Genomic DNA, 288,358 nt, shown 5'->3' on the forward strand with positions numbered 1-288,358 from the left:
AGTAAAATATAGGGATAACAGCACAAGATACTTTTTACAATACCTGCTTATTGCCTGAGAACTTTTTTTGCTAATTTTCTATGGTGAGTTCACCATACAAAGGCATAATGTAAGTTGCTTGGCTAGAGGTGTGAGCTGACTGTTGAGTTTTTGTTTGGGGAATGTCATTCCATATACCCTAACACACCTGGCTGTATTCCAGGCCCACCATCCCAACAGTGATGATAACCAATATTTTTGAATGTGCATTGTTTGTCCAGGCCCCAGTTAGCTACCTGGGACCTCAGAAGAGCAGTTCTGTGGGCCCAGAAGAAGAGACAAACCAGACACTAGTGAGCCCTGCATATGGTGTCCCTAGGCAGAAGGGAGTGCTACTGAGTAAGCACTGGGATTGCTCGGAAGTTGGACTGGCCGGTTGAAGGGCTTCACACACTCCAGCCTTAAGGGGTGGGACAGACGTGAGAGGCCTAGGCTGACATGCACGAGCAGTCGTCACCTTGCAGCCTTTCTCTAGAGTTGGAGATTTTGTTCAGTTTGTCAGAAAAGCAGACGGTTACCCCACCGTTTACAAAGAACACGTTAGCTGGTGTGAAGAGTCAAATATGAAAAGAAATCTCTAGAAGTGCTGCAAACATCCAGGAGGGTCAGATCGGTAGCTTAGGCTGGAGACACGATGTGAAGCCAGGGTCTCAGCTATGCGGAAAGTAAGGCTGCTTTTCGACAGATGACCCCACAAGTTGAAAGAGAACTGATATACTGGGAAAACATATTGGCAAGTTGTTTGAGGAACAAAAAGAATTAACATCCAAAATACCGAAGGAATCCTAAACTTTAAGAGACCAGAAGGGGCGGACACTGTGACACAACAGGCCTATGATGCCAGCATCCAAAATGGGCACCAGTTTACTGGCTCTGGCCACCCCCAACCCCAACCATCTCGGCCATTTTGGAAGCAAACCATAGGATGAAAGATTTCTCTCTGTCTCTCTTCTCCCCATCTCTGTCACTGATAAGTTTACAGATAAGTAAAATAAATGCTTTTAAAAGAATAAAATATAAGGGGCCAGAAAAAAATTAATCCATTGCAAGGGAACTAGCAAGTACTAATAAGTTTATCCAAAGATGTTTTACCTCAGTGATAATGAAGAAAAAGCAAATCAAAACATCAATGAAATAGAAAGCAGAGTTCTAAATGGTTAATAAGAAATGTGGGGCTGGTGCTGTGGTGCAGAGGGTTAACACCCTGGCCTGAGGTGTCGGCATCCCATATGGGCACTGGTTCGAGACCCGGCTGCTCCACTTCCAATCCAGCTCTCTGCTATGGCCTGGGAAAGCAGTGGAAGATGGCCCAAGTACTGGGGCCCCTGCAGCCTCGTGGGAGACCCGGAGGAGGCTCCTGGCTCCGTATCGGCACAACTCCGGCTGTTGCGGCCAATTGGGGAGTGAACCATCATATGGAAAACCTCTCTCTCTCTTTCTCTCTCTCTGCCTCTCCTCTCTCTGTGTAACTCTTTCAAATTAATAAATAAATCTTAAAAAAATAAGAAATGTAATACAGTTATGGCTTCCTATTAAGCGCTCGTGGGAATGTAGAAGGCAATGCCTTTTTAAAGGCTCATTGCTCAGAGTTATTAAAATTCACATTCCTGAGGCGAGGCTAGTGTTGTATCTCAGGGAGTTAAGCCGCCACCTGGGATGCAGGCATCCCATATGATTCCCAGCTGCTCTACTTCCTATTCAGCTTCCTGCTAATATACCTGCAAAAGATAGTGTACTTGGGCCCCTGCTACCCTTATTGGGACACCCAATAGAGTCCAGGCTTCTGGCTTCTGCATGGCTCAGCCGTGGTCATTTGAGGCCATCTGGGGAGTTAACCAGCAAGGAAGATTTCTGATTCTCTCTCTCTCCAGCCCTCTCTGTAACTCTGCCTTTCAAATCAACAAATAAATATTTAAAAAGAAAATTCTGGGGCCAGCGCTGTGGTGTAGCAGGTAAAGCTGCCACCTGCAGTGCCGGCATCCCATATGGGCGCCAGTTCGAGTACCGGCTACTCCACTTCCGATCCAGCTCTCTGCTATGGCCCGGGAAAGCAGTGAAAGACCAATTTCTTGGGACCCTGCACCCACGTGGGAGACCCAGAAGGGGCTCCTGGCTCCTGGCTCTTGGCTATGGATCGGCACAGCTCTGGCCATTGCAGCCAGCTGGGGAGTGATCCAGCGGATGGAAGACCTCTCTCTTTCTCTGCCTCTCCTTCTCTCTGTGTGTAACTCTGACTTTCAAATAAATAAATCTAAAAAAAAAGAAAAGAAAAGAAAAGAAAATTCACATGCTGCCTACACATCCTTGAGCAGCAATGGCTCAAGTACTTAAGTCTCTGCCACCCATGTTGGAGACCGGGTAGAGTTCCTGGCTCCTGGTCCATCCCTGGTTGTTGCAGACATTTGGGGAGTGAAGCAGCAGATGGAAAATCTGTCTGTCTTTCAAATAAAATGAAAATAAATAAATAAAAATGTTTAAATACCCATCCTCTCCAACATAGCAATTTCCCCTCTAGATTTCTATCTTACAGAAATGTATATGTACACATAAATGCACAAACAGGATGTTCATTGAATTGTTATTCAGAGTAGGAATAAAAATAAAACAACTTAAATGTTTAACAATATTGGAGTGTGAAGTAAATGACAGTGCAGCTATGACATAGGTTCTTACACATTGCTATAAAAAACAAATGAGATAAAGGGGCCAGCACTGTGGCACAGAGGGTTAGGCTATGGCATGTGGCACTGGCGTCCCATGTGGACGCAAGTTTGAGCCCCAGCTGCTCCACTTTCAATCCAACTCCCTGCTAATGTGCCTAGGAAAGCATCAGAGGATGGCCCAAGCCCTTGGGAACCTGCACCCACGTGGGAGACCTGGGGGAAGTTCCTGGCTCCTAGCTTCAGCCTGGCCCAGCCCTGGTCATTGTGACCATTTGGGGAGTGAGACAGATGATGGAAGATATCTCCCTCTCTTTCTGTCTCTCTCTGTCTCTCATTTTCTCTCTCTCTCTGTGTGTGTAACTCTGCCTTTCAAATAAATAAATATTAAAAAAAAAATCCTTCAGGAAAAATAACAAGAAAAATCCACAAGAAGAGGTATCATGCTAGTACTTTAAAAGTGGCATGGAGTAGCTGATAGATTGGAACTGGGAGAATTCATTGTAATATTCTTTAGATATTACCAATGTTGTGACATTGAAACAACAGAGAAGAAAATACATCACATTGTTTATCTCTGCAGTGAAAAATATTTACGTAGTCATGATAAAGCAAGTGCTGTTTATTACTCTTCATCTTTTAGAAAAACCAACCAAGCATTAGAAACTTGAGGTTTGAGTGGGCATTTGGCTCAGCAGTTTAGCTGTTACTTGGAGGGCCTGCATTCCATATCAGAGTGCCTGGGTTCGATTCCCAACTCTGCAGATGCTGGTTCAAGTACTTGGGACACTGCCACCCACGTGGGATACTTGGATTGAGTTCTAAGCTCAGGACTCATCCCAAACGGTTGTGGGCATTTGAGAAGGGAACCAGTGCAGGGGGCTCTCTCCTATGTCTCTGGTTTTCTGCCCTTCAAATAAAAATAAAATAATTTAGTTAAAAAAAAACTTGTAAAGATTCAAGTAAATTTATCAATAAAAATGGTTACCAAGCACAACAATATCACAGTTAAAGTAACATTGAAATAATGCAGTTGGGGTTGGTGGGGGTTGGGGTGGGCGCAGGTTGTGGGAAAACATGACAGCAGGAAGGGTCCCTGTGCTGAGATCCTTATCTTTCTGAGAAGGGAGAAACACTAGGGGATGGGGTGGGGGGTCTTTCACTTGGTTTTTATTGCTTCAAATTTTTGTAATGTGAATCTATTCATACATTCTTTGTGTCCTTAATGATACATTTTTATTATTATTATTTTTTATTTGAGAGGCAGAGTTACAGAGAGAGGAGGAGAGAGAGATCATCCATCCACTGGCTTGCTCCCCAATTGTCTGCAACTGCTAGATCTGGGCCAGACTGAAGCCAGGAGCCAGCAGCTTCATCTGGGACTCCCCTGTGGGTGCAAGGGCTCAAGGACTTGGGCCACATTTTGTTGTTTTCCCAGGCACATTAGCAGGGAGCTGGCTGGACTGGAAGTAGAGGAGCTGGGTCTCAAACCACTGCCCATAGCATCACAGGCAGAGGCTTAACCTGCTATGCCACCATCATCATTAATAATAATTTGGGGCCAGTACTGTGGCATAGCAGGTAAAGCCACTGCCTGAAATGCCAGCATCCCATAAAGGCACTGGTTCAAGTCCCAGCAGCTCCACTTCCAATCTGGCTCTCTGCTATGGCCTGGGAAAGCAGTAGAAGATGGTCCAATGCTTGTGCACCTGCACTTGTGTGGGAAAGCTGGAAAAAGTTCCTGGCTCCTGGCTTCCAATTGGCACAACTCTGGCCATTGTGGCCATCTAGGGAGTGAACCAGAGGATGGAATTCCTCTCTCTGTCTCTCTCTGCCTCTGTCTCTCTGTAACTCTGTCTTTCAAATAAATAAATAAATCTAAAAGAACAGAACAGAGCAACCATTTAAAAAATAATAAATTTAACCTTTAAATTTCTATTTTTAATAAAATGAAAAAAACATGTAAGAATAATATTTTAAGTTCCTGACAAATTTAGTTAAATATATTCATATACTTGTGAATGTATATTTAATTATCTGGAAAATACTGTTTCTTTTCCACAGGAGATTTATAATGTTGAATCATTCTTGAAGTATAATAGTTCAAAAATGTTCCAAGTATATCCACATGCTCTTTTAATTTTTTATTTAATTTTTTAATTTGACAAAGGAGAGAAAAAAAGAGAGGCAGAAGCTTCCGTTGATACCCATTTACTCCACAAATGCCTGCAATGGCTGAGACTGGGCCAGGGCTGGAGCCAGGAACCCTGAAGACAATCCAGAGAAGATTTCCATGTGGTTGTCAGGAACTCAATTGCTTCAGTCATCACTGTTGTTTCCCATGTTTGCATTAGTGGAAAGTTAGACTCAGGTGCTGGAGTGGGAATTGAACCCAGGTACCCTCACTTAGGATTCAGGCATCTTAACCACTAGGCTTCAATCCTCTTTAATTATTCTACTCAGAACAATATGTAGTAAATAATACATCTAAAATCCTTATATTGAGTAAAAGGCTACTCACAAAGTTCATGAAAATGCATATTTTGGGGGCTGGCAATGTGAGGTACTGGGTAAAGCCCTGCCTTCAACACTGGCATCCTATATGGGCACTGGTTCATGTCCCAGCTGCTCCACTTCTGATTCAGCACCCTGCTAATGGCCTGTGAAAAGCAGTGGAAAATGTCCCAAGTATTTGTGCCCCTGCCCCAACGTGGGAGCCACTGATGCTTCTGGCTCTTGGCTTCAACCTGGCCCAGTCCTGGCTGTTGTGTTCATCCGGAGAGTGAACCAGCAGATAGAAGATCTCTCTCTCTGTCTCTCCCTATATCTCTGTAAATCTGACTTTCAAAATAAATAAATAGGCTTGCACCACAGCTCAATAGGCTAATCCTCCACCTGTGGCGCTGGCACACCAGGTTCTAGTCCCAGTCGGGACGCTGGATTCTGTCCCGGTTGTTCCTCTTCCAGTCCAGCTCTCTGCTGTGGCCCAGGAGGGCAGTGGAGGATGGCCCAAGTGCTTGGGTCCTGCACCCACATGGGAGACCAGGATAAGCACCTGGCTCCTGGCTTCGGATCAGCGTGGTGCACCGGCCGCAGTGCACCAGCCGCAGTGGCCATTGGAGGGTGAACCAACAGTAAAGGAAGACCTTTCTCTCTGTCTGTCTCTCTCACTGTCCACTCTGCCTGTCAAAAAATAAATAAATAAAAAATAAATAAATCTTCAAAAGAAAATGCATATTGTGAAAAAAATGCATGGATTTCAAAATTTTTTGCACAAAATAATTTTCACTCGATTTCCACAAATTTTGTAGTACCTCATATGATACCAAATGAGAAAAACAGAAAAGGAAACATGTCATTAATATGGCTTTAAAATTTTAATGATCCAAGGGGCTTCCAAGATGGCAGAGTAGGGAAGGAGCTTACTGTTCTAGTCTAGGAGAAGGTAGTTTAAAAAAGTGGAGAGAATGCAGTCTCAGGGAATAGTTAGGGAGAAAATGGCAGAGGAAACTATGCAAATTAGAGGGACACAGTGGACCCACATGGAGGGAATGGACACCCAGAACTCAGGACCGCAGCGGCCTAGAGCTTCCATACCAGTGTTGGAGAGTGAGGTGAGACCAGACTGCAGCATTCCAAGCAACTGGCAATAGAGCTACAGGAAGAGCCTAGAGGGAACCTGACTTGGAGCCTCATGGGGGCTAATGCACTTGCCAAACTAGAAGAGAAAAAAAAAGGAGGGCATGTTTCTCTCTCTCTGATCACCCTGCAATGGTGTCCTGTAACAAGCCGATAGAGCAGGCACCATTTTGGACACATGTAACAGCTGCACAAGCTTATGTCCCCGCCCAGCAACCAGCTGAGTTGACACCTTCCATAACAAACAGAAATTGAAAGAATTTGTCACCACCTGTCCAGTCCTACAAAACTTGCATAAGGATGTGTTCCATACAGAAACACAGAAACATGGTCATCACTACAAAATAAAGTTAAAAAAAAAAAAGAAAAAGAAAATCCATGTAAAAGTACAAAGGAAATCCAAATTAAAAAATAGGAATATTTTTGGGAAAATGGCAGGGCAAAGTCATTACTTATCAATAGTCACCTTGAATGTAAATGACCTCAACTCTCCACTTAAAAGACACAGACTGACTGAATGGATTAAAAAACAAGCAAAACCCATCTATTTGCTGCCTACAAGAAACACATCTCACCAACAAAGATGCATGCAAACTGAAATTGAAAGGATGGAAAAAGATAATCCATGCTAACAGAAACCAAATAAAGCTCCTGTAGCCATCCTAATATCAGACAAAATAGAATTTAACACAAAAACTATTAAAATAGACAAAGAAGGACACTATATAATGGATTAAAGGATCAATTCAACAGGAAGATGTGACTATTATAAATATATATATATGCACCTAATTACAGGGCACCTTGCTATTTAAAAGAATACTAAGGGATTTAAAGGGAGACATAGATGCAAATACAATAGTAACAGGGGATTTCAATAACCCACTTTCAGCAATGGACAGATCAACCAGACAGAAAATCAACAAGGAAACAACAGAGTTAATAAACACCTAGACCAAATAGAGCCAGCAATTATCTATAGGGCGTTATACCCTACAGCCACAGAGTACACATTTTTTTCTCCAGTGCATGGAACTTTCTCTAGGATTGACCACATACTAGGCCATAAAGCAAGTCTCAGCAAATTCAAAAAAATTGAAATCATACCATGCATCTTCTCAGACCACAATGGAATGAAACTGGAAATCAGCAACTCAGGAATCTATAGAACATATGCAAACACACAGAGACTGAACAATTCAAAAAGAGGGAATCCTCCCAAATTCTTTCTATGAAGCCAGCATCACTTTAATCCCTAAGCCAGGAAAAGATGCAGCATTGAAAGAAAATTACAGACCAATATCCCTGATGAACATAGAGGCAAAAATCCTCAATAAAATTCTGGCCAATAGAATGCAGCAACACATCAGAAAGATCATTCACCCAGACCAAGTGGGATTTATCCCTGCTATGCAGGGATGGTTCAACATTCACAACTCAATCAATGTGATAGATCACATTAAGAAACTGAAGAATAAAAATCATATGATTATCTCAATAGATGCAGAGAAAGCATTTGATAAAATATAACACCCTTTCATGACGAAAACTCTAAGCAAATTGGGTATAGAGTGAACATTCCTCAACACAATCAAGGCAATTTATGACAAATCCACAGCCAGTATCCTATTGAATGAGGAAAAGTTGGAAGCATTCTCACTGAGATCTGGTATCAGACAAGGATGACCACTTTCACTATTGCTATTCAATATAGTCCTAGAAGTATCAGCCAGAACTTTTAGAAAAGAAAATGAAATAAAAGGATTACAAATTGGGAAGGAGGATGTCAAACTATCCCTATTTGCAGATGACATGATTCTATATATATAGGGGATCCAAAAGACTCCACCAAGAGACTACTGGAATTCATAGAAGAGTTTGGTAAAGTAGCAGGATATAAAATCAACACACAAAAATCATCAGCTTTTATATACACAGACAATGCCAAGGCTGAGATTGAACTTCTAAGATCAATCCCATTCATAATAGTTACAAAAACAATCAAATACCTTGAAACAAACTTAACCAAGGATGTCAAAAATCTCCACAATGATAATTACAAAACATTAGAGGAAGAAATAGAAGAAGATATAAAAAAGAAAAAATCTTCCATGCTCATGGATTGGAAGAATTAATATCATCAAAATGTCCATTCTTCCAAAGGCAAATTACAGATTCAATGTGATACCAATCAAAATACCAACAACATTCTTCTCAGATATAGAAAAAATGATGCTGAAATTCATATGAAAACACAGGAGACCCCAAATTGCTAAAGCAATTTTATACAACAAAAACAAAGTTGGAGACATCACAATACCAGATTTCAAAACATACTATAAGGCAGTTAGAATTAAAACAATCTGGTACTAGCACAGAAACAGATGGATAGACCAATGGAACAGAATAGAAACTCCAGAAAGCAATCCAAGCATCTGCAACTAACTTATACTTGACGAAGGAACTAAAACCAATCCCTGGAGCAAGGACAGTCTCTTCAACAAATGGAGCTGGGAAAACTGGATTTCCACATGCAGAGGTATGAAGCAAGACCCCTAACTTACACCTTACACAAAAATCCACTCATCATGGATTAAAGATCTAAATCTATGACCTGATACCACAAATTATAAGAGAACATTGGTAAAACCCTGTAAGACATTGGCACCGGAAAAGAGTTCTTGGAAAAGACCCAGAGGCACAGGCAATGAAAGCCAAAATTAACAAATGGGATTACATCGAATTGAGAAGTTTCTGTACTACAAAAGAAACACTCAAGAAAGTGAAGAGGCAACCAACAGAATGGGAGAAATTATTTGCAAATTACGCAATCGATAAAGGATTAATATCAAGTGTATATAAAGAACTCAAGAAACTCCACCAGCAACAAAACAAACAACGCAGTTAAGAAATGGGCAAAGGACTTAAACAGACATCAGACATTTTTCTTTCTTTTTCTTTTTTTTTTTTGACAGAGTTAGTGAGAAAGAAAGAGAGAAAGGTCTTCCTTCCGTTGGTTCACTCCCCAAATGGCCGCCACGGCCAGAGCTACACCAATCCGATGCCAGGAGCCAGGTGCTTCTTCCTTGTCTCCCATGTGGGTGCAGGGCTCAAGCATTTGGGCCATCCTTTACCACCTTCCCAGGCCACAGCAGAGAGCTGGACTGGAAGAGGAACAACCAGGACTAGAACCTGGCGCCCATATGGGATGCCAGCGCTACAGGCGGAGGATTAACCAAGTGAGCCACAGCACTGGCCCCTAAACAGACATTTTTCAAAAGAGGAAACCCAAATGGTCAACAGACACATGAAAAAAAATGCTTAGGATCACTAGCTGTTATGGAGATGCAAATTAAAACCACAATGAGGTTTCACCTCGCCCCAGTTAGAATGGCTTTCACACAGAAATCAATGAACAACAAATGCTGATGTGGGGAAAAAGGCACCCAAACCCACTGTTTGTGGGAATGTAAACTAGTAAAGCCACTATGGAAGACAGTAATGGAGATAGCTCAGAATTAATGAATATACATCTACCATATGACCCAGCCACCCTACTCCTGGAAATTTACCCAAGGGAAATGAAATCAGTAAATAAAAGAGTTATCTGCACCTCCATGTTTATTGCAACTTGATTCACAATAGCTAAGACATAGAATCAACATAAATGCCCATCAACAGAACACTGGATTACGAAATTATGGGATATGTACACTATGGAATACTACACAATGGTTAAAGAAAATGAAATCCTATCATTTGTGAAAAAATGGATGAATCTGGAAAGCATCATATTTAGTGAAATAAACCAATCCCAAAGGGACAAATACCATCTGTTCTCCCTGATCTGTGAGAACTAATAGAGCACCTAAAACAAAATCTGTAGAAGTGAAATTGACACTTAAAGAAGAGATGACTTGAGCAGCCCTTGTGTTGACTGTTAAGGAGCAGTTTCAGTTTTTTTGTTTGTTTTTTCTTTGTAATATTTGTCGAACATTTTACTTAACATAGAGTTAATCACATGTGTATAAAATCAATTGAGGATGGATCTTATTTAAAAATAGGAGTGGGATGGGGCCGGCGCTGTGGTGCAGTGGGTTAAAGCCCTGGCCTGAAGCATGGGCATCCCATATGGGCACGGGTTCTAGTCCCAGCTGCTCCTCTTCTGATCCAGCTCTCTGCTATGGCCTGGGATATCAGTGGAAGATGGCCAAAGTACTTGGGCCCCTGCACCTGCATGGGAGGCCCAGAAGAAGCTCCTGGCTTCTGGCTTCGGATTGGCGCAGCTCTGACCATTGTGGCCATCTGGGGAGTGAACCAGCGGATGGACGACCTCTCTGTCTCTACCTCTCTCAGTAACTGTCTTTCAAATAAATAAAATAAATCTTTTTTAAAAATTAAGAGTGGGAATAAGAGAGGGAGGAAGAAATTTGTAACTATAAAGCTGTGTAGTTCTGCATACATTCTTACAGACTTACTTTTAAGGGTAAAGTTTAAAAACATACCATGGGAAATCCCATTAAGCTGGATGGTAAAAATGCCATATTAAGTATTAAAGTGATCATATTAAGTGTTAAAGTGAACACATAGATAGGATTAAGTGTTAAAGTGATCATATAAATAGGATCAAGTGTCTGGTAATAATAATAGATAGAATTAAAAAGGAGAGAATGTGACACCACAGGAAGCAGTCCACACAGCAGATTCATAGAATGATAATCACTTTAAGTAACACTCTGACCTCAGAATCAGTCCTTAAGGCATCCTGGTCTGGCTGAAAAGTCCATGAGAGCATTTCAGGCATGGAAAGTCAAGACACTGTGGCAAAAAATGTTCTACGTGAAAGATTTCTGTGAGTAAGACCCAAGTAGCAAGAAGGGGCTATCAAAGAAAGTTGTACTTTTCTTTAAAGGGAAGAGAGAAATTCCATTTTGCTTATGGCCTTGACTAAATACTGACAGAGTCTGTGGATTCAAAAGGCTTCCATAGCTTAGGCAGCTCATGTCAAGAGCCTCGGGTGGTCACTGACTTCAAACACAAGAGTGTTAATTTTTAAATTAACAACAGGAGTCACTGTTCATTTACTTCCCATGCAGGACCTCTTTCCTAAATAAGTCTTACTATGAGAATTAAGAATAAAACTTGTTCTCAAACAGCTGTGTGTGTGTGTGTGTGCAAATTGTTGAAATCTTAACTTAGCATAGAGTTGGTCTTCTGTGTACAAAGTTAATTGAAAGGGAATTGTAATGGAGAATGGGACTGGGAAGGGGAGAGGGAGGACAAGGAGTGGTGGGAGTATGAGTGGGGTGATAGGTTTGGAGGGAAGAATAACTACATTCCTAAAGTTGTACATACGAAATGTGTATACCTTAAAAATTAATTAATTAATTAAAAAAACAAAAGGTTTCTTTGGGAAAAAATTTTTAATGATCCAATACAATTATCTCATAAGTCCCAATTATATTATTATCTTCACAGAATAGCCAACCGTCTTTGGTCATAGACAAAAGCAAGAGCATTTTTAAAAAGAGCTCAGTTGGTCAACTTTGATTTACTGTTAAAAAAAAAAAAGTCACCTTGGTTTCCTCCAAGTTACTGTGCTGGGTTCCTTCCCATCTCAAATTTTTATTTATTTATTTTTGACAGGCAGAGTGGAAAGTGAGAGAGAGAGACAGAGAGAAAGGTGTTCCTTTGCCGTTGGTTCACCCTCCAATGGCCGCCGCTGATCTGAAGCCAGGAGCCAGGTGCTTATCCTGGTCTCCCATACGGGTGCAGGGCCCAAGCACTTGGGCCATCCTCCACTGCAATGGCCGCCGCTGATCTGAAGCCAGGAGCCAGGTGCTTATCCTGGTCTCCCATATGGGTGCAGGGCCCAAGCACTTGGGCCATCCTCCACTGCACTCCCGGGCCACAGCAGAGAGCTGGCCTGGAAGAGGGGCTACCGGGACAGAATCCGGCGCCCCGACTGGGACTAGAACCCGGTGTGCTGGCGCCACAAGGCAGAGGATTAGCCTATTGAGCCGAGGCGCCGCCGGCCTAACCCATCTCAAATTTTTAAAAAGGGGAAAAGTTGAGGCATAAAAAATGTGTTAATGAGAGCTTATTTCGACTCTGCTTTGTATTTGTTTCCCTGCATCCTCCCTGCTGAGCAGGATGGTGCCTGTCACATCCTTACACAAAGCATCAAAGAGCCTCTGCCTGCGGGAGTCTGAAGGCGGCTGAAAACCCTGCTGACTTCAAGGGCTACCCGTAACCACTGATGGAGGAAAAAGCCAGCCTTGGTTGCCTCCTCTTCTACCTCCCGACTCTCTCATCAATACAGCTGATTGGCGGCCCAAAGTAAGTGTGAAACCTGACTGGCAAGGGGATATAAGTTATGTTGTTCCCAGATTTCTATCTGCAAAACGGGCAAAATAAGCATGAAAAAGGTGCCAGGGCCCACCAGTGCATAAACAAAGCAATACACGTAACTCTACTTGAGCAGAACAGAACCCTGAATATGTATAGAGAAAACTGGTAATTGGTTGGGCAGAGCTAGAGAAAGAAGGAAGGAGAGATGGCCGGCGCCGTGGCTTAACAGGCTAATCCTCTGCCGGCACACTGGGTTCTAGTCCCAGTTGGGGCGCTGGATTCTATCCCAGTTGCCCCTCTTCCAGGCCAGCTCTCTGCTATGGCCCGGGAGTGCAGTGGAGGATGGCCCAAGTCCTTGGGCCATGCACCCGCATGGGAGACCAGGAGAAGCACCTGGCTCCTGGCTTCGGATCAGCGCGGTGTGCCTACCGCAGCGGCTATTGGAGGGTGAACCAACGGCAAAAAGGAAGACCTTTCTCTCTGTCTCTCTCTCTCACTATCTACTCTGCCTGTCAAAAAAAAAAAAAAAAAAACAGAAGGAAGGAGAGAAAGCTAGGCTAAAGATGGCCTTTATTAAGCACTTACTAGTAATCTAGTATGGTCACTTAGGACAGTTCCATCATTCAAGCAGCCCCTTAGGACACTGACACAATGGGGTTTGTGTGTTTGTGGTGTAGGAATGGACAGAAAGGAGGAATCTGGAGGCTCAATATAGGAAAAGCTTTCAGGAGATGATTTTAGGAATGGAATTCACCAATCAGATTTTGGGAGCTTTGGAGTAGATAAAAGTGATGAGAATGGAGACAGAAGGGCGTATGTGAGATATACGGCCCTCAGGTCCAGGAAAAGAACCTTATCTCTAAGAATGTTGCAGTGTCTGTGAGCAGTGGCCATGCCAGTTGATGGACCTGTGTCTCCAGCACCGGGCCCGCTAGAGGGGCAGCAATCTCCCCATAAAGAGCCTGCCTGAGCTGTCCTTGCTGCTGCACCAGCCAATCTCATTGGCAAATCACCCTTTGCTAAGAAAGCATCCAGGTCTGCCCTTGCATGGTTATCTGCTTTGACAACTATTTTGGAGTAGTTACACTAAATTGGGTGATGAGGTTAGCCAAAGAATTCCAAGCCTTTTCTCTTTGTCCCATTGCCTACAGGAAAGTTACTAATGCCTCGTCATATTGAATATTCTTACAACAGACTCCTGTTTCTACTCCAGGGCACTGCTTCAATCAGGCTGGTCTTATCACTTCCTTTGTATTCATTCTTTTCAGTCACCAAATATTTACCAAGTGGGCAGCGCTGTGGCATAGCAGGTAAAGCCACTGCCTACAGTGCCAGCATCCCATATGGGCACCAGTTCGAGTGCTGGTTGTTCCACTTCCAATCCAACTTTCTAATATGGCCTGGGAAAGCAGTGGAAGATGGCCTAAATCCTTGGGAGACCAGGAAGAAGCTCCTGGCTCCTGGCTTCAGATTGGCTCAGCTCCGGCCATTGCAGCAAATTGGGGAATGAACCAGTGGATGGACGACTTCTCTCTCTCTCTCTCTCTCTCTCTCTCTCTCTCTGCCTCTCCTTCTCTCTGTGTAACTCTGACCTTCAAATAAATAAATAAATCTTTTAAAAAAATATTTAGTAGTACTCTGTACCAGGCCCTGCTGCAAATTTAGAAGTTAAACAACAATAACAAAAATCCTTTCAAATGAATAAACTTGGAATTTTTTAAAGAAAAAGATGGGCATTTGGCACAGTGGTTAAGCTTCTGCCTGGGGTGTCTTCATCCCAGATCCTTATACCTGGGTTTGAGTCCCAGCTCCACTCTCCATACCAACATCCTGCTAATATGGACTCTGGGAGGCAGCAGTGACATATCAAGTGATGTGGTCCCTGACACCCCCATGGGAGACCTAGATTCAGTTCCCAACTCCTAGCTTAAAAATCTGGTCCAGTCCTGGCTGTTGGGAGCATTTGGGGAGTGAACCAGAGAATGGAAGATCTTTGTCTTTTTGTATCTCTCCCTTTCAAATAAAATGAAAATAAATGAATTTTTTCTAGTATTTAAATTTTGAAAGGAAAATCTCTGTGCTATCATGAATATATTCTAGTAGCGAAAGGGAAACAAAAAGCAAAATATTGAGAATATTAGAAGGTAGGTGCTGGGTTGGGCATTGTGACTCAGGCCTGGAGGCGCCCCATGCCCTGTATCCCCTATCAGAGTGCCTGCAATGGAATACAACGTCTGCTTCCCATTCAACTTTCTGCTAATGCACCTGCTGGCAACAGCAGATGGTCCAAGTGCTTGGGTGTCTTCCATCCATATGGAAAACCAGGAAGGTGATCCTGGATCCTGGCTTCAGGGACTCCTGTGGTCATTTGGGGAGTGAACCAGCTGATGGAAGAACCCTGTCTTTTTCTCTCCCTCTCTCTGTTATTCTGCCTTCCAAATAAATAAGTAAGTAAATCTTAAAAATAAACAAGCAAACAAAAACAAAGGTAAGAGCACGGAAGAAAAATAGTGTAATGGTCACCATCATGGCATTCTCTTTCTCTCTTCCTCCTTTCTTCCTTCTTTCTCTCCTTTATTCTTTCCTTCTTTTTCTTATTGCTCTTTTCCAAAGCCAACCTAGTTTTCAAGATTCAGAGCAAATTTTCTTTCTACTGTATGCCTTGCCTAACTCCTTCAGCCCACTGTAACCCACCTTGTTCAATGTGTCTTATTGTCTGTTTCATGTCTTTATACCATTCTGTACAAAATGCCCCATTTCCAAAAAGTACTGCACAGAATAGATGGGGTTGCATGGAAACACAGGAGACTTAAGCATTTTTTTAAACATCTAGTGAGATCATATGACATTATATGAGTCTAACTGATGCACCTGAAGTTCATGAAGTAACATCCGGAGGAAAAGACATAATGGTCACACTTGAAATTGTGGTTAGGAGAGTTAAAGAGGCATGTCTCAAAGCTGAGGTGAGACCGACTTTCAAGGGCAGAAGAGAGCTTTGTAGTGAGATAAGGGAGACACAAGAAGAAAGATCTAAGGACTTATCTGGAGTAGAATCTTCTGAGAGGAATATTGTGAGGGAAAGACTTATAAGAAAGAACATGAAAACTTAGAAAGGGAATAGGTGGGAATAGGTGGAACAGTACCTGAAGGAAAAGAACGTGCTTAGAAAATTCTGTTCATAGGGGGCTGGCGCTGTGGCATAGCAGGAAAAGCCACCGCCTGCAGTGCCGGCATCCCATATGGGTGCCGGTTCGAGTCCTGGCTGCTCCACTTCCAATCCAACTCTCTGCTATGGCTTGGGAAAGCAGTAGAAGATGGCCCAAGTCCTTGGGCTCCTGCACCCGTGTGGGAGACCTGAAAGAAACTCCTGGCTCCTGGCTTTGGATCGGTGTAGCTCCGGCCATTGTAGCCATCTGGGAAATGAACCAGCAGATGGAGGACCTCTCTCTCTCTCTCTCTCTGCCTCCCCTTTCTCTGTGTAACTCTGACTTTCAAGTAAATGAATAAATCTTTTTATTTATTTTTTATTTTTGACAGGCAGAGTGGACAGTGAGAGAGATACAGAGAGAAAGGTCTTCCTTTGCCATTGGTTCACCCTCCAATGGCCGCTGCAGCCGGCGCGCTGCGGCCAGCACACCACGCTGATCCGTAGCCAGGAGCCAGGTGCTTCTCTTGGTCTCCCATGCGGGTGCAGGACCCAAGGACTTGGGCCATCCTCCACTGCACTCCCGGGCCACAGCAGAGAGCTGGCCTGGAAGAGGGGCAACGGAGACAGAATTCGGCGCCCCGACCGGGACTAGAACCTGGTGTGCCCAGCGCTGCAAGGCAGAGGATTAGCCTGTTGAGCCACGGCGCCGGCCTTAAATGAATAAATCTTTAAAAAAAGAAAGAAAATTCTGTTCATTATAAAATATCCCAAGGAGCTGAATATTTACAACCAGAGCGAGGCTTGTCAGAGACATCCTTTGGGCCAGTAATTCTCAAATTTTGTTGGTGTGCTTTTAAAAGGTGTAAGTGGGGACCACCATTGTGGCATAATGGGTTAAGCCACTGCCTGCAGTGCCAGCCCCCAATATGGGTGCTGGTTCAAGTCCTGACTACTCTACTTCCAATCCAGCTCCCTACTAATGCACCTGGGAAAGCAGCCTAAATACTTGGGTCCCTGCACCCACGAGGGAGACCCAGGAAGCTCCTGGCTCCTGGTTTCAGCCTGGCCCAGCCCCAGCCATTGCAGCCAGTTGGGGAGTGAACCAGCCAATGGATGGAAAACCTCTTTCGCTGTCTCTCTCTCTGTAACTGTCGTTCAGATAAATAAAATAAATCTTAACAAAAAAAAAAAAAAGAAGAAGAAGAAGTATTCATTCCTGAAGCTTCCTGTAGGCCAAGTGAATCAGACTGGTCTGAGGAAAATCCAAGGGCTTTGCATTTTTTACTAATATGTATTCTAAGTGACTCTTTTGAGTTGGCACATTTGACAAGCGTGGCTCGGCAAAGCCTATGGCAGTGGGCATCAGACTGCATTGTCCATAACACTGTGTGGCTGTCGTTAGTTCTGAGAAGCACCCTAAGTAACAGTGGTCTTGGTCTAGGCTAATGCTAGAAAAACCACGTGTCAAGTCTCTGCCAGTTTATCTTTGGAAGTTGTGGGGGATCCCGTAGGTCACCTGACCCAAGAGGCGTTCCAAACTCCCTCACCACGTTTCTCCAGAGAGACTGGAAAGGCTTACTTACTTCCCCAGACCCTTGCTGCTAAGCATGTCCATGTGACACATAATGGTTAACCAGAGGTAAGCTGAGGTTTCCTGGGGGCTTCTGGGAATGGTTTGGTTTCCTTGGTATTACAGACAGATGTGATTGGTGCCAGGTAATACTTTCTTCCTGGCTTGAATGAGGCTGTGAAACCTCTCTAACCACAGCAGCCACCTCAGGATTGAAGGTCACAAGCACAAAGGGAAAGGCAGGAGCATTGCAGACCTGACTGTTGTGGACACAGTCGCTTCTCATGTTGACAAGGGATGACAGTCCGAATGTTCAAAGCCACTTCAAAGTTGGTTTTCTGTTACTTGCAACTGAAAACATTCCTTACTGAATCAAAGGAAAAGCAAGAGAAGCCTAGAAAAGATTAGTCATCCTGAGAACAACACAGGACTGACAGAATTGGCTTGTGTCCTCATCAGGGTGCAGAGGAGGGCAGAGTGCACGGATGCTGAACCCTAGAAGCTAAGTCTGAGTGAGAACTTAGAAAGGGAGCAGATGAAGCTAACACCTGGTACCTGAGCTACCCTAACAGAATATTTGCTTGGGATAAGACAAAATTCATTTGTCTTAACAGGATATATTTTAAAATATTATATTCCAGCTGGCAACGTGGCTCAATAGGTTAATCCTCCGCCTCCAGCACTGGCACACAGGATTTTAGTCCCGGTCGGGGCGCCAGATTCTGTCCTGGTTGCCCCTCTTCCAGTACAGCTCTCTGCTGTGGCCCGGGAGTGCGGGGGAGGATGGCCCAAGTGCTTGGGTCCTGCACCTGCATGGGAGACCAGGAGAAGCACCTGGCTCCTGGCTTCGGATCAGCGCGGTGCGCCGGCCGCAGCACACCAGCCATAGCGGCCGCTTGGGGGTGAACCAACGGAAAAAGGAAGACCTTTCTCTCTGTCTCTCTCTCTCACTGTCCACTCTGCCTGTCAATATATATATATATATATATATATATATATATATATATATATCACATTCCCTCAACAGAATGCAACCCTGGCACAAACAAGACATGATAGTGACAAGGCCTTCAGCTATGAGGTCATCTGATGGAGGTGCCATGGTGGCAGGAGCAAAGTGTCTCATAAATTAGCAATTTGCTTTCTGAGATTTCAGTTCTCACTGAGTAGGAAAAAATAACCAGACTGCTACTTTGAATTTCATCTTAACCAAAAAAAGGGAAACTAATTGTGAAGTGCATCTGGGGTTTGAAAAGAGTGTCCAGGTTACCTTAGATTTTGTGATGTTCAACAATGTCAAATGTGCTCCTAGACACCAGGAAATCAGATTTGAAGAAGTTGAAGGGAGGGGCCGGTGCTGTGGCATAGCAGGTAAAGCCACTGCCCTATAAGGGCATCAGTTCAAGCCCTGGCTGCTCCACTTCCAATCCAGCTCTCTGCTATGGCCTGGGAAAGTAGTAGAAGATGGCCCAAGTCCTTGGGCCCCTGCACCCATGTGGGAGACCTGGAAAAAGCTCCTGGCTCCCGTCTTCAGATCAGCACAACTCCAGCCGTTGCAGCCGTTTGGGGAGTGAACGAGTGGATGGAAGACATCTCTCTCTCTCTCTCTCTCTCTCTCTCTCTCTCTTAGCCTCTGCCTCTCTGTAACTCTGCCTTTCAAATAAATAAATAAATCTTAAAAAAAAAGAAGTTGAAGGGATTCTCTTGAACCCTATGGCAGCAGTCAGCTTCTAGCTGTCCTGCCTGCTGTGCTGATCCCTCACAGCACATTCAATAGATTGAGCTCTGCACATATAAAAAAAAATAATAATAAGAAACTGAAGGGAAAGATAAGTCAGATGCAAAGAACTAAAACAATTAAGGAAAGATTACTTTAAAAGTTTTTCAAAAATGAAATTTTAAACTCAACAACACCAGCAAGATGGAACAATTTGTAGCAAGGGCTTTGATTCCTTTTCTGTATTAAGTGTATGCATTATTTATTTGAAAGGCAGAGTAACAGAGAGAGAGAGAAAGAGGGAGAGAGATGGAGATACTGAGAGCAAGAGAGAGTTTCCATCTGTGTTTCACTCCCCAAATGCTCACCACAGTCAGGGCTGGAGCAGGCTGAAGCCAGGATCCAGGCACACCCATATGGGTCTCCCAAGTGGATGGAGTCATCATCTGCTGCCTCCCAGGATGAACATTAGCAGGAAGATGGATCGCAAGTGGAAGTGGGACTTGATCCCAGGCACACAGAAATGAAATATGGGTGTTCCAAGAGGTAACTTAACCCACTGTGCCATTACACCTGCCCCCAGGGGCTGCAATTCTTACTCTAAAGGAATTTATATTCTGTGGGGAGAGAGGAAAATGAGACAATCATTCAGACATCCTGCTACCATTCACTGAACATCTACCATGAAAAACAATGTGATAAATAATGTATATAAAATGTACATTTACAAATACTGTGCAAGGTAGGTATTGTTCTCAGTTAACAAATAAAGAGATTAAGTGTTTAACTGATGAAGTAAATTGCTCATAGTCTCACAGTTTCTGAGCAAACTGGAGCTCCAGCTGCCCTCCTCTTGCATCTGAGTCAGCCTCATCCAGGGCCCAGAACTGGCAAAAGGCAACGTGGCTTTGTTCTACATTTCCCATGTATAGTCAAGAGCACCAGGAGTTCATGTTCATGCATTAACCCTGACATCGGCCACTATTTTATGTATTTATTTATTTATCTATTTATTTATTGCCAGGCAGAGTTAGACAGTGAGAGAGAGACAGAGAGAAAGGTCCTCCCTCCGTTGGCTTACTCGCCCAATGGCCACCATGGCCGGCACTGTGCGATCTGAAGCCAGGAGCCAGGTACTTCTTCCCGGTCTCCCATGGGGGTGCAGGGACCCAAGCACCTGCGCCATTCTCTGCTGCCCTCCCGGGCTACAGCAGAGAGCTGGACTGGAAGAGGAGAAACCGGGACTAGGACCCGGAGCCCCAACCGGGACTAGAACCCGGGGTGCCGGCGCCACAGGGGTTAGGATCAGCTAAGTAACCACGGCACCGGCCAACACTGGCCACTATTAACATCAGATCACAAATAAAGTTATTTCCATCTTTGAAATTGGAAATATCTGCTAAATGTCTCGTGGGAGAATCAATTCATTCAATCAAAGACTTAGTATTTTAATCATTCTATACCGAAAAGCTCCTCAGCTCTCAGAACCTTTGGCAAATCATTGTTTAAAATACAGCTGTAGAATAACAAGATGTGTAAAAAAGGTTTATTTTACCATTCTAAAAGAAGTTATCTATTTTTAAAAAGACATTAACTCTTTAAAATGTTGAAAATAATTGCACTTAACTGTGCAATGTGTTTAGTCTAAAATGTTAAACAGCAGAAAAAATTCTCGGCTGGCGCCGTGGCTTAACAGGCTAATCCTCTGCCTTGCGGTGCCGGCACCCCGGGTTCTAGTCTTGGTCAGGGCGCCGGACTCTATCCCGGTTGCCCCTCTTCCAGGCCAGCTCTCTGCTATGGCCTGGGAAGGCAGTGGAGGATGGCCCAAGTCCTTGGGTCCTGCACCCGCAAGGGAGACCAGGAGAGGCACCTGGCTCCTGGCTTCGGATCAGCGAGATGCGCCGTCCACAGCAGCCATTGGAGGGTGAACCAGCGGCAAAAAAGGAAGACCTTTCTCTCTGTCTGTCTCTCTCACTGTCACTCTGCCTGTCAAAAAAAAAAAAAAAAAACAGCAGATAAAATTCTAACCTAAGTTTTACTGCAAATGTCTAATAAGTTATATAATAGACTGTAATCATTGACTAAGCAAAATTGAGGACCTAATTAATTATACATTGATGATGATATATATATTATATGTAACATAATATATGTGCCAAATGTATGTTATATATGAATATATATGTATTTGATTTGAGTGAAACGAATTAAACATCTACTTTCTTCTCTAAAGTGTTCATCCTTGACTGAATTAATGGAAAACTAAATTTACATTCCATATTTCTTGACCTATGTAAATTCAACTTACATGTTTTAGCTAAAAATGGTAAAGCCAATGAGATCACCATGTGGGAATGGTCTTGGAATTAAGTCTTCAGAAGTTCATTACCTGGGGACAGGGTAGTTTAGCCTAGTCAGAGTACACCGTTGTCCCACATCCGAGTTCTTGGGTTTGATCCCTGGTTCCGCACATGATTCGGTTTTCCTCCTACTGTGGACCCTGGAAGGCAGTAGTGATGCTAACGGAGTTCCTGTCACCTAGATTGAGTCCCAGCACCCAGATTGGGCTGAACCTCTCAGCTACTGCTGACATTTGGGAGTGAATCAGAAGGTGAGAGTTTTCTCTCTTTCTCTCTCTCTCAAAGAAATAAAAAATAATATTTTAAATGTTTTAAAAAGAAGTCCATTGCCTTCAGTGCTTAAGGTAGCAGCAGCAGGAGGTAGTTTTAGCCAGAGTTTCATTGCCTTGAAGGAGTCACATAACCAGCCACACCCTATTTCCTGTATATTCCTGAATGTAAAAAATACCCAGTAAACCAAACACAAAGAGCACATTACACTAAATTTTCTGTGTACAAAATCAGCTCTCCTGAAAGTTAAGGGGAAAGGTTTCCATGCATTGTTCCCAGTGGCAAAAAGGATTCTGTTTAGAAGTAAATAAAGATGAAATTTGGTCCATTCATCTCTTTTCATGCACATCCAAATTCAAGAAACTCATAAAACACATTTGATCAGTTTTTTGCTTTGAACAGATATACGCACATATATAGAATTCTTCAAAATGTGCTCATTGTCTATTGACTTCCTTGTTAGGTTGGGCCTGGCACAAGTGCTGTGATGGGGGACCGTAATTTAGCTGGCTTCCTTTGGCCAAGCCTTGCACCCTGGCACAGGGCTGGCTGTGGGGGAGGGGGAAAGATCCTGATGGGTCCACACAGCCTGGGCATAAAGGACTTAGCTGTGTTGACGAAGGCTTTCTATGGCCTGGCTCTCAAGAGTGAGAAAGAAGAAGGAGATAGTGTAGAAAAAAATATGGCTTTCTAATGGGAATAAATATATCCACGTACCCTCTGCTAGGCCCTTTGTGTGCACAGATCTGAGGCCAGAGTTGGAGCCACTGCACTTGTGCTTTGCTAGAGCGAGTGGGATGCGGTATGGCATGCCTGCTCAGCAGTGTGCGCTTCGCAGCAAGAGGACTTTCCATGATCCTTCTGACTCTCAAAGAGCATGACCTTATTTGTCTGCTAAAAATATGGCCTCAAATAAGTTCCTGGTCAACACTATTTTGTGACTCTAATGGCAAAAATATTCAATAATTTGCTGTCTTCCTCCCTCCTTGTAGTCATCTTTCCCCCTCTTGATCCTAATTTCTGCCAGACCTAGAATCCCAGGATGTTAGAAAGTGAAGGATCCTTTGAGATCAAATCCACTAGCCTTTTGCTTTCCTCGTGAGAGAACTGAGGCCTCTTTGTGCTTTCTGCTCCACTTAATTCTTCTGATATCTGCTCACATTTTTGCATCATTCAAAAGCTTCTGGAAAATATGAACTAGAAAAATTTGCTCACTGAAAACTTTGCTCTGTGTAACCTCCAATCAAAACTAAGGAGTATGAGAGTAGAAAGAAAATGAGAAACATGCATGCGTTGAGAACTTAAAGCACTGTTGACATTCATTTTATTATTTACGTGTCATACAAACCTTTTATTTCATTAGTTAAAAATTTCTTTGCAAGTATGGTCTGTGCTTTTAAAATTATCTTTCAATCTACATGAAACATAGCACAGTACCATGAATGCCCAGGAGTTTAATAAATATTGTTTGAGGATGATGAGCTGGTCTCTGCCTGGCCTACCAGCAGTATCCCACATAATCGTCCCAGACAGATCAGAATCTATCCTATTTATAACGACCTCCAGGGAGCGAGAATCTAAACCTTCTTCTCTAACTCATTTTGGTGTCTAATAAGCCTGAGTGTCAGCTGCAAGATCCATCCCAAGAAAGTAACATTTAGGAAGGTTGCATGGAAATGCTGGACTCTCCCCAGGAGGCACTGGAGCCAATCGCTTGAATTACTTCTGAGCTACCCTGCAGCGGGGGTGGTAAGTGGGGAAGCCAAGGCAGGCTGAAGGGGAGGGCAGTCCTAGGAGAAAACAAAAGGACAGAGAACAGGTATCTTTTCTCTTCAGGGGAAGTGGGGCTGCGCACACTTGCTGACAGTACTGTCCAGTGTTAATCGGATTTCAGATGGGGAGTAGCTGGGGGAGAGCTCTGTGACAGGAGAAGGCAAGTCTGCTATTGGCTACCCAGCTTTTCCCACCCCTCCCTGGAGCAGTTCCTCTGTGAGGATCAAATTGCTGCTTCCTATTTCCCCTTCCTACTCCAGGGACATCAGGGTTAGTTACAGCTAACTAACAGAAAAAGAATCCGCATGCTGTAGCCATATAGCAAGTGATCTGAATAATACTTTTTTGCAGTCTGTGTGTGTGTGTACACTCCTTGTGCACATGTGTAATGAGGTTTGGAGGGTGGAAGGTTCAGAGTTAAGATGACAGGAGGTGAAGAAAGGAAGGTTTAATAGGAAGCTACAATCCTTTAAAGGGCAGAACAGAGGGTTCCATTCAAGGGATCTAGATTAAGGCTGAAAAGCAGAGCAAATGTCTAGAGAAACTGCAAATTCAGTGAAAACCCAGGAGAGGGAGGAAGGCAGAATCAGAGGGAGAATGAGCATCGAAGTGGGGAAGTGCAGGTCAGAAAAAGTGGGGTTGTTGGGATATTTGCACAGCAAGGGATGGAACAGAGCTTGGGAAGTAGGCCTCAGTCCTCTGATCAGGCCACCTGTCAGGGCTACGTCCTGCCCTGGGCTTTGAACAGCAGTAGGACCCTGTGACCAGGGGGCCTTGGCAAAGGGAAGGCAGATAGGTGGCAGGGCCTCTCTGTTGAGGGCTTGGGATGAGATGCAACTAAGTGCAGTAAGTATTGCTGGATAGGTTAGAGGAGGAGATCAGATGGGAAAAAAACAAAGCAAGCTTCTTGAGCCCTGATTATTTGGAAGACAGAACATGGTCGGCATGATCGGGAATCTTGCTTTGGGGTAGCTGAGAGCAGGACAGGGTGGGGCCCCCACGGTCAGTACAGGGGACTGAAACCTCACTCATGAGCCAGTAGTCACTTAGGAGAATCTAGGTCACTTACAATACCTGGTCCACCATGTCCCAGCGCTTCTTTCTCAAGGTGCCTTCAAACAAAAGCAGCACTTGATTGGGGAACCATGTATTTACAAACCTAAACTGACACAAGAAACCCTGGTGGCATTAAGAGCTTGGAGAAGAAGAGTGGGCAGAAGCAAGTAAGTCATAAATAGCCACATGTGAGCCTTCTAAAGTGTGTCACTCCTTGAAATAGAACAAAGGGTCCATGTGCTTGTCCCATCCCTGTTTCCTGTTAGCTTCCACAAGTCATTTACTATAGCTCTGTAGGAACCTCATGTTATTTTGCTGAAATTGCAAATGATTTATTTTATGAATGCTGAATCACAGGGCTATGGTGGAAAAAAATAACCTCCACACAAAAGAAACCAATCCTTAAACTCTATTTTTGTTCCTCATGTGTGTGTATGTGTGTGTGTGCATGTGTGCATGTTGCTTTAGATGTATGTTCCATAAATCAGTATTTAAAAATGTTTTAATAATTTATTTATTTGAGGAAGAGAGAGAGAGAGAGAGAGAGAGAGAGAGAGAGAGAGAGAGAGAGAGGCAGCCAGGAATGCAATCCAGGTCTCCCTTGTAAGTGGCAGGAACTCATTAACTTGAGCCATAACCTTTGACTCCCAGGGTCTGCATTAGCAGGAAGCTAGAGTCCAGAGCCAGAGATGGTAGCCAACATATATATAAAACATCTTCTAGGCCAAATGGCTGTCCCTCAGTATTTTCTTTATAGCACAGGGTTCGAGAAGCTTTTAAGACAAAAACCTGAGTTCAAATCCAAAGCTGGCCAGAGTCCTAAATACTATTCCTGCTTTTCTTGGCATTTTCAAACTTCCCTGGGATATCTCCGTAAAAAAATAATGAAATGATATTTACTAAACCTTGTGGTTAAAGTGTGCCTCTTGTAAACTTTTGCCCCTATGTTATTATGTACCTGTTTCAGATTAGATCAAGCTGGGGCAGCTCACTTAAGGTGTTTACCAAATTCAAGCCTGAACTGTCTGTGGCAATTCCGGGATTTCTTTACAACCCTACTATCTCAAATGTTTCCCCTATAAATCAAGGGTATGTATTTTTTTCTTAAGGAAAAAAAAAAAAAAACTTGTCTATTGACTTTGGAAAACAACCATTTACCATGTGTTGATGTAAGCATAAGAAATTGCTAGGGTGTGGGGATGGATCCTTTTTTTTACTAATATTCTAATCTCCCATCTCTTTTTTTTTTTTTTTTTTGGACAGGCAGAGTGGACAGTGAGAGAGAGAGAGAGAGACAGAGAGAAAGGTCTTCCTTTGCCGTTGGTTCACCCTCCAATGAGAAGATGGATGCATTTTATAATCCTCTTCAAAAAGCACCTCTTTACAATTCTACCTTGCTGCAATGATTGGTGGAACTCATGGGCCTGGAGGCTGGCTGGAGTGAGGGATGAGGAGAGTCTGAGTTACATTCCCTAAATGTAGTGCTCAATGTTTAAGAGTTCTTCACAACTTCTGTCTTACCTTAAAACTCCATAACATCTCTTTGTCATGGCATAAAATTAGCTCCTCACCTCCACCACAATATTCCTTGAATAAACAGACTCTTCAGAGCAATAGATCATATTTAACCAATAACTTTGTTTACCATGATCCTATAAATTTATCAGATGGAGTTTTGTTTACTTATCAGTTTGGAATCATGCTTATGCACTGGTTAGTAATCTTTTTTACTTTTGTCAATTTTGAAAGTAGTAAATTTACATCTAGCATTCTAAAAGATTCCAAATGAAAAGGTAATCTGATGCAGTTGGATATTATAGTCACGGGAGCTCACCTTGAATGCTTACTTTGTGCCTTGTGCAAACTAATAAAATAGGCGCAATCTTTGCCATCAAGAAGCTCATGGTCTAGTGGATAAGACAGATACACATCAAGTAATCAGACAAATGCATGCAAAATGGCAGCTGCGGGGGATTGTGCTCCAAGCACAGGGAGAGGGTGGGGGCCTGATAAAAAAAAGACATTATAAGTAACAGGGTTGAGCTGGTCCAATGGTCTGGAAAGTCTTCCCAAGGAAGTGGTGCTTGAACTGAGAACTGAAGGAGGGACAAGAATGTGGGGCTAACTAGGGGAAGGGAGAGCGTGTTCCAGGCAGTGGCTACTCCAGTGGCAAAGGCATGATGGAGGGAGGGAGCGTGGTGCATTTGGGAGAAATTGGAAGTAGCTCAGCATAGCTGTTTCACAGAGCCAGGGTAGGGGGGGGGGGGACACATGATGAGACTGCAGGGTGAGAACCCACAACACCCCATGGGCCTTTGGAGGAACTAAGGCAGTAGAGGTCTTTAAGCTGCTTTGTGTGTTTGGAAAGGAAGTTAGAAGATGAGCAGGAAGAGTAATCAAGAGGTTCCTGCATATGGGAGATCTTGCTGCTGAACTTCATTTCCAAATTGACAGATTTCTAGGCATTTCATAGGATTTTTTGTAATGTACTAATTTTTTTGTATTTGTTTTCATTTTTATTTGAAAAGCAGAGATCAGAAAAAGCTCTTCAGTCTGCTGGTTCACTCCTCACAAGTCCATAACTACTGAGGATGGGGCAGGCAAAAGCCAGGAGCCTGGCTCTCAATCCAGGGACCCAAGTATTGAGCCATCATCTGCTGCCTCCCAAGGTGTGCATTAGTTAGGAAGGTGGAATGGAAGGCACTCAGATATGGGATGTGGGCATCCCAAGCAACATCTTAAGCATTGTGCCAACTGCCCACCCTCATTCATAGCATTTAAAAGAGCATTAAGATGAAATTTTTTTTCAGAACTTTCAAGTATTAATTTACCTACACTACTCCAAGTAAATAATTATTTATGATTTAAACCTTCACAGACTGTCTCTCCTCTCTCTCTCTCTCCCATCCTCATGGGAGACCTGGATGAAGCTCCTGGCTCTTGGCTTTGGCCTGGCCCTGTCCCAGCTATTGCAGCCATTTGGGAGAACAAACCAGCAGATGGAAGATATTTCTCTGTCTTTCTGTAATTCTGCCTTTTAAATAAATAAATAAATAAATCTAGAAAATCTCCACAGAACTTAATCCTAAAATTTATTGTGCGGTAATTCTCTTGTTAAAGTTTGAATTCTAGTACGTATGGCCTTGGTTACTACAGGAATCCTTATCAGGGAGATTTCCATGGGCCGCCAGGCATGGGACAGTGCTGTGGGTTTAGCAGGTGCTTCCCAGGATGCCTTAGGCAAGCTCTAGGGAATAGGTGAAATTGTTCCCAAGACCTTCCTGCCCCAGCCAGTGGCACATTCCAGAACTCTAAGCCTCTAAACCAAAGCATTGCCACTGAGTGTCTCAATCCTCCTCTCCTCTTTTCTCTCCTCAGATTTCTCTGTCTTGCTTTCTACCAATAACTTTCCCCTGTAGACTATTATAAGTAATCTTCCTCTGTCCTTTCTTAATGATTTATTTATTTGTTTGAAAGCCAAAGTTACACAGAAAGGGAGGGAGGGAGGGAGGGACAAGGAGAGAAAGAGAGATTCCATCTGCTGGTTTACCTCCAAGATGGCCACAACAGTTGTCAGGGTCTCTCAGGAGGGTAGCAGGGACCCAAGCACTTAGGCCATCCTCAGTGCTTTTTCCAGGCCATTAGGAGACAGTTGGATCGGAAGTGGGATTCATGTGCAATGCTGGCATCACTAAAAGTGGCTTTACCTGTTCTGCTATAACACTGGCCTTACAAATAGTCTCTCTCACACATTAACTGACATGAAAAGTATTGGGGGGCTGGTGCTGTAGTATTGTGGGTTAAGTTGCCATCTACAATGCCAACATCCCATACGTGTGCCAGTTCAAGTCCCAGCAGCTCCACTTCTGATCCAGCTCACTGCTGATGTGCCTGTGAAAGCAGCAGAGGATGGCCCAAGTGTTTGGGCCCCTGCACCTTCATGGGAGACCCGGGAGAAGCTCCTAGCTCCCAGCTTCAGCCTGGCGCAGAGCTGGCCGTTGCAGCTATTTGGGGAGTGAACCAGTGAATGGAAGATCTCTCTCCCACTCTCCCTCTCTCCCTCTGTATCCCCCTCTCCATCTCTATGTGACTCTGAGTTTCAAATAAAATAAAATAAATCTTAAAAAAAATTGGAAGATTCTAACTTCTGTTAATTTTAGGTATATAAGAAAGGGTTTTATAAGCTCCCGCTCCTCCCCCCACCTCTGTGACTTAAAGCCATGCCTTTGTGTTACTTAGAAATAGATCTGCTGGTTAACAGTTTCCCATTCAAGGTGGTAGAGAAGACTGGTGCTGGCCATGGGGTGGATAGTTTGGGACAGATGGTAGGGCAATGAACTTATCTTAATAACAAGGTGCATAAAGTTGCTTGTTTTCACAGCTGTGCTTCTTCCTTGCAAAGCTGGGCTCTTTAAAGGAGACATTAGTACTGAGAGTCAAGTTTTCTAACAGGTACAATTTCTTCTTGCTAAGGGCAAAGACACTGAGATCTTCCAATTGTGGGCACTGAGAGGGAAAGGCTGTTACTCCATTTTCCCTGGAATAGAGTAATGCAGAGTTTCATTGCTTGGCAATATTGTCTTGGGCATCAGTTCCCAAATGGAATGTGGCATGAAACATAATTCTTGCAGACTGCTCATGTGTGCAGCTGTGCATGGCATAAGAATCCCCAGAGCAAACCTTCGGGTTGCCAAACAGAGTTAGTCCTAAAGTAGCCCCATGGAACATACCTCAAGTTTCATGAAGCATCGCCACATCACCCTTTTCCTCGTTTGAGTGCCTCTCTCTCTCCTAGGGAGGCCCTAATTGGAGGTAAATGGCCAAGCCTGGAGAGGAGCACAGGATCAGGCTCAGGCAGAATGGGGAGGTTTACAGATCATGTCTCCTGTGCAGGATTCAGTGAACTATCACCTACAACCCCAGCCTAGCTGTCACAGGCCTCTGCACAGGACTGTGGTTGAGGGGAAGAAGAACAAAACAAACAGCATGGCCTGCAAAGCTGGCGGTAGTTCCTGCCTGATCCTTTCCAGTGAAAGTTGCTGACCTTAGCTTCAGAGCCTTCCCTTCTCCCTTTCTTTGCCTTCTTTCCTCTTCAACCCCTCTTCTTCCACTTTAGAAAGGAGCCCCCACTCCCAACCCTCACCACTGGGTTTATTTATTCAACAATTCAAGCTAATCCTCCCATCCAAAGGCAAACACTCTGGCCTGACTGCTTTTTCCCAGCTAGTAAGATGGGCTGCTTTTCCAATTCTTCCTCTCCCGGAATCACCTCCCACCACCCCCACGTGCAAACCCTGCTTCCACTATGGGGCCAAGGCATGGAGCCACCTCCCCCCAGGCTGAGGACACCCCAGTTCTTATTGCCTGGGGTAAGCATTTATATCAGACAGGAGGCAAAGAAGACCCAGGCAGGGCCTTCTGTATTGTATTAGTCTTGAGACAGCCTAACATTAAAGAGAAAAGAAATGTATTTAGCTCACTATTTTGGAGGCTGAAAGGTCAAAATTGGGAGGCCTCAGTGGTTCACTGCTGGTGATGGCCTGTATTCGTCAGTTCCTTGTCCTTGTAACACAGTGCCTGAAAGAAGCCACTTATGAAGGAAAGAGGTTTGCACGGGCTCACTGTTTTGAAGGTTCACAGAGCATGACTGGGCAGGGCCTATTGTTAAGTTGGAGGAAGGCAGTGGTGGAGAGTGTGCAGAGCAATGATCACAGAGCTAACCAGGAAGGAGATTGGGAGCAGCTGGGACTGACAGTGTTGATAACCAAGGCCTTCACAAGAAATGCTTTCTGAAGGACTGCCCCTGATGACCTAAGGACCTTCCACTAGCCTATCTCCTAAATACTGTGATAGGGACTGGCACTGTGGTATGGTGGGTTAAACCGCCACTTGTGACGCCTGTATCCCCTATCAGAGTGCTGCTTTAAACCCCAGCTACTTTGCTCCCTGTCCAGCTCTCTGCTAATGTGCTAATATGAGAAGGCAGCAGAAAATTGCCACCCATGTGTTCCTGGCTCCGGGCTTTAGCCTGGCCCAGTCCTAGCCATTGTAGACGTTTGGGGAGCGAACCAGTGGATGGAAGATCTTTCTTTCTCTCTCAATCTCTCTCTCTCTCTATTTCTTTGTCTCGCCCTCTCTTCACCTCTGCCTTTCAAATAAATCTTTAAAAAATTAATTTAAAAAATAAGCATGTAATTGGATTAAGTTTTTAACCTCTTAGTACCATTAACTGGGATTTAAACCTAAATGTCCACATAAGTTTGAGAGCCACATCCTATTCAAACTTTAGCAGGGCCTGATAACAGGTGACATCATAATGGCAAGAGCAAGTTTGAGAGGAAGTGATCACATCATCAGACAGGACTCCAGAAAATCGCTCAGGGGTCATGCATAGGCTTTTCTAACAATGTGCTCCTGTGAGAACTGAGAGCTATCTTAGTAACTTCGGAAGGGAGCTCTCCCAATGACCTTCGACTTCTCACTTGAACTCACCTCTTAAGGGTTCCATACCCTTTCCCAACATCACCACATTAAGGATCAGGCCTCCAGCATATGAATCCAGGGGTACAAACCAGATCCAGCTCATCCCAAGTATCCTTTGCAGGCACAGAAGAAAGGTCTGCTCCTTGGAACCTCCCCGGGTTATGACACCTAGGGGCATGAGAAGCCACAGGACCTCTGGGCTCAGCATGACAACCCACAGTGCTCCCTGCCCACCAGCCCCTCACAGGTCTCTCTGCTTTGTCTGGCATGGATGTATTACTGTGTGGAGCAGTGATTAAAGGCATGAACTCACTCACCGAGAAAAAAATGCATTTCTGATGTTGAGAAGCTAGGGGACCTGGTCCCTTAATCAGCAGTGGTTCTGTTTCCTCTTCTGGAGAGAGGGCATAATAATAGTCCAGCTTCACCAGGCTGCATTGAAGATTAAATGAGTTGATCTGCATAAAATTGTTTTGAACAGGCCCCACCACATGGCAAAGAATAAAGTGCTAGTTTCACTAGTGTTTGATGTTCTGAGGTTAGGCCATGTCATGGCCGGTGCTGGCTCAGGTGTCCATTGCTCTAAGCTCTGATAGCTCAAGGTGAAGTCTACTCTCAATCATAAGCCAGGCCACCTCCACGGGGTCTGCAACACTGTGAAATAGGTGAAATGTGTTCAAGAGGTCCCTGACCTCCCTTATGCTTTATGTCTTTTACTGTACATCATGACCCAAAGCATCAGGCATTTATGTGGAAGTTATGATCTGATTTCCAAATATGTCAAGTGGTGCACACAACAGCCCTGTGAAATAACATGCACGGCAGTTATCTAGAAATACTGAGTGGAGGAGGGATATGAACTGGGAGGCTGCCAGTCAGCAGAAAGATCTGGTTTGGTGATATCTGCCATTCTCCACTCTGATTGGTGGGTGGCCCCGCAGAACTGGTTGGTAAGGGTGTTGAATATCCACGCTGGCTGCAGCAATGTAGTTAATGTGAACCCTATTTTATCAACAAGGAAACTGAGTTTCTGAGCCATTTGAAACCTTGTTTATGAATCCACAACAGTGAAGGAACAGCTGGTGTCCAGAACCCAGCTTCTCTGGTCTCTAATCAAGCCCTGTGGCTAGCATATTTATTACTACATATATATACATATACATATATAATCAAATGTGTTATGTTCGATTACAATCATAAACTGAGTCCTGGCATACACAGTCCCTACGGGTTGTTGCTCCCAGAAGGCTCGCACCATCACAGGGCTGCCTGTGAAGAACAGGAGCTCCCAGGCCTCAGCAGGAATTCTCTGCAGTCTTTGCAGTGTCTCCCTTTCCTCAAAGGGCAGGTGACTTACCACGTTATAGGAAGAAAATGAGAGAGCACAAGGTGCCCAGCCACCTTCCCTCCCTTTTATGGTGGGGCCTAAACTCATGACCCAGTTTCTCTGATCATTTTCTCCTGTGGGAAAGGGCTGCAACTGTTCCCTTTTGCTTGTGGGGGGAGGGATATATTTAATGGAAGGAAATATTAGGAGGCTGAGTTGGTCACATATCTCAGCCTTGATCTATAAATAAATAAATAAACTAAAAGATCAAGAAATAAAACAAGGGGCCGGCGCTGTGGCATGGTGGGTAAAGCTGCTGCTTGCAGTGCCTGCATCCCATACGGGCACTGCTTTGAGTTCTGGCTACTCCACTTCTGATCCAGCTCTCTTCTATGGCCTGGGAAAACAGTAGAAGATGGCCCATGTACTTGGGTCCCTGTACCCCTGTGGGAGACCCAGAAGAAACTCTTGGCTCCTGGCTTCGGAACTGCCCAGCTCCAGCTGTTGTGACCATCTGGGGAGTGAACCAGTGGATGGAAGACCTCTGTCTGTCTGTCTCTCTCTCTGCCTCTCTGTAACTCTGCCTTTCAAATAAATAAATAAATATTTTTATAAATAAATATTTTTTTAATAAATAAAGCAAAAGCATTTTATCGGGGCTGGCGCTGCGGTGCAGTGGATTAATGCCCTGGCCTCAAGCGCCAGCATCCCATATGGACGCCTGTTCGAGTCCCAGCTGCTCCAATTTCAATCCGGCTCTCTGCTATGGCCTGGGAAAGCAGTGGAAGATGGCCCAAGTCCTTGGGCCCCTGCGCCCATGTGGGAGACCTGGAAGAAGCTCCTGGCTCCTGGCTTTGGATAGGCGCAGCTCCAGCCATTGCGGCCAATTGGGGAGTGAACCATCGGATAGAAGACCTCTCTCTCTCCCTTTCTCTTTCTCTCTCTCTCTCTCTCTCTCTCTCTCTCTCTCTCTGCCTCGCCTCTCTCTGTGTAACTCTGACTTTCAAATAAATAAATCTTTATTAAAAAAAAACATTTTACCAAGTACGAACACAACTTACCAAACTATGTTCCATAGAATGTTAACTTTGCAAAAGTTTCAAAGGTATGTCTTTTAAAAATGGCTCCTGGGGCTGACATTGTGGCACACTGAAATAAGCTACCACCTGTGATGCCTGCATCCCATATGAGGTCCAGTCCCTGGCAGCTCCAGTTTTTTTTTTTTTTTTTTAAAGATTAATTAATTTATTTGAGAGGCAGTTACACACACACACACACAGAGAGAGAGAGAGAGAGAGAGAGAGAGAGGTCTTGCAACCGCTGGTTTACTCCCCAATTGGCCGCAACGGCCAGAGTTGTGCCAATCCGAAGCCAGGAGCCAGGTGCTTGTTCCCAGTCTCCCACATGGGTGCAAAAGCCCAAGGACTTGGGCTATCTTCTACTGCTTTCCCAGGCCATACTCCCCAGATGGTCACAACAGCTGGAGCTGGGCAGTTCCGAAGCCAGGAGCCAAGAGTTTCTTCTGGGTCTCCCACAGGGGTACAGGGACCCAAGTACATGGGCCATCTTCTACTGTTTTCCCAGGCCATAGCAGAGCTGGATTGGAATTGGAGCAGCTGGGACTCAAACCAGTGTCCAAATGGGATGCCAGCACTGCAGGTGGTGGCTTTTCCTGCTAAGCCACAGCGCCCGCCTCTGTTCCACTTCTGATCCAGCTCCTGCTAAAGCACTTGGGAGGGCAGCATGCTGCCCACATGGGAGATCTGGATGGAGTTCCAGGCTCCTGGCTTCAGCTTGGCCCAGCCCTGCCTACTGCAGACATTTGGGGAATGAACCAGTGAATGGAAGATTCTCTCTCTCTCTCTCTCTCTCTTTCTCTCCCCCTCTCTCTCTAATTCTGCCTTTCAAATAAATGAATAAAAAATAAAAAACAAGAAAGGTATCTATAGGTTTATAGGATGTTCATATTACAAGGTTTCTCAGGCTTCAATATGCAACCAAGGACTGCACATCCCTAGAAGGTGAATCTAACATGGGCCACCTCCCAAACTTTAGTATTGAACTTCTTTGCTTACAGACCATGTGCCCATCATGAGAGGAACAGAGTTTGGCAAATGCTGACAAAAATAAACGATAGCAGTTAGAAAGGCCACTACCTGATTAAAAGGCAACCCTCTTAGAAAGTGCAGTCTGCTCTCTTCCTCATGGCTGTATCAAAAATGTGTAAGTGTGTGCTGGAACTGCCAAGCACGGATGGGAGCACATGTATGGCTCATGCTGTTCCCATCAGCAGGGAAGAATAAAATGAAAATCATTTGGCATAAAATGAAGTAGTGTACGTTAATTGAGTTCAGGCATGTGTGTCAGCAATCTTATAGGAGGGGTGCAAGTTCAAATCACCTGGAAGAATGAGTGCAACCAGAATCTGTGAACATGAACTGTGGCAATACCATTCCCTTTGAGGGCAAGCATTCTGAGTTCCCATTGGCTGGCAGTAAGGAGGCCTCATCAGGACTTTGTGCCTTACCAGGTTAAGCTGCCTGCCACCTGCAGCACCAGCAGCTCATGTGGGTATGGATTTGAGTCCTGGTTGCTCCATTTCCAATTCAGCTCCCTGCTGATGCACCTGGGAAGGAAGCAGAAGAAGGCCCTAGTTCTTGGGTTCCTGTACCTAACTTCATCCAGGTCTCCCTGGCTTCCACTTGGCCCAGTCCTGGATGTTGTGGCCATTTGGGGAGTAAACCAGGAAGATAGAAACTCTATCTCTTTCTGTAACTCGCCTTTCAAATAAATAAATATTTAAAAAATATAAAAACAATTAAACCATAGTACTGCTATTTTTATTTATGTTTAGAAGTATTTGAGCATATTTGTGTTTGGAATTTTAACCATTTGTAATTTTTAGGATAATTTGACAGTTTAGAATGCCTAACAGGTTTTCTTTGTGATATCTATTTAAAACATCTATATGAGAACTGTAACCAATTTAGAAATGCGATTTTAAGTGAAAAGATATGAAAATTTTATTAAACCTATAAACATTTTTGTAATGTTTCAAGACAATTGTGGGTTCGTCTCATTTTATTATAAGTTTATTATATTTATGAAGATTACTTAACTATTTGTGATTCTTTTGTTTGTTGAGCAAATGAAGTATTTTAAGAAGCTTGAATACATTAAATGTATAAATGCAGTTTAATAATTCAAGAGAATTTAATTAACTAAATTGTAAACATTCCTTTAAAGGGGAGAATTAGATTTGCAACTTGCAATTCAAAGCTTAAAAGAGGTTTGCAAATATGCAATGAATGAAACTGAATCAGCGTACATTGTCTTCTCTGCTCACAAAACATGTCTTCAAGAATACACCACACCCAAATTGCCATGTGATGGCAGGGCGGGTGGTGAGAGGAAGGGGGCGAGTGCAGCGGATTTCCCTTTAGTCATCAGCACATACACTGATCGTAGCGAAGGGAGCAAGAGAAAGAATACAATTTATTGATTACGACTGTGTCTGCATTCAGTAAACATACAAGATTCAAATCTAGTGAGTGTGGGCCATGGACATGTGATGCAGGTGCAGTTCCTCCCCTCACTCAGTTGCCATCCTTGTTGCATTCTGCATTTCTCTGTCCTTCTGACTCACTAAAGCACTTTTTAGCAAACTCTTGTATTTTCCTGCCTTGACCTGCTTGTTTCACCAAGTGGAAAAGCAGACATTGAACTCACACAGTCCTGAGTTCAAATCCTTGTTTCGCCACTTAGAGCATGACCTTAAACAAATGATTTGTTTTATTTCAGTTTCTTCATAAATCCAACTGAGATAATATTATTTACCTGTCATAGATGACATGCTTGTGTTTTACTAAAATTTCTATGTTGACATCTTTACCCCCAGTGGTAAGGTTTTAGGTGGTGAAGACTTTGAGGAGATTAATTCAGTCATGAGTGTTAAGTCCTCATGATGAGATGAATCTGCCCTAGGTTGAGACTGGAGGGAGCTTCTTCCTTCTCTCTCTCTGTTCTCTGCCATGTGAGGACACAGCAAGGAAGCAGTCACTTGCAAACTAGGCCAAGGGCCCTCCCAAGAACCTGAGCATGCTGCCTTCCAGATTTCAGGCTTCCAAGCATGCCCAACATGGAGGCACAGATGTTGGCTGTCTAAGCCAGCTGGTCTATGGTGTTTTTGTTCAGCAGGCCAAACTAAAACATTCCCTTTTCAGGTTGTTGAGAAAATTAAGACAGTAAGCAAAAAATACCTTCAACAGCATTTGGCAACATCCCTGATCCATGGCAGCAATTAATATCATCTATTGTTTCAATCAATGTTCTTGTGGTTAGAGTGGCAGCTTCTATTGACCTGTGATGACACATGCTTAGTCCTTTGACTGTATGGAGAGCAGAGGAGCCCTGGTTATAAACACAAAAACAAACATAAATCACCTGGGGCCAGAGTTCATCAGAGGGAAAGGACTCAACCATTCGTTTCTTTACCTCACTTTCTAGTTGCTTGTATCTAGGTCCATGATTCCAAATATCATTACTGCAAACAACTCCTGATTTTCCCTCACAAACTTGCTTGTCTTCGTTTTTACCATCTCAGTTAATGGCAACTCCAATCTTTTTTGTTTGGTCTAAAACCTTGGAATACTCTTGGAATTTTTTTACCCTAATGTGCCACAAAATGTATCCCAATACTCTCCTTTAAAACGTACAGAGTCTAACTTTTTCTAACCATCTCCTGCCACCATCACCCAAGCCACCATCCCCTCATTGTGATTTTAGTAAGAGCCCTCTATGTAGGCATGGCCCCTCCCAGTGTTGAACTATTGCAGTTGGTCCTCTGCATAGGAGGCAATCAACTCACTTCTCTGCTCAAAACCTTCCAATGGCTTCCCATGTCACACAAAGGAAAAGTCTCTTAACATCTGGTCACTTGTCCCTTTCCCGCCATTCCATGGCCAACTTCATACAAGACACTTTATATCATTTTTATTTCACAGACGCAGTATTCTTGCTTTTACCTCTATTCTTTTGTACTTAATATTCCCTCTGTATGGAATATTCCTTTTTATGACTTTTGCACACTCCCCCCACTTCATTTAGCTTTTTTGCTCATACATCGTCCTTACTTGCTGACTCCTCTAAACTACCTATCTAAAAAACATATGAGGTTATTTCAAAAAGTTCATGTAATGTGGAACTAAAAGATTTGTTTATTTGGAGCTGGGCATTTGGCCTGGCAGAGAAGACACAGACAGGGTTGGGACCCTGGTGTTCCATATTGGAATGCCTGGGTTCCAGTGTTTGGTGTGCTCCTGACTGCAGCTTCTTGCCAAACTGCATCCTGGGAGGCGGCAGTGATGGCCCACGTAGTTGGGCCTCTGTCACCCATGGGGGAGACCTGGAATGAGATCTTGGCTCCTGGGTTTGGCCTGGCACCCCTACAATTGTGGGAATTTCAGGGAGTGAACCAGTGAATGGGATCCCTTTGTCTCTTTGCCTCTCAAATAAACAAAGAAAAAAGATGTTATTTTACAGAAAAACCTTTTTGAAATCCATGCAGTTTTTTTTTTTTTTTATAATAGACATTTTCCCTGAGCTTTCTGAAGTTTCCTTATGTAAATCCATCCATCTTCCCAACTTTATTTAAGCTTGATTATCATTAACCTGCTTTACTAGCCGCTAGGTGTGGTCCTAGGACCAAGATCTGGCCAATTGCATATGAATGGAAATTATAAATGTAATTACCTGAGAGAAAGCATAGCCTATTTACTGCTTTATTCTGACCCAATGGCTGGAGTTTGGATGTGATGGCAGGAGCTGGGAAAGCCATCATAGGCCACCAGATGGAAAACGTGTGCTGAGATGGCAGATCAATCTGCAACTTTGACACCTAACTCAGGAATGCTTGCATTTGAATGCCAGTGACACAACAGAATAAACTTTTATCTTGTTTAAGCCATTTTTGCATTACCTTTGTGATAGAAGTTATACAGGCATCAAGTATTTGAAAGTGCTTCTATCTGCATTCTACCAGATATGAGACTGGAATAAAAATTCCATGAGCAATCAGGACTGTTTGGTTCATTGGTAAGGCTTCCCGAACAGTGCATGGCACATTAAGCATTCAATAAGTATTTGTTGAATGAATTAATGGCAAAACCGTCAACAAACACAAGGCCTTGAGAGCTGCACTAAGCCAGTGTAAGGCTGGTCAATATCAGTGAGTGATTGGTAGGGAAATATGCCGGGTGTCTGGTTGGCTTTCTGTCCTCACAGGATCACAAACATGGGATACAACCTGCTATTGCCATTATCTGAGAAGCATAAATACTTGTAAGATGGTTGTGTGTTTCCTTTGTAATTTAAATGAAGGCTCCCAAGTAAAGCTCATTGTTGTAATGGAATTGGGTCACAGAGGCATGGAAAACTGTGACAAGGTTCACACTAATGGGAAAAGGTCACAAGCAGCATGCTAAGCACAGATGGAGAAAAAGAGCCCCATGTGCTGAGATCTTGAGATGTGTGTCCGAGATGTGTCAGTCCGGATGGCAGAAGCAGATAGCTGGAAGAACTGCAAACAAAGACTCACACAAGTTAAGTCAAAATGAAACAGAAACATATCACAGGGTATCAGCAAGATGCCTGGGGGTAAATGTTCCAGACATAAAGCCACTGCGTTCAAGGGTGAGTAAAGAATATAAAATGAGTTATAGCACCGGGATAGTATTTTTGATATCAAATATCTTTTTCATGCTATTAAGTTTGTTTTGAGTACTTTAATTATATAGATCTCCTAATGTCAACAACTTAAAACCTCATGGTGGTTTTAAAAAGTATATATATAGTAATGAAATCCTATAGGCCTGGGATTAAACCACTTTAAAATGTTCTATTTCTTGAGTGATGAAAGTGGCAAAGGTTTAGACCATCTTGCCATACCATACTCCCTAGGTGTAACTTTACTGAAATTAAACAAGTAAGGATTTGTTTAATCATTTAAAAATATACTCTTAAATGTAACTTCTGGTAACAGTTACTGGTATGAGGTTTCTCTTTAAGTAATTAGCTAGAAAGTTCAAGAGAACTTTCTTAACAACATGTCCCTTTGCTTCAGAATTTCTTAATAATGTGATTCTTCCTTCTAGAAACATATTAACATTTATAGTCAATGCATAATGTCAGTTTTTAGATTAGGACAAAGCACTAAAAATTAGTAACAATTGTTCTTTGTCCTTATGTAACCCAGTGGGCCTAATTATTGCTTGAATTTTAGGACAGCCTCTGATCCCTATACGCTCTGGAATGGCTAGAGGATGAAGTAGCAACACATGGGGCCTTGGTGTGGTGGCCATTTATCTGAGTACTTAATGTTGGAGTCACACTGTTTCAGATGGTTCTAGAATATAGAAATCAGAGTGAGCAAAATATTGTCTATAAGGCCTTCTCACTTTTCAGTGCCCATTTTCTCCTGGGTAAGTGTGTTGGGTCTCTTCAGTGAGTGTGATTTAAGGCCAGTGGGTTAGGTATACTTCCCTGGAACTAGTTTATGGTACCAGTCCCCAACATGTTTTTTTTTTTTTTTAATTATTATTATGATAGTCAAATGAAGTAATTAATGTCTCATGGAAATACCTTATAAACTACAGGGCTGCAAACAAATGTGTGGATTAGAATCATTGTGACAAGGCTCAACTAATACTGAGCAACTGCTGGAGCAGCTTGGTATAGTCAAGAACTTCAGACTGAACCCATGACTATGAACCAGAAAGAGACTGGGGACTCCCTCCTGTAGTGAGGGCCAGGGGGCATTCAGGGGGAGGAGTCTGGGCCCCCTGGTTTAGAGCTGATCTGTTAAGCAATGGTCTGACTGGGAAATCCTTATTCACTGGAAGAGCAATTTGATTTTACAGTAGCTGCTGGCTGGAGGAAACCCATCCATACGCTGTAATATGAAACTCAGGAAACAACCTAGGCCCACAGATTTGTTTCACAGGGTGGCTCAGATAATGAGTCCTAATTGTACTGGAATTATTACTTACTGAACAGAGGATTATGTTTACTGACACATGAGGGTACCTCAAAAAATTCATGGAAAATGGAATCAAGTTTGGTGCCAAAATTTTGAAATCTTTGCCCATGAAGTGTCTTCAAAAAGTTAATATTGAGTGCCTAGGTTCAAGTCTTGGCTCTGTTTCCAATTCTAGCTTCCTGCTCAAGTGCACCCTCGGAGACTGCAGGTGAGGGCTCAAGTACTTGGGTACCTGCCTCACCCACGAGAGACCTGGATTGAGATCCATGTTCCAGGCTTACTGTGGGCATTTGGGGAGTGAACCAGTGGATGGAAGATCTCTGTTTTTCTCTCTCTCTCTTTGCCTTTCAAGTAAGATGTAAATAAAATTTGTAGAGGTTTGTGGAAATGTATTTATGAAAGACTGTGTTGATTTTAATTTTTTTGCACTGAACTTACCCCTTTACAAAAAAATCAATTTATTTATTAATTTGAAAGCCAGAGTGACAGAGAGAGAACAGAGAACTTCGTTTGCTGATTCACTCCCCAAATGGCCATAACAGCCAGGGCAGGGTCAGGAAAAAGCCAAGAGCCTGGAATTCCATTGAGGTCTCCCACATAGGATGATGTGGGCCTAAGCACTTGAGTCTTCCCATGTGCATTACCCAGGAGCTAGGTCAGAAGTGAGCAGCTACAACTGACCCAGCACTCTGATGCGAGATGCTGGTGTGATAAGCGGCAGCTTAACCCACTGTGCTACATTGCCAGCTCCTAAACTTATCTTTTAATTCTATTTCCCCTACAAACTTCTTTTAAAAAAATCAATCCAGTAGTTTTTTTTTTTTTTTCTTTTACTTTCATTTTATTTGAAAGGTAGAGAGCCAGACGATTCTATCCACTGGAGTGCTTTCAATAGCCAAGGATGGGTCAGGCCAAAGCCCGGAGCCAAGAACTCAACCTGGCATTTCCAAGTACCTAACTGAGCCATCATCACCTGCTGCCTCCCAGGTGTGTATTAGTAGGAAGCTAGACTGAACATGAAGGAGCCGGGATTCAACTCCGGCACTCGGATGAGGGATGCAGGTGAACCAAGTGACCACTGAGCTTCAGTGCTAAATGCCCCACCACAAACTTTTTGAAGGTATCCTTTTATCTGTCATTAATCAACTCCCAAAAGATTAAAAAAAATAAATAGGAAGATACTATACTTTCATTGCTTCAGAAACAATCTTTGAAAAGCTGATGTTGGGGGCTGGCACTGTGGCGCAGCGGGTTTCAAAGCCCTGGCCTGAGGTGCTGGCATCCTATGTGGGTGCTGGTTCTGGTCCTGGCTGTTCCTCTTCCAATCCAGCTCTCTGCTATGGCCTCGGATAGCAGCAGAAGATGGCCCAAGTCCTTGGACTCCTGCACCTGTGTGGAAGATCTGGAAGAAGCTCTTGGCTCCTAGTTTCGGATCGGCGCAGCTCCAGCCGTTGTGGCCACTGGGGAGTGAACCAGCGGATGGAAGACCTCTCTCTCTGTCTCTACTTCTAACTCTTTCAAATAAATAAATCTTAAAAAAAAACAAAAAAAAACAAAAACATGATGTCAGTCTCAGGTTAAATAAAAAGAAAACCCGCAGCTTTAGAACCCTGCTGAATCGTAAAACTCACTTTGTGCTGTTCCCACGTACACTCAGCATAATATTTTGGAAACTTGCAGTTATCAAAATTCCCATCAGGTGACATTGTTTAATATTCCCTTTCACGAATGAAAATTGCTCCACGGCCACATCACCAATACACTGTGAATTCTCTGTGGGGCGGTTGGAAGGCAGTTTCCAATTCCACTCCCTTTCCTCCGACGGGTTTCCTGTGCCTGGCCGCCTGTGTCCTTGACCAAAGGCCTCTGGCTGCTCCCCGCAGCAAGGGCTCACCAGGGGAGAGACCTTGACCTTCGCCAGAAAAGCACCTGACTCATCACGGAGCCTATGAGGCCACCCGGAGTCCACACTGGTCAAAGTGACTTCAAATACTACTTTGTGCGTGTGGGGAAGGAGGGAGAGAGACAGAAATATTTAGCTCTGATACTGAGAGGAAAAGACTGTGGCTTTCAAAAGACTACACCTATTTCCAAATACTGAGATGAAATTATGAAAACAGAATCCTCCCCCCCCCCCCAGGCGGTTGCAAAAATATTATTTTACTTTGAAGGCAGTAATACTGGAGCATAACAAAAAAGTTTGAAGTCTTTTTTTTTTTTTTTAACATCACTAGGGTGGTTGCTTTTCATGTCCTCGGCTTATACTGAGGTCTAAGAGCACCTCCCAGGCCTGTTTTCTCAGAGTCTCTGAAAGATGAACACCACGCTGGCTTTCATAGCGGCGAGGTGCCTCCCTTTTCAAAAAGAGCCCGCCGCACTCCCTGCCTCCATGCTATTATCGCGGTATCAGCCGCCTCAGTTCCAGTTCGATCGCCGCCTCTGATGCGCCACAGCACACACGCACCGAGTGCGCGCAGGGCCTGAACTTGCACCGTGCAGGCTGCGGTGGAGGCACAGATTTAGTAAACACCGGGCAGCGTGATTCTATACTCGTGCAATGCGAGCTGATGGACCCAACCTCTGCCACGGGCCCACCAGATGATCAATACCACCATGTGCTTGACTCCCAGGCCACTTGGGCACAGCCACTGCCATCACAGCCCTGTGCTTCGTGCCAGAAACCCCTCCCGGTGTGCGTCTGTGCGCTCTGCAGAGCCCGCGCTCCGGATTCCGCTCGGAAAACCGCTTCTCACAGCTTAGAGCCCCTGTCCAGGTACGCTGCCCAGAAACAGACGCACTGACGCACACAAAGGTGTGCGCCCGAGCGAGCCCTTCCTCAGCTAAGGTCCGCACGAGGCCTGCGCCGCGCTGCCGCACATGCCCACCGCGTGCGCGCCCCGGCCCCGCCGCGCGGCCTCCACCCGGCGGCCCTCAGCCGAGCCGAGCGCGGCGTGGGGGCGGGGCGGGGCCGCCCGCGCCCGGAGGCGCCTCCGAGCGCCCGCGGGGCCGGCTTTCTTTTTTAAAAGAATGCGCCGCGCTCGCCCAGCCCCCAGCGCCGCCGCCGCCGCCGAGAGCCGGGAGGGAGAGGAGCGCGGCCCGCGGACGCCCCCCCGCCCCCCAGCGCCGCTTCCCCGCGCCCCTCCCCCCGGCCCCTCCCCCGCGCGCCCGCCCGCCCGCCCGCCCGGCGCAGGCCGCTCGGGTTTGTTTTGCTGCGCGGCCGCCGCCGCCGCCGCCGCCGCCGCCGCGGGCCTCGCGAGCTCATTTGTGCCTGGCTGGTCCCCATTCCTCTCTCCCCAGTGTTGAGTGTCTGAGCCGTTGGCTGCTCCGAACCGTTTGGCTCTTTCCCTTAGTAACAGCTTTTACCTTCTGCCTCAATTCCTCTCCCCGCTCGCGCCCTTCCCCCGCGCGCCGCCTCCCCCCGCCGCCGGCCGCGTGCGCCCCCGCCCCTCCCCCCGCGGCGGGAGCACCTCCGCTCGCCACCTGGGGACCCGCGCCGCGCTCCCCGCCCCCGCCCGCCGGCGCCCATCCCCCGCGCCCCGCGCTCGCCGGGGTTATAATTGCCTCTCACCCCCCGGAGGGGTTATTTTGGGGGTGGTTGGAGGCGGTGGCGGCGGCGGCGGCGGCGGCGGCGGCGGCGGCGGCGACGAGGGGAGTTTCCTTGTGCCTCCATTCCCGGGAGGGGGGGAGCGGCGTTGGAGGCCACCGTTTCCAGGTAAGCGCCGGGGGCCCGACCCCTGAGTGGGGGCGGCCGCGGGCCGGGCGGGGGGCCGCGGGCCGGAGGCGGCCGGGGGGCGCCGGGCCGCGGGGGGATGGGCGCTGGGGGGAACATGCGTTTTTCCACTGGGCCCTTGGGGGAGCTGGGGCTCGGGTGGGGGAGGGGAGGGAGGGCATTTAGGGTGCCCCATCCCCCCGCCTTGGCTCCCTCGGGCGCCTTGGAAATGCTCACGTGCCTGCCCACCCCCCCACCCTCTCTGGGTCTCGGGGGGGGGATCCTCACCCTAATTATGTTGTCGTTGGCCCCGAAAATGGGCACCCGGGCCTGCTGGCCCCTTCCCCCTCCGTGCACCGACACCCCCTTTTTGTGTGTATGTGTGTGTGTATGTGTGTGTGTATGTATGTGTGTGTGCGCGCGCCGGGTGGGGGGAGGCTTTGAGGAAAGAATTTGCAGCAAATTGAATCAAGGAGCCATCATGAGGCCGACTCCTTTATAGCCTATTTTTAGCCGAGGAGACGGCTCCTCTCGGTGCACGCGATTTTTGTGAGGCAGCCCAGGCAGCCATGGGAAGCGGCTCCCCCGGGCGGGCGCGGCCCGAGCCCCCGGCCGGCGTGCGGGGGGCTGCGGACGGTCGTTGGGGCCGCGCGTCCGGGGCGGGGGCGCCGGCGGCTGGGGGAGGGGCGGGCGGCCGCAGGGCCTCGCTCCGGGACGCGGTGGTTGGTCACTTGGTGCTTCCCACCGGCGGCGGGAGCTGTGTGGTGGAGCCCCTTTGAAGTTGGGTTCAGAAGTGTAGAATTGGCAAAGTTGTTGCCAGCTTCCTGGTAAGTTTCGGGTGGCACCGAGTGCCAGTGTTTTCTGACAGTGGAGAGGCCACGTTGTGAGAGGGTGGTTTCTCGGGAACTTCCTCTTTGCAGGCGAGGTCGGTTTTTTTTTTTTTTTTTTTTGAACAGAAAACAAGACTTTTTCTTGAAGTGAAATATTAATCTTCACGGTGGCAGCCCGAGGGAAGCCATGCGTGTGGTAACGTGTTCGGCGTTTTTTTGGAAGTTCCTAATTTGGTGAAGCGGGCATCGCCTTGCAGTGGCGACCGGGATTCAGTTCAGCCTGTGAAAATGGTGTGTTTCATGGAAAACTTGGGTCGTCGTGGCTTTAAAAAAAAAAATGCTCTCTTTGTTAGGTTATCCGACAATTGGTAAAAATAATGGGTGAGTCTGAGAGAGAAGTGTTGCAGCCTAGTTAAAAGTCGGATTTTCTCGGCGGCTGGAGTTTGCTTGAGATCTTACTTGGACTGTGCAGGACCCAGAGGTTAAGAGTTTTAGTACCTATGCGCTTTGCAGTCGAGTTAGGGAAGTTTACTACTGTTGGCTTTCTTGTTTTCCAAACAAGAACCTTATGCTCATCTAAACATCTTGTTAATAAAATATGGTGGGTTATTTTTAGTTCTAGGTTTTTAGACTGGAGGCTCCTTCCCCTCCCCCTCCATCATTAAGTAATCATCTTCCTCCTCCTTTTTTTTTTTTTTTTTTTTCCTGAAGAGCCCTCCTCCAGTTTGGAGACCATAAGGGCCTCGTGGTGTTTTTAGCCTCTTAGCCTAAAACAACTTGAAGTAAATATCCTGGTTACACGGTGAAGACAGTGAGTGACTTTTTTTGGGGGGGGTTTCGCAATGTGATTCATTTTTCATTTTTTGTTAAATGAGACCCATGTTACACTGGTGTATTTTAGTAATCTTGACTTTCTGGAACTGCGTGTTCTCACCGTTTTAATAAGTTTATAGTCTGGAGAAGTAGGGCAGCTTTGTCTCCATGAAAACATCGTGAATGTTGGATTGTATCATGGGAGTTGATGGCAAGCTTCCCAAATTGTCATTGAGAGTTCTAGAAATAGTTAGCACTTACCTATGGGGGAGGGGCAGCAGAAAGAAAATAGGCTTGAGAGCCATTAGGCATGTGATGTGTGTTTATACTTTTTGCTCATAAATGGAGTTTTTCCTGCTTGTTTGGAGTCTCAATTTTTTGTTTTGAGTTTTGCTGGCCTGTGATGTATGTAATTGCAATCATTAGAGTTACAAGTAAGTGCCAATTTTTTTTCCCCCGTTTGAAGTAGTTAGAATCAGTCCTGTGTAGGAGAAAGTACTACACTCTATGGGGGATGAAAACAATATGTGCATGGAAAAAGTTTTTCTTCTTGTGAGAATGGACTCAAGTGGCTTGTTAGTGTCTTAAAAATTGTTGCCAAGCTCACCGGCAGTTTGTAAGACATTTTCTTTTAACAGATGTCAGCTTTGGTTATTAACATGGGAGACGCTGGTGGTAAATGGAGTGGCCCCTTGTGGAGATGGTATTTTTGCATCGGTTGCATCATGGAAGTGTTAAAAACATTTTAATAATTTTTTACATAGGTCCAGGAATCTCTTTGATATTGGGTTCTCAACACCTAATTAAGCTTTTTGGGTGATTACCATGCTATCCGTCCAGCAAGAGTAAGAAGTAACTGCTTCCTGTGCACTGGGAGCTTTTCAAGCTTTGCACAAAGGCAGATGCCGAACGTAAACATAGGGGTTCCTGATAAAAGGAGATGTAATTAACGGCTCTTCTGCATGTCAACCTGTTGAATAAATACATCAGTTCGTATATAGCAATGCAGCATAAAGGTGGTCTTGTCGGATGAGTAGCTGACAAAGGAATCCCCCTTCCACAACTTCTTTTAACAGTGTTACTACAAAGGATTTCTGACTCAACACATTTTGATGAAGTTAGTCAAGATAATTTGTACTTGTTCAATTTCGCAGTTATTTATGTAAACAGAGTAGTGAAGAATGTGAACCCCAGGAAGTCAGGGGAGGGGGTGGCAGAAACACTGGTACTGTCTGGGACTTTGTTTTTCTCATAGATGTGAGTTTGTTTCACAAATAACATTTACAGTGTAAAGTCACAGAAATGAAAAAAAAAAAATTAAGAGGGCAGCTAACTTGAGACCTGCATTTTTATGCACTCAAACATTCCCATAGTAGAGAAGCCCTGGGACCCTAGGGCTATGCAGTAAGAGTATAGGAAAAAGTATTGTTCAGTTTGCAGACCACCTGGTGGTAATCCTGCCCCACTAACCACAGAAAGTTGAAATCAACAAAGGAGGAAGGCTTTGTGAGAGAGCTATGGCTGGAGAGATGTGACATCTCCTGTCTTTGGGATGGGACTCACCTAAGAGCCCAATGAAAGTCCTCTAGGAGATGGGAGGTGCTTTCTGTATTTATACTTGAGGCTGATCCTATTAGGTGGGGAGTGTTCGCTGTTATTGTGCAAGATGAAGTGGAGAGGTGCAAGGAAGTTGATTCGCTTGTTCAAGGCCACATGCTGTTCAAATGATGCAGTAGGATTTAAACCTAGGTCTGGCTTACTCCTGGTCAGTCGTCTTTGTAGATGGCTAGGTCTGTACCAGATTTTCCCAGCTATTTTGATCCGTAGATATCCTTAAAAACTTACGTTTCTAATCAAGTTAGGAATTTCTGCTAACTGGATCAAGTGATTGCATGGACAAATGAAATTCATGGGATGCATGTCATTGTGTTTAATTTCCTAGCAGTGTTAGGTAATATGCAATCTAGTCACCTGCTGTTATTTCCTACTTTAAGATTGGCATCAGTGAAGTAGCCTCTCAAATACTGCCAACAGCATTAAGAACACGTTTGCTGCTTACAATTAAGGAAAAGTAAAAGTAGGCTTAACCAACCTCAGTGTGTATTTTGAAAACCAATGCAAGAAAAGTCATTAATGTTTTTGTGGCTCCGTCCCTCACTTGGTTTGGGATAGAAATTCCTGCTGTGTTTTAGTTTCTTCATCTAAGGGAACAGTCAACTTTGTAGAGTTGACTTTAAGGTAATATATATAAGGTGTTTAGAACCCAGATTGACAAACTGAGCACTATCCTGTCAGCTGCTGCTGCTGGCTTTGGTTTTTGAAGCATTTTTTTTTCCTGTATTAACATTTTATTTGCTTGTTGTTTATGTTAGTGGGGGCATAATGTCGTAGGAAACATTTAGCAGCTATTTTTCTTTAGTTCCTGGGAAACTTATTTGAAACAAACTTAGCAATTTACTCTCAAAAGTTGTGATTTCAGGCTTACACACACCAGGAAGAATTAGATTGAATTTTAACACTTAATGGGAGTGATATCAAGTTACATGTTTGTTGTGGGTTCAGTGGTGGATTTTTGGCATTCCTTTGTTGTGGTTCTTCTGTCCCTTGGGCTTGGACCTTTAAAATCTCCTAGTGCCCTTTAAAGCGCTTCCCAACTCTTTTTAAATAGAAGGGGATCTCTTTGCGGGAGGAGGGAGGCTGGAAGATTACTTCAAGTAGGTTGTTTTTCTTTTTTCCTGTAGCCTTGCCAGTTCACCTGAGTTTTTCTTCTATATTTTCAACTGCTGTCAAGATGGTTCTCCTTGGAAATTATGTTCCTCTGAGATTCTGTGAGCCATGTCTTATTTTCATTTTCCATTTTTTTAACCTGTCCTAATTTAGCAGTTAATGTTTGCTACTAACAAAGTTCTCTGTGTCAGTACTATTCAGGTGCTTTGAGAAGTGCTTGTGACAGTTTGAGTGACTGATAGCCTGAATTTAACAGCGAGGAGATCCAGGTTCAGGCAGTTAAGAGGCAGAGCTGGGGTTCAGGCACAGGTGGACTCCTAGGCTGCATTTCTTAGGTAGTGGTCTGCAGTCTTCGCAGTGAATGAATGAATGATTGGTTTTTAAGGTTGGGATTATTACGTTGATTTTCTAGTTGGTTGCCCTGAGCAACCTTTCTTCTCCATACTATCTTCTGTAACTACTGATAGTGTAATTTATGTAAAATACTGGTTTCATCATGTCAGCTCCCCTGCTGGAGAACCCATAATGGATTCACTTTGCCAACTGGATTGGGTTCATACGCTTCAGTCTGGCTTTGAAGGCTCCATTTTTACATATTCAGCTTTATTTCCCACTCTTGTCCAACTGGGATTCTTGCCTGCCTCCCAAATACTACAGTTTTGCCATACTCATTACTTCAGTGCTTTTGCTGTTTGTTCTGAGTGTTTTTTTTTTTTTTTTTTTAAAGCCTAGTTGAAGTTCTGCTTCTTCCATGGGGCCTTTTCTGACCACCCTGAGTCAAGATTGATGAATTTTACAAACTCCCTGATGATTGTTTTGTAGATATGGGCACAAGGTTATACCAACTTAATGTTATGTTTTATGAAGGAAACAATCTTTTCCTTGTTATATTTGGAAAAGTTTGCAGGTTTGCATCAAGAGTTCAGATAATAACCATTTTGTGTTTCAAATGGCAAGGGCCTATGTTAAAGTGAGACCAGTGACTGTCCTGTTCTGTTGTGGGGCAGAATCTTCTGCTTGAGTGAGGCCTTCAAGGCTTTTGTGCATTGTGGTTGTATTCACCCATTCATTTTCTGGAAAAAAATTTTTAATTTTTTTAAGATTTACTTATTTATTTGAAAGGCAGAGTTACTGAGAGGCAGAGGCAGAGTCTTCCATCCACTGGTTCATTCCCCTGATGGCCGCAACTGCTGGAGCTGATCTGAAGCCAGGAGTCGGAAGGTTCTTCTGGTTCTCCCACGCAGGTGCAGGGGCCCAAGGACTTGGGCCATCCTCCACTGCCTTCCCCGGCCACAGTAGAGAGCTGGATTGGAAGTGGAGCAGCCAGGACTCGCACCGGCACCCACATGGGATGCTGGCTCTGCAGGCAGCTGCTCTACTTGCAGCTCTGGCCCCTCAGCCATTCATATGACTTTTAATGCTGCCAGTGGTGATAAAGGAGTCGTTTCTTAGGACTAAATAGAAATGGTTAGTTTTATTCACTTCTGGAATAGTGGCCACAGTACCTGGGGAAAACCTAGTCTAGTTAGGAGTTGTGTCACATTAATTTGATGCTTTTTTTTTTAATCTTGTTACAGAGGTTGAGTATCCGTTGTGCTGTATTCTTCAGACTAGTTTAGTTTTTGGATTTTGGATTTTCTCAAATTTGAGATTATTTGCTTTTGCATATTGAGATATCTTTGGGGGGGACCCAGGTGTAAATGCAAAATTCATTTGTTGAAGATAGACTCTATACAAATAACCTGAAGGTAATTTTATGCAGTATTATTTAAAATTTTTTATCTATTGAAGGGCACAGTGACAGAGAGAAAGGGAGAGACACAGATCTTCCATCCACCAGTTTGTTCCCCAAATGGCTGCAACGGCCAGGGCTGGGCCAGACTGAAGCCAGGGGTCAGGGACTCCATAGAGAACTACCACATGGGTGGCAGGAGTCCAAGTACTTGGGCCATTCTTTGCCGCCCTTGCAGTCACTCCAGCAAGGAACTGGATCAGAAGTAGATTAGCTGCAACTTGAACTCCCATTGTGGAATGTGGTCCTCTCAAGAGGTGGCCCCTTTATACAGTATTTTTAATACATTTGTGTTTTGGCTGCAACCTGTCCTATGAAGTCAGGTGTGGAATTTTCCATCTGTGGCCTCATTTTGATGTTCAAAATCGTTTTGGATTTTGGAGCATTTTGAACTTTAGACCAGGGGCCTGTGCAGTGACATAGTGGGTTAAGCCACTGCCTGCTCTGTTGGCATCCCATATGGGTGCTGCTGGTTAGATTCTTGGCTACTCTACTTCCTGTCCAGCTCCCTTCTAATGTGCCACTGGTTCACTCCCCAAATGGCTGCAACTACCACAGCTGGGCCAGGCTGAAGCCTGGAGCCAGGAGCGTCTTCTGAGTGTGCCGCTTGGGTGCAGAGGCCCAAGGACTTGGGCCATCTTCTGCTGCTTTCCCAGGTGCATCATCAGCAGGGAACTGGACTGAAAGTGGAGTGGCTGGGACTGGCACCCATGGATATTGGCACTGTAGGCAGCTGTTTAGTCTGCTACACCACAGCATCAGCCCCAGTGCCAGCCCCAGTTTTCCCATTGTGCAAAAAACTCAAGAAACAAACAGAACAGAAACAGGCCCTCATCAGGATAGCATCTTTAAGCTTGGACTTATGTTCTGCCAGCAGAGGTCACCACTTTTGACACCTGATAAGGGATGTCTTTTAGATTTGGTGTTTATGGCTTTCTTGTTAATATTTAAAAGGTCTTATCAAATGTGTGTCTAAATGAAGAAACAAAAGGGCAGAGAATCCTGAATGGTCTGCTGCTGTTTTATAGTACTGGGAGAGGAGTGAGGACCCAAGTTAGAGTTATATTTGAGTATGAGTGTATTTAGGAGTATGTATGCATGTTGGCACGCTAGAAAGTACCTGAGAAACCAGTAACAGTGTTGTTGGGAAGGGGTTAGGGTGGTCAGATCATGTGGTCGGATGTGGGATGACTTATTTTCATGTATAATCTTTTGAATTGTGAGTATGTTGATGTTGTTTTGAAAAGTGTGCAAGATCAAAACATGTTAAGAATTTTTTTTTAAACATTCAATTCCAAGATGGCTGAATAGGGAAAAGATGTGCTAATTTTTTAAAATTTATTTTACTTATTTGAAAGAGTTACAGAGAGAGAGCAACACAGAGAGGTCTTTCATCCGCTGGTTCACTTCCCCAGATGACCCCAACAGCCGGAACTGCGCCAATCCGGAGCCAGGAGCTTCTTCCAGGTCACCCACATGGGTGCAGGGGCCAAAGGACTTGAGCCATCTTCAACTGCTTTCCCAGGCCATAGCAGAGAGCTGGATCGGAAAAGGAGCAGCTGGGACTAGAACCGGTGCCCATTTGGGATGCTGGCGCTTTAGTCCAGGGCTTTAACCTGCTGCGCTAGAGTGCCAGCCCCATGTTAAGAATTTTTAATCTTCTATTTCAGCTTAGACAGCCAAGAGAATTGTTAATTTCAGTACTTTTGAGTCAGCTCTTAAAGATCTAGAACTGTGTATGTTTTTGTTAGTGCTTATTTTTCTCAGATTTTTCTTGATAGAATTAGAGTGCTTGTTTGATTAAAGAGTATTGATTGTTTCATGTTTCATGACTGGGCCATCAAATAAGTGGTGAACTGGTAGTTTTGAGTTCTATACAAGCTTGATGGTTAGAGATCAATTCATTGCACACTTTAAAAGGGGATTTGGATACCCAGAAATACTTAAGTGTTTTATTTAAAAAGTATTGTTTTGCCAGGTGTTTGGGGATCAGGTGAAAATTGGAGTCCTCATAGTTAAGTTGTTGATATTTAATAGTTATGATAGTCTTTGGTACAGTGGGATTTGTGGACCTAGTAGTGGGAGAGGAGTGAGGACCCAAGTTAGAGTAGGAGTGACGACCCAAGTTAGAGTATGTATGAGTATGGGTGTATTTAGGAGTATGTATGTGTGTTGGCACGCTAGAAAGTACCTGAGAAACCAGTAACAGTGATATTGCACAGATCTCACCATGACTTGTGAACTTAGATGTATGTGTTACCAACTTCAAAGAGACAGATACATTGGATTCTATTTTTGGTTGCAATTGGTGTCACTTGTAATTTTTCATTGGCTATTTAGTTTCCCTCTAAAGCAACTTTTCTTTTAGTTGTGCTCATCATTTTCAACTTTGGCTGGGGCAACCTTAGAGAAATGTAACATTGGTTTTTGTGCATTAAATTCTTTACTGCCACTTGACACAAAGCCTTCCCTGAAAGCAGTGGCCCTCCTCTCAGCAAACAGGAGTGGGGATGGGATTCATGGTTCAGTGAACTTTAGAAGTTACTGTCTGTGGTGAGGAGCTAGCAGCATGCATGCCTGGTATGAATCCTGTCGTATTAGTGTATGTCTTTTGGAAATTGCATGACCGTTCCAGTTGATTTCCACCTAAAAAATGGGGGGCGGGGGATAAGGGATAATTAATACTTTCTTTATAGAACACTTGTGAGGACTAAAGTAGGAGTACATGTACATGTAAAGCAGTTACCCAAAGGGCCTGCACATAGGGAGTACTCAGTGAATTCTCCTCTACCTGGTGACCTCTGTTAGAGTAAAGTGACACCCTCCCCCCTTTTCTGTAAATCAGTTGCAGCTACTGTGGTAAGTGCAGAGATGGGATGGTTAAAATTTCCCAATCAGAGAGCTAGACTGCAGTTGCTGACTACAGGTTTATAACTCTCTCTAGACCAGGGGAGAGAACATCTGACCTGTGGGCTATATGAGGCCGTGTCAAGGCAACTGGGACTAGAAATTTAATAAATCCATAGCAGGCTAATTTTTAAGTTGGTAATTTTGTATTGCCTGTGAATGAGAGAGATATATATATATATATATGTGTGTGTGTGTGTGTGTGTGTATTTAAAGATATTTGTTTGAGAGGTAGAATTACAGACAGTGAGAGGGAGAGACAGAGAAAAGGTCTTCCATCTGCTGGTTCACTCCCCAATTGGCCGCAACAGCTGGAGCTGCACCGATCCGAAGCCAGGAGCCAGGTGCTTCTTCCTGGTCTCCCATGTGGGTGCAGGGACGCAAGGACTTGGGCCATCTTCCACTGCTTTCCCAGGCCATGGCAGAGAGCTGGATTGGAAGAAGGGCAGCCGGGACTAGAACTGCTGCCCATATGGGATGCTGGCACTGCAGGTGGAGGATTAACCTGTGCCATGGAACTGGCCTCCGTGAATGATATTTAAAATATCCAAAAGGCCCTTGGCAGGAAAAAGGGTTCTGCACCCCTGCTCAAGACTGAGTGTATGTCCTATGGTTCTCAGTAGTATTTTACATTGAATTTGGTTATATCATGATAGGATGTTTCAGCAGAAACAAAGGTTGCAGCTTTTCTTAACAATCTCTTTGCTTTCTGGAATGGAATTTCCTTTTTTTTCCAGTCCATAAGAGATCAAACAGTGATGCTTCTTGGACTACTTGTTGGAACAGTCATTTTAGATACACAAATTATATTCATGTGGACACTGACGAGGACTCTTACTAATATATGACACAAGACAGACTATGTATACGTACCAAAATAACTGAAAAAGACTTTAGGAATTGATACTTGCTATAATACTGAATATACACTTATTTTCTGTACTCTTATTTTTCATTTAGAAAAATGCTTTTATAAACCTTTTGATTCTGTGTTTTAACATGATTTTATTTTTCATTTGAAAGGCAGAGTTAGAGAGGTCTTCCATCTGCAGGTTCACTCCCCAAGTGGTAGTAATGACTGGGACTGTGCCAGGCCGAAGCCATGAGCTTCCCCAGGGTCTCCACTGTGGTTGCCTGGGCCCACTGCTTCCCCAGATGCATTAGCAGAGTGCTAGATCAGAAGTGGAGCAGCCAGGGACTCAAATCAGCATCCATATGGAATACTGGCACTGTGAGCTGGGACTTTAACCCATTATGCCACAGCACTAGCCCCAATTTTATTATTAAATGAGTTTAGAAAATAATGGATCGAAGAAATACAGAATTACAGTTTTCTACTTTTATGACTTTAGAATCAATTAGGAAACGAGTTGACATCCTGAATGATAGAGCATTGGTAAGTCACGTTTATTGGTGTTATATGTCTTTAGACAGTTTTCTGTTCTTATATTCTAGTTTTATAAGGTACACTTTGTAAGTAAGACACAAACCATAGTGAGTTTTGGTTGTTAATAATGTAAATATAAGTTTTTAGAGGGATAATGTGCAAACACCTCTGGATAAGAACCTTCAATGCTTCTAATAAAGGGCAGTAATTAATACTAGGAATGAGCATTATATCTTATTGTTTCTTATATCCCATTCAAGGAAACTTTTGCATGGTTGTTTTGCATAAAAATCAACATGCACAACATGTTGGCTGTATGATTTTGGACTGTTTGAAGATTAAGCCTCTTTCCATGTTAGTCTTTTTTTTTTTTGACAGGCAGAGTGGACAGTGAGAGAGAGACAGAGAGAAAGGTCTTCCTTTGCCATTGATTCACCCTCCAATGGCCACTGCGGTAGGCGCGCTGCGGCCGGCGCACCGCGCTGATCCGAAGCCAGGAGCCAGGTGCTTCTCCTGGTCTCCCATGGGGTGCAGGGCCCAAGCACTTGGGCCATCCTCCACTGCACTCCCGGGCCACAGCAGAGAGCTGGCCTGGAAGAGGGGCAACCGGGACAGGATCGGTGCCCCGACCGGGACTAGAACCCTGTGTGCCGGCGCCGCAAGGCGGAGGATTAGCCTATTGAGCTGCGGCGCCGGCCTCCATGTTAGTCTTTAAAAATTGACATTCTGGGCTGGCGCTGTGGCATAGTGGGTAAAGCCACTGCCTGCAGTGCCGGCATCCCATATGGGCACCGGTTCGTGTCCTGGCTGCACCACTTCTGATCTAGCTCTCTGCTATGGCCTGAGAGAGCCATAGAAGAAGATGGCCCAAGTCCTTGGGCTCCTGAGCCCAGGTGGGAGACCTGGAAGAAACTCCTGGCTCCTGGCTTCGGATCAGTACAGCTCCGACCACTGTGGCCAATTGGGGAGTGAGCCAGTGGATGGAAGCCCCCCTGTCCCCCAGTCTCTCCTCTCTCTGTGTAAATCTTTCAAATAAATTATAAAGTTGACATTCTGGCCTGTGTCACTACTAGTTGTCTGTTACTAACACAGACGTCTCCCTGGATTGATCTATTGATTGACTCACACCTCATTAGGCAGGGTCTTCCTTGTTGGCTCCCACCATTTTTATTCTCAGTGCCTGGTACAGCGCTTTGGCCTTGCACACTGTATACTTTCTGTTCATGTTGAGTTGAATCCACAAGGCTCATTAATTGAGATACAGGTTTCCTAGTACAATACAGTCTTGAGAGTGAGTCCTGTATGTAAAACTAGAAGAGAGGTCCATCCGGCTTCATGGATTCATTGTGTTTGTGCTGTAAGATTGTGAGAGTCTGTTGGAATAATCTGACATCCTGTGTAGCAGTTTCTGGCATCTGTAGACTCTCTGGCTTTGGAACAGCACAGACTTGGTCAGAGAGATAGGAATATGCTCAAAAGCTGGGTAAACGAAACAGATCTTGACTTGACATTAGTAGTTGAGCCTGATTTGGGGCTTGTGCATATGTGGACTTGACCACTTGTTCCTGATAACTCAGGTACTCACTCTAGTACTTTTCCTTAGTCTTCCTGTATCCTTTGAACCCCTACTTGATACTGGTATGTCATTCTTGTTAAAAGCCTTGGCCTTTAGTCTTGGTTCTTGATCTTAGTGTGCCTTCTCTGTTCCATACACTTACTGATGCTTTCCCTTTGTAACTTTGCCTCAGGCCTCCATGCCCTTTGTCTCTGTAAACCAGACTTCGCTGAACAAGTGTTTCTGTGGTCCAGATTGGATCTCTCCTGATCTGCAGTCCACAGTCTAGAATGGGACCATCTTGTACTTTTTTCCTGTGTCTGTATTATTGAGTATAGGCTGGAAGTGGTGTTAGTTTTCATTTGATGATGGTAAGTGGGACAAACTTGGAAGATAGAGTAGGAGGTTCAGAATCAGAGGGGGAAAAAGATAGATGATGGTAACACTGAGTTGTCATGGTGAGCTGGGGCAACATCGTCTACTTGTAGCTATTGATGAAAATGTCCAGGACTGTCTGAGACAGTGGGTATTTGGAGTATAGATTGGGAATGTAGGTTCTTGGTAGAGTTGATTCTGTTATTTGTGCCTTTATCTGATAGGCTTTTCCTTTTTTTTAAACACAGTTTGTTTACTTGTCTACAAGGAGTGCTGTTCAAGTTGATTGCTTGATCTGTATTTCTATGCTCTCTGCTGTCTGTCTGTGGGTGTGTTTTCTAATATGTTGGCCTCTAACTGGTTTGTTTACTTTTTTGGGGTCAGGTGCTCTGGTGAATTAAGTTGCCTTATTTCGTCAAATGTCATTTGCCTTTCTTACATTTTCTTCCAGATGACTGTTGTATGTTTTGCTGGTATACATTGGTTGGTCGGTCTCTTTGTCTGACAGATCAACATAGAAGTGTCTTTTTTTTTTTAAGATTTATTTATTTATTTGAAAGTCAGAGTTAGAGAGGCAGAGAGAGGTCTTCCATCCAGTGATTCACTCTCCAGTTGGCCACAGTGGCTGGAGCTGTGCCAATCCGAAGTCAGGAGCTTCCTCTAGTAGGTCTTCCACATGGGTACAGGGGCCTAAGGACTTGGGCCATCTTCTGCTTTCCCAGGCCACAGCAGAGCTAGATCAGAAGTGGAGCAGCTGGGACTTGAACCGGTGCCCATATGGGATGCTGGCATTGCAGGTGGTGGCCTTACCTGCTACGCCACAGTGCCAGCCCCTGGAAGTGTCTTAAAAGAGAACTGGTAGTGACAGGACAGCTGGCTGGTTTTTTTGTTTTGTTTTGACTGGAAATGCATAACGGCACACTAGTGGACTTTTGATAAAGATTATGATGAATGTGAATGCACATGGGATAAATTAAAGGTCATGGTTTGAAGCACTCTGAAGGGTATATTGCCAGTGTGGATAGTGGAGGGTGAATGTTCAGGTTAAGTTAGAGGATAAATTCTGCATCTTTTGCTGTATTCCTTGGGAAACTGAAGATACATTTTACTGGCTTCTCAAAATGGCAGATATAAATATTTAATTGGAATAAAAGAATACATATAGTTAGAATAAAAGCCATACCAGTTTGGGCCCTGGGTGCTCTGTTTCTGTCTAGGTCTCTGTAAATGCTCCTGAGAAAGCAACTGAGGATGTATCAAGGGCTTGAGGACCTGCCACCCACATGGGGGAGTCCCATAAAAAGCTCCAGTCTCCTGGCTTTGGCCTCTCTGATCCCCTGCCACTGTGGCTATTTGAGGAGTAAACCAGTGGATGGAAGACTCATCTCCGTCTCTGTTTCTGCCTCTCCCGCTATTCTCCCCCTCCATCTCTCTCCCTCTCTGCCACTCTGCCTTTCAAATAAATAAATATGTATAAATAAATGTTTTTAAAGAACCAGTACAAGTTAAAAAGTTTCCTTGTTTATGCTTTTGTACCACATGAAGAAACTGAAGGCAGCACCCCAATGAGTCCGTGTTGGCTTAGTGTGGCAGGCCAAGCTATTAGAAAGGCTTGTTGTGTGATTCTCCCTGACCTCTGCATTTTGACTGTTTGTAACTGCAGCCTCAATTGTTCCTTACATCTTCAAACTTTTTTCACCCTAAAGTTGTATATTTATTGTAATTCTTTAGGATTTTCTGGATAATTTTTGTTAACATTTTGGTTGTTAAATTTCATAAATTTTGAATGTCTCCATTAACCCTGCTTTTCCCCTATTAAAGCCTTGATATTCTAAGCCTGTGACTTTGAAGTTTTCCACTAAAACATGTATTTTATAGTATGTGTAGCAGAAAGATTTATATATGCTGTTTTGTCTCACACTGTGTAAGATGTATTGTAAATATCAGTTCCTGTTCTTTCCCTTTCCTCAAAGGAATTTTTTATCACATTCAGTATAAAATTCAAAGATCTTTCCTTAGCCTGTGAAGCTGCCCTTTACCCATGTGATCTGGTCTCTAGCCACCTCACAAGCCTTATCTTACTTCCCATTGCTCACTGTGCCCAGCCGTACCAGCTCCACACCCACTGAACAAGCTTGTTCCTGTTTCACCTTCTTTCTTTTTTAAAGATTTATTTATTTGAAAGGCAGAGTTACAGAGAGGTCTTCCACCCTCAGGTATACTCTCCAAATAGCTGCAAGTCCAGAGCTGGGCTGGGCCAATCAGAACCAGAAGCTTCTTTTGAGTCTCTCACATTGGTGCAGGGGCCCAAGGACTTGGGCCATGTTCATGTTCTGCTGCTTTCCCTGGCCATAGGGAAGAGCTGGATCGGAAGTGGAGCAGTGGGGACTTGAACCGGTGCCCATATGGGATACAGGCACTGCAGGTGGTGGCTTTACCCACTATGCCACAGCGCCGGCCCCCTGTCTCACCTTCTTAATTGCTTTGTTCTTTGTCTCATGCTCTGCTCTGAGATTGTCATTGTACTTGGTTCTTTTATGTCATTCAGCTGGGTTTCATTGCCACCTCCTCAGAGAGGTTACCCAGGGCTAGTTGCCCACTCCCAGGCATTTTCGGACACATGACCCTGTTAATCTCTGTATTTACCTGTCTCTGAAGTTGCCTCTCTGATTGTATCTCAGAGAGCTCATGGAAAAAATTTCTGATACCTAGAAGAGGATTTCTCTGGTGCTTAGTAAATATTTGATTGAATTGTTGTCTTAGGAATGTTTTCGTGACCAGCTGGTAGCTTTAAACTGGTTCATCCTTATAATACATAGAATACTGAAAATAATTCATTAAGCATTTAACAACTGGGAAAGCAATGGAGGATGGCTGAAGTGCTTGGGCCTCTGCACCCACACAGGGGGATCCAGAAGAAGCTCCTGGCTTCTGCCTGGCCCAGCCATGACCATTTTGGCCATTTGGAGAGTGAACCGCAGATGGAAACTGATGTCTCCCTGAGCTCTCTTTATCTCTATGTAACTGTGCCTTCAAATAATTTTTTTTTTTTCTTCAAAGTTAGCATTGAGGGGAGTGTCAGGTAAGGTAACGTTTTGCTCAACTAGTATTTTCATTTAGAAGCCCAGGGATATAAGTGAGTGTTGTCCGATTTTCCTGAGGAATGTACTTACAAATGGTACTTGAATCAATCTGGACAAAAACAGGTAAATGGCTGATTCATGAATCAAGCTGAAAATGTGCTTTATTCTAGTCATAAAAGTTAGCCTTGGCTCAGCTGATTAAACTGCTACCTGAAGTGCCAGCATCCCATATGTGTACTGGTTTAAGTCTTGGCTGTTTCACTTCTAGTCCACCTCCCTGCTAATGCACCTGGGAAAGCATTGGCAGCTCGCCCAAGTGCTACCAACATGGAGACCTGGATGAAATTTTAGGCTCCTGGCTTTGGTTCCTGGCTTTGGTTTGGCCCAGCCGTATCCATTGTGGCCATTTTAGAAGTGAACCAGTGAGTAGAAAATCTCTAGCCCTGCATTTCAGATAAGTGAAAAAAATTTTTTTTAATTTTTTTTTTTTTTCTGACAAGCAGAGTGGACAATGAGAGAGAGACAGAGAGAAAGGTCTTCCTTTGCCATTGGTTCACCCTCCAATGGCCGCAGTGCCTGGTGCGCTGTGGCTGGTGCACCGCGCTGATCCAAAGGCAGGAGCCAGGTGCTTCTTCTGATCTCCCATGGGGTGCAGGGCCCAAGCACTTGGGCCATCCTCCACTGCACTCCCGGGCCACAGCAGAGAGCTGGCCTGGAAGAGGGGCAACCGGGACAGAATCTGGCGCCCCGACTGGGACTAGAACCCTGTGTGCCGGTGCCGCAAGGCGGAGGATTAGCCTATTGAGCCACGGCACTGGCCTCAGATAAATGAAATAAATATTTAAAAAGCTAACATTTAATTTTTCTGGTTAAAGATATATATTTCATCATCAAAATAATACGAGCGGGCTAGATGCCTAGTACAGCTTCAGGAGATTTTGTAGTTCACCTTTATGTATATTTGTAATGTTGATCATGATTAATCATGATCAACTTCCTAAAGTTGATGTCACAGTTCTTAGTTGTATCCTAGAAACACAGTTCAGGTTTTTGATAGAGTGTTCATTGGCATATGGAATCCGAAAATGGGGTGAATAACTCAACTCTAAGAAGAGCTTTAAGTCCAGGAAGTTTAGGAACAACCAGTACCAGACCCAATAGACTATATCCAGTAGTCCATTCTTAGCCCTGCCTTTTTTCTTTTTTCTTTTTTTAAATATAGGTTGGTTTCATTCTCTTGTAGTAGATTGGCCTTCTTTAGATGGTAGAAATATGCCTTGTCAGTTCTTGAATTAAGAGGTAATTCAGACTACCTCTTTATTTCATTTGGAATAAAATTTTGATATGCAGAGTTAGATCGACTGATCTTTCATCTGCTAGTTTGCTTCCAAAATGTCATCAACAGCTGGGGCTGGGGCTGGGGCTGGGGCTGGGCCAGGCCAAAGCCAGGAGCCTGGAATTTCATCTGGGTCTCCCATGTGGGTGCAGTGGTCCAAATACTTAGAAAGGAACTGCTGGGGAGGCACCTCCCCGCACCAGCAAAATGTGTGTCCTTTTATAGTTGGGAAAGCTATGTGGCTAACCCAGATACAATGTTACTTAGAATTCCTTTTTAGCCAGAAGTAACACTTTTTTTTCTTCTAATATATAGATGTTTTTCTTCTACTTGAGAGAGATTAAGATTGTGTGTCTGCCAGTTTACACTCTAAATGCCTGTGACCACCGGGCCTGGGCCAGGCTGAAGCCAGAAGCCTTGAAACTCCTTCTGGGTGGCAGGAACCCAAGTACTTAAGCTATTATCTTCTGCCTCTCAGAATGCATTAGTAGAAAACTGGGTCTGAAGTGGAGCTGATGGGGCTTGAGCCAGTGCTCTGATAAGGGATGCAGGTATTGCAATGGTCAGCGGCTTGTCCTGGAAGTAATGTTTCTCTTCTGTGGTTTACAAATTGCAGAATCCATTTTTATTGTTTATTTAATGATTTACATCAGACAGATTTTCTGTTGGGTGGCTCACTCCCCAAATGGCTACAATAGCCAGGCTGAAACAAGGAGCCAGGAACTCCGTCTGGGTTTCCCCACACGGGCAGCCTGGGCCCAAGCATTTGGGCCATTCTTTGCCACCTCCAAGCGTATTAACAGGGCACTGTATTAGAAGCGGAGGAGCCAGGACTTCATCCAGGTGCTTCACCTGCTGTAGCATTAACGCCTGCCTACAGTATACATTTTTAAAGTAAAAAACAGTTTTATGGGAAAATATACTGTCTATGGCTACAATGGGTTTTTAAATGCATTTGTCTTCTCAAAATGAGATAACATAGTGAAAAAATTATTTTTTAAGCTTTCATTAATATTACAACTGATGGAAGCTGATATTTGATGCAGTTGTTAGGAGGTTGTCATCAGGTTCATTATAAAAAGTTAGGGGCTATTTTAATCTGAGAAAGATAACCACCTTCATCCTAACCAGACATATAAATGATTTTAGTGAGTAAAATAATTCAGTTAAATATATCACCATTTTATTATTTTAAATAAAACTTCTTCAGCTCCTCAAAATATGAAAATGGATAGCTATTTAGAAGGGGCCATTTGTGCCCTAAGATGTTTCTTTTTTTTGGATTTGGGTTGCTTGTCTTTGAAATACTGGACTGGGTCTCTGAGACAGCTTTGGAGCTGCTGAACTTTGACCCCATCACTGCATATGTAATGTAAAAACTCAGTGTGAACAGCACCTTCCGTAGAAAATGTACAATACAATACAATCATCCTCAACTGTTTTTTTTTTTTTTTTTCTTTTAAAAGATTTATTTATTTGAAAGAGAGCGAGAGCGAGAGGTCTTCCATCCGGTGGGTCACTCCCCAATTGGCTGCAACGGCCGAAGCTGCGTCAATCCGGAGCCAGGAGCCAAGGACTTGGTCCATCTTCTACTGCTTTCCCAGGCCATTGCAGAGAGCTGGATTGGAAGTGGAACAGCTGGGATTTGAACCGGTGTTCATATGGGATGCTGGCACTGTAGGCAGCTGCTTAACCTGCTGTGCCACAGTGCCAGCACAGCCTCAACTGGTTTTTCTTAAAACGTTTGCGTTTTGGCCGGTGCCGTGGCTCAATAGGCTAATCCTCCGCCTTGCGGCACCGGCACATAGGGTTCTAGTCCCGGTTGGGGCGCTGGATTCTGTCCTGGTTGCCCCTCTTCCAGGCCAGCTCTCTGCTGTGGCCCGGGAAGGCAGTGGAGGATGGCCCAAGTGCTTGGGCCCTGCACCTGCATGGGAGACCAGGAGAAGCACCTGGCTCCTGGCTTCGGATCAGCACGGTGTGCCAGCCGCAGCTGCCATTGGAGGGTGAACCAACGGCAAAGGAAGACCTTTCTCTCTGTCTCTCACTGTCCACTCTGCCTGTCAAAAAAAACACAAAAAACAAAATAAAAAATTTGCGTTTCTTAAACACCTTCTTAATTTTGAACAAATTAGTTTCAAAGAAAATATTTTTAGATATCTGAAAAGGAAACTTCTATTTTAGTCATTAATGTTGTGAGTTCAGGTGCTTATTATTGCCTTCAGTTTCACCGTAGAGAAAATTAAAGGTGAGATCACCTAACACGAGTTTGAGAATGATATTTTTGCCTTGATGCCCTTAGTTTCATGGTATGATTTCTGAAAGTCAAAGGCAGTTTTTCAGCATTTAAGGTATTTTTTTGCTGTACATAATACATATTTTAGAAATTGTGTTAAAAGTTTAAGCACTATGAAAAAATTCTATTCACACTTATAATTTTTGGCTAATTGAGAATTCTGTGTAGGTTAAATAACAATAAAAATGATGTAAGTGATGTGACACCAAGAGAGGGTATGGGGCATAAACATGCCAAAACTACTTGGTCTTTCTGGTGAATAGTCTAGTTGAAGTCTGCTGTATGGATTGTAGGCTGGCAACTGATAAGAAAGAAGAAGAAAGGCAAATGTGAAGTGACTGCTGTGCTGGAGAACTTGCACACTTTCTGAGACAGGGTGATGGTGATGGATTTTTTTTTTTTTTTTTGAAGATTTATTATTTGAAAGAGTTACACAGAGGAGAGGCACTGAGAGAGGGAGGGAGGTCCTCCAACTGCTGGTTCACTCCCCAGTTGGCCGCAATGGCTGGAGCTGTGCCAATCTGGAGCCAGGAGCCTCCTCCGGGTCTCCCACGAGGGTACAGGGGCCCAAGGACTTGGGTCCTCTTCCACTGCTTTCCCAGGCCATAGCAGAGAGCTGGATCAGAAGTGGAGCAGCTGGGACTTGAACTGGCACCCGTATAGGATGTCGGCACTGCAGGCGGCTGCTTTACCTGCTACATCACAGCGCCCTTCACCCTTTTATTTATTTATTTATTTATTTTAAGATTTGTTTTACTGGGATCTGCACTGTGGTGTAATAGGTTAAGCCTCCCACTTATGGCACCAGCATTCCATGTGGGCACTTGTTCAAATTCTGGCAACTCCACTTCTGATCTAGCTCTTTGCTAGTGGGTTGGGAAAGCAGTGGACGATGGCCCAAGTCCTTGGGCCCCTGCACCCACATGGGAAACCGGAAGAAGCTCCTGGCTTCGGATCTGCCCGGTTCTGGCTGTTGCGGTCATTTGGGGAGCGAACCAGTGGTTGGGAGAACTGTCTGTCTCCCTTTCTCTGCCTGTAACTTTACCTTTCAAATAAATATTTTATTTTAAATAAATTTATTTCAAATAAATAAAATAAATATTTGTTTTATTTATTTGCAAAGCAGAGTTACAGAGGCTGGGTCAGGCCAAAACCAAGAGCCAGGAACTTCCTTTGGGTCTCCCACATGGGTGCAGGGGCCCAAGGACTTGGGCCATCTTCCACTGCTTTCCCAGGCCATTAGCAGGGAGCTGGATCAGAAGTAGAGCATCCAGGACACAAACGCGCCCATATGGGATGCAGGTGGTGGTTTAATCCATAGCATCGCAACACTGGCCCCTATTGAAGGATTTTTAAGCAGAACTGCAGGATTATGTCTTGACCCTGAGTGGTGGTGTGTGAAGGATGAGATGAAACTTTGGGAGGGAAAGGGGTTAACTCTGGACAGATGGAAGCTTGAGCTGGTAATGTAAAAGATGTGAATGATGTCACATAATTGTGGGAGTATTGCAGACTGATCCGTATTCCTGAATTCTGCCTAAAAGCAATTGGAAATTCAGGAGAGTATGTTTTTGAAAAGCGCTCAGTGTCCGGATTTTCTTCTTGTGCATTTGTTGTTCCTATTCTGGGGAACCAGCGGTCTGAGCATTGAGAGTTTGTGAGGATGGGTTGCTAATCTACTCTTTGAATAGCTGATGGATACAAGCTGAAGCAGGAGGGTTAGGAATGGGAAATTGCTGCTTGAGAATGAGGTCCCCTTGTCGTCATGATGTCTTAACCAAGGGATAATCAAATGCTTACTTAAGAATATTCACAAGAAAATTAGATTTGGTGTAGTGTAACTAGTTCCTGAAGGTTGTAGTAGGTCTGATTTTTTTTTTAATTCCAGTTTAGTCATTTTATCATGTATTTTTCTTTTTTTTAAGATTTATTTGTTTGAAAGAGTTACAGAGAAGGGAGGAAAGGGAGGTAGGGAGGGGGGAGGGAGGTCTTCCATCCATTGGTTCACTCCCTAAATGACTGTAACAGCAGTCTGGAGCTGAGCTGATCCGAAGCCAGGAGCCAAGTGTTTCTTCCGGGTCTCCCACGTGGGTCCAGGGGCCCAAGGACTTGTGCTGCAACCTGGACTTGAGCAGGCACCCTGCAGGCAGGGGCTTTAATTTGCTGTGCCACAGCACTGGCCCCTTTATCATGAATTTTCAAAACTTTTTTCTAAAGATTTTACATTAATGCAAAAGTCATTGGAATCTCAATTCTGTAACATTGATCTGAATTAAGTAGTATAAAATTGATTAAAAGTATATAAATACTGCTTTTATAAACTTATCACTTTGAAATAATTTTAGACTTACAGAAGAGTTGCAGAGAGAGACAAAGTTGCCATGTAACCTTAAGACAACATCCTCATTGTTCAAATCTTACATATTTGATATGTGGTATATTTGTCAAACTTAAGAAACTAACATAGGTAACTGTACTCAAGGAGAAGCTTTATTTGAATTTTCCCACTAATGCCTTTTTTTTCTGTTCCAGGATCCAATGCAGGATCCCATGTTCTCATTTAGTTGTCTCCTTAGTCTTACTGAGTCTTTGCAGTTTTTCATGACCTTGATAGTATGGAGGAGTACTGCTTTATCAGACATTTTAATGATTGGTTTGAGGTGATGGGTATTTGGGAATAATGCTACCGAGGTGGTGTGGCTGTCTCATAGCATCGTGTCAAGGGGATACATATCCATGTATTTTATTACTGTTAATGTTAACCTTGCTCACATGGTTACAGTCAGATGTGCCAGTTTTCTTCACTGTGAAATTACTGTATTTCCCATTCCATACTCAGTTCATCAGAACTGAGTCCAGCCCTCATTCGAGGTGATGGCTGTCAAAGAATTTGTGGGTTTGTATTAAGACCACCTGAGTTGTTAGTTTTTTTTTGGCAGTTGTGTGGATAGCTATTTTTTTTCTTCACAATTTTGCTCAGTAACTTTAGCAGTCATGAGTATATCCTGTCTGGCGTAGTGATTACTGTTGTTTTCCAGTGGTGATTTTTAGTTCTCTCATTCCTTCTCTGTGCATTAATTGAGTCTCATTATTCTATTTATGTGTGTTGACTAGATTTTATTTTTCTGTGCAGGAGATTTGTGTTTTGTCCTATTCATTCACCCGTTCATTTATGTCTGTGTGGACTTGCAGATATATATTTTGTTCTTTGGGTTATGGTTTAATATTTTCGCTACTTTGCTGCTCACACTGTCCCGGCTTTGGCCCCTGGGAGCTTTGTCAGACTGGCTTCAGTGCTTTTTCAGCACGCTGTGCCCTTGGGTTTTTGTAAGCGCTTTCTTGCTTTCTAGCACAGCAGGATGTTCCAGACTTAACTTGTACTTTCTTTTTCCTTGCCCTAGAATCTGCCATTTCTGCAAGAGCTGTGTGTTTCTTTATTGCACTTGGAACAAACTTTTAGGGTTTTTAAGGCAGTGAAAATACTCTGTATAAAGCTGCAGTGCTGGATATGTCATTATAAATGTGTCCAGACCCATGGAATGGGCAACACAAACTGGACTTGCAGTGATCATGATGTGTCAGTGTAGGTGCATCGGTTGTAACAATGTGTGCTCCAGTGGGGGGATGTTAATAATGGGGAATGCGATGCACATAGAGGGCAGGAAATAAATGGGCAATCTATTATCTGCCTCTCACTTTCACTGTGAAACTAAAACTAGCCTGAAAAAAAAGTCTTCAAAAAAAATTTCATATGGGACAAAACTCCACTGCAAGTTTTATAGTGTCTGCTCTGGACTTTACATTATAAAATCTGAGAAAACCAACAACTTTAAATATCTTTTCAGTTAAGAATCTTCTATTTGAATTGTATTAATTGAAAAATGGAATTAGCCCAACTGATCAATGTGGGAAAATGCTCTATATCTAATTTCTTCAGCCAGGTTTCTGGGGAAAAGAAAATTTATGGAGCACATGGACTAGTTTAAGCAAATTAGGAGCTGGTGTTGGGGTGTAGTGTGTGTAGTCACCACCTGTGACACCAGCATCTCATATGGGACTGGTTCAAGTCCCAGCTGCTCCACCTCCCATCCGGCTCCCTGCTAGTGGCCTGGGAAAGCAGTAGAAGGTGGCTCAAGTGCTTGAGCCCCTGCCACCCACATGGGAGACCTGGAAGCAGCTCCTGGCTCCAGTCTGGTCCAGCCCCAGCAGTTACAGCTATCTAGGAATGAACCAGTTTATGGACAGTCTCTCTCTGTATCTCCCTCTCTCTCTTTGTAACTTTCAAATAAATAAATCAGTCTTTAAAAAGAAAAAATTACATGAAAAGTGAGTAATGCAAATACTTGCGTGAGAGTTACCTAATAGGTAAAACCATCAGAAAAACAGGAAAATACAACTTAGAATATAACAGACATAGACAATTATGGTGTTATGTTTACCAAATTCCCAGAATAAGCCAGACCTAGGTGTTTGTGTACACCTGTGTGTATGGTTGTTTAAATAGCTTTGTTAAGTTCCCTTTAAGTGTTTAAATTAAAATGTTTTTCATTATTTTCATTGTATTAGAGAGTTGCTGAATTCTACTGGAACAAGCAAAGTGTAGAGTTCTTATAAAAATGTCTAGGAGGCTAGCGAAAATATCTAACTACATCTGGCGCCGAGGCTCACTAGGCTAATCCTCCGCCTGCGGCGCCGGCACACCGAGTTCTAGTCCCGGTTGGGGCACCGGATTCTGTCCCGGTTGCCCCTCTTCCAGTCCAGCTCTCTGCTGTGGCCCGGGAGTGCAGTGGAGGATGGCCCAAGTCCTTGGGTCCTGCATGGGAGACCAGGAGAAGCACCTGGCTCCTGGCTTCAGATCAGCACAGTGCGCCGGCCGCAGCTTCCATTGGGGGTGAACCAGTGGCAAAGAAAGACCTGTCTCTCGGTCTGTCTCTCTCACTGTCCACTCTGGTTTTTTTTTTTTTTTTTTTGGACAGGCAATCTAACTAGTATCTTCAAACTCTGGGACCGGCAGGTTTGTTTTTGTATTTTTTTTTTTTTTTTCAAATTTATATTTATTTGAAAGAGTTACAGAGAGAGAAGTTTTTCATCTGCTGGTTCACTCCCCAAATGACCACAACGGCCAGAGCTGAGCCCATCCAAAGCCAGGAGCTTCTTCCGGTCTCCCACGTGGGTGCAGGTGCCCAAGTACTTGGGCCATCTTCTACTATTTTCTCAGGTCATAGCAGAGAGCTGGATCAGAAGTAGAGCAGTCAGAACTGGAACCGGGGCCCATATGGGATGCTGGCACCACAGGTGGTGGCTTTACCCTCTGTGCCACAGCGCTGGCCCCTACAAGCAGCTTTTTTTTTTTTGACAGGCAGAGTGGACAGCGAGAGAAGGAGACAGAGAGAAAGGTCTTCCTTTTTGCTGTTGGTTCACCTTCCAAAGGCCCGCGCACTGCAGCTGGCGCACCGTGCTGATCGAAGCCAGGAGCCAGGTGCTTCTGGTCTCCCATGGGGTGCAGGGCCCAAGCACTTGGGCCATCCTCCACTGCACTCCCGGGCCACAGCAGAGAGCTGGCCTGGAAGAGGAGCAACCAAGCTGGACAGAATCCGGCGCCCCGACCAGGACTAGAGCCTGGTGTGCTGGCGCCGCAGGCGGAGGATTAGCCTATTGAGCCGCAGCGCTGGCCACAAGCAGCTTCTTTAAGACATGGATGATCCTCGTTGGTCTTTCCAAGCCCTGTGTATCAAGTGGCAGTAGCTACGTTCCTTGCTTAGGACTTCATTGGTCTTTTTGAAGCTGCTACTTGTCAACACTGCTGATTATAATCACTTAGGTTAACTTTTCCCTCTCCTTTTTCCCATTAGATTGTTGAGGACTGATGTATCATTAGGACATGAAAGGGTGCTAAGCTGCTCGTTACAACAAGGAAAGAGAATGGATATAAGAACTTGAGCTGCTGAAAATAGAATTTTATGTCTTGTTTTCAAGTAGTTGTTTTGATCAGACTTGCCATTTATATGGTTTGTAAATTATATATTGGCTTAGTATTATGTACTGTTTCTTTTTAATATATGATGTACTTCTCATAACAGAGCTTTGACTATGTTTTGATTTAAAATAAAGGGTCCTTATGTTGAAAATGTAGACTCCAAATTGTCCTATAAGTGGTTCTTTACATACTATTTTTGAGGTAATCTTTTTAGCATTGTGGAACTGATAACAGTTTCAAGAAGCTTGTTTTGGAAGGCAGCATCAGGAATGAGACTGAGTATCTTTTTCACTTTTTAGAAGATTTATTTATTTGAAAGCAGAGTTACAGACAGGGAAGGAGGTGGGGGTGGGGGAGAGAAAGAGAGAGATCCACTGGTTCACTGAGCTAGGTGGAAACCAGATGGTGGAAATCCATCTAGGTCTCCCACATGTGTGGCAAGGGCCCAAGTACTTGGCCCTCCTTCTGCTGCCTTTCTAGATGCAATTAGCAGGGAGCTGGATTAAAAGTGGAGCAGCTGGGACTTGACCTGGAGCTCCTGTGGGGTGCTGGTGGTGCAGGCTGCTCAACCTGCTATGCCATAATGCCTGCCGGAGGCTCAGTATCTTAAATCTATGATGGAAACTGGTTTCTACTCCAAAAAATGCCATGAAGTGGGGAAAAATAATCCTCTGTTCAATAATTTTCTTTTAAAAGTTCTTCCTATTCTTTTTATGTTTTAGAATAGGAGATCTAAAAACTCTTTAACAGGTTATCACTGCATTGGGAGTTTTTGAATGCTAAGATTTCAGAGACCATACCGAGTATTGTTACAATCTTAGTTTTGGAAGTGGGAAGAGGATATGTTCTTTTATAGGATTCAATATAAATGTGCCCCATAGGATGTATGTTCCTGTTCCTGACTTATATGGAGTTGTTTGTGGAAGTGTGATTACTTCAGTTGATTTTCTGTGTTTCTGTAACCATGGGATCGTTTGTGGTTGTCCAGTTTCTTTCAGTTAGTTGTGCACACTCAGGACACTAAGAGCACCACTGGTGATTTCCTATTCACATCCATTTGTAGGTCTGTTGGTGTCTTAGCTGGTGGTTACTGCTATAGAACTATTTCTTGGAAGCAGCATCACAAGAGGATTGTCAGTTTCTAGTATATAACATGGAATTGCAGAAGGTCAAAATAATGATGACTCTGCCAGAGGTGTGGCCTTCTTCTAAATTTGCACATTTTTGTAGAAATTTTTATTTACTCATTGATAAATTCCTTCCGTTGATTAACTCCCTGAAAAAGGGCTGGACCGGGCTGAAGCTGGGAGCCAGGAATTCAGTCCAGGTCTCCCAAGTGGTTGGCAGGTGCCCAATTAACTGAGCTATCACATGCTGCCTCCAAGGATGTGTGGTGGTAGGAAGCTGGAATGGGGAGTGGATCTGGGGCTTGAACCCAGGCATTTTGATAAGGGGTGTGGACAGAACAAGCAGCATCTTAACTGCCGTGACAAACATTTATCTTTTAATGTCATATTTTCCATGAACTTTTTGAAATGTTCTCATGAGTGGAATCATAACTTATTTTGTGTCTGGCTTTATTTCACTTAGCACTTTTCAGGGTTCACCGTACACGTTGTTGTATATCTCATCATTTCACTCTTTAGGCTGTTATGTGTCTATTTGTAGATGAAATTTTTGGCTTTTTTTTGCCTATTGTGAATAATGCATCTGAATTCAGATGTCCCTGCTTTCAGTTCTTTTGAGTATATGCTCAGAATTACTGAGCTCAGTGGTAATTCTGTTTAATGTTTTGAGAATTGGCCATGTTATTTTTCACAGTGCCCACATCTTATTATATCCCTCACACAAGAGTTCTGATTTCCACATGTTGTCAACCGTTGTGTTTTGTTCCTTTAAAATTTTTAGTTGTAAAATACACAAAACAAAATTTATCATTTTAACCATTTCAGCAGAGTTTTTCACATTGTCCAACCAGTCTCCACCAGCACCTGATAATAACCATTTTAGTTTCTGTTTATGTATTGGAGTAATCTGGGTAAGTAGCATCACCTAGTTTTTGTGCTTTTGTGACTGACTTACTTCACTTAGCATAATATCCTCACAATTCATCCATATTGCAATGTGGCAGAATTTCTTTCCTCTTTAAGGCTGGATAGTATTCCATTGTTTATAGACCACATTTTTCTGTGGGTGAACACTTGGGTTGCTTCCCATGTTTTGACTAATAATGCTGCTATGAATGTGTTGCATAAATGCCTCTGAGATTCTGATTTCAGTTCTTTTGGATAGATATCTAGAAGTAGAATTGCTGGCTGATATGGTCATCTTATTTTTATTTTTTGTAGATTTTATTTGAAAGAGTTGCAGAGAGAGGGAGAGACAGATTTTCCATAAATTGGTTCACTCCCCAGATGGCTGCAACTGCTGGACCAGACTGGAACCAGGAGCTGCTTCCAGGTCTCCCATGTGGGTGGCAGGGGCCCAAGCACTTGAGCCCATCAAGCACTTGAGCCCATCGGGCACTGCTTTTCCCAGGCTATTAGCAGAGAGCTGTATTGGAAGTGGAGTAGCCGGCTACAGACTGGTGATCTTTTAAATGACGGTATTCCAGGTGGCTGCTTAACCCGCTGTGCCACAATGGTGGCCCCAATAACTTTATTTTTAATATTTTGAGAAACTCTCCACGCTGCTTTTGTAGCAACTACCATTTTACATTCTCACCAGCAGAATATTCTGGTGTATATTCTGTATATTCTGGATATTAGTCCTTTATCAGATAAATGAATTACAAATAGTTTTGGGTGATTTTGCCCTGTGATGAACAAATTACTTTTTTTTTTTTTTTTTGTGGTTTTGATTTTTGTTTCTCTTTGCTTAATGGTGATACACATGTCTTTGACTTCTTGTACATCTTCTTTGGCAAAACGGGATTTTAACAAGAACTTTCATGTAGTAGCTTCATTTCTGTCTTCAATTCTTTGTATTGTGCATTAGTTTTTTTTTTTTTTATTTTTTTTTTATTTGATAAGTAGAGTTATAGACAATGAGAAAAAGAGAAAGGTCTTCCTTCCGTTGGATCACTCCCTAAGTGGCCCCTAAGGCCGGCGCTGAGCCATTCCGAAGCCAGGAGCCAGGTGCTTCCTCCTGGTCTCCCATGCAGGTACAGGGCCCAAGCACTTGAGCCATCCTCCACTGCCTTCCCTGGCCACAGCAGAGAGCTGGCCTGGAAGAGGAGCAACCAGGACTAGAACCTGGTGCCCGTATGGGATGCTAGCGCCGCAGGCGGAGGATTAACCAAGTGAGCCCTGGTGCCGGCCCCTGTGCGTTAGGTTTTTTTTTTTTTTTAAAGATTTTTTAAAATTATTTGAGAGGTAGAGTTACAGACCATGAGAGGGAGAGACAGAGAGAAAGGTCTTCCTTCTGTTGGTTCACTCCCCAAATGGCCACAATGGCTGGAGCTGTGCCAATTCCATGCCGGAGCCAGGTGCTTCTTCCCGGTCTCCCATGTGGGTGCAGGGGCCCAAAGACTTAGGCCTTCTTCTTCTGCTTTCCCAGGCCACAGCAGAGAGCTGGATTGGAAGAAGAGCAGCCGGAATAGAACCAGCACCCATATGGGATGCTGGCGCTGCAGGTGGAGGATTAACCTACTGTGCCATGGCACCAGCCCCCATTAGTTTTAATTTAATATTATTCTTCCTTATATGCCTCTCCAAATTATTTCTGAAACAAGGCTTTATACAGTAGTAGGTAAGGTAAATTCTTGGTTGGTGAAGAAGTATCCTATATTGCATTAAATCTTGGCTTTGTTGTTAAACAACTCTGGGACACCAGGCCATTTAGTTTGCTTTTTTGGAGGTCTATAAAAGGCAGTCTTGATATATGTCTTCAAGCAGTATAATTCTGTTGGATACATTGAGCTGGACAGGAGCATGAGAGGGGAATTGTGAGGAGCAAAACAGGTTTTAGGAAAGCTGTGTGGAAAATAAAGAGCAAAAAATGTGAAAAATAGAAAAATAGGTGATGCAAGCAATGACAATTCAATTAGGGCCAATGAAGAGCAAAGTAAATGGTAGGTTACATTCTAAGAGGCTCTGGGAATGAGAGCTGGAGAAATCCATATAGAAAATAAAGAAGAAGGTGTAGAAGCCAGGGCCCAAGAGCGTGAGGGAAATAACATGTGGACATAGCAGCCTTTTTTTCTTTCTTTCTTTTTTTTTTTTTTGCCAGGCAGAATTAGACAGTGGAAAGAGAGACAGAGAGAGTTAGACAGTGAGAGAGAGAGAGACCTAGAGAAAGGTCTTCCTTCCGTTGGTTCACCCCCCAAATGGCCGCTACGGCCAGTGCTGCGCCGATCCGAAGTGAGGAGCCAGGTTCTTCCTCCTGGTCTCCCATGCAGGTGCAGGGCCCAAGCACCTGGGCCATCCTCTGCTGCCTTCCCTGGCCATAGCAGAGAGGTGGCCTGGAAGAGGAGCAACCGGGACTAGAACCCGGTGTGCCTGCGCTGCAGGCGGAGGATCAGCCTAGTGAGCCACGGCACCGGCCCTCTGTGGAAACTCTTAATAGAGTACCTCTCCAGTCCGTCAGATGCTTGGTTTCTGGGAGACCAAAGAGAGAGGAAGGGTGCTGGTCTTAGAGTGTGGAGTGAAATGTGCATTTCGCAGTTGGACCTTGCAACTTAAAGGGAGGTCCTGCACACCGAAATGAAGGATGATGGTGCAAGCATCTTTGGAAGAAGATTTTTAATATGGGCCAAATGAGTAACTTTTAGTCTGCCATAAATATATTTAATTTATTCTTGAAATTTCCTCACTACTGTTACTCATTTGAATCAGCTTGGAATAAATTCTGTTTAGCAGTATTTAGGACAAAAACTTACTGTCTCTCTCCTTTTCCCTTGGATAGTGAAAAATTATGAGATGTCATGGTAGCTGAGACAGGATATACCTCAGGTGTTCTGGAGTACAGCTGAGTTCATATTCTGTTTGCTGTTTCATTATTTAGACCATCACCAACTAACGAATGAGAAGCTTAATAATGCTTCTGATACACCCTGGTGAAATTAAACTATTCTGCTGGTGCCGTGGCTCAACAGGCTAATCCTCTGCCTAGTGGCGCCGGCATACCGGGTTCTAGTCCCTGTCGGGGCGCCGGATTCTGTTCCAGTTGCCCCTCTTCCAGGCCAGCTCTCTGCTGTGGCCCGGGAGTGCAGTCGAGGGATGGCCCAAGTGCTTGGGCCCTGCACCCATAGGGGAGACCAGGAGAAGCACCTGGCTCCTGGCTTCGGATCAGCGGTGCGCCAGCTGTAGTGGCCATTGGAGGGTGAATCAACGGCAAAGGAAGACCTTTCTCTCTGTCTCTCTCACTGTCCACTCTGCCTCTCAAAAAAAAAAAAAATAAAAATAAAAAAGAGAGAGAGAGAAAGAAATTAAACTATTCTGAGACATATATTAAAATTTAAAAGATACTTGTTAAGTAGAGATGGTTCACTTTGAAAAATGTGTGGTTTGGAGAGTCATGGATTTGACCCTCCTTCTAGCTTTGATAACGTATCATTATGCCCCTGGGCAAGTGTCCCAACTTCCTGTGTATCACAACTGCATTATCTGTTTATTATCGTTATTATCTTCTCTGAGCTACCTACTTTAGAAACAACTCTGTCATATATACGCTTATTTCCAGGAGAGAATGTATTTTAAGTTCTGAATAACCCAGTTCATATTCCAGTATAATAAGGTCAGAACTCAGATTCTCACGAGTAGTTCCAATTTGTATCTTAAGTTGTTAAATAAAGGTAAAGGGAAAAAAAAAAAACCCAAATTTTGAGACTGTTTCTCTTCATTAATAATTCCCTCTGTTCCATTCCTAGCTTACCTTTAGCTGCGATTATGTCAGAGTGTCCCTAACTAATTCCTTTCTGTTGCCATCTTGCGTCATAGCATTTGAACAAAGCCTTATATGTTTATTTTTCCACATAGAGGTTCTTTTGGGGGTTAGGTAAAGACATGTTAAGTTGGGAATACTGCCCAGCAAATGAGAAGAAAAATTTATAAAACAGATTACATGACAGGAAAATACAGTGGCTGAATCTAGTATAACAGAGCTGTGCAGTGTTTTTAATTTATTTTTTTAATTGTTTGCGAGGTAACTCAGTATTGCTGAAAGAGGAGGAAAAGATTGACGTCTGGTCGGTTTTTAGTTTTAGTGACTTAGTAACTTTGGTCTCTGGATTTTGGCATCTATCCTCCTGTGAGCAATTTTTAGCTGTGTGTTCTAGTCATTCACCTGTGAATTTCTGTTTTGGCTCATTTGGCCTAGCTTTAGGGAATTGAGGACTCTTTTTTTTTTTTTCCCTGTGCTAAAATGTCAACCTTTTTGTTGTCATATTGCTTACTTCTCTTCTGTGCTTTTGAATATTGTTCTCATATACATTCCTTTAAAAACTCAGTGCCAGTTATAAAAAAGAATAAGAAAACACTTACTGTTAGCCTTTCTGATTCTGCCAAAATTACCTGGGGTACATTTGAGTTTTGATTATCAGCGTCTTTGTTCTGAAAGTAGCATTTTTTTGACACTAACTTGTAGTTTTCGTATGTCTATACTTGCTATGGGATCAGATAGGTAAAATCCCATTTTTTTCTCTGACCTTTTTTTTTTTTTTTTTAAAGGTTTATTTATTTGAGAGTCAGAGTTACACAGAGAGAGGAGACGCAGAGAGAGAGAGAGAGAGGTCTTCCATCTGATGGTTCACTCCCCAGATGGCCGCAACTGCAGAGCTGTGCAGATCCGGAGCCAGGAGTTTCTTCCAGGTCTCCCATGCGGGTGCAGGGCCCAAGCACTTGGGCCATCCTCCACTGCACTCCCGGGCCACAGCAGAGAGCTGGACTGGAAGAGGAGCAACCAGGACTAGAACCCAGGGTGCCAGTGCCGCAGGCGGAGGATTAGCCTATTGAGCTGCGGCGCCTGCCAAGACATTGGTTTCTTTTTTTTTTTTTTTAAATTAATTAATGTTTTTTGACAGGCAGAGTGGACAGTGAGAGAGAGGGACAGAGAGAAAGGTCTTCCTTTTGCCGTTGGTTCACCCTCCAATGTCCGCCGCCTGCCCGGCGTGCTGTGGCCAGGGCACCGTGCTGATCCGAAGCCAGGAGCCAGATGCTTCTCCTGGTCTCCCATGGGGTGCAGGGCCCAAACACTTGGGCCATCCTCCACTGCACTCCCAGGCCATAGCAGAGAGCTGGCCTGGAAGAGGGGCAACCTGGACAGAATCCGGTGCCCCGACTGGGACTAGAACTCGGTGTGCGGGCGCCGCAAGGCGGAGGATTAGCCTAGTGAGCCGCAGCGCCGGCCAAGACATTGGTTTCTTAAGTAGTGTCTTCACCACTGGGCCAAATGTCTACCCCAATAAAGTTAACAAATTTCATTTTTGCACAAACTTTTTGAAGTCTCATGCATACGTACTTAAAGATTTGTTTACATTGACAATTCCTCCATTAAATTAGAATAATTATAGACCAGAGGTCAACATTGTTTCTATAAATAGAGATAGTATATCTTGAGGCAACCAAAGTCTGCTCTTGTAGTGGGACACAGCCAGTTGGAGTATGTAGATGAATAGAAATGGCTGTGTTTTGGGAAACTTATTGGTGATGCAAACTGAAGTTGAAGTTCATATGATCTTTCACATTCCCCTTTCAGCATTTAAAAATGTAATTACTAATTTTAGCTTGTGGGCTATACAAAGTAGATTGGATTTTGTACATAGGTGCTGATTTGCCAACCTATTTTAGAGCATTGTTGATAAATGTTTCATTTCCTTTCCTGTACTACTTAATTGCAGAGTTAATATATTACAAAATAAACCTAAAATTTTTATTTATCTTTAAAATTTTCAATTAGTTTTAACAGATTCATTGTGCTTTGTAGATACAATTCTAAGAACATGATGATACTCCCCCCCCCCCCTTTTAATGAAATAAACTTTGAGATTTAAGAAATCTGTTATCAGAAAATTTTCTTGGCCATTTGTTTTAAGGATTTATTTTATTTATTTGAAAGAGTTACACAGAGAGGAGAAGCAGAGAGAGAGACAGTGGTCTTCCATCCGATGGTTCACTCCCCAACTGACCACAACAGCGGAGCTGCGCTGATCCGAAGCCAGGAGCTTCTTCTGGGTCTCCCACGCGGGCGCAGGGCCCAAGGACCTGGTCCATCCTCTGCTTTCCCAGGCCATAGCCGAGAGTTGGATCGGAAGTGGAGCAGCCAGGTCTCCAACCGGCGCCCATATGGGATGCCGGTGTGTCAGGCCAGGGCATTAACCCGCTGTGCCACAGCGCTGGCCCCTTGGCCATTTAAAAATTATTTGAGAGAGACAGGCAGATGGAAAGTTCTCCTGTCTGCTGTTTCATCTTTCAAATGCCAGCAACATTCAGTCCCAAGGCCAAAACTGGGCACCAGGAACTCAGTCCGGGTCTTCCACCAAGAGTGGCAGGGACCTACATACTTGAGCCATCACCTGCTATCTCCTAGGGTGCACAGTGGCAGGCAACTGGGAGCAGGAGCTGAGCTGTGACTTGAATCTAGACACTCTGATGTGGAATGCAAGGGTTTTAACCACTAGGCCAAAATGTCCACCTCACCTAGCCATTTTAAGCCTCAGGGTTTTTTTTTTTTTTTTTTTTTTTAAATATAGAATGTGAATTATACAAGTATTGTAAGATATTATCAACAAAACTCACTGTGCTTATTGTAGTAAGAATAGGAAATTATTGAAGAATATCAGGTAGTTCCAAGTCATTGGAAAGTGGTAGAAATAGAGTCCAGCCTTTTGGGAACATGGCTGAAATAATTGCAGAACGAAAGTTGAGAAAGTGATTCTGAGTACCGAGTACCAGGTTTTCAATTTGATGGTGGATCCTGCTGCTGTCACTGCTTGTGTTTTTAGTGACAGGTACCCTGCATTGCAACAACTGGGAGATGGCTAGCATTACTCTTGCCAGCATCAAATACCACATGCATAAGCAAGGATGGAAGCTCTGTATAGTGCTTATTTCAAATCAAAGTCTCTTGGAGGTTTACTTTAGAGATGGAGTGATAGGCCGGCGCCGTGGCTTAACTGGCTAATCCTCTGCCTTGCGGCGCTGGCACACCGGTTCTAGTCCCGGTTGGGGCACCAGATTCTATCCCAGTTGCCCCTCTTCCAGGCCAGCTCTCTGCTGTGGCCCGGGAAGGCAGTGGAGGATGGCCCAAGTCCTTGGGTCCTGCACCCGCATGGGAGACCAGGAGAAGCACCTGGCTCCTGGCTTCGGATCAGCGAGATGCACCTGCCGCAGTGGCCATTGGAGGGTGAACCAATGGCAAAAAGGAAGACCCTTCTCTCTCTCTGTCTCTCTCTCTCTCTCACTATCCACTCTGCCTGTCAAAAAAAAAAAAAAAAAGATGGAGTGATATACTCTGTTCCTAACTGTTAGCGAGGCTGGGGATTTTAAATTGTTATTTCCACAGTAGTTGCTGGATCTCTAAATGTGGAAACATTCACAAATTAAAAAGCTCATTCAAGCTTTTAGTAGTTATGGATGTTCACAACAGCAGATACCTATGGGTCTCCCAGTAGTGTGTGTGCCTTTTCTTAAACAGTTTCAGTTGTCACAGGCACCCACCTAAAAAACCTGTGCAATTTATGGAAGGTGTCTGCTTTAAATTGGTATGTGAGTTGTTTGTTTAGAACTTAACTCATTCTTTTAAAATTAAAAGATTATAAATAATGGACTTGTTTCTAAGGTAGCCAGAATAAGATAAATACCGTCCGGATACAAAGATTTGGGATGTACCCATCTTGTACCACATGGCTGTTTGTCCCCTGTGAAATATGCTTTTATTTGGGACTATTGTGACATGCTACAGTCCACTGGTCCCTAGATCTTCATTAGGAGTGGAAAGACCTTGTATTTTATTGATACTTGCTTTCTGTTTTCTTGCATGCATGTCTTATCAAGGCATCTAGAGTACTACTGCTTTATCCTGAAAAGATTCTTTTGGCTTGATGTTATCAGTGTAGTGGAGCATGTCATGTTTGGTGTAGTGAAATGATTTAAGATTCTATAGAAGCTAGAAAGTTGACCTAACCTGAGGCAGTGTAGTGAAATATGTACACTGTCCAAACCAAATGATAGCACATTGCTTCTGTTTGTGGAAATAAACCATTTGTCAGAACTGTAGCTGCATATCAGGTACATTATACAGATCAAATTTGAATACAAGCAGTACTTGTGATCATTCAATACTATCATCCTTTGAGAACATTTTTCTGCATCAGCCAGGCAGTTAGATTAAGCTGATATCTGCCAGGGATTACAACCCCTGTAATTTTCAGTTCTTTGATAATTCTTCTAGCAATGCAGTGCATTTTGGAGGGGGAGCTGTTAATTGTGTCTTGATACAGTACTGCCCTGTTCCTTCACCTGTTGTGGCATCAGCATGGGATTTTGTCAGTTGGTGGTAACCTGAGACTACCCTTCACAGATATACATTCAGTGCCTGGGGAAATAGCCATGAGATAGGAGGATTGAGCCACTCTGTTAAATGGACTCCTGCCAAAACTTTGTATATTATGTGACCATTGTGATCCCTTGTTCTGACAAATGTATCACAATAGTCCTCTCTAGATCTTGACGTTTGTTATATAGTCCTGCAAAAGGCTATATATTTCACCATACACATGATTACCCTGTTAAGTAGCTGTTGACCTTTTCCTTTTCTTTTCCTTTCCTTTTCCATTTTCCTTTCCTTTTCCCTTTCCTATCCTCCCCTCCCGTCCCCTTCCCCTCTCTTCCCTTCCCTTCCCCTTTTCCCAGGAAGGAGATCACAGTACTTGTGATAGAGCTTTATCTAAAGCAGGGGTGGGGAACCTTGTTTCTGCCAGGGCCTTTTGAATATTTATAACAATATTTGTGGGCCATATAAAACTACCAGCTTAAAAATTATCCTGCTATAGATTTATTGAATATCAAGTTCTGCCTGTGGTTGCCTTGATGGGGCCAGACCAGGTGGTATTGTGGGCTTTCTGTAGCCCTGGGGCTGGATGTTCCCCTGAAGGGTACTTCATTTTTCTTTTGTTCTAAAGGTTCTGGATCTACAACCATTGAAAGGCTGTGACTTTGTTTCATGGTGGCTTATGTCCTCTGTGTCATAGAGTTTGTAAGATATTCAGTAAGGGGTTAAACAAATTCACTGAGAAAAAGTGCTAAGTTTTGTCATTGCAGTGCTAAAGTACCTCAGACAATACATAAATGGGCCTGTGTTCCAATGAAACTTTATTTATAAAAACACAGTGGGTCAAATTTGAACCTTGTGCTGTAGTTTCCATACCTATGGTATAGATCATATAAGATTATAATGGAATTTCCTTATGTTACAGTTTTAGGGACTTTCCAAGTTTCCTTTATATAAAATAGTTTTATTGCCTCTAAGTTCTTGTTTCTTTGAACTTTGCCTGGCTTTGCGTGATGTCATAATTAAACAGTTAACCTATGCATTTGATATTTGATTTTAAAAGTTTAATTTTCATTTATTTTATTTTCAGTTAACATTATTTTTTTCCCCAAAGAAACCTTTGTACAACTTTAAGAATATAATGATTCTTCTGGTGAACCAACGGCAAAGGAAGACCTTTCTCTCTGTCTCTCTCTCTCTCACTGTCCATTCTGCCTGTCAAAAAATTAAAATATATATATATATATAATGATTCTTCCTACCATACCTGCCTTGCCTCCCACTCCTCCTTGCTCTTCATTTATTTATTTATTTTTTTAAGATATATTTTTGTTTGAAAGGCAGAGTTGGTGGTGATGGGGAGAGTGAGAGAGAGTGAATGAGCAGCCAGTCTTCTGGTCTGCTTCCCAAATGGCTACAACAGCTAGGTTGACCCAGGCTGAAGCCAGGAGCTTAGAACTCCATCCTGTTCTCCTGTGGGGTGGCAGGGGCATTAGCTGGCAGCTGGATTGGTAGTAGAGCAGCTGGAACTGAAACCAGTGCTCATAGGGGATGTTGGTGTTGTAGTAGGCATCTTAACCCATTATTACCCACAATGTCGGCCTCTGTTTTTAAGATTTACTTTATTTGAAAGAGTTAACAGAGAGCGGTAGAGAAGAGAGAGAGAGGTAGGTTTCCCATCTGCTGGTTCACTCCCCAAATGGCCACAATGGCCAGAACTGAGCTGATCAAAAGCCAGGAGCTTCTTCCAGGTTTTCCATGTAGGTGCAGGCCCAAGGACTTGGGCCATTCTCCGCTGCTTTCCCAGGTGCATTAGCAGGGAGCTGAATCAGAAGTGGAGCATCTAGGACTCTGTTTCCCATATAGGTTGCCAGCACTGCTTTAACCTGCCGCACCACAGTGCCAGCCCTAGGGGCCCCCAAGTTTTGAAAGCTTTAGAGCAGCTGTTGGCAGACTACAGCCTGCATGCCAAATGTGGTATTACCATTGCTTTTATGGGACCCAGAATCTAAAAATAGTTTTTACATTTTTAAATCATTGAAGAAACAAAAAAGGATGTTAATATTATGTCAAATGGACAGTCTATAGACATTCTATGAAACTCATAGAATTTGATATGTATTTTTCTTTTAAGATTTTTTATTTGAAAGAGTTACACAGAGAGAGGAGAGGCAGGGAGAAAGAGAGGTCTTCCATCCAATGGTTCACTCCCAGATGGCCGCAACGGCTGAAGCTGCGCTGTTCCGAAGCCAGGATCCAGGAGCTTCTTCCAGGTCTCCCACATGGGTGCCTGGGCCCAAAGACTTGGGCCATCTTCTGCTGCTTTCTCAGGCCACAGCAGAGAGCTGGATTGGAAGTGGAGCAGCTGGGTCTCAAACTGGCGCCCATATGGGATGCCAGTGCTTCAGGCCAGGGTGTTAACCCGCTGCACCACAGCGCCAGCCCCTCATAAGTATTTTTCAATGTAGTTTTATTTTTTTACTTATTTATTTTTTGACAGGAAGAGTGGACAGTGAGAGAGAGAGAGAGAGACAAAAAGGTCTTCCTTTTCCATTGGTTCACTCCCCAATGGCCGCTGCAGCCGGCATACCACGCTGATCCGAAGCCAGGAGCCAGGTGCTTCCTCCTGGTCTCCCATGTGGGTGCAGGGCCCAAGCACTTGGGCCATCCTCCACTGCCTTCCTGGGCCACAGCAGAGAGCTGGACTGGAAGAGGAGCAACTGGGACTTGAACCAGCTTCCATATGGGATGCCGGCACTGGCGGAGGATTAGCCTATTGAGCCGCCGCGCTGGCCCAATATAGTTTTATTGAAACACACATTTTTTATGGCTGCTTTGATTTCACCATTAGGTGGTTATCATAGAGACCTATACTCCCCCCAATAATAAGCATTTGCTCCTTTACAGCAGAAAGTTTGACTCCTGCTTTAAAGAATGGAGGAGGATTCTTTTATGTCATGCTCAATATAACTGCCTTCTTCTGTGTTAGTGGCTTGAGTCAGGAATTTACACCATGAATGTCATTTTGTTTGAACTCTCCGGTGCTGTTAGAAGCGTTGTCCCACTCTGCTGTCTGTGGGTGTGTATGTCCCGCCCTCTGTAGCTTTCTACTGCAGTCTCCACAATCTTGTTTTCAGGCACTCAGGCTGTAACAAAATTAATTTACCAGACATCTATCTTATTAGAGTACTTCAAATAGTTCATGGGAAAATGGAATTAAAAGGTAAGTTTATTTTGGTGCAAAGATTAGGAAATCCATGCTAAGTATTTTTCAGAATATGCATTTTAATTACCTTTTTGGAGACTTTGTATACATGGATTTCAAGGGTTCTTTGGACAAAAATAGAATTACCTTTTAATTTCATTTTTCCATGAACTGTGTAACATACCTCTGTATGTTTTGATTCATTAATGATACACTAAAAGTGAATAGCCCTGTAACTCGTGTGAATAAAACTTCCCTAATGCACATAACTTTCTCCATAAGGCACATCACAGCCTTTTGACACCTATCACTAGATAGCACTTCAGTCCTCTACTTGGGCTGTTTTAAATAGCGATATACAACCAGTAAAGAGCACAAAAATGCAAAATTGTGGCACTAAAGAGGCCAGACGGAGGATTTTTATAGTGTTACTGTGAGACAGGAAGATATGTGCTGCCTTGCTTGACCTCAGCTGGAAGTAAATGAGCAACTAAAATTTTTCCACCTTCTGTGCACGTCTGTATCTGACCACGAATATGTCCCAAATGGTAACTTTGGAGTTAAATGCAAAGTTTATTAGCAAGCAAGCTCACTGGAAATTCAAAATCCATGAATTAATGAAGTTTGAGTATATTTTCCCTGATGGAACTGATGTACCATTTTCCATGTATCTTTTATTTATATTTTAACTTGAAATTTCCAAATTTGGGGCCAGTGTTGTGGTTACAGATGGCTAAGTCGCTCTCTACAATGCCAGCATTCAATATGGGTGCCAGTCTGAGTCCTGGCTGCTCCACTTCCCATCCAGCTCCCTGCTAATGTGCCTGGGAAAGCAGCAGATGATGGTTCAAATGCTTGAATCCCTGTCACTCATGAGAGAGACTGAATGGAATTCTGGGCTCCTTCCTGGCTTCAGCCTGGCCCTGCCCTGGCTGTTGTGGCCATTTGGGAAGTGATACCCTTTGCCCTTTCTCTCTGTTCCCTTCTTTCTCTCCATCTTCTTTGTAACTAACCCTGCCTTTTAAATAAGTCTTTAAAAATTTTCCAATTTTTTTTTCTTAAAGATTTATTTGCGAGGCAGAGAGAGAGAGAGAGGTCTTCCATCCACTAGTTCACTCCTCAGTTGGCCACAACAGCCAGAGCTGAGCTGATCCGGAGCCAGGAGCCAGGAGCTTCTTCCAGGTCTTCCACGTGGGTGCAGGGGCCCAAGGACTTGGGCCATCTTCTACTGCTTTCTCAGGCCATAGCAGAGAGCTGGATGGGAAGTGAAGCAGCTGGGACTTGAACCGGCTTCCATATGGGATGCCGGCACTGCAGGCAGTGGCTTTACCCGCTATGCCACAGTGCTGGCCCATTTCATTTTTTAAAATGCATTTTCAGTTGTAAAATAGACATGAAATTTACAACCATTTTAAAATATACAGTTCAGTAGTTTTAAGTATATTGTTGTTATTGTGCATTCAGTGTCCCAGACTCTTCTATCTTACAAAACTGAAACTGCTCATCAAAGAGCAGCCTCCCACTCTTGCCTTCCTCCAGGCACTGGCAGCCACCTCTTATTTATTTTTTGGTCTTTATGAACTTGCCTACTTTTGTTGTCATACAGTATTTATCCTTTTTTTTTTAATATTTGTTTATTTACTTTAAAGTCAGTGTTACAAAAAGGGATGGACAGATTTTCCATCCTTTGGTTCAGTCCCTAAGTGGCCACAATGGCCAGGGTTGGTCCAGACTGAATTCAGGGGCCCGAAGCTTCTTCCAAGTCTGCCGCATGAGTGCAGGGGTCCAGACACTTTGACTATCCTCTGCTGCTTTCCCAGATGCATGAACAGGGAGCTGGATCGTAAGTGGAGAAGCTGGTCTTGAACCAGTGACCATATGAAATGCTGATGTCACAGGTGGTGGCTTTACCTGCTGCGTCATGCTGGCCCATCTGTTTACCTTTTTTTTTGTTGTTGTTGTTAAAAGGCTTTTTTTTTTTTTTAAGTGTATTTGAAAGTCAGAGGTTTCAATTTTAAAACTGAAAAGCATCATTACCAATTGTTATGACTGTTATATACCATGGAGTATTTATGAGAGAAGGAAAGACAGGGAAGAAAGAGTGAGAGGGAAGGAGGAATGGATGGAGATCGATCTTCCATCTGCTAGTTTACTCCCCAGATGGCTGCAACAGCCAGTGCTGGGCCAGGGTGAAGCCAGAACCTGGAGTTTCATCCAAGTCTCCCTTGTGTTTGGCAGGGGATGAAACACTTGGGCCATCTTCTGCTTTTCCCAGGCCATTAAGTAGAATGCTAGATTGGAAGTGGGTAAATCAAAACAGGAACTGGTGCCTGTATGGGATGCCGGCAGCTTAACCTTGTTTGCCACAGCGCTGGCCCCAGTATTTGTCTTTTTTTTGAACTGCCTTATATCATTTAGCATAATGTCCTCAAAGTTTACCCATATTGCAGTGTATTGGAATGTCATTGTGTTTTTTAAAGATTGATTATTTATTTTTAAAGATTTATTTATTTATTTGAAAGTCAGTGTTAGAGAGAGGAGAGAGGCCTTGCATCCGCTGGTTCATTCCCCAGTGGTCCACAGTGGCCAGAGCTGTGCTGATCTGAAGCCAGGAACCAGGAGCTTCTTCCCGGTCTCCCACGTGGGTGCAGGGACCCAAGGACTTCGGCCACGTTCTGCTGCTTTCCCTGGCCATAGCAGAGAGCTGGATCAGAAGTGGAGCAGCTGGGACTGGAACCTGTGCCCATATGGGATGCTGGTACTGTAGGTGGTGGCTTTACCTGCTATGCTACAGCCCTGGCCCCTGTCCTGTTTCAAGGCTGACTAGTAGTCCAGTGTATGCATCTGTACTGCATCTTGTTTATCCATTTCACTGTCAGTAGATCCTACCTCCTGGCTACTGAGACTAATGCTGCTAAGAATGTAGGTGTAAAATATCTCTTTTTGAGACCCTGCTTTTTCCTTTCTTCCCACCAAGAGATCATCCTTTATTTGTTGCCCACCCTCTAAAAATTAATGAAACAACCAGATAGAACAAAGTATATACTATAAAGTGACACGTAAAAGTTCTCAGCTTGGGCCCCTTCCATTCACTAAAGATGGCTGTTGCTGAGAGTTTGGTGTACAACTTTACTGTGTTTTTATGTGTTGCGTGTGTATATAAAAATGTGAAAATATTTCAGATAATCCTAGTAGCAATTGAGGTTATGCATACTGTTTTTGAATTGATAACCTGTAATATTGTAAAAATTCTGTCATGTAAATACATGGTATTACAGAAAGTACCTGAAAAATAGAATTAGAAATGTATTTTAGTGCAGAAAGTTTTATATGCACATGAGTGTATATATATATATATATATATATATTTTTTTTTTTACAGGCAGAGTGGACAGTGAGAGAGAGAGACAGAGAGAAAGGTCTTCCTTTGCCGTTGGTTCACCCTTCAATGGCCGCCGCGGCCGGCGCACGACGCTGATCCGATGGCAGGAACCAGGTGCTTCTCCTGGTCTCCCATGGGGTGCAGGGCCCAAGGACTTGGGCCATCCTCCACTGCACTCCCTGGCCATAGCAGAGAGCTGGCCTGGAAGAGGGGCAACCGGGATAGAATCCGGTGCCCCAACCGGGACTAGAACCCTATGTGCCGGCGCCGCTAGGCGAAGGATTAGCCTATTGAGCCACGGCGCCGGTCATGAGTATATATTTTTTAAGTTTTTTTTTTTTTTTTTTTTAAATTTTTGTCAAAAGAGCTGCAGGCAGAAGTCTTCTAGTCCTTGCTTTGCACCCTAGAAGGCTACAATAGCTAGTGCTAGGCCAGGCCAAAGCCTGGAGCTTCATCCCTGTCTGTCATGTGGTTGCCAAGGGCCCAGGCACTTGGGCCATCCTCTGTGTATTTTCCCAGGCTGTTAGCAGGGAGCTGAATTAGAAGTGGAGCAGCTGGAATGAGAAACAGTGCCCATATGGGATGCTGGCACAACCCACTGTGCCTCAGTCTGCTATGCCACGATGCTGGCTCCTAAAGATTCTAATTTTGGTAAGGGAATAAAAATCAGGTTTTAAATTTAAACTAACGCAAGCATGTGTTAGAAAAAGCTCAGAATATTAGAATGGTATGAAAAAAAGTATCTACTTTTCTCTCACACCATGCTTTCTAGAGGTTTAAAAGTTCTGGGTGGTTCTTGCTTGGTTTAGTGACTTTAAATAATGCATTGTACTAAAGATTTCTATTTTTGGATATTTTAACTATGAGACATGTTTAATATGAGAGTTTTGCAGAAATTAAAGAATTTATTTTCTTATTTCAGCTTTTATTTTGGGGCCCACTCTGTGGTGTAGTCATAACAATTGGTAATGATGCTTTTCAACTTCAAAAAACTATTCTGTGGGCCCTCTGTACTGTGGCACAGAGGATTAAAGCCCTGGCCTGCAACACCAGCATCCCATATGGGCACCGGTTGGAGACCTGGCTACTCCACTTCCGATCCAGCTCTCTGCTATGGCCTGGGAAAGCAGTGGAAGATGGCCTAAGTCTTTGGGCCTCTGCACCCATATGGGAAACCCAGAGGAAGCTCCAGGTGCCTGTCTTTGGATCGGCACAGCTCCAGGTGTAACAGCCAACTGGGAATGGACCAGCGGATGGAAGACCCTTTCTCTCATTCTCTCTGCCTCTGCCACTCTTTCAAATAAATAAATAAATCTTAAATGACAACTTATTTTTATCAGAGGAAAGGTTAGAGTTTGCAACTACTTAGTTTTGTACCTCTCTTTTTTACCTTACAGGATTTTTTTTTTTTTTTAAGATTTATTTTATTTATTTGTAAGAGTTACAGAGAGAGGTAGAGCCAGAGAGAGAGGGGGGTCTTCCATCCTCTGGTTCACTCCCCAAATGCCCGCAACGGCCAGAGCTGAGCTGATCTGAAGCTGGGAGCTAGGAGCTTCTTCCCGGTCTCCCATGTGGGTGCAGGGACCCAAGGACTTGGGCCATCTTCTACTGTTTTCCTAGGCCATAGCAGAGAACTGAATTGGGAGTGGAGCAGCCAAGACTCAAACTGGCAACCATATAGCATGCCGGTGCTGCAGGCCGGGGCTTTAACCCTTTGTGTCACAGTACTGGCCCTGCAGGATGGTTTTTGAAATTGAAAAGCATCATTACCAATTGTTATGACTATTATTTATCATGTAGTATTTATGGGGAAGAAAATTTGATGTTGTAAGATTGACATTTGCTCCCACTGTCAGTGACAAGTGCATTCTCCTTTGTTTCTTTCCACTTGTTAGTTCTGGGTCATGTTCAGCGTCTGTATTTCTTTTATCTCATGTTTGCTTGCATTCCTGTTTTGTTTGGCTGCTGTGCTTTTTCAGTTTTTCCATAGAAATACAATTTTAGTTCTTCAATGTCTGGAAATACATTTCTTTTAGACTGCCATTTCAGTGGCAGTCTAACTTCAGAGCAGCACCCTCCAGCCTTTTTCATGGTGTGCTGTGTACATGAGAACATGGTAGTACTTGTACGTGATTGACACTGTTCTCAACAGAGCCCTTTGGCTGTACACCTAGTAACCCATGTGTATCACACATGTTGGGCAAGTGCCCAGTTAAGAGGAATCTCATTTTAAAATATTTTTCTCTTAAAACTTGGAGGATGCTGCTCTGTTGTCTTTCAGCTCACTCACTTGTTCCATGCCTCCCTTCCTTCCAAAAGATTTACTTAATTATTTGAAAAGCAGTGCTGTCAGAGAGACAGAGGGAGAGAGACAGAGATCTTCCATCCACTGGTTCCCTCCCCAACTGGGTACAGTGGCCTGGGCTGGGGCAGGTCTGGGTTCCATCCAGGTCCCCTCATATGGGATAGGACCCAGGTACATGGGCCATCTTCTGCTTTCCTAGGCACATTAGTGGGGGAACTGGATCAGAAGTGGAACAGTTGGGACTCAAATCGGTCTCATAGGATTCTGGCATCACAGACAGCAGCTTAACCTGCTGTGCCACGATAGTGGCCCTAGCACCCAGTATTTCTGATGAGAAGTTGGATGTTAGAATGATTCTCAGTTCTCTCTGGCAGTTTTCTTGGCATTCTAAAGTTTTACTAGCATGAATCTAGTTACAGATCTTTTTTTGTTTGTTTTTCTTGTTTCTCTGTGAGTCTTTTCAATCTGACAGCTCAATCTTTGTTCAGGTCTTCACTTGATCCTAGCCAAAAGGCTGAAAAATGGTTTGTTAGCTCTTGGAAAGCCTGCCTTGCTCCTTTTTTAAACTAATTTCCTTCCATCCCTCTTCCATTTTTGGATGTCATATCTAAGTGGATGTTGGGCTTCCTAGATTTTACTTCATATTTTAATTTTTTAAAATTCTTGCTTGTTATTTTCTGTACCCTTCTAGGGTATTGCCTCCGCCTTTTATTATGGGTAAATACTTTGATGTTTAGTCTGCCTATTTTATTACATAACTACATTAACTTTTTAAAAAAAAATTTTTTTTTTGACAGGCAGAGTGGATGGTGAGACAGAGAGATAGAGAGAAAGGTCTTCCTTTTTGCCATTGGTTCACCCTCCAATGGCCGCTGCGGCCGGCTCACCTCGCTGATCCGAAGCCAGGAGCCAGGTGCTTCTCCTGGTCTCCCATGCGGGTGCAGGACCCAAGGACTTGGGCCATCCTCCACTGCCTTCCCAGGCCATAGCAGAGAGCTGGCCTGGAAGAGGGGCAACCGGGATAGAATCCGGCGCCCCAACCGGGACTAGAACCCGGTGTGCCGGCGCCGCAAGGCGGAGGATTAGCCTGTTAAGCCACGGCGCCGTCCATTATTTTTATGCTTTAATAATTTTTAATGGCCCTTGCTTTTGCTTTTATATGTGATCTCTTTTATCTTGCTGCATTTTCTTCAGTTCCTCTGAGGATATTAATGAGAATTAACATATATTTATCTGTTTCCTGATTTCTACTGTCTTTGTTAATACCTCTGTACATCTTGTTCATTTTTTCCCCCTGAAACATTTATTTATTTGAAAGGCAGAGTTACAGAGAAAGGCAAAGACAGAGAGAGAGGGGTCTTCTATCCACTGGTTCACTCCCCAAATGGCCCCGATGGCCTGAGCTGGGCTGATCTGAAGCCAAGAGCTTCTTCTGGGTCTACCATGTGGGTTCAGAGGCCCAAACACTTGGGCCTCCAGGTTCATTAGCCAGGAGCTGTATCGGAGAGTGGAGCAGTTGGGACTTAAACGGGCACCCACTTGGCATGCTAGTGCTACAAGTGGCAGCTTTACCTGTCATGCCACAGCGCTGGCCCCAGCTCCTTCTCTTTTATGCTGTGAGGTTTCAGCAGATGCTTGGTGAATCTTGTTAGTTGTGGCAGTTGTATGATGGAGTGGTCTTCTCTTGTTGTAGAGTGGTCTTGAAAATGGCTTCTGTGAAGTGGGGGTTAGATGTGCAGCAGGGAGTGAGAGTGAGGAATTAGCAGGTGAAGTGGCGCACTGTTCACTGGGATGATCGTGGTGTCTTTCAGTGCTTTAGGAGGGCAGCTTTGCTACTTTTCACTTAGACACTATTGAGAGGTCCTCCTCACCTCTTTCTTTTTTCCAACTTCCCCTTTCTCATCCTTTTTGCATTTAAAATCTGGTGTGGCTGCATTTTTCTTTACTTGTCTATTAGGTCTGACCTCTCTTAGCAGAAGCCTTACCTAGGCAGTAATGCCCACTTGAAAAAATGTTAGAGACAGCAAGTGAGCTATTGCTTCTGTTGCTTAACTCCCCAGATGTTCCCATCAGTTGGGTTGGGGATGGGCCAGGCTGAAGCCAGAAGCTGTAAACTCAACCTGGTTCTCCATCATCTGCTGCCTCCCAGGGTGTGCATTATCAGGCAAAGCTGGGACTTGAACTCAAGCATTTTTTTTTTTTAAAGATTTATTTATCTGAAAGAGTTAGAGAGAGAGAAAATTTCCCATTTGCTGGTTCACTCCCCAAATGGCTGCCATGGCTGGAGCTGAGCTGATCGGAAGCCAGGAGCTTCTACCATGGGCTCAAGTGCTTGGCCCATCCTCTACTGCTTTCCCAGGCCATAGCAGAGAGCTGGTTTAGAAATGGAGCAGCCTGGTCTCCAGCTGCCAGGCCTGCAGGAGGCAGCTTTACCTGCTACTTGACAGCTCCGTCCCTAGGCATTCTGATGTAGAATGCAGATGTCCCATGCAGTGTCCCAAATGCTTCCTCCCATGCCCACTTTTGTAGTGATCACTTTTCTGGCTTTATCCTAAAGGCAGAAGTTGGCATTATAAGCATCTCTGTTCATAAGGGCAGAGGATGAGGTCATTTGTCCAGAATACAGGTAATTGAAGACCCTTTGAAAAATTCTAATCATTTCCTTCTCATTGTGGGTGTGATTAATTTGACTGTAATTTATAAATTCTCTAATATGTTCTTGAGTAATAGACAAGTTCTTTTTTTCTCTGTCTTTTCTGTTTTGTCTGCCCAGAATTCTTTGAAACTTGTGATCTTCCACTAACATATTTTCTTGTTCTGAAATAGTTATCCTTTCATATTCCTTCTTTATTTTTTGTTACTGTGATGCACAGTAAGGTATGCATTTAGCATTGCTGCCTTGGATATGTGTGTGAAGCTGCAATCAGAGTTTGATGAAACAGTTTGGGCCCTTCATGTGATGCACTCACTGGGGAAGGAGGAGAGACAGGTGTGTATTTAGTCCACTGCCTTTTCCTGGAGTCCATTAATTTGTTACTGATTATAAGTGTCCCCAGACATATCTTTATCTTAACGTATGTACATTCTGTTGGTATGGTGCCTTAACAGATTTAATAAGTCATTTGTTTTCCCCCCAGTTCAAAGGAAATTTTAATTTTCATTCTGCCATAATGCTCGCTGCTGTTTTTTAGGCATTCAGCCTCTTGAGGAAGGAAACGTCCCTGACCTTCCTCACATTGTGTGCCATCATGTGCTGAGTATGCCTTCCCTCCTTTTCATTTGACTCACAGGAATTGTACATATCTCTGGAGAACAGAATGAATTCTGGAATGCATGGGTGTATGTCATGATCAAATCAGGGTTGCTGGTATTTCCATTACCTCAAACACTGATCATTTCTTTGAGTTGGGAACATTTGAAATTGTCTCTGCCGGCTATTTTGAAATATATAATAGATTGATGTGAACTGTGTGCCTTTTATAAGGTTATGCATAAGAGTAAAGTTATCTTAAGAGGCTGCATATATTGAAGAATATGTAATCTAGTTACTCAAGAAAATGGGCAGAAAGCTGATAAAAATTGGGTGGTTACCTTTAGTGAAACACAGCAAAGCAGGGAAACATTTTGGAAAATGAGTTGGTAAAAGCCCTGGGGGAGAGGGTGAAGGGCACAACAGCTACTTTATTTCTGTTCTTTACCGTCTTAGAGATGTAGAGCAGAGTTTCAGGAGAAATTTGACCAATGAGAGAGAAATACGGTATTTATGACCCAAAGGTTTTTCATTCACTTAACAGCTTTTAAACCTAATTACAGTTTTGGTAATGTATGTAGGACATTAAGTGAAAGATTTTAGTGCCCAAATGTTTTAAACATCTTGCTTTTGATGAAAAGTTGAAAGGATATGTCCATATATACAACAGTAATAATGACAGTGCTTGTGTTCATGGCTTTCAGACTTCTTTGGCTGGATCTGTAGTAATATTCACATGTAACGTCACTGTCGTGTGTATATGTTTATAAAACTGAAATTAGTGTCTCATGAAATAGTTGCCAGTCATCTGTTAAACTCATATTGTCTGTTTCATTTAGAAAGGGGTATGATTCACTAAATTTATTTCATGATCCTCAAATGGGTTTTTGAAAACTCTGGAATTAGATCTTGAGTTTTTTGAAATAGTAATAAGATGAAGAAATTTGGGTTCAAGTCGACCAAGGTTGTTCTAGTGTAATGGTTTTGAGTAGTGTCCTCCTTTACGTATCTTCTTTCTTAGTCTAATTTTTTTTTAAAATTTATTTATTTATTTATTTTTGACAGGCAGAGTGGACAGTGAGAGAGAGACAGAGAGAAAGGTCTTCCTTTGCCGTTGGTTCACCCTCCAATGGCCGCCGCGGTAGGTGCGCTGCGGCCGGCGCACCGCGCTGATCGGATGGCAGGAGCCAGGTTTTTGAGGATTAGAAATACCAAGTGTATAGAAGTGCCAGGAGTGATGTAGATATTTAATCGTTTGAAGCCATCTGTTACTGTCTTTTTTTTTTTTTTTAAGATTTTTTTTTTTTTTAATTTGAAAGAGTTACAGAGAGGGAGAGACAGAGAGAGAGGTCTCCCATCTGCTGGTTCACTCCCCAGATGGCTGTAACGGCTGGAGCTGCACTGATCCGAGGCCAGGAGCCAGGAGCTTCTTCTGGGTCTCCCACATGGGTGCAGGGGCTCAAGGATTTGGACCATCTTCTGCTATTCCAGACCATAACAGAGAGCTGGATCGGAAGAGGAGCAGCTGGGACTAGAACCGGCGCCCATATGGGATGCTGGCGCTTCAGGCCAGGGCTTTAACCCACTGCACCACAGCGCCGCCGCGCCACCCTCCCCCCCCCCTTTTTTTTATGCCAGCTGTTTATTAAGTTGTCACTGAGATTCAAACACTGCCATTGGTGTTGCCTTTTGGGAGGTAACTTTTTTCTTTTTAATAAAAAGAGAAAGATTTTCCCTCTGTGGGGTCCCTCCCCAGATGGCCTCAATGACCAGGGTTGGGCCAGGCTGAAGCCAGGAGCTTCTTCTAAGTCTGTCACATGGCTAGTGGGGGCCCAAGTGCTTGGGCCATCTTCTTGCTGCTTTCCCTCGGCCATTAGCAGGGAACTGAAGCAGCCTGGATGTGGACCGGTGCCCATAGTGGACACTGGTGTTACAGGGGTGGCTTTACCTGCTTTGCCACAACACTGGCCCCAGAGATAACTTTTTATAACCTAACAGACATATTGACATCACTGCCAGACAGGATGAAAAGGATATTGGTTGAGTATGTAAGAGGTACAGTAACCTGTATGAGGAAATGTCAGGGGGCTGAAATGTTAGATGTGTGTCTTTTAAAAAAAGTTTTAAGGAACAGAATCTCTTAAATCTCTTAAATGACCTCCAGTAAAGTGGGGTTTTACTTTAAGGAAGCATAAGGAAAAACAGTACTCATTTTAAAGCTGCAAAGCTAGGTGTTTGAGACAATGGTAGTGCAATTTTGACCATAGCTGACAGTTCTGTTTTTGGCTTCATGGATAATAGATATGTGTCTTAGAATGTAACACAGTCTTACGGGCTGAATTGTTGGGTATTCCCTTCCATATCCGCAGTACCCTCTCTGTCTCTTTGTTTTTTAACTTTTGGCTAAGGGGGGAAAGGGCACTGTGATTGAAAATCCCAAGACAATAGAAGCTATGTAGTTCCTCTAAGGCTAAATCACAACAACTGAAACACAAGAAAATCCAATGTAATATGTGTGTATGTTTAATTCTGACCACAGAGAGAAGATAGATCTGGTTGTTAAGTCATTATCGAGCGCAGTGTATGTTTATTGTACACACACCTAGCGTAAAAAGTGAGCAGAACTTTGGAGCAGATTGGGGCAGGAGCTTTAGGGCATATGTATTGAAACTGTAATATGAAGGAACAGATAATAAGATAATGTTGATTCACGGAATCAATTATTTTGAGCTGTGAAATTGCTCATTTTTCTCTTAGAGTATTAGGCATTATAAGTGTTCTAAATGTTGGAGGGAAGGCAAAGGGCTTTATGAGCAGATAGAGGTAGTGGAGAATTTATGAGAAATATATTGGGTTAGTTGAAATCCAAATTTAAAAGGTCCTCTGATTTATTTTTTACCGTTGTTCCTTGCTCACCACTCTCCAGCCCCTCTTACCTTCTGCTCTGATCAAAGTTATTCTTGCCTCACAATCACTCGCTTGCTCTGCTTGTGATTCTCTTACCCTGCTTGTCTCTTGCTCAGGCCCTTGTCGTTTGTGTCTCAGCCTGTGTGTTCTGTGTTCCTTTCCTGGCCATATTTTTTAATCCCATTGCTTCTGTGGCTTCACTATTATCATTCTTTTTTTTAAATCAATTTTTAATAATCTGTTACTATTTTTTTGTTCCACTAACAGTGGTAATAATGTTGGATTGTTAAAAAGACTCACATGATTCAGAATAACAGTTCTGATCAATATGTGGTTTATTTCTGAAAAAGGTTGCAGTACAGCAGCTGCTTTAAAGGAAGGTCCTACATCACAACCACTGGCTAGCTCACAGCAGTGAACCAGAAGTGGTCCTCCCTCTGTAGGGCCTTTTGGATGTCCTTGTCCCACCCTCACGGATCTGTGGACTTTGGAACCAGGGAATCACAATGTAGTCCCAGCAGGGCTTCTCATACCCTGTTGGCCATAGAGGCAATTGTAACTAGCTTCAATGGTAGAACACTCCAGAGTCTCTTAAATCCAGGTACAATCCGTCAGTCTCACTGTTAATAAGAAGCAGTGTTGGCAGCCTGGTACACATAGGCCAAAGCACCTTGGACCATGATTTCAAAGCAATATAATGAATTAGTGTGTTTTCTGCTTTGACCAGCTGTGAGTCCCATGCCACTGCTTCTCTTATTTCAAGAATATACTCAGGCTCACGGTGCTTTTTAATTTACTTTTAAAAAGTCTGTTTCAGTATACCAGTAAGAACAGGAATGTTGTCTGTGTTGGAAAATGTCAGTGACCTCATTAATGTGTTTAGGGTTTGGCAGTGGATATTCACAATGGCCAGAACTTTTATACGGGGGACCTAAGTTTCTTTGGAAGTCCAGGCATTTCATGCTGTGTTGAGGTCAGGAGGCAGTTGGTGATAAGAAAGGGTATAAAAGTGTGATTCTGTTCCGCTTCATGGAATTCCTTATCTCTCCTTCACTTGTCCTTCAGGGGCTTTATGACTAGACCAATAAGGCAGCCACAGTGTTCTTTGTGCTGCTGTGTGTCTTGGAGGAAGGGTTGAACAATGCAGAATGTCTCTGAAGTGTTCCCCACGAAAACAATTCCAATACTTTTGTCAGGCCAGTTAGGCTATAACAGCTGTCATTTTTTGAATATCTTGTATTTGCCAAATAATGTGCTAATTCTTTTTAATATACATTATCTTTAATTCTCAAGAGAACATCGGAAGGTGAGTAGTAATATCCCTACTTCACATGTATGGTGTCTGAGGCTTGAAAGTTAAGTACCGGGGGAGGCATTGTGGTGCAGCTGGTCAAGCTGCTACTTGAGATGCTCACATCCCATATTGGAGTGCCTGGTTTGAGTCCTGGCAACTGTGTTTCTGGTCCAGCTTCCTGCTAATGTGTATCCTGGGAGACTGATTATGGCTCCATTACTTCAGTGCTGCAGCCCATGTGGGAGATGCAAGTGGAGTTCCTGGCTCCTGGCTTTGGCCTGATTCAGCTTGGCTTTTGGGGCCATTTGGTCAGTGTACCAGCAGATGGAAAATCTGTTTTAATTTAAAGATTTATTGTTTATTTGAAAGGCAGAGTTATACAGAAGGTGAGTCAGAGTTACACCCTCATTGTGAATGCTAGCTAGCATAACCTTTTTTTTTTTAATTTTTAAAAGATTTATTTATTTATTTGAAGGGCAGTGAGATATCTTCCATATGCTAGTTTGAGAGGTAGAGACAGAGAGCTTCTGTCCACTGTTTCTTTAGGCCAAGGTGAAACAGGGAGCTGGGGAGTTAATCCAGGTCTCCCACATGGGTGGCATGGACCTAACAAGCCATCACTGTTGCTTCCCAGGGTACACAGTGGCAGGAAGCTGGAATTGGGGCTGGAGCTGAGACTCAAACCCTAGTACCCAGATACAGGATATGGAGTACCAACTGGTGTCTTAACTGCCAGGCCAAACACCCACCCCTCGATCATCCTTTTATTGGATACATGTCATATGGTCTTTAGAGGTATCCATTTCAAGGTACTCAATTTGCTGAAGGTTTGAAAACTGGATTGTGGTACCTATATAAACCCAGGTAATTTAGGTAATCCCTAATATAGGGGCTGGTGTTGGGGCATAGTAGGTAAAGCTGCTTCCTGGGACACCAGCATCCCATACAGATGATAGTTCACGTCCCAGCTGCTGCACTTCAGATCCAGCTGCTTGCTAATGCTCCTGGGGAAGCAACAGAGGATGGCCCAAGTGCTTGGACCCCTGTACCTGTGTGAGAGACCCTTAAGTTCCTAGCTGCTGGCTTCTAACTGGCCCATCCCTGTACCCTTATGGCCATTTGGGGAATGAAACACCAGGTGGAAGATCTCTCTGTTTCTGCCTCCCCATCTCTCTGTAACTCTGCCTTTCAGATAAAAAAATAAATCTTAAAAAAAAAAAAATCCCTACTATGGTGATCTTTTCTTTGAAATTATTTCTAGATGGCACTTCGTGTAGAAGTCATCAGCAGTTAGTCTAAAGTCTGATCATCTGTTAATGGATCTCTATTTTTCCTTTTCTTTGAGGATTTTTTAGCTTAATTTTTGAATATTTGAGTATTTTGATGTGATTCAGAATTTAAAATGTACAGAAGTGTATATAGAAAAAGATTTCCCACACCTGTTTGCCAGCCACTTGGTTTTCCCTGGAGCAACCAGTATTACCAGATTGTTACATGTCCCTCTAGAGAAGACCAGTATGTAATGTGTCTTTTCCCGTTTTCCTCCCTAAGATAGTAGATTATAGCACGCTGCTTTTCCCATGTACCCCCATTAGTTTAATGGCATGATCACAATGCTACTACCTGAAGAATTCTTTTTGATTAATATTTTGTTACAGTGTTACCAGGTGGCTGTTAATGGACAGTGGGTTGTTTCATTTGTTTTGCTAATGTTGCCCTGATTCACATTGTGTGCTCATTTGTTATTTTCCATGTGTGTAGGTCTGTTTTCCACAGTGGAATTACTGGGTCAAAGAATACATGCATTTTTAAATTTTATTGCTAGTCTGTCCACATATAAATTATGGTAATTGATACTCCTTTTAGCACTGTATGGGTATAACACTACAGAACGTTATAGAACTTTTTATCTTTACCACACTGGTGGTAAAGTTGTATCTTGTAATTTTTTTTAAAGATTTATTTATTTATTTGAAAGAGTTACACCAAGAGAGGAGAGGCAGAGAGAGAGAGAGGTAGGTCTTCCATCCGCTGGTTCACTCCCCAATTGGCTGCGCCGGCCGGAGCTGCGCCGATCTGATGCCAGGAGCCAGGAGCTTCTTCTGGGTCTCCCACGTGGGTGCAGGGGCCCAAGGACTTGAGCCATCTTCCACTGCTATCCCAGGCCATAGCAGAGAGCTGGATTGGAAGTGGAGCAGCTAGGACTAGAACCGGCTCCTATCTTGTAATTTTTTAAAAATATGCATTTCATTAGTATATAACATGTATAACATGTAAAGACACAAGTTTGATGAATTTCACAACTTGAACACACACCTGTATACCAATCCCAGTATACATTGTACAGTTTGCTCCATTCCCAGCTTCTGAGAAGGTAACTGTTTTCCTGACTTATAGCATCAGTCATTATTTTGGTACTTCATATAAACCATACAGCATGTGCTCTTATTTATGGCTTATTTGCTCAGCATTCTGAGATTTGTCTAGATTGTATTGGGATTTCTTAGTGAAATCTTAATTTGTATTAGTCTCATGATAAGGTCAAGCAGCACTTAATATTTTAAGCTGTAAAATTTTTATGTTCTGTATGCTGTTTATTTCATATATCCTTGACTGGAAGATTATTTTCTTATGAGATCTCTCGACATATAAAGAAAGTTAATTCTCTGGGGTGTGAGTTGTAACTATTTCCTTCATTTAATCGTGCCTTTTGGTTTTGTATATGATGGTAGTGCTTATAATGAAATTTTTTTATTTTAAATTTTTTAAAAATTTATTTGATAGGTAGAGTTATAGACAGTGAGAGACAGAAAGGTCTTCCTTCTGTTGGTTCACTCCCCAAATGGCCACTATGGCTGTTGCTGAGCCAATCTGAAGCCAGGAGCTTCTTCCGGGTCTCCCACGTAGGTGCAGGGGCCAAGGGCTTGGGCCATCTTCTGCTTTCCCAGGTCCAGCAGAGAGCTGGATTGGAAGAGGAGCAGCTGGGACTAGAACCAGCACTAATATGGGATGCCTGGGCTTTAACCCACTTTGCCACAGTACTGGCCCTGCTTATGATGAATTTTTAAAAACTGAATGTATTTTTATTTATTTGAAAGGGGGGTAGGAAAAAAAGTGTGTGCCAGCATTCTCCCATCCGCTGACTGATTACTCAAAGGACTGCAATGACACAGGCCTTCACAGTCTACACAGGACTGACAGATGAAAGATACTGTATTGTAATCATATAGAAATACTATAGAATAATCACAGAGTAATGTAATAATACAGTATCATAGGATGATTCCTGAGAATTTCAGGTGATTTGAACCATCTCTAAATTGTTGCTGAATTCTCTGCTAGTTTTTCTGATGCTGGAGATAGAATCAAAGACTGATCTTGTTTTGAAGGGCGTTTCTGGGAACTGTGTACCCAAGCTGAGCCTCTCATGTCAAGATGTATGCCATAACACACAAGATATTCCTAATGTAAATAATACGGCATGGAATGAATTATTTTGGACAGCAGGCCCCATCCTGATTAGAATGTGGCAAATTAATCTTTAAAACAAATAGCCTTATTTGTGAATTATGAGCGCATACTCTGTGAGGAGAACTGTAGGTTACTTGACCTATTAAAGAGTTATATAAATCTAAGTTGTTGAAGGCTAGTTTTTTGAATCTCCCATTCTAGTGCTCTTATTTCTAAACATAAACCTAAGTATCCTAGCATGTATACTCATTATGGAAGTATTTGATTTTTTTAAATAGAAAACTTTTATTTAATAGATATAAATTTCAAAAGTACAACTTTTGGATTATATTGCTTCTCCCCCATAACCACCCTCCCACCGGAAGTATTTGATTTTGACTTCATTTGTCTGTAAAAGCTTGACTTTTTTTTCTGGGATGAAATCAATGATAAATTGATTCAGATTATTTACTGAGCACATTTTTTGCCCCATAGTACTGAGAGTATGTGCAGAGAATTCTGAGAAAATGTCTGACAGTAGGCTACCTTGGAACTTCGTTTGATAGGTTGTCCAAATGGCTAAACAGATGATAAAGTTGCTAGTGAGTGTATGATGAGTGGTATGGTGAGAACACAGGTTCAGAGGAGCAAGCATTAATGTGTACCTGGTGGACTCGGGATGCAAGGCTTGAGAAGCATGACATGAGCATGTTAAAAAGTAATTGTAGCAGTTGGAGCAAACAAACCAGAAAGTCCCAGGAACTATAAAAGGTTCTCTGATGTATCTTAATTTATCACATACTCCTTGTTTGGTAAATGATGTTTGAGAATTGATCACTGGATTATTAATATAACATTTTCTTAAAAGAATGTTGGGGGTCTGGCACTGTGGTGTTGCAGTAAAGCTGCTGCCTGTAGTGCTGCCATCCCTTGTGGGATGTGTCCTGGCTGTTCCACTTCCGATCCAGCTCTCTGCTATGGCCTGGGAAAGCAGTGGAAGACGGCCCAAGTCCTTGGGCCCTGCACCCACATGGGAGACCAGGAGTAAGCACCTGGCTCCTGGCTTGGGATCAGCACAGCTCCGGCTATTGCAGCCAATTGGGGAGTGAACCATTGCATGGAAGACCTCTTCTGCTTCTCTGTAACTCTGCCTTTCAAATAATAAATAAATCTAAAAAAAAAAAAAAAAAAAAAGAATGATGGTAGATGATTCAGGATCCTATAGTAGCTTTCAAAGTGATTCATGGCTAAATCCCAGATCATGTAGTTGAAGCAGAAAGTGTTGAGAGAGTGGGACGAGCAATCTGCTCTAATAACTTTTTTCTTATTTGAGAGGAGTCAGCATTTCTAGTGCTTTATCACCTTTTAAAAAGTGTGCAGCTGTATTCAGTTTTATTAAGCTCTAATTATTAGTCTATTTCATAATTTGAGTAAAAGTCATTGATCTCCAACTTACTGTTTGAATATAAAATCTTTCTTTGAAGGGTAATGTTTTTATTTGAAAATCTAGAATTGAATAAGTTAGTGTGCTGTTCTAATTGTCTGTCAGTGGTAATTATAATGAAAATTGCCAGGATTTCTCTTTGGCACATCAAGTACATTATCTGTTTTAGTGCCACCTAGAATTGAAAAATGAGTTATTCTAGCCATTGGTAACATATGGAAGGGAAACATGTCTTAATGTGCCTTTTCATTTGTATGAAATCCTGTAATGGTTCCTGTCAATTTTGTCACTAACTATATTTTGAAATTCTAATTCATTCTTTCTGATGAAATTTTAATAATTGAGGAACTGCCAGATTGTTTTCTGAAGCTGTGTATCATTTTATAGTTCTACCTGCAGCACACGAGGGTTTCAGTTTCTCACTGCTTGCTAGCATTTGTGACTGTTGATTAGCACCCTAGTGGATGTGAAATGGTACCTCACTGTAATTTTCATTTGTATTTCCCCATGGCTAATGATGTTTTTGTGTGCTTACTGGTTGTATCTGTTTAGATTTTAAAATTAATTTCATTATTGTGTTGTAGTATTCATGTGTTCTAGATATAAGTTCCTTATGGTATAATTTAGGAAAATTTTCTCCTTTTCTCTAGGTTCCCCCCACCCCCTCCACTTTCCTGATGGTGTCCTTTGAAGTACAAAGTTACTAATTTTGATAATGTCAATTTTTTTTTCCTTTTGTTGCTTGTGCTTTTGGCATCTAAGAAATCATTGCCTCATCCAAGGTCATAAAGATTTACATGTTTTCCTGTAGGAGTTTTACAGTGTTAGCTTTTACTTGAGGTTGTTGATTGATTTTATGTTAATTTTTATCTGGTATGAAATGTGGTTCCAGTACACTTTTGCATGTAGATATCTAGTTGTCATGGTGCCATTTTTCAGTCTGTTGACAATGATCGAATTTTTTGTTTTTAATTTTATGTACTTGAAAGGCAGGGTTACAGAGAGATATCTTAGATCCGCTGGTTCACTTCTCAGATGGCCACAGTGGCTGGGGCTGGGCCAAGCCAAAGCCAGGAGCCTCCTCCAGGTCTTCCCATGTGGGTGCAGGGCCCAAGGACTTGGGCCATCTTCCACTGCTTTCCCAGGCCATAGCAGAGAGCTGGATCGGAAGTGGAGCAGATGGTTGTCTGGTATGGGATGCAGACAGTGGCTTAACTGGCTGCACAACAGGGCTGGCCCCAGATGAATTTTAGTAGATTTTTATCTAAACTTTCTAGAGCTTATTAGTGTTTGAAGAGACTGAGTTTTCCTGATCAAACCCCATTGTCACATAAATTTACTGAATATTGAAGAGAAAAAAAAAAAAACCCTGTGAATAAAGCAGAGTGTTCCATCTTAGGAGTTATTTTAAAAGGACAAACAGGAGCAGGTTTTTCTGACTTTGTTAGCTTTTTTTTTTTTTTTTTTTTTAAATAATGGGAACTCAATGTATTTGGGGATGAGAATCTCTGAAAAAGGCCTTTTGATATTCTGTAGTGGGTTTTCATTTCAAGCAGTTAAGCTTGTGTGGAGCTCCAGAGTGTACAGGTAATCTTGGGAAAGAAATAGCTATCTAATAGTTTAGTAAAATGGGTGCCCTCATATGGAAGCATTCATCATTGGAGGAACTCAAAATGAAGGTGTATGGTGGGTTGTCATTATTAAAAGTACAGGAACGAGAAACTAAGGTTGCTTTGAGTTCTGAGGTTCGTAATTCCTCAAGTATACTTTCGCATGGATGAGGGTTTTCTCTTCAGAGTTTACCCTGTCTCAGAAGTCTATCCAGTTGTGGAATAGAGTGGGGGAAAACAGGTTGCTGTTTTGAAGGTTTAAGTGGCAGAAGTACTGCAGGTTTTGACTAGCTAACATTATTATGCGTTATTTTGAAAATTGGTCTTTTTGTTTGATCTAGTTCTTTTCCTTTTTTGCTTCTCTGCTTCTCTTAAGTAACACATTGACAGTGGATGAGGCACTAAAGCAACAATGAAAGTTGAGATGAGAACTAAAAACTGAATTATTACTCTGACATTGCATTTGTAAATTGTAGATTGAAGAAAGCTTGCATAAATTATTGGAAAATATAAATGGAGGTTATTCAAGTGGAGTTTCCTCTTCATCCTTTCAGGAAAACCAAGAAAGTTACTTTTACTGAGTTAAGGAATTACATTTTTACTTTGTAAATGATCCAATAGAAGAGTAAATTGTTAAAATCTACTCAGGAGAAAACCACCATCATTTGTACTTTGTGATGGATATATTTGAATCCTGTGTTTGAGGTTTGGCAAAACCCGATGAGGCAAATGAATGAATTTAAACACCTGGCTTTTAGGCAGACTAATTTAAGGGTTTTTTTAGCTGTAAGACTTTCGGACTTCAAAGTACTTTATTACTTAAAATAGAATCGATATCATGAAAAAATTCAGTATTTTTTTTTTCTTTGAAGTGAGGTTTTTAAAAATCTTTTAAATAGGGAAAACTGAGTTTAGCCATGTCTGTTTTAAAAGTTTTGCTTGCGGCCGGTGCTGTGGCTTAACAGGCTAATCCTCCGCCTTGCGGCGCCAGCACCCTGGGTTCTAGTCCCGGTTGGGGCGCCGGATTCTATCCCGGTTGCCCCTCTTCCAGGCCAGCTCTCTGCTGTGGCCTGGGAAGGCAGTGGAGGATGGCCCAAGTCCTTGGGCCCTGCACCCGCATGGGAGACCAGGAGAAGCACCTGGCTCCTGGCTTCAGATCAGCGAGATGCGCCGGCCGCAGTGGCCATTGGAGGGTGAACCAGTGGCAAAAAGGAAGACCTTTCTCTCTGTCTCTCTCTCTCTCACTATCCACTCTGCCTGTCAAAAAGAAAAAAAAAAAGTTTTGCTTGCTAAATTTTATGTGTTTTCTCTTAAAGATTATTCCAAAATTTAACTTTGAGCATGGCCTAAATTTTCTTGGTTAGGAGCAGTTGTCTTCAAACAAAAATTTTTGTAATGTTGATGTAGGTTTGCCTCAATGAGCAGTGAGCTGTTGGTGCGAATTGATTAAAGGTGAAGGTGCTATATCATTTTAATTTTTTAGGCTCACATTTTGAGTTTTTGTTAATGTGTGTATTCTCTATCAAGAGGGCAAAAATTATTTTCATTTTTATATAATTTTTCCTGAAGTTAACAAACATTTTTTTAAATACTTGAAAAATGTACTAAAGATTTGCTTCTGTTCAGAGGGTTTTTCTGTGATTCTCCCAGGAGATGGTAAAAACTTCATTTTTGCTTGTCTCAAATAAAAGGTAAAAGATACATATGTACAACCCAGGACACAGTTTGGGGGAAACACTGCACATGGTGTTTTCTTATGACTGATTTTTATTCATAATGTTTTATTTGAATTGGGAGATGGATTCATTATGTTAAAGAGTACCCTACATTTAACTAATACATTATATTGTAATTTCTAAAATTCTGTTGGAGTTGGAAGATGAAGACATTGTTGGTGTTAACTGTCTGGTATTTGTAGATGAGCCTGAAAAAGGCTGATGTTTGATCTACAGCCCTTTCTACATGCAGCTGGTGATTTATACTTAGATTTGCAGCTATAACTACTGTTTAAAGAACCTATTGCTCTTTGAAACTGCCATATTTAGCCTTGTCTGCCAGAAACCATTGATCCAGGAGCTCTGCTTTTCCTCACCCTTGACTGTAGTAGCTGTGTAAAACCTATCCCAGCAAAATTGAATTTCCAGCAGTGTGACTTCAATGCTGGTGGACTTGTAGTAGTTTAGGTCAGAGAGTGTGTCTTTTTCAAGTACATAGAAATTCACGTTAGCATGTATACAGCCAAGTAGAAATCTGTGCTTGAGGCAGATTTCATGATAATGTTGAGGCCTGTCTTTGGCTCATTACTTTGCAATTTTCGGGGGCCATGCTCTACTTCTTGATTCTGCTTTCTCAGTTCTGTCATGTTACCTCTTCTATTACTGCAGCCAATGGTGACATTCTACCCAGATTCTTAGCTGTTTTGACACAGGCTTGCAGTCTTTACTTCTGTCTTATATTGCAGTTATATATGTTATGTATCTTACTTTAGAGAAGGGGGGAATTTTAATTGTTATGTCCCTATAGTACCTAACAAGAAGCATTACACTTAGTAAACACAGTATTGTGGAATAAGAAGGTTTGATTGTCATACTCAGAAGCAGCATTTAGGTGAATTTATAAACATTATTATATTTTGTAATAATAGTATAAAATTTTGATTTCCCACTCTTAACATTTTCACTTTTACATCCATTAGTTTGGATTCTGAGATTATCTTAAATTTCTTCATCTTTGGGATTGAGGATGACAGTTTGTTCATGTATTATGATTTCTTCAAGCAAGCTCTTATCTCTCTTGGGTTTGTGGTAATTCTAGGTCTCCAGTAATCTGTGACTCTATTAGTTACAGCTTCCATGTTTTTTTTTTTTTTAAAGAGTGTTCTAAATGACCTTTAAAATCTAAGTCTGTCAGATGTGAAGGTGGCTTAACAAAAACTGTCTCGCCTTTTGGGCTGGCACCTTGGCTCACTTGGCTAATCCTCTGCCTGCAGCGCCGGCACCCCAGGGGCTGGTTCTGTCCCGGTTGCTCCTCTTCCAGTCCAGCTCTCTGCTGTGGCCCGGGAAGGCAGTGGAGGATGGCCCAAGTCCTTGGCCCCTGCACCCGCATGGGAGACCAGGAGGAAGCACCTGGCTCCTGGCTTTGGATTAGCGCAATGTGCCAGATGTAGTGGCCACTTGGGGGGTGAACCAACGGAAAAAGGAAGATCTCTCTCTGTCTCTCTCTCTCTGTCTCTCTCTCTCTGTCTCTCTCTCTCTGTCTCTCTCTCTCTTTCTCTCTAGCTCTGCCTGTCCTAAAACAAAACAAAACAAAAAAACCCGTCTGGCCTTCTTCCTTACACCTCAGGGAAACAGGTTCAGTGGGATTGCAAGAGTTTGATTTGCCATGTGCCAAAGAGAGTCAGAGTTTGGATCCAAGGATGAAAGGGTGGTACATAATCCTACGAGACCACAGATTTATATTACTAGATGAGACCCTATTCCCTCTGAGAGTGAAGAAGCTAATGCATGTGCAACTTGTCATCTATGTGAATTTAGTTTGGTTAAAAAAAATGCACACTGTTTGGAAGGGAAGCTAATGTTTGAAAGAAGAAAAGAGGTGTGAAGTCAAAATGGGATGTATTTCTGGAGGAGGTAGTCTGTGAAAGGGAAGAAAGACGTTGACATTGAACAAGATTTCTCTGTGAAAGGTTCTATGTCTAAACTTTTAAAATTTGAAAATATATTTGAGGATAACATAATGAATTTTTATGTTCCTGTTTCTTAGCTTCAGCAGTTATCAACACACGTTTGATTTTGGGGAAGGAATTCTAGGGTAAGAATCAGGAGTTTTGAGTTTTGTTTTTAGAAAAGGATCATAGTATTCAGATTTAAAGGGCTCACACTTTGAAGGTAATGACATAGTTGTAAATCTCGGCTCTCTGGAGTAATTGTGCATAACTGCATACATGTGGTCAAGTTGCTTTATACCTTGGGGCTACTAGTAAAATATGACTAACAAATTCCAGCCTTTTCAGGTTGTTTTGGGGGGAGCAAATGAGATGACACATGCAAAGTACAAAGATGCTCCACTCTGTGATGTTGACTAACATACACTAAACCTGGAGGAGAAGAAAATCCATGCATGTTAGATCTGCTGTAACTTTGAGTGAAGATTACTCTTGACCATGATTTGAAGAAAGGGTTGCATTTGGATAAAACATCTTAGGGTGGAGAATCCACTGGAAAATACTGAGTGTGAGGATATATGGGCAGATTAATGTGGGAAATAATGTTGTAAGGAGAAGTTCAAATAATGCATGAGCCTTGGAGTTTGAGAGGGTTTGGACTGTAATGTAGCCTTTGCCAGTGACTAACTGTGTGACTTGGGGTAAGTTGATTAATGTGGCTCTTCTTTCACAGCACTGTAAAATGACTGATGGATTTGAGGGAGACAACACTGGACAGAGTACCTAAGAGGCAGCTTTTAGAGGAACACATTAAATGGCCGAGCTCTAGATGGAAGGAGCCAGAAAGGGAAAAACAAACTTAAGAGCCCTGAATTGAGGAAGAACCCCTGGAAATAAACCTGTTGTGTCACCAGTTATGGAGGGATGCATGTTGGGAAAATAATGAGAAATTAAGAGCATCAAGTCAGTGCTCTACAAGCAGGATCTTGATAGTATAGTTTACTGTGACATTTGGAGTTGATATAGTAGGAAAATGACCCTCTTGGTTGTTTAAATAAAGTTTGGTGAGCCACTTGCTGCTCTAGACTCACTTTTTGTAGCATCTGAGGGTGATAGCTTGTGGACAGAGAATGAGAGGGCTTTTCTGTTAAAGAGCCAAGTCTCTTCCTGAAATTTAATATAACAAATACCAAGGCTTAGTGGAAGGAAATGACAGTGGCAGCTGCCACTGATTGAAGACATAGGTCTAACGAGTCCTTGCTTTGCTATGGCATGTGTTTGATTTTGGAACTTCTTGGAGATCTGGCCAAGTGTGACAGTTAATCTTGGAGGAACAATAAAGAAATGGTCATAGAAATAGCTAAAATGCAAAATTGCTAACTGGGGCTCTGCCTGGATCAGCAGCGTATCACAGCATAGTGAGTCGTGGTTATCTCTTCAGAGCAGATTTTAACAGTACCATCATTTGGCAGTAAAGAAACAAAGGCAGTGTTGTAAATAACCATTCTCCAGAAGTTTTTTTGTCCAGTGTTGATAACTTCCCTTTCTCTTCATTCTTGTCTATCTATTTACCTTTCCATAAGTAAAAGCATGTCCTAATTAGATAGGCACCCATTAATTGATTGGAAAAATAAGGGAGATGAGATCACATTTGACCACAAGTTGTTGAAACTGGTGCCAGGAGCAAACTTGATTAGGAAGGATAGAACTATTCTTGACCCATGTATGTGCTGTTTCTTTTCTTTCAAACCTACTCTTCCAGATATGTCTTTGTTTTTGTGAGCTGATACTTTCAACAAATTCGTTTTCCTTCAGTTGTTATCTGAGAGTTGCTGTCTAGTGTTTTCAGTCAACACATTGTATCTGAATGGTTGCAGTGCTAAAATATTCAGTATATCTTGACTTCATAAAAGCATTAAGATTGACAGATGAATACATTCCCATATATTATAATGTATTCCTTTTTTTATTGTTGCTGTCTACTATAATATAAACTTCTTTTGCCCTCTTTTTTTTTTTTTTTTTTTTTTAAGAGTATCTATGTGAAAGGCAGAGTTAGGGAGACAGTGAGAAAGAGACAGACAGACATCTTCTACCTGCTGGTTCACTCCCCAAATGGCTGCACTGACTGAGACCTACTGGAACTCTATCTGGGTCTTCCACATGAGTGGCAGGTGCCATGTGCTTGGGCCATCTTCTGCTGCCTTCTCAGGTGCATTAGCAGGGAGCCGGATCAGAAGTGGAGCAGCCAGGACTCGAACCAGCCCTCATATGGAATGCTGGCATCACAGGTCTATTAACTTCCTGTGTAACAGTGCTGGTCCAGGGATATAATAAACTTTAACAAGGTATTTTTACCTCCCTGTCCTTATTGTTTGAAATGCTGCTTGGCATATAGTAGGTACTCAGTAAATATCAGAATCATGAACAACTATGCTATCCCACAATGTAACATGCAGTCCAGCCTAGAAAATGAGAGAATGCACAAATGGAGTCCCTTTAAAGTTTTCCCAAAGCATATTTTATTCCTGTCTCCTTTTGTTGATGGGCTTTGTTTTGATTAGCGAAAGGATGACTATGACAAGTCACATTTTAGTTTTGTCTAATGTTTTAGTTCTCCTTTTTGGTAAAAATCCATGGTTAGATTTTCATGCTTAATGAGAAAGGACCTAATTAGGCCATTTTGAATCTTTAGACTCAGTGTTGAAGTTAATGTAGCAGTGGGAGCATGTGAAAGGCATGTAATTCATGTTTGTTGTCTGTGTAAAAGAAGTTTGCTTCTTGGCTCTGGGTGGTCTAGAAAATGAGATTTCAATGTCCCCTCTCCCTCTTTTTTTTTAAACCCATGGAAGTAGTGTATGTATAAAGTGACAAGCCTGTTCAAGCCTTACCTGCTTGTCAAAGGACAGCCAATGTTGAAAACTTGCCTTTTTGGTTCTTTTGGTGGTTACCATTGTATATTTATGTCTTTTTTAATGTATTAGCACTAGACACTACTATTTCCTCTCAGCTTTTAAAGGAAGTATACTTAATGTGTCAGTGAAATATGTGTTCTTTGAATTAATGCAAGGGTAGAAAATGTTTAGATATAAAAAAGAGCTCTATAAGTTTTTTTTATTTTTAAAAAGTTTCATTTTATTTTGAGAAAGATGAGACAGCCAGAGTGAAGTCTTCCATCCAACTGATTGACAGCCCAAAAATCTGCAACAGCCATTGCTGGGCCAGACCAAAGCCAGGAACCTGGAACTCCATCCAGTTCTTTCATGCAGGTGCCAGGGACCAGGTACTTGGACCATCATCTGCTGCCTCCTAGAATGGGCATTAACAGGATGCTGGAGTAGCTGGGACTCCAGTCAGGCACTCTGATGTGGGATGCAAGTGTCCTAGGCAACGACTTAAAAGACTGCACCAAATGCCTGCCTCTAAGAGTTACTTTTATTGGGTTGGTGAAATATGAGTACACTGAGCAGACGTGTATTTTTCTTTGTCCTCCTCCTCCTTGACTTTCAACTTATTAGTCTAGGAATGCAGAACTGTGTCTGAGGTTGGACTGTGTCAGGTCATTTTCCATTTGTAGAATTCTCTGGAGGCTTCACATTTGAAATTATTTGCATGTATAACCAACCAGACTGTTCTCTCTCCTCTTAGAAAGTAAAAGTCAGTGAAAAAGCCTGGTCCTTAAATAGGTTCTTTCTAGATTAAAGAATGTACAGGAACACTTCAGAGACTTTTAAAACATAGAATGCTTTTTATAAAACAGATTCTGAGATCTAGGCCTTATCTTGGCCTGGAATAGAGCTAGTTTTCAAGAGTATGGGTTAGAGCATTCATTGCTTGAGCATTTCACAAATAAGTCCTGAGTTCTGCCTGGGAATAGTGCAGTCAGTGAGGAAAATAAAGCAAGCTACTACGGTTTATGTACTAGTAAGAGATCTATAAAATGGGGTTGGCGAAAAACACTCTTGATTTCTAGTTGCTTACTACTGTGTGCAGTATGAAACCCTGCAGATTGATGCGATCCTATTCCTTTTTGTTGAACCTATTCTGCTTCAATACTACCTCTCTGTCCTTTGAAAGAAGGACCATGTTTTACTTGATATTTCTCCCAATCAGTGAGCTGGAATACTAGTAGAATGTGCTGACTTCTTTGAAATTAGAAATTGGTCACCTTACTAGTGGAATTTGAAGTTAGACTAAGTCAAACTTCACATGCTTATTGCTGTACTAGAGAAGCTGTATGTTAATAGAATTTATAAAGCACATTAAATTGTCCTGGGTAGCAAATATCAGGGAGAGTGGAGTGCATATACTATCTATTTGGAGTTACCTTATACGGAAAACTCCAAGTTATTTTCCATGAATCTGTTCAAATTATTTTGATGTCATATCTAGAAGGAAAACAATTTAAAACTATGCATACTTCAGTAATCTGCTTGACTATTGAAACTAAAGTAAAGGTACTGTTTAAAAATATTGTGTAATTATGGTTAAGGTTTAATGGAAGTCTTATTAAATTTATCCATTATTTGCTATCACTAAAAATACCTTTCCTAGGAATTCAGTGTTGTTTAAGGAAGTAGTTTCATTGCTTCTCAGCTACTATTTGGAAGCCAGTCATCAGGAATAATATTATATTGACCTTTGTTTTAAAATTTAGTGGACCAAAAAGATGCTTGGTTGGGATGCTAATTAAAAATGAGTGTCATTTCTTAGAGGCCATAATGTTGACTCACTCCTGCTTCCTATTCCAGGAACCCCTGCCCCCCTTATTTTGTATCCAAGAAGTTCAGAAGTGGAGTCAAATTCTTTTTTCTTTAATAAACAACATAGATCATAAATACACAAAGTAAAGCATTCTAGACATTCAGATTGGATATGTTGGTTGATGGTTTATGATAGCGTATCAGTGATTCTAGTAAAGGACAGCTTGGCTCAGTATTTTTCTTTTATTCTTCTTTGGTTTAAAGATTTATTTATTGAGTCAGAACTGTGTCGTAGCAGGTAAAGCCGCCACCTGCAGTGCCAGCATCCCATCTGGACTCTGGCTCAAGTCCTGGATGCTGCACTTCTGATCCACCTCTCTGCTATGGCCTGGGAAAGCAGTGGAAGATGGCCTGGGTCTTTGGGCCCCCCACCCACATGGGAGACCCAGATGAAGCTCCTGGCTCCTGACTCCCCATTAGCACAGCTCCAGTTGTCATTTGGGGGGTGAACCAGCAGATGGAAACCCCCCCCGCCCCCCATCCTCCCTGCCTCTTCCCTCCCTCCCTCCCTCTCTGTAACTCTGCTTTTTACTTTAAATTTTTTATTTATTTGAAAGGCAGAGTTACAGAGATAGAGACGGGGAGGAGGGAGGGAGAGCGAGCAAGCAAGTGAATGAGAGTGCTTTTACCTGCTGGTTCACTCCTCCGAATGGCTGTAAAAGCTTGGGTCAGGCTGAAGCCAGCCAGCACTTAGGAACTCCATCCTGGTCTCCCATATGGATGCAGGGGCCCAAGTACTTGAGCCACTCTGCTGCTTTCCCAGGAGCATCAGCAGGAAGCTAAATGGAAAGAGAACAACTTAGACTTAAACTGGTGCTCTTGTGGGAGCCGTAGTAGCTAATGGCACCTCAACCTGCTGTGCTACAGTGCTGTCCCCAGCTCTGAGTTTTGTTTTGTTTTTTAAATCACACACTAGATTTAGGAAAAGTACAATGAATTCTAATTTAATGCTTTTTATATCCCAAGTACTACTATGCACTTGATAGCTCTTACAACGGTACCCTTCTATGCTTGATATGCATTATGTTTTTAAGATTTATTTATTTGAAAGTCAGAGGAGAGGCAGAGAGAGAGAGGTCCTCCATCCAATGGTTCATTCCCCAATTGGCCACAACAGCCAGAGCTGCACCGATCCAAAGCCAGGAGCTTCTTCCAGATCTCCCATGTGGGTGCAGGGGCCCACGGACCTGGGCCATCTTCTACTGCTTTCCCAGGCCATAACAGAGAGCTGGATTGGAAGTGGAGCAGCTGGGTTTCGAACTGGTGCTCATATGGTATGCCGGTGCTTCAGGCCAGGACATTAACCTACTGCGCCACAGTGCTGGCTCCTATATGAATTATACTGCTTAGTTCTTAGAACAATACCTTTTTGAGAGAGTTATGATTATAATCTTTGTTTTACAGATAAATAAACGGAGGTTTACAAAGATTAAATAACCAACTTAATGTGTTATCCTCAGTTTGTGAGTTCACAGTATTTTCATTCTGGTTTTTTTTTCCCTTAAGATTTATTTATTTATTTGAAAGAGTTACACAGAGGGAGAAGGAGAGGCAGAAAGAATGGGAGGTCTTCCATCCACTGGTTCACTCCCCAATTGGCCGCAATGGCCGGAGCTGTGCTGATCCGGAGCCGGGAGCCCAAGGACTTGGGCAACACCTTCTGCTGCTTTCCCAGGCCATAGCAGAGAGATGAATTGGAAGTGGAGCAGCCAGGACTCGAACTGGCACCCATATGGGATGCTGGCATTGCAGCTCGCCGCCTAACCCGCCATGCCACAGTGCTGGCCCTTTCATTCTAGTTCTGTAAGTAGTTTTTGCTACCATATTTCCTAGAATTTGTTAAAGAACAGATGAGTGGAAGGGAATGTGAGTACTTCTGCATACATGAATATATTAACACAATTGTATAATTGTAAGGAAGTAGACATTTATATATGATAGTTGTGTTTTGTAAGTTTTATAAATGAACCTGCTTGGCATTAAAGGAATATAGGGAGGAGGAAGAGGGAATTAATTATTCCCTCTAGTGTTGGAATGCCAGTAAAGCAAATTTGTCTGCTTATCTTTCTTTCAAGACCTTGATGTCAGACAGTCAGAATGAAGGGAATTCTGTGTAATGTAAGCTATCTGATTTCCTGGAGTAGTCTGTCCAGTTTTCTATCATTCGACTTGGCTACAGAGCCATGAAGGAAAGCTAGCAAACTTTGGATCTTTCACAGTGAAGTCTGGCCATTCATACATCTTTTATGTTGTCCTCTTTTGCTTTTCTCCTGTGTGAAGTAATCATCAGGATCAAAATCAAGGTACCCTAAAAGATCAATTCTTAAAAAGTGCCTTTTAAGAGTAATGGTTGGGGGCCCGCGCCACGGCTCACTTGGATAATCCTCTGCCTGCAGTGCCGGCATTCCGGGTTCTAGTCCCGGTTGGGGTGCCAGATTCTGTCCCAGTTGCTCCTCTTCCAGTCCAGCTCTCTGCTGTGGCCCGGGAAGGCAGTGGAGGATGGCCCAAGTCCTTGGGCCCTGCACCCGCATGGGAGACCAGGAGGAAGCACCTGGCTCCTGGCTTCGGATAAGTGCGGTGTGCTGGCCATAGCGGCCATTTGGGGGGTGAACCAACAGAAGGAAGACCTTTCTGTCTGTCTCTCTCTTACTGTCTAACTCTGCCTGTCAAAAAAAAAAAAAAGTAATGGTTGGGGTCGGCACTGTGGCGCAGCAGGTTAATGCCTTGGCCTGAAGCGCCGGCACCCCATATGGGCACTGGTTCTAGTCCCAGCTGTTCCTCTTCCGATCTGGCTCTCTGCTATGGCCTGGGAAAGCAGTAGAAGATGGCCCAAGTCCTTGGGCCCCTGCACCCGTGTGGGAGACTAGGAGGAAGCTCCTGGCTCCTGGCTCCAGATCGGCGCATCTCTGGCCATTGTGGCCAACTGGGGGAGTGAACTAGCAAATGGAAGACTCTCTCTCTCTCTCTCTCTCTCTCTCTTTCTCTCTCTGTCTTGACTTTCAAATAAATAAACCTTAAAAAAAAAGAGTAATGGTTATGTTTTAAAATTTTCACATCTGTATTTGTAACAGAGTAACAGTACATTAAAATGTCTTTGAAGTGCTTGACCAAGATGTGGAACTTAATCATGATAATGTATTTAGGGAACAACATTTCAGAGTTAAGTGTGATTTTTAAATAATTGGTCATTGTTGTCATTCTTTACCTTTGGAACAAAAAATCACAGGATACTTCCAGCATTCTGAATTTCAGACATGGTTTGCATTAGGCTAGTGTTTGTCTTAATTCTTCCTGAAAGTGATTTTGTGAGGAAATGGACAACAATCCAACAGCTTTATTGTCATATACTTTTATAGTAGAGGTAAGGTCTTCATTGTTAAATGCTCCTATTGTGGGAGGGGTATGTTTAACTTGCTCTTCAGGCATTGTTCTAGGCATTTGAATTAAAAAGCTGAATGAGGCATCTTTGAAGATAAACACCTTCTAGTGGAGGGAGATGGGCATTATCCACAGTGGTAGTAAACCTTAAGTGGGATGTGGGAGATCTCAAATTTAGTCACCAAAGGAGGGGAGTTTGGGAGACTGAAAACGTCCTTGTGATCAGTCAACCATAGGAATGAAGGAGAGTATGGAACTGTGTTCTATCTGGGTCACACAGAGAGGGTATGGCGCCATGCACAATTGGAGGGAAAAGAGGAGTGGAGGAGGAATTAAATTCATTAGATAGTAAATTTGAAATGCTTTTGGGGATGTCTGAGGGGAGAATGATGTCCACTTACCTTTAAATAATTAAAGCTACAAATCGAAAGGTAGGTGGGAAGATGATATTTTAAAATCTGCTTAATTCCTTAGTGTAAGGAATTCCATTAAGTTTACTGCCTTGATTGAGAAATGACTACTGCTGCTGGAGTCCTGATGTTTGAGCAGGAAGAATGTCATGTCTAGTCTCTCCTTAGGAGAAGCAAAAACTTCCCACAGCCTCCTTCCAGTAGACTTCTACTTGGTTCTCACCTGCCAGAACTGTTAAATATGGCTTCCATGAGCTGCAAGAAAGGCTAGGAAAGTTAGTGTTTCTGGACATGTTGCTGCTTTGAACAAAACTGGAGTTATCGCAGAGAGGAACAGCAATCTAAACAGTTGTAATTTCAAGGAATAGCTTTGTAGGATTCCAATAAAGAAACTCACCATTGGCTTTTTTTTTTTTTTTAACTTAAATTTTAAAAAAGTAAAAGCTGGGGGTCAGTTTTGTGATAAAACAGGTTAAGTGGCTCTGTATAGTGCTGGCATCCCATATGGGCACTGGCTGATTCAAGTCCCAGCTGCTCCATTTCAATCCTTATCTCTGCTAATATGACTGGGAAAGCAGTGGAAAATGGCTCAAACCCTTGAGCCGTTACATCCATGTGGGAGACCCAGATGAAGCTTCTGGCTTCAGACTGGCCCAACCATGGCTGTTGTGGCCATTTGGAAAGTGAGCCAGTGGATTAAAAGTCTGTGTCTCTCTCTCTGTGTAACTCTGCCTTTCTTTTTCTTTCTTTCTTTCAAAGAATAATAATAATAAAAAAAGATAATTACAAAGAAAGGTAGAGACAGAGAGGTCTTCCATCCATTGGTTCACTCCCCAGATAGCCACAACGGCTGGAGCTGCATGGATTTGAAGCCAAGAGCCAGGAGCTTCTTCCGGGTCTCCCACGTGGGTGCAGGGATCCAAGGACTTGAGCCATTTTCTGCTTTCCCAGGCCATAGCAGGGAGCTGGATTGGAAGAGGAGCAGCTGGGACTAGAACTGTTGCCCATATGGGATGCTGGTACTTCAGGCCAGGGCTTTAACCCGCCGCGCCACAGCACTGGCCCCAACTCTGCCTTTCAAATAATAAATCTTTTTTTTTTTTTTTTAACTTTTATTTAATGAATATAAATTTCCAGTATACAGCTTATGGATTACAATGGCTTCCCCTTCCCATAACTTCCCTCCTACCCGCAACCCTCCCCTCTCCCGCTCCCTCTCCCCTTCCATTCACATCAAGATTCATTTTCAATTCTATTTATATACAGAAGATCAATTTAGTATAAAATACTTCAACAGTTTGCACCCACATAGCAACACAAAGTGAAACATACTGTTTGAGTACTAGTTATAGCATTAAATCAAAATGTACAGTACATCAAGGACAGAGATCCCACATCAGGAGCAAGCGCACAGTGGCTCCTGTTGTTGACCCAACAAATTGACACTCTAGTTTATGGCGCCAGTAACCACCCTAGGCTGTCGTCATGAGTTGCCAAGGCTATGGAAGCCTTCCAAGTTCCCTGACTCTGATCATATTTAGACAAGGTCATAAAAGACAGGGTGAGGATAGTAACCAATGATCCTAAGAGTGGCCTTAACCAGGTCTGAACAATTATACAGCATTAAGTGGGGAAGAGGACCATCAGTACACACAGGTTGGGAGTAGAGCCATTGGTGGTAGAGTAGAGGTTATGATTACAAAGGAATGAGGCTCAAGTGCACTAGACAGGGTCTAGAACAAAGGACAGAGTCATTATTAGAGGAGCTAAGAAAGGTGCTGTCTAAGCTACAAGTAATTTTTCTGATTGAGAGGCAAATAGAACCTGATAGAAGGGGCTTGATAATAATCTGTTGGGTTTTAGGCCTTGTAAGTTAAGAGGCTCAGACCTATCTATCTCTTCACATGGGGTATATCCTAAGGGAGGTGTGAACCTCCTAGGGGAAGGCACTCTGTTGACTTTCTCTCAAATAATAAATCTTAAATCAGCTTTTACTTTTTTTTTTTTTTTTTTTCAGATAACAGGTGACATTCAATAAGTTTGGGATACATGCCTATTAACAATTTGAGCTTTAGACTTCATTATAGATGTGGAAAGGGAGTGGGGAGTGTGAGTGATGTGATTGAAGAGGTCAATGGGCAGCATAGATCCTTCTGCCCTATTAAGTAGAAGAATTGACAAAATTTAATGATTGATGTGTCACACTAGGGAGACAGAGGAAAGAATTATGACTTTCAGGCTTTTGATCTGAATAATGAATATTAAGCAGTAGGTAGCAAAATATTTGCTATAGAAGTGGCTATAGTGCTTTTTATGCCTTTCAAGACTTTTGGGCCCACTTCCCAAAGAAGAATATGCATTCTAAAATTAATGTCTCTTTTGAATGCTGATATGGAAATTAAGTTAAATTTAACCTCTTAGCAGATGAAGTCCCTGATTTCTGAATGTATCAGTCTTTTTTTTTTTTTTTTTTTTTTTTTTTTTTTTTTTTTTTTTAAGGTTTATTTGAGAAGCAGAGTTAGAGAGGTCTTCCATCTGCTGGTTCACTCCGCAAATGGCCGCAAAGGCCAGAGCTGGGCTGATCCCAAGCCAGGAGCTTCTTTCAGGTATCCCAAGTGGGTGCAGGAGCCCAAGCACTTGGGCTATCTTCCACTGCTTTCCCAGGCCATAGGCAGAGAGGCGGATTGAAAGAGGAGAAGCCAGGACATGAACTGGTGCCCACGTGGGATACTTCGCAACAGGCTGAGGCTTAGCCTACTATGCCTCGTATCATCCTTTAATATTTCAAGTACTAGTTAATTGTGTGAAACACTGCAGGTCTTAACGTATTTGGAAGTCCTGCTGAGTGATGGTCAAAAAAAGGGTAGTATTTATTGGTTGCTGGTCGTAAACGGCCCTCTGGTAGTGCCCAGGATCTTTACTGACCCCATTGTGGAATATAGATGGGGACAGGGGACATCTTCTTGCTCAGTAAGGTGATAGTTTCATTATAAATTCTTTGTGTTAGAATGAGAAAATTCTTCAGGGGTGAGGAGATGAAAACTTTTGGGAAGAGACTCAGTAGACATAGAGAAGAGTGTTTAAGAATTTAAGGAATTTGGCCAGCGCCTTGGCTTAATCCTCCCCCTTGCTGCGCCAGCACACCGGGTTCTAGTCCCGGGTTCTAGTCCCGGTCGGGTGCTGCCCGGATTCTATCCCGGTTGCCCCTCTTCCAGGCCCGCTCTCTGCTATGGCCCAGGAGCGCAGTGGAGGATGGCCCAAGTTCTTGGGCCCTGCACCCGCATGGGAGACCAGGAGAAGCACCTGGCTTCTGGCTTCGGATCAGCGAGATGTGCTGGCCGCAGTGGCCATTGGAGGGTGAACCAACGGCAAAAAGGAAGACCTTCCTCTCTGTCTCTCTCTCTTTCACTATCCACTCTGCCTGGGGGAAAAAAAAAGAATTTAAGGAATTTAAGATTTGGATTTTTAATGTCCACCTGACTCAGCTTCTTACCAGTTGTGTGCTTTTGGCCTAGGAACTTCTCAGAGCCCGTTAACTTGTTTTTGGAAACAAGGACAATATTATCTGTTCTATGAAATTGTCATTTTTTAAGCTTTTATTTATTTGATAGAGAAACAGAACTTTTATCCATGGGTTTACTCCCCAAATGCCCACATCAGCCAGGGCCAGGAACCAGTAAGTTAATTCAGGTTTTCCACATTGGGTGGCAGGAATCCAAGTACTTGAGCCATCATCTGCTGCCTTTCAGATGAAATGAAGCTGGGATTTGAACCCAAGCACTCTGATAGGGGATGTGGGCATCTTAAGCACAGCACCAAATGCCCACCTTTAAGGCCATCTTTGAAAGGTTATAAAGAGTCTCAGAAGTCAACCCAGTTATTGCTTGCCGGAGATGAGTCGGTCCCATGGAAACTTGCTATACAAGACCATGGGCTCCTGAGAAGCAGAGTTGGACATCCAGTTCTGTGTGAAAAATTGTTCACCAAGTTGTAGACCAAGGCGAAGTGATCCCTGCCAGGTGAACTGCATCTGGAGTGGGAGGGAGGTGTGCTGTGTTAATATCTGAGCATGTGTGTGGATAAGTTGAGTTCCCTGGAAGTTATATTCAGGAGACATTTTTTTTTTTAAAGATTTATTTATTTGAAAGAGTTACACAGAGAGGAGAGGCAGAGAGAGAGGTCTTCCATCCGATGGTTCACTCCCCAATTGGCTGCAATGGCCGGAGCTGTGCCTATCCAAGCCAGGAGCCAGGAGCTTCTTCCAGGTCTCCCACGTGGTAGCAGGGGCCCAGGGACTTGGTTCATCTTCTGCTTTCCCAGCCACAGCAGTAAAGAGCTGGATTGGAAGAGGAGCAGCTGGGACTAGAGCCAGCGCCCATACGGGATGCCGGTGCTTCAGGCCAGAGCGTCAACCCACTAATCCACAGCGCCGGCCCCCAGGAGACATTTTTAAGAAGATAGTAGTAGTTCTTGGGGCTGGTGCTGTGGTGTATCAGGTAAATCCGCTGCCTGCAGTGCCGGCATCCCATATGGGAGCCGGTTCAATTCCTGGTCGCTCCACTTCTGATTGAGCTCTCTGCTGTGGCCTGAAAGCAGTAGAAACTCCTTGGGTCCCCGCACCCATGTGAAAGACCTGGATGAAGCTCCTGGCTCTGGATTGGCGCAGCCCCCATTCATCTTTGACACCCCCCCCCCCTTTTTTTTTCTTTTTTTTTGGGACAGGCAGAGTTAGAGAGAAAGGTCTTCCTTCTGTTGGTTCACTGCGCAATGGCCGCTACGGCCGGAGCTGCGCCAATCCGAAGCCAGGAGCCAGGTGCTTCCTCCCGGCCCCCTATGCGGGTGTAGGGACCCAAGCACTTGGGCCATCCTCCACTGCCCTCCCGGGCCACAGCATAGAGCTGGACTGGAAGAGGAGCAGCCAGGACTAGAACCTGGCGCCCATATGGGATGCCAGCGCTGCAGGCAGAGGATTAACCAAGTGAGCCATGGCACCAGTCCTCTCTTTTTTAGTATTATGTGTCTTGGAAAAGTTTGAAGCTCTTTGATATTAACTTTGTGAGAATGCTTGTGTGAAACAGTTTGACCTAACAGGCTCTAGGCAACAACTACGGAAATTGTCTGGCTTGGCATATCTTCTCCTTAGCATTTAATAACTTTTATGACAGCCCTCATAATATTACAATGCTAAATTTTAAATAAACAAGTTTCTGTAACCCAATATCTCTGCTAATGAATTGTAGCTTCATACAGGCAAGTAAAGGCAATAAGAGATTTCAGGGGGAAAAGTTAGAGTAATTGGAACATAAATGATGTATTTTGTGAACATGAATTATCTAAATATAACTTTCAGTGTGAAGCTGGCAACAGCAATATACGGCACATCTTCATACATGATTGTCTGCAATATAGAACATGGAATGTGCCATTGCTTCCTCAGTGTCCTGTCCTCTCTTGAGTGAAATAGGGATCAGCTGATTATCCTTTTAAATATTGCAGTTTTTGTTGCAACTTGGGGAGCCTTTCTCCCTTCTTCCTTTCCCAGGCCCTCTCTGGCTTGGACTTTTTCTTTTATGGTAACACCTTCTAAAGCATTAACACTACTTCTGGATTCTGCTGGGACCTAACCTTTGTTAGAGCATTGCTGTCATATGTGATTCAGTGTTGATATCAACAGCATAGTTAATGAAAACTTATTTTTTTTCTTCCCCTTTTCTCCCTTTTGCCTCTGTTTTTTCTTCCCATAGTTATGTTGTTAATTGCAGAGTAAGCCTTACAGCCATTTTAAAGAAAAAAGAAGCCTGTCATTTAACCTGCCTTTGAGGGGAAAAAAACCTTATGTTTTCAATTATATTTCTTTCTGGCCTCTTTTAGGAGAGTTGTCTAGTTTTCTTTCCAGTTTGTATTTGCTTGAGTAACTAGCACTGCTAGTTGCGAGAGTTTACTTATAGTGTCCAGCTTCTTTGTTGTTGATGGATTCTTTGGTTGCTTTGGTATTAATATGTTCATATAAGAAAATTGGTTTTAAGTTTAATTCTGTTCATGGTTGGTTTTATGAACTTTTTAAGTTCTTGCAAATATACACAGTTTACTTGCTCCTCTCCCATTTTTACCTGTTAATCAGGTATGATTTAAAACTATTAGCAAACGTAAAAACATTCATGTACTTATTTTCATTTATTTGAAATGCAGAGAGACAGAGCTAGAGACAGACACAGAGAGATTTCCCATCTGCTGGTTCACTCATCAGCTTCCTGCAGTAGCCTGGGTTGGGCCAGGCTGATGCCAGGCGCTGGGGAACTCAGCCAGGCGCTGGGGTTTCCCATGTGGTGGACAAGATCCCAGGTATTTGAGCCACTGCCTGCTGTTTTCCAGGGTGGGCATTAGCAGGAGCTGCATAAAAAGCAGAGTCAGGACTGAAACCTAGTCACTCTGATATGAGATGCAGGTGTCTTATGCTATGCCTATCTCCCCTGCCCCCAGTAACATTTTAACTCACTTTATAGAAGTGACTTTTGGTGTCCAGCTGGCCTTAACTTAGCACAAGGCAAAAAATACGAGCTCAGTTTCTCATAGTTTTCAAAATAACATTTCTTCTCGCTCACTAGTTAGTAAAGCATAGCTAATATTGGCAAAATCATCCAATGTTTCCTTTCCACGTGCCCTGGCCAATAGGATTTGTTTCCAGGACCATTCTCAGTATTCTTCTATCTTCATTATTCTGTCCGTTTGTTATTTGTAATTTTTTCTTTGAATACTTCTCATTGGTATTGTTTTAAAAAAGATTTATTTGAAAGAGTTACAGAGAGAGGAGAGGTAGAGAGAGAGGTCTTCCATCCAATGGTATGCTCCCCAGTTGGCTGCAATGGCCAGAGCTGTGCCGATATGAAGCCAGGAGCTTCTTCCAGGTTTCCCAGGTCGGTGCAGGGGCCCAAGGACTTGAGCCATCTTCTGCTTTCCCGGACCATAGCAGAGAGCTGGACTGGAAGAGGAGCAATCGGGACTAGAACCGGCGCCCATATGGGATACCAGCGCTGCAGGCAGAGGATTAACCTAGTGCACTGTGGTGCCGGCCCCTAGGCCAGGGCTTTAATCCGCTGCACCACAGCTCTGGCCCCCTCATTGTTATTTTTATAATCGATGGGAAAGTCATGATTCAAGCAACTCTTTTTGCCAAGACTTAGTTTTTGTTTTTGTTGTCTTTAATGATATCCTGAATAGATTTGTTCTGTTTTAAACTACATTAACAGTTTTAATTAGTTGTTATTTACTAGCATTTTGTGTGCAAATATCTTTAGGGATTTAATAGTATTCTAAAATAAGATTTCTTTTGCATAATGAATCAGATTTTGTTTAAACTTGATCAGGCTAATGAACTATCCTCACAAAGAGTAGGTTTATATAATACCTTCATTTTACAGATGGAGACCTTGAAAGCATGCTTATGGTTATTTGAGTATGATGTGAAAGAGCTGAGGTTTTTTGTTTTTGTTTTTAAACAGAACAGAAAGCCCTTGTTCTTGACATTCTACCCCCATGGTTTTTTAAGTTTCTGAAGGTGGCAAAGGAATACTGAATTTTAATACTCTTACTTTTCTTACTGAAATTTATTATTACATAAAGTCACATGTTATTAATGACATGTGCCTTTTGAGAAATGCATTGTTTGATGATTTCATGATTGCACAGACATCAATGTACTTATCCCAACCTTACCTTAGGTGGGTATAGCTCAGCCATTTGGCCTGACCTCTTAATTAAGAAATGCAATAAATACAAGATATGTGAGACTGCTGCTGCCATAATGTGATACCCTGTTTTTACAGTAAACTTTTTTAAATAAGTAGAATGCATGTACTCTATAATAACCATAAATAGTATGATGTATCCCTAAACCTGCAATACAATTGCTTATTATCATGTATTATGCACTGTTTGTAAATTGGATGCACTATACTTATATATCTAGTAGGTTTGTATACCCTGGCATCACCACAAACACAGAATAATGCATGTGAAGGCTATGATGTCAGTACAGAACAGTAATGTTTAAACTCCATTATAATTTTTAAAAACATTTATTTGAAAGTCAGAGTTACAGAAAGAGGGAGAGAAAGAGAGATCTTCCATTCTCTGGTTTGTTCCCCGAGATGGCTGCAACAGTCATGGCTGGACCAGTCTGAAGCTAGGAGCCAGGATCTTCTGGGTGTCCCATGTTGGTAGCAGAGGCCCAGGCACCTGGGCCATCTTCTGCTGCTCGGTTGTAAGTGGAGCATCTGGGATTCGAGCAGGCACCCATATGGGATGCCAATATTGCAGGCAGCCATTATACTCTTAATGGGACCACCATCATACATGCAGCATGTTGTTAATTGAAACATGGAGGAAGACTGAATAGGGCTAGATATAATACTGTTTGCCTTAGAAGATTTCCTTTTCATAAAAGTTACATGTTTTAACCAGCAGGATTTGAATAATCATTCTTTTTACTTGGTCTGTTAACTTATTTTGATCAAGAAAGTCTTCAGTGTTGGGTCACCTGCAGTGCCGGCATCCCATATGGGCGCTGGTTTGATACTGAGCTGCTCCACTTCCAGTCCAGCTCTCTGCTATGGCCTGGGAAAGAGGTGGAGGATGGCCCAAGTGCTTGGGCCCCCGCATCCACGTGGGAGACCTGGAAGAAGCTCTTGGCTCCTGGCTTTGAATCTCCCAGCTCTAGCCTTTGCAGCCATTTGGGGAGTGAACCAGTGGATAGAAGATCTCTGCCTGTGCCTCTCAAATAGATAAATCTTTCAAAAAGAAAAAAAAAAAAAGTCTTTAATGCATTGAACCTAAAAGCTTTTTGTGCCATCATGGATCCATAGAATATTGGATGGTTTTGGGAATTGCTTCAGGATCAACAAATTATGGTGTATGGACTGCCGATCTAGTCTGTTGACTTTGTTTTGAATAAACTTTTATTGGGGACAGGGAAGTCCATTAATTTATGTATTTCCTGCGGTTGCTTTGCTCTGAAATAAACAGAGATCGAATGGCCCACAAAACCAGACACACTTTCTGGCCATCATTTGCTAAATGCCGGAGCATTGTATGGAAGTGACTGAAAAATAAGATAAAGTAGTTAAGGTTGCCTCTCTGTATCCTTGAATATGCATCTAAGGATTCACTCAACCATGAGCTAAAATATTTGAAATGTAAGGAATTCCAGAAAATTGCAAAGAACGAAATTTGAGTTTGCTATGCAGAGATCCTTACACTGAATCCATATAATTGAAGTAGTGTAGCGTAATGCTATTTCACAGTTTCTGAGAACTCTTCTAGCACTTGTTGTTTTGCTTATTATTCACATTGAGTCTTATTTGTGTATTATGTTGTTTCAGTATCGAATATGTTCAGCCTTTTTTCTTTGTCATTATTTCCTAAATAATAACAGTATGACGACTGTTTATAGAGCATTTACATTGTATTAAGTATGAATATTATAAATTTAGAGTTGGATTTAAAATATAGGGAAGGATGTGCAAGATTTTATGCAAAACTGTGCTGTTTTATGTGAACCCTTTAGGCATGTTCTGGGATGGAAATGGAGGTGGTCAGTCTCAGTCAGTACTTTTCTGTCATAATTGTAGACAGGGAGAGGCGAGGTGTGGATTGTGAAAGAGGTGCTCTTTCTTTCATGACCCCTGAAGAAGTCTGTGTGTGTCCCTGAATGGATCAGTGATACAACACAGCTTGTGTTTGCTATTTAAATGTACCAGGAAAGTTAAGTGGGAAGTAATTTGGCAAATCAACATCAAGATGAGAATTTGTCATTCTCTGTAATTAAGAGTATGGTATTAATTTATCACATACATAAAATGAATTATATTTAGGTATGAGATAGCCCTGATGTCTAGTGTATTTCTGATAGCTGTTTGATTAGGACTGGTAGTTAAATCAACAATTTGAAGGCAAAGCATTTACTAATATTGTCTGTGTCAAAGCAGCTCACTTATAAGCATTTGTTATGTGAAAGGTTATATTCTTAGTGAGGACATATGAGAGAAACCCTGAATCCTTCAATAGTAGATAAATAAAAAGATAATTAAATTCTGAAACTAATGCCGTATTTAAATATATTTTTCCCCAAAGCAAAGGTCATAATGATAATTTTCTTTTTACTACTAATTATGTTCTGATGTGCTCTTGGTGCTTGTTTGAAGGTCAGAGGTTGATTCTGTCCTGTGACAAAGCATGGGGGCGGGGGTGGCACCTTGGCTCACTTGGTTAATCTTCTGCCTGCCGTGCCGGCATCCCATATGGGCGCTGGTTCTAGTCCCAGTTGCTCCTCTTCCAGTCCAGCTCTCTGCTGTGGCCCAGAAGGGCAGTTGAGGGTGGCCCAAGTGCTTGGGCCCTGCACCCGCATGGGAGACCAGGAGGAAGCACCTGGTTCCTGGCTTTGGATCGGCATAGTTCTGGCCGTTGTGGCCATTTGGGGGGTGAACCAATGGAAGGAAGCCGTTTCTGTCTCTCTCTCTCTCACTAACTCTGTCAAATTTAAAAAAAAAAAAAAAGAAAAGAAAAGAAAAAGAAAGCATAGAGGGATGGCCTTGGTTTGGAAGTGCCAGGGGAGGCGCTCTGCTTCAGCAAGAGGGCTGCCTGTCTGCTTTGCACCCTGAGGTTACACTAGTCAGCACACTCTATCCACGCCCATGATAATTTGGAATGTTAGTCAATGATGAAAGTTTTTTTTTTTTAGTAGTAAATCTGTTATATGTATTAACTCACAAGAGATGCACTATATAACTGGACTCCATAGTCATAGTTATACAGTATGAATGGCAGTTTGTGTACTGCACAGAAGCACACAACATGAGGGCGATCTCTGGTTATAGAAATCCTGGCTGTGTTCAGTCAGCCAAACAGTTTTCCTTGAATGGGACTGTGTCTTCTCAGAGGAGGGGACTTATTTTAATTTATTTAACAGATAACATCTGAATCCTATGTTAAGCACCGTTTAGCAATTTATACTGGTCCATGTTGTGATTCATCTCCCGTAACTTACCTTATGCATGAAGAATCCCAAAGTGTCAGAGGCAGAGTTAAACGCAAGCTGTGGGGTGTGGTGGAATGAGAAGGCCATGCCAAGATGGCCACCAGCAAGCGAGCATCAGTTATTCAGGAATGGCTTTGAAACCCACCTGGCAACAGAGCCTGCCTGGCAACAGGCTGTGATTGGATGGCTTTGGAAACTGCCTGGCGACAGGCTGTGATTGGTTGGGGCATAGACTGCCCCTTGGCCAGATTGGCTGGTCTTGGCTATATAAGATGTTGTACTAACTGAAATAAACGAGTCTGCGGGCTGCTTGCCTCAAGCCTGCTTTCACTCCCTGGGTCTGTGTGGTGACTCCGAGCCTCTTGCCCCCACCGAGCCTCTTGCCCCCACCGCGCTGCACCTCTTAGAAACGAATCCTCTGCAACATTGTTGAGAAATCAACTGCAACAGTGGGGTTCCATAGCTCAAGGCTCTTAAACCTCTATACAACATGGCTTCCTTTCTTTCCTTCCTTTCTTTCCTTTCTTTTCGATGTATTTGAAAGAGTTACAATAGAGAGGTAGAAAGAGAGAGGGAGGGAGGGAGGTCTTCCTCCTGCTGGTTCACTCTCCTGATGGCCCCAGTGGCCTGAGCTGAGCTGAGCTGATCTGAAGCCAGGAGCCAGAGCTTCTTCCGGATCTTCCATGCGGTTGCAGGGGCTCAAGAAGTTGGGTCATCTTCCACTGCTTTCCCAGGCCACAGCAGAGAGCTGGATTGGAAGAGGAGCAGCTGGAACTAGAACCAGCACCCATATGGGATGCCAGTGCTTCAGGATGGAGCTTTTAATCCAGTGTGCCACAGTGCTGGCCCCATTCTTCTATTCTAATTTGTTCTGTGCTGGTCTAATTTGCACGAAGGTAAACCACAGAAGCCGGTGCTGGCCCTGAGAGCACACTTGCCTGCTAAGTTGGAAGGAGGTGGGCATGCAGACAGCCACATCGCATCCTGTGCCTTCATGCCTAATGGAACTTCCTCAATAAGTGGTTGATACAGTTTTTGTTTGAATGTTGCCATTGATATGTGTGACAGTATTCATTATATTGAGTAGGAAAAACACCTTTCTTTGACTTCTGTCTGCTACTTAAAATTGTGTCACTCACTGCTGAAGCTGATTGGTCTCTATGTCTCCTTAGGTAAATGTGAGATCCACAATCCCCTTGGTAATTCCTGTGCTCCGTAGTCTCTCTTGAACTCTCCTTTTCATGGTGTCCTCATTGCTTTCCCTTTGCCCATTAGTTTTTAGGGAGGCAGGTTGAGTTTATCATGTTTCTCATTGTTAATTTTGAACCAGATTAATAAAACATCTACTGTTGACATAGTGTATTTCTTCCTTTAGTTCTGAGTATCACTGACTTTGTCATTTAATATTTAAAATAAATGACCCCTCTATACATCCTCTGCCCCCTAGATTAATAATTAGAATCTGACCAGCCTGCCCTTGCTCTTCAACAAAGACCAAAGGTTTTCAAACCCCATGGGAATCACCTGGGGGAGTTTTAAATTCAACTAGAGTGCAGGCACTACCTAGATCTTTTAAATATGAAAGAAAGACACATTATGTCTCAGATTCCTTCTGGAAAGGCATTTCTGTAGGACAGAGTGAATAAAGACCTAGCATCCTTGGCACAGCTAGTCTGTGTTTCACTGGAAACTGTTCAGCTGATGATGTATGTTGTCATGTAATTACTCGAATTCTAGATACCTAGAGTCATATCCAGCCCTAGGGAAGAGTGTGTGATCTAACAAGATGTAGAAATTAGGTAAGTATTTTCTTCCAGTATAAGTGACAGTGTACCCACCTCTGTCCCACCTCTGTGGTCCTGGGCAACAAAGATACATTTTTTTATCCAATTTCTCATGCTGTTGTTACTGCTTCTCATTACCTTTCACATTTTACTCCCAAACTACTTTGTTTTAAAATTTTTAAAATTTATTTTCATTTTATTTGAAAGGCAGAGATCGTCCATCTGCCGATTTACTCCCTAAATGCCCTCACGACGATCTGGGCCAGATTGAAGCCAGGAGCCCAGAATTCAGTCTGGGTCTCTCAGATGGGTGGCAGGGACCCTCATACTTGAACCATTACCTGCTGCCTCCTAGGGTGTACATCAGAATCAGAGGAATAGGGCATTCCAATGTGGGATACTGATGTCCCCAGCAGAGCCCTAACTTCCGTGCTAATCGCCTGCTATGAAAGCTACTTTAAAAAATTAAAAAAAAAAAAAATGGATTTGGCAGCTATTGACTTTGTGTTCACAGGAAAATAATATCAGATCTGCCATATTTCTGAGCCATGATAAGTTGTACCATTAATTTAGTAACTGTTCTCTCCAAAAGTTACATTTACACATCAGTGTTGTATTCACATTTTAAAAAGAACTGACAATCCATACATTTTCATACATCAGTTTTGTATTATCAGCTAGCATTTGTTGAAGTTTTCATATTCAAATTCTCAGGCATTGAAAGTTAGTGACCTGGAGACTATTTATGGGTAGATGGTAGTGCCTAAATAATAAATTGGATTGTTAACACCACATGGAACGGCTCAAATTGAACTTTAATTTTAAACCTGCCCTAGTATGAGTTTGAGATTTTTATTGTCTTTAATTGCATTGTTTACTCTGTGAGAGGCAAATTTCAAAATACTTGCCAAGTTTTTCTTTTATTCTTGCTCAGTACTTTATTTTTTGTCTGTTTCATACAGAATTCAGCTACATGTGGAGCTACCAATGAAGCTAAGTCAATTAAGGCAGTAATTGGATGGTTAGACACCAGAACAAGTTTAAATTGGTCTATATGTGAGTGCATGATCTTGACAATAGCTTACTTTAAAAAAAAATGAGTCAAAATGCAAGTTTTGAATCCATTTGCCTGAGGTTGCTTAAATAACCGCAGGAAGTGAAAACATAGGCAATAATGGCACAGCCATCTTTGGTCTTTGATTCTGGTCTCTCTGGGTCAGTTTCCTTGAGATAGCCCTGCTATTCTAGCTCCTTTCCTGTTCGTTCCATCTTCCTCTGGGTATCTAGAAGTGTTTTAATTCCCAGGGAAATGAGGATGAGCTGAGGAGAGCACAGAATGAATATGTGCTTGAGAGGCTTTGATAGATGTATAGCTTGCAACTAGATATTGCCATAGTGAGGAAGGCTACAGAGAACCCCCCCCCCCCCTTTTTTTTTTTTGTTTGGGAAAGTGGATCAGTGGAATTGAGCAGGTTCAGATAATACCCTTTGATTTTAGAAATACATTGCTTTTTAAATTCTGCGATCATGGAGTAAGCCATGTAATTTAAAGATGTATCTGTGACTTTTCTCCCCAGAGTTCATTTAATAAAAATATAAGCAGAATCAGTTTTGGTAAAATTCTTAAGTCTTTTAATTCTTGAGGTGATTACCCTCAAAACCTCCATATTTAAAAAAATAACAATTTTTGACTAATGTTTTTTAAGGATTCCATGTATACTCTCTTGAATTTGCTACTTGTCACTAGGTTCTATATTGAATTATATTATTGCCTTAAAGAATAAGTAAACTTTCATTGTGTTGGTACCTTTTCCTAGGAAAAGGGCCCGCAGTATCCAGCAGCTTTTAAAAAGGACTATAAATCACATATGCTTACTTCTACAGACTGCAGAAGAGTATTTTTGAAGATATTGTTTGGCTGTTTCACAGATTTTTGGCATCTTAGCCTTCATAATTATGAGTAGACCACAGTAGATTTCAAAAAATGTGCACTAGTCAACAGTAGCAGTGTCTTTCTATTCCAAAAACCTATTCTAAAATGAATACATCTTTGTTTTAGATATTATTTTGAGGAACAAAGGCTACAAACAAGTATTTATTTCATTTTTATTTTTGTTAGCGGCGGAAGATCAACCTTTAGTGACCTGGGAATAGTATTAATACTAATGGTATAACGAAGCACTCTTGAACATTTTTGAAGTAACAGTCCACTATTGAGTTCTTTCTTACAGTGTGATTTGTTCTGTAGTAATTCAGTCTGTATTGAGTTTTATTTTCAAATGTGTCCCCATTCCTGCACATCAGAGATACTATAACATTTTATCAACACATAATCTTAACCAGAACCGTTACTGCTTAAGGCACCGTTAGTTCTGTGGTGGGAGGGCACAGTGCACAAATGGGCCTCTCAAAGTCTAATAAGGGAGGCATGATAAAAGATGGACATTTTGTACCTTTGTGGGAAAAGAGGTGTGGTAAATGTAGCCCAGACTTCACTCTTGGGATAGTGACATGGATGGTTCAGGGAGACAGCTGGTTGTGGCACAGATGAGTGACAGTGCCACAGCAGCCAGAGAATGCAGAGAACACAATGTTGAGGAGGTGAGATTAGAATGGCAGATGGAAAGGATATAATTTTGGTCTTTTGGGAACACCTGAATGACTTTTTTAAAGATTTATTTATTTATTTGAAAGAGGTAACACAGGGAGAGGAGAGGAGAGGAGAGAGAGAGAGAAGGAGAGAAGGAAGGAGGGAGGGAGGGAGGGAGGGAAGGAAGGAAGGACAGGAGGTCTTCCATCCAATGGTTCACTCCCCAATTGGCTGCAACGGCCAGAGCTGTGCCGATCTGGCCAGGAGCTTCTTCCAGGTCTCCCACATGGGTGCAGGGGCCCAAGGACTTGGGCCATCTTCTACTGCTTTCCCAGGCCACAGCAGAGAGCTGGATGGGAAGTGGAGCAGCTGCGACTCAAACCATTGCCCATATGGGATGCTGGCACTTCAGGCCAGGGCGTTAACCCGCTGTGCCACAGCGCTGGCCCCTGATTTTACAGATTTAATAGCACTTCGCAACTTAGAATCAAATATTTATTTATTAAATCAATATTACCTTTCCTCTTGAAGAACTGTGTTCTAATAGGAAAAAGATGAAAGAATTAAGAAAGGGATCGAGATCGAGTAATTAATGAAAGCTAAGATTAGATACATCTGCAAGGATGATGGAAGTCTCAGTGGGCACAGAAATGTCAAAGAGAACCACAGGGAAAGGAGGAAAAAGACTAACACCTGGAATGATCTAATTTAATATTTTCCAAAAAGTCTGTGTTACATAAGTATGTGAAAAGTATCTGTTGGCTTTCAATGCTTATTACTCTATTTTCATCTAAGAGCAAAAATACACAGATTTGGATTTACGTCTTCATTTCCCCTCGTGTCACAGAGTCATGCCTAAGATATGGTAATATGTAATGGCAGCAGAGGAAAGATTGGAGATTCCACACTGTACCAACTGCACTTTGATTCATTCCATTTCTTGGAATTGCCTTATGTTTTTAGCTGAACTACTGCTGTAAGCTTACAAGGTTTACTTGTGTTTGATTATGTAGATTTATGGGTTAGGTTATTTAGCTTTAACCAGATTTCACAAGAACAATTTAATGACTTTAAGAATCTTGCAAAGAAATTGCTTGTAGGAACAAGAACAGGAATAAGAAACAAGGAAATGACAGCCTAAGCGACTAGAATGAGCTCTTCACCTGCCATGATTCAATCATTTTAGGTGTCGAAATGTTAGAGATTGTCAAGAAAGAAAATACAGACACACAGTCATTGTTGATGCTACTGAGACTTTATCCTTAAGGTACTAGTTAATGGTGATACTAAGCCATCATGATTAAGAACATACATAAAAGTTAAGGATTTGTAGTGTTAAAAATCACAAAGATAGCCGGCGCCGCGGCTCAACAGGCTAATCCTCCACCTTGCGGCGCTGGCACACCAGGTTCTGTCCCGGTTGCCCCTCTTCCAGGTCAGCTCTCTGCTGTGGCCAGGGAGTGCCGTGGAGGATGGCCCAAGTGCTTGGGCCCTGCACCCCATGGGAGACCAGGAGAAGCACCTGGCTCCTGCCATTGGATCAGCGCGGTGCGCTGGCCGCAGTGCGCAGGCCGCAGCAGCCATTGGAGGGTGAACCAACGGCAAAAGGAAGACCTTTCTCTCTCTCTCTCTCTCTCTCTCTCTCTCTCTCTGTCCACTCTGCCTGCCCAAAAAAAAAAAAAAAATCACAAAGAAATTGTAGCACTGTAAATAAGTTCTTTACCTTTGTCTTTTACTTTTTTGTGTGTTTTAAATAGAATTTAGTAAACATGATTAATTATTTGTAAACCAAAAACTTGCCTCTGATAAGTGTGCTCTGCTGATTTTTGGTTAGTAAGCAGCCCTATTCAGCTTTCACTATAATCATGAAAACTTTGTGTAGTAAAACAGTTGATGTTCATAACAAACAACAGAGCCAGTGGTATCTAGTTTTTGTATGGACTGAATCATGATGTCTATATAACATTTCCTTAGTTAGCTGCTAGAATGAATCTATTGACAAGCTTGCAAGTGTCTCATGCCAAAAAATCTTGGGGTTCACTCCCACATTGTATGTTGTCATAGCCATCTGTAGTCTCAGTAAACATGTGCCATGTTTAATAAATGTTTTAATTACTGGATTTCGTTATGACATAACTCTTGAAGGTAACGTATTTCCATTGAAGTTATTTAGTATGTCTATGGAGTCAACAATCGGGACACGTGGGTTTTCCAGTCCATTAAAGATAGAAACCAGAGGGGAGTAGACATCAAGGCATTAAAGTATTTCCACAGTTACTCAGTGCATTTCCTGCATGGTTTAGTAAGCACTCCTTTGTTGTTGTTGTTGATTTGACAGAGTTATGGGCAGTGAGAAAAACAGAGAGATAGGTCTTCCTTCCGTTGGTTCACTCCCTAAATGGCTGCAATGGCCAGAGCTGAGCTGATCTGAAGCCAGGAGCCAGGTACTTCTTCCTGGTCTCCCACGTGGGTGCAGGGGCCCAAGTACCTGGACCATCCTCCATTGCCCTCCCGGACCACAGCAGAGAGCTGGACTGGAAGAGGAGCAACCGGGACTAGAACCTGGTACCCATATGGGATGCTGGCGCCACAGGTGGAGGATTAACCAAGTGAGCTACTGCGCTGGCCCCATAATCACTCCTTTGTGCACTCTGTCACTCTATATAGTCACAGGTGGGGCCAGTTGCATATCCTAGAAAGGCTCATGAAAAATAAGTTGCTGGGAATTTATCAATTGAGAAGGTGGAATAAGCTCAATAAAATATAAACTCTGAAGAGTAAAAGGATAGCGAATTTTGATGGACATATAAAACTAATTAGATATTTCTGTTATGTAGAATGCAAGTTTATATTATTCTTATGGCTGTTGATCATAGAATATTATTAACATGCCATGTTGGACCCCAATGCAGCAATTTTTGCCTGAGTTGCATGAGGGTGAGAGCACCCTCTGTGCAAATTCATCTCTTTGAGTGTCCTTCTGATCACTGTATCAGCCTCAGAAATGGTCCCAAGACTTGCTTCGTATTCGGCAGGCACTCAAAAGTTGCTGCTGTTGTTTATGATAGCAGTTGCTTGGGGAAGAAAGATATTTGCTGATGAAGAGCTTAAATACGTAAAAAGTGTGAACTAATACCTAACATTTGGTATGGAAAGTCTTTTAAATGGAATTTGTTTTAGGGCACACTGAATACTTTACTTTCCTTTTTCTCAGCATCAGCAACAGCAACTTGTGATTGGCGGTACCGGATATTCAGTTGCACATTCCCACATCAATGCACTGCCAATGGTAAGATTCCCTCCAACTCATAATGTCAGAGTGTGTTTAATCACTCTGTTTATTATTCTTGTTTTAGAATCGCAAAGGTGTTCCACAATTTGACAAAATACATATCTTACCAAACTAATAATTAAAATAGATATTTAAAATATATATAATTAAAGTTATTTAAAGGTTTTTTTTTTTTTTTTTTTTGATATTTAAAACACACCCACCTTGGCAATATCCATGCTCTGTACTTTTTGTAATCTTTCAGGTATGGTTATCAGGATGAAAAATACAGTGATTGTCTTGTGTTTTGTCAAATGAACTATATTTTGTGAATAGTGTTTTCTTAATCTAACAGTGGCAGCGATAGCTCTTTTGATTTTGTCCATTTTAATAAAATGTTTTGTGGTATTGCATTTATCATAATGGTTTTGGTTAATGGACAGCTAAGCTGCTAAAATTCTACCGATTTTATTTAATGAAAATTTTAAGGAGAGGCATTTTACCTGTTTACAAAGATTTTCTTAGAAACATTTCACTGTATAATATGTTGAAATGTCAACCATGTGATATATCAGAAAGAACTCTGTAGAAGCTGGGATTTGTGCTATTTTCTGAATACGTTAGGAACATTGGATTTTTTTTAACAAGTATGCTTGTAAAAATTAGATGATGGAATTGGACTGAATTTCCAACTGTTACTCTAGCTGTAGGGTAATTTCTTACCTAATGTATTTTGGGGTCAGTAAACAGGAGAATGAATTTTTATGTTTTTATAATTACTTAAACATTAACTTCTGCTTAAAAATATTTTATAGTCCTTTACTAGGATTTCTAGTTATTTGCACTTAATCAAAGTTTAAATATAAAATCAGAGAGCTATAGAAACTGGTTAAGGCTTATAGAATTTTGTGGGAAAAAATAGATGTATACATCTGGGAAAAAAGTAACTATTAAAAGGTAACAAGAACCAGAATAAATGAGGTATCTGAAAACATTACCAGGAAATTGTTTTAAAGATGAACTTGAAAGTATGTTGGTAAGAGAATTTCTTCTGTCTGAACTATCTCTGAATTCTTGCTAGAAAAAAATTAACCTCATCCCTTCCCTCCTCCTCTACTTTGTGTCCTCCCCATTTCCTCCCTTTCTCCTTCTTCCTTTCTCTCCCTCAGCCATAGTTAGGGGAGTTCGAAGAAAGTAAAATTTTTGCTCAACTTTAACATAAAAATGATAAGTTTTTCCATTAATTTATGAAGCAGTCACTTGGTTCTTAGGATTGCATAGGTAATACATTAACCCTCTTTAAGATATTTCCCCTGGAGCACTGCAGAATTTCTCCCTTAAGCAGCAGCTCCATGGTAAATCAGCTTAGGCATCTGAGGTGTCTGTTTTTTTGTTTGAAGTTTACCTTTTAAACCTGTTAGTCCTTGAAGTCTTAAGGTTTATGGAATGTCTCACCTGATGATCAGCTATGTAGATCTGATGGTTGTCTGAGGTGCCAGTGCTATACAACCACCTATCTCTTCTGAGTTCCTGTCTTCATGTGTTTGGTTTTCTTTTTGTAGCAGTGCATTGACTATTTTAGATTAGATCATCTCATACATTTGCTAGTGAAATCATTTTTATGTCAAAAACACAGAAAATTTTTAAAGAAATATTTATTTGGAAGCAACAGAGGGAGAGAGGCATCCTTTTATCTGCTGGTTCACCCCTTAAATAGCCGCAACAGCCAGTGCTGGGGAGCCAGGAATTCATCCTAGTCTCCCATATGGGTGGCAGAGACTCAAGTACTTGGGCCATCTTTGGCCTTCCCAGGCACATTAACGAGGAATTGGAATGGAAGTGGAGCAGCTGGGACTCAAACCAGCACTCCAGTATGAGATGCTGGCCTTTCAAAGACTTTTTTTTTTTTAAAGATTTATTTTATTATTTATTTGAAAGTCAGAGTTACACAGAGAGAGGAGAGACGGAGAGAGAGATATATGTCTTCCATCCAGTGGTTCACTCCCCATATGGCTGCAATGGCAGGAGCTACGCCAATCCAGAGCCAGGAGCTTCTTCTCAGTCTTTCATGCAGGTGCAGGGGCCCAAGGACTTTGGGTCATCTTCTACTGCTTTCCCAGGTTATAGCAGAGAGCTGGATCAGAAGTGGAACAGCTGGGTCTCGAACCGGTGCCCACGTGGGATGCCGGCGCTTCAGGCCACAGCATTAACCTGCTCCATAGCACCTGCCCGTCTCTCAAAGACTTTAACCCACCTTGCCATAGCTACAGCTGTGATCACAGAAATTTAAGTTTATTGTTTTATGTGTATGTGAGTACATGTATGCATATATGTGTTAGAGTTGAAGATGGCAAAGATTAAAACAAACTGGATTACAGTTGAGGACACAAAATACACCTACATACTTGCCCAGTAAATTTATGGGTATTATTTCAAAATTGTGGTTTATCCATGAATCTTAGAAATGTCACACTAGCCAAGGTTAAAACCTGTGTTACATACTGTAGCAGTTCAGTTTGCTTTCTAAAGTATCAGTTATCTGGGGTTAATCATGTTCCAAAAAATTTTACATGGAACATTCAAGAAGTAAAAAATTCATAAGTTTTAAATTGCACATCATTCAGAATAGCATGATAGTATCTTGCACCATCATAATCAGTCCTGCAGCAGAGTTGAATCATCCTTTTGTATAGCAAATTCATACTCATGAGTCACGTGGTAGCTAATCTCAGTGTTCAGATCTACTGTCTGGATATCTGTGTTTGTGTTCAAGTAATGACCCCAAAGTTCAAGAGAAGTAATGCAAAGGAGGCACCAGAGCATAAAACATGAAAGGACAGATTGTTCTAATATCTTGTGGCAACACTGCAGGGCATATAGGAAAAAGAAATAGTATGTTCAGGCCCTGGGTTTGATACTGTCTGCTGTTTTCAGGAATTCCCTAAGGGTCTTGGGATGTATATCCCCCTTAGATAAGGGGGTCTACTATTTTTATCATAATTTTTTTCTATGTAGATGCTGTAAAGGAATGCTTTCTGCAAATATATAGTTACCCTTGCCACCACTACAACCATTGTCTTTGCTATAAAAACCATGAAGGATTCATAACATTGCTTCCTGTCTTAATTTTTCACTTTGATACAAGTAGTGATTTATAGCTACTTTCCTATATAAATGTTTCATACTACTTTCTGTGATTTTATTAATGAGACACATTGGCCAGTAGGTATGTATTATTGTGACTTTTTAGTTAAAATTTCAAACATATGCTAAAGTAGAGAGTTATGGTAAAAAAAAAAAAAGATCTATGGTCAGAATAATGTAATGAACTATATAATTCAGGTGCAGTGGTCTTGAACCACCATGTTCCCAGGCCACTCCCTACACTGGGATTACTTGAAGTTAATAATATGTATCATGATTTCATTAATATTTCAATATTTGTGGAAGAGATAGACTGTTAAAAATTGTGTAATGACAATACTATTAGCATGCTGTGGCAGAGATCCCATCTATTGATTTACTCCTCAAATCCCCCCAGTAGCCAGAGGCTGGGCCAACCCATATCTCGGAAATGGGAACTCAATGCAGGAACTCATTCTAGGTCTTCCACGTGGATGGCAAGAAGCCTACCACTTGGGCTGTCATCTGCTGACTGCTAAGGTCTGCTTAGGAGGTCTGCTAGGGTCTGTGAGAAGCTGCAATAGAGGACCAGAGCTGGGAATTGAACCCAGGCACTGCACTATAGGACACAGACATCTTGACTTCTAGATCAAATACCCACTCCTCTTTTAAAGTTGAAAGCTATTCCATTACAGGTTCAACCTCATTTTCTTTGTTAACTGGTGAACATTTGGATTGCTTCTACCTTTGGACTGACATGAGTAGTGCTGCTATGAATATAGATGTGCAGATATATCTGTTGTAGTTCCAGTTTGCATCTTTCCAAATGTTTTATAATGATTTGCATGCCTTTTTCTTTGAGACATTCCAAAGATAAATTCTGATTTTTAAGAAAATCTCATCAACCTTGTTGCAGTTCCTTCTGTCCTTTTGTTTCCTTTTGTTCTGATTGCTAGTCATCTCATTAACTTGGAAAAATTAACTTGGATTAACAACAAAATTCCCAACTAAGAATAAAACATGTTGAACAGTTGTCTTGCGTATGATTTCCCTTAATTTAAGTAACTATAAATTGAAAGGTGAATCCAGGAAGTTCCTGTTGGGGAATAGGGAAGTGAGAGAGGCAAGATAAGGATATCAGTACAGAGGGCCCAAAAGAGCAGGTTATTGTTTTATATATAGGGGTAATTGAGTCTTCAGTCACATGGGCACCTGTGGGTGACAGTAAGGAACATGCCTCTGAGTTGTTCCACTTAAGGGCAAGGAAGCTGGGGCAGTTTGTCTGCCACATTCCATTCCTCCTAGGTGGTGGTAAGCATGGGAGGGTGGGGCAAAGCCTCAGTTCCTCAGCCCTTCATCCCTGACCAGAGCTGTTGCCAGAGAAGGGATCTGCTTTGAATTATGAAGCTGCCTGCCTGCTTTAAAGCTGTGTGATAAGGAAACAGTACATGGGGGCCCTGCCGCCTCTGTGCATCAGCAAGTATTCTAGTCCACGAGCAATTATATGTGTAAGTGGAAATGTGGTTCACTCTTTCATAACTACTCTGATGTGTTTTGTTAACATTGCTTATCCCAAAAGAACTGATAAACGTAAGTTTTGACCAATTGCCAGACTGAGCGTAAGAACCCAAAGAACTGTTGCCCTTCTGAGGGGTAGCTGTCAGGGAACAGTGTGGTACATATTGAAATGCTGGTGATCTCTTTTACTGTTTCATTTGTCAGTGTGATATCTGTAAGTTAATGTGTTTTGGTTGAGAATTTATGGAGAACTGATTTTCAAATCAACAGTAAGAGGGTTACATTTAAAAATAAAACCTCAGCCTTCAGTGTTTTGTTTGTTTTTAAAGAATATTTATTTGAAAGGCAAAGAAAGAGACCAGTCTTTCATCCACATCTTCACCCCCCAACTGCCTAATAGCCAGGGCGGTGTCAGGTCAAAACCAGGAGTTAAGAACCCTGTCTGTTCTGCGTGGTTAGCAGAGTTCTGAGTACTTAGGCCATCATCCACTAACTTTCTGGACAATTAGCAGGTAGTTGAACCAGAATCCCAGTAGGCAGGACTCGAACCAGCACTCTTATGTGAGATGCAGGTGTTCCAAATGGTGGCTTAACCCTTTGCTCTACAATGGCTACTCTTTTAGGGCTTTTACAAATTTTTAATTTTTATTTATTTGAAAGGCAGAAACACACATGCACACACATATACATGTTGCCGGTTCATTCCCTAAATGCCTGTAAGGGCTGTGCTAGGCTGAAGATAGGTGCCAAGAACACCATCCAGTCCTCCCATGTAGGTGACAGGTACCTAAGTTCTTGAGCCATCACCTGGTGCCTCCCAGGGTGCACATTAGCAGGAAGCTGGATACCGAGTAGAGTGGGGACTCAAATCCAGGCACTCTGGATATTGGATACAGGTATCCCAAATCATGCATCAAATGTCTGTCTCCTTTAGGGCTTTTTGTTCTGCTTTGTTTTGTTTTATTTAAACAAACTAAGTAAAAGCAAGGAAAAACAAGGAAGAAGCAAATTAAAATTGTATTTTATTTTTATGGTTTTGTTGTTAGACTCTTAGGTGAGCTGAGGCTGAAATAACAGTCTAAAATGGAATCTTAGAGATTGTGATATCACTTGAAAGGCAAAGTTTGGATTCTTCCATGATGTGATTGTTATGTTAAATACAATAGTAGAATTTGTTATGCTGAGTTTTTTATTTAAAAACTTTTTTCATCCTTCAAGTAATTTTGGTGTTCTATAGGTACTTAGCAGTTAATATATATATTTTTAAAGATTTATTTGTTTATTTGAAAGGCAGAGTTACAGAAAAGTGATGGTGGAGGGAGTCTTCCATCTGCTGGTTCACTCCCCAGATGGCCATAATTGCTAGAGCTGTGCCAATCTAAAGGCAGGAGCCAGGAGCTTCTTCCAGTTCTCCCATGTGGGTGCAGGGTCCCAAGGGCTTGGGCCATCTAATTCTGCTTTCCCAGGCCATAGCAGAGAGCTAGATTGGAAGTGGAGCAGCCGGGTCTCGAACCAACGCCCATATGTTTTGCCAGCACTGCAGGTGGCAGCTTTCCCACTATGCCACAGTGCCAGCCCCCAGCAGTTAATATTAAACGAGGAATAAAATAAAGCTCTTTAAGGAGAGTAGTGTGAGTGCAAGAGCATTTACCGAAGATAAAGGGGGAGATGTTTAACGGAGTGATGTGAAAACACAAGATGTTCTATCATTATTTTCTGGCCTATTTTTAAGTTTTCCCAACTTTTCAAACTATCCATACTGTATTAAATTTAGTCTTACAAGGTTAGTTATTGCTTATTTCATGGGTCTGTCAAAGCCATTTGGAGGGTCTTTTTTTCCATTCTCCCTCCCATCTGTTCTTACGGTGAATAGTAGTGCATAATTTTAATTTTTGCTCTGAGAAGAAATTAACACACTAGTTAGTGTGTAAAAGTAGGAATTTTCAGTTTTATGGAGGTGCTGTTTGCTTCAAGTTTCTGTGTTAAGGTAGTTAATTTCAGTTCTGTGTTTTAATTTTTTTTCCTGGTTTATTGAAAGATTTATCACTATGCCTCTCCTTTGCTCTTATGATTTGCTGTCTCCTACAAGCGAGATCATTAAGAAAAAAAAAAAGATTGGAATATTAAGGTTCTTATTTCACTATATTCCATATATATTAGGCATTCATTTCCTGTCAAATATTTAATGGGAACATTTTGAGTTCATTAAAGCTGTTGTGTCCATTAAAAAAAAGTCACATCCATTAAGAAATGCCTGGAGGGTTCATTTTTTTTTTTTTTTAAAGATTTATTGTATGTATTTGAAAGAGTTACATATGTAGAGAGGTCGGTCTTCTGTCTGCTACAATGGCTGGAGCTGTGCCGATCCAGAGCCAGGAGCTTCTTCTGCGTCTCCCACATGGGTCCATGGGCCCAAGGACTTGGACCATCCCTCTACTGCATTCCCAGGTGCATTAGCAGGGAGCTGGATCAAAAGTGGAGCAGCTGGGACTGGAATAGGTGCCCATATGGGATGCTGACACTGTAGGCCAGTGTTTTAATCTGAGCCACAGCGCTGGTGTCAGGGGTTCCTTACTTGCTTATTTACTTAAACTTTTGAATATTTTCATACAAAGTGGAGATTTCATGTTTTAGCTATAATTTCAGAAACTGTATATTGTAACAAAGCATTTTATTATAATGTCAACCTTTTGTATAAATTTTCTTGTTAAATGCTGTATTTTTGAAGCATGCTTTTTTCTCCTTCACCAGTCACTTGAGAAATGTATTTTGTTTCATAATGTCTTTTTATATATTCCTTACACAAAACTCCTTTCCCGCAGTTGCATGTAGGATAGAACAGATAGAAGTTTTTGTAAAAATAAGCACTTTTTAATTCACTTATTCTGAAACATTGCCTAAGCTATTTATCATCTTTAAAAAATTTATGGGCATAACTATAGTATAGATATGGAAATCTGTTTCAAAAAACAAACTTAAGACCTCCCCTATGCCAAGTAACAGGGCAGACATCTCTGTATACCACCATCTGTTTTTGTGTACAGATCTTGAACTGCTTGGGTGAGTGTTAGCTACTGGCTCCCTTTCTCAACCCTTTGACTCCTGTGAGTGTATAGATCTTTGCTGCCAAGTAATGATTGCTGCAAGCAACTGACTACTTGGAAATACAGTTACTCAGACATAAAATACACTTGGAGGGGCTGGCGCTGTGGTGCAGTAGGTTAATCCTCCGCCTGTGGCGCTGGTATCCCATGTGGGCACTGGTTCTAGTCCCAGCTGCTGCTCTTCCAATCCAACTCTCTGCTATGGCTTGGGAAAGCAGTGGAAGATGGCCCAAGTGCTTGGGCCCCTGCACCTGTGGGGAGACCCGGAGGAAACTCCTGGCTCCTGGCTTTGGATTGGCGCGGCTTCAGCCGTTGCAGCCATTTGGGGAGTGAACCAGTGGATGGAAGACCTCTCTCTCTAACTCTACCTCTCAAATAAATAAAATCTTTAATAAGTTAAAAAAACACTTTGAATTTTTGAAACGTAACTATAAGAATGTTAAATATCTCAATTTAAAAATCTGGCTTATAGTAGTCATCCCTTATCCACAGGGAATATATATTCTAAGATATTTCATCGGTATTGAAACTGGATAGTACTTGAAACATATAGATTGTATGTTTTTTTTTCCTGTATATACATACCTATGAAAATTTTTTGTATTTAAAGATTCATTTATCTACTTGAAAGGCAGAGTTAGAGAAAGAGGGTGAGGTCTGCCTTCACTGGTTCACTCATCAAATGACTGCAATGGCCAGGGCTGGGCCTGGCTGAAACCAGGAGCCAGGAACTTCATCTAGGTCTCCCATGTTGATGGTTCAGGGGCCCAGTCACTCATACCATTTTCCACCGCTTTCCTAGGCACATTAGCAGAGAGCTGAGTTAGAAGTGTAGCATCTGGGACACTTGAACCAGCACTTATATGGGATGATGGCATTGCAGGTGGCAGCTTAACCCACTGTGCCATAGGGCTGAACCCTATTTATTTTTAAGATGTTTGTTTATTTGAAAGGCGAAGTGTCAGGAGAGGGAGACACAAAGATATACAGATTGATTAGTTCTTTCTCCAACTGCTGGTTCACTCTGCAAATGGTTGTAATGGCTGGGGCTGGACCAGATTAAAGCCAGGAGCCAGGAACTCCATCTTGCTCTCCCATATGGATAATGGCAGGGACCCAAGCATTTGTGCCATCTTCTGCTGCCTTCCCAGATGCATTTGCAGGGAACTGGATCAAAGCAGCTGGGACTTGAACTGATGCTCCAGTATTGGACGTCAGTGTTTATAGGTGGTGGCTTAACTATTGGCGCTACAATGCCAGCCCCTGTGGTAACTTTATAAACTAGCTACAATAAGAAGTCAACTACAGCAACTGACAATAAAGCAGAATAATAACAGTACACTGCAATAAAAGTTATTTAAAAAATGTTTTACCTCTAGAATTTTCCATGGAGTATTTTTGGACTGTGGTTGACTGCTGGTAATTGAAACCCCAAAGGGAAACTGTGGATTGAGGGTAGGGGACTTTTGTACAAGAAATTCTAACATCTTAGCTACATTGGGTTAACTAAAATATATTATTAGAATAAATTGGAGGCTGGTGCTGTGGCTTAGTAGGTTAAGCCTCTGCCTGTAGTGCTGGCATCGCATATGAGTGCTGACTCAAATCCTGGCTGCTGCTCTTCCTATCCAGCTCCCTGCTAATGGTCTGGAAAAGCAATAGAAGATGGCCCAAGTCCTTGGGTCCTTGTACCCATGTGGGAGACCTGGAAGAAGCCCCTGACTTCGCATCGGCCCAGCTCTGGCTGTTCCAGCCATTTGGGGAATGAACCAGCAGATGGAAGACTTCTCTCTCTGTCTCTCCCTTTCTCTGTAACTCTGCCTATGAAATAAATTTTAAAAATTGATTCTTTTAAAAGAAAGAATGGATTCTATTTTGGGTTTTCCATATGACTGTATAGTAGTCATGTTTTGTAATGTAGTTTGCAGTAGATGGTTGTGTTCTAGGCTTTGCTAGTCATAGCTACCCAGTCTATCAGTTCTCTACCAGAAACCAGTAATTAGAACACTGAAGAACTTAGCTAATGCTAATATCTGGGCAGAATGAAATGACCTTCTGAGAGTTCCTGAAATTAGATCTTTGGAGTAAACTACAAAGCAAAGTAAGTTCTCAATACTCATTGAGTCATTTTAGAAATGAGGAACTAATCCTTGGAGAATTAATGCCATAATGTGTACTTTGTCATAATTGAACCATCTTTTATTTTAAGTCCAGCATTCTCTTCAATTCTATGAAGCATAGAATACATAGGAAATAAGTGTTCTTCAAGTGCATCATGAGAGCCTTCACCTGACCTCAGGAGGCATAGAATAATAAGGATGACAGCATCTTGGTGGAAGAGGTGTCTAGGTTTTTTTCATGACTGTTGAGAACTAGAGATATAAGCGGTTGTTTCAGAAAAGTTTTATTTTATTAAAATTTAGCATTTTATTCTCATATATTTGTATTATCTTGTTCAGGAAATCCAGCTATTGTGCACTGTGAGTTCGATTGTAAACTTTACATTTCTTTTTTATAGTTCCTGCTTCTGAGAATTTTTTTCTGTCATTTCAAGTGCATCTTTGTTTAATAATTCTCACCTCTGGATCCTCTCAAGCTTGGCATCTGTTGTCTTTTTCCTTAGAGACTTGGTCAGATTTTCCTGATTCTATGTGTGCTAAGAAATTTTGGGTTGTACATAATGATTTTTAAACTTTTTAAAAATTGAAAACATGATCAGTTTGGTTGGACTCAAAGTACAGGAACTTTCTCACCTGTGGACCACGATTCCAGTGGCAGTTCAGTTTTCTTCCTTCCCTCTCTCCCTCCCTTATCTATCTATCTATTTAAAAGGCCAAGTTGCAGAGGCAGGGAGAGAGAGATTGATTTTCCATCTGTTGATTGACTCCCGAAATGGCAGCACCGGCTGGAGCTGAGCCGATCCGAAGCCAGGAGCTCTTCCAGGTCTCCCATGTGGGTGCAGGGGCCCAAGCACCTGGGTCATCTTCTGCTTTCCCAGGCTGTAGCAGAGAGCTGGATCAGAAGTGGAGCAGCTGGGACTTGAACCGGCACCCATATGGGATGCCAGTACTGCAGGTGGTGGTTTTATCAGCTAAGCAACAGTGCTAGCCCTGGCAGTTCAGTCACTACCCAAGAATCTGCTGTCTCCTTGCATATATTCCACATGAATGTTTTCAGATGAATTTAGGACTCATGCTGGTTCTGTCCTCTGGACTTTTTTTTTTTTTTTCCCATTTATGTATGTATGTATGTATGTCATACTCTGTAGCTTCCAGAGGCTTCTATCTATTCATTCATAAGAGAGATACTGAGCAAGAGAGCGATTTCCCACCTGCTGGTTCATTCCGCAAATGCCTGCCAACAGCCTGGTCTCCCACATGGGAGGAATGCAAGTACTTGATCATAGATCATCATCTGTTGCCTTTCAGGAAGCATGTCAACAGGAACCTGGAATTCAGAGTGGAGGAGGGACTTGAACCCAGGCACTCTGTTAGGAGATGCAGCCTTTCCAAGTGGCATCTATTAACTTTTGTGCCAAATTTGTTAGCCATGGTGGTTTCTTTTTCTTGGTATAGTTGGGCTTTTTTGGATAAATGACATGTGCTCAATTAAGCTTTTCAGAAGGAAAAAAGCAGAAATATTCATGTCAGTTGCAATGCTTAACAAATATGTTTAGAAAGAATAGTAGAGAGTTATAATTACAAAATACATTGGCTCCTGTGGGGCAAATTGTCCAACAATAGTGACTACAGTCTCTACATAACATATGGTAAAACCTTAGTAGAACTCTATAGAACAAAACAAAAAGTAGAAACCATACTGGAGTGCATTCTCAAATGAAGGGAATGGCATTGGTGTTTCCTGTTTTGATGGCTTTTTGCTTGAAGGCAGACTCCTGTTAGTTCTGGACTGTGTTCTATGATTTCTTCTATCTTAACAGCTGCAGAGTATTGCAGACAAAGGAAGGAGGGGAAAATTTCAGAAAGAAAATAACCACAGAGTTGGTATACCAAATTCTGCTTATAAAATATGTGGCTGATCTCTAAAGTGGAAGCTGTTCAGGTGACTGGACAGGAAAGTGGATATTCAAACTGTGCCGTTTGTACAACAGAATACTATTGTGTAATAGTACAAAACTGTTGCTATCTGCAGCAACTTGGATTACTCTCCAAAGCATCATGCTGAGTATGGTCTTAACATAAAACAGGACATGATTTCATGTATATGATGTGATTTCATGTATATGATGTCCTAAAAACAGACAATCAATCTACTATGCATGTGATGGTGGGAAAGCTAAAAGTCTTTGGCTGGGGTAGGAAAGGATACAAAGGACAGGGATTAAGTGGATCCTGTGGAGGCTTTCTAGGGGTGTTGCAATATTCTGTAGAGTGGTGTTTTGGGGGGGGGGGGCGAATTACTTTGGTATAAGCATATGTCAGAACTGATTGAATGGGGTAGGACTTTTAAAAGTGGACTTTCAGCCTAACAGTGAAGATGCCTGTATCACACATTGGAGAACCAGGGTTCAGTCTGGTTATGACCCCTAACTCCAGTATCCTGTTAATGCAGACCTTGGAAGGTAGCAGTGATGCCTTAAGTAATTAGGGTCCTCTACTCGTGTATAAGCTAAGATTGAGTTCTTGGATCCTGGCTTTAGCTTTGGTCTTGGCCCTGTCCCCAACTTTTGTGGGCATTTAGGGAGTGAACCAGCAGATGGGAACACTATCCGTCTGTCTTACTTATAATCTGCCTCTCAAATTAAACAAAAAAGCTTATTAAGTAGTACAGCTAGGTAATATTTTCTTTTTAAAAAATTTTTTCATCTAGAAAGAGCAAGGAGAGAAGGTAAGAGAGAGGTATTTTTATGCGAATTCATCTCCTATATGCCTGGAACTCCATCCAGGTCTCCCATCTGGGTGACAGAGACCCAAGGCCATCATCTGCTACCTCCCAGCATGCATTAGCAGGAAACTGGACTGGAAAAAGATTAGCCAGTACTTCAGCCAGCCACTGATATGGAATGTGGATATTCCAGACAGCAGCCTAAGTGTCTGTACCAGATTTTCTTTTTCTTTTTCTTTTTTTTTTTTAAAGATTGATTTATTGGGGCCAGTGCCGTGGTGTAGTGGGTAAAGCCATACCTGCAGTGCCGGCATCCCATATGGGTGTCGGTTCAACTCCCGGCAGCTCCACTTCTGATCCAGCTCTCTACTGTGACCTGGGAAAGCAGTAGAAGATGGCCCAAGTCTTTGGGCCCCTGTACCCGTGTGGGAGACCTGGAAGAAGCTCCTGGCTTTGGGTTGGTGCAGCTCTGGCCATTGCAGCCAATTTGGGATGAACTAGTGGATGGAACACCCCTCCCACCCCCCTGCGCCTTTCCTCTCTCTCTGTAACTCAGACTTTCAAATAAATCTTAAAAAAAAAAAAAAAAAAAAGGAAATATTAAAAAATTTATTCATTTGAAAGTCAGAGTTGCACAGAGAAGCATAGAGAGAGAAAGAGAGAGGTCTTCCATCCACTAGTTCACTCCCCGGTGGGCCACAATCCAAAGGCAGGAGCTAGATCTTCTGGGTCTCCCATGCCGGTTCAGGAGCCCAAGGACTCAGGCCATTTTCTACTGCTTTCCTAGGCCACAGCAGAGAGCTGGATTGGAAGTGGAGCAGCTAGAACTTGAACCGGCGCCCGTATGGGATACCTGCTACACCACAGCGCCAGATCCATGCAGTTTTTCTAAACAAAAAACATATTAAATATTTAGTTAATGGTTGGGGCCCTTGGGTTAAACTGTTGCCTGCAATGCTGGCATCCCATGTGAGTACCACTTCACATCCTGGCTGCTCCACTTCCTAACCAGCTCCCTGCTAATGGGCTTGGGAAAGCAGAAGAAGATAGTCCAAGTGCTTGAGCCCCTGTCTTCCTCTTGGGAGACCTGAATAGAGTTTCTGGCAATTAGTTTTGGCCTGGTCCAGCCACTTCCATTGTGGCCCTTTGAAGAATGAGCCAGTGCACAAAGATCTCTTCATCTCTCTCCTCTCCTCCCCGCCCCCGCCCCCACCCCCACCCCATGCTCTTTGTAACTCTGCCTTTCAAATAAGTATCTTTTTAAAAAATATTGAGCTAATAGGCAAGGGGGAAGTAGATTGGTGGATGCAACTTTTTTTTTTTTTTAATTTATTTGAAAGAGTTACAGAGAGAGGTAGAGATAGGGAGGTCTTCCATCCGCTGGTTCTCTCCCCAAATGGCCGCAACAGCTGGAGTTGTGCCAGTCTGAAGCCAGGAGCCAGGAGCTTCTTCCAGGTCTCCCATGTGGGTGCAGGGGCCCGAGGACTTGAGCCATCTTCTACTGCTTTCCCAGGCCATCACAGAGAGCTGGATTGGAAAAGGGGCAGCTGGATTAGAACCGGTGCCCATATGGGATACTGGCGCTTCAGGCCAGGGCTTTAACCCACTGCACCACAGCGCCATCCCCTGCAACTTCTTTTAATACAAGGAAGTGCTAATTTTAAAAGTCTAGATTATAACTCTGTTCTTTCGTTTTCTTTTGTATATATTGAGAATTTCTATATGTTAGAGAAGAATAAAGGCTAGTAAGTAGTATTTCTCTAAGCTAGTTTCCTGTTAATAAGTTGTTATTGTGGTATTTGTAAAATATATTTTTTAATTTTGAAAATTAAACATCTGAAGAGTTCATGAGCAGCATTTTTTCTTTCAGTGCATTGAGATGTGAACTGTGTGGGATATAGAAAGGCATAGAAATATAAATAAACAATAAAGTTAGAAGACAAAAATAGAAATAGCCAGACTTGGATATCCTTTTGATCTTTAGTCTTCTTGTCTTTTCAAATGTGTTACAATATTTAAAAAATCACCAGTTCTCAGTATTACAGCTGTCTTAAAGCAAATGTGCAGCTATGTTTTACCAAGCTCTATATATTTATATTGTTCCAAGAATTCTATATTACTGAAATGAAGTTTTTAAGAAAATTGTGCTATATCTTGACTTTGGAAGTGGCATAAAGTATTGGAAATGTGTGTTTATACCCTACAGATTGAAATTGTGTGGGAGATTCAATTGGACTTTGGCTATACATATCAACCAGTTACATAGACTTCAGATTCTCTATTAGCTACTGATGTGCACACCAGCACTTTCCTCGAGGACGGTGTTTTAACCAATGTGGTAGTTCAGCCTTAGATTTTTGTAGGAGCTTGTTTACATCTGTATTATATTGGTTAAAGATCATACTATTGATAATATCCTTTTTAATTTTAAATTTGCCAGTTTGTTTTTAAATGTTTATTTTCATTTATTTGAAAGTAGAGACATACAGAGAGAAATGTTCCATCCACTGGTTCACCAAATACTTAAAACATCTACTACTGGGCCAGGTTGAATCCAGGAGCTAAGAACTGAATTCAGGTCTCCCACGTGGATGACAGGGACCCAAGTAATGGAGCCATTATCTGCTACCTAAGCAGGCACCAGGATTCAAAAATCTTGGCACTCCAGTATGAGATGCAGGTGTCCCAAGTAACATCTTAACTAGTGTCGTTGATAGTTGCATTTTTATTATTAAATATTTCAATGTTTAAGTGTCATTGAAAAAGTGATGGAGGGAAGAGTTATGGTAGATAAATTTACTGAAAATAGAGGCCTAAAGAGTTATTTCTTTTATTGGTCATTAGGATTGTAAATCTTAATACTAGAAACAGAAAATATATTCAGTGTAAATGAAAATTTTAGAGATTCTCGTCTCAGGGATACATGGCTATAATCATGGTCCTTTTACAACTAGCAATAAGCTAATTTCATTCCCATCATGGTTGCTTTATTTTTGCCATCGTTTCTAGCAGCCAGAATCAAATTTTATTAGTGATCGTGAATATCATATTATTTACTATGTGTAGTCTAGGTGAAATGCTCAAATGACTAAGTAATGCAATTGTTTGTATGCCATGTACTTTAAAAAAATTTATTGTATTTGAAAAACTGTTGGCTATCTTTTTATTTAATGAATGCATTTTTACATAGATACAACTTTAGGAATATATTGGTTCTTTCCTCCATGCCCCCCACCCCCCACCCCACTCCCATCCCACCTCCCATTCCTTCTCCCATCTCCTTCTTCATTATGGATCATTTTTAGTATGACTTTATATACAGAAGACCAACTCTATGCTAATCATAGATTTCAACAATTTGCCCCCACGTCCACACACAACATATGGAGTACAGTTTGGAGAGAATTTGCAGCCGATTCTCATATTACAATTCATGCCGTGTTACTTTACAGTCACTTAAGGTAACTTGCATTAGAACAAACTTTCAAAAGCAATTTTTATTTCATTGTATATTACATCCTTTAAAAAGCATTCTGAGTAGAGTTTTTGGTAGACTATTGATTGTAGAGGTACATTTATTGTTTCTCATATTGCTGTGGCGCAGCCGGTTAAACCGCTGGCATCCCTATGGGTGGACGTCCCTTTGAGTTCCAGCTGCTCCATTTCCAGTCCAGCTCCCTGCTAATGCACCTGGGAAAGCAGTGAAGGCTAGCCCAAGCCCTTGGGCCCCTGCATCCATGTGAGAGACCAGGGAGAAGCTCCTAGCTTCAGATTGGCTCAGCTCCGGCTGTTGTGGCTATTTGTGGAGTGATCCAGCAGAAGGAAGACCTCTCTCTCTGTCTCTGTCTCTCTCTAATTCTTTCAAATAAATAAAATAAATCTAAAACAAAATAAAACTTTAAAAAAAAAAGAAGTCTTCCAGGTAAGAAGATTAGCATCCACATGGCGAATAAATATGTAAATATAAGTTAGAATATACATTGGTTTTGGGACTAAAACTAGTAGTTAAATTTGTTGGACTAACCTGGAGGAATAGCTAGGACCAGTGAATTATATTTAGGGGATTGCATTTAGAAAACTACTATTTTTTAAAGTACTAATGCCTTTGTGTTATAGGCATACCTTGTTTTATTTGCTTTGTGTTCTTACAGTTTGCAAATACTGTGTTAATAAATTGAAATTGAAATTGTGTCAGTTCTGCATTTAGCATATCTTTCAGTGCCATTTTTCCCAATACCACATGCTTACATTGTGTCTCTGTCACATTTTTTTAAAAGATTTTTATTTATTTGAGAGGTAGAATTACAGACAGAGAGTGAGACACAGAGAAAGGTCTTCCTTTCGTTGGTTCACTCCCTGGATGGCCACAACGGCTGGAACTGCGCTGATCAGGAGTCAGGAGGCTCTTCCTGGTCTCCCATGCTGGTGCAGGAGCCTAAACACTTGGGTCATCTTCTACTGCTTTCCCAGGCCACAGCAGAGAGCTGGATTTGAAGAGGCGCAGCTGGGACTAGAACTGGCGCCCATATGGGATGCCGGCACTGCAGGCAGAGGATTAACCCACTGAGCCATGGTGACGGCCCCACATTTTGGTAATTCTTGCTGAGTTTCAAAAATATAATTATATCTGTTATGTTGATCTATGATCAGTAATACTATTGTAATGGTTTTGGGTAGCAGGAACCACATGCACACACGTCAGTGAATTTAATCGATCATTATGTTCTGACTGCACCTCTGAGGGCTACTCCACAGACTGCTCCTTGCTCTGACCTCTTTGTTGAAACACAAACATAATTGAAATTAAGCCAATTACTAACCCTCCAGTGGCCTCTAATTTTCAAGTGAAAGACTCACACATCTTTCAGTTTAAATCAAAACCTAGAGTTGATCAAGGTTAGTGAACAAGGCATGTTGGAAACCAGTAGAGTTCAAAAGCTAGGCTTAGGCATCTTTTTTTTTTTTTTTTTTTTTTTCTTTTTTTTGACAGGCAGGGTGGATAGAGAGAGAGAGAAAGGTCTTCCTTTTTGCCATTGGCTCACCTTCCAGTGGCCACTGTGGCCGGCTCATCGTGCTGATCCGAAGCCAGGAGCCAGGTGCTTACTCCTGGTCTCCCATGTGGGTGCAGGGCCCAAGGACTTGGGGCCATCCTCCACTGCCTTCCTGGGCCATAGCAGAGAGCTGGCCTGGAAGAGGGGCAACCGGGACAGGATCGGTGCCCCGACGGGGACTAGAACCCTGTGTGCCGGCGCCGCAAGGCGGAGGATTAGCCTGTGAAGCCACAGCGCCGGCCTAGGCTTAGGCATCTTACACCAGTTAGCCAAGTTGTGAATGCAAAGAAAAAGATTTTGAAAGACATTAAAAGTGCTTTGCCAGTGAACACGTGCATTTTATTTAAGATTTATTTATTTGAAAGTGAGAGACGGAAAGGTACAGAGAGGGAGAAAGGTCTTCCATCTGCTGCCGGGAACCAGGAGTTTCTTCTAGGTCTCCCACTTGGGCGCAGGGGCCCAAGGACTTGGGCCATCTTCCACTGCTCTCCCAAGCCATAGCGGAGAGCTGGATAGGAAGTGGAGCAGCCGGGACTCTACCTGGTGCCCATATGGAATATCAGCACTGCAGTCGGCGGCTTTACCCGCTACACTACAGCGCCAGCCCCAACACATGCATTTTAAGAAACAAACAGCCTTATTGGTGTGAGGAAGAAAGTTCTAGTCACCTAACCAGTCACACAATATTAAGCCAAAGCCTAATTCAGAGCAGCAAGGCTTTAACTCTGTTCAACTCTCTGTTGTTGTTTTGGGGAAAAAGATTTATTTGATAGGCAAAGCGAGAGTGAGAGATCTCCATATGCTGGTTTACTCGCCAGGTGTCTGCAACAGCTGGGAGTGGTCCAGGCTGAATTCAGGAGCCAGGAGCTCTATCTGGGTTTTCCACTTGGGTGTCAGCAACTCAAACAATTGGGCCATCATCTGCTGCCTCCCATGCCCATTAGCAGGAAGTTGAATGGGAAGTGAAGCACTCAGTGTATTGAACTGGCATTCTGAAATGGGATGCCAGTGTTAAAAGCAGTGGCTTAATCTGTGGCACAAAACCCACTACTCTTCTACTCTTTAAAGGTGGAGAGAGATGTTGCAGCAGCTGGAGAAATGTAAGGTAGCAGAAGTGTGTTTATGAGGTTTAAGAAAGAAGCTATCTTGGTAACATAAAAGCACAAGGTGAAGCAGCAGGTGCTAATACCATAGCACGTCACCCAGTATACCACTGATGAAGGTAGCTATGCTAATATCAGATTTTCAGTGCAAATGAAACAGCCTTACAGGGGAAGAAGATGCCACTTAGGATTTTCATAGCTAGAGAAGAGAAATTAGTGCCTGATTTCAGAGTGCCAAAGAATGGAATGGCTCTTATTAGGGGTTAAGGCGGCTGATGATTTTTTATTTATTTATTTATTTATTTGAAAGAGTTAGAGAGAGAGGTCTTCCACCCGATGATTCACTCCCCAATTGGTCGCAACAGCTGGAGCCACACCGATCCGAAGCCAGGAGCTTCTTCCTGGTCTCCCATACGGATGCAGGGGCCCAAGCACTTGGGCCATCTTCTACCACTCTCCCAGGCCAGAGCAGAGAGCTGGCTGTGCAGTGGAGCAGCCGGCACTCGAACCTGCGTCCATATGAGATGCTGGCACTTTAGGCCAGGGTGTTAACCCGCTGTGTGCAGCGCCAGCCCTGCTGATGATTTTTAAGTTGAAATCTGATTTTTAAGTTGAAATCTGTGCTCAGTTTATAAGTATACGAGATCTACCCTGCCAGTGCTCTATAAATGGAACATCAAAGTAAAGCACATTCGTTTACAACATGATTGAATATTTTAAGACCTGTAGAGATCTACTCAGGTTAAAAAAAATTATTTGAAAATAGTGCTGCTTGGTGAAAATGCACCTAGTCACCAAAGAGCTCTCATGAAGATATGCAGTGAGATTAATGTTGTTTTCATGTCTGCTAACACAGTCTCCATTCTGCATCCATGGAAGAAAGAGCAATTTTAACTTTCAAGGTTTACTATTTAGGAAGGCAACAGCTGCCACATTCTTCTGAAGGACTTGGGACAAGATTAAAATCTTCTGGAAAGGATTCACCATTTCAGTTGCCATTAAAGACATGTATGATTCATGGGAAGAGGTCAAACTGTCAACATTAATAGGAATTTGAAATAACTCAACTTCAACCTTCATGCATATCTTTGAGTGGTTCAAGACTTTAGTGGAGGAAGTAACTGCAGGTGTGGTGTAAATGAGAGAACTGACATTGAAAACGGCTCCTGAAATTATCCCTGAATTGGTGAAATATAATAAAATTCTAATGGATGAGGAATTGCTTCCTACAGATGAACAAAAAGTGTTGTTTTTTTTTTTTTTTTGAAATGGAATCTACTCCTTTTGAAGATGCTGTGAATATTGTTTTAAAGGTAACAGAGGATTTAAATACTAGTTGATAAATCAGGGGAAGGGTTTGAGAGAATTGACTCCAATTTTCAGAGAAGTCCCATTATAGGTGAAATGCTGTCAAACAGCCTTGTGTGCTAAGGAGAACTCTTTGTGAAGGGAAGACTCAATTAGTGCAATAACCTTCATTGAACTGTGGATGGACCCCATCTTTCAGCAGCCACCACTCTGATCTGTCAACAGCCATCAACATCAAACCAAGACCCTCTTCAAGCAAAAGATTTCAATTTGCTGAAGGATCATGATTGTTTCCAGTTTTTAGCAATAAAGTATTTTTGAAAGAAATATACATTTTAAGAAAAACAATGCTTTTTCACACTTAATGTGTTCCATTATGTTACAAACATGATTTTATATGTACTGGGAAAACAAACAATTCATGTGCTTTGTTTCATTGCAATGTTCAATTTAGTGCAGTAGTCTGTAACTCAACCTCCAGTATTTCCAAGGTGTTCTTGTGTTTGTTACTAATAGAAGTCTAGTTTCTCTGAGTATAGAAAACTTAAGTATGAAGATGCTCTTTTTTTATGATTTTGAGTGTTAGTTTTATTAACAGAAACCAGGTTCCATATTTTGACCTAACCAGAGAAAAATACTATGTAGAGAGAAAATATACTTAATAACATAGAAGGCTATCACAAGCATAATTACTGTTTAATTGCATATTAAGATTAGCTATAGAGTTGACTCAAAATAGTTTTCTTGTCATTTTATTTTTGGTTCATTTACTTGATTGAGAACTGCTATGAGTTACTTTATTACCAACCCAAAGGTCTACCTGTATTCTTTTGAAGATTTACTTGAGCAATCTTTCTAGTCAAAGCTGAATAGGTCATTCCAGGTCATTATTTAGTTACTCCTTATTAACTCAGCTTAGATGGTAATACTTGTAAGCATGGTAATATTCTAAAAACCCTTGTAGCAGGCCTTTTGCGGCCAATTGGGGATTGAAGCAGCGGATGAAAGACCTATCTCCCTCCCTCCCTCCCTTCCTCTCTCTCTGCCTCTCCTCCTCTCCTCTCTCTGTGTAACTCTTTCAAATAAATAATAAAATGAATTTTTTTTTTTTTTTTTTTTTACAGACAGAGTGGACAGTGAGAGACAGACAGAAAGGTCTTCCTTTTGCCGTTGGTTCACCCTCCAATGGCCGCCGCGGTAGGAGGCGCGCTGCGGCCGACGCACCGCGCTGATCCGATGGCAGGAGCCAGGTGCTAATCCTTGTCTCCCATGCGGGTGCAGGGCCCAAGCACTTGGGCCATCCTCCACTGCACTCCCGGGCCACAGCAGAGAGCTGGCCTGGAAGAGGGGCAACCGGGACAGGATCGGTGCCCCAGCCGGGACTAGAACCCGGTGTGCCGGCGCCGCAAGGTGGAGGATTAGCCTAGTGAGCCGCGGCGCTGGCCCTAAAATAAATCTTTAAAAAAAAGTTATATGGGGCCGGCGCTGTGGCTCACTTGGCTAATCTTCCGCCTGCGGCGCCAGCATCCCATATGGGCTGCTCCTCTTCCAGTCCAGCTCTCTGCTGTGGCCTGGGAAGGCAGTGGAGGATGGCCCAAGTGCTTGGGCCCTGCACCCATGTAGGAGACCAGGAAGAAGCACCTGGCTCCTGGCTTTGGATCGGCCCAGCAGCCATTTGGGGGGTGAACCAATGGAAAGAAGACCTTTTGCTCTGTCTCTCTCTCTCACTGTCTAACTCTACCTGTCAAATAAGTTTAAAAAAAAAAAAAGTTATAAAGCAGTTGCTTTTTTTTGGACAGGCAGTGGATAGTGAGAGAGACAGAGAGAAAGGTCTTCCTTTGCCTTTGCCGTTGGTTCACCCTCCAATGGCAGGCGCGTCCGGCGCGCTGCGGCTGGCGCACCGCGCTGATCTGATGGCAGGAACCAGCTGCTTCTCCTGGTCTCCCATGGGGTGCAGGGCCCAAGCACTTGGGCTATCCTCCACTGCACTCCCGGGCCACAGCAGAGAGCTGGCCTGGTCTGGGGCAACTCGGACAGAATCCGGTGCCCCAACCGGGACTAGAACCCGGTGTGCCGGCACTGCTAGGCCGAGGATTAGCCTATTGAGCCGTGGCGCCGGCAGCAGTTGCTTTTTGAAGTTTAAAATTTCGTGTCCTTTTGACAACCTAAAAATTATCTTCATTTCTTACCTTCCTTTTGTTTCTAATGTTAGCAGTTAAAACTTGACCATTAACAAAAATCCTGCATTTTATTGCTTCTTCTTACGCTGATCCACAGCATCAGTTAATGTCAAAGATAGAGGAGACTTTCCAGGTTGCCATATTCCCTTTATCCTCAGGGGTACACTCCTGGACCCCCAATGAATGCCTGAAAATGCAGAAAGTACCAGTCCGTATTCATACTATTTTTTTCTATTTATAAGTTTTATTTTAGAATTTAGATATAGGGAGAGAATCATAACAATAAGTAATAATAAAATTGAATAATATAACTATATTCTAATAAAAGTTATTTAAAACATTTATTTTGCAGAATTTTCCATTTTAATATTTTCAGATCAGTGTTGACCGTAGATCATTGAGACTGCCAAAAGGGAAACTGTGTGTAGGCAGGAGTGCCACTGTATCTTATTTAGTATCCTCAGCTTATAGATGAGGAAATTGAGACTGTATTAGAACAGAAGTCTCCTGACTCAGTCTAGGACTTTTTCTAAGCATTCTATTACTTTACCTTGTGTTTGTCTTTCTGGAATTCAGCAACATCACATATAGGAAGAGCTTTTTTTCCCCCTCTTTTTACTTTTTAAAATTTATTTATTCACAAGAACTACAGAGAGGTGGTGGGGGGTGGCCTGGAGAGAGAGAGAGGGAGGGAGAGGGAGAAGGAGAAGGAGAGGGAGAGGGGAGGAGGTCTTCCATCTGCTGGTGTACTCCCTAAATGGCCAAAATGTCCAGAAATGAGCGAGGCCAAAGCCAGGGTCCAAGAGGTTCTTCCAGAATTCCCACATGGGTGGCAGGGGACCACATACTTGGGCCATCTTCCCACTGCTTCTCCCAGGCCATTAGTAGGGAGCTAGATTTGGTGGGGGCGGTGCTGTGGCAGAGTGGGTTAACACCCTGTCCTGAAGTGCTGGCATCCCATATGGGCACCAGTTTGAGACCCGGCTGCTTCACTTCCGATCCAGCTCTCTGCTATGGCCTGGGAAAGCAGAAGATGGCTCAGGTCCTTGGGCCCCTGCACCCATGTGGGAGACCCGGAAAAAGCTCCTGGCTCCTGGCTTTGGATCACCATTGCTGCGACCAATTGGGGAGTGAACCATCGGATGGAAGACTGCGCGCTCTCGCTCTCGCTCTCTCTCTCTCTCTCTCTCTCTCTCTCTCTCTCTGCCTCTCCTCTGTGCAACTCTGCCTTTCAAATCTTTAAAAACAAAAAAGAGTGGAGCAGTTGGGACATGAGCCAGTATCACAGCCAGTGGCTTTACCCACTGCGCCACATTGTTGGCTCTAGGAAGAACATTTGTTTTTGAACACACAGGTGATTTGTTACTCTGATCAACTGCAGCTCTTCATTCCTGTCTCTCATTTTTCCATCTTTTCTTGTGTCTGTTTTAACATATGATCCAATTTTTTTTTTTGGACTTAATGCATTTTAATTTAAACGTTTGAGTAATTTTTGTTTTGGTACTACCTCTTTTTGGCACTTGACCATCATTTTTCAGCGTTAAAATCTTTGGTGATTTTTTATGAGTGACTACTGGTACTGTAGCAACAGTAGATTAAATTATGTCAGAATGCCCCTTCTCAGCATGAAGCAGCCAGAGTGATCATTGCCCAGTTCCTCTAACAGAAGTTGGGGTCCATTCTTCTTGAGGGGGAGGAATGTGAAGAGTCAGATGGGTTAATAGGGTGGTCCCAGTGGAAATTGGGGTGCAGAGTGCTGAACTTTCCCCCAAGGGTTATTGTTAGCAAGGTCAAAGGTGGTTGACCACTCCTTGAAAGCCTCCAATTTTATCTTAAGAGTAGCAAGGGAGTGGCAGTTCTATCCTCCTGAGCTCACAGCTTACTGTAAACAGATTATCTATCCCACCTTATCTATCCCACCCTTATGATGGCTTTTTGTTTTATTATGAGCAAGCCAGATAGGATGAAAGATTGCAAATCGGGTCTTTTGATGGGTTTTGTTCCAGCCTTGTAACTGAATGTTAAGTATTTTTCTTCCTCAAAACTGTGCTTAAAGATTCTAGTATCAGGGACCCCTTTGGGTTTTTTTCCTCTCTTGGAGCACCCTCCTCCATTCTGCTCTGGCTGGAGGTCTTTTACTCTGATAAATCTTTTAAATCTCAAAATAAATAAAAATAAACTATCAGAAGAATACTTTGAAGTCTTACGTTGAGATTTTAAAATGAATCATAGGGGGCCAGTGCTGTGGTGTAGCGATTGAAGCTGCCACCTACAGTGCCAGCATCCCATATTAGTGTTGTTTAAGTCCCAGCTGCTTTGCTTCCAATACAGCTCCCTGCTAATGGCTTGGGAAAGCAATGGAGGATGGCCCAAGTCTTTGGATCCCTGCACCTGCGTGGGTGACTGGGAAGAAGCCCTTGGCTCTTGCCTTCGGATTGGCACAGCTCCAGCTGTTGTGGCCATCTGGAGAGTGAACCGGTGGATGGGAGACCTCTCTCTATCTCTGCCTCTAACTCTGCCTTTCAGATAAATAAAATTTTTTTAAAAAAAGAATCGTAAGTACAAGAGTGTGGATGAGGTCAAAGAATAGATGTGATACCAGATTTGAGAGCCATTTTTTTGTATGAAATACAGAATACCATATCGGCAACCACTGTGACATAATTGCAAAAAAATGACCTGTGCACTCATGAGTTTATAAACACATTTCTGTTTTTAGTTATTGAGGTATTTCCTGTATTGACACTTAAATTGACCTCAAATTGTCTTCTGTGTCCTTTTAGTAACTTCCTGGAAGTTTTGGGTATCTCATAAACTGTCTATCAGTTAATTTTGCTCTTGTGAAAGAACAGGAAAACACAAAATCTTGCAGCATAATGAAAACATGTTTCTTGTGCATGTTAATTTTCTTAATCTATTGTTTAGTGACACTGAAATAATTGTGATGTCAGTTTTAAGATTTCAATAACTGAGGCACTAATACACAACAAGTATAAGTGCTGGATAAATTTGTTGGATTAGGCAGGCTACCACTATTAGTCAGAAACGTCACATAATAGATAAAGTTTTTGGAATTATTGGACCAGTTTAATTCTTCATCAGCTATTGTAAAATATCCCTATTCATTTGCCAGTTCACTGGTTGTAATGTAGGTGAAGTAAATCAGATTTAGAAAATAGAAGGATTAGGCCGGCGCCGTGGCTCAACAGGCTAATCCTCCGCCTGGTGGCACCAGCACACCGGGTTCTAGTCCCGGTTGGGGTGCCGGATTCTATCCCGGTTGCCCCTCTTCCAGGCCAGCAGCTCTCTGCTGTGGCCAGGGAGTGCAGTGGAGGATGGCCCGAGTCCTTGGGCCCTGTACCCCATGGGAGACCAGGATAAGCACCTGGCTCCTGCCAGATCAGTGCGGTACACTGGCTGCAGCGCGCTGGCCGCGGCTGCCATTGGAGGGTGAACCAATGGCAAAAGGAAGACCTTTCTCTCTGTCTGTCTGTCTGTCTGTCTCTCTCTCTCTCACTGTCCACTCTGCCTGTCAAAAATTAAAAAGTATATATATATATATATATATATATATATATAAAAAGAAAGTAGAAGGATTATTCAAAAAGTGTTGGGAAAGTGCAACTGAAACTTGTTTATTTTGGTGCAAAAAGTTTTGAAATCTACATGTAGTGTTTTTCATAATGGGTATTTTCCACAAGCTTTTTGAAGCCCCTCCTGTTATATGACTAGAGGTTTCTTAGGAAGATACCTGCTGTGGGGAGACAGTCCTAGATATTTTACTATTTTCATCAAAATTGTCTATAGTGCTTGAATTACATGTCTTATACTAGAACAGGAGGGGGGTATTTTATAGTTAATGAGAGCTTTGGAAATGTTTGGATAGCTAACTGTCTCCATTTAAAAGGGTGGATTGCTCCTTCCTTTCCTCTCCCCTCCTTTCCCCTTCCCCCTCCCCTCCTGTCTCCCCCCTCCTCTCCTCTCCCCTGCCCTCCTCTCTCCTCTCCTTTTCTTTTCATATTCATTTATTTTATGTGAAAGGCACAGTTAGAGAGATCTTCCATCTGCTGGTTCACTCCCCAAATTGCTGCAGTGGCCAGAGCTGGGTCGATCCAAAGCCTGGAGCATCTTCCAGGTTTCTCACATGGGTGCAGGAGCCCAAGTACTTGCACCATCTTCTTCTTTCCCAAGCGTAGTAGCAGGGAGCTGGATTGTAAGTGGACCATCTGAGACTAGAACTGGTGCTCATATTGCATGCTGGCACGTTAGGTGGTGGCTTAACTTGGTACAGTGCTGGCCCCGAGACTGCTTTTTTAAAACTTAAACTTTGGTAGCAGTTGAGAGACATACACAATAAAAAGTGACAGAACACCATTGTTAACACTTAATAGATGACAGATTGCTTTTCCATATATTCTTACCTGTAAGGTGTGTAGACTAGACTAGATGAATAGACTGAAACTTAGGGAAGTTAAAATGACAACATTTAATGTCCTAGTGTCAAAGCAGTAGCATTTGAAAGAAAATGCTGTCATCATTTTTGGTCTAATAATCTTTTTACTATTGCCAGTTTTGAGAAAAATCAATAAAACTGCCTTAAGGGTACAGGAAGAGAAGAGGTAAAGTCAATGTGGGTGTTTGAGTAGCATCATAAAGACCTGACACTTGAAGAATAAAACTTCAATAGTTGTATCTGAAACATATGCTAAAAAGCAGAAGACTGGGAATTTTTTTTTTTTTTATTTGACAGGTAGAGTTATAGACAGAGAGAGAGAGAGAGAGAAAGACAGAGAGAAAGAAAGGTCTTCCTTTCATTGGTTCACTCCCCAAATGGCCTCTACGGCTGGCGCTATGCTGATCTGAAGCCAGGAGCCAGGTGCTTCTTCCTGGTCTTCCATGCAGGTGCCGGAGCTCAAGCACTTGGGCCATCCTCCAGTGCCCTCTTGGGCCACAGCAGAGAGCTGGCCTGGAAGAGTAGCAACCAGGGCTAGAACCTGGCGCCCATATGGGATGCCGGTGCCGCAGGCGGAGGATTAGCCAAGTGAGCCATGGCGCCGGCCCCCAAGAGAGTGGGAATTTTGAGACATGTTAGAATGTTATCAATATATTCACCTGGCAGGTACATTTAAAGAGAGTACTGTATTTTTAGATAGGTACTTTGAGAGCACAGATTGGAAAACTTAAATATGGCTTAAATATCTGGCTAAGGGGTGTGGAGTGAATGTGGAAGCTAATAGGCAGCTTAAAATTATGTATGATGTAATCAGAATTGTTTTATATCTAGGTATCTGAAGAGAATGGGAATCTGATGCTATTGTACTAATATCTGTAACGGGTTCTGCAGAAAAAAGTCATGCCTACAAGAGGCATTGTATATAGGTGCCAGCAGGTGGAATCTAGACGATTGCAGGTAGAAGTTGTGATAGGAAGTTGAATCTAAAATGATAGTAATGTCTAAATTCTATTGAATGTTTGTATCAGTGACAATAAGGATGGGAAGAGGAGAAACAATTTTGAGAGTATATGGCATATCTTGACTCAAATGATACTTAGATGCATGGGATTCCAAAAAAACATTGTAGAGTTGTGCATCAATTAGTTGAAATTGGAATGCTGGAGTGGGAAAGATCATGCATGGGATGTGGTACATAATGGGAGAGAGATAGTTTTCTTAGTATTTATTTATTTATTTATTTATTTAGCAGAGTCACAGATAGGCAGAGACTGAGATCTTTCATCCATCCACTGGTTCACTCACTTCCCAAATGGCCACAATGGCCAGACTGAAGCCAGAGGAGCCAGTAGTTTCATCTGTATCTCCCAAGGAGTTGCGCCATCTTCTGCTGCTTTCCCAGATGCATTAGCAGGGAGCTAGATTGAAAGTGGAGCAGCTGGGGCTCAAATTGGTGCCTGTATGGGATGCAAGTGGCAGCATTACCTGCCATGTCACAGCTCTAGCCCCAAGAAATAGTTATCTCATTTGTCATAATAGATGGGATTCTTAGAGAGTAAAGAGCGAAGATCAGAAGGCTAAAGAAAAGCTCAACTGTCTACATGTTCAAAGGAGAAATAAAATGCAGTGTTTAAAGTTCTCAATTTCAGTACAGTCAGCTCTCATACCTGTGGGTTCTGCAACTATGAATTCAACCGACTTCAGAAAATAAGAAAAACAATGTACTAAGCCTATGTGTAGATTTTTTTCTTGTCATTCTCTAAACAAAACAGTATAACCATTATTTACATAGTATTTACATTGTATTTGATATTGTAAGTAATCTACAGATGATCTAAAGTATATGGAAGGATATGCATAGAATATATATGCATAGTAATTTCATACAGTGACCTGTATCCTTGGGGCAGTGCCCCAGAAAGACTGAGGTCCTATTGGTATACTCAAATGTTAAGAATGGCAGGCCAGTTTTGGAGACCTGCTGAGTTCCTAGGTAATTAGGCGATAAACAACAGTTACAAACATGACTTTAATAACAATAGATTGTTTTGGGTAGGCTTACCTGTTTTTTTATTTAACTGCAAAAAAAGTGATTATGCTTTTTTGCAGTGCACCATAATCTTATTTTGCTGCTCTGTTTTAATGGCTATTGATTTTATTTCTCTTCTCTCTCATTCTCACTTTCTCTCTCTTTTCTTTCTGTCATTGAAAAGCAGTGTTCCTAAAAAAATTTTTTTTAATTTTATGTTTCTATTTGAGAGGTAGAGTTGCAGAGAGAGAGGGAGAGCAGATAGAAATGTCTTCCATCCACTGACTCACTCTGCAAGCGGCCACAGTGACTGGAGCTGGGCCTATCTGAGCCCAGGAGCCAGGAGCTTCCTCCGGGTCTCCCACATGGCTGCAGGGGCCCAAGCACTTGGGCTGTCTTCACTGGACTCCCAGGCCACCATCAGAAAGCTGGAAGGGAAGAGGAGAACTGGTGCTCTTAATGGGATGCTAGTGCCACAGGCAGAGGTGTAGCCCACTACCACACAGCACTGGCCCCAAAGTTCTTACAAACTTTTTTTTTTTTTTGACAGGCAGAGAGGATAGTGAGAGAGAGAGACAGAGAGAAAGGTCTTCCTTTTTACCGCTGGTTCACCCTCCAATGGCCACTGCAGCCTGCTCATCGCGCTGATCTGAAGCCAGGAGCCAGGTGCTTCTCCTGGTCTCCCATGTGGGTGCAGGGCCCAAGCACTTGGGCCATCCTCCACTGTACTCCCAGGCCACAGCAGAGAGCTTGACTGGAAGAGGGGCAACCGGGACAGAATCCGGCGCCCCGACCGGGACTAGAACCCGGTGTGCCGGTGCCGCAAGGCGGAGGATTATTAGCCTGTTAAGCCACGGCGCCGGCCACAAACTAACTTTTTTTTCTTTGGGTTTCAGGGCATGTGTATTGGTTGAATTGTGTGACATTATTACTGTTGAGTCTAATATTTTTCATTTTGTTAGAGGTTGCCAGATTGTTTTGTAAAAAGAATTCACATTTCTAATTGAGTATAGGGGAATAACTTCTGCCACATTCCTGACAGAAATAGGCATTACAAATCTTTAAAATTTTCTTTTGGTTTTCTGGGTATAATTTTATTCCTTCTTAAATTGAGTTTTATTTCCCTGGTAATTAACTAGTTAATCTTTATTTAAGAAAATTATTTTGTTTGTTTTTGGTTAAAGATTTTATTTATTTGAAAGGCCGAATTTCAGAGAGAAAGAGTGTGAGCACAATCTTCTAGCCACTGCTTCAGTCCCTAAATAGTTGGAACAGCGGGCTTGGGCCTGGCTGAAGCCAGGAGCCTGGAGCTCCATCCTGGTCTTCCATGTGGGTGCCGGGATCCAAGTACTTGTATCATCTGTTGCCTTCCCAGGCTCATTAGTTGGAGCTGGATTAGAAGTGAAGTAGCCAGTGTAGGATTAGGCACAATTTCTGCACTGTGCCACAATACTGGCCTCAATCAGTGAATCTGTATATGTTATAAAGTTTTTTTTTTTTTTTTTTTTTTTTTTTTTAAGACAGAGTGGACAGTGAGAGAGATAGAGAGAAAGGTCTTCCTTTGACGTTGGTTCACCCTCCAATGGCCGCCGTGGCTGGCGCACTGCGGCCAGCGCACCGCGCTGATCCGATGGCAGGAGCCAGGTGCTTCTCCTGGTCTCCCATGGGGTGCAGGGCTCAAGTACTTGGGCCATCCTCCTCTGCACTCCCTGGCCACAGCAGAGAGCTGGCCTGGAAGAGGGGCAACCGGGACAGGATCGGTGCCCCGACCGGGACTAGAACCCGGTGTGCCGGCGCCGCAAGGTGGAGGATTAGCCTAGTGAGCCGCGGCGCCGGCCTGAAGTACCCTTCTAAACACACACCCTGGCATACATACCCATACACACACCCTATTGGTTCTGTTTCTGTGGAAAACCCTGACACACCTAAAAGGTGCAAGAAATCCTTCTGGCCTCCAGTGTCTCCGGCCAAAAGTTTTTTGTTTTTTTTTTTCCTGCTGCCTAGATTGGACATGTAGCCTCTGGTGTTTTGATAAGATATAGACACATTTATTTAAAATAAATATTGAGTCTGTCTGGGATTTATTTTGTCTCTGTAAATCATAGGAGCCTAGTTTTACTTCCTTTCAGGTGGATAATCCTTTGTAGCAGCAAAAGTCTGTTGGCTTCTCCTTTCTAATTGAATTGAATTCATCCCTGACCTGGTCTGTGTTAAATAAGTCTTCTTTTACTGCTTCTTGGCCTTCTTCTTGCCTGTTTTCAACCATTTCTTTTTATGTTTAATTCCATAGCCAATTATGAAAATTACTGAGCTTCCTAAAATTATTTGTTTATGAATCTCGTCTGCTAGCTCAGTCCTCTGAATGCATGCAGAGTCAGAAACCAGCAACTCAATCCAGGTTTCCCACATGGGTAGCAGGCACCCAACCCCTTGACCTGCTGCCTCCCGGGGTATACATTAGCAGGAGCTGTGGTTTGGAGTGTAGTTGGGTCTTAAATGGAGGAAATCTGACAAGGGATGCAGTTATCTTAACTGCTTTGCCAAACAACTAACTGCATAAAAACTATGGAATTTCTAATAGGAAATTAATTAACATTTTATATTAGGTTCAAAAAATTTTCCTTAGGGCTGACATATCATGAGAGAGCTGGTTCAAGTCCTGGCTTCTTCACTTCTGATCCAGCTCCCTGATAACATGTCTGGGAAAGCAGTGGAAAATGAAATACTGACACCTCTGTCACCCATGTGGGAGATCAGGATGAAGTTCGAGGCTTGTGGTCCTGCTTCAGTCATTGTGGCCATTTGGGGAGTGAATCAGCAATGGCAGATCACTTTCTCTTCTGCCTTTCACATAAATCTTTTTTTTTTTTTTTTAAATTATTTTTCTCATGATGGTTTTCCTCTTAATATATGGTAAACCTTTTCCTTTGCTTGGAGCATTTTTCATAAAACATTGTGTTTAGTCATTTATTCTGTGCTTTTTGTTGTGTTTTTTTCCTAAATGTTGCTCTTCTAAAATGGAATGTTTAGTTTATTATGTTTGAAGTTTTTATTACTGGAATAGAGAAGAACTATCGATTTTGTTAGCCACTTTATTAAAGGACTCCAAATTTGGCTAATGATATGGTACTATATCTGAAAGACCTAACATTCTGTAGTAGAGACTACTTAGAAATGTAACTGACAACTTATATCTTCTTCAATGACTAGGCATGAAATAATAAGATGAATGAAATTAAAGATTTTGAATTGAACAGAATGTCAGGGAAGTTCTATTCCCACAAAGATCTTATTTGAGGTTGAGGAACTTTTGATGAGATGAGGTCCTTGAGGGGAGTTAGTTTTTGAAAACACATGATGGAAAATTTGATAGATAAATCACAGACATAAAAATTGCTAAATGGAACAGAGAGACCATGTGACTTTGGAAACTAGCCTGGTCATGGTTTGGGGTTCATGTAAGAGAGAGTACGTCAGTGGGAGTTATAAGGGCTACTTGGGCTGACTCATCTCATCTGTTATTGAGAAGTCTGATTGGTAGATGATGGACTGGAAGATTCTAAGATAGGCGAGTACCTTGAGGTGATCCTGAAAATCTGTTCCATTAGGAACTGAGTAGATTAGACATTTCAAAGAATGTACATCTAAAGAGAGGTGTGTTTCATCTTTAAAGAAGAAAAAGATTTAAAGTTAAGTTTTGGAAGCATGTGGCCTGATGGAAACCATGTTTTGCATGACTTTAGGAGCTTCTCAAGATAAACAGCTGAGCTGTACTTCTGCTTACTCCAGTGTAATCCTGGTTTTTCAGGGTTGTGACAAACTTTATGGCATTTCTTTGGAAAAAGCAGCTCAGGTGATTCTGATACACATAAGTAGGAACTGCTGAGGGAAAGCTTCTGGAGTGTAGTCCTTTTCTTCATATTTAGTGTTTGGCCAAAAAGAAAGGGAGAGAGAAATTGTTGAGATTGAGGGTGTAATAATGGTCAGTATGGGAATGAATGAGGAATAGAAAGTTGAGTTTTAGTCAGTGAAGGTAAAGTTTTAGTGTTTTAAATGTTTGTTTTATTTTCATCTACTTGAAAGGTGGAAGAGGGGAAAGAGAGAGATGTTGCAACTGTTAATTCCCTAAATGCCCACAACAGCCAGGGCTTGGCCAGGCTGAAACCAGGGGCCCTCAACTTTATCTGGGTCTTTCATGTGTATGATTGGAGCCCAAGCCCCTAACTATCTCCTGCTCTCTCCCAGGATGTATTAGCAGGAAGCTGGATCAGAAGCAGAGTAGCTGGGACTTGAACTAGGTATTTGATACCAAGCAGTGGCCTAACTTGCCTTGCCACCACACTCACCCTTTTTTTTTTCATTACTGCTGCCTAGTGAGAAGAAAGAGTTGTATTCTTTCTTTTTCCCCCAATAAATAATAGTTTATTTATCTGTGACTTGGCCTGTATGTCCAGGCACAACTTCTTACTCACAAGAAGAATCCGGAGCTTGCTATCAGGTAGCTTGCATTTTTTCAGTGAATGTGCATTAAATGGTCATTCCTTTGTTATTTGTCATTGTTAATTGAGTCACAGCAGTGTTTGGGAAAAAGTCTCGCCTATCTCAGATGATACAGTCAGGTATTATCTCCTTAGGATAGTAGTCTGTATAATAAAAATTAATTTTGAAATGTTGAAGTTACTTTAGACTGTTAAAAGTATTGCCCTGAAAGCTTCCTTCACTACTAACAAAATTAGAGACCAAAAGAGGTTTGTCCTTTTCCACTATGTAGCAGTAAAGGAGGAATATTCTTTCTAGTTCTTATGTCTTTGATTTTCATCATAATATGCTTCTTAAATACAGAACCAGTGAATGTGAAATAATTATGAACTCCTGTTTACTGGTAGGTCGTGAATTGATTAAAACCCTAGTATACTACATAGTCCACTGGTATCTAATCAGGTAGCCAGAATCAAGAGTAAGAGGGATAGATATCCTTCTTTGTTTCAACTTCTTGATCTTCCTCTCCTCACCGAATCTCCATATGTTTTGAAAATATAGTAGATGCTTTGGACTCACCTACATTTTGCTCAGTCACTGTTTCCTTGGGTTCAGTTTTGCCTATCTACTGCTGTGGGCATCACTTTTTGTTTTTAATCCAGTTTTTAAATGGTAATTTCTATATATTTACATGTAAGTGCTTTAAAGTTTTAATTAACCTTGGCAACCTACGACAAGAGAAGAAAAAAAAATTTCTAAGTACAAAGGTCTGTGTTTTTGTATTTTGAATATTTCATGTGTTACAAAGTCTTTTTTTTTGGGGGGGGGGGCAGGCAGAGTGGACAGTGAGAGAGAGAGAAAGGTCTTCCTTTTCCGTTGGTTCACCCTCCAATGGCGCTGCGGCCGGCGCACCGGTTAAGTTCTATTTAGAGCTTTTAGGTAAAGCACTTTAAAATGCTGGGAGGCAGCTTGTAAGCAGAGTTAGTATAAATATGATGTGTGAGAGAAGTGATGTGAGTCAGTATGAACACTTACCTTTCTAATAATCTCTCGTAATGTGAGGACTTATAACTAATGGAGGTTAAATGTTTTTGATATCGATAGCCTGAGCTGAATTTCATATTTTTTGAAAGAATATTTTCCTTTCATTTGTTTAGAGATTTATGGAAGAACATTATGCAAAAAAGGGGATTTTTTGTTTATATAGTTGAAGGAAAACAAAGATTACGTATCTGATTACTATTATTGGTATTCTGTCATGGCAGGGGGTTGTCCACTGTTCTCATAAGAAAGCTTTGCTAGTAATTCCTTAATACTTTTGAAGTAAATATAATTCTATGAGTATAGATTGGGTACACTGTTTTCTTTTTTTTTTTTTTAATTTTAAGATTTATTAAATTTATTTAAAAGAGTTACAGAGAGAAGTAGAGACAGAGATAGAGATCATCCATCCGCTGGTTCATTCCTCGGATGACCGCAACAGCCAGAGCTAGGTGGATCTGAAGCCAGGAGCTTCTTCTGGGTCTTCCACGTGGGTGCAGGGTCCCGAAGACTTGGGCATCTTCCACTGCTATCCCAGGCCATAGCAGAGAGCTGGATTGGAAGAGGAGTAGCCTGGACCAGAACCAGCGCCCATATGGGATGCTGGCGCTTCGGGCCAGGGCCTTATGTGTTCTAGTTGTCCAGAAGTGGTACGCCCCATGAGAAACTGGAAGAAGTAAAGGGAACTACTGTGTTTTTCTTTCATCTGCCAAATAATTTTCAAGTGACTAGTTCTCATTAGGATCCAGATAAGATGTATGTATAGCTTTTGTCTGCTAAATTTTTAAAATCATTTCCATGTGCTAGTTTAGGAAATCCATGTTTGTCCTTTGGAATTTTCCACATTCTGGATTTTGCTAATTGCATCTTTGAGTGCTGTTTGACGTATTCCACTGGTCTGTGATTTCTACAAAGTGGTAGAGACTTGAGTAAATTCAGTTTCAATTGTTGGCATAGAATCTTTTTTATTCCTTTTGTGTTATACTGGTTTTATATTGCACACCCTTCAAAACAGCATGGTGAAATCTCATGCCACCCAGTCCCATACCAGTAGAGATGTGAATCATTCCTGTGTTCGGCATATCCACTCTGTATTTGATACCCGCCCCGTTAGTCCCTTTAGTAGCTGAGTTATCAGATCAGCTGTCTTCTATATCTCAGTACTTGTGTGTGGGTAACCCTTACTTCACTTCATAGTGATTCTAAAGTGCAAACGTAGTGATGGGTGGCAGTTTAATTACAGTAAATTCTGTGTTACTACTAGTTGTTCATCTCTTATTGTGTCTGTCTTATAAATTAAACTTTAACATAGGTATGTATAGTTTGAAAAAAAAAACACGGTATATCTAGGATTTGGTACATTCTGTACATTCTACCACGTAAAGTCACTTAAAGTGATTATTGCCATATATTGATATAATCATAGCATAATTAGTGTGGGATTTTTTTTTTTGTTTTAAAGAGATTGTCAAGGTAGATAACTGAAAGTAAGGGGAAAAGGCTTGTGTTAGCCCCTCCTATACCTGTCATCCACAGCATGAGAGGTGGCATTTATGTTTACTAATCCCAGGCTTTTGCAGTTTAATTAGAGTCAAATTGTGCCTCCCCAAATTCTTATGTTGAAGTGATGGCCTCTGGTACCACAGAATGCAATCTTCATTTGGACTCAGGGGCTTTATGGATTTACTCAAGTTAAAATGAGATAATTTATGGTAGTTTTTAATGTACTATGGTAAGTGTCCATAAGAAAAATAAATTCGTACACAGACTCCAAGGGGGAGCAGTTTAAAGAGACATGGAAGTGAAAAACGAGGTGACTAGACTGAATAGTGCATCCATGAGCCATGTGCTGTGGACTGAGTTTGCTCTCCAAAATTTACAGGAAAACCTAATGGTGATATTAAGAGGTGGACCCTTTTGGGAAGGGGCTCTGCCTTTAAAGATAGTATTAGTGTCCTTATAAAAGAGATCGAAGAGAGCTCCTTGGCCTTTTATGCTGTGGGATGACATAGCAAAAGAGATGCCATCTATGAGGCAGAGTCTTCCTTAGACACCGAATCTCCCAGTACTTTGGTTGTGGACTTCCAGGCTTCAGAACTGCTAGAAATAGATTTCTGTTGTTTATTAATTGTCTAGTCTAAGACATGGTGTTGTGGCAATATGAATTATCAAGGAAGTTAGCAGAAGGACCTGGAAGATTCCTTCCCTGGCACCTTCCGAGGGAGTTGGGCCCTGCCAACATCTTGATTTCATGTATCTGACTTACAGGGGACAGTTGCTGTTACCCTAAGTCTCCTAGTTTCTAATACACTGCTACAACTGCTCAAGGAAACTAATGCAACCTCAGTTTCATGGTGTAGTGTTCTGTTTGGCTTGATTGTTAAGAATCCTGGAGGGAATGTAAATTACAACACAGGTTGCTATGTTGAGGGGCTTTAAATGAGAATTTGCTAGAGGAGTGCCTTGAAATAAAAGTTTGATTGTGAAGGCAAGAAGAAGCTAGATTGAAGGTAGTTTGTTGTTGTTTTTTGTTTTGTTTTGTTTTGTTTTGTTTTGTTTTGTTTTTAAGCCTTTCTGGGATGATAATGGGGCAGTCTATCTGCAGAGTGAGGAGATGCGTGAGAATGAATGCTCTGTTCAGACTGGGAGGCAAACCTTCAAACCTGTGGTCCTTTTCAGCTCTGCATTAATCTATGAGCTTAACCATAGATTAGTAGGGAGGTATTTTGCAAGTTAGGAGATGTTATGGAGTGAATAGGTTGAAGTCCTAGCACACAATACCAGCAAATGTGACCTTATTTAGAAATCAGATCTTTGTGAATGTAATCAAGTTAAAATGAAGTCATTAGGATCAGCCCTATTCCAATATGACTATTTCCTCTTGAGCTTATCTAATTAACTTAAACCCTAATGTTGCATTGATATTTATAAATGTATTTTAGTAAATATGCTTTCATTTAGTCTAATGTGCTTAATATAGTCACATATTAAGCTATTTTGCTGGTATTTAAATCTCATCTTAAAACATATCTTCCTTCAGTGTATGATATTTTATACATGTAAGGCCATCACAAAATGCACCAAACACTGGAGTAAGGGAAAGGGTTTATTGACAGGAGAAATCTGGCAAGTTGGAGGGTAGGGGTGCAGAAGAAAGAGAGGGGGTTGAGAGTGATATCAACAGGAAAAGAGGATAAAGAAGAGAGATCTGGAGAGAGCATGTGTGCAGGAAGCAGGTCCTATTACACCTTTGCAGGGGACAGGGAAATAGGAGCAGCAAATCCCTTTAGGGTGGGGGTGGAGCTGACACCTGTGATTGGCCATTTAGTCACCTGGCTTCTAGCAATGGTGACGGGGGTGGGGGGTGGGGTGTACAGCCAGGGTTGGTGTCAGGGCCTATAGTTCCACAGATAAGACTGCTCTGTTTTACTAACAATACACATTAAGAGGGGCATTGGCTAATATTGGTGGGATTTCAGTTACTATTTTCAGTGAGGTGGGAAATTTAAGGATAAAGAATTTTGGGGGTCTTGTACCTGAGAATGTTTTATTGAAAGATAAGGGACATATGTGGGCAGATTATGAATGTTAATATATATCATGTTAATATTATCATCCTTGTTAATTCCTGAAGGAGAGAGTAAGTTCCAAGAGACAATCAAATTGGCAAATAGGAAGTTTCTAGCAATTGTAAACTTTGCAATAAATTAGAAGGTATCAAATTACTGATAAAAACAGTTTTAAGAATTTGTGATGATGGTTATTGTAGGTTTGCTAGAGCTGGCATAACAAAATACTGCAGACTCAGTTGCTTGAAGTATAGAATGCTCTATATTCTCATAATTCTGAATGCCAGAAGTCCAAGCTCAAGGTGCTGGCAGGGCTTATTTCTTCTGAGGCCCCCTTCTCCCTGTGTCTCCACATGGACTTTCTCTTGTGCACATGCATCCCTGGTGTTTCCTCCTCTTGCTCCTAGGAGGGCCCCAGTTGCCTTGTGTTAGTCCCCATCCCTGTGCACCTGTTGGAGAACCTTACCCCTAAACACTGTTGCATTCTGTGACACTTTCCCCTTCCTTACAAAATAAATTATTTTTTCTCATTAGTTATGATAGTTTGTAGCTGAAAGGCATAATACAGCCACCACATTAAAGAAATGGTATTGTCACAGTGTGTCACAGTGTGTCTGTGGTAGCCCAGTGGGCAGCATGGCAGAGATGAGCCTTTGCTTCACAGCAGGTTGAGAACACACATCCAAGAAACAGAATAATTTTGTAGGTGATTGTGTGACAGCAGCTCTGGGTGGGTATTATTTGTGCAGTGGCTGGCCGATCCCTTGGTCCTTCCTCTTGTATTGCAGTCTGTATAAACTGTGTAGTGATGGCCTGCATGCAGGGACCTGACAACAGAATTGGTAATAGGACTTGTTAGTGCTAAGAATTTTGATTCTTTATACAATTAAAATTTTTTCTTTTCAACACAGATGAAACGCTGTCAGTTTGAGTGACGTTCCTGCACAGAAAAGATACTTTAAAAAGCTAATGGAAAAACGGAATTAAAAGATTTGTTTTGGTGCAAATATTTTTGAGAATCATGCTGTTTTATTTTTGTTAAAGATTTATGTATTTATTTGAAGGATAGAGTTACAGAGAGGCAAAAGCAGAAAGAGAGGGAGGGAGGGGTCGGTCGGTCTTGCGTCTTGCTTGCGTCTTGCATCTGCTGGTTCACTACCCAAATGGCTGCAACAGCTGGAGCTGGGCCAATCCAAAGCCAGGAACCTCTTCTGAGTGTCTCACATGGGTGCAGGGGCCCAAGGACTTGAGCCATCTTCTACTGCTTTCCCAGGCCATGGCAGAGAGCTGAATCCAAAGTGGAGCAGCCAGGACTAGAACTGGTGCCCATATGGGATGCCGGCACTGCAGGTTGCGGCTTTACCTGCTACACCATAGCACCAACCCCCCCCCCCCCTTTTTTTTTTGTAATAACATATTTTGCACGAACATTTTTTAGATTTATTTATTTATTTGGTAGGCGGAGTTAGAAGCAGAGACAGGTAGAGAGAGAGGGAGAGACGGAGAGATCTTCCATCTGCTGGCTCACAAATGACCACAACTGCCAGAGCTGGGCCAGACTGAAGCCAAGAGCCTCATCTGGATCTCCCACATGGTTGCAGAGGCCCAGGCACTTGGTCCATCTTCTGATACTTTCCCATGCCCGTTAGCAGGTAGCTGGATTGGAACTGGAGCAGCCAGGATATGAACTGGTGCCCATACAGGATGCTGGTGCTATAGGTGGTAGCTTAACCCATTAAGCCACAGCTCCAGCCCTTGTAACCAACATTTAGAAGACTCCTTGCGGATCTATATATAGAAATGCTGTTCTCTTGTCAGATTAAAATGAGGAAAATAATACTGAAGAGGAAATTAAATAATGTGTATAAGACTCAGCACAAAGCAGGTATTCAATAAATTAGATTATATCTCCCCTTTATTTTCTTTAACTTTCAAAATAATGAGAAGCAGGGTATACACAAATTAGGACCAAAGGTAACTTAATGCACTTTAGATACTTTGAGTTTAGAAAATTGGCTCCTCTAACACTGTGCCTCTTGCAGAAGCCTATAAGCCACCTACTTTTTTTTTTTTTAACTTTTTAAAAAGATGTATTTATTTATTTGAAAGTCAGAGTTATACAGAGAGAGGAGAAACCGGGGGTGGGGTGGGGGTCTTCCATCTGATGGTTTACTCCCCAATTGGCCACAGCTGCCGGAGCCACACTGATCCGAAGCCAGGAGCCAGGAGCTTCTTCCAGGTCTCCCACATTGGAAGTGGAGCAGCTGGGACTTGAACTGGTGCCCACGTGGGATGCCGGCACTGCAGGCCAGGGCTTTGCACTGGCCCCACCACCTATGTTTTTTACCATTTGCTACTTTCATTGTCATCCTTAGGTTCTGTGCTCTCCTAATTCTGTTTTTTTCTTATGCAATTAACTAATTATTATATTTCTCCTCTACAACCCAGAAGGTTATAAGGTGTAGACCTAGTATATTTTGTCTGGCTATGTCTTCAGCACTTGTCATAATAGCTGACTGCATTGGAAATACTAAACCATAGTTTGAGTGTATGCAATAAATTGGCTAGAAAATTAGTGCTACTTTAATCTGTTCTATTGTATTAATATTCTATTGACAAAAAATAAAGTATCAGAAAGAAAATTGGTGCTACTGTGCTTTTTCCCCCATTGTCATTGCTTATTCTGGGCTCATTATAGAGCTTCCTTTCTACTTGTCACCCAACAATGTATGCAATCAGCATTGGTTTGTCTTATTTGTGACTCTAAAGTGATACAAATAACTGGAAATGTGACCTTCTACTGAGAGGTGAACAGAACTGGTTTCCCTTAGCATTGCACCTGTGCCAGTGTCTCCTCCCTGTACCTATAGTCCTGCACCTGTAAAGATGTTAGCAGGACAGTCAGTGAGGGTCCACAGTATTAGATACCCCTTTATTATAAATAGGTGTCAGTATGTCATTTTGAAACAGGGATTAACTAACTACAGTCTGTGAGCCAGATCCAGCCCTGCTACCACAGTTCTGTGAGGATCACTAGCAATGGAAGGCTTCACATCTTCAAGTGCTCGGGGGCTGGGGGGAGAGGAATCAAAAAAATACTAACATTTTTATGAAACAGTAATAACATGTAATTTGTGTCTCAGTATCCCCGAAGTTTTATTGGAACCCACTGCACTCATGTGTTTACATGTTGCAGCCTTTGTAGCACATGCCAGAGTTGAGCAGTGACAGGCTGGCTGGCTGGCTGGCTGGCAAAGCCTAAAATATTCCTGCAGTGGCTCCTTGCAGGAAAGCTTGCTGACCTCCTCTTTAAATCATCTCTTTGATGTGAGAATGGATAGGTATAATTCTATGTACTTATGCCGTGTCCTGGTTTCTTCACCCTCCTCCACGTTCAAGGTTTAAGCATTTCCAATGAGAGAATGTTATCAAGTTTTGAGTACTGTATTCCAGCTTCCCAGTCTTATACAAACCTGAAGTGTTTGCATTGTGAACATTGCTGCCTAGATGTTGAGAAGGTGGAGACTCAAAGCCTGCCAATTACATACAGAACCATAGTACACCTTTTAACCCAGTGCTCTCAAGTCAGGCTTCCCAAATAAATAATGCTTTTGATTTCTAAAGTTTAATATATTTTTATAGTTAAGAAAAAGCAAACAACTTTTTATGCTATTTGGTATAATGATTAAACATATTGCTTAAGTCTTCTTTAAAATTGTTGATTTGTTTTTGATAATATGTTGCTTTGTAGAAAAATAGTTAGCAGCCATGTTTTGGTTGTGTGATTACTAACTTTTGGAAGTAGCTTTACATGTTAGGGTTTGTTATTAGGCAATATAGAACCCATTTTATCTCACCTAATAAAATCAAATGGTTTTTACAACATTGTTTGCAGTTTGTTTAATATTTGACTGAGAAAATACTTAATTAACTTTGTTTTATTTTTAGGGTTATATCCTGTGTTGTGACCTCATGGTTTAAGTGGGAATAAAGATGAGTATAAGCAGTGATGAGGTCAACTTCTTGGTATATAGATACTTGCAAGAGTCAGGTGAGTACTTTTATAAAGTAAATAGGCCTCAAATTATTTTAATATTCTCAAAATAATCTTTTATGCATTTGAAATTTGTATCAGTCCAAACTGTTGAACTTTGTATGTTTCCTTAATGTCTGGACTGCCACTTCAAAGCTATGTTTTGCTGCATGGTTTAACTCTCTGACTCTTTCAAATATGTTGGAATCATTTCAGGCAAATATTTGTAACACTTTGGCTTTCACTGTTCAAAGACCTTTTATGATTTATTATGAAGTGAGATTGTTGTACATGTTTACTAGCAGTATGTAAACTTTCAGGTATACATCAGTTTGATAATCTATGTCCACAATCCTTAGTTACATGTTACTAGCATTTCAAAAGCTAGGTTAACATTTTCTCAGAATGCCTTCACAGGTATTATCCCAATTAAGTAAATTCTTGACTTGGATTCTTATTCTTGGGATGGTTAAAAATATAAACCATTGATGTCATTTTTATTTATTAAATAAAGCAGTAATTAATCACATTTTCCAGATAAAATTGTATGGTTTCAAAACAGAACTGTTTTGGGAAGGTGTAGCTGTAGATTAAACGAAAAATGTAAATGTGAGCAGAAAGTATTGGATAAGGTTGAAACATAGAATGAAAAAGATTGATAGCAGTGGTAAGTGCAGATTGTTAACAAAAAGTAGAGTCCTTTAGTGTTAGAAAATATCATGTAGAAGAGATTGAATTTTTGAAATTATACCCTAAAGTTACTGTAATGTTTTACCAGTAAGGTAAGATATGGTATGGTATATTTTTGGTAGGTATATGTGAGAGGGCATGAGAGGGATTGAATACAGGTCTAACCTTGTAAAATATTGAGCCCTAGGTTTATGGTTTCACGAGTTGAATCTGTCTTCTTATACGGCTGAAATAGTTATTTCCTAGACAGGAGATGCAAACATGGCCATAGACCTTAGATTCTATTGCTTCCTGAGATATTTTTAGCTGTACTCCATTTCTGAGTCTTTTCTCTCTTAAGTGTGGGTTCCTTCCCTTTCCCTTTTCTTTCCTCTTTTTTTTCTCTTTCTCTTGAGTGCGTTTTAGATCTTTTCAGAATTTTTTAGTTTCACACAGCAATTTTTTTTTTTTTTTTGACAGGCAGAGTTAGACAGTGAGAGAGAGAGAGAGAGAGAGAGAGAGAGACAGAGACAGAGAAAGGTCTTCCTTTTTCCATTGGTTCACCCCCCAAGTGGCCACTACGACTGGCGCACTGTGCCTATCCAGAGCCAGGAGCCAGGTGTTTACCCCTGGTCTCCCATGCGGGTGCAGGGCCCAAGCACTTGGGCCATTCTCCACTGCCTTCCTGGGCCACAGCAGAGAGCTGGACTGGAAGAGGGGCAACCGGGACAGAATCCAGCACCCCAACCAGGACTAGAACCTGGGGTGCCAGCGCCGTAGGCGGAGGATTAGCCAAGTGAGCCGCGGCACCGGCCCACACAGCAAATTTTTAAATCATATGAAATACATTTGAATCTAGTGAACTGAAGCTGTGTTCCTTACAAACTTCTAAATTTCATTGCAAACCTATAAATCTAAAACACAGTAATAAATTCTTTTTAGATTATACTGGGAAAGTGCATGCATACTTGTTTACTGATCCGATCTAAAACTTGCTGAAATATATACATAAAATAGCTCCCCTCATTCTTAAATTCAGTTACCAAATAATGGCTAGTGTTATAAAAAGTTGTTTTCCTAAAAGCTGAAGCTTTACTTTTACCCATTGTCTGAGGATTGAGTGCAGCATCACCACTGCTCCTCCCTGACATGAAGTAGCTGAGAAGATGATGTCCAAGGAGGGCAAGGGGAGAATGAGAGAAGAAAGTAGGTAACCCACAGGCTTCCTTATTGTGAGGAAGTAAAGAAATTTTGTTCTGTTTGTATAAACTGCCAAACTAGTATTAAAGAAGATCCAAAGCAGGACTTCTAAAAGATGTGCTGAAAAAGATGATTATTAAAGTAAAAAGGTAGTCACCTAGTGATTTTCCAAGTTGTCGTATAATACTTTTGGGCCAGATGGAAAGAATCTGTTGACTCAAAGCAAATATTATGCTTTCTGTTTTTGAAGCTAATTACTTCTTCTTCTTCTTCTTTTTTTTTTTTTTTAAAGATTTATTTTTTTATTTGAAGGGCAGAGTTACAGAGAAGCTGAGGCAGAGAGATAAAGGTCTTCCATCCGCCGGTTCACTCCCCAGATGGCTAAAATGGCCAGAGGTGCAGCTATCTGAAGCCAGGAGTTTCTTCCGGGTCTCTTACATGGGTTCAGGAGCCCAAGGACTTGGGCCATTTTGTATTGCTTTTCCAAGCCATAGCAGAGAGCTGGATTGGAATTGGAGCAGTTGGGACTTGAACCGACTCTCAAATACAATGCCAGCACTGCAGGCAGTGGCTTTACTAGCTACGCCACAGCGTCAGTCCCCTAAGCTAATTACCTTTAAAAATTGTTCCTTGCTTACCTAATTATTTTAGAGGCAGAGAGACAGAGCGAGCTGTAATCTGTAATCTCCAGGTGCCTGCAACAGCCAGGGAAGAGCCAGGAACCCAATCCTAGTCTCCCACGTGGGTGGCAAGGACCCAACTATTCGAGCCATCACCTGCTGCCTTCCAGGTGCAAAAAGTGTGCAGGACTAAGAAATGGAAAATATGTTTTAAAGGTTTATTGGCGAGTTTTTAGATTGCACCATGTGAAATTACTGATTTTAGAGGTCAGTTGACTAGCTCAGCAGCATCCTCTGATTCAGCCAGGCTGAGGTAAAATAGGATAAGGTGAGGCTCGAGGTATTGAGCGCTCAAATTTTCATGTTTGCAAACAAACTTTCTCAAATTGATATTTTATGCTGCTCAAAGAAAATCAGGTGAATTGCAAAAGGCAGTAAAATTGTATTCTTGGTTAATTTAAATATTATTGAAAGTCTCTTTAAAGTTGCTTGTATTACAGAGAAAACTATTCCTTGTTTTAAGTTAACATAAAAGGAAGCAAGAATTGTATTTTAAAGAATTTCGTAGGTAGACCAATATAATAACGTATCATACGTTATTACATTTTTAGTTGTGCTATGAATGTTCTTTAAAAAGTTTATACTTTACAGTGAGCTAATGAGGTGTTACATCACCTTTCTAATACTGTGCGAATACTTTGGCCAGCACTGTGGCTCGCTTGGCTAATTTTCCGCCTGTGGCGCCGGCACCCCGGGTTCTAGTCCCGGTTGGGGCGCCGGTTCTGTCCCGGTTGCTCCTCTTCCAGTCCAGCTCTCTACTGTGGCCCAGGAAGGCAGTGGAGGATGGCCCAAGTGCTTGGGCCCTGCACCTGCATGGGAGACCAGGGGTAAACACCTGGCTCGTGGCTTTGGATCGCACAGCGTGCCGGCCGTGGTGGCCATTTGGGGGATGAACCAACGGAAAAGGAAGACCTTTCTCTCTGTCTCTCACTGTCTAACTCTGCCTGTCCAAAAAAAAAAAAAAAAAAAAAAAAAAAAAAACACCTATATGAACACTTCGGTAAAAATAGTGACTGCTGACATTTTAACTTACACTTTTTTTCTATGAATGCCACTTGCCATAAAGTTAAAGACTACTTATACCAGAATTCCAAAGTTTTGATCCTGTGACTGCCTATGTCAGAATCACTTAGAGAATGCTGAATGGGGCCTAGGAATCTGCTTTTCTTAAGTCTAAGATAAAGTTTGAAAGCCATTAGTCTACGTTAGTTGTATGACATTTAGAACTTGACGGAAGTTGACAGTTGATATGTTTGCCTGTTCACAGTATCTTGAAAGAACAGTTATAGACTATGTAGGATAAAGTAAGAAACAAACTGTTGGTGTCTACCGATGTGAGAATATATTTTAAAAAGAAGCTGCCATTGAAAGTGGTATATTCATGTTTATGGGCAAGATTTAGCAGGGATGATGGGGAATGTGTACATCATAAAGATTGCTGTTAGGCATTAACTTGGTGTTATTTCCAGATACAGTAGATGGAAGAGAAGTTAAGAATTTTACAGTTCTGTGCATTCAGCATAAGGGTTTGGATAGAATCTAGAATCTCACCCATAACAAAGCCCACTGAGGCTTCACTTTGGGCTCTTGCTACTATTCCAGAAGCTCTTTCTTCATTCTGATCTTCAGTTGTACATAAATATTATGGCCCTTTTTGCAATAGATCATCTAGTCTAGTAACTTGGAATCACCTAGTCTAGTAATTCTCTGGGTTGCATTAGGGAGTTAATATTTTTATTAAATTTAGCAGGGGACACTTGTAGAGAATTAGTCTTTGGATGTCCAAGAAATGTGATACAAATCAATTTTAGATAATAAGTGTTTTTCTTGAAAGATTTAGCACAACACAGAAGGAACTGGAATTAGTTTAAACTGCTTTCCCTGTAAAAGAATATTGGATTACGTTAGCAAATGTGTAGAACAGGAGCAGTACTGACATGGAAAGGGTTTTTGCAAAGATGTTCAAGAACTGGTTCTTGAAAACTACTATAAAGGAAAATGAAATTTCCTCTTTACCTGCCATTCAGAAAGCCCAAAAACTGCTTTTGAAAGCTTTGTCATGTTTTAGTATATAGTTATATGTCATCTAGAAATAATGTTTTTCAATAAATATTTCTAACATTTGTTCTCTGAAAACAAAGCATTTAATGGTAACTGGACTGAATAAAACTGGTTGAATTTTTAGTCCTTTAATATTTTATAGTATTATCAGTACTAGAAGATGTTATCTGTTAAAAGTCCTTCTTTTCCCTCCAAATTACATAACTTCTCAGATTAATTTTTCTTAGATTTCCATAGCATTTGTTGCTTGTTGGCAAGGGACTTCTTTGTTTCAAATAAGCTGTCTCTCAACACATCAAAACTAATTAAGAGGAAAGTATATTTGTCAGAGTGTTTTCATTAAGGGTTGTGACTTTCTCAGTTTTGTCATTAGAGAAATTCACCCAAGCAGATTACTGTGGTGTTCACAATTCTGCACCTTTGTGGAGTAGTTCTGTATTCAACAGGCACTTCCTAGTGAATAAAAATAATTTTTTTTTCTTTTGAGATGACTTGGAAATTGAATGTATTTGACATATAGTACTATAAGTAATGACTGACTCCATTCAGTTTGCTCTTTCATTAGTGTTCACTCAAGGGCATTAATTTGAATTGCCTGAATTACTCATTTGGCATCCATATGCAGATAAATACTTAGTGGTAAATGCTAAGTTGTATATAATAGAACCTTATATGGTGTCACTTTGAGAAGAGCTGAGTGGGTGTGGACCTTTTTAATTTCTCCCCACTCTCCTTTGGCTTCTACTTCTGTGATTAATCACAATTCCCCCCCCCCCCCCCCGAGGAAATTGTTCCTGACAGTTATTCTAGAACTTTCTGGCACCTGTTTTTCGTGTTACTTTGTTTACTAAATGGTAGTTTTATTTTGTTTAAGTTGTATACAGTGTATTTCACGGAGGGGGGGGGGGAATCCTTTGTATTATCTTTATCTGTTCTTCTGTTATCTGTTCAAGATCTTAACTACTCTATTTATCAGGTATTTGGTTATTAGAAGCTGTGACTCAGTTGCATCTTATTAAAAGACAAACTGAAAATTCTAAAAAGCAGTGTCCTTATGATGATTAATTTTCTCGATTGTGATTGGGAATACTCTTAACTTTTTAAAAAGACTGCTTATCTTTTTAGGACTGAGGTTTATCTTGCATGTGATCTCTATTTATAAAGAGCTTAAATATATATTCTTATGGCTTTAAGTGTTTGCTTCATGAAATATCGGCTTGTCTGCCCTACACCCCACTTCTCTCTGTTTTCTTTTTAGTGGTATATCATATCTTCCTAGATATAGGCCTTTCACTATAGCACTTTTTCTAAGGTTGTGCTTATTGCAAATATTGCACATATTGAATATCCGTAATCTGAAAATCTGAAATGCTTCAAAATTAGATGCTGGCGATGTGGCTCAACAGGCTAATCCTCCGCCTTGCGGCGCCGGCACACTGGGTTCTAGTCCCAGTCGGGGCGCCGGATTCTGTCCCAGTTGCCCCTCTTCCAGGCCAGCTCTCTGCTATGGCCCAGGAGTGCAGTGGAGGATGGCCTAAGTGCTTGGGCCCTGCACCCCGTGGGAGACCAGGAGAAGCACCTGGCTCCTGCCTTCAGATCAGCACGGTGCGCCGGCTGCAATGCGCCGGCCATGGCAGCCATTGGAGGGTGAACCAATGGCAAAGGAAGACCTTTCTCTATGTCTCTCTCTCTCTCACTGTCCACTCTGCCTGTACAAAAAAAAAAAAAAAAAGAAACTATTTGAGTACAAACATGATATCAGAAGTGGAAAATTCCACACTTCATGTTACCAGTTGCAGTCAAAACATAGGTGCCTTACAAATATTCTGTACAATTACCATCAGTCCGTGTATAATAAGTGTATGTGAAATATAAATGAATTTTATGCTTAGATTTGGGTAATGTCCCAGTGATGTCTCATTGTTTGTATGCAGATATTCTAAAATCTAAAACATGAAATACTTCTAAGCATTTTGGATAAGGGATAATCTGTATTTGTTTATAGGATTGTACGTCAAAAACCATATATTACTTTAAAAATCTTCAGAAAACATCATAGGAGGTAGGCATAAATAAGCCTAGATGTTTGTGTGTACTATTACGGTTTTGACCTATTAAACTGTATAACCCATTTACTTTATTAAAAAAGTTTTCTGTAGTCCATATAATGGTTAGTAAAATACTGGTTTAATGTATCATCCATCAAATGAAAGTGCACAGTTTCAGAGACTTCAATAAATGTATCTGAGCTGTATAACCATTCCTTCCTATGTACCTCACTCCTAATGCTTTTGATAGACACTAACAATGGTTTGGTTAGAGTCAGGTTAAACTTGCTGTAGTAGTATGCCTCTAGCCATGAAGAACTGGGCTGCAGAAAGCTCAGGACTGGGCATGTCTACCCTGTCTTCCTTTTAATTTTCATAAGTAGCTACAGGAGTGCATATCAGTACATAGGGTTGCTTTAAAATCTAATGATCTAGGGAATAACCTTGCCTTGACACATATAGTTGTATTCATAACTAATTAACAGTGAGCAATTGTCATAAATGCTGGTAATTACAGTACTTTTATACTTTCCAGTCAGTTTTCTCTTTTTTTTGAAAAGCTGAATGACCATTTTTCACTGGCATGGAATTTTTTTTTTTTTTTTTGGACAGGCAGAGTGGATAGTGAGAGAGAGAAAGGTCTTCCTTTTTGCCGTTGGTTCACCCTCCAATGGCCACTACGGCCGGCGCACCGCGCTGATCCGAAGCCAGGAGCCAGGTGCCTCTCCTGGTCTCCCATGCGGGTGCAGGGCCCAAGCACTTGGGCCATCCTCCACTGCCTTCCTGGGCCGTAGCAGAGAGCTGGCCTGGAAGAGGGGCAACCGGGCTAGAATCTGGCACCCCAACCGGGACTAGAACCCGGTGTGCCGGCGCCGCAAGGCGGAGGATTAGCCTGTTAAGCCACGGCGCCGGTGGAAAAAAAATTTTTTTTTTGACAGGCAGAGTGGACAGTAGAGGGAGACAGAGAGAAAGGTCTTCCTTTTTGCCGTTGGTTCACCCTCCAATGGCCGCCGCGGTAGGCGCGCTGCGGCCGACGCACCGCGCTGTTCCGATGGCAGGAGCCAGGTGCTTCTCCTGGTCTCCCATGGGGTGCAGGGCCCAAGGTCTTGGGCCATTCTCCACTGTACTCCCTGGCCACAGCAGAGAGCTGGCCTGGAAGAAGGGCAACCGGGACAGGATCGGTGCCCGGACCGGGACTAGAACCCGGTGTGCCGGCGCCGCAAGGCGGAGGATTAGCCTACTGAGCCATGGCGCCGGCTAAAATTTTTTTTGAGAATTATTTTATTTATTTGAAAGGCAAAGTTACACAGAGGCAGAGAGAGGGAGAGAGAGAGGTCTTCCGTCCGCTGGTTTGCTCCCCAAATGGCGGCAACAATTGGAGCTGAGCTGATCTGGATCTCCCAAGTGGTTGCAGGGGCCCAAGCACGTGGGCCATCTTCTACCCCTTTCCCAGGCCATAACAGAGAGCTGGATTGGAAGTGGAGCAGCCGGGACTAGAATTAGCACCCATTTGGGATGCCAGCGCCACAGGCGGAGGATTAACCTACGGCCCCAGATTCTTTTAAAATAGTGAACATTGGAAAGTCGAAATATCCAGCTATGATATGAGTAATTCACTGGCTGAATACATTTATTGGCTGAATATTATGAATTACAATTACTTCAGAAAATATAATTTGCATAAAATATTCATATTATATTTGTTTGAAGATGAAGTTCAGGCACAGAATTGTATAGCTAGTATATAAATGCTGGACTTAACTAATAGATAACCAATGTCTCCTATAACATCCTCCTCCCCATTTTCTTTTTTTTAAATTTTTCTGGATCCGGAGTCAAAGTTAGAAACACATTTGGTAGGAAACAAGTTAGCGTATGACGATATGAACAGGAATATAGTTTTCTGGTCCTTCCTGACCCAGAATTTAAAAAGGACCTTGGATAAGTCTGCTTTTCTTTCTGGATCAGTAGCCCTGTGTTCTGATCCAAGCTAGCCTTTGCCTTTTTCATCTATTTGCCTTGTCCAGACAGCTGTACCATAACTGTGATGTCAAAGGCCCATTCTTTTATTCCTGCATCCTCAGTTTGCACAGCAGAAGGGGCAAGCTCTGGAAAACAAACCCCCTATGGAAATAGTCTCTGACCTCCCAAGGGAGAGCACTTCTTGACACAAGCAGTATGTGGAAAGTAGTTGGTTTTTGTGATCACTTATGTAACTATGTGATTGTCATTGCTGTATCCTCAACTTCAGCCTTACTTCTGTGTGAAGCCCTCTTCTCCCTTCGGAATCTTAATTATGCTTGTGAATGTGTACAGGACTTGGTGACAGAGGGTACTATTCTTGTCAGATTCCCATTTACCCCAGAAAAGAGGGGATGCTGTTTAGGCTGAATGCTGGATTTTCACCATCATGTCACCAGATTTAGGTGACCCCTTATACCTCTTACTATGTAAGTCAAAAGCTCGCTCTGAAAAGTATTTTTCGCTTGTGTATTTACAGGGAATTTAATGGAAATATTTTCTGGCATAAGTCTTGTTTAAGTTTTAGGTTGTTCTTCAAGGAAGTCTTAAATTAAATCATATGTTTTTTTCCTATAGCCACAGATTTTTGGAAATGCCAAAATACATGATAGTAGAAATAGCATTCTAATTTAGCAAATGTTTATTGAATACTTAAGTTAGGTAACATGCTAGTATCCCAGAATTAAAGGATTACCAGACAAACTCTTTCCTCAGGCATCACAGTCTAGTGGTCACACACAAACAAGTGGCAGGCATTCATTGTGGCAAGTGCCATGCACTGCAAATTATTGGAGCAGCCTCCGAGAGCCTGGTTAACCTGCGATAGTAAAAGGAAGCTTCATCTCTGTTCAGAAAGAGGAAAAGAGCACAGGAACCATAAGTGTGGAGATGTGATATAGCACAGCAGATGCAAGATGTTCCATACAGTTTGCCTGCAACTTGAATTGAATGTGCAACCAGCACAGGGCAGGGTACGTGGAACTGGGGAGGTGAAACTGGAGGGATAGGTGAGAACTGTATGTGTCAAGCATGCTTAGTAGGTAGACCTTTATCATGGAGACCTAGGGGATCATTGAAAGTGGTCAAGTAAGAAGTAATAGGACCAGTGGTTTTTTTGTTGTTGTTGTTGTTTTTTTTTTTTTAAAGAATCACTGTATTCCTTTTATTTTTTTCCCCAAGATTTATTCATTTATGTGAAAGGCAAGGGGGGTTGGTCCTCTGCTTGCTGATTCACTCTGCAGCTGGCTGTAATGGCTGGAGCTGGGCCTATCAGGAGCCAGGAGCTTCCTCCAGGTCTCCTATGTGGGTGCAGGGGCCCAAGTGCTTGGACCATCTTCTACTGCTTTACCAGGCAATAGCAGAGAGCTGGATTGGAAGTGGAGCAGCTGGGATCCTAATTGGCACCCATATGGGATGCTGGCACTGCAGGTGGCTTTACCCACTGAGCTACAGTGCCAGCCCCCAGTTTTTGTTTTATAACTAGTATTCTAGCTGCAGTGTGACTGAATTCTCGTCCTGGTGGAAAAGGAAGACATAGTCCAGAGAAGGCTGGCTAATAGAATTTGATTAATAGTATGCCAGGGACCAGGGGAAAGGAGAGACTTAGTGTGACCAGGACTTTTTGGGTGTAATAAAATGAGATCAGAAGCTTAGGGAAAACGAATTTTCAGGGAAAGGAAGACAAAAAAATCGTTATGAAAATAATTTTTAGCCTGCCATATAGTGAAATAAAAACTATTGGAATTTAACATTTATTTAAGCAGAACATTTAAGTGTGAAACTTTAGAGTAAATATTAATGAGAAGTGCCAAACAGTACTAAGGAGTGCTTCAGCATTGTTCCATTGCTGGTTGAGAGCATTCTCACCTAGCACATTGAGGTGCATGCAAGCACCTGTGCTCACTTCGCTCCTGGTCTGATGCAACAGATTTGACAATATATGCAACGTTCCAGCCAGAAACTGACATGATTCTACTGGCAACTCCTAGGATATCCTTGGACATACTTTTACTTTAAGCTTAAACCATGTAAGCCAATTAAATAGGGTCAAAATGAAACGGTTTTGACTATTTGTACCCATGAATAGAGAATACAAAAGTCATGGACTCTGTGCAGTTGAAAAACCTTATGTAAGTGAAAACACCTGGAGAATCTTGACACATAATATGGCTAATAAGGTGTCTTACTGTTTCATGTACATGTGTACCCCTTTCGAGGCTCTGAGTTGAAACCAGAATAGTGATACACTCCTTTACTTTCTGTCAGGAAGCAGGAGTTCAAACTCTGCGTTAGCTTTACCCTTTACCATACTGGAGCTTTTCAAGAGGAGCAGTAGAGAGTGTCTCCAAGCGAAATTGGAATCCTTACTCTCTTAGTGGCTGTTTTCAGATTCGAACACTAAAATTGTATATGTGTACATGGTACCTAGCATATGATCTAGACTCTCCATAAATGATACTATCTATCTTGAAGTCTTCTTCAGTCGTTGAAGACTTGGGGCTGCCTGACTCCCCGGCCATTTATGGTTTTCTGAGGAATTTATTTAGGGATGGGTCTGTGGGTCTGTAAGTGAAAATGGGAATCCACAAGCTAGCTGATTACAAATCCCCACACCCACATATACTCCACCCCTACTCCAGTCTTGCTGTTGCTTTCTACCCTGGTGGTGTGGAGTCTACTCATATTCAGGTAGTTGTGGCTTTCCTGATAGAGACAGTTCAAAATGCTGCTTCCCCTCATCCTCACCGGTAAATTTCTTCGCTATCTCTGTGAGCTCAGATTAAATTGAAAACTATAAGTGCATTTAATCATAATTTTGCCTGTGGGCAAAATCAGGAGTTTAAAAATCAAGGTCTTAAAAGTTTTTTCCCCTTACCTCTCGCATGTATAAGTACACATTAGTTGGATATTGTAGAGGGAAGTGGGGATCAGTGGGGACTTTGCCTATCAGTTAACCAGATGAAATGTTTTCTATCCACTGGTGGCTGTTGAGCTCACAGTATTTTATTGTACACTATTGGTAAGTGCCACAAGGAGGAGAGAGTGAAAGAACAATTTCCCTCCCATCCCCAAATACATACTAAACTCCCCAAAATTAGGACAGACCGATTGGGAAACAGGGTTGTTATGTGAAAAAACTGTTAACCAAAATAAGCACATATTCATTTTGAAAATTTACCATTCTGTAATCCACATACAATTTGAATGTTATAACATTTCCTGTTTAATAATGGGCATTGGTGAATATTTTGGTAAACAGAAGAACCTGCCTGTGTCTTACCAGTTTACTAGAATTTTACATTTCAGTGATACTTTCATAAAGAAACAAGTCTACAAAATAAATTTTTGTTATGTGAACATTCTGGTTTTAAGTATTTCAATTTAAAAATTGAAATAATTGCTGTGCCTGAGTTTTTACTAATTAGCAAAGCACCAGTCTTTTTTTGTTTTTTTGAAGCACTTAACTCATACATAAATGGGAGTTAAGTATTGGAATTCCTTTTCATTCTTAAATTTCAGTTTGTATTTCTTGTATTTTAGCTATTTTATTTCCTCAGCAGTTTGACAAAGCTACAAAATATTGAATTTAACATGTGTTTGAGAATTTGTTTAAATATGACAGAAATACTTAAATGTTGCTTAATGTATCTTGACCTCTATTATCTCGAGCAACGCAATTGAATCACTTGATTTCCAAGGACTTTTACAAACTTTAAATTTGATTTTTTGGTTAAGGAAAGTTACATATGACTTTTAAATTGTAGAAAATTTGAAGCTATGTATTCAGAGTATATACTTAGAAAATGTAGAGTACATTAATTAAGAGAGAAGTGAAGAATGTGGATACATCTGAAAGTTCATGGATAATCGGAATTAAATTAAGCCTACTTTTGATGCAGAACCTTTTGAAATCCATATGTAATTTTTCTATAATACACATTTTTTTTTCAGTAAACTTTCTGAAAATCCCTAAAGGCTAATATGTTTAGATTTTGGCACTTCTTTTGTTTAAAAATGATTTTTATTTTCGCTATCAGTGTTGGATTTTAAACAGTCGACTGTGATTTTTGAAAGATTATAAAGATCTTTTCATTTGTGTCTTTTAGCATGTTGCTACTAGGAAAATAAAATACCTTTTCTTTTGTTTTTAGGATTTTCTCATTCAGCATTTACCTTTGGTATAGAAAGCCATATCAGTCAGTCTAATATAAATGGTGCCCTCGTCCCACCTGCTGCATTGATTTCTATCATCCAGAAAGGCCTACAGTATGTAGAGGCAGAAGTTAGTATTAATGAGGTAAGGAAGACTTAATTCAAATGTGAATTCTTTCTCTAATATAGTCCTTATATCATCTATCTTGTTTGCTTATTCAGTATCTGATTTTAGCTTCACTGGATAAACAATAATGAAGGGTGTTATTCCTAATGTAGCAGTCAGATCACAGAGGACTGGTATGCTGGCTCCGGGTTATAAGGACCATTATCTGCAGTTTATTTCCCCTAATATATTTTTGTAAGTAAACATAAGAAATCATTATCATTAACAAAAAGGCATTGTGTTGTAGAATGCTGAGACTAAATTAATGGCCTGAAAATTTGAAACTGTCAACATTATTTGGATGTATCCTGATTTTGGAACTAGTATATAATTGAAAACAACTCTGTGCCATTGCTTGTAAGGTCTATTCACAAGTAGTGTGTTCAGTTCAAGTGTCAGGTTCAAATCCTGCAGTCACATTTTGTTACATGTTGTCTGTGGCTGCTTATGGCAGAATTGAGTAGTTGTGGCAGAGACCATATAGTCTGCAAAACTTGGAGTAATGAATTCCTAGTGTCTGGTCTTTCTACAGAAAGTTTTATAAATTTCCCATTACAACTTAAAATTTTCATGTATGTCCAGGATTCACAAGTCAAACCTCAGATGGAGTTTTTCCCCATATTTTCATTTCAGGAATTAACATGTTCCCTTGTATATATTATTAGAAGTCAAGCATCTTTGTTTTTTACATTAGCATTTATTGCTACAATTATATAGTATACCAAAATATATTTTATTATTTTAGGATTTTCTTTTCTATGATTTGGAAACCCACTAATACTAAATTTAATGTGTCTTGATTACCTGTTAGCATTTTTCTTTCTAAAATATGAAGGTACTTGATAATGTTTATGGAAAGATGGAATTACAAGATAAATTTAGTTTGGAATTTTTTTCCATTACACACATTTTTCATAAACTTTTGAGGACCTTTTCTATGTGTGGCTTTCAGTTTTTCTTAAACAGAAAATTATCATTTTAACTCCATTTTCAGTGAACATTTTGAAGTGCCCTTGTATGCTTTATTGCAAAGAGTGATAGGCAAGTTTTGCTGCTCACCAGAGATGAAGTCTTCTTTTAGCTGGAAAACAGCTTGTAAACTAGTACTCTGTATCTGTATGGATGTTTGTATATTTTTAGCTGTTTATAAGTTAAAGTGCTGCTTCCTATTTCTCAAGTATTCTATGACAGTTGGCAATTTAGAAAGATGTGCTGTGTAATCACCGTAGCATATTCACACCACTAGATTATCAGTTCACTGGCTTAAGTGAACCAGGTTTCACATAGGCACGTTCTAGCCAATTTATGTGTTGTCTGTGGCTGCTTATGGCAGAATTGAGTATTTGTTTGTGTTTCTGACTTTCTCTCTCTCTGTAACTCTGACTTTCAAATAAATCTTTAAAAAAAAAATTGAAGAGCACTAGTCTGAGTTATGATGCTACTTCTTAAATGTTAGTGCAGGTGAGACTCACCCAGAAAGCTTGTTAACACACTGGTTCCTCAGCCTGCCTTTGGGGAATTCTTTTTTAATTTTTCTACCTCCAGACTTTTTTTTTTTTTTTTTAAAAGATTGATTGATTGATTGATTGATTGATTTCAAAGGCAGAGTTAGAGAGAGGGAGGGAGGGAGGTCGGTCCACTGGTTCACTCCCAAAATGGCCACAACAGCTGGAGCTGGGGCAATCCAAAGTCAGGTGCCAGGAGATTCTTCCGGGTCTCCCCCATGAGGGTGCAAAGGCCCAAGGACTTGGGCCATCTTCTACTGCTTTCCTAGGCCATACCAGAGAGCTGGGTTGGAAGCGGAGCAGCTGGGAATTGAACCAGCGCCCATATGGGATGTCGGCACTGCAGGTGGCAGCTTTACCTGCTGCACCACAGCACTGGCCCTTCTTTCAGGGATTTTGAATTCTGTAGGTTTTAGTCTACAGTTCCAACAAAATACCAGGTGATAGCAGTTCTTTTGGCCTTTGAATCATAGTCTGAATAGCACTGTTAAGAGATCCCATTTTCCTGTGATTAGCTGTGCAACTTCAACAACTCTGTGGGAGCCTCACAAGTGTGCTTGTATGTAACATTAATAAAATGAGATGATTGTAGAGCACAATATTTGAAGTTGATTTCTGCTTTAATATTTTAGTGAAACTGCAGGAAGCTTTTGAATCCGAGAAACCTTTTTAGAAAGTTTTTTTCTTTTAATTTAAATGTTCTTTATTTTTTTTTTTAAAGATTTATTTATTTGAAAGAGTTAACGCAGAGAGAAAAGGAGAGGCAGAGAGAGAGGTCTTCCATCCACTGGTTCACTTCCCAAATGACTAAAACAGCAGGAGCTGAGCTGATCAGGAGCCAGGAGCTTCCTCCAGGTCTCTCAAGTGGGTGCAGGGACCCAAGCATATGTGCTACCCTCTACTGTTTTCCCAGGCCACAGCAGTGAGCTGGACTGGAAGTGGAGCAGCTGGGACTTGAGCCAGCACCCAAATGGGATGCCAGCATGGCAAGTGGCGGCTTTACCCACTATGCCATAGCGCCAGCCCCGGAAAGTTTTTAGTTTTTAAGAGAAATGGTTATCCCTTGGTATCAGCGAAGGATTGATTTTAGAACCCTCTTCCTCCCATATCCAAATTTATGGATGTTCAGGTCCCTGACTCAAATATTAAAATGGTTTTAGTATTTGCATATAACGCATGTGCATCCTTCCATATGCTTTAAATCCCCTCTACTTACAGTCCCTACTACAATGTAAATGGTAGGTAAATAGTTAAAGTGTATTGTTGGTAGAATAATGGCCATGGGAAAAAATCTGTATGTGTTCAATACTGACATTCATGCTTCTATTCATTCTTGGTTGAATCTGGATACAGAGAGCTGACTGTTTACCACAGTGTAACAAACAGTTCTCGCCTCTTATATGAACTGTTCTGTACTGGTCACTGCTTTTGACTAACAAAATTTTAGAATCTTAATTCATAAACATTTTTGTCCTCTGACCTACATCCCTTCCAATTTTCAGCAGTGACTTCTGTTATATTGCAGTTATATCTCCCAACATTTAAGAACATGAACTAAGTGAAAATGAAAATTTAAACAGCAACTTGCAATTACCTGTTGGTGGTTCCCTTTTGCTTTTCCTCCCAATTCCTTTCCTTCTTATGTGTGTCCAGTATGAGTGTTTTCATTTCTGCAATTGATTTGTATGTACGGGAATAACTCTAATTGTTATCTTTTGTTTTTCTTCTCTCACAATTTTCCAAATCCAGGATGGTACCTTGTTTGATGGTCGACCAATAGAGTCTCTGTCCCTGATAGATGCCGTAATGCCTGATGTAGTGCAAACAAGACAACAAGCTTATAGAGATAAGCTTGCACAGCAACAGGCAGCAGCTGCTGCAGCTGCCGCAGCTGCAACTAACCCACAAGGATCTGCAAAAAATGGAGAAAACACAGCAAATGGGGAGGAGAATGGAGCGCACACTATAGCAAGTGAGCTAAGTGTTTTTCAGGAGAAATATCTAGCTTTGTAAGAATGTTCTATCTTCTAAATTGAAAATATTTATCTATTTATTTAATACCGATTTGCTCCTGTAGCTTGTCTCACACACTTTAGGTTTTCCATCTAAAGCTCCCAAAAGCTAGATATGTTTGAATCCACATTATTTTTCCTTTTAAAATATTTAGAAACCTTTTTGCACTATGAAGTGAATTTTTGCCTCTTCATTTGATTTCTAAATAAAATTTGCAATGCTAGTTATGAACTAATAAAATATTAAGTTCTGGCACTGAGATAGAAAAGCAGCTCTAATGTTATATGAATGATATCAGCAACCCCTACTGGCAGAAACTTGGAATAGGACTGGTACATGTATATTTAATTCAAACTGTGTCATCATTTTAGCCATGTTTGTGTTTTAACCGTTCACAGTCATCCTCTCCCTACCACCTCTCTAAACACACACTCCTGTGCACATACATAAGCTTTAAAAAATAGTATACACTGGAAATTTATATTCATTAAATAAAAGTTAAAAAAAATAGTATAGTCATAGTTAACTAAATATAGAAGTATATATTTCATGAATAACACTGTGTAGTCATGTTTACCTTAATCTGATATGGTGAAAAATATAACATTATGCGTTGTAAAGGAAGGTTTTGCTGGTTTTGAATTCTTACCTCACCCTACCCCCCAAGGATGTTGTAATATTACCTAAGTGGAATTTTCCACTTGTTTCTCGTGATGCAGATAATCATACTGATATGATGGAAGTGGATGGGGATGTTGAAATCCCTCCTAATAAAGCAGTTGTGTTACGGGGCCATGAATCTGAAGTTTTCATCTGTGCCTGGAACCCTGTTAGTGATCTCCTGGCATCAGGGTATGTTTCTCAACTGGTATTAAACTGGCTTTCTAGAATATCTTATTGAACTGTTAAAGCATTTTATAAATATATTACTTAGGTTTTTTAGTTTTTTTATTGTTGGTTGTTTGCAGTCAGTAATTTTGCTTCTGTAAATCTTTATTCCTTCATGAAGTAATTTTAGAAGGCATAAAATATTTCAGTTGGGAGTACCAAGATGTAGAAGGGAAAAATACTGGAAATGGAAATCCATGGTAGTCTGGTCTTTATTTGCTTTATAAGTAATACAATGTAAACATGTTGCTTTGATTCCAGGGTACTTGAGCATGTTATAAGGATTTAAAATAAATTGCATACTTTGTAGGTCTGGAGACTCAACAGCAAGAATATGGAATCTTAGTGAAAACAGTACCAGTGGCTCCACACAATTAGTACTGAGACATTGCATACGAGAAGGAGGGCAAGATGTTCCGAGCAACAAGGATGTAACTTCTCTAGATTGGAACGTGAGTATCACTCTATGGTCTGTGGTAGACGTGGTACCAAAATGCTTAGCCTCTCAAGCCTCACACTGGTGGTAGGGTTTTCTCTTGTTCAAATATTACTGGATTTCACTAGTACCAACAAGGACTGGCCCTATAGTACACTAGGTTCAACTTCCGGCTCTTCAATTTTACCCAGGAGTTGTTAACTACTGCATACATATAAAATAGAAGTATGAAAGTGGCACCTATATGGATAAGGTAATAGAAAATCTTTAGCATAGTAACATGCAACAACTTAACACCTGACTCCTTTCTTGAGAAATAAAATAAATCTGTATACCAAAATTCCATTCTTTTTTTTCTCATTATGTTGCAAACTGATAAAACTTCATTGCCAGCTACATTTTAGGGACCGTTAAGATGGTTTCCTCTCATGATTTATTCAGCTGTTCTGCTTCTGTAAATGATTTAGCATCTTTCAGGATAACTTGGCTATTCTGTTAGTAGATCTTCACCCTTTCAGTTTAAAATATAGAACAACCCCACCCCACTCCCAGACCTCTTAGACTTTGAGCTTCTCAAAGAATATGAAGCGTCACGTGGCCTTTTCTCCTCTGGCCTCTAAGAACTTCCTGTAGGACTGCCCAAACCCAAAGCATCTTCTAAATCTTATTCCAAAGAATCAGTGTTCAAAAGTGATTGCTTCAGCTAAAGTTCTCAGGTTCTGTGGAATTCTTCCAGAACACAAAGCTAGGTCTTTTTGTTGTTGGTTTCCAAAATCGCCAACAATGCACTTACCCTTCCCCTCCTATAAAGTACATATTGACAGTTCTCAAAGTTCAAAAGGGCTTAGCACATCACAGTATTCTTTTATTGTAGGATCAGAAGGCAGAATTATCTTGTTAATATGGGCCCTTACTGTAATCTTAGATCAAAAATTGCAGTTTTTTATGCTCTTGCCCAGTGACCTGTTAAGTTAATGAAACCCACAGTTTATACTGAAGAGGATGGTAATGAATGTTGATTTATGTTTCTGTACAGCATGTTAAGTTTTGGAAAGTGTAGGCTTTTCAGAAATGTATTATTCATTGTGAACTTGAAGTTTCCACTAAAAGGGATAAAACTCCTTGATAAATCGTTCTTTACCATGGCTAAAGCAAGAGCCTATGAGATATCTGATCTTTGAAGTGTTCTTTTCCTTGTTTTGTGGTCCATGGACTAAAACATTTGGAGACTGATAGTTAAAGGAACCTTGGCATAGTGAAGGATTTGGAAATAAACTTTGGCCGTTAGCTTCAGCATGGCTCTATCTTCCTTCGGCATTCCTAGCAGAACTGAGTCTGTTCCCAGAACCGTTGTGTATGTTTCACTTACTGTACAGTGAATGGCTTGAGAAGTCTGTTGTAGGTAATGTTGTATGCCAAGTATGGCAGGGTTTTTATCTGTATCTCAAAGTACTCATCCCAGCAATACAGCTATCTATAAATTTTACATTTGTGTAAATAACATTTTATTATACCGTTTATCAAGGCAAGGGTTTTTCCTGATAAAAAGTAGTCCTCTCTTCAATAACTGTAAAATCAGCCATCACTCATCACTCTTTTCTGGGTCTTTTCCTTGAGCTGTTGTTTTTTGGTGCTTGATAATTTTTTTGTTGTTTTTAGGTTTTGTGTTTTTTTTTTTTTTTTTTGCGGGGGGGATAAATACATACTTCACAGTAGAAAAGGATTAACAAAGGAAAGATGCATTCCATGTTTTAAGAATGATCATCTGAAATGGCAATATTGTTTGAATCATGCATGTACCCTTTTTGTTTAGCCATGTATAAAAAACTTGTGTAATATATAATGAAAGAAATTTGTTTCTCCTCACAGAGTGAAGGCACACTTCTAGCAACTGGTTCATATGACGGATTTGCCAGAATATGGACTAAAGATGGTAAATGAAACATTTTCCCTCTTGCTTAATTATTGATCTAATTAGCTTTGAAGTAATTTTAATGTGTTTCTTTTTTGAAATGTAGGTAATCTTGCCAGCACCTTAGGACAGCATAAAGGCCCTATATTTGCATTAAAATGGAATAAGAAAGGAAATTTCATCCTAAGTGCTGGAGTAGACAAGGTAAAATCATTTTAAACTAAATTCTATAAAGTTTAGTGTCTTAATGACTAAAATTGAAAGTAACATTTTCCCATCTCTGTCAATCACATAAGCAAAACATTCACATTTGGGAAATTCAAGTTTGGATATATGATAGTGATAGAAATCCTTTTTTAGATTTTTGATTAGCTCATTTCTGGATCTGCGCATCAAAATACCCTTTGTCTCTTCTCTGACTGACCCCTCATTGTTATTGCTGGAATTTGAGCCGTAATGCATGCATACCTCCTACACCTATTGGTCTACCTTCTACAATTTCTAGTTAATCTTATCAGTGAATGTGGCTTTGGAATGATTCCATGGGAGAAGCTAGAGCCTGGTACACGAATGCTTGGTGCTTGGTTGAAACTAAAAAATTCAGGGCCTTTCTGGCTTTCTTCATTTAAGTAAGTTGGTGAATTTGGATGGGTTGCAAATAGGGCCTCCTCCTTTTTCTTAGCTCATCTCATCTTAAAACACCTCCTCAAGGAAAAGTACAGTTTTAAGATTCTAATCTTACTTTAGGGGGGGTCATGCTAACAATTGTGTGTAGATCACATAGGAAGGTGGAGAGAAATTGGTTGAGGCTTTATGTTTAGTAAACAGTGAATAAGGGAAGAAAAGTAAAGGGGGCTAGGAAGAAGAGAAGCCCTGTTAATAGTCACTCAGTAGTACTTGAGGGCCCTGTTTTAAATATCGTCAAATTCTCTGGTTGTGGTTTTTTTTTTTTTTTTAAAGTTTTTTTATTTATTTGAAAAGCAGAGTAAAAGAGAGGCAGAGAGAAATAGAGAGGTCTTCCATCCACTGGTTCACTCCCTAAATGTCCACAGTGGCCAGAGCTGCGCCCATTTGAGCCAGGAGCTTCCTCCAGGTCTCCCACATGGATGCAGGGGCCCAATGACTTGAGCCACCCTCCACTGCTTTCCCAGGCTATAGCGCAGAGCTGGATCAAGAGTGGAGCAGCCGGGACTCGAACTGGCACCCATATGGGATGCTGACATTGCAGGTGGCTGCTTCACCCACTATACCATGGCATCGGCCTCAGTTTTCTTGTCTTGTAAATGTTAACTTTAACAGTCGTTTGATATTGACAGCTAGCTGATTTTAATTTCAACCAGGAATTTACCTTCTCATAGCTAAACAGCTATTAGGATATAGTGAATGTACTGTTGAAATGGAACATATCAGGCCTTCTAATACAATGCCTAGTAGTGGTTTGGTGGTAACTAGTAATTGTTAGTATGAAGAAAGATAACTGGTGAAGCATCACCAGGGAAAAATTACACTGCCTAATAGTCATCCTCCTCATCTCTTTCCCTCAAATGAATTGTAGAGCCTTGTGGTACTATCGGGGATAAAATAAGTGTTTAAAATTAAGTCTACTCTGACATTTCATGTTGCTATAATACAGTTAAGCATATAATTATGCATTTTTGGTAAGCTTTTAATTTCATAATGACTTTTTTCTTTTAATCTCAGACAACAATTATTTGGGATGCACATACTGGTGAAGCCAAGCAGCAGTTTCCTTTTCATTCAGGTAAATCTTCATAATTTATACTAAATCTGTAACTTTCTGCAGTTTTTCTAATTAAACTTTTAACAGCATCTATTTCATTTCAAGTCTTGAAATCTCAAATATCAATCTTGGTAGTAGCCCTTTCAGTCACTGATGTTCTATGCCACTCCAATTGTTAATTGTCAGAGGACCATTAAATGCTTCCTGAGAAATATACCATAAAAAATCATTTGCACTCTGGTTCAATTACAGCAGTATTATTTAATGGAGAGAGCATGAATTTTTGAATCAGAAGTTTAAGGTTTGAATGTCAATTCTACCCCCACTTAATAAGCTTTCAGGCAGAGCAAGTTACTTTAAACTTTTCTAAACCATGTTTTCACTATCTGAAAGTGAGGGATAATAACAATATCTGTTCTGAGGCTGAACCATCACAATGTATATGAAAATACTTTATAAACCATAAATTTAGGGAGTGTTGTCACTTCCTCATTGGATTGATGGATCTAAATCAATCCATGAAATTAAGAAAAAAAAAAAAAAAGCTCACCTAGTTTTGTTGGAACTTAGGTATTTTATATGGGTTTCTCTTTCAAGAAATACTTAATCTGATTCTAAATCTGATCAGTTTGACTGCCAAGAGAGTATTCCTTGTTGCATGGTATACAACTGATGTTTTTGGCCCAGGTGCATTACCTAGTTTCTGAATATTTGGAAAATTTTCAGATATCTTTCTAAATTGATTTCTAATTTAATCCAGTGTCATTTAATTCACTCTTTTATAAAAGTGTTGCTAATTTTCTATATGCTGATTCTATCAGTTTGTGAGGAAAGCCATCAAAATCTTTGAAGCTTTGTTAGTTTTCATTGCATGGCATTTTAAAACATTTATTAGATGCATGAATATTTAGAAATGTATCCTCTTTATGGTAAATCAGTCTTTATTATGTTAATCACCCTGTTTCTTCCAGTTTATGTGCTGTTCTTTGAAATCTGCATTGTCTGATATTCATATAGCCACTCCAGATTTCTTGTTGTTAGAGTTGGCATTGTGTATATTTATTTTCTTTATCACTTTACTTTCCATCTGTTGATGTCTTTATATTTGAAGTGTATTTTACATAGGTGAAGCTTCCAGTTGATTCTTGTTCATTCAGTCTGTAATCTCTTTTAGTTACAATATTTAGGCCATTCACATTTAATGTAATTTTTGATAGGGTTAGGTTTAAATTTATTCCATATCTATTTGCCTTTTCTGTTCAGCCTGTTTTTCTGTTGGTTCAGTCCCCAAATGGCTTCAGTGGCAGGGATGGGCCAGGCTGAAGGAAGGTGCCCAAGAATTTGGGTCATCTTCCTCTGATTTCCCAGGTGCATCAGCAGGGAGCTGGATTAGAAGTGGAGCAGCCAGGTCTTCAACTGGTACCCATATAAGATGCTGGCATCAAAGGCAGAGGCTTAACCCTCCTAGGCCACAACATGGGCTCCTTGCTTGGTTACTTTTGACTGGAACTAAGACAATAACTTTTATCTTGTAGGTTGCTTGATACTTTTATATTACAAATATTTGTGAAATGTGTTCTGGGACAGCATTACATTATTTGGAAATGGTTGATCCCTTTGGATCTTGCCTGTAAGACTTGTTAAGTATCACAGAAACAGTACTCAGTGTAGGAATAATTATTACATCATTACTGAGGTTAGAATCTTGGGTTTACTCTAACCTGTGTTCCATGAATTACGAAGTTTTCTAGTCTAACTTGTGAATGTAGGTATTCTTCCCAGCCTTGAGTAGCAGGCATTATTTCTTCTGATACTTTTCAGTGCTGCTTTTCTACTTTCAGCTAGTTTCTTCTCATAATTGAGCTGATTAGTACTCAACAAATATTAGAATAGGACCTACTGCAGAGCTTTAGAACTCTGTTCTGTGAATTCTAACTGCCTTGATCTCCCCAGACTCTCAATTTTGTATCTTCAACTCGGAAGTTCCATTGAAGACCTGGACATTTTCTCCAGATTGTAAACTCTTGGCAATTATAATGACACATTTAATTTCATTGACCTTCTTTCAGTGACTATTGTCTTTCCTTGCCTGATGTGTAGTGTAATGAACAATTACTTTATATAGTTTGAAATATTTTTGATTGTTTGGACAGGAGATAATTCTGACCCCTGTTATTCCATCTTAGCCAGAAATGGAAGTATACCATGTTTCTAAATTATCATTTTATTTGGAAGGCAGAGATGGAGGTGTTAGGAGGGAGATACTTTCCATCTGCTGATTAGCTCCCCAAATGAGCACAACAGCCAGGGCTGTACCAGACTTAAGCCAGGAGTTTGGAACTCCATCCTGGTCTCCCACAAGGATATCATGGCTCAAGTGCTTGGACCATCTTCAGTGTCTTTCCTAGGCAGGGAAATTAGCTGGGAGCTGCATCTGAACAGGAACTGGTCTTCATGTGGGATGCTGGCATTGCAGGCTGCAGCTTAACCTGCTATATGATGGATGTTGCCAGTTCCCATGCATATTCTTAACATGAAGCATTAAGCATTTTTTTTTGGCTAGGTGAGTTACAATGAGATACACCTTTTAGGATGCCAGAAAATAAGTACATATGGGCACGTAGAGCTTTTTATTTTGCTAGCTGATGTGTAAAATGATACAGCCACTATGGAAAATAACATGGCAGTTTTTCAAAAAGCAGAACATAGAATTACCATGTGACACAGCAGTTTCATTTGTCAGTGTATATTCAAAAGGGTTGTATGCAGGAACCTGAAGAGTTATTTACATGGCAGTGTTGATAATAGCATAATTGACAGTAATGAAAATGTGGGAACACCCATGATCCAGAAATAGGTGCTCGTCAAGAGGAAAGTTTATGGAATCAAATGCCTACATCTTAAAAGAATTTAATAACAAATTAAGGATGCATTTCAAAGAACTAGAAAAGCAAGTACATACAAAAGTCAGTAGAAGGGAAGAAATAAAAATGAGAGCAGAAATAAATAGGCTACTTATAGAACTTAAGAGCTCAGTGAAGAATTGGTTTATTTTTTTTTTAAAGACTTTTTTTTTTTTTTTTTTTGGACAGGCAGAGTGGATAGTGAGAGAAAGAGAGACAGAGAGAAAAGTCTTCCTTTTTGCCGTTGGTTCACCCTCCAATGGCTGCTGCGGCCGGTGCATCTCGCTGATCCGAAGGCAGGAGCCAGGTGCTTCTCCTGGTCTCCCATGTGGGTGCAGGGGCCAAGCACTTGGGCCATCCTCCACTGCACTCCCGGGCCATAGCAGAGAGCTGGCCTGGAAGAGGGGCAACCGGGATAGAATCTGGCACCCCAACCGGGACTAGAACCCGGTGTGCCGGCGCCGCAAGGCGGAGGATTAGCCTGTTAAGCCACGGCGCCGGCCAAGAATTGGTTTTTTGAAAAGGTAAACCAAATTGACAAATGTTTAGCTAGATAACCAAGAATAATAAAATACCCAAATAAATAAGATCAGAAAAACTCAGATATTACAACTGATAGCACAGAAGTACAAAAGGCTCATTAGGGGCTCCTGTAAAATATATCCCCACCCTACCTCACCCCAAGAATTTGGAAAACCTAGAAAAAATTGATTCTGGGCATATACAAACTACCAAGATTGAATGATGAATATATAAAGAACCTTGACAGACCAATAACAAATGCCAGAATTGAATCAGTAATAGAAAGTGTCCCAACAAAGGAAAGCCTAGGACTGGAAGGCTTCACTACTGAATTATACCAAAATTTTAAAGGATTAACACCAATTCTTTTCAAAATATTCTAGAAAATTCAAAATGAAGGAAGACTTCCAAGTTCATTATATGAAGCCAGTGTTACCCTAATACAGAAAGCAGATACATTTACAACCACAAAAGTAAACTAAATACCGTAACCCTGATAAAACATAACATGCAAAAATTCTCAATGAAATACTAGCATCAGAAATAAGAGCACATGAAACAGATCATACACCATGATCAAGTGGTTCATCCCAGGGATGCAAGGATGGTTCAGCATACATAAATCTGTAAGTTCAGTACATCACATCAGTAGAATGGAATACAAAAAGAAGTGATCATCTCAATAGGTTCTGCATAAGCATCCTAATAAAATTCCACACAGGAGCAGACTTTAATGCATTGGTTAAGGTGCTGCTTGGATGCCTACAAACCATGTTAACAGTGCCTGGGTTTAAGTCCTGGCTTGACTTTCAGTTCTAGCTTTCTACGAAAGTGCACCCTGGTTTGGAAGTAGGTATATGGGTCCTTGCCATTCACATGGGAGACTCAAACTGAGTTCCTGTCTCCTGGTTTTGGGCGAGCCCAACCCTAGATGTTGCATTCATTTAGGGAGTAAAGCAGCAGCTGGATGACCTCCCCCTCCCCTCCCCCCCAATAAAAATATAAAGCGTTAGTTAGGTACAGTGAAAATGTTTTTCAACACAGTAAAGGTTATATGTATGACATATCCATAGTCAAGATTGTGCTGAACAGGAAACTGGTAAGGACACACAAAAAAATCAAAAGATATTTCATGTTTGTGATTTGGAAAAATCAATAGAATGTTGATGCCAACCAAAGTGGTTTACAGATTTGATGCATTTCCCCCAGAAAATACCAATGGAATTCTTCACTGAAATAGAAAATAAAACCCAATTCTTTTTTTTTTTTTTTTTAAGATTTATTTATTTATTTGAAAGAGTTACAGAGAGAGGGAGGGAGGAGGTGTCTTCCATCTGCTGGTTCCCTTCCATCCTCTGGTTCACTCCCCAATTGGCTGCAATGGCCGGAGCTGTGCCAATCCGAAGCCAGGATCCAGGAGCTTCTTCCAGGTCTCCCACGTGGTTGCAGGGGCCCAAGGACTTTGGCCATCTTCTACTGCTTTCCCAGGCCATAGCAGAGAGCTGGATCGGAAGTGGAGCAGCTGGAACTCCAACCAGAGCCCATATGGAATGCTGGCACTGTAGGCAGCAGCTTTACCCACTGCACCATAGCACCGGCCCCTCAACTAAGTCTTTGGTGGTAGCTCCTGCTTTCACTCAAGTGTTCAATGACTGCCAGGGGATGTAATAACCATTAACCATTCATAAACATCTGTGTGCTGGGTGCTGCACTAAGTACTCTACATCATTACTGAGACACCGCACAACAGCCCTGCAAGGCTGGTGACGTCATTCCTATTTTACAGATGAAGAAACTGAGGCTCAGGGAAGGTACCAACAAGAACAAATGAGGCTCAGTTATACAGCTAGAGCATCTGACATGGGTTTAGGACTCAAGCCAGATGACCCATTCCCCTGGGTCCCAAGGGTCTCTGGTTCCTTTCTAGAATAAAAGCTTCTTGGCAGAAGTACCTGTAACATGCAGGACCTGAGCTGGATCACTACCACTAATCCAGCCCCAGGAGATGTCCATCTGCTACTGCTGGGAATGGCTTCTTAGACTGTGCAGGCAAGAAGCACAAGAACCAAAAAAGACTGGGCCGGGCTGGGAAGGGCTGAACCAGCGATAATTGTGTCGGACATTTAGCTGAGCTGCACCAGTACAAGCTCCTGGGATATTATGATTTTTTTAAAAGAATTATTTTATTTATTTGAAAGACAGAGTTACAGAGAGAGGTAGAGCCAGAGAGAGAGGTCTTCCATTCCACTGGTTCACTCCCCAAATGACCGCAATGGCCAGAGCTGAACTGATCCAGAGCCAGGAGCTAGGAGCTTCCTCTGGGTCCCCCACATGGGTGTGGGGCCCCAAGGAGTTGGGCCATCTCCTACTGCCTTCCCAGGCCACAGCAGAGAGCTGGACCAGACGAGGAGCAGCTGGGACTCAAATCGATACCCATATGGGATGCTGACACTGCAGGCTGGGGCTTTAACCTGCTGTGCCACAGCACCAGCCCCCTATGATTTTTAACTTGATTAGATATTTAAAGATTTATTTTGTTTATTTGAAAGAGAGAGAGAAAGAAAGAAAAAGATATATCTTCCATCCACTGGCTCACTCCCCAAATGGCCGCAATGACCAGGGCTAGACCAGGCTGAAATCAGGAGCCAGGAGCTTCTTCCAGGTCTCCCACATGAGTGCAGGGGCCCAAGCACTTGGGCCATCCTCCACTGCTTTCCTGGGCACATTTGTAGGGAGCTGGATCGGAAATGGAGCAGCCGGGACTCAAACTGGTGCCGATATGGGATGCTAACACTGCAGGTGGCAGCCCAACCCATCATGCCACAATGCTGGCCCCACTTGATTAGTTTTAACAGGTCATTTTGTGTTCTTAAAACAACCAAACAATCCACACACAATAGATTCATATACAAAGAGGAGTTCCAGGTAAGCAATGCTATCTTCAAACAGAAAACCCCTGAAGGGTGTGCTCTGGAAAGGAGAAAAGAAAACCACAGGAAAGAAATGGGATGCAAGAAACAATGGTGGGCACAACAAGTGATGCAATATGTTGGTCAGCTTAATTAACAATTGACCATAAATAATTAGCTTAAAATATTTTAAATCACTAAAACCAAAACAAGGAAGAAGGGTGGAGCAGGCTGTTTGATGGGTAAAGAGCAATAAGAACCTTGCCTTTTTGAGGACCTGACACATGCAAATGTTTAAATTCCATTTAAAAATTATAGTTAAGGGGGCTGGTGCTGTGGCCTAGTGGGTAAAGCTGCTGCCTGCATCCCATATGGGCGCCGGTTCAAGTCCCAGCTGCTCCATCTCCAATCCAGCTCTTGATGTGGCCCGGAAAGCAGTGGAAGATGGCCCAGGTCCCCGGACCGGAAGCTCCTGGCTCCTAGCTTCGGATCGTCCCAGCTCCTGCCATTGCGGCCAGTCGGGAAGTGATCCAGCAGATGGAAGACCTCTCTCTCTCTCCCTCTCCCTCCCCCCCCCCCCTGCTCCCTCTGTGTGTGTGTGTGTGTGTAACTTTGACTCTCAAATAAATATTTAAAAAAATTTATAGTTATGTATGGATATTAAAATTTAAATGTAACTACTAGAAGAATAGAAATGCAGAGGCCAGTGCTGTGTAGTAGTAGGCCAACCCTCTGCCTGCAGTGCCAGCATCTCACATGGGTACATATTTGAGTCCCAGCTGCTACTCCTCTGATCCAGCTCTCTGCTATGGCCCAGGAAAACAGCAGAAGATGGCCCAAGTACTTGGGCCCCTGCACCCATGTGGGAGACCCGGGAAAAGCTCCTGTCTCCTGGCTCCAGATTGGCTCAGCTCTGGCCATTGCAGCCATCCGCAGAGGGAACCCGAGGATGGAAGACCTCTCTCACTATCTCTTCCTCTCTCTGTCAGTAACTCTACCTCTCAAATAAGTAAATAAAGTCTTATAAAACAAAAAACAAAACTCAACTCAGAATTTCCAAACTAGAAGGGTAACGAAAACCCAATTCTAAAATTCATGGCCGGCGCCGTGGCTCAACAGGCTAATCCTCCGCCTTGCGGCGCCGGCACACCGGGTTCTAGTCCCGGTCGGGGCACCGATCCTGTCCCGGTTGCCCCTCTTCCAGGCCAGCTCTCTGCTGTGGCCAGGGAGTGAAGTGGAGGATGGCCCAAGTCCTTGGGCCCTGCACCCCATGGGAGACCAGGAGAAGCACCTGGCTCCTGCCATCGGAACAGCGCGGTGCACCGGCCGCAGCGCGCTACCACGGCGGCCATTGGAGGGTGAACCAACGGCAAAAGGAAGACCTTTCTCTCTGTCTCTCTCTCACTGTCCACTCTGCCTGTCAAAAATTAAAAAAAAAAAAAAATTCATATGAAACAATAAAAGATCTCAAAATCAAAAGCAATCCTGACCGAAAGGATTAAAGCTGGAGTTACCGTGATAGCTGACCTCAAAGCCATAATAACCAAAATAATGTAATCACATAAAAACTAACACATACACCTGTGGCATAGAATAGAAAAGTCAAAAGTAAATACACACATCTATAACCTTATGCTGAAGTAAATACACACACCTCTAACCATCTGCTGAAGAAAATACATGCATCTAAAGCCAACTTTGACAGCAGAGTCAAAAACCTATGCTAGAAAAATAGTCTCCAATAAATGAATCATCCATCTGCTGAAGTTTGAAGTTTGACTCTTACTACTACAAATTCAACCCAAAACCACATACTGTATCTCACTTGTAGAAATTAAAACTAATGCTAATAATCTGTGTGTATGTTTGATCTGAATTTAAAATCATTGTTACTAGAGATCAGTAAGGGAAGGGGAAAAGAAATGGGAGATTGGATAATGGGTACCAAAACATAGCAGGTTGAACATAATGGGTTCTGGTGTTCTGCAGCACAGTGGGGTGATTGTGGCTCATGATGAGGTATTATATTCTGTATAAAGAACTAGAACAGCAGATTGGTAGCCTCCATTTACAAAAGATAAGGAAATGGAAAGGTTGATTGCCTGGTATGTTTGACTTAAGCTTTGCATGTATGTTGACATATTCCATTGTACCACTTAAAAATGTAATATCAATCCAAAACGTGAAAATGTAAAATATTTTTAAATGAATCAACCGCCTAAATGTAAAACTTGAAATGATGAAATGTGAAAAGTAGTGGAAAAACACTTCAACACAATTTTTTGGATAAGATTCCAGAAGCCCAGGCAACAGAAACATAACCAAAAAAATGGGACCATATCAAACTAAGTAGTTTGTGCCTAGCAAAGGAAGCAGTCAACAGAGTAAAGAGATAAAGTAGAGCATGGAGGAAAGACTGGCAAACTATTTATCTGACCAAGAAATAACAATGAGAATTTATAAGAAACTCAAATAATTGGACACCAAATAATAGAAAGTAAGACTTAGAAATAGGCAAGTCATCAAAGAAGGAGGTGCCTTTCTCTGAAGGGAGGAGAGAACTTCCACTTTGACTATGACCCTGTCGGAATAAGATGGAAGTCGGCGAACTCAAAAGGCTTCCATAGCCCTGGCAACTCATGACTAGAGCCTAGGGAGATTACTGACGCCATAAACAAGAGTGTCAAATTGTTAAGTCAACAACAGGAGTCACTGTGTACTTACTTCTCATGTGGGATCTGTCCTTAATGTGTTGTCCAATGTGAAGTAATGCTATAACTGGTACTGAAACAGTATTTTACACTTTGTGTTTCTGTGTGGGTGCAAACTGATGAAATCTTTACTTAATATATACTAAATTGATCATCTGTATATAAAGATAATTGAAAATGAAAAAAAAAAAATAGGCAAGTGACCTGATTAAACAGTTAGCAAAATGATATACAGAAAGCCAATAGTATGTTAAAAGATGGTCAACATCACTAGTCAAAGGAAATGTGAATCAATAACAAGTATCATCTATTCCAGTTAGAATGCCTATAATTAAAAAGACAAAAATAGCTGGCACCGAGCCTCACTTGGCTAATCCTCTGCCTGTTGTGCTGGCACCCCAGGTTCTAGTCTCAGTCGGGGCGCCAAATTCTGCCCCGTTGCTCCTCTTCCAGTCCAGCTCTCTGCTGTGGCCCGGGAGTGCAGTGGAGGATGGCCCAAGTCCTTGGGCCCTGCACCTGCATGAGAGACCAGGAGGAAACACCTGGCTCCTGGCTCTGGATTGGCGCAGTGCGGTGGCCATAGCGGCCATTTGGGGGGTGAACCAACAGAAAAAGGAAGACCTTTCTCTCTGTCTCTCTTTCACTGTCTAACTCTGCCTGTCAAGAAAACAAAAAAATACTGTCAGGTATTCAGAGAGAGAGGAGGTGGATACATTATTGGTGGTGATATAAATTAGGACAACCATATGGAAAACAATATGCAGAAATTCTTCCAAAAACTAAAAACAGAATTACTATAGGATCCATCTTTCCCACTACAGGGTCAGTATCTGAAGGAAATGAAATCAGTATATTACAGTACTGTTTGCAGTAATAGCTTTGATAAGCTATTATGAGGTGTCCATTCATGGATGAATCAATAATGCATTATGTATCTGTGACAATATTATTTAACAATCGAATGACATTCTGTCATTTGCAGCAACATGGATAGAAGTAGAGGATATTGTGTTAAGTGAAATAAGCTAGACACAGAAAGATGAATACTACATGTTCTTATTTGTGGGAGTTAAGAATATTACATAAAGTTGACCACAGAGCTGAAAAATTAATACATACTAGAAACCATTGAATTGTGTGCCTTAAATGAGTAAATTGTATGCTATGTGAATTAAATCTCAGTAAATTTGTTTAAATAAAAGTAAATGAGTAATAAATGGACCCCTTTTTAAGTTAGGGAGGCTGCATGGGTCAAGAATGAGGGAGACAAATTTTGATCCTAGCTTTGAGATTTTTAAAAATTATATAACCCTGGAAAAATTAATTTTTCTAAGCCTCTTAAGCAGTTTTATCATGTGCAAAATGAGACCAGTAACAGTGAACACACGCCCCTCATTGGGTACATAAAATTATATTTTATGCTAGAGGTATATTTCTAAATAACTTGTACTATCCAGACTCATTTTATTTAAGGAATAAAGTAAGAATGTTTGTGCCTTTAGGTTACAGCAGTCTGTCACCATTGTATGTATTTTGTGAGTCAGGCAAGTCATCGAAGTGTTTACCATACAACTCATGCTGCAGTGTTCTCAGCTTCCAGTTATCTTTACTTGGTTATACAGTTTGGTTTTTAATTTTCTCCTGAACCTAATGGTGTATATTTTATAATGCAAATTTTTGTTTTCTCAGCCGCCTCTGTGACGTTTTTCAGACTGCTCTGTATGAAATCAGTACCCTTGGACATCATGACAGATATTTGACCCTATTCATATAATTGTATTTTATCTTTCAGTGTCTTTTTTAATAAAAAGTTTCAGTCCTTCTCCCTCCCAACACCACATTTTAAATTTTTTGTTTAAATGTTAGAGGTTGAGAATGAATATTTCATTCACTGGTTCACACTCAAAGGCCCACAACAGCCATGGCTGAAGCCAGAGCCAGAAACTGTCTAGATACCCCAGGTGCATGGCAGGGACCCATGTACTAGAGCCTAGTATCAATCCCAAAACTCTCAGACATGGGATGCCTGCATCTTAATCATTAGGCTAAACATCCATCCTCTCCTTCTACCTTCTTTCTACTTCTTTACACTAGAATAACTTTTTTAATTTAATTGTTTGAAAGAGTTACAAAGAGGTACAGGCAGAGAGAGAGAGAGAGAGATCTTCCATTTGCTGGTTTGCTCCCCAAATGGCCTCAATGGCTGGAGCTGGGCCTATCTAAAGCCAGGAGCCAGGAGCTTCTTTCAGGTCTCCCATGTGGGACCATCGACTTGGGCCATCCTCTGCTGCTTTCCCAGGCCATAGCAGAGAGCTGGATCAGAAGTGAGGAAGCCAGGACTCTAAATGGCACCCAGATGGGATGCTGGCACTGCAGGTGGAGGCTTTTACCTGCTATTCTACAGTGCTAGCCCCACAACAATTGCTTATTAAAGAAATATTAAAGTTTTTTTTTTCAAGATTTACTCATTTTATTTGAAAGCAAGAGACAGAGGGATCTTCCATCTACTGGTTTACTCTCCAAATGGCCACACATCTGGAGCTGGGCCAGAGCAAAGCCAGGAGCTGCTTCTTGGTCTCCCAAGTCGGGGCAGAGGCCCAAGTACTTGGGCCATCTTCCACTGCTTTCCCAGGCACATTGGCAGGGAGCTGGATAGGAGGTGGAGCAGCCAGAACTCGAACCAGCACCCATTTGTGATGCAGCACTGCAGGTTGCTGCTTAATCCACCGTGCCACAGCATCAGCCCCAGAGTTGTTTTTAAGATGAAACTTTACATACATACTAGTACTTAAAATGCAAATTTGTAAGTGTAGTAGATAATAATTCAAGTTCCAGTCAGGAAACCAAAGGTAATTTAATTGAAGGAAACACTTGCAGCAGTATTGAGAAGGGTGAAAAACAAAGATAACATAGAAATTAACTACTGCGGGAAGCCTGAAACTGGAGAAGGTAGAAATCACCTGTCCAGTGAGAACTGGATCTTAGAGGAAAGGCTGCTGATAAGAACAGGAGCCCCTGCCAGAAACAGCCTACAAAGAGCTGAGAGAGATACCGGTCTTCTGCCTTTCTTCTGACCGTGCACTTCTGATTGTATCTTCCAGTGTGAACTCAGGAGCCAGAGAAATATAATTTCTAAGAGTTTGCCTTCTGGGTTGCAGAGTGTGATAAGGCAGAGTGTGATGAGGAATGAATTGGAGAGTGGACTGACAAATGAACTGGTCAGTTGTCACATCATTGTGGTGATGCACATAAAAGAGCTGCAGAGTGCACATACCAGTCTTGTAAAAGTTGGCCTATCCTTTTGTTTACTGGCTGATTTTGGCTCGATTTTACCGGAAGGGAGACCCTCAGCCAACTGTTTGAGTGAAGTGATTAATTATATTAATTAAGGAAACCATCCTAGGAGAAACAAGTGAGGAAGTAAGGGAAGCATGATGGAGAAGAGGAAGGAAGCCAAGGAAAAATAACTTCTGATGAAGTTCCAGTCTCAGCCTGGTCCAAGGGGAGCTTTGGAATATTTATTGCACCTCATTGTTAGTTTTTCTCATTCTGAAACATGAGAGCTAGAATTTGAAATCCTCTTCCCCCAAAAAGGTGTGTCCCAAGGTGGTTCTGTGAAAAAGGTTGCCACTGGGAGCCCTTAGCAGCCAAGCAGACAGAAGCTGGGCATTGTTCACATAACACAGGTTAAAGGGTTCTAGGGAAGAGGGGAGATCAATCGCCAGCTAAAGTACTGCTTGAAGGTAATAAGAAATATAGCCTCCAATGTACTCTACTTGTCGGCTCTAAAATTAGGTGATTTCTTGATTTTTTAAAAAAATTTGATGGAATCTGTAGTTTGAAACTATACAGCTGGTGAATTTATGTTCATGTGTCACTGTATTTTTCATAAGATTGCTTGAGGGGAGGCCTAAATTTGATTGAGGTCTGAGTGATCTTCAAAAGATTCATGGAGCAGGATAGTGAAGTGTGTTTCACGTAGCAGTTAACATGCCTGCATTGCATATTGGAGTGTCTGGGTTCGATACCAACCTCAAACTTTTGACTGTAGCTTCCTACTAACAGATCTTGGGAATCAGTGATGATGCTCAGGTGATTGCTTACTGCCACCTGTGTGGAGACCTGGATTGCATTCCTGGCTAGCAGCCATACCCCAGGCATTGTGGCATTTGAAGATTGAACCCTAGTACATGGATTTGTGTGTGTGTGTGTGTATTTCAACTAGATTAGATTTTAAAAAGTTTATGGAAAATATATATTACGAAAATACTGTGCATGTATTTCAAATTTTTCTTGTTGCATAATGGATTTTTTTAAAGCTTTTTTTTTTTAATGAATGCAAATTTCATAGGTACAACTTTAGGAATATAGTGGTTTTTCCCCCCATACCCACCCTACCACCGCCCCTACTCCCGTCCCACCTCCTACTCCCTCTCCCATCTCATTCTTCATTAAGCTTCATTTTTAATTAACTTTATATACAGAGACCCAACCCTATACTAAGTAAAGATTTTAACAGTTAACACCTACACACACACACACAAAACATAAAAAGTACTATTTGGGAACATGTATTGCATTTAATTCTCATACTACATACAACTCATTAAGGACAGAGGTCCTACATGGAGCGTAAGTGCACAGTGACTTCTGTTAATTTAACAATTGACACTCTTATTTGTGATGTCAGTGATCACCTGAGGCTCTTGCTGTGAACTGCCAAGGCTATGGAAGCCTTTTGTGACCACAAACTCCATCAGTATTTACACAAGGCCATAAGCAAAGTGGAAGTTCACTTCTCCCTTTAGAGAAAAGTACATCCTTTGATGGCCTCTTTTTGCCACTGGGGTCTCACTCAGAGATCCTTCATGTAGGGTATTTTTTGCCACAGTATGTCAGGCCATGTAAATATTGTCAGTGATCTTGAGCTGTACTTTGGATCTTAGTTTTTCTGATTTTTTTTTTGTTTGTTTGTTTTTTGGCCTTTAAACATCTTAAAAAATCTTACTGTAATTTAGAAAATCCTGATGAAATTTTCAAGTCACGAATGCTGTTGCAAATTCTCATATGTAACGTGTTCCTTGCCTTAACAGTCTTGGTTCGCAAACACTATTTGCAGTATGGTCAGGTGTAACCTAGCCAGTTAGTTATACCTGTATCCACAATGGAGGAGTGGCTTTGTTTTTGCTGCCCATGAAAACCATTTCTGATCTTTTCCTTTATTATATGCTTAATAATGAGTGTTATTCACACAGCTTTAAGTGTCCCATTTTTCTCCTTGTTCCTAAGTTCTTCCTTTAAATTGGGTTGACAGATTTTTTGTCAAAAACATAATAAATATTTTGTGCTTTCTAGACCAAAGGATTTCTGTTACAACTAGTCAGCTTTGACCTTGTGGTGCAAAACAGCCATGGATAATATTTAGTGTAATGAGCTTGGCTGGGTTCCAATACAGCATTTTATGGGACACTAACATTTAAATTTAATGTGATTTTTCGTGTTTTATGTGTCTTTAGAAACCATTCTTGCCTCACCTACCACAGTTTGCTTTAGCCTATGCCACAGTTTGCTTGATATGTGCCTCCTGCTTAACCCAATTACTTGCTGTCATTACGTTAATTTGCATTGCTAATTACAGACAGCCTTTGCACCTTGCATTAGGAGAAAATCAAAGGAAAGAATGTTTAATGATATCAGCTAAATTCAGACTACGTATTAAATGCCAGCCAACTCTTGGGCTTCTGAGGTTTAAATTCTGTGAATTTGAGATACCTGACAAAAATAGACTATAAGATACACATATGAGGCCGGCGCCGCGGCTCAGTAGGCTAATCCTATGCCTTGCGGCGCCGGCACACTGGGTTCTAGTCCCGGTCGGGGCACCGATCCTGTCCCGGTTGCCCCTCTTCCAGGCCAGCTCTCTGCTGTGGCCAGGGAGTGCAGTGGAGGATGGCCCAAGCCCTTGGGCCCTGCACCCCATGGGAGACCAGGAGAAGCACCTGGCTCCTGCCAACGGATCAGCGTGGTGCGCTGGCTGCAGCGCGCCTACCGCGGCGGCCATTGGAGGGTGAACCAACGGCAAAGGAAGACCTTTCTCTCTGTCTCCCTCTACTGTCCACTCTGCCTGTCAAAAAAAAAGATACACATATGAATACGGAAGATACAGGTACACATGTATGTGTGTGTGTATACACACACATATTTGACAAGAAAGTATTTGCAAATAGTATCCAACATTCCACCTATCAAGTTGAGTAGATTATAATGGAAATAATTCTTAGATAACATTTGTCTAACACTTGTAATCTCCATAGCACTTTCCACATGCATCATCTCACTTATTCTTCACAGCATCTTGTGTAGTAAGCTTGAAAGTGGTATGTTATCCCCATTGGTGACAAAACAGTATGAGAATTTAAGTGATTTGCTTGGCTCTAATTAGATAGTGGCAGAACCAGGATTCTCAGCAGCACTTTGGAAATAGAAGGAATGGTGTCATCACTTTAAAAAAAGATTTATTTATTTGAAAGTCAGAGTTATACACAGAAAGGAGAGGCAGAGAGAGAGAGAGAGAGGTCTTCCATCCGCTAGTTCACTTCCCAGTTAGCTGCAACGCCTGGAACTGTGCCGATCAGAAGCCAGGAGCCAGCAGCTTTCTTCTGGGTCTCCCACACGGGTGCAGGGGCCCAAGTACTTGGGCCAACTTTTACTGCTTTCCCAGGTCATAACAGAGAACTGGAACGGAAGTGGAGAAGCCGGGTCTTGAACTGGCACCCATATGGGATGTCAGCACTGCAGTCAGTGGCTCTACCCATTACACCACAATGCCAGCCCCATCACTTTTAATCTTACCATTTTACAAAACAGCACCCAAGTTTTGGTGCTAATAATTTACAGAGCAAACACTCAGGAACCCCAGTCTCCCAATTAATTAGGTCAGTGTGTTTTCTGTTAGGGTGCATCTCATATAGAGATAACTAAGTGGAAAGTAATGCTTATGATAGTTTGATAGTTTTATTTTAAAAATAAATATTTTTTCTTAGTATCTTAAAAAGTATCAAAATGTTAGGTACCATGTAGCGTGCTTAATGTCTTAACTGTGGTTCAAAGCTAAAGCTTCTGGACTTCAGTATATGTGGAATAAATGCAAACATCAACTTTGTTCCTTTCCAGCACCAGCACTGGATGTTGATTGGCAGAGCAACAACACCTTTGCTTCATGTAGTACGGATATGTGCATTCATGTCTGTAAATTAGGACAAGACAGACCTATTAAAACATTCCAGGGACATACGGTAAGAAACCTTTTCCCTCCCTGTAACAGGGATTATGACAAGTGATATTTCAGAATAGTTTTGACATGTTTCTGTTTAATATCTGTACAGTAACCCAGTCTAGCAAATGAAAATGTGAATATTTATTTTTAGAATGAAGTAAATGCTATCAAATGGGACCCAACTGGCAATCTCCTGGCCTCCTGCTCTGATGACATGACTTTGAAGGTAATTAATGTTTAATGGGGATGGGATGGGAGTGTCACACAGTGTGCCTGCTTTGACTGTTTAGAATATTTCTCTTACATTTTATGTTTAAGCCTTGGTGAGAACTTTTCCTGCTCTCTAATGATTAATTATTGTTTTGCGTACTGTAATTTTCTTTTCTGGGATATACAGAAATACTTGAATATAGCAAATACATTGTATTAATAGTCATACAGTTATGATGCCATATAAATCAGCATTCTCCAGATACATAGAACCCATAGAGGAGACAGACCAATCAATCCATCTGTAAGAGATTTATGACAATTGGCTCACAAGGTTATGGGCGCTGATAATCACATGCATGTTCTGCTGTTTGCCAACTGAAGACTCAGAAAACTGCTGGTGAAACTCCAGGCAGGATCCATGGCCTAGGGGTCAGGAATACCAGTGGTTAAGTTCCAGTCCCGGGAAGCCCAGTATCCAAGCTCAGTGGTAAGGCTGCCATTCTGTTTTGTTCCGGACCTCTCTGCATCTGATCATACCCAGCTACACTGGAGAGAGGGTAGTCTGCCTTACTTTTAGTCTGGTGATCGAAATCCAGTCTCATCCATAAACACCCTCACAAAACCACACAGAAATAATGTTTAGTTAAATCTTTGAGTTCCCCATGACTTTCTCAAGTTGACTTATAAAATTAACCCTCCCAGGCAGTAAGAAATGTAACATTATGTATTGGTTCAATTAAAGTTTATTTTCACATGTGAAGATCTGACCGACAAATATTTAAGATCTTTGAAGCATTTGTGAATTTATCTGAAATTCTGTGAATTGTATCAATTTGCTTTTGTTGTGATGTGACTTTGTATCTCCCTGGCTGGGAAACTGATAGAAGTGAGTTGGGAGTCTCTGAGTGACTGAGCAAGCCGACATGCCAGCAGCCACGTTTTAACCTGCATTTATTATTTTTTTCTTGTCTGACTGAAAGCAAAACTGTTGCTACCTTTCATCTGAGCACATTATACCACAGTTAGGGAAAAAGAATTTTGAAGTAAAAAACAGCCAACTACTAATCTCCAAAATAAATGAAGCCTGCAGTTCTCTTCTATAACAGCTAACTCTACTGAAAACAATTTTATCTTTGACTTTGTGATACCAGACCGCAGATGTGATAACCTTTACAGATAAAATAATCTTGAGGGAAAACTGCTTTTCCTCCTACCATGAACAGACTGAATGTGACCTTGGGAACTCTCTGGCCTTTTTTACCCTAAGTACCTGCTGTTTGTTCAGTCAGATAGTTCTCCAGTGCTGGCTCCCTTAGGAGCATTGCTGGTAAAAATGCTTTTCTTAATGCTTTCATTTTGGAGTTTTCCTTGTATGTACATGCATTAGTACTTATGAAATGAAAAATTTGTAGAAAAGCATATGATATACAAGGAAATGGAAGCTGGTGCTCGTTGAGCCTTATGTCATGGATTGAGTTGCAGCTGCAGAGATAGGTTGGAACTTGAAATTTTGAGAGAGCTTTTCTGCATCTTAAGAATAAATAAAGGTCACGTAGGATTTTAAAACAAAAACTAGGTGGATGGGTAAGCTGTAATAGGACATTTTCTGAGAACAGGGAATACCTAATTGAGTGAGAAGATCATATTGAACTTTAATAATGTCTGAGTAATGCAGATGGAGAGGCTTCATGTGTCTGATTCTCTCACTACAAAACACCTACCTAAGCTTCCAGAGACTGAGGAGTGACCAAAGTGGAAAAGGGAGAGAGTGTGTAGAGAAAAGTACTTCACAGAGACACTGGATGGGAGTGGCCAACAGTATCAAATGCCATTGGAAGTCTAAAGAAATTTGTTCTGGGAAAACATCTTTTGGGTTCATTTACATGGGGTTATAAATGCCTGAACTACAAAAACACTATGATACTACCCCATTATTTTTTGTTAGTTTCATTGTAGGAGTATGAAGTCCAGCTAACTTTTGTTTCCTTTCTGCTGTTGGAGTTGATGTGTTTGTGTTTGTCAAGACATCCTATGTGTTTCCCCCATTCCACCTTTCAAGTCTTTATTGAATGACTTGTGCCAAAAATACTCTGGATGTAGGTTTCTGTTAATTTTTGCTCACAATTAATGCAGATTTTTAACCTGAACATAGCATTTTTCACCTCAGCAAAAGCTTATTCTCTACTACTTTAGCTCTATTGCATGTGTTTTCATCACTTGTTCTGTTCGAGTCATCACATTATTTTGTAAGCTGTTTACTTATTTTCACTTCATTACAGAAAGTAATTTCCAGCTAGTTAATTCTAAGAACCATTTATAATGTCTGTTATTTAAGGGACAGCATCAAAGCAGTGCCTTTAACATTTTGATGTTGAACTTTGCAACTTTTCAATCTACCAGAAGTAATCATGGAAAAAAACTATAATTCAGTCTTCAAACCTTACAATAGTGAATATTTTTGAAGGTGATAAAGCTAATATCATTTATTCCAAAAATATTAAATACATTCTGTATTTAAATTACAAATATTCCCTTAATTTTGGTTCTATTACTCATATTTTGGGCTGGCAAGATAGTATTTTGAATGTACTCATTATACTGAACCATAATTATGTACATTTTCTTTTTTGTTTAGATATGGAGTATGAAGCAAGACAATTGTGTCCATGATTTGCAAGCACATAATAAAGAGATTTATACTATCAAATGGAGTCCAACTGGACCAGGGACAAATAACCCAAATGCCAACCTTATGTTAGCAAGGTGATACGATATTTCTGTTTTACTCTTCCTTTTATGAGTCTTTTACAAATAAAGCTTCTAATGCATTTGAATACAAGTAGGGAAGATCCTATGACATGGCAGTGTAGATCTTACAAGGATAAATAAACCCACCCACTAAGCCTTCCTGGCTGTCACAGGGTCTTGTCTTAGTAAGAAACGGCAGTCAAACCCAGGCACTCTGATGTGGGATGCAGGTACCTTAGCCATCGTCTTAAATGCCTGGCCAAACTCCCCAGGGACTATATTTTCAAGGGGGACTTTAAATACAGGCTATATTAGAAGTATTTCAGGACATAATGGAGGTAACCAAATTCTGACTTGATGATATCAAATATTGATTAAAATGTAAGTAATTTAGATATAGTGTATAGTTCTGTTTTTTCATCATCTTAAAAATAAATCAATAGATTTGGCCAATTCTGTGTTTAAGATCATGAATCAGTAAAAAGGGATTACTTAAAGTGAAAAAGGCAGTGAATTACCTTATTTATGTTTTCTGGTTTAGGGATTTAGAATTGTCTCTAAGCTGCCTTTTTCTCTTACTTAGTGTCTGGTTCCACAATACTTATTGCCTTACAGTCCAATCTTTTTCTCATGAAGAATTTGTGGCTGTTTCAAGTATCAGAATATTGGGAGATTGGATACAAGGCTATAAGAGTATTTCATTAATCTAATTTTCTTTCCTCCGTTTTCAGTGCATCCTTCGATTCTACTGTTAGGTTATGGGATGTTGACAGAGGAATTTGCATACATACTTTGACAAAACACCAAGAGCCTGTGTACAGCGTAGCTTTCAGTCCTGATGGCAGGTATCTGGCAAGTGGCTCTTTTGACAAATGTGTACACATCTGGAACACACAGGTATGTTTGACATATTTAGATGGTTTGATATTCTTATATCTGGGTGGATGCATTTGCCTATACAGATGTGGTCTTTGGGGCGGGTATCATTCCTCCTGTGGGATTAATTGAATTCTTAATTTTAAAAAGGGAGAATTTATGGCTCAGTAATGATCAGAACTGATTGAAATTATGTTTTTTATATTTACTAGTGATTTTAGGTTATCTGTTTATGACTCATTGTTTTGTTACTTTTTCTTCCCTAGCAGTTCCATAGATAAAAAATTTGAAAGATTAAGATACTCTTATTCAGATGAATGATATTTTTATTTTCTAAAAGGATTATCTTTGAGGAAGTAATACATGAGCAGTAAAAAATAAAAGACAAGCTTTATGGTGGAGCAGGATGATGTATGAGAAACAAACTTAGAACCTTGGCACCTTTTCAGGGTTGATGCTAGAGAGCGAGCCATGTAGAAATATAGAACCATCCTGTTGCTTTCATTTTTCAACCTTTTCAATGTTTTGGTTTTTATACCCATATACTCTGTGGCGCTTTTTTTTTTTTTTTTTTTTAAATTTATTTATTCATTTGAAAAGTAGAAGTGACAGCAGCAGAGGTGGGGAGAAGGAGAGATTTTCCATCTGCTGTTTCACTCCCCAAATGGCCACAATAGTCAGGGCTAGGTTGGGCCAGGCTGAAGCCAGGAGCCCGGAATTTGATCCAGGTCTCCCACCTGCATAGCGGGAACCTACCCAACTATTCGGGCCATCTTCTGCTGCTTTGCAGGGAGCTGAATCAGAAGTGAAGCAGCCCAGGACTTAAGCAGGCACTGTGATACCTGATGCCAGCAGGGCAAGCAGCAGCTTAATCTGCTGCCCCTCAGTGCCGGCCCCTACTGTTTCTTTAATAGCAATCACTGGCCTTCCCTTGGATCATCAGCTCCTCGCTGGTTTTAGTACACACATAGATTACTGTGAGCTCTTTTCTCTTGTCTACTTATTGACCACTACTATCATTGATTTCACCAATTTGCATGACTCATCATTTTCAGATTGTTTTTGGTTAAGTTGTACATTCCATATGGATCAAGAAAAAACTAATATATATTATATAAAGTTATACTCTTGAAAAATTTCACTTCTGTTTGACTTCATCCCCTATTAGGTATACAGGTATAATTTTAATCTTTGTGAGATCTTTTTGTGAATAAAAGTCTTGTGATTCTTTCATTTTTACACTCCTAATTGACAATATGAGGGAATATATTAGATCACAGTCTAATGTATAGGTGAAATTTAATATTTCAAAGTCATTTTCAGTGTGTATTTTAGATTATATTTAATGGTTCATATTAATTTTTTTCTGTGAACTGTGATAATGTTCTTTTCAGTTGGGTTACTGTCTTCTTTATTTGTTAAAGCTCTTTACTAGAAAATAAACCTTTGGTGATGTGAATTGCAAACTTTTCCTAGTTGAACAATTATTAAGGCAAAATCAAAAATTATATTTAGAATAAAATTTTAAAGTAACATGTTTCACCTTCATATTTTATCATTGTTTTCTTATCTATAATCCATTTTCTCTCCTACTGAATATATCCTTGTGCAGGATATGTTCTGTAACTAATATTTGAGTATTCATTTAAAAAAAATCATTTCCAAACCTTGTATTTGTGGGAGGACATGAATTGTTCTCCCAACTCAACTTTTTAAAACTGAAAAATAGGGGCCAGCACCATTTTGTAGTGGGTAAAGCTGCCAACTGCATTGCTAGCATCCCATGTGGGTGCTGGTTCAAGACCCGGCTGCTCCACTTCCTATCTAGCTCTCTGCTATGGCCTGGGAGGGCAGTGGAGGGTGGCCCAAAGTCCTTGGGCCAGCGTGGGAGACCTGGAGGTAGCTCCTGGCTCTTGGTTTCGGATCCTCCCAGCTCTGGCTTTTGCCACCATTTGGAGAGTGAACGGGTGGATGGAAGACCGATCCCTCCCTCCCTCCCACCCACCCTCCCACTCCCTCTCTCCCTCCCACCCACCCTCCCACTCCCTCTCTCCCTCCCACTCCCTCTCTCTCTCTCTCTGTAACTCTGCCTTTTGAATGAATAAATAAATCTTTAAAAAAAACAAGAACAACAAAAACTGAGCAGTAATTGAGTAGTTTGTGAAAGTTACCCTAAATATAAATCATAATATAATAATACAAATCTCCATGAATATTTAGTCTTTGTTCATTTTCACTTTTAATATAAAATACTCAGACAATATAATATATCCATGTACCTACTTCCCAGATTTAATTGATGAGAGCATTTTGCCACATTTGTTTTAAATTTTTTTTCTTATTTTTAAATCATCAATTGTTAAATGGGCTTTAGCAGTCCAAAAGAGGATATCTGTCATTCCCATGAGAAATTATGTGTACTGCTGTTTTTGTGGTAAAATTGTATGTAAATAGTACATGATTCTGTCTCTCTTTATATATAATCTGTGTGTGTGTATATATATATGTATATATATATATATATACAAGTACATACGTGTGTGTATATATCTTTTGAAGCATGTATTTCTCATTACTTTGTTTTTTGAAATAAAATTACTTTAATGCACAGTGTCCTAGAAGGTTGGTTTATTTTACTGAATGTATCAATTTTCCTATTGCTGGAATTTTTAAAATATAGTATTGCTGTGAACATCCTTGCACATGTCTCCTGTACACGTGATTGAGAGTTTCTGTAATAGTTTACTGTATAAACTTGAAATCCTGTAGGATGTATATGTCAAACTGCTATCCAAAGTGTTTATAAGTGTTTATGGCAATATTTAGATTTTTCCATTTTGCCTATCCTGATTATCAGACTGTGAAACATTTTTTTCAATTTGATGGATAGGAAATAGTGTTGTTTTTTAATTTATATTACCTTGATTATTGACAAATTTCAATGTATTTTCAAAAAGCTGTTATCCAGTTGGACTTTTTTTTTGTGTGTAAATGCTACCCCACCCTAATCTTTTATTGTTTTCTTCACTTATTGACTAGGTGATGTTCTTCATGCGTTCTATCCAGATCCATGTTAGTCATACAGATTACAGTAATCTTCTATTTCCTCATCTTTTTGTTTTCTTCATTGAATATCATGTAAAACTTTAGTGTTATTCAAATTTATCTATATCATTTGGTGATTTTTGCAGCTTAACACATTCTTAGATGTCACTAAGGTCTCATTTTTTTTCATACATGATCTAAGTTTTTATATTTTTACAGTGTGTTTTTGTTTTGAAGACTTGTTTGTTTATTTGAAAGGCAGAGTTTACGGGTGGGGGGAGAGATCTTCCATCTGCTGGTTCATTCCTCAAATGGCTGCAACTGCCAGAGCTGGGCCAGTTTGAACGCAGGGGCCGGAGCACTTGGGCCATCTTCTGTGACAGTCCCAGGCTGTTAGCAGGGAGCTGGATTGGAAGTGGAGCATCTGGAACCCAACCTAGCACCCATATGGGATGCTAGGCTGGGCCATACAGGGATATTTTATTTTAAACTTTTATTTAGTAAATATAAATTTCCAAAGTACAGCTTATGGATTACAATGGCTTTTTCCCACCCATAACTTCCCTCCTACCCAAAACCCTCCCAACTCCCGCTCCCTCTCTCCTTCCATTCACATCAAGATTCATTTTCAATTATCTTTATATACAGAAGATCACTTTAGTATATAGTAAGTAAAGATTTCAAAAGTTTGCACCCACACAGAAACACAAAGTGTAAAATACTGTTTGAGTACTAATTATAGCATTAATTCACATTGAACAAGTAGGAGTAAGTGCACAGTGACTCCTGTTGTTGACTTAACAAATTGACACTCTTGTTGTTTATGGCGTCAGTAATCACCCTAGGCTCTTGTCATGAGTTGCCAAGGCTATGGAAGCCTTTTGAGTTCGTGGACTCCAATCTTATTTAGACAAGGTCATAGTCAAAGTGGAAGTTCTCTCCTCTCTTCAGAGAAAGGTACCTCCTCCTTTGATGGCCTGTTCTTTCTACTGGGATCTCACTCGCAGAGATCTTTCATTTAGGTGTGTGTGTGTGTTTTTTTTTTGTTTGTTTGTTTGTTTGTTTGTTTGTTTTTTTGCCAGAGTGTCTTGGCTTGGCTTTCCATGCCTAAAATACTCTCATGGGCTTTTTAGCTGCATCTGAATGCCTTAATGGCTAATTATGAGGCCAGAGTGCTGTTTAGGTCATGTACCATTCTGTGAGTCTGCTGTGTATCCCGTTTCCCATGTTGGATCGTTCTCTCCCTTTTTGATTCTATCAGTTAGTATTAGCAGACACTAGTCTTGTTTGTGTGATCCCTTGGACTCTTAGACCTATCAGTGTGATCAATTGTGAACTGAAATTGATCACTTGGACTAGTGAGATGGCATTGGTACATGCCACATACAGGGATGTTTTTAACCTCCTTGAAATTGGCTTTCATATATAGTATGAGGTAGACATACAAAATGTATGTATGTTCCTTTAGTAAGAATAATTTCTAATTTCAGCACCATTTATAATGCTACTTCTTCATATACTGGATTCATAAACCAAATCTATGGTGTTTATATCCTATTTGTATTTACCTGAATCAATACCCTAGTTGTTTTTTTAATGGCTTACTTTTAAGTCTCCTTATTTTCCAAAATTTGTTTGGTTCTTAGTGCTTCATTCCTCCATATTTCTGACAAGAGCATCAGTTCTGGATTTGGCTAATAACTACCTTGTAGTTAAGTTTTACAATTTCTCTATCTTCTTTCTGAAGTGTCCTATGATTTTTTTTTTTATCTTACTGTGAATGTTCTTTAAAAAAATTATTTTCACTTGTTAGTTTTTGCTGTATTTAGAACATTTCTAGTCCTCAGTCTAGTGTGACAAAATCTTTTTAAATGAAATTTGAGTATAGAATTGCAGAGTGCAATGGAAGATGCTGCTAAGTATATAAAGGCATTTGAGTACCTGTTTTCTTGTATTACTATTGTGTATCAGAAGTCTCATTTTACTGTTTGGAGTTAGAAAGTTTTAAAATGGTATCTGGTAAATTTTAGTGCAAGAAAAAGTTGTTATCCTTCTGCTATGTATATGCTTCTAGTTAATTTTCCTTGATTTCTTGGGCAAAGTATTAAGCATTTGACATTGTTGAAGTCTTTTATCATATACATACAAATTTGAGGTAGAATCTAGTGATCTGATCCAATGGCTTTTTAAAGCTCCTGTTGACCATATTGTTTGGGTTCATGATGGCCTCATTCAATTGTACGATTTAGTGAATGCTTTTGAAAGAAAGTAGGTTTTTAGTATTTAGTTTTTTTTTTTTTTTTAAATCCTACAATTGACTGTAGACTTATTTTCTATGATGATGATAATGGTTTGAAAGCAGAGTTACAGAGACACAGGAGAGAGGGAGAGAGACAGGGAGATTAAGAGGGGGAGGGAGAAAAGAGCTTCTATCCGCTAGTTTACCCCCAAATGGCTGGGCCAGGCTGAAGTCAGAGGAACCAGGAGTTCCCCTCTGGATCTCCGAAGTGGGTCAGAGGCCCAAGGACTTTTGCCATACTTTGTTGCTTTCCCAGGCACATTAGCAGGGAACTGGATCAGAAGTAGAGCAGCTGGGACCCTGACTAGTGCCCATATGGGATGCTGACATTGCAGGCCTTGGCTTAACCTGCTACACCACAGCACCGGCCCCTAGATTTTACTTCTGTACCTCAGTAGATATTTCAGATTTTGTTGCCATAGATACCAAAGAGTACTATTCCCAAAATTTTTTTGTTGATTTTATAAACTGTGAGAAATTTTAGGAAGGGGAAAAAAAAAAGAGTTGAGCCTTTCAGTCTATAGTCCGTTGTAGCCATACACCTACAGTTTGTACCACATTACCTTTCTGAATTTGAAGAGGCAGTCAGGGGAAAACAGTCTTCCAGCTCAGTGGTTAACCTGGGTAGCCTGTGTGGGAAGGTATTTATAAAGTACATAGGTTACTGCTGGGTTGTTTTTAGGTATATATACTACCTCTTTCTTGACATTTTTGTACCATAAAGCTTCAGAGCTCACTTTTTTTTGGTTTGTCAGGCCAGAGCACCAAGAACACAGCTTTGGCTGTTTTCCAGTTTTTACAACAGCACCTCTGACTTTCAACCTGTTAAGTGACTTCTTTCAAGTGAAAATGGTTTTAGAATGGGTTTTAATTCTTCAGTGGCTGTTGAATGATTTTTATTTTTGTTGCCAGGGAAATAAAATAATTTAGCTACACTTCTGTTTCAGCTAAATTAATGATAAAATTGTTCAAGAAATAATGTACCTATCCTATATTTTGCTTCTGATAACTCCCCTTGCTGAGGGATTACTCAATAAACATGAATAAATAAAAGACTTCCCCTAGGATTATATTTACTTGTTTGTTAAACTTTCTCTTTGGGGATATTTGTGAATGAATGTTGTGTCTCCACATGTTAAATAAACTTATCATTCAACTACAGCGGAAACGTATTTGATGCATACACTGGCTGTTAGCTGTGGCAAAGAGGCCAAAGAGATATGTAAACAAGGATGGCTGTCGTCCCTGGAGAAACTCAGTGTGTGTCTGTAGGCTGGTGTTGTATTCTTAGGAAATGATTACCCTGTCACATTTTTAGCATTTCAGAACTTGTACTTACTTTGGAGTTGAAGCTTAGTCCCACTCTCCTGATGGTTAGAAATAAAGCCATTCAGTGTTTTTATCTCACTATTTGGATGTGTAGTAATACATATCAAGATTTTTAAGGTTGTGTTTTTCATTTTTTAGACAGGTGCTCTAGTTCACAGCTATAGGGGAACAGGTGGAATTTTTGAAGTTTGCTGGAATGCAGCAGGAGACAAAGTTGGAGCCAGTGCATCAGATGGTTCAGTAAGTACAATAAAATGTTTCCAGAAGGGAGTGTGTGTCCATGCACATTGGATTGGAGTTTATTGTGGTGGTAGTGGCTATAAAAGTATTCATTGCAAGATAAATTTTAAGATAAGGTATTGACTTTTATTTTCTGAAAGCTGCGTAGTTGTTCATTGTATACAAAATCAAACATAAAATAAAATTTAGGCTTATTTTTCCCAAAAGATTATCATCATAATCTGGATATGGACAATTTTTTTAAAATGTAAACTTTCAGTAGTGAAATTAAACAGAGCAAGGTACCACTGTGAAAATGATTTGAATTTTTAATGGTTACTTGTTTCTTTTCCCAAAGAATGTTGATAACTCAGTGCAGGGGTAGATTAGAAGCAATTGATTCTTAGGTGAAGGAAATTGTGATACCCAGAGACTTTCAGGAGAGGATTAGCCAACTCTTTGCAGAAATATTAGGTTCTAGGCTTTTAGGGGTTCTAAAACTCCAAAAGCAAAGTGAAGATGGAAAGAGTTTGATATTAATTGCTTATTAAAGCTATAGCTTAATACAGTCTGTAAAATCTTTCATTAGGGTCCAAGAGAGGAAATGGTCTATTTTGAGCATTCTTGCACTACTGTTTAATTAACAGAAAGTAATTCCTAAAAGTTCTGGCCATGTTTCTTCCCCTGTACTACCACCGCCTACTACTACTACTACTACTACTACTACCACCACCACCACCACTACTACTACTACTATTATTATCAGGATTATTTCCACATCTAGTTAGATAATCCAATTTCTATTGGTTAAGTGCCCATTTTCATAGTTACTCCCCTGTACTGCCTTTGTGAACTTTAAGAAAGTTTCCAAATTGTACTACAGAAAAGTTAAACTTGAATTATACAATAAGATTCTGAACACATTGGTTGATTATTTTACTTTCTTACAGGTTTGTGTATTAGACCTTCGGAAATAGCGCTACTAGTTGGAAGCCATGGACCGACTATGAATGTGTACATAGCCAAAATGACTGTCCCTGACCCATGTACTGCTATAGTCCCACTTGAACCATGGCCAGTCCACTACAGCCAAACCTAAAGGAAATATATACATACAGTGTATATAAACAAAATTGCACCCTGAAGATGACAGTTTTGTCACAGCTTGTGAATTCTGTTCACCAAGTGCTGGAATCTAATCTGCTGTGCCCCTAAAATAGCATTTAGAAGTTTTGGATATGAAAAACAGAAGAGAGAAATATACGTTATAAAAGCAGACCATACATGTACCAGTTTTTGGATACTAATGACAGCCTTGTTTCTCCCCTTGAATCAGCAGACACCATGGATTATATTCTTTTTTCCCTTCAGTAGTGAGCAGTTTGTATGTACAGAGAAAATGGACTTACAAAAACTTGCAGCAGTAGTTTGTTCTTGCTTTTCAATTTTGTTTTTGGTTTAGATTATGGATGCATGAAGTAAGGGAGTGAATCAATTTCTTGTTTATATTTTTTCACCTTTTAAACAACAAAAAATTCTTAAAAATATTTTAATGCATTTTTTTGAAAAGGTAGATGTTTGGTACATTTTATGGCTCCCAGAGCATATATTCAATTGGTGCATATTGTGGAAGGGGGAATTGGAAATCAAATGAAAATATATGACTTTGGTCTTGTCAATCTGTAAGACACATCAGTAAAAGGGTATTATGCTCTGTTTTTGTGGTGATGTGGCTTAAATATAATAGTTTCTTTTTTTGGGACAAATTTCTGCCAATTAAAAACTAGAAGGGCACAAATTTTTTTTTGATACCATAGAGAAGATACATTTAAAAAAATCTTCTGATGTTTTGTAGCCATAACTAAAATATGGTTAAAATGTGCACTATTGTGAAAAGGAGCAAAGTAGTTTTGGGGTTTTTTGTTGTTGTTTTGTTTATTTGTTTGTTTTGCTTTGGATTTTAAGAGATTAAAATGTTTCTGGATAAGGATTAGCTTCTCAAAGTGTCCATCATTCTATATAGAAGCTTAAATGTGTAATGTAACCAAACCTCCAGTATTAAAAAAAAAAATCTCTCCTATTATTTTTCTTTATACAAAGCAAGATAACGGCATATAACACTGCCATTACATGGCAAAATGTTTGCTACCTTAGTTTAAAAATCAATCTTTAAAACAAAAGACTTGCTTCAAGGTGTTTTTAAATAGCAGTGATTCAGAATTAAAAAAAAAAAAAAAAGTATAATTGCACTAACTTCCCTGCTGCTCTCATTCTGCATTTGTGGTACTCGTGACTACATATTTTTCAAATATAGATTTAAGCTGCTAGTTTTTGTTTTAAGAAGTCACTACTATATCATGTCTTTTACTCTGTTCATAACATCAAATATTTTCTTAAAGATAGGTATCAAGTCAAACCTCCTCTTATGCTCATGAAACTAAAAGTAAAGTATATAGACACATGAAAGCATGGGGCCATGTTATATGTGAGAACAGGGTTTGTCATGATTTAACATAATCCAGGAATGTCAATTTTGAAGAGTTGTCAAATTTATATATCAAAGATTTTAATTAAGGAATTGCTTCTTGAGCTTAGCAAATTTATAACACTATTTCTGTCACTAATTATTTTGAGACCTTTACTACTAAAATTTTAATCTGTGTTCTAAGTTTAAGCAGAAATTGATTTAACCCAAGTAATGCAGCTTTGATTTTCAGCATTTGTTGTTTTGCTATTTCTACAAAACAACATTGATTGAAGCAAGTCTTGGTTTTACTAAGGTAGGGTAGCATTTGCTATTGGTAAAGAGAATAAATACACTTAATTTCACAATACATTGTTATATGTACCCCAGTTGTTCTTAGTGGGGACTATGATACTGTAATAATATTTTTTAAAATTTACATCCAGAGAGGCAGTCATTCATGATGGTTTTGTGCCAGCTGTTTTTAGGGTTTTGGATCACATTAGAGATACCTAGAACTTATTACCCTGTGACTTATGTAGGAAACCTAATATGCTGAGTATCTGGCACTTGAAATCCTGCTTTTATTGCTGGAGGTCCACATCTGTGCTTGACCTCTGTTGTTGTTTTAAAAAAAATAAATAAAAATAAAAAAATCTGTGCAATAATTTTTAAGTGTGCTCCCAGGAATAGACACAAATGTTTTGAGTATGTTTAAGCTGCATTTTCCTTTAACGATGCATTTGTCAATTGCACTGAACTTAAATCTGAAAGTCAGAGGTGATTATTGATAGTACTTTTGTATTTTGATATGGACAATTCATTTGCATACAGTTATTGACTTTTTTCCCCAGCTAATTAAAAGATAGTCAAGAAATTCTGCAATATAGCTGCCAAAATAGACAGCTACATTTCTATGATATTGTCATCTTTTCTGTTTGTTTTTTTTTTAATTTAGCTATTTTACTTAGGCATAATAGCCACAATAGGACATATAAAAATTATAAATGCAGAGCTTTATTATCCTGAAGTCTTGGGTCTTTTAAGTATACACTTCTCTGAAAGGTATCCATTTTGTAGGCTTGAGTTTTTCATGAGCATATGATTGTTTTGCTGCTGTTCTCAACATCATAATTGCCTGCTGATGTGCCACGATGCTGCTCCAATAGATAAAAATAAGATTGTCTCTGATTTGAGCAGTAGCATGATTGCAAGAGACCAAGGTTCACAACCTATAAAGTTCTATAGTTGGGGTTCTTGCTCATTTTCCTCCTATTTTTTTTTTTCTGAGAACTTATTCCTGAAGATCAACTGAATCCAGTAGTTTTTGTATCGTATTTCATTATATATCATTGTTGTATAAGCTACTGTAAGAAACTTATAAGGAAAAATAGAAAGGAAGACATGAATGAATAGTTGTTGATTAGAATAAAGAAAGAGCAGCTGCCACTCTTAAACATCATAAAGGAATGTTTCTTTTTCCTGTGTGTAGGAAATCCCGTGTAAGTTCTTATATTTGTTACAATCCCTGTTTTCTATCATTTATCAGGAAACATTGACTTTCAAAATGACTTTTAGAAGTGAGATTTTAATTTCCTAATAGATCTTAGAGTGTTTTGCATTCTGTTTTAGTTATTCTCTAGATAAACACATTTTAGGTTTGACACCTTTTACAGATACTGAAAGTGCCTCCTTTTGTGGTGTAAAAAACAAATTATGGTGCAAAAAGTAATCACTAGATTGAATTACATGAAGGTTTTTTTGCTTTTTGACATGTAAAAATGTCAAGAGAAAGGCCAAAGATTTGTACTTTTTCACTTAACTTATAAAGCACTCCTTTTTTCCTTAAACTTCTTTCTGTCAAATTAGATTTAATGAGAGAGTACTATTTTTAAGGAGCTATCTGTTAATGTAGAATGATTTTGTTAAGAGTAATGTAAACTATTACTGAATAGAGGCCTAAAGAAGACTGTGCATTTTTGCTATTTAAAGGAATCACAAATGACCATAGTTAACATGAGCAAAAATGGCAAGTTTTACAAGATAAGTAGAAAAATCTGAAATGCAGTGCTATTTACTCTTTCATTTTCTGAAGCACATTGTACATTTCTACCGAACCTGTGTTTATTCTCACATGCTAAGGATGGTACTTGCATATTGCGGATATCTGTTGACAGTTTCTGCAAAGTCCAATTTCAGTGGACCAACATTGTGGCATGGCAGCAAATGCCAACGTTTTGGGGAATAGCAGCAAATCTATAAGAGACCCTGGTTGTTTTATTTTTGTTGTTGTTGTTTCCAAAGCCTCCCCCTTCTCCTGAGTCAGCAGGGTTGGAAGGAGGGTAGGGAAGTTATGAATTACTCCTTCCAGTAGTAGCTCTGAAGTGTCACATTTAATATCAACTTTTTTTTTAAACATGATTCTAGTTAAATGTAGAAGAGAGAAAGAAAAAAAAGAGGAAGTGTTCACTTTTTTAATACACTGATTTAGAAATTTGATGTCTTATATCAGTAGTTCAGAGGTATTGATAGCATCCTTTATTTCTGCCTTTACGTTGACAGTGTTGAAGCAGGGTGAATAACTAGGGCATATTTTTTTTTTTTCTAGTAAGCTGTTTCATGATGTTTTCTTTGGAATTTCTGGATAAGTTGAAGAAAACATTCTGCATGTTGTATCTAGTCTGATGTACTTATCCATCTCATTACAAAACAAGCAAACAAAAAAACCACACAGACTGCATTTTGTAGCTCTGAAATCCTTGAATACAGAAGTAATTTCCTTCTTTCCTGACTTTGACATTGTAGCTATAATGTTTTCATTTTGATTTTTACAAATCCTTTGGGTCTAATTCTGTGAGCCTACCTATAGCACTGGATTAAAATGTCTGCATCATTTCTTTAGTTATCCAGTTAACTTTAAAACTGTTGTAAAAGTGTAAACCAGCCCATGACAGTTTTTGTACATGTTAAAGAACTTTATTGTTCAGTTTTCATGATTATTGTGTAAGGAAGACTGATATAGATGTTCTATGCTGTCCTGGACCATGTTAATTACACTTACGATGTATTTTGGTTCCACATCACAATGATTTGTTCCCAATGACCCTATTATCCTTTCTAGGCACATTTTTTGTTGATGTTGTTGCAGTTTCCCTTTGCATTGTATTGCTTTGACAACTGTAATTTGAATCAGATCTGAAAGAGGTCCAGAATAAAATATATTTTGATATTATGTTGGCTGTGTACATATATAAAATCTTTGATACCTATGTAGTTTGTATAGACTGTTTACTAGTCAAGTAAAGAGAAAGGGATGCTATTTCTTGTTTACAATTTCTTGTTTACATTTTCATTGATTTTATTCCTCCAGTGTTCTATTGTAGAATAAACTTTTTTGCTCTGAGTTAGCCTTCATAACATACAGCATGTCTAATTCTCTCCCATAATGGTGTTACCAGTTACAACTGCCATCAGAACCCAAAACCACTGTTTTTCATAAACATTGTTTTCCAAGATAATATACTTTAAAGTAAGCCCATATATAAAATTACAAATTTTACTATTTTATTACTTCTTGCCGGAGATAAGATTTTTTTAAACGAAGGGGTTATTTACTATTTTTATTAAAGAAGAATAGAGCATCTAATCCACTAAGGAGATAGTGATTAGTTTTGAATTATTTTGAAAAATTGATATTGTATTTAAAGGACATTATTTCATGTACTCAACCTGAAAGAGACCTCAGATGCATTCGCTTGCCTAGCACACAGTTGAGCACAAAACAAAGTGTGCATGTTGAAGATTTTTTACTGCAGGAGGCTCAACTTCCTTAATGACATGTTTCCCTTCATATAAATCACTGTAAGCTAATCGTTTTCCTTAGCGAGTTGCTTATGTTACTACAACAACCTTATAATCTTTGAGTAAAGATACTGAGTAGTTTCCATTTTAATTAGCCCCAACTCTTTTAGAGTTGCTTAGAGACTTTTAAAAAAGTATTAAGCATATTTTTTTGTTTCGTGTCTCAAAAGCTTGTGTTCTCCAGGTCTTCTACTTTGTCTTTCCATTTCCTTAAACAACTACAGGCATAGCCTTATCATGTTTTACTAGAGATAAGCCACTGCAGTTGTTAGAACTGAAAGCCTTTCATTTTCAAGGGGTTAACTTTTATTGCATGGCCTAGATTGTTAACAATAATCTGCATTTTATACTTTTCCAATAAAGTGTTGGATTACTGAGGATTAGAATCCATATAAGCTTGAGGTAAAGCTGAAATTAATTGGAGCAATCATAGAATTGTTTTAAATTTTATATCTCTTATACTTTGCAATGGATTAGATTTCATACCTATTGAAGTACAAAGCCGATCAGATTAAAGTTACTGTTTTCCCGGTATATTAATTTGAAAAACACAGTGGAAGAGAAGACACTATATAGACAGTCGTCTTATGGTGCTTTTCTCTGCTGTACCAAAGCTCTCTGTCAACAATGAAATGTTAACCCTATGCTACTTTTTCTGCATGTTTCTCAATTGTCATATCTCTATGCTTAATTGTCCTCTAACTTGTAATATTTTTGTATTAAATTTTTTAGGAGTTCCTTGTAATTTCTTTATAATTTAAAATATATTAAACACAAAGTGTTTAGTAAAGTACCGAAGATAATTACTAATGTTTCTTGGTCGTTGGGTTTATATGATCATTTGGGGAGGCAACTCACATTTTAGGAAATAGGATCAATGGGGTGGAATCTGTACAGAGAAGGATAACACCATTCTATTAAAAACAAAAGAAAACTTTCTAAACCTACTAACCCAGTGTCAAAATGGGCTGCCTTAATAGGGACTGCACTCTCAAAAATATCAAAAATGTAGGTTGGATGGCCAGTGCTGTGGAGAAACTTGAGTACTTCATTGAGTAAGTACCTCAGATAGTCAAACTCTTAATTAAAAATCCTGTCACGCTAAGGTGTGAGATATCAGACATCTGAAAAATGTCAGTTTCCTAGAAGGTTCACACATTAAATTTAGGAGATTGTGAAAAATTTGCATGCTGCTGAAACTTTCCACATAAGCTTTTATATTGGCATTACTTACATACACACAGTACTTGCCCAGGTAATGATCAGATTTTTCCAACACGGGTTTGTGAGGAGCAGTTTACACCAGTAGAGGATGAGGAATAGTTAGAACTCAGTATGAAGAGCATCACAGTGGGTATGGATATCATGGTGGTCTAGAGTCATCAGGTAATTCAAAGTAAGTTGAATATGACCTAAAAGTGTCAGTATACAGTTTTACTATTTCCATCTGAAATGGTTGAGTTATTTTAGTGTGTGGGAATAAACTTTGAGGTTGGACAGATGTGATATTGCAGTAAATGAAGTCTTAGAATAAACTGAGTTTTATTTGTAAAGAGTTTGTTAATTTTATTTTTTAAAAATGTTGGTTAACCTGGAGTGTGCATTTGTATCCTTTGAGAGGTAAAATGCCTGGCCCTACCCTAGACCTAGGTAGCGCTTGGTAAGTATGGTTTTGTTCTTCTGTTTTTGTGCAGTAGGTAACTGTCATTGGTGTGGTACATGTATTACAGAACACATGCATAGAAGGTATATATAATAGAGTCCTATTTCCAGATTCCCAAGCAAGTCCTCGATGATACATACTGTTAACATTTTGATAGATGTTCTCCAGTTTCAGTGCACATTCCTATAAAAAGAAAATTCGAATTTGAGTGTAATATTCATTGACTTCAGAGATTCAAAGACAACCACACTGAAATCATCAGGGACTATTTTCTCATCCACATCAGCACTTCCCTGTTCTGTACATGTGGAATCTCTAGGGTTTAAAGTCATAAATTCTACTTGGCTGCCAGGCACGAATCCAAACTCCACCCTTCATTAGCTATTTGACCTGAAGAGGTACTGTCATGTTTCCCTCTCTATATCCTGGGGCTTACGATAGGCGCAGAGATCAGTTAAGAGGACTAAAATTTATACATATTTACACAATTTTTTTCAATGTACTTGAAAGGCAGAGAGAGCTCCTGTCTGCTGATTCACTCCCCAAATTCCTACAGCAGCTGGGCCTGGCTGGTCTTGGCTGAAACAGAGCCAGGAATTTAATCCAGGTTCTCCTGCATGGATGTCAGGGTCCTAAATGCTTGTGCTATTGCAGCTGCCTCCCAGGTTCCACATTAGCAGGAAGCTAGAATCAGATGCCAGAGTCAAAAATTCAACCCAGGTACCCCAATATGGGATACTGGTAGTTTAACTGCTAGGTTAAATGTAAAACTTGCATTAAGATAGATGAAAATTGTGATGTATCTAAAACCCTTAGAGAATTGTACCTAGCTGTATAAAATATGCAATGCATTACCATTTTGATTCTTCATGGCCACGTTATACTCCAAAATGTAGCCTCCTATAACATTTACTTTTTCACTGCTTTTGTTTTAAAGGATGGTGCTTAGTGTACCTGTGGGATATAGTCAACGGTCGATTCTGATGCACATCTCTTGTAAGACTACCCAATTTGTAGAAGGTACTTTTCTTGGGAAAAATGCTTAGTATATTTATTCAATGTGGATACACAGGGAGTAATTCAGACCAATAAATGATAATTGTGGAGCAGGGATTAGCAGAAAATATCCAGTTTTTAAGCCTATTTATTTTTCTTACCATGTAGTAATGAAATGCTAAAGATGTGACTAAGATTTTTTAGATGCATGAAAATCATATCACAGAGCACAATATACAGGTTAAATAAAATTAGCAGCTTTTACCAGGCTATTAATATACAGTCGTTAGAGGAAGCCAAATTCCTAGTTCATGTGTTAACTTAGCAGACATTTGGGTTTTTAAGTACACTTTCAAACCCATTGTTTGACTTATTCAGTCCTGGATCTTCAGCAAATATTTGTTCAGTATTTGCTGTGTTCCAGGAATTATTCTGGCACTGGATGTACAATAGTGAATAGGAAAACAAACCAAGTTCTGCTCCAGTGAGCTGTGACCACAAAGGAAGATAGGTCAGTAGGACAATGACAGCCAAGAGTTACATTGAGACATCTGAAGTTACTCGTTTTCTAAGTTAAGTCTTTAGATACTGGCAGTTTCAAATAGTGCACCCTAATTTGAGGCATTGTGTTTGTACAAGGCAAGGGGTACCTAACAGCTTGAGGTTTTCCATCTTTTTTTTTTTTTTTTTTTTTTTTTTTTTGACAGGCAGAGTGGATAGTGAGAGAGAAAGGTCTTCCTTTTTGCCGTTGGTTCACCCTCCAATGGCCACTGCGGCCGGCGCATTGCGCTGATCCGAAGGCAGGAGCCAGGTGCTTCTCCTGGTCTCCCATGCGGGTGCAGGGCCCAAGCACTTGGGCCATCCTCCACTGCCTTCCCGGGCCATAGCAGAGAGCTGGCCATGAAGAGGGACAACCGGGATAGAATCCGGCGCCCCAACCGGGACTAGAACCCGGTGTGCCAGCGCCGCAAGGTGGAGGATTAGCCTTTTAAGCCACGGTGCTGGCCGAGGTTTTCCATCTTTCATAAGAAAGCTCGCATAGCTATGAATGTCACAGGACACCCAGTACATCCCTCTCATCCACATTATACCTGTGCTTGCTTACTTAATGCCTTCCAGTGTTCAGAATTGTAATTTTAAATAACCTGTTTACATCTCTGTTTATTACTTTAAAAATGTTCATTGATTTAACCATAAAAGGCAAGGAATTTAAGCACTTCCCTCAGAGTTTGTGATTTTCTGAAAGGTGATGTCATATTCCTGTATTAGAGCCAGGAACTCAGAGATGTTGGAATCTTAGACCAATCACTGTCCTTCTTGTCAAACCCTCATCCTTCCAGGTCTCCAAAGAAGCCATGTAGGACTCAAAGTAGCTATTCATTAGTAGCTCCGTGAGCTACTCCTATCCCAGTGGGAGTTGTGGGTTAGGGCTTTGCCACTCAAAAGGGTAGCCCATCAAGCTGCCCTAGAAACCTCCTGGAACTTAATTCAGATCCCCAGCAAGGAACCCATTGAATCAGCAGCTGCAGGTACAAGAGCTTCCAGGTAAAAATACCCATGAAAGTTTGAGAAGAACTAGGTGAAGGTCCACCTCCCATTAGAGGATATTAATACTTATGCCTTCACTATCCTGAATTCCTTGAGGCCAGCATCGTAATTAGTGGCAAGAGCAGAAGGGAGGAAGAAGAGGTCCCCAAAGGAACTCTGATGGAGCTTACTGATTAGAATGTAAAGTGGAAAAACACTAATTACCTTAGAGAATTATAAAAGTAACCCTTCCCACTCTAATCCACAATCAGTATCGCAGGCTCTGGCCAGTTTATCAAGTTAACTGGATGATCTTGGGCGAGATACGCTCTGCTGTGTCCTTATCTCTGAATTGGGAATATTAATTACTTACCTCAGGTTGTGAGGCTCGAATGAGATGATGGCTTTTTTTTTTTTTTTTTTTTTTTTTAATTTAGCACCCTGTGCATATTTAGTATGTGGTAAGGCATGAGAAGTTTAGCCATTCTTAGCCCCTGGTGGTGATGCTGGTAGAGGATGCTGAGATGAAGTGAAAGCAAAACTTCCCATTATCTCATGTTGAAGTTTGTATCTCATTTATTAAGTTAGCAGGTTTCTTTTCCAGTTTGTGTGAAGCCTCTTCCTCCCTCCCAGCAACCTCACCCCCACATTTGCTTAATTCCTGATGGTTAGGTTCAGTCAAGCTGACCACCCACTGCTCACTGTCCATACTTCCTTCTGTCTCTCCACTCTTGAGTTAGGTACCCCATTTTTCTCCTTTAGCTGTGTGTGTAGAATTGCTGCCTATGCTATTCTTAGACTGGGTTCCTGAAGGGACCAGCCTAGCACATTTTTCTTTGGATCTCAAGAGCCCAGCACAGTACATGTTTGATTGACTCGGAGGTGTAGACACGACAAGGTGGACATTCCTGGAGAATAAAATTATTTTATTTTATTTTATTATTTGAGAGGCAAAGTTACAGAGAGAGGGAGAGACAAAGAGAAAAGTCTTTCATCAGCTGGTTCACTTCTCAGTGAACAGCTGGAGGTGGGCCAATCTGGAGCCAGGAGCTTCTGAGTCTCCCACGCCGGTGCAGGGGCCCATCTCCCACTGCGTTCCCAGGTTATAGCAGAGAGCTGGATTGGAAGAAATCAACCAGGGCACAAACCGGTGCCCATATGAGGTGCTGGCCCTGCAGGCAGGGGTTTAGTCTACTATGCCATAGCACCAGCCCCTGAAAGTAAAATTTTAAAAGGAGAGGCTGATGTATTGTAGCAAAATGAACGCTCCCTTTTTCCTCTGAAAGTGAACCTGAGCAAGTTACTTTACATGTAACCATCAATTTCTTATGTTTGAGAAATACAGGATTTCTTGCTTTCAGACTGGTTGGAAGAATGAACAGTTGTGTAAATGATTAGCACAGTGACTGGCATAAATTGGGTTTTCATACATGCCATTATTTTTACCTTTGTTTACCCTTACAAACATGCCAGACAAAACACTTATTTGACCTAATGATGTTGAAAATAATTTCCTATAATTAGATCTATAAAGCATTGCTATTATGAATAGAAATCTGTAGTTTATTGAACAAACAGTTCTTTAAAGTTGTATCTTTTTAGGATGGGACATCTTAAAATCTGATTACTTTCTGCACTCAGAGTACTTAAACGATGGGTGGGGAGATGAGGATCAGTCCCCTTGTGTTACTTTATCTGCAGTTTTTTGTCTTGTCCTTAGTGTCTACTACACTTTTTTTTTTCTTGTGTTGTCAAGAACTAGAAAATGCACTTTTAAAAGCAATTCTGTGCCAAACATCCACTTTGTAATCTATTATTTATAGAAAAACATCAGAAATTGCATCGATATTAAGAACCAAGGTTCTAACGGTTTAGCATTTCACATTTGTCTTCCTTTTGGCTTCTGTTTCAATCATCTCACTTGGATTTCAATTTGGAAACATTAATCAAGGTCAAAATAGCACTCTCCCTTATTTGTGTTTGGTCATCTTTATCTTTCTGGCAGAAACCTTTTCTTCTGTGTAATTTTGATTCCTTGGGAGTAGTAATGTATGTTCATTTTAGAAAATTTCAAAGTAAAAGAAATGAAGATGTGTGTAAATAAAGAGGAAATCATGGTTGATATCATATTTGGCTTTGAGCAGGATTCTTTTTTTAAACTTTTATTTAATGAATATAAATTTCCAAAGTACAGCTTATGGATTACAATGGCTCCCCCCCCCATAACTTCCCTCCCACCCACAACCCTCCCCTTTCCGCTCCCTCTCTCCTTCCATTCACATCAAGATTCATTTTCAATTCTCTTTATATACAGAAGATCAGTTTAGTATATATTAAGTAAAGATTTCAACAGTTTGCACCCACATAGCAACACAAAGTGAAAAATACTGTTTGAGTACTAGTTATAGCATTAAATCTACAATGTACAGCACATTAAGGACAGAGATCCTACATGATATTTTTTAAAAATTGATTAATTTTCTATGCAATTTCCAATTTAAAACTGTTTTTTTTTCATTTTCAATTATCTTTATATACAGAAGATCGATTCAGTATATATTAAGTAAAGATTTCATCAGTTTGCACCCACACAGAAACACAAAGTGTAAAAATACTGTTTCAGTACGAGTTATAGCATTACTTCACATTGGACAACACATTAAGGACAGATCCTACATGAGAAGTAAGTACACAGTGACTCCTGTTGTTGACTTAACAATTTGACACTCTTGTTTATGGTGTCAGTAATCTCCCTAGGCTCTTGTCATGAGTTGCCGAGGCTATGGAAGCTTTTGGGTTCGCCGACTTTGATCTTATTCCGACAGGGTCATAGTCAAAGTGGAAGTTCTCTCCTCCCTTCAGAGAAAGGTACCTCCTCCTTTGATGGCCCTGTTCTTTCTACTGGGATCTCACACGCAGAGATCTTTCATTTAGGTGTTTTTTTTTTTTTTTTTTTTTTTTTTTTTTTTTTGCCAAAGTGTCTTGGCTTTCCATGCCTAAAATACTCTCATGGGCTCTTCAGCCAGATCCGAATGCCTTAAGGGCTGATTCTGAGGCCAGAGTGCTGGTTAGGACATCTGTCATTCTGAGTCTGCTGTGTATCCTGCTTCCCATGTTGGATCGTTCTCTCCCTTTTTTATTCTATCAGTTAGTATTAGCAGACACTAGTCTTGTTTGTGTGATCCCTTGGACTCTTAGACCTATCAGTGTGATCAATTGTGAACTGAAATTGATCACTTGGACTAGTGAGATGGCATTGGTACATGCCACCTTGATGGGATTGTACTGGAATCCCCTGGCACGTTTCTAACTCCACCATTTGGGGCAAGTCCAATTGAGCATGCCCCAAATTGTACATCTCCTCCCTCTCTTACTCCCACTCTTATATTTAACAGGGATCACTTTTCAGTTAAAATTTAAACACCTAAGAATAATTGTGTGTTAATTACAGAGTTCAACCACTAGTACTAGAACAAAAAAAAAAAATACTAAAATGGATAAAGTATTACATTGTACATCAATAGGACAAGAGCTGATCAAGTCACTGTTTCTCATAGCGTCCATTTCACTTCAACAGGTTTCCCCTTTGGTGCTCAGTTGTTGCCGATCAGGGAGAACATATGATATTTGTCCCTTTGGGACTGGCTTAGTTCACTCAGCATAATGTTTTCCAGATTCCTCCATCTTGTTGCAAATGACCGGGTTTCATTGTTTTTGACTACTGTGTAGTATTCTATAGAGTACATGTCCCATAATTTCTTTATCCAGTCTACTGTTGATGGGCATTTGGGTTGGTTCCAGGTCTTAGCTGTTGTGAATTGAGCTGCAATAAACATTAATGTGCAGATGGCTTTTTTGTTTGCCAACTTAATTTCCTTTGGGTAAATTCCAAGAAGTGGTATGGCTGGGTTGTATGGTAGGGTTATATTCAGGTTTCTGAGGAATCTCCAGACTGACTTCCATTGTGGCTTAACCAGTTTGCATTCCCACCAAGAGTGGGTTAGTGTCCCTTTTTCCCCACATCCTCTCCAGCATCTGTTGTTGGTAGATTTCTGAATGTGAGCCATTCTCACCAGGGTGAGGTGAAACCTCATTGTGGTTTTGATTTGCATTTCCCTGAGTGCTGGTGATCTTGAACAGTTTTTCATGTGTCTGTTGGCCATTTGGATTCCTCTTTTGAAAAATGTCTATTGAAGGCTGGCGCCATGGCTCAACAGGCTAATCCTCTGCCTAGCGGCGCCGGCACACTGGGCTCTAGTCCCGGTTGCCCCTCTTCCAGGCCAGCTCTCTGCTATGGCCCAGGAGTGCAGTGGAGGATGGGCCAAGTGCTTGGGCCCTGCACCCCATGGGAGACCAGGAGAAGCACCTGGCTCCTGCCTTCGGATCAGCGCAGTGCGCCAGCCGCAGCGTGCTGGCCACGGCGGCCATTGGAGCATGAACCAATGGCACAAGCAAGACCTTTCTCTCTGTCTCTCTCACTATCCACTCTGCCCGTCAAAAAAAAAAAAAAAAAAAAAGAAAAGAAAAAATGTCTATTGAGGTCCTTGGCCCATCTCTTAAGTGGGTTGTTTGTTTTGATGTTGTGGAGTTTCTTGATTTCTTTGTAGATTCTGGTTATCAACCCTTTATCTGTTGCATAGTTTGCAAATATTTTTTCCCATTCTGTCGGTTGCGTCTTCACTTTCCTGACTCTATCTTTTAAAGTACAGAAACTTCTCAATTTGATGCAATCCCAAATGTTAATTTTGGCTTTGCCTGTGCTTCTGGGGTCTTTTCCAAGAAGTCTTTGCCTGTACCTATATCTTGCAGGGTTTCTCCAGTGCTCTCTAATAATTTGATGGTGTCGGGTCGTAGATTTAAGTCTTTATTCCATGTTGAGTGAATTTTTGTGTAAGGTGAAAGGTAGGGGTCTTGCTTCATGCTTCTGCATGTGGAAATCCAATTTTCCCAGCACCATTTATTGAATAGACTGTCCTTATTCCAGGGATTGGTTTTGGATCCTTGATCAAATATAACTTGGCTGTAGATGTTTGGATTGATTTCTGGTGTTTCTATTCTGTTCCATTGGTCTATTCATCTGTTTCTGTACCAGTACCATACTGTTTTGATAAAAACTGCCCTGTAGTATGTCCTGAAATCTGGTATTGTGATGCCTCCGGCTTTGTTTTTTTGTACAAGATTGCTTTAGCTATTTGAGGTCTCCTGTGTCTCCATATGAATTTCAGCATCATTTTTTCCAGATCTAAGGTCTTCGGTATCTTGATTGCTATTGCATTGAATGTATAAATTGCTTTTGGGAGAATGGACATTTTGATGATATTGATTCTTCCAATCCATGAGCATGGAAGATTTTTCCATTTTTTGGTGAGCAGGGTTCTTCAGTAGCACTAAATAGAAGCGACGAAGGCACTTCTGTGGGAACCAAGGCATCCTGCTGCCCCATGTGGGATTTGCAGCCTAAGTGAGAAAGAACGTGGTGTAAACATTAAGTCACTGTGGTTGTTGCGCTGTTACTGATTCATAACCTAGCCTATTGACTCATTTTCCTCTCCTAACACTGACACCCCCTCCACCCCAGTCTCTCTTAAATTAGTTACTTAGTGTTCTAGATGTTTTGCTTTACATTTGTAAACATAAGTTTTGTTTAACGGGATAATACTGTACTTGATTTTATTTCACGTTATATGAAAACACCTTCCCATATCATTAATCAACTTTATTGAGCTCTAACAAAATGAAGAACATTTGGAAATTGTACAGTCATATGAGTTTCTACATGTTCTGAAAATCACCCTTAAGAAAATGAACATACCTGTCACTTTCAGGAGCTTCCTCTAGCCTCCTGAGAATCCCTCTCTCAGCCCTCCCTCTCTTCCCAGCAATCTCTGACAAGCACTGATTTGTTTTCTGTCACTCTAGGTTGGCTTAGAATTTTGCAAAAATAGAATCATACTATCAACTATTTAGGGAGGAGACTATCTGATTTCTTTCTTTCTGTAATTATTTGGAGATTCATCGGTGTTTCATCAATCATTCGGAATGAATTACTGTTTGCTACATGATATCCTATCATAGGGATATGCCAGACGTTATTTAACCAATAACAAGTTTCTGGCATTTGGATTGTCCCCATTTTTTGGTTATTGTTAATAGTGTTCCTATAAAGCATGCACGTCTTACCTGTATATCAAACATTCATTTATCTTGGGTAAATAGCTAGGAATGGAATGGCTGGGAAATACTCTTATGTATATGTAGATTTTCCCCAAGAAACTGCGGAACTTTTCTGAAGTGGTTGTACAATGTACTATTTTGCATTTTAACAACCAGCACTCTATGACCAGTCTAGTTGCTCTGCATTCTCACCAATTGTGGGCAGTCTTGGAGAAGAAAAACATATCTTTTGAATATTTTTAGACTTACAGAAGAGTTGGAGAAACTGTACAGTGAATTCCCATGTGTGCTTCACGTAGTTCTTGCTGGCAGTAATACATTCGGTGTGCCTCTCAAAACTAAGATATTAACATAGGCACAAAGCTTTTGAAGAAAAGTGGGATTTGTTCCGGCTTTCCCAGTTTTTCCACCAGTGTCCATTTTCTGTTCAAGATCCCATCTGGAACACCACAGTCCGTGGACTCATTAGGCTTTCTCCATCTCCTTCAATTTCCTACACTTTGCCCATCTACCCCTTTTTATGCCTTTGCCATTTTCTAAGAATGTGGTCAGGTATTTCATAGACTGTCCGGTAAGCTGGATTGCTCTCATGTTCAAACTGGCATTTCAGGTCCTAGGGAAGATGGTTGCAGTATTGCCGTGCCCTTCACATTCTTACAGGATCTTGGTAATGTTAATGTAAATGTTTCATTTGGAAAAGGTGGTGTCTGTAAGGTTTCTCCACCGTAAAGCTACTATTTTCTTAACATTTTCAGTTTTCTTCATGAGGAGTGAGTTGCTAATTCCAGCCCACATTCCAGGGGAGGGAAATAAATAAAGCTTCATCTCTTTAAGGGAAGAATATCAGCAACTGTGGATATACATCAAAGCCACCACAGAAATAAATACACATATTTGGGGGGTTGTGTTTACTTAAAGGCTAGGCAGATAATTCGCTTCATGTTTGTCCCTCTAATTTTCACATTCATTAGTGAATCTTGCCTGCATCAATTATTATTGCATTATTTTACTCGGATTTTCTAGTTCCCTCATTCGTTTTATATTTATTATTTGGAATTCTTCTGTAATGAAGATTTATTCCTTCTCAGATTCACTCATTCATTCAGTCATATCAGTGCAAGGTTTGGAATCCCCAAGACCACCCTCAATTCATAAAATGCAGATTCAGAGGCTGTCCCCCAGCTCAGTAATTCCCTCCAAGGACTCGCAGAACTGAGCAAAACCATTAGACTCAGGGGTACAGTTTCTGCAAAAGGATACAGAGCAAAATCAGCCCCAGGAAGGGACACACAGGGCAAGGCCCAGGGGACCAAATGCAGAGTTTGCCTTTATCTTCTTCCAAGGGAAACAAATGGACAGCGTTCACTCTTGCCAGCAGTAAGAGTGGCAGCTCACACACAGCGCTGCCAGCTAGGAAGCTCTCCCAAGACTTGGTTGTCCAGTTTCCGGGACTTGGGTCACGTACAATGGTTTGCTGTTCATATGGCTGTCAGGCATTTCCAGCCCCTTTTGAGATTAGAGGTTGAATTCAATGGCCCAAGAGCCCCAACTATAAATCCCATTGCTAACATGATTTGGCCTGTCCAAGGGTCCACACCAACTCAGCTGAATCTCCCTTTTGGCAACATTAACATTTTACTGCACAAACAGTATGGACTGGTTGTGATTATTTGTTGTTTATTTAGAAAGAGTTAAAGAGGGAGAGGGAAAGACAGGTCTTCCATCCACCGGTTCACTCCCCAGATGGCCACAACAGCTAGTGTGGACCGGGCCAAAGCCAGGAGCTTTTTCTGGGTCTCACATGGGTGACCATGGCCCAAGCACTTGGGCCGTTTTCATGTGCTTTCCTCAGGCGCATTAACAGGGAGTTCCATCTGAGGTAGAGCAGCCGGAACTCGAACTGGTGCCCACAAGGGATGCCAGCGTCACAGCAGTTTTACCTGCCACGCCACAGACCCAGTCCCTAGATCCTTTATTCTCTAGGTTAGGCTCCAACACTCATTTTGGTGCTCACGTAACTTCTGTGACCCCTGAGAGCTCTTTCAGATCAGCTCCTGAACCCTCCCCATTTGTCACCATCCCTTTTTTGAAAGCACTTTTGCTACTTTCTGGTAGCTTTTTTTTTTTTTTTTTAAATTTTTTGCCAGGCAGAGTTAGACAGTGAGAGAGAGAGAGACAGAGACAGAGTTAGAGACAGAGAGAAAGGTCTTCCTTCCATTGGTTCACTCCCCTAATGGCCGCTACGGCCAGCACTGCGCCAATCCGAAGCCAGGAGCTGGGTGCAGGGCCCAAGCACTTGGGCCATCCTCCACTGCCTTCCCTGGTCACAGCAGAGAGCTGGACTGGAGGAGGAGCAACTAGGATTAGAACCTGGGGTGCCGGCACCACAGGCGGAGGATTAGCCAAGTGAGCCGCGGCGTTGGCCCTGGTAGCTATTTTAAGATACCCCAGCCTCTTCTAGTATTTTCTCTGCCCCAGCCATATAGTGAGCCATTTTTTTCAAAGAAGCTTAATTGCTTTTGTTGGGAAATGTTACTTAGAAACGAGATTCTGGCTTGTAGGTGTGTTCATTGCTACTGAGATGGGACTGCCTAGTGCCTCCTTCCATGGGAAAAGCTAGCATACGAATGTGTGTGTATTTAATCGGTGTTCTCACAAGTCCCTCTGTATGTGTTAAAACAAATGTGCATTCCTGTGAATACCTCTGACTCTAAGCCAGCACGGCTGGTTCATTCTCACCTTTCTCCCGCACTCACTCATCGCTTCTTGCTTGTAACCCATCTCCTGTTACCTTTCTTTACTAATTGTTCAGCAGTAGTATGGGTGTAGAGTAGTTTCAGAATTCCTGAGCTGTACCCATGTGAAAAACAGTTTGGCCAACCAGAATGCAGAATTTTTGTGAAGTTGTTTTTGCCTTTACCTTACAGTACCTAATCAAGGCAGTGTTTTCCAAAGTTACTTAGATAAGTTCCTTTACCCCCACCACCGCTTCAGTCAGGTTATGTCATTCATTTCTAATATACATTATGCATCAGCCTACATTTCATTCTGATATTACTGAGTTATTTCTTAATTGCACGCAGTACAGTTCACTCGTGGTGGTATAAAATTCTATGGGTTTTAACAAATGCGGAGTCATTTATACACCAGTCACCACGATACTATAAACAGTTTCATTACCATAAAAACTCGCATGTAGTTCCTTCCTCTCCTCTCTCAATCACTGACCTATTTTCTGAATAGTTTTGCCTTTTCCAGGATTTCATAGGAGTGAAATAAAACTTTTATACATGGCCTTTGAGTATGGCTTCGTCCCATTATTAACACAGGTTTGCTGCTCATTCACGTTGATGGGTGAACCACTGCTTGATTGCTTTCAGTTGCTGATTTCTGGTCTGGTGTAGGATGTACCACAGCTGGCTTAGCCACTCACCTGTTCGAGGACGTTTCCGTGGTTTCCAACATTTAGCAGTTTTGAGTATGGCAACTACTATAAACATTTATGTATGTACAACTTTTTTGTGTGATTGCAGTTTTCGGTTCACTTGGATAAATGCATGGGAGTGAGAACAGAAGACTATATGATACACAGAGGCTTAACTTTATAAAAACCAATCAAACTGTTAGGCAAAGTGGCTGTACCATTTACCCTCCTCCCTACAAATGAATCTCTGTAGGTCCACATCCTTGTCATCAGCTATAACTTTTAGGTGTTTTTTAAAAATCATTCTAGTAGGGGTGTCATATCTCAGCCTGGTTCTAATTTGTATTTCCCTAATGACTAATGATGTTTACTGTCTTTTCATGTCTTCTAGCCATATATATTTAAAATGTTTATTTTATTTAGTTATTTTTTATTATTATTTTTTGGAAGGCAGTGAGACAGAGAGGCAGATTTTCCATCTACTAGTTTATTCCTCAAATGTCAGCAGTCAGGGCATGTTTTTACTTTTGATGCTGTGTTTCCTACTAAGGACTCACTTAGCCATATCTCCTAGCTACTGATATCTTGTGCTTTCATTTTTTGTGCCAAACCTAGGAGCCTAGGACGCAATCAGTGTCTTATCCAAAAGGTGGCATAGACTCCAGTACTTGAGAAATGTTCTGCTGCCCCATGGGGTGCACAATAGCGGGAATCTAGATCAGAAGCAGGGGAGCCAGGACTTGAACAGGTGCTCTGAAGGAATGTGGCCGTCCCAAGTGGCATCTTAACCACCATGCCAAATGCCTGCCTGCAGCTGTGTATCTTCTATGATGCACGACTAGTTCAGAATTTTTGCCCATTTTTTTTTTAAATGGGAGTGTTTCTTTTTTATTGAAATTTAATAGTTCTTTATATATCTTTATATAAGCTCTTTTATAAGTAATTTTTTTTGTTTTTAACAGAATATTTCATAAAGCAGAAGTTCATAGTTTTGTTGAAGTCCAATTTATCATTTTTAAAGCAATCATCATTTGGTGTCATATCTAACAAAGTTCTGCCTGACCGAAGTTCATAAAAATGTTCTGTGTTTCTTCTGGATAGTTTATAAACTTCATCTTTAAATTTTGTCTATAACTTATTTTGAGTTAATTTTTGCCTATGGCATAAGATATGAGTCAAATTTCATTTCTTTGCACATAAGTATCCAATTCTTCCAGCAACATTTGTTGAAAAGACTATCCTTCTCCACTGAATTGCCTTTGCATTTACTTTGTCTGATGTATATGTTAATCTTTCTGATTTTTTGGTGTAGGCAGTACTGTTGCTTTTAAATTCCAGTTTCTAATTGGTTGCTGCAGATACGGTGGAATTACAGCTGACTTTTGTATATTGACCTATTCTGTAGCTTTGCAAATTTGCAAGCCTTTTTGGAGTTTGCTCTGAAGTCTCTGTGTAGGTCATCATGTTATGTACCCATATCCAGGGTTTTCTTCCTTTCTATAATCTCTATGCCATGGAAAATGCACTTCTCGTCCTATTGCACCGAAAAGACCTCTTGGAAGATGTTGACTAGGAAGACAGAGCTGACACCTTTAATATTTTACTGATTGTTCAGGGACCAGTGTTCATTCTTTCACAAACAACTAAGTTTTTTGTGTATGTCTTTTCTGAGATTGAGGAAATTATATTCTGTTTCTAGGTTGTTGAAATATGTGCTGTGCATAAATGCAGAATTACAAATACGTTTTCTTCATGCATTGAGATAATCATATGATTTTCTTTCTTTAGTCAACAGACAATTAATTCCATGTTTCCTTTTAAGGACTCGTTTAGCCGTATCTCCCAGCTACTTCTATTTTGTGCTTTCATTTTCATTCAATTTAAACATATTTCATAATTTTCCTTGTGACTTTCTCTTTTGCATAGTTTCTGTTTTGGAGTTTGGTTTCTTTTGTTTTTCTGTAGAGTGTTGTTCAGTTTCCAGTATTTGGATATTTTCCATTTTTGATTTTAGAGCAATTTCATTAGGTTCAGGGAGCATAGTATGAATTTGGTGCCTCTGGCTTTATTAAAGTTTGTTTTATGCTGAATGTTCCAAGTGTATTCCTAAGAACATGTGTTCTGTTGTTGCAAAGTATTCTAAGGGTCAGGCCGGCGCCGTGGCTCAACAGGCTAATCCTCCGCCTTGCGGCGCTGGCACACCGGGTTCTAGTCCCGGTTGGGGCGCCGGATTCTATCCCGGTTGCCCCTCTTCCAGGCCAGCTCTCTGCTGTGGCCAGGGAGTGCAGTGGAGGATGGCCCAAGTGCTTGGGCCCTGCACCCCATGGGAGACCAGGAGAAGCACCTGGCTCCTGCCTTTGGATCAGCGCAATGCGCAGGCCGCAGCGTGCCGGCCGCGCTGCCACTGGAGGGTGAACCAACGGCAAAAAGGAAGACCTTTCTGTCTGTCTGTCTCTCTCTCACTGTCCACTCTGCCTGTCAAAAAAAAAAAAAAAAAAAAGTATTCTAAGGGTCAGATCAAATGACCAAATCACGTTCAACAAAATATCCTTACTGATTTTATGTATTGACCACAGCACAGTTTTGAACTATTTGAGTAAAAGTCTGGACTTATCCATTTCTCCTTTCAGTACTGTCATTTTCTACGTTGTATATATTGAAGGCCCCTTCTTATGCACATGCATATTTAGGGTTCATAAGCCTTCTGCAGCCATTAAGTACTTCTTGCCCTTCTTTTCTCTGTTCTCATCTCAGAATCTCTAGCTCATGATTAGGAAACCACTGGTATAGAAGATAGGACATTTAACATGCTCTGATCAGAAGCCCTGGCCACCCACTGCTTCTCTCCTGTTAGTCACTGTGGTGAAATCCTTTACCTTATCTCACTTTTCTTATACAAAAAAACTAAGATCATTTTTAAAAGATTCTCACTGGTATAAATATGGAGTTCCCTGGCATACTACCTGTTACGGAGAACGCACCATTAACTGCTGGGTAGCGTGTAGGGCTGGCCAGGCGGTTTCTGTTGCCAGCAGCCCCATCCTTGTTCTCAGTACTCTCCTCCCTCTGCTAGGGCACGGAGCCTGCAATTTCTTTTTCTCACACTCTCTTGTCATCTGCATTTCTGCTACGCTCTGTGAAAGAGAAGTGCTGGGGAAGAGTGGAAGCCCCAAGAGGAGTGACTGAGAGAGGTCTTCCATCCACTGGTTCACTCCCCAAATAGCTGCAGCGGCTAGGGCTGGGCCAGGTCGAAGCCAGCAGCCAGGAACTTCATCCGGGTCTCCCACATGGGTGGCAGGAGCTCGAGCACTTGGGCTATCTGCCTTCTGCTGCTTTTTCTAGGCACATTAGCAGGGAGGTGGATCAGAAGTAAAGGAGCCTGGACATGAACCAGCGCCCATGGGGAATACTGCTATGCCACAACACCAGCTTTAACCTACTTCAACATCTTTCACTAGAGGATATAAGTACCGTGTAAATTACACGTTGGCAGCAGTTGGCTTCAACATTTTAGGTGGAATAAACAGCTGCAGTCAGGAAGATTCAAGCAGGATTTAATGTAAACCTGCTTAAAAAATTTCCCCTCTATAGTCCAGTATTGTAACCTGATAAGATTTTTTACAAACTCTTTACTTTCCCTTAACAGAAATTCTTTAAAATTGCATCTAGACAGTAATGATGGCATTTTAAACAAATAGCCTGAAATGGTGTTACCTCATTTTCAGCACTGTGTTCCAGGAGGAAATTAGGGTTCCTCTGAGTGAAGGTTATTTCTTGACACTCAAATTTAACTGAGGGAAAACAGAAGACGTCTTGGTAAATCTGAAGGGGATGATTTGAGAATCCTAGCATTATCACTCTGCTACAGGGGTGCACTGATGGAGTTCTGTCTGTAGGCAAGTACTTCTGAATGAAGCGTTTGGATGCCGTGTGCATTGCAAATACTAAATTGACAACCGTAATAGCAGCTATTATAAGATCGCCAATTCCTCCCTGCCAGGGACCATTTCTTCCTCATTTTATATCTCCAGAACCTGCCATGCTGTTTCACATACTATATATGCATAGTATGTGCTCTGAATAAATGACCGCCTGAAAAACTGACTGAATGAATTGCAGTAATTTTTTAAAGATTTATTTATTTTGAAAGAATTACAGAGGGGCCAGTGCTGTGGTGTAGCAGGTAAAGCTGCCGCCTGCAGTGCCTGCATTCCATATGGTGCCAGTTCGTGTCCTGGCTGCTCCACTTCCGATCCAGCTCTCTGCTATGGCCTGGGAAAGCAGTAGAAGATGGGCCATATGCTTGCACCCCTGCACCCATATGGGAGACCCCGAAGAAGCTCCTAGCTCCTGGCTTTGGATCAGCACAGCTCCAGTCGTTGTGGCCAATTGGGAAATGAACCATCGGATAGAAGACCTCTCTCTTTCTCTCTCTGCCTCTCCTTATCTCTCTTATCTCTGCCTTTCAAATAAATAAATAAATCTTAAAAAAAAAAAAAAAGAAGGATTACAGAGAGAGGGAGAGACAGATGAGAGATCTTCCAACCACTGGTTCACTTGCCAAATGGCCACAGTGGCCAGTTCTGGGCCAGACTGAAGCTAGAGCCAGAAGCTTCATCCCAATCTCCGATGTGGGTGCAGGGGTCCAAGCATTAGCAGAGGGCTGGATTGAAAGTGGAGCATCCAGGACTTGAACCGGTGCCCATATGGGATGTCAGCATCACGGATGGCAGCTTATCCCACTGTATCACAGCACAGGCTCCTGGAGTAATTTATTTTGTATCATATAGCTATAATATGATTGATACTTTAAAAGCTGTCTTAGGTTGAAGGAAGGAAAGAAGAAATAAATGAATAAGCTCAAACATGGTGAATCATGTCAGTCAGATCACGTGTTTCCATTGTTTCAAGACTAACTAGAAACAGCTGTATGCTCAGGATACCTACATGATTTGGAACCTAGGCTGGTTTTGTTTTGTTTGTTTGTTTAGCGGCAGAGAGAGATAGGTAAATATACAGAGCTCCTATGTACTCTTTCACTCTCCAAGTGCCTGAAACAGCCAGAGAAGGCCCAGCCAAATCTCAGAGCTGGAAACTCAATCCAAGTCTCCCATATGGCTAGGAATCCCAGCTACTTGAACCATCATCACTGCCTTCCAGGGTCCACATTGGCAGGAAACTCATGTCTGGAGCCAGAGACGGGAATCCAACTCAGGCACTCAACGTGGGTTGCAGACACCTTAATCACTAGGCTGAATTCCTGCTCCCGGCTGGACCCTGGACCAGTTCAGTGTGCTGTGGCCTCTGAGGGAATGGGGTGGAAAGAAAGGAGCATCTGGGTTGGAACTGATTAGCTTTGTGCATTTCACCCAACTGCCCAGAAACCGAGCCTTCATTTATGACATGACAGCCAAAATGCTGATTCCTGGGCCTGCTTTGGAGATCAACCAGATTTCTCTCCATGGGGTGTGACAATCTGTAAATGCTAAATATTGTTGTTATTTGTTGGGGAAAGATGAAAGTTCTGGGATTATGACAGTGCTTATCTTTTTAGAAAAAAATGTTGAAAATAGCTAATTTTGTTTTTGATTTTGTTTTTGAAACATGTTTAATTAATTTGGATCAGTTGATTGATTTACTAGGCTGTATTTTCTAGGGAATATTGTTATGCAAATTCAGTATACTTATGTGTTCCCATAAATCCAAATTGTGTCATTGTCAATCTTCCTTTATTACTCTAAGCTATCTCTTACTCAAAGCTACTTGGCCAACTTCTTAAAAACTTTAATAATGGGAAAAATGCATCATAGTTACCACCAAGATAGGGTAACCTAATTGCTTATGGGACTTCAAGCCATTCTCCATTAGTAGCTTCTCTGTGCATTTACTAAAACATCGAAAACAGCAAATTAGAAAATAATGACCATACATTAAGGATGAAATTAAAAGTACATTTTGCTTAAATATTTGAGATTATGAACCTAAATGAAACATCATGCATGTGAGCTTGAAGACCTAAGAAAAGTTAATATTACAAAATGTAGAGTGCTTTTTATGACAGGTTACAGCTTAGTGATCTTCAGCCTTCTTGGCATGAAACTTTTTGAATTTGAAGGGGGATATGGAAATAACCTGGACACCCAACTGCTGCTCTTTTGTTAGTAGACGGAACGATCAAGGCCAAAAGAGGTTCCATGACCTACCCAAAGTTTAGCAAAATAAACATTAGACAGTGATAATGAATTAGAGGCCGTGGTACGGAGCACACCCTCCAGGCTGCAGGGATTGCTCTATGGTCCATATACTTGTGCTGGGTTACTTAATGCACTGAGTCAGAGAAAAAGGGATGCAGATACGAATATTTGATCCTGGTTAGTATTTCCCTGATATCCATCGAGAGATGTTGATGTAATGGAAATCTGGCTCTGAAAGTAAAGGCTTGTATAACCTTGGCCAAATCCTAACAAAGAGTGTGGATTTTTTAATGTATAGTAGAAAAAAATAACATGCATCACATATCTCTGGTGAACATGAAGTGTATACATAACTAACATGTCCAAAATGTCACTTTTCCATTAACAGCATTCTTACCCGTATGGGTGCCCAAGTATTTGGACATATGACCCCTTGACATTAGGTGAACTGACACACAGATGTGAGGCATTTTCCTGTCTGGCCCTGTGATGAGTCGGTGTGGGGGGTGACATGGTGGCACCTGTTTGAGGTTCTTTTTCCCATTGCTGGGGTGCTGCTGGCTTTCCCTCTCCATGGGTTCACCTCAGAAAACCTGCACAATGATGGTAAATTTACAGTGGCAGCTCAAGGACCACAAAATTGGAGAAGCTCCATCTCCCTTGAGTGAGCAGCGAGACCCAAACCGGCACCCATATGGGATGCTGGCACTGCAGGCCAGGGCTTCAACTCACTGCGCCACAGCGCTGGCCAACCAAATCCTTTTTTTTTTTTTTTAACATTTTTTAAAAGCCAAGATAATTTTTTAAAAGATTTATTGATTTATTTAAGAGGCAGAGTTACAGAGAGGATGAGAGGGAGGGGTCTTCCATCTGCTGGTCCACTCCCCAAAGCAAGCAGCAGGAGCTTCCTCTGGGTCTGCCACGTGGGTGCAGGGGCTCCCTACACTGCTTTCCCAGGCATAAGCAGAGAGCTGGATTGGAAGAGGAGCAGCCGGGACATGAACTGGCACCCATGTAGGATGCTGGTGCTGCAGGCAGAAGCTTAACCTACTAGGCCACAGTACCCGCCCCCACTAATCCCCTCTTGAGGGTGGAGCCCTCGTGACCTGAATGCCTCTCAGTGGGCCCCACCTTCCAACACTGTTGCATTGGAGATGAACTTTCCAACACGTTTGTTGTAGGATACATTCCAACCAGGGTTTCACAGATTTCTAAATTCTCCAATGGGCTTAAGCCTTTTGGAAAACAAAGAACTCTTATGATAATGAGTACATTATTGACTAACTATTTGAAGGGTAAATGGAGAGAAAACATTAGAGGAATAAAATGTTCCTTAATATCCTAAAGTATTACCTACCTGTAGCTATATGCCATTTATACCAAGTGTAGGGATGTAGGCGTAAGTAAGGAAGCAATTAAAGTATCCTAAAATTTATCACATGGTATTGTTATAATTATTCCATGAATTTTACTCTAGCATGTATTTGGTCTGCTCTTGTCCCTTATGGCATTCTGCAGGATCCTTCAGGTCCTACCAGGTCTACCTTTGGCCAAAGTGTTTATTCATACTGGAGGATTAAGAACAATGGAGCTGAGGGAAGCAAACCAAGCTCTGTTCCTTCTTTTTTGTCACCTAAAGAATGTGCATCAGTAGTACCTTCTCAATGAAACAGTGCTCTTTTTAAAAAAAAAAATTTATTTATTTGAAAGGCAGAGTTCCAGAGAGGTAGAGGCAGAGGCAGAGGGAGAGAGAGAGAGAGAGAGAGAGGTCTTCCATCTGCTGGTTCACTCCTCAGAAGGCTGCAAAGGCCAGAGCTGCACTGATCCGAAGCCAGAAGCCAGGTGCTTCTTCCTGGTCTCTCACGTGGGCGCAGGGGCCCAAGGACTTGGACCATTTTGTACTGCTTTCCCAGGCCATAGCAGAGAGTTGGATCGGAAGTGGAACAGCCGGGACTGGCACCGGTACCCACATGGGAGGCTGGCACTGCAGGTGGTGATTTTACCCACTACGCCACAGCGCCCGCCCCCATGCAGTGCCCTTATTCATGATATGGAAGTATATTAACTTGTATTGGGGAAAAAGCTATATTTTTCACACTTTCTTTTTTTGATATTCTTATTTTACTGTTTTCCAGACAGGAGAAAATAAACAGCAACAATACTCACATGAATTTAAATGTAGATTTCATTTCTTTTTAAATTACACATTTTGTTGTTTTTAATGATCAAGTTCAATATCGCAGCATATGAAGTTCTTCAGTTTTTCCTTTTAGAAAATATTGCCACTTATTGCACTTCATTCTTCTGTTTGTTCTCGCAGTCTTGCTGTGGCAGCTGTCGGAGGTAGAGCGTTTCCTTGGGAGCCACTTGTGTCGTGCTTATGTGCATATTAATGCAACTCTACAACTTTCCTATTCTAACTGAAACACTTCACTGCTACTTCAGCTGATTATGGCCCTGGATAATTGCCACAGTGAATCCCATATTTAGTGGAAACAAACTATAATGATGACAAACATGTTTCTTACCAAAGCCAGAAAGATGGATCTGAATTCAGATCATGCCGTAAAAACAAGTATGTCATTAGACAGACAAGATGCAAATTTACAGAGCCTGGGAAAAATAACATGAGGACAGCTTCAGATCTGAGGGGAAAAGGCGGCATCAGGCCTCATCATTGTAAAAGCTTAGCTAGAAAATAGATTTTTCAGGACATGCTTGTGTGGAGATAAATATTATACCAAGTAGGGGCCGGCACTATGGCACACTAGGTTAATCCTCCGCCTGTGGCGCCGGCATCCCATATGGGCGCCGGGTTCTAGTCCTGGTTGCTCCTCTTCCAGTCCAGCTCTCTGCTGTGGCCTGAGTGCTTGGGCCCCTGTACCCACAAGGGAGACCAGGCGGAGGCACCTGGCTCCTGGCTTTGGATCTGCATAGCTCCGGCCGTGGTGGCCATTTGAAGGGGTGAACCAACGGAAGGAAGACCTTTCTCTCTGTCTCTCTCTCTCTTGCTGTTCTCTATCTGTCAAATAAAAAAATATGATACCAAGTAGTCCCCTGGGAGGTGAGAGAGCACGTGCCCAGGGAACGTGGCGGAGCAGTTAATGGGTGGGAATCATTGTGACCATGATTGTCGTCCATCATTGTGCTTCCGTTCCAGATCTGACTAGGCAGAGGATTAAACCAAGAATCGGACACCGTGGATTTTCTCTTTATAGGTCTGGGTGGCATTACAGTCAAGTGACTGTGTCTTTTCCTGCTCTACCTCTGAGCTCAGTGAGGTGTTCGGTACATATAAGATAGTCCAAATTGAACCCCCAGGACCACATTCAGAGAGACAGAGAGGATGGATAGTCTATCTTCCAACCTTCCCTGAAGTTCCACCTGAAAAGTGGCTCCTTGGACAGGCTGAGTAATAACTCCTCAAAAGTTCTCCTAGGCTGGGGCTGGCTTTGTGGTATAGCAGTTTAAGCTGCCACCTCCAGTGCTGGGATTCCATATGGGGGCCAGTTCATGTCCTGGCTGTGCCACTTCTGATCTAGCTTCCTGCTAGTGGCCTGGGAAAAGCAGTGGAGGATGGCTCAAGTACTTGGTCCCCTGCAACCCATATGGGAAACCTGAATGAAGTTCCTGGCTTTGGCATAGCCTGCACTGGCCATTGTGGCCATCTGGGGAGTGTACCAGTAGATGGAAGATCTCTTTCTCTGTATCTCCTTCTCTCACTATAACTCAAGACTTCCAAATAAATCACTAAATCTTTTTTTTTTAAAAAAAGAAAAAGATATTCAAGTCCTGATCCTTAAAACCTGTGAATGTCACCTTAGACAACAAACTTAGGACTTTTATATAGTTATGATTTGTTTAAGGATCTTGATATGGGGGATTAATTTAGATTAGTTAGGTAAACCCCAAAAGCCATCACATGTATCTTTCTAAGGGAGAAACAGAGTAGGATCAGACACCACAGAGGAAGAGGAGGCAAAGTGACTTTGGAAGGAAAGGGTGCAGTGATGGGGCCACAAGCCAAGGTCTGCTGGCAGCCACCAGCCACTGGCAGAGGCAAGGAACAGGTTCCCGAGGAGATAAACCATGCTGACACCTCAATCTCAGGATAGCGGATTTGGGACTTCTGGCCTCTAGAACTGTGAGAGACTGTGTTCTGCTGTTTTATGTGGTCATGTTGGTGGTAATCTGTTACAGCAGCAGTAGGAGACCACTTCCTTCAAGCAGCCTCTGCTGACTTCTCACATTTGGCTTGGTTGACCTTCCTACATATTTGATGGCACCAGTACTAAGGGCACTATTGATTAATCTTTTGTTTCAGGGCCTTTTTCCCTGATGGAAGTTCTAAAAATACCGAGTCTCTGTTATTCTTATAAGAATAAGCTCTAACATTGTGCTTAGCACAAGGAAATGTTTATTAAATAACTATGAAATTTAAATTTGTTGACATTATATTACTCAAACTTCCAATATTTAAAATTTGACATCTTGGTTTTCTAGAAGAGTGTGTATTTGTTTGTATGATATTTATTTAAAGGGACAAATTCTAGAGTCCATAAAACAAATTGATGCTTAGAAAGAAAAACAAAACCGTCTTTTGGAAATTAAGTTGTTTTAAAGAAGTACTAACAATAGGGGAAAAATTTGGTAGTGTAAGATTCTGAAGGTGTAAAGAAGTAGACTTCTCAGTTTATATAGTAAAAATATATAAAAAAAAGAGAAAACGAACAGAAAACCCTAAACATACAAGGGTAGTTTAAGAAGTTCATGGAAAAATGAAATTCAAAGATAAACTTATTTTAGTGCTAGGTATTTTTGAAATCCATGCAGTTTTTTCAGAATATCCATTTTCCATGAACTTTTAGAAGACTCCTCACGTACTAATATTATTTGAAGTTTCTTGTCTTACATTCTGCCTTCCACGTCGCATCACCAAAAAAGTATTCAAACCCAATAGAGGTACAGTCACTCCACAGTTCAGCTCTGCCTGCCTTCCTAGCCTCAGCTCCCACTGCCCACTGGTATATACACCTCACCCAGAGCACTGGCTCTCCCATGGGCACGAGGTGGTCTGTTTTATTGTGCTGCTCAGTCTTCTTCACATGCTGTTTTTTCCTACTGCTAAGGCTGTCTTCATTCATTCTGCTTACTCCACTCCTTGGCCTTCAAATGCCACATCTTTGAAGCTTTACTTCTTCTGTGGTAAATGATTTATCATTATATACATATATACAAATATATATGTGTATATATATATATATAATATTTTTTAACTTATTTGAGAAGTAGAATTACAGACAGAGAAAAGGAGAGACAGAGAGAAAGGTCTTTTATCTGCTGGTTCATTCTCTCAGTGGCCGCAATGGTCAGAGCTGAGATGATCCGAAGCCAGGAGCCAGGAGCTTCTTCCGGTTTTCCCACACAGGTGCAGGATCCCCAGCACTTGGGTCATCTTCTGCTTTCCCAGGCTGTATTAGAGAGCTGGATTGGAAAAAGTGCAGCTGGGACACAAACTGGTGTCCATACGAGATGTCAGCACAAGTGGAAGCTGAGTCTACTACGTCACAGTGCTGGCCCCTGTACTATATATTTTTAAAAATTTATTTATTTATTTGAGAGCCTGAGAGATGTGTGAGACAGAGAGATTGATCTTCCATCCACTGGTTTACTCACCATGCACCTGCAACAGACAGAGCTGTGCTAGGCTGAAGCCAGGAACTGGGTGCAGGTCACTCTGGGGATGGCTAGGAACCCAACTTCTTTTTTTTTTTTTAAAGATTCTTATTTATTTGTTTATATTAAAGTCAGAGTTAGAGACAGGGAGAGACAGAGGGAGGGAGATCTTCCATTCACTGGTTCATTCCCCAATGGACACAGCAGCCTGACCTGGCCAGCAGCTTTATTTGGATTTCCCACATGGCTGGCAGGGGCCCAAGTATGCGGGTCATCCTCTATGGACTTCCCAAGTACATTAGCAAAGGACTGCATCTGAAGTGAGGCGGCTGAGACAGGAACCAGCACCCAGACAGGATGTTGGCATTCCAGGTAACACCTTAACCCACTATATCACAATGCTGGACCCAGTGTAAGAAAGCTTAAAGGCACATGTTCTCTCATATAACTTAAGTAGGAACCCAACTTCTTGAGCCAGCATTGTTGGCTCCCAGAGTCTGCATTAGTAGGAAGCTGGAGTCAGCAGCCAAAGCTGGGTATTGAACCAGGCACTCCAATGTAGGACATGGGCCTCTTAACCAGCATCTGAAGCATTAGGCCAAACGCTTGCCCCTCACATATTTTTATTTTACCATATGTTGAGAATCTTCATGTGGATTTCATGTGTTATTATATAGCATAAAAATGGAGGCATAAAGTTTGTTCTGGGGCTTACACTGTGGTGCAATGTGTTAAGCTGCTGCCTGCGATGCTGGAATCCCATATGAGTGCTGGTTGGGGTCCCAGATGCCCTGCTTCCAATCCAGCTGCCTGGTAATGCACCTGTGAAAACAGTGGAAGGTAGTCTGAATATTGGGGTGTGGCACCCACATGGGAGACCTGGCTGGAGTTCCAGGCTCCTAGATTTGGCGTGGCCCAGCCCTGGCTGTTCTGGTCATTTGGGGAAGTGAACCAGCAGGTGGAAGACATCTCACTTTCTCTTTCTGTAATTTTGCTTTTCAGGTAAATAAAATAAATGTTTAAAAAACTTTGTTCTATTATGTTGCTTAAGATGGATGTTCATGAAATATCATATGATAAATCGATAATAGCTACCAACTCTTTGAATGCTCCAATAGTATTGACTGAGTGTCCCATAGCTAAACAAAGCACGTCCCGCAGCAGCATTGTTTGACTAAAATGTCAAGCAGTTGGTTTCAGGATGTAGCACTTACATCTGATTAAATGAAATTCCCTTTGCTTTCTTTCTTTCTTTTTTTCTTTTTTTTAACTTTTATTTAATGAATATAAATTTCCAAAGTATAGCTTATGGATTACAATGGCTTCCCCCTCCCATAACTTCCCTCCCACCCGCAACCCTCCCCTCTCCCGCTCCCTCTCTCCTTCCATTCACATCAAGATTCATTTTCAATTCTCTTTATATACAAAAGATCAATTTAGTATATATTAAGTAAAGAGTTCAACAGTTTGCACCCACATAGAAACACAAAGTGAAACATACTGTTGGAGTACTAGTTATAGCATTAAATCAAAATGTACAGCACATTAAGGACAGAGATCCCACATGAGGAGCAAGTGCACAGTGACTCCTGTTGTTGGCCCAACAAATTGACACTCTAGTTTATGGCACCAGTAACCAACCTAGGCTCTCGTCATGAGTTGCCAAGGTTATGGAAGCCTTTTGAGTTCGCCGACTCTGATCATTTTTAGACAAGGTCATAATAGACAGGGTGAGGATAGTAACCAATGCCTTAAGGGTTGATTCTGAGGCCAGAGTGCTGTTTAGAGGATTTATCCAAGTCCTTGGGCCCCTGCAACCATTTGTGAAATCCAGAAGAAGCTCCTGGCTCCTGGCTCCTGGCTTTGGCTCAGAGCTCCTCTCTCTCTCTCTCTCTCTCTCTCTCTCTCTCTCTTTCTCTGCCTCTCCTTCTCTCTCTGTGTAACTCTGACTTTCAAATAAATCAATAAACCTTTAAAAAAAGAAAAAAGAAAAAGTAGATATTGCAGATATCGTGAACTTTCTGATACATAGACAACATTTGATAAAATTGTCTTTGTAATGACCTGGAAAGCAGATCACATGTCCATATGTAATCATTAGCCTTAGAGAAGTAGTCAAAAAGAGCCCAAATATTTGCATGTTGGCTTATGTTTTTCATAGGTTATTCTAAGGAAGAAATAAGCTCAGGCAAGAAATAATGTGAGAATAGTTGAAAGAAAAGAGATCCATATGGTTGGAAAAATCGCCTGCTCTGAATCCTGCAAAAGCAGGACACAGGGTGTTACTATGAATGTTCTCCAGTGGTTTCCAGTTAAAAGAATCTCAACTGGGGCTGGTACTGTGGCACAATGGATTAAGACACCACCTTGCCATGCTGGTATCCCCTATGGGTCCTGCTTCAAGTCCCAGCTGCTCCACTTCTGGTCCACCTCCCTGCTAATGCACCTGAGAAAGCAGCAGAAGATGGCCCAAGTACTTGGGCCCCTGTACCCATGTGGGAGACCTGAATAAAGTTCCTAGCTCCTGGCTTCTGTCTGACCCAGCCCTGGCTGTTGTGGCCATTTAAGGAATGAAGCAGCAGATGGAAGTTCTCTCTTTCTCTCTCTCTCTTTCTCTTTCTGCCTCTGCCTCTCCTTTTCTGTATCTCTGCCTCTCAAATAAATAACTTTTTAAAAAAGAAACAAAAAAGTATCTTAACCAACCAAGGGGGTTAGATCCAGTAACCTGGATTGGAGTAAGTCTAGGAGATCACATGAACTCAAGGGAACTGCTTTTAAAGTGGGGAGAGAGGGATGGCTAAACTCTAAAGCCAGAAAATAAGGCAAGTTTAAGAAATAAACCCATAAAGAATTCTGGGTAGCTATTGACATGGTAAATCTGACCAGGATCAGATGGCCAGAAGTCTACCATGTATTTGGGTAACTCTTAGGCTAAAGACATCACAGATCTATTATTTTTCAGTTGTAATACAGTTGGCAGTCTCTTCAAACTGCACTAAAGAGAAGGCAGTCTAATCAGAACTGGGCATCCATCCCCAAAGGAAGGCTCTAGGAAGGGAAGTCTCCAAACTCAAATATGGCTGTGCAAGACAATAGAGAAGGAGGAACCAGGCAGAGGCAAAGCCACAGGCTCTGGGGACACTGACCAGGGAGCTCCTTCCAGAAACCAGAGCCAAAGTCTAACCAAAGAAAGTACTCCACTGCTGCCCGAAGGCCCCGTGTAAATACTGCCCAGCGGTAACGGCCCTTGTTGCTGAAGACCAGTGGCTGCTATGTGCTTTGATTCTTCTCTTTCCTGGGAAGGAATTCCCATCATGCACATCCTGTCCGATCCACCGTTATCGATTTAGGGTGTTGTGAGTACAGGGGACAAGCTGGCTCACTTTTCTGTTGGGAGACACATCCAGAGCAGGTGGAGGAGACTGCGTTTATCTCCCAGGTATCTTCGACTTCACACTGGGTGCAGTACTGGGTGGGACCCTGAAATGTGTCATTTAGGGGAGAGGAGAGTGGGTTCTGTGTGAGGAGAAAAAGGCTATTTACAGCGATTTGAGTGATGGAAGCGTGGGCTTTAGAAAACTGCTACTTTCCCCAGCCTTCTTCCAGCCGGACGTGGGCAGGAGAACAGTTGTGGCAAATAGGAGATGAGCTGCTGTTTCCAACTTAGTTTAATCATTTTTTAAAAAAAGATTTTATTTGTTTATGTGAGAGGTAAAGTTACAGACCGTGAGAGGGAGAGTCAGAGAGAAAGATCTTCCATCCACTGGTTCATTCCCCAAATGGTCACAATAGCCAGAGCGGAGCCAAACTGAAGCTAAGAGCCAGGAGCTTCTTCCTGTTCTCTCATGTGGATTCAGGGGCCCAAGCACTTGGACCTTCTTCTATTGCTTTCCCAGGCCATAGCAGAGAGCTGGATTGGAAGAGGAGCTGCCGGGACTCAAACTGGCGCCTCTATGGGATGCTGGCACCACAGGGGGAGGATTAACCTACTGTGCCACAGTGCTGGTCCCTGCAGTTTGATCTTTATCCAAGCTACCTATACCTCATTTTGGCTTTCTATATAAATATTTATTGATAACACACGAAAACGATTATACCTGGATAGTTTTTACTGATCTATTGAGTTAGATGTTTAGATTGATTAAGATGTGGTCACTTTTCTCAGTGTCACCCATATGGCCATTGCCACAAATGGAGGAAATTGATTCTCAGACATGATGGTGCCAGCCACTTTCTAAGGCTGTTGGGAGACAGCAGAATGTGGAAGAAGCGAAGCCTCAGTGGTTCTCCCTGCCAAGGCTCTCGCGCCTGTATCAACACATTTCAGGTGGAATTGCCAGTCCTGCGGCTTTTACAATCTTGACTTTTTCTTTCAGAGAGATCTTAATTTCTCTAGTGATTTCTCCTGCACAGCTAGATGATTTGCAGGCGTGACAGAGCAGTGTTGCGAGCCCGTGTGTGAAATGGAAACACTGGAGACCCAGGAATCTCTAAAATAAGGGATTCTTGTATCTTTCTGGTTGCTAGCCAGAAAAAGGACCACATCTTGGGAAGAGATTCCACAGACTGTCAGCAGATGGCCAGATAGCAGCTGGAAAAATGGCCACTGGATCAGACGAAGAGAAGTTTTTACAAACTTTGGGGAAGAAAAGTTGTTTATACTGAACCCACACTGACCATAGATAAGAGGGTGAGGATAATGCAAGGGGGATGTGTGGGAGGGGCTGGGGTGGCAAGGCTTTTGATAGGAAGGCGTTCATGGAGAGAAGTACTTGTTACTTGAGCACTGGTTCAGATTACTATGTTGAAAAGTTTATCTGTAGACAGGGTGTGGGAGCCCTGATAGCAGTGGTGGGATTTAAGTCAAAATTTCAACATAAACAGTTTTTTTTTTTTTTTTGATTGGTTGGTTACCCTTGCAGTTGTTAGCTGGTTAACTTCCTTCTTTCCTCCCTTCCTCCCTCCCTCCTTCTCTCTCTCTCTCTCTCTTTCTTTCTTCTAAGATGTATTTATTTATTTGAAAGTCAGAGTTGCACACAGAGAGGAGAGGCAGAGAGAGAGAGAGAGAGGTCTTCCATCCGCTGGTTCACCCCCTAGTTGGCCACAATGGCTGGAGTTGTGCCAATCCGAATCCAGGAGCCGAGAGTTTCTTCCAGGTCTCCCAGGTGGGTGCAGGGGCCTAAGGACTTGGGCCATCTTCTACTGCTTTCCCAGGCCACAGCAGAGAGCTGGATCAGAAGTGGAGCAGCTGGGACTCGAACCAGCACCCATATGGATGCCAGCACTGCAGGAGGCGGCTTTATCTGCTACACCACAGCACCAGCCCCTGGTTAACTTTCCTTATCTCTTTCACCCTCTATCCTCTGACCTGCATAATTAAATTTAGGAAATCGTAGAATTCTTTTTAAACTTGTCTCTGAACCCCCAAACCCTAAAAATGTATCAAACATTAGTGAGAAGACATGGCTTACAATTAAACTAGTCCTGCTGGCTCTTTGGTCAAAATCTTCTCGTAAATGTCTGTTGTGGATGAACTGTGCGCTCACACTCTGGCAATATCCGTAAATATGACCACTAGTGGAGAAACCAGAGGGCCGCAGTCTAAAAATACGTCCTTCTTTATGATTCTGTACCCACTACAGGGCCCTTATTTGCAGTGAGATTTCCTGATAACTGAAATCACAGGGAAGTTGGTGGCATCGACTAAAACACTTCCCAGTTTCACTTCTCCTTTCCCCCTGGTGTCTCAAGCGCTTTATTCTGACCGTGGAGTCTCAATTTGAGTAGAGGAGGTCAGCAATTCTCCATTTGCACACTCTCCTTGAGTGTGTGATGGTGGAAGGAGTTCTCACACACCTCAGGTCACCTTTCTGTAGGTGAATATGCCCAACAACCCTTGCCCCGGCTGTGAAAGAAAACTGTTAGTATCTGAAAGATCCTAATTGTTTGCAGTTCTAATTTCCTTTTTCTTTCTTTCTTTTTCATATTTCTTTTATTTATTTGAAAGGCAGAGTTACACAGGGAGATGAGGGTTGAGAGAGAGAGAGAGAGAGAGATCGAGATTGTCCATACTCTTGTTCACTCCCCAAAAAGCTGTACAAGTCAGGTCTGGGTCAGACCAAAGCCAGGAGCTTGGAGCTTTTTTGGGGTCTCTCACATTCGTGCAGGGGCCCAAGCACTTGGGCCACCCTCTGCTGCCTTCCCAGGTATGTTAGCAGGGAGCTGGATCAGAAGTGGAGCAGCTGGGTCTTGAGCCAGAGCCCACATGGGATACTGGCATTGCAGGCACAGCTTTACCTGCTATGCCACAATGCCGACTCTTAGGTCTAATTTATTTTTATTTTTATTAAAATTTTTGTTTTGTATTTTTTGCCAGGCAGAGTTAGACAGTGAGAGAGAGAGGCACAGATAGAGTTATAGACAGTGAGACAGAGACAGAGAGAAAGGTCTTCCTTCCATTGGTTCACTTCCCTAATGGCTGCCACGTTCGGTGCTGCACGCCGATCTGAAGCAAGGAGCTGGGTGCTTCCTCCTGGTCTCCCATGTGGGTGCAGGGACCCAAGCACTTGGGCCATCCTCCACTGCACTCCTGGGCCACAGCAGAGAGCTGGATTGGAAAAGGAGTAACCGGGACAGAACCAGTGCCACAACTGGGGCTAGAACCCAGGGTGCCGGCGCTGCAGGCAGAGGATTAGTCAAGTAAGCCACAGTGCCGGCCATGTAGGTCTAATTTTCTAACAACCGTGGATGCTCTAAAGACCTTTGGAAGAAGACTCCAATGATGACATTTCAGAACAATGGCTTAGAACTTTAGATATTTTTGTTACTTAGCTTGGATTTTTTCCTTGCTTGGGGTTTTAGGGTGGGCTGTCTACCATAGGATCTGAGCAGATTCGCCCTCTGTCCTGGGTGCTGGGTTTAGTTGTGTTTCACTCGTGTCCACCCCACTTTGCACTCGTTGTGCATTCTGCTTTGTTTCTGCCACTTCTATTTTGGTGACAAGTGTTTATGGAGGTCCCAATTCTTCATGTGTTCAAGAGAACATCCCCTCCTACTTTTCTTTTTTTTCATTTTCAAAATAAATACAGAATATGTATGATCATTTTATATTATGCTACATATCTGTGGAAGCTATAATTTAATTTTTTATGCTCACATGCAAATAAGTATTATCCAATAATAAAAAATGGTAGAGGTACTTGAATCAAAAGCTCTGATAATTATACAATCTTTAAATTAATTAATGAGCCAAAGGCAGCTAAACATTAGCATTTAGAAAGATCTCTACTGCATTAGCTGCTAATGAGTTCATTGAGATCCATCATGCAACCCGTTTTGGAAAGCATGGGCCATATTTAATTGTATTCAATCAAATCTAATGTTGAAATTATGAACACAAGGCATTGTTGAGTGTGAAATTACCATGGAATTTTAATTATTAAGCACATTTCTTGTTGGTACTCCTAGATGAATGGCACTTTGATGAGGAAGAAGGTAATCTGTATGCTGTAGAAGGAATTCCAAGGTGTACTGAGGCCAGTTTACTCAGACACACACGACTACGTTCATTTTTCTCAGCTGCTATAGAGGTGTACGCTACTCAACAACAGTGTACTTTATGACTTTGTTTCTCTTCTTGTCTCTGATTTTTTTAGAGAACATAGAAAATTTTAAAAGCATGTTATTTGAACAATTTGTAAAGAATTTTTTTTAAAAGATTTATTTATTTGAAAGTCAGAGTTACACAGAGAGATAAGGAGGGGCAGAGAGAGAGAGAGAGGTCTTCCATCTGCTGGTTCACTCCCCAATTGGCTGCAGTGCCTGGAGCTGCGCCGATCCCAAGCCAGGAACCAGGAGCCAGGAGCTTTCTTCTGGGTCTACCATGCGGGTGCAGGGGCCCAAGGACTCAGGCCATTTTCTACTACTTTCCCAGGCCATAACAGAGAGCTGGATCAGAAGTTGAGCACCCGGGCCTTGAACCAGCATACATATGGGATGCCGGCACTGCAGGCGGTGGCTTTACCTGCTGTGCCACAGTGCTGGGCCCCTGTAAAGAATGTTTTAATTGAAACATAATAATACTGAAATACCCCCTGCCTGCTTTTCTGTCAGTCACTAGCCACATCCGAAAGTTAACCACTATCCTAACTTCTTTTTTTTTTTTTTTTAACTTTTATTTAATGAATATAAATTTCCATTGTACAGCTTATGGATTACAATGGCTTCCCCCTCCCATAACTTCCCTCCCACCCACAACCCTCCCCTTTCCCGCTCCCTCTCCCCTTCCATTCACATCAAGATTCATTTTCAATTCTCTTTATATACAGAAGATCAGTTTAGTATATATTAAGTAAAGATTTCAACAGTTTGCCCCCACATAGCAACACAAAGTGAAAAAATACTGTTGGAGTCCTAGTTATAGCATTAAATAACAGTGTACAGCACATTAAAGACAGATATCCTACATGATATTTTTAAAAAATTAATTAATTTTCTATGCCATTTCCAAATTAACACCAGGTTTTTTTTTTTCCATTTTCAATTATCTTTATATACAGAAGATCAATTCTGTATATACTAAGTAAAGATTTCATCAGTTTGTACCCACACAGAACCACATTCAAGACTTTTGTCTGTTTTTGTACTTTATACAAGTGGAGCCAGATGGTACATATTCTTTTGTATAGTTGTTTTTGCTCAAATTTATGTCCATCAGACTTATTTATATTATTGCAAGTCATAGACTGCCTATTATGGGTGTGTAATATTCCTTTGAGTGAACAGCCTATGCTTTGTCTATCCATTTTACTGTTGAAGAGCATCTGATTAATTTCTACTTTTCTGGCTATTAGGAATTACACTACTTTAGAACATGTTTTGTGGACTTTTTATTTTTAATTATTATAAAATACACGTAAAATTTACCATCTTAACCAAACATTTTTTAAAAACACATTTATTCATTTGAGAGGTACAGATAGATAAACACAGAAGCATATATACATATAAAGAGAGAGAGAGAGAGAGAGAGAGAGAGAGAGAAACCTCCGCTCCCCTGGTTCATTCCCTAAATTCCTGCAATGGCTGGGCCTGGGCCTGGGCTGGGTCAGGGCAAAAACGAATAGCCAGAATTCAATCTGGGTCACCCACATGGCTGGCAGGAGCCTGACTACTTGAACCATCATCTGCTCCTCCTGTGGCTTTCTGTCTCCATGCAGTTGGCTACTCTGGGTACTTGTACAAACAGCGCTGTAGAGTATATGTCTCTTTTGTGATTGCCCTATTGCTCTCAGCATAGGGTGTTCAAGGTTTATCCACAGTAGCTTATATCAGAAGTTTCTTCCTCTTTAAGGTTGAATAGCATTCCATTTTATTTACGTAAATGATTATAGCACATGTTTTTGGTGAACTTTTGAACACATTCTAATGAGTCATAGAATAGTAAAGTTTTGACTTTAGAAGATTTTGTCCATTTGTTTTCTATAGAGGTTGCACCAAATTTATATTCTCATCAGATACATGTGAACTACATACATTTTAATGTAGTAAATGCCAGTTCCAAGATTGTGTTGAGTATCTGGTTTTGGTACACACACTGTCAGTTATGGTGACAGCTTCTGCAGTGGGTACAACGCTAAGCAGTTCCATGTGGCTGTCCCCACAAGGCAGTCTTGTCTATGAGAAGTGACTCGAAGGTTCTGAACTCTTTTCCTCCATTTTGTGGCCCTGCCACATTCAGCTGTGATTAGCACACCTCCAGAAGAGAGTGCAGAGAAGGCAATGCCATTTTTTTCAACCACTTCAGTCCGCAAGAGACACTTCTCTTTTCTACTCATGTTTCTTTAGTAGAACAAGTTTCATGGCTCTGCACCTTGGAAAAGGAGCAGAAATTCAGCTTGGGCAGTGCTGTGGTTTGAATGTGTCTCCCAAAATCCAAGTGTTGAAACTGAATCCCCAGAGCAACAGTGTTGACAGGTGGGACCTTGGAGAGGTGATATTTGTCCCCTATTATTTCACCCAGGATCTTGGCAGATCACTGATACACTCCTGGCATTCAAGGTTGGAAAGTCAAGGCCATTTGCGTCTTAGCCATAAATGACATCTGCATGTCAAACCTGAGACACACACTCAAATCTCATCAATCCAGGTAATAAAAAGGGATAGATGTTGGGCTCTGGCATGAGTTACCTCTTCTGTGGTCATAATGATTGCATTTTATAAGATAAAGGAGAAAGCAGTTTATTACACAAAGCAATAACCCAAGTAAGCAAAGTTGTAAAATCTCCATCCAAGGTGACCAGGAGAAGGATGTCTGGCTTGGAGTTTGGAGTATCTACAAATCTCCCATCTCTCTGTTCTGCAACCAGAGTGACCTGTGTGCATTACCTATTGCAGCAGCTTCCTTTTTATCTGCTTCCTGAAAGGTGTCTATGTTTTTCAGTTGTATTATGAAACTGTTTTCATTGAATGAATTTTGAGGCTTTAAAAACGAAACAAGGCCAGAGTTGCAGTGTGGCTCTTAGAGCTGTAGACAGAGGGGTGCTATTGGATGGGGAAGGATTGAAAACTCAGAAAATACAAACAGCTTCAGGTATTGAATAGAAGCATGTACAGTACCCATGGGCTGCACATGCCTGCCCTCGGCCCTTTAATCCTCCCTGGAAGCTAACCTGCCCGCAGTCACGGAGCTGGCAGGAGAAGGAGCCACAATACGAACTGCTTCTGTCTGCCTCCTGATCACAGGTTGCAGAGTCAAGAGCAAAGAGGACTTCCTAGAGGAGGTGCCTGGAGAAACCTGGGAGTCGATTATGCAGCCTGGGTCACCCTCGGTGCCGTGGCCTCGGCGTTAGTTCAATCTGCAGTGCCTTCACCAGGGAGGGCTCACTGCTGTTTACGGCCATCGCGATGACCTTTCCTGCTGGTAGTCACGGCTGTTTTAAAGATAAACACAAGCGAGAAAGCAATCACTGCTCCCCTGGGTGTTCCTATCTAAATACACTTTTTATTTTCAACTGCTTCCTACATGTGGTTCTGTGCAAGAGAGAAGACAGCCAAGACGTTCTTTGGGCTTCCCGTGTGCAAAGGCAATAGCCAACTAAGGGTGCATGCTCTTAGTTTTCACAGGATAAAAGCTTATGTTCCAGAACCTCAGCATAAACCCACCGTGAAGCAGGTGTGGGTCCTGCAAGGGAGGCATGGTGGTGATGTGAGGGGGGCTATTCCTGCAGGCTGCTTGTTCTGGGGAGTGCGCAGGGCAGCCGGGTTCACATCTTGCCGAAAGTATTGGCCGTGGACCACGGCTGCTGAGAAAAGATACAACCACTTGGGGAACTTGTGGCTTTTATAGAAAAGTGCTGTTATGTTTGTGTACCGCATGTGGGGTTGCCTCAGAATGATCCTGTATTTACCCGTGAGAGAAGGGAATTCATTTTGTAGTAAAAGGAAGTTTCATTTGTAACTCAATCATAAGGAAACTGGCGAAATAGTAAACTGTAACCATAGTAGGAATTTCTGTTTCTTTGACAAGCCTTACTTTGCTTCTCAATATATTGGCCACTATTTGGTCTCTGCCAAACAGTTCTACCAATTTAGGGAATATTTACATTTTGCAATTCCTTCCCATCTGTTTTCAATCTCACCCTGAGTACTCTATTTGGCCACTTGCATAGCACATATAAAGTAATTAGAACCATTTTCCTAGAGGTGGTAGTTAAAACAGGTTAATTGCAAAACCAAATTGATCCTCTCCATCCCCCCAAAATTACAAAGAATATATGACAGGAGAGCATTCTCTCTCGTTTACGTGGTGAGTCACGGAACAAGGCTCCATCTTGTGACCCCGCCATCTGTTAAACTGCAATGTCCAACATAGTGGCTACATTTAAATTTAAATAGTATTCAACAAAATTAAAAACTTAGTCTCTCAACTATGCTTGCCTTATTTCCAATGCTTATCCATGGCTGGCAGATACCACGTGAGACAGGGAAGATGTAAAGTTTGTCTATGATCTCAGAGAGTTCACTGGGCAGTCTCATCTTCTTCGGCCATCTGGACAGTGGGGAAGAGGGTGCAGAGGCCCAGGCCTGGCACGCATCACTTCTGCTCCCAACGCTCAGTAGAAAGAAGCCTTGTTTCCAAAGCAGCCTGGGATACTAATAAGACCATATCTCCCTGGCAAGGCCCTCGCTCATGTTTTGGAGTCTGTCCCTTCCTCCGTGGGTTTATCTGTCTTTAATCTCCTGGCTTGTTGGAGAGAACACTGATCATCTCACCTGTCTCCAGTAAGCCCTGGTGTTGATTCCACAGCGGGTCACGGGAGGCTCTTCAGCTGCTCTTCCCGGCGCTTGGTGTCCAGGGCACTGAACGTCTGACTTGTCAGCTGCCCCAGTGTCCAAGGCGCAGAGCTGGGACGAACTCTCTGTGTACTGGCTGTCAACAAAATTGCCACAGAGCCGCTGAAACTGTTGAAATATTCAGGGTCTTTTGCTACCACTGCCCTCCCCAGTCTGCCTCCCAGGGGCCATGTTCTTTCCATTATCTCCTTACCCCCACACGTTTCTGCCAATGGTCCCCTTGCTACTCAAGGCTTTTTATGTGAGGCGGACTTCAAAGAACTCACTGAAATGGAATTAAAACTTAAGTTTATTATTTGGTGCCAAAAGATTTTGAAATTCATGCATACAAGGGGTCTTCAAAAATCTTATGGAAATGCATACTATGAAAACACTAAACATGAATTTTAAAATTTTATTGGATCAAAATAAATATTTTATATTTTAAAGTCCATTTTCCAGGAATTTTTTTGAAAATTCCCAATAGATATTTTTAAAAACACTTTGACATATGTGGTTTTCTTAGGGTCTAGGTTATTCAGTTACCCCAGGTTCATCACTACATAAATATTATGAGTAAAGTGCTAACACTAATAACATGTAACATGAATAAAAATCTATACAGGTAATATTTCACATCCACTGACCACGTGACTAAAGAAAATGAGCAGATGTTATCCAGATGAAAAAACTACACATTCTAAATAAATGTTCCCTGTCTCCTGCAAGATAAAAATGTAATTTCCAGCCCTGCTAATCTAGTTTAGCTCTTTCTTTGTGGCCCCTGTGTTTTGAGGTCCTTAGAAGGAAGAGGTGAGCTGGTATTTCCACCAAAAGAAGAAATTTGAGAACAGCAAAAGCCGCAGACTTCTAGCCAGAGATTGGCTGCTGATTCAAAACCTTTGACTCAATGTCCATTTTAAAAAAAGAAATGTAAGCACCAGTTCCAATAAAAGTCCAGAGCAGTAGGTTTTGGGGGATTATACTTATCAGGTGGACTATTAACAGACTGGGAAACTCCACTCAGAAAAGCTGCAGAAGGTGAGAACTGTGCTCAGTGCTTTTAAGAAATCACTGTTATGGCCGGTGCCGCGCCTCCATAGGCTAATCCTCCACCTGCGGCCCCGGCACCCCGGGTTCTAGTCCCGGTCGGGGTGCCGGATTCTGTCCCAGTTGCCCCTCTTCCAGGCCAGCTCTCTGCTGTGGCCCAGAAGTGCAGTGGAGGATGGCCCAAGTCCTTGGGCCCTGCACCCGCATGGGAGACCAGGAGAAGCACCTGGCTCCTGGCTTCGGATCAGCGCGGCGCACTGGCCGCAGTGGCCATTGGAGGGTAAACCAACGGTAAATGAAGACCTTTCTCCCTGTCTCTCTCTATCTAACTGTCCACTCTGCCTGTCAAAAAAAAAAAAAAAAAAAAGAAATAAATCACTTTTTTTTTTTTACCATTGTGACAGCAAGAATACATTTTATTTCTTTTTTTTTTTTAAAAAAAGTTTATTTATTTATTTTAAAGGCAGAGTTACAGAGAGGCAGAGGCAGAGAGACAGAGAGAAAGAGAGAGAGAGGTCTTCCATCTGATGGTTCACTCCCCAGATAGCTGCAATGGCCAGAGCTGTGCCGATCTGAAGCCAGGAGTTTCTTCCAGCTCTCCCACGCGGGTGTAGGGGCCCAAGGACTTGGGCCATCTTCCACTGCATTCCCAGGCCATAGCAGAGAGTTGGATTGGAAGTGGTGCAGCCTGGACTCGAACTGGTGCCCATATGGGATGCTGGCACTGCAGGTGGCAACTTTACCCTCTATGCCACGTACATTTTCTTCTGTATGAAAAAATAAAATGCGAATACATGAAGAGGTGAAGAGTCTGAGCTCTGATGTCAGACAAGTGAGTTAAATCCGTGCCTGGCCACTTACCAAAGTGACATTGGGTAAGAATTTTAACCTCTCTAAACCTCAGGTTCCTCATTTGAAAAGAGGAAAAATAATAGCAGCTCTCTTGGGGGTTTCTGTGAATCCAAAATGAGGTCATTGTTTTAAAGTGCTTAACATGCGTAGCAAACACTCAATTAATGTCAGTTATCATTTTTATTACCATAATCCCACTACATAGAGATCCTGCTGCTAACATTTTGATGTACAAGAGGGTCCTAATTATCTGAATATTTATTATCAGTCATTGCAATTGCAAACTTGTCAAATATAGAAGTATGAAAGTTGTCACGTATTAACTGACCAATTATTCACTATCCACTCTTAGACATCTTTCCCTGTGATTCCTTGTATCCAGCCCTCCAAGTGCATTCAATGGTCTAGTGCAAATAAAAGGCAAAATAAGTGTAAACTGTGTCCTTGAAAATATGCAGGAGTTCACGTAAGTGATGCTGGTAGACTCACCTCTGAGAAATGAGGATCAGCTGAGTTAGATCCAGTTCACAGTTGGATAACAGAAAATCGGCTGTGATGGTGGCAGAATGGCTCTGAAAGAGAGTGACTTTAGGACCAGCATCATGGGAAAGCTGATTAAGCCACCACTTGTGACACCGACGTCTCATATCAGAGCACTGAATCTATTCTGGGCTGCTCCACTTCTGATCCAGCTCCCTGCTAAAACACCTGGGAAAGCTGCAGAAGCTGGCCCCAGTGCCTGGGCCCCTGGAGGACCATGGGAGTCCTGGACGGAATCCCAGCGCCACTATTGCAACCATCTGGGGAATGGACAAGAGGATGGAAGAGCTCTCTCTCCCTCTTTCTCTGTTAATCTACCTTTCAAATAAATAAAAATATTTTTAAAAAGAATGATTTTAATAGTAAAGCACTAGGAGAGGCTCTTTTGAGAACGGATGAAGCTCTCACGTGTTTCTGCAAAGGGGATCTTTGTCACATGGTTTGGACAGGAGACAGTTTTGCCAGATGCTTTCCTGCTTCTTCCCTGCTGTTGCACGTTGCTCACCTGGAGAATTCCAGAGTGTGACCATTAGGGTGGCTTCTCTAACATAAGCAAACAAACAAAAATCCTGCAAATATTGCTCTCAAAGAGATCGAGATCTACAGTGATGCCCTTTCCTCCCAACAGGGGCCTTAAATAAGAAAGAGAGTTGGTGATACGTAAGCTACTTATAAAGATACCAGGTCTCTCTGACTTTTGCAAGCTTCACTGAGGTTTTGGTAGTACAACTGTTTTTGATAGTTTGTCCCATTGAGGAGCAGATGACAGATGATTATGCTCCTCCCCCACAAGTGAAGCATCATGAAATTTGTAACCATCATGAACATTTTCTGGTAATTTTCTTTCTTTTTTTTTTTTTTTTTTGACAGGCAGAGTGGACAGTGAGAGAGAGAGAAACAGAGAGAAAGGTCTTCCTTTGCTGTTGGTTCACCCTCCAATGGCCACCGCGGTCGGCGCGCTGGGCCATCCTCCACTGCACTCCCTGGCCACAGCAGAGAGCTGGCCTGGAAGAGGGGCAACCGGGACAGAATCTGGCGCCCCTACCGGGACTAGAGCCCAGTGTGCCGGCGCCGCAAGGCGGAGGATTAGCCTGTTGAGCCACTGGTAATTTTCAAATCTCCCTTCAGGGAGACCCAATGAAATTCACTTACAAACCACAGTTAAGAAACTAAGTTTTAAAAAAATTTATTTATTTACCTATTTGAGAGGCAGAGTTATGGGGGGAAAGAGAGAGAGAGAGAAAGAGAGGATCTTCCATCTGCTGGTTCACTCCCCAGATGACCACCACAGCTGAGGCTGGGTCAGATTGAAGTCAGGAACCAGGAGCTTCATTCGAGTCTCCCATGTGAATGCAGAAGCCCAAGCACTTGGACCATCTTCTACTGCTTTCCCAGGCACATTAGCAGGGAACTGGACTGGAAGTGGAGCAGCCAGAAGTCAAACCGGCACCCATATGGGATGCTGGCACCACAGGTGGTGGCTTAACCCACTGTGCCACAGCACGAGATCCAAGAAACTCAGTTTTAATTGTTACATTTCAATATCTGAAAATATTTATGAATTTCTAAACTTGGAATTGAGTAAGCTTTGATTCAGCTAAGTACATATGGAACAATTGGCTTTTGCTTGCATCCACAGGGAAACTATTGGCCATAGCTTCTGGGTTTCAGCCAGACCAAGAGAACAACCAGAGGATGAGGAGGGGACGTGATGAAGTAATAAGACACTGTCAATTCATGTAGGCAGAGTTCCCCAAAATGTCATTGATAGAAGCTATTAGTAACGAGCCTGTAACATGGTAGGGTAAGGGACAGGGCCCAGGAAAGCCTCCATGTCCCTCAAGGTCAGGACTAGGGAAAAGTGTAGACAGGAAACAGACTGGAGAAGAAGGAGCTTACGAGCTTGCACATTCTCAGTTGAGGCCAGACTGGTCTCAAGGTTATGAAGAGCTAACCTGATCCGGGAGTCTACTCTGTCAGCCCCACCTAGGCACCTGTGTGGTGACTGCCACTGTCATGAGCTTCTACCCGAAGTGCTCCTGAGTAAGTTAACTGTGTGATGAACGTCGTAACAGAACAAGGGGAATCCATGTGAGGAAAAGGTGGAGTTGTTTATTAACAGGCCACCCACCCCTGATATGAGATTTAAGAATGATTTACAAGAGCAGCTCCTGGCTGGTGCTCATCCGGAATTTCTCCTCACTAGGATATAGTGCAAGCCATCAGCCAGGTGACATGGCTTATTTCTGCACAAGTTCTAGAAGGTGCAGTTTTGACTATAAACTCACCCATTCTAAAATGAACGGTCTGTTCTGTAGACAGTAGGGTCTCTTGGCCTGTTGCAGCCCTGAGCAGAAAATGAATTGGTACCTAGAAGAATCTTCCACGGGGCTTCCTTTCTCCTTTTGCACTGCCTACTACTTACTTTTTTTTTTCTCCTTTCCACTGTAATAGCAAGTTAAAAGGATTCGGCTTGCTTCCTTGCCAACACTTCGCTGTTTAGCTGTTTAATCTTCAGTACAAATGGATCCCACCTGCAGATGAACACAGACACACCTGGCTTGGCTGAAATAGGGAAGACGGAGAGGAGCTGAGAGACAAGACAAGCATACAATTAAAAGCCAACACAAGACAGCACACGAGCAAATGCTCAATTATGTGATAAGTTAATATGAGCAGAGTTGTGTCAGAGGGCTTTATAATGGAGGGAGATGAGTGTTGTTTAGAAGCCTGGTGATAATCACCTAAGCCTGAAGAACGGGCAGAGTGGGCGGTGCGACGCAGAAGGAGGGTTTGAGAGGGTGAGCAACATTCAAAGTAGAGGGGCCGCGTATTTCCAAGGAAGGCAGTGTGGTGTTGAGCACAGCGCACGGGGCTTCTGATCCATTCACTGGCCCAGTACTGAGGACCTACTGTGTGCCAGGCCCTGTGCTAGGATCCAGACGCAGGACAGCGAGCTGAAGTCACTGCCACATGCTGGCATAAGAAGCCTTGTGTTGCACATTATTATCTTGTTCTCATGGAGGAAATGCTGCCTCCTCTTCCCGTCTCAGACTCCTGTCCATACGTTCAATTCCACTGATTCCTTTATAGTTCCACTAGGAGTTGAATACACCAGATGAGATAACTCAATCATTTAATAAGCTATAAATTTGATGCCAGTTTTAGCAACCATGCCAACTAGTTGAGTAGAAGATGCATAATTTTTATTTTGAGTGGAAAAGGGATTGTCCTGGCTTTTAAAATATGAATTCTTGGAAGAAAAGAAAGCTGTTTTCTGGTTGGTGAAGTCTGTGAAGAGCAGACACTGAGTTACCCGGCTCCTCCTTTACCTGAGAGCTGTATCCAGGAACACAGCTTTGGCCTGGGAACGATTCAAGGCAAGTGAGTAAAATCAGAGGAGACTGATGGCTCAACAAAAAGCAGAAGATGATGAATGAGACTCCAGAGGAGGTAACTGCCTCTCGGTGTGGCAGATATGCCAACTCAGGGGAAAGGCGTCACTCAAGTGCAGGTTCAAGGGCTTGGTGTGCTGTGAGCTCCTGGATGACGCTGAAGACATTTTTAGAAAGTTCATCATTAACAGTGCAGTGTTTCCTGGGGCCCACAGTGTTTAGGATCCACCACAAATACTATATTTCTTCCCAAGAGCTCAGGCTGGAAAGGTATAGATTTTTTTCCTTTATGTCTTTAGAAAGTTTCTGTAGGGCTTATTGGTTGTAGTGACCTAAATACCTTCATCAAGCCACAATTAAGTCCTTGGGACTGAGCCATGTGCCTCTATGGGTGGTAATTATGAAAGCTGGATTAATTTGCCATTAAATTATTTATGTATGCATACATATTTCAGAAGCAATTAAACCTCAGGTATTTCTTAAGGTGTAGATAAATTAATTTACATTGTGCATCACCAGTGCAATTCAGAGGAAATGTTTGACAGGAAATAGAAATCTTTGTCAAAAGGCAAAAATACCCCAAGTACCCTTCTTTCCGCTAATTTTCTTGCTCTCCAAACATGCCCTGTAAAGTAGTTTTGTGTGTTATTGTAATTCTTCCCAACTGCCAGAGATAATAAGTCAAAAGACATTGAGAGTTCTCTCTTGTCAATACCAGAAAGTCAATCTTCTGCCTATTCTGGTATAATTTAGCGCAGTGAGAATCAACTGATTTCACAGATATTAACTTTATCGAATATACAAACGGAAGTGTTATAGGGAAAATAATTTCTCAGTGAACAGCACAGATAACTTAGCAATCAGGAAATGCAATCTCCTTTTGGTCTCAAAACTTACTCAAAGGCTGGAGCTCACTTGGAATCCACCTCCCTTCTCCCCCACAAAGCAGTGATTTACAGAAATGAAACCTGCGGGATACATATTATGCAAACACTCTGGGGAAGTGAATCATAGCACATCCAAACTAAAATTGATGGAGCTGCAGTGAAAATAAAGTTATTAAATTTGTGGTGAAGGGGAAAATGCAAAAGGTAACACTTTTAACTGTATCTCATACATAAAACCGATTGACTATTTCAGAAGTCCTTCCTGGAAGTCATTGCATCTTCTGCCCCTCTCACCCATCACATATTTCCAGGTTTTATTTTAATTCATGGCTTTCTCCAGTCGTGCTAGTCAGGATGGGAGAGCCTCTACTTTCATCCTAGTTCCTTAGATGCAGAGTTGACTTTTGCTTTTTTTTTTTTTAAAAACTTAATTAAATTTTTTAAATGGAAAAATACAATTTTATACAAAATATTTGTTGTGGCCGGCGCCGTGGCTCAACAGGCTAATCCTCTGCCTTGCGGCGCCTGCACACCGGGTTCTAGTCCCGGTTGGGGCACCGATCCTGTCCCGGTTGCCCCTCTTCCAGGCTAGCTCTCTGCTATGGCCCCGGGAGTGCAGTCCTTGGGCCCTGCACCCACATGGGAGACCAGGAGAAGCACCTGGCTCCTGGCTTCGGATCAGCGAGATGCGCCGGCCGCAGCGGCCACTGGAGGGTGAACCAACGGCAAAAAGGAAGACCTTTCTCTCTGTCTCTCTCTCTCACTATCCACTCTGCCTGTAAAAAAAAAATTGTTGTACAATCTCATGTTTTGAAATACATATAATTGTGAAATGACTAAATTGAGCTAATTAGCATCTGCATGACCTCACACACTTACCTTTTGCAGGGAAGGTCAGAGTATTTCAAATCTGTTCTCAGGGATTTTCTACATAAGATATTGTTATCAGCTACAGCTACCATGTTGCACCACAGATCTCTTGAACTTGTTCCTCTAATTTATTGGCAGTTTGGTATGTGTTGAACAACATCTCCCCAATCTCCAAACCCTGCTCCCAGTCTCTGGTAACCACAACTTGACTCTCTGTGTCTACCAGTTCTCCTTTTTAGAAGCCACAGACAAGTGAGATCACTTGATGTGTGTCTTTCTGTGCCTGATGTATTTCACTTAACATGATGTCTTCCAAGTGAATCCATGTAGTCTCAGATAACAGGATTTTCTTCTTTGTTAAGGCTGAGTAGTATGCCATTGTGTATATATGCCACATTTTCTTTATCCATCCATCTGTTGGTGGACAATTAGGTTGATTCTTAAGTCCTTTTCTCTTATACACAAGGCCACCAAAGCCAGCCCTCATTCAAAGCCACTCTGATTTCATCTAATTCAGGGGTTACTTTTTAGAGTAGTTGAATATTTGACAAGATTAATATTTTTTTTATCTGAATCTTTTCTAACAGGCACATTGAAGTATCCTAAGTAGAGAAATTGAAAGATTAGAAGACCTAAATTGAAATGAGCCACATTTTTATATCAAAGCACATTAATGTGGGAACTACAGGGGGCTCCTTGTATTACTGATTGAACAATAAAAATAATTTTTAAAGACTTATTTATTTATTTGAGAGGCAGAGTTAGAGAGAGAAAGGGAGAGATAGAGAGTGGGGTCTTCCATCTGCTGGTTCACTCCCCAAATGGCCACAATGGATGGAGCAAGGCTGAGCTGACGCCAGGAACCAGGAGCTTCTTCTGAGTCTCCCACATGGGTGCAGGGGCCCAAGTATTTGGGCCATCTTCCACTGCTTTCCCAGGCCATAAGCAGAGAACTGGATCCGAAGTGGAGCAGGGGCCAGTGTTGTGGGCATAGTAGGTAAAGCTGCTGCCTGCAGTGCTGGCATTCCATAATGGGCACTAGCTCGCATCCTGGATGCTCCACTTCCTATCCAGCTCTCTGCTATGGCCTGGGAAAACAGAAGAGGGCCCAAGTCCTTGGGTCCCTGCACCTTCATGGGAGACCTGGAAGAAGCTCCTGGTTCCTGGCTTTGGATGGGTGCAGCTCTGGCCGTTGCAGCCAACTCGGGAGTGAACCACCAGATGGGAGACCTCTCTCTCTCTCTTTCTCTTTCTCCTTCTCCTTCTCTCTCTGTGTGACTTTGACTTTCAAATGAATAAATAAATCTTAAAAGAAAAAAAGAAGCAGTGGAGCAGCCAGGCCTCAAACCAGTGCTCATATGGATGCTGGCTCCTGCAGGCAGAGGCTGAACCTATTACACTACTGCACCAACCCTCAAAATAATTTTTGATCCAAATTGGTGTTCTGCCTGTTGTAGGTAAGCAACAAATGATGCATAATGAAGGGGTTACGAATATATACTCTGGCATATTGACTGTTTTGAGCATTAATCACTTGAAAAACAGCAGGTGCAAGAAGATCCTTCTGACTTCTTTTTCATTATTAAAAATAGGAGATGAAATTCCTGTGTGAAAGGTGTCTTCTCTATGAACCAATACTCCTATCAGCAAGGATGGGAATTTGAGGCTAAAGGAAATATGTACAAAACAGTCCTTGGCATACAATGCTTACCTTCCAGCCACTTTTGTAAACAATGAAGTTCCTTAGCCCAGGCCTCTCTGTCTTGTCTCAGTCTCACAAGTTTCCACTCTTTGTCCAATTCCGGAGATCAGTGCCTGACACTAGCTGCTTCTTTGGGTCTTCATATCCTATTGAAGGCTCCCATGCCATGTAAAATTAAATACGTTGGCATGTTTCTCTTCTGTTGATCGGTCCTACGTTAATTTAACTCTCAGGCCCAGCTGGGGACCTTTGAGGGTAGAGAGGCGATGTTGCCTCCTCCACAATGACAGGTCCTGATATACTGGGCTGCATTGTGTCGGGGGCACAAGAGGAAGAGTGGGGTGTGGCAGAAACCAGCACAAAGGATGTGCCATCAGTAGAAGTCCCTGTGAGGCTGCAACACGAGGTCTTACCTTGCCTCCAGTCCATCCTCCACAGCACAGACAGTGGCTTTGTGGAAATGCAAACCTCCTCGTACTGTACTTTGGCTTAAAATACATATTTAGCTTCCCACTGCTCTTGGTCTAAGTGACTGTTCAAATGGACCATTGAAGGCCTGCATGATTGGGTCCTTGTTGGTGTCTCTAGAGTCACCTTGTGACACATGCTATAGTCACATGGCACTTGAAAGCACCATGCCTTCTCCTGCCCCTGGTATTGCAATCCCAATCCCATTGACTCTTACCATTCTTCAGCAAAACCTTTATTTCTTCAGGAAACACTCTGCTGATCTTCATGATGTGAGGAGATTTTTCTTTCCTCTCTGGTCTAAACCTTCTGTGCAAATAACATGTTTGAAAAGCAGATAACCTTGGAAGCTAAGACAGTGTTTCCCTGGAAAGATTTTGAGACACACCTCTCTGACTCCCTGGAGACATCTGGGATGACAGAGCACTGTCCTTGCCCTCCCTGGAGGAAATTTGTCTACATTTGTCTCTCTTCTCTCCAGAGGGACAGGGAGATGGAGATCCTTGTCTGTCAAATTCAGGGTTTCTCTCTGTGCACTTTATTGCAAGATCAGGTAACATCCATCCCTCCTCCTGGACTGTGGAGATGGCACGTTGAGGAAGCAATAAAATATGAATCCCATGGCTGATGCTTTTAGTGTGAGTAAGAAGCTATCCATGTCTCTGATCCTGGAGTCTTGTATCTCCTGTCATTATTATATGTACACAATTATCAGTCTATTTTGTTAACTTCATGTTAGACATGATTTCAGGCCTTTCACAATTTCTGACTTAACATATGACTTGTCACATCTCCATTTCATAGCACCATAGCCACACAGTTGTCATATAGCACAGTCAATCTTACATTTACTCATTGAATATTTTATTAATGTTTATCTTTTTGGTAGAAGGGTGGCATGTCCCATGCTTATTTCCCTATTGTGTGTCTTACTCCTCAAATAGGGCCTGACAATCAGTAGACACTCCAATATTTATTTGTTGAATGTGGTTGGAGAGGTTAACTTGAGTTTAGAGGAGGAGGAAAGACTTCATAGAAAATGAGATCTTGGAAGTGGGTCTTAAGGTGAGTGAAAATAGGTGGAAACAGAGGGTCTGCATTTCTGGCAATGAGAATAACAAGCTCAATGTCAGAGCTGGTGTAGTGTGGGTCTGCACCTCCAACTCCTTAAGACTTGGATGTGAGCTGTGTCTGGGGTAATAATGACATGTAAGTCTTTGAGTAAGTACATGTGAGTTCCATGTAATGAAGTGTAGAAAGTTCTGAAGGCTAGTAGGGATGAGAGATTGATGTTAGAAATATATGTTCAGTGAGAGCGGCAAGATGGCGGAATAGGCAGGGAGCACGCTATTAGTCCGGGGGAGAGACAGGTTAATAAAAGTGGAGATACTGCAGGGTCAAGGGAGAGTAGGGGAAGAAACAGCAGAGGAAACTCTTCCAGAACTAGTGATTCACAGTGGACCTGCGTGGAGAGCGTGGGAGCCCAAGTTCGGGACACCAGTGGCAGACTCAACACACCAGCGCTGGAACGCGAGGTGAGCCGAACCTCCATAGCCCGAGACACCAGCAGGCAAGCGGAAAGAGGAGACTAGAGGGAATGAGGCTTGAAACTCCATGGGGAAAAGTTCATCAGGCTAACTAGAAGAGAGAGAGGAAAAAAAAAAAAGTGACCAATACGGACACAAGTTTCTCTCTCTCTGCTCACTTCTCAAAGGCGAGCAAGACAGAGCAGGCGCCATTTTGGACATATGTCATAAGCAGGGCGACCTCAGGTCTGCACCGGCCCTGAGCCTAGCAGAAACACCTGGCTCTGGGAGGAGGGGTGAAATAACAGGAGATTAGGATCTAACTTGGCAACCCAGTGGGAGACTGCAGGAGAATTGGAGCCCACACTGAGGGCAGCACAGATTCCCTGTGTGGTCCTTGGGAAAGAGCTTCTGATCTCTGGCTCCTGTGGGTATATCATTTGCCTGCTAACTACCTCCAATTACGTTCAGCTGTGCGGAATTACTTCCCATTTGAATCAAAAAAAGGAAGAAAGAAAGAAAGAAAGAAAGAAAGAAAGAAAGAAAGAAAGAAAGAAAGAAAGAAAGAAAGAAAGAAAGAAAAAGAGAGATTTACCACACCTAACCTGGGACTGTCATCTTTGACACACCCTCAACCCTGAGGAACCAAACACAGCTCTCAGTCCACACTCATCTCAAGCCTCTAAGGCTCCACCGAAAGCAGACAGTCCACTTAATATAGAGCCATAGTGTAACAAGAAAAAACACCACAGTGAAGAAACCAAATATCTCCAACATGCCAAACAACAAACGCAAAAACCAAGCTAACAAGAACAAGGAAGACACTATGACGCCCCCAAATGAAAAAGACACCCCAATTCAAGATTATGAAGATGATGAGATCGAAGAAATGCAAGAAGCGGATCTCAAAAAATTGATAAGAACATTAAGAAGTTCTCAAAAACAAATTCTTGAACTACAGAAATCCTTAATGGACAAGATAGAAAATCTCTCTTGTGAAAATGAAATATTAAGGAGGAATCAAAATGAAATGAAACAACTAGTAGAACAAGAAACTCTGATAGTGACAAGAAATCATAATGAAATGAAGAATTCAATAGATCAAATGACAAACACATTAGAGAGCCTTAAAAACAGAATGGGCGAAGCAGAAGAGAGAATATTAGACTTAGAAGACAGAGAACAGGAAAGGAAACAGGCAAACCAAAGAAAAGAAGAAGAAATTAGAAATCTAAAAAATATTGTCGGGAATCTACAGGATACTATTAAAAAACCCAACATTCGGGTTCTAGGAGTTCCTGAAGGCATGGAGATGGAGAAAGGATTAGAAGGCATTTTCAGTGAGATACTAGCAGAAAATTTCCCAGGTTTGGAGAAGGACAGAGGCACCTTAGTACAGGAAGCTTATAGAACCCCTAATAAACATGACCAAAAGAGATCCTCACCACGACATGTTGTAATCAAACTCACCACAGTGAAACATAAAGAAAAGATCCTAAAATGTGCAAGAGAGAAACATCAGATTACTCTTAGAGGATCTCCAATTAGGCTCCCAGCAGACTTCTCATCAGAAACCCTACAAGCTAGAAGGGAATGGCGAGACATAGCCCAGGTACTAAGAGAGAAAAACTGCCAGCCCAGAATATTATATCCTGCAAAGCTCTCATTTGTGAATGAAGGTGAAATTAAGACTTTTCATAGCAAACAGAAACTGAAAGAATTTGTTGCCACTCGTCCTGCCCTGCAAAAGATGCTGAAAGATGTGTTACACACAGAAACACAGAAACATGGTCACCAATATGAAAGAAGGTAAAGGAAGGAAACCTCATAGCAAAAGATCACAGGAAGCTCAATTTCTCTTTGACATAGAATTAAACTCTGATGCTCTGTTAAAGCAATGTGTTAAAGTAATCTATTATGTTCTCTTGAAGTCTGTTAAATTCTAATTGTTCAAAAACAGCTGAATTTTTATTAAGAGCTATGGGTTATTTAAATATGTGCTTATTTTCAAAGATCTGAATAATCACCTTGTAACAGTGATCAAATTTGGTCTATGTTATGTCATGATTTTAAGGAATCTTATTTCAACCAGATATTTTGGATTTTGAGCCTTCTTGGCATTCTTGACAGGCATTCAAAAAATCAAAGTTTCAAACAATCTGGTCTCTAAAATTTCCAGTAAATCCTGGACTTTGGTTTTTCCAGTTTGGGCCCAACTGAAAAAATCGAAGGACCTATGTCTCTCATCTTATAGAGACACCAACTAATCAGGCTATTTGGATTATATTAGAAGTACTGTCAAGATGTGATGTGGTACCAAACTTTAAGTTTCTATAATGGAAAATGCTATTAATACAAATGTTTGAGAATTAAAAAGTCTAATGATCTTGTGTTACTAGACATGATAGTTATCTTAATGAGAAAGCCCCAGAGGCCTAAAGGGTTAAATACTTGTAAAATCCTACAGGTGCTTTCAAAAATACTGTGAAGTAAGCAAGTGCCTCTTGTTGGTTGATGAGTTTATAATTTTAAACATGGCGACGTAAAGTCTTTTGTCATCCACAGTTATATATGATTTGCTGCTCATAAAACTAAAGCATTGTTGGTTCTGTGTTTAGCTGTCCTCCTATAGGTTCCTATGGACTTTTTCCAGCCACTTTTATTGTATTCAGTACTTTGGGATGGCTCTGTAAACAGATGAAGCCAATAATGTATTAACAGTACCAACTGAGAGAAAGTATGGTTAACTGAGGTTACTAAAAACAAAAAGCAATTCAAATCAATTGGCAATCTACAAAAAGAGTTAAAGATTTTAAAAGCTATTATTAAAATTGCTATATTGGTCTACTATGCTATGTTATATGTGTATACATATTGTATGTCCACATGGGGAAATTTTATTAAGAGTTTTATTTTAAATGGCTTATAGATAAGATTGTCCATAAATTTAAGCTGCTAAAATCAATCAAAGATACATTTTAATTTGTGTGACCTGAATCTGTGTATCATATGTTTTAAACTTGTTGGTAGAAAGAAATGGTTGTGCTTAAGTTTACTGGTTAAACAAACTACACCATGTTAGATATTTAAGAGGTGTTTTCAAATACATGATTCTTAAAATTTATAGAAGGCATTGGACCTTCTGGTAAATGTTTTCTTAAGTTGTTATCTAATGGTTGAAACGGTTTGCTAAGTATTCATGTGATATTGCTATTGTCAGCAAGCGATCTAGGACTTGCTCCCTCATTTCTCTATTCTAAGCCCAACTTGTTCTTTCATTTCTCTATTCTCTTCAAGGTAGGAAACTAATTCTATTATGAAGGAATCTGTAGGACGCACAATTTAATCTTTAGACCTTATAAAAGAGATGGCTAACATTTTTCTGTAATAGCATAGCCAAAATAAGAACTTAAATAATAATCTCATAGCTAGATTCTCTTTGCCATCAGTGAAGTATACAGTAAGTAGAAAAAACCTCCCTTTCAGACCAAAGGGAAAGAAAGTTTTAAAGTGAGAATATAATTTTCCTCATGGGCATTGTCTACCTTAGAAAAACTACTACAGAACATGCCTGTGACTATAGACTTGTAGTTCAGGCCACCGAAGATTAGAGATGGGACTTGGGCACTCCCTTGACTTGCATCCTCTGGTCTGCTTTAACACAAACCAGGAGGAAAAGAAAGCTAGGCATCAGAAGCAATGGGTGGCAGGCCTATTAATGGCTGATCTGTACAGTGATCTGCCCTCAAGGAGACCCAACAGGCCAGTCCACTGTAGTGGCTTTCAATGTGGTAAGCCTGGGCTTCAGCAGAAGTCAGCTTGTGAAGAGCCCTGGCAGCTCTGCCAAGAGTTGGATCACTGGAAATGGACCTGCCCTGGAGTCGAAGGATGCCCAGGTCAGAGCCACAGATCTTATTGGCTCTAAGCTGAAAAGCCCTTCACTCAGCCCAACTTCCAAAGTGACCACTGCAGCTGAGGGGATGGTCAAGTAGGGTCAGCAACATTGCAAGCAGAACTGTAAATTGTTAGAGATGCCCCCTGCCTTTACCTGGCCAGCTCTCCTCCCAGGCCAGTCAAGTAATGAAAGTCAACAGAGTGCCTTCCCCTAGGAGGTTCACACCTCCCTTAGGATATACGCCATGTGAAGAGATAGATAGGTCTGGGCCTCTTAACTTACAAGGCCTAAAGCCCACCAGATTATTATCAAGCCCCTTCTGTCAGGTTCTATTTGCCTCTCAATCAGAAAACTTAATTGTAGCTTAGACAGCACCTTTCTTAGCTCCTCTAATAATGACTCTGTCCTTTGTTCTAGACCCTGTCTAGTCCACTTGGGCCTCATTCCTTTGTAATCATAACCTCTACTCTACCACCAATGGCTCTACTCCCAACCTGTGTGTACTGATGGTCCTCTTCCCCACTTAATGCTGTATAATTGTTCAAACCTGGTAAATGCCACTCTTAGGATCATTGGTTACTATCCTCACTCTGTCTTTTATGACCTTGTCTAAATATGATCAGAGTCGGCAAACTCGGAAGGCTTCCATAGCCTTGGCAACTCATGACGACAGCCTAGGGTGGTTACTGGCGCCATAAACTAGAGTGTCAATTTGTTGGGTCAACAACAGGAGCCACTGTGCACTTGCTCCTCATGTGGGATCTCTGTCCTTAATGTGCTGTACATTTTGATTTAATGCTATAACTAGTACTCCAACAGTATGTTTCACTTTGTGTTTCTATGTGGGTGCAAACTGTTGAAATCTTTATAGTAAATTGATCTTCTGTATATAAAGAGAATTGAAAATGAATCTTGATGCAAATGGAAGGGGAGAGGGAGCGGGAGAGGGGAGGGTTGCGGGTGGGAGGGAAGTTATGGGAGGGGGAAGCCATTGTAATCCATAAGCTGTACACTGGAAATTTATATTCATTAAATAAAAGTTAAAAAAAAAACTCAAAAAAAAAAAAAAAGAAATATATGTTCAGTAAGGCCAAATGGAACCAAGAAGGGAAAGACTTCAATGGTGCCAGGTGTTAGATGTGTTTTATTTTATTTTTTTGACACTGGCAGTGAGGAAATATATTTAAATTTTAAGTCTTTTGCTTCTTTTCTTTTGGGTTCATGAAAGAAGAAGATGCTAAATGAGGATACACAGCAGACTCATAGAATGACAAATGCCCTAAATAGCACTCTGGCCTCAGAATCCGCCTTTAAGGCATTTGGATCTGGCTAAAAAGCCCATGAAAGCATTTCAGGCTTGGAAAAACAAGACACTGTGGCAAAAAATGACCTACATGAAAGATCTCTGTGAGTGAGATCCCAGTGGAAAGAAGGGGCCATCAAAGAAAGAGGTATCTTTCTCTGAAGGGAGGAGAGAACTTCCACTTTGATTATGGCCTTGTCTAAATAATGTCAGAGTTTGTGGACTCAAGAGCCTTCCATAGCCTTGGTAGCTCATGACAAGAGCCTCAGTGATCACTGATGTCATAAATAATAGTGTCAATTGTTAAATCAACAACAGGAGTCACTGTGCACTTGCTCCCCATGTAGGACCTCTGTCCTTAATGTGTTGTACTATGAGAATTAATGCTGGGCCTGACATTGTGGCACAGTGGGTTAATCCCTGGCCTGAAGCACTAGCATCCCATATGGATGCCAGTTCGAGACTTGGCTGCTCCACTTCTGATCCAGCTCTTTGATATGGCCTGGGATGGCAGTAGAAGATGGCCCAAGTCCTTGGGCCCCTGTACCCTTGTGAGAGACCCAGAAGAAGCTCCAGGTTCTTGGCTTCAGATCAGTGCAGTTCTGGCTGTTGCGGCCAACTGGGGAGTGAACTATCGGATGGAAGACCTCTCTCTCTCTCTGCCTCTCCTCTCTCTCTGTGTAACTCCGACTTTCAAATCAGTCAATCAATCTTTTTTTTTTGACAGGCAGAGTGGATAGTGAGAGAGACAGAGAGAAAGGTCTTCCTTTTTGCCGTGGGTTCACCCTCCAGTGGCCTCTGCGGCCGGCGCATCTCGCTGATCCGAAGCCAGGAGCCAGGTGCTTCTCCTGGTCTCCAATGCGGGTGCAGGGCCCAAGCACTTGGGCCATCCTCCACTGCACTCCCGGGCCACAGCAGAGAGCTGGCCTGGAAGAGGGGCAACCGGGATAGAATTCGGCGCCCCAAGCAGGACTAGAACCCAGTGTGCCAGCGCCGCAAGGCGGAGGATTAGCCTGTTAAGCCACGGCGCTGGCCCAATCAATCTTTTTTTAAGAAAAGAGAATTAATGCTAAAACTAGTCTTCAAACAGTACTTTATACTTTGTGTGTCTGTGTGGGTGCAAACTGTTAAAATCTTTACTTAGTATAGAGTTGATCTTCTGTATATAAAGATAACTTAAAATGAATCTTAATGAAGAATGGGATGGGAGAGGGAGTAGGAGGTGGGATGGTTTGGGGGTGGGAGGGCGGGTATGGGGGGAAGAACCACTATAAATCAAAAGTTGTACCTATGAAATTTATATTTATTAAATAAAAGCTTTCTATTAAAAAAAAGAAAAAGCATACCAAAATCTGTTATATAGAAAAAGAAGATGCTAAATGAAGTACTCTTTCTTCTTTTGAATTCCTAAACTGAATTAATATTGGATAATTCTAAGCCACTTTAGAACTTGGAGAAGCAAGGAAAGTGTTGGGAGCCCAAGCAGATCATAACAACAAACTATGGAAGCAAACATGAACTCTAGCTTCCAAATGAGAAGGTGGAGACTGGGGAGGAGTCTGTTAACAGTGGGCTTTCCCATTGGCAACCTCTGTTTGAGTTTTTACAGAGACGTGATGCTGTCACGCTCCCCAGGGCATGATTCCTCCGGGTAAAGAATTAATGTGCAGATCGTGTTCTGATTGAATTAAGGACACTTTTTGTGTTTTATTCATTCTTTTATTTTCTTCAGAAATGTAATTGGAAATTAATAAATTATCTCTCAGGATTTTTTTTTAAGGAGAAAATCATGAGAATATGAAATCATGTCCCAAAAATGTATGAGGGAAATCTTTTCTCCAAAATTATCTTCAGAGATACGATGTACAAAGATTATCTTTAATGAGATTGTCAAGAGTTAGCCCTTAGGTTTCTTAATATTTTAGAGCCCTAATTAATGTGTGAATTCTGCTGAATTTACTTACAAACTCAAGGATTCTTGGGTGCACATTAAACTGCTTGTCTTCTTTACTAAGTGGTCACAGATAACTAAACCTGAAAGTAAGGCTTTCCATTTTATGACTTCTCCATTTCTCTCCTCAATTTGTAATATTATGAGTGTGCTTGCTTTGAGTCTGATGGCACTTCCTTCTTCCTTCTCTCCCCTTCTCTTCTATTGTCATTGGTCTTCTTTGGAAGTAGACTTACAATGAAACAAACTGGCTAGAGCTGTGTGTAAAAAAGAAAATAAAACCTTGAGTGAGCACCTAGGATGGAGTAGGATCATGTAGGTTCTGGTTAGGCTGCATGTGACTGAAACGTTAATAACTTTGGCTTAAATGAGACAGATGTTTGCTTCTCAGATGAGATACACGTGGAAGTAGGTCATTCAGGACTAGTGTGGGAGCATGGGGTTATGATAGATTTTATTTTTCCAAGATGGCCATAAACAATCCCATCTGTTCTTCTTAAAATATGGCCTTGTCATCCCTTTCCTCCCTCCTTCCAGAAGTAAATCTGAGCCCTCTATCTTTGAAGCTGGACAGAACCTGTGATTTGTTAGAGTGCAGCAGAAGTGACACTAGGTATCTTCTGAAGCTAGGTCATGAGCGCTACATAGGGTTTGCTTCCTTCTGATACTGGGTCTGTCATGTTACCAGGAAGTGAAGCCTACATTGGGAAACCATATGTTTGAACTTAAACCTGCAGTTGAGATCCTTGCCAAATAATGAGCATTAAGCTCTACATACATGAGTGAGGAAGTCTTTGAGGGACTCCAACTGTATCTGAGCAATCCTTGGTGAGAGCTGCCTTGTTGACTAGTCAACCCTTAAATCCATGGGAGAGAATTATAGTACCTAATTGCTGTTGTTTTATGCCACCAACTTCTAGGTGGTTTTTAATCAGAAATATAAGATTCAAATAAGGATTCAAGAAAGTTATCAGTGATCCAGGCTCTTTCCATTTATCTGCTCTGTTATCTCTGACACAAAACTCTGAAGTTCATGTTTTAGGTTGCTCCTGGAGCTCTGGCCACTACATCTGCATTCCAAGAGGCAGGGATGGAGTTGTGTGGAGTAAAAGAACTTCTTCCCATTTCTAGATGTCCCATACACCCAGAACTTAGTAGCTAGAATTTGGTCACATTGCCCTTCAGCTGCAGGGAAGGCTGAACATGAATATTTTATCTGTGGCTGTAATGTACTAAAAATTGGGGTGTTTGAAGAGGAAGAATGTAATAGCTATTGGCTTAGACATCTGGTAGTTTCTGCTTCAAGAGCTGTCTCGTGAGCTGAGGGCATGAGCTTTAATTCACAGAAGCTGGCACTATTTTACTATATTCTAAATATCTACTGATGGTGTTAGATGACTTCTCTGTAAAACTTTTATTGTAACTGAATTTTTGTTCTGCTCATTCGAGTATTTCTGGGTTGGAATTATAGCCAATAATCAATGTCTGATAAAGTCTCCTCAAAACTTCCTAGTCAAATATCCATGAATAACCCCAAACAGCACCAGAGCTATAAACCAAGGAGGAAACAAATAGAGCTCAGTCCAGATAGACTGTATTTTTACTGCAACATGCCTGGGGGGAGAGTCTTGAAAAGTGTCTTGTACTTTCACATTCTCGATCCACTGTGCCTGAATATTATGGAGAGACAGAAGACTTTGATGAGGTCAGTGATTCTCTCATTCTGGGACTCTCCAGTCATTAATCAGGTAATTCCATTTCATTTGCACAGGGATTGTCTTCTGAA

The 288,358-nt window shown here is 41.6% G+C and overlaps 1 protein-coding gene across 7 annotated transcripts; it reads left to right on the forward strand.

Annotated features, from left to right (window-relative positions):
• The first annotated feature begins 43,179 nt into the window (after positions 1 to 43,179).
• On the forward strand, positions 43,180 to 225,811 carry TBL1XR1 (TBL1X/Y related 1). Of its 7 annotated transcripts, none has more exons than XM_062211667.1 (16): positions 43,180 to 43,204; positions 133,386 to 133,460; positions 175,194 to 175,296; positions 188,110 to 188,255; positions 191,531 to 191,753; positions 192,514 to 192,646; positions 192,993 to 193,134; positions 194,988 to 195,051; positions 195,137 to 195,234; positions 196,732 to 196,792; positions 212,990 to 213,111; positions 213,244 to 213,318; positions 215,941 to 216,068; positions 216,785 to 216,950; positions 223,741 to 223,842; positions 224,772 to 225,811. In XM_062211667.1, exons 3-16 carry the CDS (start codon positions 175,239 to 175,241, stop codon positions 224,796 to 224,798), a joined length of 1,545 nt encoding a protein of 514 aa, XP_062067651.1. In that variant the 5' UTR covers positions 43,180 to 43,204; positions 133,386 to 133,460; positions 175,194 to 175,238; the 3' UTR covers positions 224,799 to 225,811. The 7 variants fall into 7 exon arrangements, with proteins under 7 accessions (XP_062067651.1, XP_062067655.1, XP_062067634.1 ...); XM_062211640.1 differs by lacking the exon at positions 43,180 to 43,204 and adding an exon at positions 44,849 to 44,967; XM_062211658.1 differs by lacking the exon at positions 43,180 to 43,204 and adding an exon at positions 45,164 to 45,261.
• Positions 225,812 to 288,358: the final 62,547 nt, after the last annotated feature.

This window comes from Lepus europaeus, chromosome 2, assembly GCF_033115175.1.
Source record: "Lepus europaeus isolate LE1 chromosome 2, mLepTim1.pri, whole genome shotgun sequence".
Classification (NCBI taxonomy): Eukaryota; Metazoa; Chordata; class Mammalia; order Lagomorpha; family Leporidae; genus Lepus; species Lepus europaeus.

Excerpts from the sequence above, each read along its gene's own strand:
- TBL1XR1 (XM_062211667.1), top strand. The coding sequence starts at position 175,239 with ATGAGTATAAGCAGTGATGAGGTCAACTTCTTGGTATATAGATACTTG. Across the intron at positions 213,112-213,243 it reads AAACATTCCAGGGACATACG|AATGAAGTAAATGCTATCAA; the intron begins GTAAGAAACCTT and ends ATTTATTTTTAG. Across the intron at positions 216,951-223,740 it reads TACACATCTGGAACACACAG|ACAGGTGCTCTAGTTCACAG; the intron begins GTATGTTTGACA and ends TTCATTTTTTAG.